General features: G+C 39.2%; 3 protein-coding genes across 10 annotated transcripts; all 3 read right to left on the bottom strand.

Moving 5' to 3' along the window:
- Positions 1-7: 7 nt before the first annotated feature.
- Positions 8-36,238, bottom strand: LOC143029476 (uncharacterized). Of its 5 annotated transcripts, none has more exons than XM_076192129.1 (3): positions 35,673-35,710; positions 4,895-4,980; positions 8-595 (listed from the first exon to the last, which is right to left on the bottom strand). In XM_076192129.1, the coding sequence occupies exons 2-3, from the start codon at positions 4,950-4,952 to the stop codon at positions 318-320; spliced, it is 336 nt and encodes a 111-aa protein (XP_076048244.1). In that variant the 5' UTR covers positions 4,953-4,980; positions 35,673-35,710; the 3' UTR covers positions 8-317. The 5 variants fall into 5 exon arrangements, with proteins under 5 accessions (XP_076048244.1, XP_076048240.1, XP_076048242.1 ...); XM_076192125.1 differs by lacking the exon at positions 35,673-35,710 and adding an exon at positions 35,345-35,585 and having other exon boundaries at positions 9-595; XM_076192127.1 differs by lacking the exon at positions 35,673-35,710 and adding an exon at positions 25,916-26,156 and having other exon boundaries at positions 9-595.
- Positions 36,239-65,720: 29,482 nt separating this feature from the next.
- LOC143029730 (neurotactin-like) lies at positions 65,721-123,306 on the bottom strand. 2 transcript variants are annotated; one of them, XM_076192606.1, is made up of 9 exons: positions 123,036-123,306; positions 111,609-111,712; positions 102,942-103,248; positions 101,680-101,913; positions 96,527-96,698; positions 87,808-87,952; positions 87,099-87,264; positions 68,396-69,077; positions 65,721-68,309 (listed from the first exon to the last, which is right to left on the bottom strand). In XM_076192606.1, exons 3-9 carry the CDS (start codon positions 103,245-103,247, stop codon positions 67,669-67,671), a joined length of 2,346 nt encoding a protein of 781 aa, XP_076048721.1. In that variant the 5' UTR covers position 103,248; positions 111,609-111,712; positions 123,036-123,306; the 3' UTR covers positions 65,721-67,668. The 2 variants fall into 2 exon arrangements, with proteins under 2 accessions (XP_076048721.1, XP_076048720.1); XM_076192605.1 differs by lacking the exon at positions 111,609-111,712.
- A 4,994-nt stretch (positions 123,307-128,300) lies between these two features.
- On the bottom strand, positions 128,301-196,743 carry Ctl2 (Choline transporter-like 2). Of its 3 annotated transcripts, none has more exons than XM_076192602.1 (14): positions 196,624-196,743; positions 194,395-194,700; positions 175,362-175,484; positions 174,664-174,827; positions 173,815-173,974; positions 173,288-173,439; positions 157,014-157,179; positions 154,831-155,065; positions 154,481-154,661; positions 140,953-141,057; positions 140,593-140,747; positions 139,952-140,137; positions 130,728-130,836; positions 128,301-130,544 (listed from the first exon to the last, which is right to left on the bottom strand). In XM_076192602.1, exons 2-14 carry the CDS (start codon positions 194,414-194,416, stop codon positions 130,209-130,211), a joined length of 2,094 nt encoding a protein of 697 aa, XP_076048717.1. In that variant the 5' UTR covers positions 194,417-194,700; positions 196,624-196,743; the 3' UTR covers positions 128,301-130,208. The 3 variants fall into 3 exon arrangements, with proteins under 3 accessions (XP_076048717.1, XP_076048718.1, XP_076048719.1); XM_076192603.1 differs by lacking the exon at positions 173,288-173,439 and adding an exon at positions 162,392-162,540; XM_076192604.1 differs by lacking the exons at positions 194,395-194,700; positions 196,624-196,743 and adding an exon at positions 180,553-180,614.
- Positions 196,744-204,162: the final 7,419 nt, after the last annotated feature.

Here is a 204,162-nt window from a genome sequence, read left to right as displayed (position 1 = left end):
ATATATGCATGTACATGTGTATCATCAGACTGAAAAATAATAATGAAACCCATCTCAACCTATGGGTCATTCCTTAGCTGACTAAAATTCTCTGGCATAGAGCAAAACAAAATATGTCAGTGGTGCCCTCGGGTCAATGATAATATCAATGACATCTAATATTATCACAAAGAAAAATTTAAGGATCAACTCCAAGCCATTTTATGATACTGGCAAGAGATCTTCTTTTAAAGCAGAGAAAAATAATGTCCATGTGCTCATAAATTTTAATGACAAACTCTTGAATTCATAAAGATGGTATTTGAATGACAAATTTATCAAAATGCTATATAAAAAACTGAACCACAGAAACTTGTTTCCTGTATCCATAAATTCTCATGGGTTAGACTTACCTTTAAATCATAATCTATAACATTAAAAGTGGCAGATAGATCATTGTTTCTATTTCCTTTAATAAATCTACTGGTGATGACCCATGAAGTACCCGATGAGCGTCGCTTGAAGTGTCTGCTCAAAGATGATCTTTGTGGAGATGTTTCAGAGTCTGATAACCTCCTTGCCACTGCCTTCCTCCCTCCTAAAGACATGCATGGCTCTACAAAAGTAAAAAGAAGATATTTCTATAATCATGGACACTCTACAAATTCTTTGTAATTGCTCATATCGATACATACATATGGCAAGGGCTTTTCCCCCTTACGAGGGAGGATCTAAGAAAAGAGGGAGGGAGGGGGTGGTGAATGGGAGTGGGGTATGTGGGGATGAAATGGGTGGGAATGGATTTGTGCCTTTGACTTTGGCTACCTCCCTTGTAAGGGGGAAAAAGCCCTTGGTATATGGTATAGTACAATTGGTACTTAATTGCTGGGAAAAATCACTAAAATAGTATCATTAACATACATGATGGAATATATGGCAATTTTTCCATTTAACAGATCTCATGTGCAATGGTGACACATCTTGTATGCTAATGTTCACCCTGATGCTCAATCAAACCATTCTTGGACCTATCTTACAAGAGAGCCAGAGACAATAGGGAACCCAGCCACATCCACCATGCTGGCCCATAGGTCACAGAGGGAAGAAATTCTATTGTGTCTGAAACAAGTGAGTATTGGGCAGAGTAAGGTTACAAGCTTGGTCTCTTCTGTACAGTGACTATGCCTAGGGCTAATTCTATGCTGACACTTTTCATGCTGGAAAGTTGGCAAACTCAAATGTTTGTGAGATTGGGCACTGTTTTAATGCAGCTAGTTACTATTCTTAACTTTTAGTACAATTTTTTTTTAATATGGGGCATATATACATTGAAGAGTCAATTACATCAAGGTCTTTGATCCAATCTTGCAGGTGTGCCATCTCCCTTTGTTCTTGTCATATCCTTGATCCACTGTGTTCATTCATCACAATATTCAATAGAGTATTGCCCCCAAGACTCTTCACTTTTATCTGTTTTCTACTTCTCTTAATTTGCCTCTTCATAACTAAAGTCTCCCACCAGAATTATGTGGTCACTTTATCCAATAATTTTGTATATGTGAAAAGCCATGTCTGATGTTTCTTAATATTTAGCTTCATTCCAGGCCCATGTCTTAGGGAAGACATATGCTGTATGTAATTGGCAGCTGCCAAGAAATCTATCAAAAGAAACACCACATGAGGAGAGCCTTTATTAATATGATGTTTCATTTGTTAGAGCTTTATCAAGTGCTTGATAAAGCTCTAATAACCAAAACATCACACTAATAAAGGTTCCATCCTCACATGGAGACATACACTACCATGAAATCTTTTCTTACTCCCTGGTTCTAATTCTCAAATTTATTGCTTCTGCAATAAAAAGATGTAATAAAAAATGTTTAGAAAGGAAGTTAAGACAGAAAGGGGAAGCGAATTAAGTAGAGAAGAAAAGGTAAAAGGTGCACATGGAGAGGTGATTATGTAAGAGGAAGCGGTAAGGGGAAGATGGGCAGAGTATTTTAGGGAGCTGCTAAATGTGGAGGTGGATAGGGAGAGAGTGGGGGTAGCAGTGGGAGGCACTAAGAAAATGACAGCGATGGGTGAGGAAAATAAAAGATGAGGTGCAAATAATTATTAAAATGATGAGAACAGGGTTAGATGGGTGTCATGCAAAGTGTCTGAAGAAGGGAGGTACAGTAATAGTGGACTGGCAAGTGAGGTTGTTTAATGTGTGTCTAAGGGAGGGCAGAAAGCCAGAGTGCATGTAGTTCCACTTTACAAGGGAAAAGGGGACAAGTGCGAATGTAGTAGTTTCAGGGGGATCAGTTTTTCGAGTGTAGTTGGGAAGGCTAATGGGTGGGTTTTGATTAAGAGGATTAGGAGAGGAACAGAGGGAGTAATTGGTGAGGAACAGTGTGGATTTAGCAAAAGCAGGGGTTGAGTGGATCAGATTTTTGTGGTAAGGCAGATATGTGAGAAAGCTTTAGGAAAAGGTATGTTTTTTTGGGCTTTTATGGATTTGGAAAAGGCTTACAACAGGATGGACAGGAAGGCACTGTGGAATATTTTGCAGATATATGGAATTAAGGGGAAGCTATTAAGGTCAGTTAAGAGTTTTTATGAGAGTAGTAGAGCCTATGTTAGAATTAGAAATGGAGACAGCGAGTGGTATGAGGTAAAGGTGGGATTGTGTTAGGGATGTATCATGTCACACTGGCTGTTCAATGTGTATGTGGATGGGGTGGTGTGGGAGGTAAATGCGAGGGTAATGGGCAAGGGATTGGAGATGGTTAAAGAAAATAGAGAAAAGCGGGAGGTGAGCCAGTTGTTATTTGTTGACAAAACTGTGCTTGTGGTATGGTCAGAGTGGGGATTAACCTATTGAATAGGATGATATCTAGACGTGCATCATGAGCCACAATTTGGGTATACAAGGATGGCGGCATCAGCTTTCTGATTATATTTATCTTAAAATTGTGGCTGAGTGAGCCCCGTATTCTAAACAGGCTTGATCAAGTTTTCTGTGACATTATATTTATTCAGGGTGAAAGGGAACAAGTATGACAGCAGTAACTTTATATTCTGTAATACGTGTATTGTGATGCATCATTGTACATCAGGGAACCTGATGTGCACGCAAATATTTGACTCGCATTGAAGAGGTTAAGGAAGTTAATGACAGAGTTTGGGAAAGTATGTGGTAGGAGAAAGTTGAAGGAAAATGTGGGTAAAAGCAAAGTGATGAGATATACAGGGTGAGAGGTTGGCAGCAATTTGAAAGCAAGTCTTAAAGGAAAGAGCCTGGAGGAAGAGGACAGACTTAGGTACTTGGTGGAAAAGGGAAAGGAGGTGGAGGTAAATTGTAGACTGAGAGAAGCAAGTGCCTTGCGGTATTAAAAAGTGTAATTAGAAATAGAAATTTGGGAATGAATGCAAAGAGGAAACTATATGAAGGGGTGATTGAGCTGACAGCACTGTATGAGGCAGAGACATGGAATCTCAGAGGCAGAAAGGAAAAGTTTAAATGTGTTAAGATGAAGTATGGTAGGGGTTATAGGGTTGATTAAAGTGAGAAATGAGGAGGTGAGAAGGAGAGCAGGGGTGGAAAAGGAGATGGTAGATAGGGTTGATGAAAGAGTATTGGGATGGTTTGGACATGTGAAAAGAATGAGTGAAGAAAGATTAGTAAACGAGGTGTGGAAGGCAGAGGTGGATGGAGTAAACATGCGGGGACAACTGAGGATGAGATAGATATATGGGGTGAAAGGGGCATTGAGCAAGGGATGGAGAAGGCAGGAGATAGGGGCAAGTGGAGAATGGCTGTGTATAGATGATACTGTGATGCAAGGACTGGAGTGGGTAGGGGATGGGGAGGGGGGTTAGGAAGGGTTATGTGTGATTGATATTTTGATGCAGCCCAAAGGGATTTCTCCCTGTCTGCTATTTTTGTGCATGAGGGGTTGGAAGGGGGAGGGGTTGCTGATTAAGTGAAGCAGCCTTGCTGTGGATGAGCTTTGTCTTGCATTACTTTTGAGCCTAGGCAGTAGGCAGGATACAGGGATAACCTGTCATCCATGAGGAGCTAAGATGAGAGGGAGGAAAGGGGGGTGGATGGGAATGGAATGGGTGGGGGTGGGTACATGTCTTTTAATCTCTTCAACACTAGTAAAATTTTCACATGCAACACTTGATGTCTGAGGTATCACAATACTTGCATCACAATACTTGTGTTATTTAATATAAATTTCTTTGCCGTATTACTCATTCTCTTTTACTGAGTAATGATAAACACAGCAAATATGATCAAGCCAGTTCACAGAATTCAGGGGTCACTTAGCTACAACTACAAAAATAAATATAATCAAGGTGCCTACAATGGCATCCCCATATACCCACTTGTGCCTCATGACTCCTATGTAGGCATCATCATATGGAAGAGGTTAACTTTGGTTAACTCCCAATACCATGATATCCATTATGATGTTTTTGTTTTGTTTTTGTTTTTACAAATTTTATGACACAACATGACTCTGTCATCATGCATCAGTCTTTCAAAAAATCTCTTATCCATTTTAACCACTTCGGTATGATGATGCCCATGTAGGTGTTATGAGATGTGAGTACATGAGGATGCTGGCATTGGCATCTTGATCATATATTTTTGCAGTTGTACATGAATTACCCCTGGATTCTGTGAACTGGTTTGATCACGTTTTCTGTGTTTATTATTACTCAGAGTAAAAGAGAATGAGTAATAATGTGAGTAGTGTGATGAATTGTATGTTTGGCAGCTGATGCTACGTGCAAGAATTTGAGTCATATTGAAGTGATTAAGAGTTTCCTTTACATCCTCCCATATGCTTCAATATCCATAGTAGCCATCTGTAACCTTATCAAACTTCAAGTACGTATATACAATCTACCCTAAAGTTACCTTGATCCTCTGTTGGCTTTGTCAATGGCAGTTCTCCACTACTGGCACACTGACCCATGTTGAATGGATGCCTCCTTTTTTGGATTCTGAAATGTATGTATTCTTTAATGAAGAGGAAACTATTTCATTACAACCTACAATATTATCTAATCTTACAATATTTTCATATAAAATTATTTCTTGAATATATTCCACAGACTTCCATAGTCTAAACTAAATCTACGCTGACAAATCAAAGTGTAACCTAACATATGGGAAAGATCTAGTTTGATTGAATAAACAAATATACTTTTTCATGATATCAACACCAATGATGGGGGACTGCTTGTGGTGGTCCAGCCAGAAAGGCTTCATAGAAAATCATCATCCCACTATTTCTTTTTAAACCCCATTAATATCCTTAACTACCAAGATCACTTCCTACCAATCTTATTGTTTATTTATTGTTCACCTGGTCCTACTGTGCCAAAGCACTCTGTAGGACGGACAAATTTTCTTGCCTGATACATAATACACCATGTTACAAAGCTTATACTAGAAATACACCCAGCCAAAATTGACAGAAAAACAACAGATTAAAAAAAAAAAAAAGCTTGTTACACCAAATCACAGTGCATATTGTTCATTAATAGTTCAATCATTGCACTTGTAGAATTTTTTTTTAACTTGAAGCTTAATTCTGATTATCTTTTCACTTGGAAATCTGGCATTGGATGACCACATCCTTGCTCTTTTTCCTTCTACATGCTAGTCACACAGAAACACCCACACTAATATAACACATCCAACATTTTCTACCAGAGATATATGGGAGGGATTAGGCTTGCTGTTGGTTTCCAGTAAGTGGAACTGCAGACCAGTTGGTGTTGTCATCAAGCCCCTCAAGAAAAGATTGCAATAACAACTCCCAGATATAAGCCCCAGAGAGAAACCCATTTCATGCCTGACAAGAACCTCAATGGCACCTACGCGCTCAGAACTCCAACTAACGAACACATGACATAATCCCATAGGGTTGATAGGGTCATAATCTCACATCCAAAATCCTGTAGTGACGTGATGCATCGGGCAGGAGGGAGTATTGGTTTGGAGGGGAGAGTTTTTTGGGGGGTGGGGAATGACTTGGTTCGGTGGTGAGGATGGGGTTAGGACCATGTTGTAAGAGGTATTGTAGTGCCACTGGAGTTTTGGTAGGGGAGGTGGGCCGGCTTGAGCCTGTTGATGGAGACGCGATCCGGTTTGGCATCTCGGTTGATCACGAAGTGTTTTGTTGATCTGGTGAGGACTCGGAAGGGGCCATCGTATGGGCGATGAAGAGGAGTTCGTTTGGAGTCTCGCCTGAGGAAGACGTAATCACTTGTAGACAGGGCCGGGGGAAGGTGCTCCGGTTGAGGTTGTGGTGGGCGAGGGGGGGGTTGGACGGGTGTTGGCGAATGTCTCCTTGATAAGTTGGAGGAGGGCGTGATGGTCAGATCGCCGACGGCAGGCGTGGCAATTTCCCCAGGGAGGCGAAGGTTCTCAGCATAAAATAGCTGAGATGGGGAAATGTCGTTGTCGACCTTTGGTGTGACGCGGATCGTGAGAAGCACCAGGGGAAGGGCGTCGACCCAGTCACATGAAGGTTGTGCCTTAAGCGACTCCTTCAGTTGGCGGAGGAACCGTTCCACGAGTCCATTGGCTTGGGGGTGGTAAGCAGTAGTCTGGTTGCGTTTGGTGCCAAGGAACCTGAGGAGGCTGGACCATAGGTCAGATTCGAACTGAGGGCCCTTATTGACAATGATGTGAGGTGCGCCGAATCTGGATACCCAACCGTAGAGGAAAGCACGGGCGGTCGTCTCGGCGGATATATCCGGAAGGGGGATCGTTTCTGGCCACCTGGTGTACCTGTCGATACACGTAAGGAGGTAACGCATGCCACGAGAAGGCGGAAGGGGGCCCACAATGTCCACATGGACTGACTGGAAACGTGCCGTAGGTGTAGGAAAACGCTGGAGTGGTGCGTGGACGTGGCGCGTAACCTTGGCCGTCTGGCAGGGGAGGCAGGTCCGGGTCCATTGTCTGACATCCTTGTTGATGCCTGGCAAGACGACTCGATCCGTGATGAGGCGTTGTGTCGCGCGGATGCCCGGATGACTGTGGTCATGGAAGGAGGTGATGTCCTTACGGCGGCAGGCGGGGATGTATGGGCGGGGTTTGCCTGTGGAGACGTCACACCACAATGGTACGGGGTTGTTAGGAAGCTGTCTTAGCTGTAAGGATGAGGTGTCATGCATACGTAGGAGGCGGAGTTCACTGTCGTTATTCTGAGATGCGGCGATGCGCGAGTAGTCTATGTTGTGGTCAGGGAGGATGCTGGAGGTGATTCTAGACAAGGCGTCGGCCACCTGGTTATTCTCTCCCTTGATATACTCAATTCGAGTATCAAATTGGGAGAGGAATGACAGCTGCCGGGAGACTCTTGGTAAGTGATGGTCGGAGACCCTGTCTAGGGCATGGGCGAATGGCTTGTGGTCTGTAAGGATGACGAAAGGCCGGCCTTCAAGGAAGTAAAGGAAGTGCTTGACGGCCGAGACTATGGTTAGCAGTTCCCTGTCAAAGGCGCTGTAGCGAATTTGAGGAGGGTCCAGACGTTTGGAGAAAAAGGCGATAGGCTGGAGCTGGCCGTTGATCTTCTGTTGGAGGACGGCGCCAATTGCTGAGGAGGAGGCATCGGTGGTAAGGAATGTGGGGGCGTGAGCTACCGGGTAGGACAAGCGGGCGGCCTCAGCGATTGCCGCCTTGACTTGCCCGAATGCTTGGGTCACTTCGGAAGACCACTTCACAGGTTTGACCGACCGCTTGGAATGGTTCTTGGTGAGGCCGTTCAAGGCAGCGAGTTTTGCAGCTGCGTCGGGGACGAATCTATGGTAATAATTGACGATTCCTAGGAATCGTCGGAGCATTTTGATGGATGTTGGCTGTGGGAAGTCTTTTATGGTGTCGATTTTTTGAGGGAGAGGATACAGGCCTGCCGTTGAGATACGGTGTCCGATGAAGTCGAGAGATGAAACTCCGAGGAGACACTTGGACGGGTGTACCCGGAGGCCATAATCTTGGAGGCGGCGGAAGAGGAGGCGGAGGTGTTGGCGGTGCTGGTCGTGAGTATCGTAGGCTACGAGGATGTCGTCGATGTAAACGGTGATGAAGTCGAAGTCTCTCAGGGAATGGTCTATGAACCTCTGGAACGTCTGGGCGGCATTCCGGAGGCCAAAGGCATCATCTTCCATTCGAAGAGGCCGAAAGGAGTGGCTATGGCTGTCTTCTGGACGTCTTCCGGCGCTACAGGGATTTGATGAAACGCCCTGACCAGGTCGATCTTAGAGAAGACCTGTTTCCCGTGAAGCTTGAAGTGGAAGTCCTGAGCGTGAGGGATGGGGTAGCGGTCGGGCTTCGTGATGCGGTTAAGCTGACGGTAGTCACCGCAAGCCCGCCATTGGTTGGGCGGTGGGGGTGGCTTGGGAACCATGTGGAGTGGTGATGCCCAAGCACTCTCCGATGGTTGGATGATGTCCTGGTCTAGGAGTTCTTGGAACTCCTGTTTGGCAGCGGCCAACTTTTCTGGGGACAGTCGTCGAGGCTTGCTGTATACTGGCGGTCCAGATGTCTGGATGTGGTGCATGATGTTGTGAGGGGTGGTGGTGGTGTTGGTCTTGTCTGGCGATGTTAGCTGGGGAAACTCCTGCAGGATGCGTGCATAATCGCCATCGGGCTGGAGTGACGATATCTGGTGGGAAGTTGCGTTAGTGGTGGTTCCTGGTATGCTTGTTGTGCCGTGGTACAAGCAGTTATCCTTGGCGCTAACTACCATATTGTAGTGCTGGAGGAAGTCGTAGCCAAGAATGGGTTGCTGTACCGCTGCTATGACGAATGTCCAAGGGAACTTGACATCGTGGAGTTCCAGGACGCTGTGGTGGCTGCCGTACGTTGCGATGGGCGTACCGTTGGCTGCAAGTAGGTCGTAGGATGGCCAACGTGTACCGTGGTTGGGTTCTTCCGTCGGGGGTATGATGCTGACGGTTGAACCTGTGTCTACCAGGAAGGATAGGCCAGAATGGCGATCATGCACTGAGAGGAGGGTGTGGGTATGGTTAGCGGGGGTAGGGGTGGTTACCGACCCCCGCGTTTGGCGTTTCCCTGCGACCAGCTGCATGGTTGTGTGCATCTGAGCGCCTTGGCTCCGAAGCGGGTATGGTACCAGCAGGAGGTAGTATCCTGTCGTGGAGCGGGGCTACGTGGTGGTTGATGGCTTCCCTTCTCGGCTAAAAACTGGTTGAGCAAAGTCTTCATGTCGGCCACTTCCTGTCGTAGCTGCTGCACACTTTGGTCACTGGCACTATATGACACGGGAATGTTTTCACTCACAGCACTATTGTCACTAACACCTGGGTCGTCACTACACTGAACACTGCACTGGTTTGTCACTGGGGTGGAAGCTGCTGGCTGACCGGATTTGTACCGAGATATGACGTTGGAACAATCTATCTGCTATTTCGCAGTATTGTTCGTCGTCCTTATCGCCGGCTAGAGCTTCCAGGTGTAAGTGGAGGGCGTCCGGCATCTTGGAGAGGTGAATGGAGCGGAGGAGTTCCTTGGGCAAAGACACCTTTGCCCGGGTGTTGAGGGCGGCCATACGGGTGTATAATTGTGACGGGGTGATGTCGCAGAGTTCACTATGCTGGATATCTCGGTAGAGCTGGTCGTCGGGCTTGTTCTTGAGGGCGGAACACTTGCGGAGGAGAGGAGACGACGTTACGGACAAGGGCGATGACGTCCGTTGGTAGAGCGGCGATGTACGCGCCGAAGGCTTGGAGGTCCGGCACGTTACCTTGAGTGGCTAAATAGGCCTCTGTGTGAACTAGCCAGCTCTCCAAGTCACGGGAGAAACTGGGAAGTTTCACTTGTGTGTTTTCCATAATCCTGGTTGTCCTTCACCGGGGTCACCACTTTGTAGTAGTTTTAGTTCGGAACAACGGCAGGACAAATGAAAATCAACACAAAATATCTAATCTCTTTCTTTTGGTAATTAGCCACAAGGTGCGACACTAGAAGTGTCACATGAGAAATATAGGTGAAGCTCGGACTAAGGCCACAGTTTAGTGGAGCTTATGGTTGTAGCTGGACGTGGAGCATAACGTCAGCGAGGCGGTAGCAGATGATGACGGCGAGGCTCGATGGGACAGCTAGAAGACTGGACGAGGAGATGTAGTTTGTGCGCTGGTCGGTCTGGTCGGTACTGTTCTGTCCATCTCGGCGAAACGCCGACCTTTTAAAGGAGGCTGGTGGGAACGTGAGGAGCTTTCCAAGTTCCTGATTGGCTGACCGCTGGCTGGCAGAGACCCTTGCGAACTACGCTTGCCAACTACAGGAACTTGGAAAGGCTAGCTCCGAAGATTTCTTTGATTAGTGTGTGACGGGTTGTAGGATGCATCACGTCACTACAATCCCATTGGTCAAAATCTTACACATAACCTATTAACCTAGGCCTATAATAATTAATCAATTTATCAAATGAACGTATACTTTAACATACAGTGTATATTCATACTATCAACATTTTGGAATATTAAAAAATGTGGGATTTTGTCCGACACTGGAATTTTGACCAATGGTATTTAGGATGTGGGATAATGACCAATGGGATTATGATCCTATGGAATTTGGGCGTATAGCCCATCGAACGTACACTAACAACACGGAATAGGCCTGGCCAAAATTCGAAATGCCCCAGACAACACAGAATACCTCATACAACAATGCACAATCAGACAACACAATACTTCATTCAACAATCCCCATACAATACAATATCCTAAATGACTTGTCCCGCCCGGGAACTGTTACCGGTTTCCTGGAGGACGCAGGCGTTTTGTGAGACCAGGGCCAATAGATTGTCACAATTAATATTATTTTGATATTACTATCACTACATCCAATTATCACACAGGAAGCTATACATGACCTTTCACCAGATCTCTGCCAACTAAAATCACCATGACACTTTTCAGGTACTGTCACTAACCTCTGGCAAAATTCCAGAATTACGCAAACACATTAGATTTACGTTGACCAATAGCTCCTAACCCATTATATCCTAACTTTACCTAACGTAACCATTCTACATGCGCGCGCGCGCGTGTAAAAATGTTCTTGCGTGGTATTGGAAAAATATCAGGTTCTTTTCATGGGTTTAATCATTCTTGAGACGAGTGACGTATACTTTGGTAGTTCTAATATTATATATATATATATATATATATATATATATATATATATATATATATATATATACATACATATATATATATATATATATATATATATTATATATATATATATATTAGAATATTAGAGACTATACTGAACCGTCGTTAATTATAGCTAAGTGAACTTGGGAACAGCTTCCATGGAGAGCACTTTCAGTACACAAGTTAAATAAACAAAGAAACAAGTAAATTAATAAATATACAAATAAGTAAATTAATAAAATAAATTATTCTTCCCTCCTAGTAGATAATAAAATTGAATCGTCGTTAATTATAGTTAAGTGAACTTGGGAACGACTTCCATGGAGAGCACTTTCAGTGCACTCCTTAAATAAACAAAGAAACAAATAAATTAGTAAATATACAAATAAGTAAATAAATAAAATTAATTATTCTTCCCTCCTAGTAGATAATAAAATTCACATATTATATTTGTAGCCATCTAAACATGTTTCACAAACCTGGTTTCCGTTTCGATGGAGATGTACTTTCCACCAAAGCCAATCTCACCATATTCCTACCACTTGTACAACTGGGCACTTGACATCCCCACAAGTCGCTCAAGCGTGAAGTCTAAAGAACAACAGTGATAATGAGTCATGTCGTGTATTCGACAATCCTGTCGTGGAATGTCAAGTTACTGACTTGTCAGCCACGACCGGAAACTGACAACGACGGACACTTCGTCACATCAGAAGCGTGCCGTGAGTGCACTGTACTCGGAAAGACCTTTGTTAGAAATGCCTCATATGCACTCCCTTCGAACATTCTACGTCTACCATTCGAAAATATACTTAACAATGGAAGAGCTGGGTGTACCGCTCAGTGATGTAGCCTAGATTTGGTTGGGAAGTTGGGTGGGAGGTCGATACAATTATATTGACTAAGTTTATCTAAATAACCGTTTATGGGGAGACCAACGACGAGTACCTACAAGTGGTGGCCCTGAAAGATGCACTTCTTACAGAATAATCTCCCTACCACCCATCTTCAAAACCTTTCAACATTACCTCATCCCTGTTTCAAGACTGGGCCCATGATCTCTTATTAACTTCGACTTTATTTCCCCCTACTATAATCCTATTACACAAAATGTCTCACACTAATACAACACAGACAACAGTCTATAGTTTCTTCCAAAAGAGGTCTATGGGAGGGTCTCAGAACCGCTGCTAATCTCTATGGGGCTGCAGGTTCCCATTCCATGAAACATGAAGCAAAAGTAATGAAAGAGATTGGCATGTGCGGTAGGATATGAAAGATAGGCATGTAGTCTCAAAACTATCCAAATATACATAAATGAATAAGTATATAAATAAGTATACACATTTTATTATTATCATTATATCGACCTACTGGGCAAACGGAGCGTGCAACAATGTCAATGGGAGATAAGACAGATGTTTGCTGACGACACTGCGCTTGTGGCAGGATCAGGAGGAGTTGAGGAAGTTAGTGACCGAGTTTGGGAAGGTGTGCGAAAGAAAGAAGTTGAAGATGAATGCGAGTAAAGGTAGGGTGATGAGATGTACAAGGGGAGAAAGTGACAGCGGACTGGAAGTATCACGGGAGAGACTGGAGTGGTTTTAGATACATGGGTGCGAATGTGGCGGGAAAGGGAGGAGCGATGGAGGTAGAATGTAGATTAAGAGAAGCAAGTAAATGCCTTGGGGGATTAAAAAATATAATGAGAAATAGACATTTGGGAATGGGTGCTAAGAGGAGATTATATGGAGTGATTGTGCCGACAACACTGTATGGGGGGGAGGGGCAGAAACATGGAACATAAAGAGAGGAAGAGAAAAGGAGTTTGAATGTGTTTGAGATGAGGTGCCTGAGAAGCACGATAGGGGTTACCAGGTTGGCTAGAGTGAGAAACGAGGTAAGGGGGAGAACGTGGTTGGAAAGGGAGTTGGGTTATAGGATTGATGAAAGAGTATTGGGGTGGTTTAGACACATGGAAAAAAATATTGAAAAATATTAGTAAAAGAGCTGTGGAAGGCAGAGGTGGAAGGAGTGAACATGAGGGGGCGACCAAGGATGAGATGGGTGGATGGGGTAAAAGGCGCATTGGGAATGAGGGGAAGAAAGTCTATTATGAAATGACGGGAGTAGACAGAAGATAGGGGTGAATGGAGAATGGTTGTGTATGGATGATGCTGTGATGCATGGGAGTAGGTGATGGAGTATGTGTGAAAAATTATTTGACGCAGCCGAAAGGGATTTGTCCGTCTTATCTTTTTCTGCATGAAGGGACGGAGTGGGATGGGGAGGGTCGCCGATTAAATGAAGCGGCCTTGCTGTGGATGTGCTGTGTCTTGCGACACTACTTCTGACCCAGGGCAGTGGACGAGATACAGGGATGAGCCAAGATAAGTGGGAGGGAGGGGTGTGTGAATGGGAGTGGATTATGTGAGGATGAAATGGGCGGGAGTGGATTTCAGTACTTTTTATTTATTTATTTATTTATTGGCTACCTACCTAATCTAAGCTCTAGTAAGATTTAAACAATAATAATGATAAAAAATATATATACATACATATACCAAAGGCTTTCCCCCCTTACACGGGGGGTAGCCAAATATATAACAAGTATGAATATAATTAAGTCCGACTATCAGTCACCACAAATGTGGAGGAATTGATAACCTGTTAATTTATCTCTAGCTTTGCTATAACGCAAACAACCGAGTGGTGTGCGGCTCGCCATGCTACCTAGTGGTTACACATTAGATCGGAGCACACATTTGCTTTGAAATGGTATATGTTTATGTTCTTGGATATGTGATGTTCTTATATATATATATATATATATATATATATATATATATATATATATATATATATATATATATATATATATATATATATGCATTAATCCTATTCTGGGAAAGGCAAGATATTGGCGCTCCGTGGGATGAGTCAGCTGCTACCTGGGTCTGTCTTCCCTTTGCCTATCATTAATCACACACACACAAATATATATATATATATATATATATATATATATATATATATATATATATATATATATATATATATATATATATATATATATACATATTGCCGTATATAACATTTTGAATTGTAGATCTACGTCCATCTGTACTTTGCCTGCCATTAATCCTATATTTTTCTGCAGATAACATTTTGAATTGTAGATCACACACCAAAGTAACACCGGAGATTCGCCTAGGATACGAACAGATGAGCCTCTCCACTGGGGAAGGGGAGGGAAGGCAATGATTCACTGGTGTCCCCTATCGCTACCAGTAACAAGATAGACAAACAAACAAATAAACAAACAAAAATATAATAAAGCATATAAATGCTGTGAAACTACGAGCAGGTAAAACTAATCAGGTTACTGTTACGCTTGCTGTCTAAGCATAAGCAGAGTCGAAGATACATTAGTGTGTAATCGACCCGTAGCAATTGTCCGTTTACATTACGATTTCACTAGTTCGCCGTTTGCACCAGCAATCGGGGAGCGTTGCTTCGAGCCGTACTCAGTGTTGGGTTCTGAATCTAGCTTGCAGCCTAAATTGGTGAATTTCCACTGGGCGGCAAGATAAATTAATTTATCAAACTTATCAAGATAAAAAATAGTAAATTCAATTTACCTCAAGGCTACTTTTTTTCTATTCTAGTTGTTAAATGTTTATATTTTTTCGTCTATTTTAGTACGCTTGTGGCGCAATCGGAAACGTGCTGTCTCGCACCTGATCTCTACGATTTCCAGCAATGATTGCCACCTGCCCCAAATCGCACAGGACAAACAAGACTGTTTGGCCGCAGTTACACGCCTCCTGGCGTATGTTTCTAGCCTTGGTCTTATCAACAATTTGTTTAATCATCATGAGCATTTTTCTGCGTATATCGACCCCTAACAATTCTCCGTGGTTGGTTTGCTTTTCTGCACTTACACTGCCCGATACGCCTCCCAGTGTGACCTTTCTGATGTGAAAAAAAGCTTGCATAACCATTTGCGACCTCGTTAGATTACATCTTTGCACATTAAATACATGTATACTCGATTTCAAGTACCACGGCTGAGATTAGATTTTGACAAGACTAAATAATCAGTCCTATGATGGGGGAGGTCTGACCAAGACTTTTCTAAGCTCCAGCACCTATTAATTATTATACATGTGAATTTGATGAAATTCATGCCATTTTCCATAGTATAGATGATGACTCTGAATACGGCTTCTATTGCTTTGGATTGGTAGCATACACTGTTTAGTCACATTCAGGGTTGTACAGTTCATTTCCCGGCGACTCACCCATATTTACTGCGGACTGAGGATGACCGAGACATCAGTCATGAGCACAATCACAAACTAGTTGCTGCTAACAGTTGAGTAGGGGTGGACTCAGCAGGGTGGTGGAAGGGGACGAGGAGGTGGAGAGTTGTCACCCGACGCGGCAGCCTCGGCTGCCTCAAGGTGGTTTCAGTTATGTTATATGATCCATTGCCTGTTAGCCAGTTCATGTCACGGAAACAATAGATGGGTGTGCTAACTGAGCTGAACAATAGGATTGACGTCATACTATACTATAGTGCAATTTACAGGAGAAAAGAAACGTCAGTGGCAATACCTCTCAATAGTTTGTGTAGTCTTGTAAGGCCTACAAATGCTAGTAAAATTGGCCACGCGCCTATATTTCCCAAGTTTATTACTTTTAGATCAAGTATACACGCGTATGATGAAAGGTGATCGTGTACAAGGTTCTCCCTGCTTTCGATGATGGAGACATCCCATTCTTCCAGTTCGGTTAAAACATGAGAGGGCATTTTGAAAATAGCAGTCCAACCATTGGTGTGCAAGAATTAAAGGGAATTGGTTTGTCATACGGGCAATCGACCCATAGAACTCTCTCCCAGAGCACGTTGCAACAGCTACACAGGCAACCTATAAAACACGGTACGACAACCTTATGGGTGTGCAGCAGTATTGGCATTCTGCCGTTTGTGGGGGACAAGGTATCTTCTTGAATCTACGGTATGTGTGATTAGGTAGAGTCGATTGGCCAATGATAGCAGATGATAACTTTTATTCATGCTGTACCAAATTATGCTTGGTCTAGACACAGAACCACGCGTTTGAAAGGGTATTTAAGTCACAATGTGCACACGCATCAAGGCTCCAATCAGTATCTAACAAGGATATATGTGCTATATAATCTTCTAGGGAATCTAGGCTATTCCAGGAGTCTACATACAGTATATCCTTACTCATTCACGGTTCACCGTTCGCGGTCCCGCATACTCGCGGATTTTGCTCTGTTTTTTTTTCCCATAACTTCGGCAATTTCGTGAATTTCTTAGTCCATTTTCTTAGCAGAGAAACGCTCACATTCACCCTAACTGGTAAATAATTCTAAAATAACAATGTCAGTTAATACAAAATAAAAATAGAAAAGAGAGATGATACAGTATAACTGGTAAATAATTTTAAAATAACAATGTCAGTAAATATAAAATAAAAAATAGAAAAGAGATGATAAAGTATGTTTTTAATTTATCATTACTATGTACATATTACACTACATTATTACTGTTTTTAATTTATCATTACTACATATTACTATATGTATTAATGAGTAACTGTCTTTAGAATGTGTTTGGGAAGCATATTTTAGCGTATATAATATCATACATAGGCGTTTTAAAAGTGCATCAATAATTCGCGGATTTTCGGGATTCACGGGAGGGGAAGGAACGTGACCCCCGCGAACAGCGGGGGGATACTGTACTTGGAAATTTGTTCACAGCCTTTATACATAGGATCCTTTTCAGCTTCTCATGAACAGATTGTAAAAACTCGCACTCTACACAAGTATATACAGTAGTTCCTTTTGTGTACAATACAACTAGGTAAATTCACACATGATCTAAGAGTGTTGATAGGGGATGACCTGTTACCTGGTAGATGTATCAATAAGTTTGTGTAGGTTATAGACAAATTGCTGAAGAGCATAAAGGTAGACTTTCATTACATGGATGAACAGGTGATGAAAAACCACATCTCTAATCAAACTTAGATTGGAATATGTAGAAGTGATGTACCCGCACACATTGAAAGTTAAAAGCAAGATCAAGAAAATGGTCTGAAAAGTGGCTAATGAAATTTAACACAAGTAAATGCAAGGTAATGCACATAGGTAAAATAACAGTAAGTACGATTACAAGTTATTTGGAAATTCGTTAACAAAAGTGGATAGTGAAAAAGATCTCGGCATAATTATCAGTAACGACCTCAAATCATCCAAGCAGTGTATTTCAGCCTCTGAGAAAGCAAATAAGATTCTGGGACTGATTGCGCGATCTTTTGATTTCAAAAGTCCATCACTCATTAACAAGCTATATAAATCGTTAGTTCGTCCACATTTGGAATATGCTGTTTCCGTATGGTCACCGAATCTCATTAAAGACATTGACAGACTGGAAAAAGTACAACGGCGAGCCACAAAACTGATTCCAAATATAAAAAATAAATCATACGAAAATCGACTTAAGCACATGAATCTGTTTTCCCTAAAAAAGCGTAGACTCAGAGGTGACTTGATAAAGGTCTTTAAGATTTTAAAGGGAATTGACAACATCAAAAGTGACAAAATTTTCACATTGAATGAGAATCAGACAAGAAACAATGGTCTCAAACTGTCTGGAAATAGATTCAATTTGGAAGTAGGTAGAAACAACTTCACCAACCGTGTAGTTAATGAATGGAATAAACTTCCTGCACAGGTAGTGCAATGTAGTTCAGTTCGAAGCTTTAAGAATCATTTAGATAAATACTTAAGTAAGATGCTGTAATGATTATAATTTATCTTATGCAAAAAAAAAAAAAAAAATCATATATATAATAAATTAAAACTATAATAATGTAAATAACAAATAAAATACATAAATAAATGCATAGGTATAGTTGAATAACAAACAAACTGGTAAATAGTAAATGATAATAAATTGACATATAACTAATAATAAATGAAAATCAGACAGACAAATTATAACAAAACAAAAACAAATAATATAACATAAATTATAATCATTACAGCATCTTACTTAGGTATTTATCTAGATGATTCTTAAAGCTTCGAACTGAACTACATTGCACTACCTGTGCAGGAAGTTTATTCCATTCATTAACTACACGGTTGGTGAAGTTGTTTCTACCTACTTCCAAATTGAATCTATTTCCGGACAGTTTGAGACCATTGTTTCTTGTCTGATTCTCATTCAATGTGAAAATTTGGTCACTTTTGATGTTGTCAATTCCCTTTAAAATCTTAAAGACCTATATCAAGTCACCTCTGAGTCTACGCTTTTTTAGGGAAAACAGATTCATGTGCTTAAGTCGATTTTCGTATGATTTATTTTTGATATTTGGAATCAGTTTTGTGGCTTGCCGTTGTACTTTTTCCAGTCTGTCAATGTCTTTAATGAGATTCGGTGACCATACGGAAACAGCATATTCCAAATGTGGACGAACTAATGATTTATATAGCTTGTTAATGAGTGATGGACTTTTGAAATCAAAAGATCGTGCAATCAATCCCAGAATCTTATTTCCTTTCTCAGAGGCTGAAATACATTGCTTGGATGATTTGAGGTCGTTACTGATAATTATGCCGAGATCTTTTTCACTATCCACTTTTGTTAACGAATTTCCAAATAACTTGTAATCGTACTTACTGTTATTTTTACCTATGTGCATTACCTTGCATTTACTTGTGTTGAATTTCATTAGCCACTTTTCAGACCATTGCTGTAATTTATCTAAATCTTCTTGAATATCTAATTGGTTTGAGTGATTATTTGCCACTCCGCACAGTTTTGTATCATCAGCAAATTTGGAAACAGTAGATTTTAGTCCATGGTCTATATCATTTATATATACTATGAATAGAAGTGGCCCAAGAACGGAACCCTGAGGAACTCCACTTGCAACACTTTTCCATCCAGAAGTTTTTCCATTTAAAACAACTCTGTTTTCGACCATTCAACCAATTACTAGTCCAACCTAATAGGCTACCACTTATTCCATGCAAAGCTAATTTAGTAAGTAGTCTTTCGTGTGGGACGGTATCAAAAGCTTTTGCAAAGTCTAGATATATTAAATCTATATTGTTTCTTTTGTCATAATTCGAGATAACTGTGTTGTAGAATTCGAGTAAGTTAGTCACGCAAGAACGTTTCCGTCTGAAACCATGCTGGCTATCATTTATCAAACGGTTACTTTCTAAATGATATTCAATAGCATCTCTGATGATAGTTTCCATTATTTTTCCTACGATTGAAGTCAAACTTATAGGCCTATAGTTATTTGGTTTCTTTTTGTCACCTTTTTTTGAATATGGGAGTAACGTTAGCTAGCTTCCATTCTCTTGGGACATCTCCGGATATGATGGATTTCTTGAAAATAATTTCTAATGGAACAACAATCTCATTTTCCATTTCCTTTAAGGTTTTTGGATGTCAACCGTCAGGCCCTGGTGATTTATTAGTTTTGAATTTCTCTATACACCTTTTAATTTTTTCTTTTGTTATATTTACCGTAGTAAGTTTACCCCAGACTTTTCACAGGTTTCAGTTTGGAATTCACTTTGAAGTGTTTCGTTTACGAATACCGAGCTAAAATAATTGTTTAAGATATTACACATTATTATAGTTTTTATTTATTATTCTATTATTAATATATATGTATGTTTATGTGTGTATATATATATGTATGTATTTTTTTTTTTTTTTTGCATCCGACCTAGATATGGATCAAAAGGTCTCCTGTCGGCATGCTCTGCCTTTGTAATCCTTGGTGATGGCCATGAGTATAGTGAGTGTGTCCTGTTCTTAAGTGGATTAGTGCTATTTTGAGTCATCAGCTTCACTGATGGGAGGAAGGCTATGAGTGTACATAAGGTTTGACTTTTTTTTTTTTTTTTTTTTGGTGGTGTGTTGGATGTTCTTCCCAGTGTTTCTGCCATATGATTTGTATTGCAGACAGAGTGTAGGATAGTAATCTGTTGAAAGGTAGTGGGGTGAAGGTATCAAAAGGGGGTTAATGCTACTTTTTGGGCCATTTCGTCAGCTTATTCACTGCCTGGGATACCAACGTTGAATGGCACTCAGCAAAAGAATATAGACATATAGTAGGCATCATGAGGCGTGAGTGGGTACATGAGGATGCCAGCATTGGCGTCTTGATTATATATTTTTTGTAGTTGTACACGAGTTATCCCCAGATTATGTGAACTGGTTTGATCACATTTCTGTGTTTATTATTACTCAGAGTAAATAAGAAAGAGTAATACATCAGTGACTTTATATTTTACAATGCAAATAGTGTGATGCATCGTACATATGGCAGCTGATGCTGCACACGAGAATTTGACTTGTACTGAAGTGGTTGACGATGAGTGAATTTTGTGGACCATGAATGACAGAAATGGAGGGAGAAAAAAAACACTTCCAAAGCACTCCATGAGTCAGAAATGAGTATGTAGTGCGAGCTGTGAATTACAGGTACTCCTCGTTTAACGACGATAATTGGGACCAGCGAGCTGTCGTTAACTGAATTGGTCGTTAAGCGAAAGTGTATACATATACGTACATGTACTGTATGTACAATGTCCAGCAATACATGTTTCTTTATTTTTGTGTATTTTCCCTCTTTTATACAGTACATTAAAGCTTTTTTTACTGTTTATTTACGGTGGTTAAGTTCCTAAAATTACCGTATATGACCAAATCCGCGTATGCTGACATTCCATATTGAATACCGAGGTATTTTTTTAGTTTTGACCATGGGCGCAATATAGCAATAGAAAATTAATTATTAATTTTGTCAATTAAAATGTATCAACGTAATATGCAATTTTGTGGGCGGAAATGAAAATAAAAAATACCTTGCTACAAGAAAATATGCCAATGAACGAAGTCGGTAGCATAGGCTCGGGACGCCATCTTGTCGTCTGCCAACGTCTCTCACGACGACAAGCCGGATGACATTTAATTTGCAGGTAATGATTTATTAAACACAGGTTAGGTTAGTTTAGTTTAGGTTAGACGAATTAATTTATCATCCTTTCATTTCTTCGACATCGGCATCTATCATAACAAACATGGTGTACCATTCGTCCGACATGACTTTGTTACTTACGAAATCTGTTTTAGCCTTTTTTTTTTATTTCCGCTTACAAAATTGCATATTACGTTGATACATTATAATTTACAAAATTAATAATTAATTTTCTATTGTTATATTGCGCCCATGGTCGAAACTAAAAATTTACCACTACCGGTATACACTGTACCCCAGGTAGTTCTTGCAGCTTGCAGGATGGTAATGTAGACCTAAGCTTCAGAACACTTTACCTCACAGCTAATATCCACCGTACAAGTTCATTTATAACATCATACAAATTTGCCTCAGCCAACTTAATTATCGTACACGACGTCATAACTTCGGGAGATTTACGTTAAACGATGTCATAAAGCCCGTCGTTACTCCGAGTTGTCGTTAACCGAGGAGTACCTGTATATGTATAATATCAAGGATGTCGCAAAGTTCAGTCATTTTGGTGAAAGGGGTAAGGGATCTGAATTTTGTTTGAAGGAGAGTGCTGAATAACCATTTCCATGGTCAGAGCAGGAACCATTTGTGTATATGTTTGTGGTGAACAGAGTCCCCCACATGGGCTTATACACGATATTTTGGCTTATAGTATCGCCACTGCAGAAATGGGATGGACAAGGAATGTATATATTGTGTAGGTTAAGTCCATATTACTCCTATACTACAGGCATTTGTATCCTCATGAAAGCACAACCTAGGCCCTGCCGAGCCATGTTTCGGTCAGGATGGGTCGTTTGCTACTTTTGCGTACGCTAAGTGTGTACAGTATATAAGGATGCCAGGTTTTGGTGTCCTGCCCAGTTCGTTTCTGTACTTGTCACAATTGGTGTGCAACTCAGGTCACTCTGCAGTCACTTTAGTGTTTAGGGCAAGGCTCCGAGCCCTGCCTGCTGACCCAGCCTAGGTCGACACTAGCGCTTACCAGAATAAAACCACCAAACTTACTCAAGTTCCCTTCACTCCCTCGGCACCAAAGCACAAGTAACATTCTCATATGTTACATTGGTGACCCCCAGAGTGACCAATGTAACATTACGAGAACGTTACTTGTGCTTTGATACTGAGGGAGTGAAGGAAATTCGAGTGAGTTTAGTGGCTTTATTCTGGTTAGCGCTAGTGTTGACCTAGGCTGGGTCAGCAGGCAGGGCTCAGAGCCCTGCCCTAAACACAAAAGTGACCACAGAATGACCACTTGTGACGAGTACAGAAAAGAACTGGACAGGACACCAAAACCTGGCATCCTTATATATGCACTTAGCATATGCAAAAGTAGCGAACAACCCATCCTGACCGAAACATGGCTCGGTAGGGCCTAGGTTGTGCTTTCATGAGGACACAAATGCCTGTAGTACAGGTGTAATATGGACTTAACCTACACATATATAATACAAGGCTGAAGGCCAGCTATTTGTACACAATACATACATTCCTTGTCCATCCCATTTCTGCAGCGGCGATACTATAAGCCAAAATATTGTGTATAAGCCCATGTGGGGGACTGTTCACCACATGTTCATGACAGATGAGTGGGTAGAGAGATTCTTATAGAATGACTTCAGTTGGTATTATTTTTTTTTTATTCGTAGTAAAGCTGTAGCAAACAAGAACAAATTGGTAGTAACCAGGGGGCTTGGTAAGTGCCATGATCAGAGACATGTTGTCAGCTATTTTAACTAGATAGTATGTGTCCCATTTTCATCCTACATGGATAAGTATTGTGCAGATGTCTGTCAAATCCCTGCAAAGTTGAAGAACCAAACCGTATTATAGATTGGGATATTGGGAAAGCTCTCAGTGCCACATAGGTATTTTAGTGATGTTAGGGAGTGATAAATGTCAAAAAGGGGATATCTGCTTTATGCATATAAGCTTATGGTTATGCAGCTTATGGTGTAAAAGGCACCTGTACTATGACATAAGCTGAGTGAACACACGAGATTCAGTGTTTGAAGGGCTGTGGGCAAGGCTGAGGAGTAGGCTTGATATCCATTAATTTTGCTTGTATGAGGGCTTTGTACATATTCAACAAGGGAGGGGGGGGCCTGCTGCAAATCTACTGGAAGCAAAAAGGGGCATCATATAAGATAGTTTGGGAACCACTGGTGTAAGATAATTGTTTTAAATCGCAAGTTTGGAGGCAAGACATTCTTAGCTCTTTAATTCGATAACTGGGCAATAGTGTTTCGTTGGTCATACCATGGTGTACAATTGTTTGGGTGACAAAAAGAAACCAAATAACTATAGGCCTATTAGTTTGACTTCGATCGTAGGAAAAATAATGGAAACTATCATCAGAGATGCTATCGAATATCATTTAGAAAGTAACCGTTTGATAAATGATAGCCAACATGGTTTCAGACGGAAACGTTCTTGCGTGACTAACTTACTCGAATTCTACAACACAGTTGTCTCGAATTATGACAAAAGAAACAATATAGATTTAATATATCTAGACTTTGCAAAAGCTTTTGATACCGTCCCACACGAAAGACTACTTACTAAATTAGCTTTGCATGGAATAAGTGGTAGCCTATTAGGTTGGACTAGTAATTGGTTGAAAGGTCGAAAACAGAGAGTTGTTTTAAATGGAAAAACTTCTGGATGGAAAAGTGTTGCAAGTGGAGTTCCTCAGGGTTCCGTTCTTGGGCCACTTCTATTCATAGTATATATAAATGATATAGACCATGGACTAAAATCTACTGTTTCCAAATTTGCTGATGATACAAAACTGTGCGGAGTGGCAAATGATCACTCAAACCAATTAGATATTCAAGAAGATTTAGATAAATTACAGCAATGGTCTGAAAAGTGGCTAATGAAATTTAACACAAGTAAATGCAAGGTAATGCACATAGGTAAAAATAACAGTAAGTACGATTACAAGTTATTTGGAAATTCGTTAACAAAAGTGGATAGTGAAAAAGATCTCGGCGTAATTATCAGTAACGACCTCAAATCATCCAAGCAGTGTATTTCAGCCTCTGAGAAAGCAAATAAGATTCTGGGATTGATTGCGCGATCTTTTGATTTCAAAAGTCCATCACTCATTAACAAGCTATATAAATCGTTAGTTCGTCCACATTTGGAATATGCTGTTTCCGTATGGTCACCGAATCTCATTAAAGACATTGACAGACTGGAAAAAGTACAACGGCGAGCCACAAAACTGATTCCAAATATCAAAAATAAATCATACGAAAATCGACTTAAGCACATGAATCTGTTTTCCCTAAAAAAGCGTAGACTCAGAGGTGACTTGATACAGGTCTTTAAGATTTTAAAGGGAATTGACATCAAAAGTGACCAAATTTTCACATTGAATGAGAATCAGACAAGAAACAATGGTCTCAAACTGTCCGGAAATAGATTTAATTTGGAAGTAGGTAGAAACAACTTTGCCAACCGTGTAGTTAATGAATGGAATAAACTTCCTGCACAGGTAGTGCAATGTAGTTCAGTTCGAAGCTTTAAGAACCATTTAGATAAATACCTAAGTAAGATGCTGTAATTATTATAATTTATGTTATATTATTTGTTTTTGTTTTGTTATAATTTGTCTGTCTGATTTTCATTTATTATTAGTTATATGTCAATTTATTATCATTTACTATTTACCTGTTTGTTTGTTATTCAACTATACCAATGCATTTATTTATGTATTTTAATTGTTATTTACATTGTTATAGTTTTAATTTATTATTAATATGTTTTTTTTTTTTTTTTTTTTTTTTTTTTTTTTTTTTTTGCATCCGACCTAGATATGGATCAAAAGGTCTCCTGTCGGCATGCTTTGCCTTTGTAATCCTTTGTAAAAAAATCTCAAAAGAAAGTTTTACTGTTATAAAATGAAAGCTTGCATGGAAAATAATAGCAAAACCAAACATTAGTTTTGCAACAGCATTATCAACAGAAGTGAATACATCCATGCAAAAACATATACACTATCACTAAACAAGTACTCCACAACAGATGGCCAATTTCTATACTTCAAAACCCCCCAAAATCAACCAAATAGGAAGATCACCTGGCAACTGACCAATTGGCCTAGACACAACCACCACACAGAAGGCACACAGCACCTTACACTACATTATCTTACACTTGTTCATTCCTGACACCAAACATAAAATCTCTTGTTTAAGTGACTTATGGGCTAAAGTGCAACAACTGGGGCAATATATAGATGACAGGATTAAATGATTACCTTCACCCCAGCACTACACTGATATTCTTTCATCCTAACAAAATTGACTGGCATCTGACATTAGTTAAATATGACTAATTTTGCTTAATGTATACCTATCTACTTGGATATTTTTTTTATCCACTACCTCAGGTATGGCCCATACCCCCCATGTAAGGGGGAAAAAGCCTTTGGTATATGTATGTACCTCAGGTATATTTCTGAGTGACAAGAGGCTACCAACAATTTCCCTTTCCATATTCAACTTTCTGAACTTGCCCATTGTTTGACTTGAGCAGCAAAATTTTTGAAAAAATTATAAAAACAATATACCCACACCAAAAATAACCTGATTAATGCTACACATGACTTCAGATATGGCACACATTACCTCACAAATCCTGTTATGTAATTTGGAGGTCACTGAGGCAGTTGGTGAGAAACCGTACACAAACGTACATTATAATGCACTTAGATTGTGTAAAAGATTCAAACTGTGTTCCACATCAGTGGATACTGTCTGTAAGACACACTTGTAATGTTCTAAATATTCTGAGGTAGCTTACTAATTTCCTGAGTGATACCCCACTGAATTAGTAAGTTAATACTTTGGAGGGGGCTTCTAGTGGTCTGTGGAGTGCTTATCTATATGTGCTTATCTATGTCCTTTGCAGGGCACAGATAGGTGCTCTATCTTACTTAACTTCCTTACCTTTTGTGTGCCACCAATTGATAAGAATTTGGTGTAAAAATAGTTATACTCTGGTTATTTACAACATCCACTAGAAATGCATTCCAGTCTGAATGGTCTGATCATTCTCCATGGATTCCCTAATGTACATCGTGATGAGATCCCCTCTTTCCAGTTTTTCTTTCACAGGTCTTTATCCAACAATTTCCAACCTTTCTTGAGACCACAAAGTTCCACTACCTGAACAATGGTCCCTTGAATTTTTTATAGGTTTACGTTTATTTTTCTTTATATGGGGTCTCAACCACTATCTCGTATTCAGTCTATTCCAAGATATGGAATTACAAATAATTTTTTTTTTTTTTCTGAGGGGATGGTACCCACTTGGACCTCAACCTTGTCAGTGGTCTGACACTGTTCATACATGAATGCAGGAGACTGTGTCCATGGTATGCCACTGCAGTGATGATACCCAGAGGAAGCTGATGTATCACACACACAGTGATGCCCAAGTCACCTCAGGTGCTGAGGTGAACAGTGGTTGGGGGCATTACTCAGATGGGATGCCTTTCCTAACTTTGTACATACATATACCAAAGGCTTTTTCCCCCTTACAAGGGAGGTAGCCAAAAAACAATGGCATAAAATCCACTCCCACCCATTCCATCCCCACATACTCCACTCCCTTTCACCCCATTCTCTTGGCTCCTCCTGGATGAGAGGTCTTCCCTGCATCTCGGCCACTGACCTGAGTCAGAAGCAATGTAGCAAGACACAGCACATCCACAGCAAGGCTGCTTTATTTAATCGGTGACCCCCTCTCTGTCCTCTCATGCAGAAAAAGAGAAGGGGAAAAATCCCTTCGGGCTGCGTCAAAATATCATTCACACTTACTCCCTCATCCCCCACCCACTCCTTTCCATGCATCACAGCATCATCCATACATAACCATTTTCCATTCACCCCTATCTTCTGTCTTCTTCCTTCCTTCCTCAACCAACATTCCCCTCTTTCCCAATGCCCCTTTTACCCCATCTATCCATCTTATCCTTGGTTGCCCCCTCATGTTCACTCCTTCCTCTTTTACTAATCTCTCTTCACTCATTCTTTTCATGTGTCCAAACCATCCCAATACTCTTTCATCAACCCTATTTCCCAACTCCCTTTCCACTCCTATTCTCCTCCTCACCTACTCATTCCTCACTCTATCCAACCTAATAACCCCTAACATACTTCTCAGGCATTTCATCTCACATTCACACTCCTCCCAAAAAACACCTTTACCTTTTTCTAAAGCTTTCTTACATATCCGCATTACCATATAAATCTGATCCACACAACCCCTACTGTTCCTCACCAATTACTCCCTCTGTTCCTCTTCCAATCCTCTCAATCAAAACCATCCCATAAGCCTTCCAACAAACTGATCCTTCTGAAACTACTAGTCACACTTGTCCCCTTTTCCCTTGTAAAACAAAACTATACAGGCACTCTACCCACTTTTAGACAGACATTAAACAACATCACCAGCCAGTCCACCATCACTGTGCCTTCCTTGTTAGACAATCCACATGACTCAGGTGCCTTACCTGCTCTCATTATTTTAATCACTGCTTTCACCTCATCTTTCCTTATTTCTCCTCCATTTTTCTCATTCATCAATATTATTTTGTTAGTTCTTCCCATTGCAACTACCTTTCCCTCCCTATCCTCCCTTACATTTAGCAACTCCCTAAAATACTCTGCCCATCTTCTTACTGCCTTTTCTTCCATTATCATCTCTTCATCTACACCTTTTCTTCTCTACTTTATTTGCCTCCTCTTCCTCTCTTAATTTCCTCTCAAAACATTTTATTACTTTCAATATTTTCTGTTTTTCTTACCCATTTCACATCTGCTCTCCTCTTTGCCTCCTTTTGTCTTATGCTTTATTTCTCTTTTTGTACCTCTCATGTGATTCTCTTGTCCTATTTTGTAACCAATCTGTGAATAGTCATTTCTTCTATTCTACAACCTTCTTTGCTTCATCATCCCACCACTCACTACTCTTCCTTTGATTTCCTCCCATCCTCCCTGTTCCACACACCATCTTTGCACACCTTGTGACTCCCTCATCGAAACATTTCCATTCCTAGTTCTACTCTATCTTTCACTCCCTCCCACTTCTCTCTCAGCCTCTTGTACTCCTTCTCCTTTTCTTTCTCATTTAAGCAGCCTACTCTATAAGCACCTCTCTATCTTTTGTCCTTTTCCTCTTTCTACATTAAAGCTCTATCTACCACCCTTCCATCCACCATGTGTATTTATGCTTGGCTTTCTTCCTTAATACTGTATTTGCTATCATCAACTCTCTAGACACCTCACCATCATCTCCCCACTACAATTTTTCCTGGAACCACTTCCCAACCACTCTGTCTATTGGTTCATTTCATACCCTAGCATTGAGATCTCCCAATACCACTACATTGACATTTCTCCCTAAACCCTCTAGGCAGACATCTAAATCTATCCAAAAAGCATCCCTTTCCTCTACACCCTTCTCACCCACAGGCACATATGCACTTACAAAGACCCATAACTCCCTTCCCAGTTTCACTTTCATCTACATTAACCTTGAAGAAACCTCGTTCCACTCCACCACACACTAGTATAGCCACCCACTCTCTCCCTTATCCTCTTTTCACTCCTGACACTCCCAAACTCAAATTTGCCCCTACCTTTCAACTTAGTTTCACTTAATGTCAACACATCCAACATGGTATAAACAAATATAATGTTAGTGTTATACAGGAAGTTTACATGAAAGGCACTGCTGTATTTGGACACAACATAGACGCAGGAAAAACCAAGATCAAGAAAAAGTACAGCAAGGTAACCTGCAATACAATTACATGCTAGCTCTTTACAGCTTGCCTTATATGGATTTTCGAAGTTCAGTTTGGAAAGGTTTGAACATAAATGGGGAATGATTTCATCAACTAAGATCTGTAGACCACACTAGTCTCACTTCAGAACAAAAGACTAGCAAGATTAGCTGAATGATCTCAACAGGAAAGGTAGGTAGGTTTGAAGATGAAAGAGAGTAAAACCAAAGTATTGTATAATTTGAAAAACCACAGTAAAGCAATCATAATCAATAATGAGAATCTTTTAAGTTCTTGCAGGTATTGTAGGTAGGTTTTGGTGGTAACACCATGGCCAGTTTGGGGACACACCACTCCCACATCTCATACTGAGCTCATGTATGAAACTGGTCTGTGATTGAGTTCATTGCCATTCCTCGTAAGGTTGGGCTATGCAGGATTGAAGGCTCATCTGGGATGTTCTCCAATAATTTGTCTAGCCTCCTCTTGAAAGTCTCTGTGCTGACTCTTGTTAAGTCTCTTATCTCTCTTGGTAGACAGTTAAAGTCTAGGCCCAACACAGGTGAAACTCCACCCGATTCATTTTCAGTTGCTGGGAGCACCTACTTAAGGACATTCTTTTGCAGGGTCTACCAAACTGATTGAGTTTCCATTTGATACCACTGCCTTCAGTTTGTGATGGGATTGGTGCTGTGCCCTCCAAAACTTTCTAGATGTAAATCACTATATAGCACTCTGTGCCTCTGCAGTGGATAGAGATTGAGGGTTTTTAGTTTCTTCCAGTAATTCAGGGAGTCCCCAAATAACCTCCTCATGAATACCCTCTGGACCTGTTCAAGTTCTTGTATCTCCTAGATTTTGTGTGGAGACCATAGCTGACATACATACTCCAGCTTTGACACTACCAGGATCTTCCACAGGGGTAGCAAGTGCTCAGACTTCCTGGTCTTAAAGGTCCACAGGATCCACCCACTCATTTTATGAGCAGCACTAGTGGTGTGGGTTGTGTGTGCTTTGAAGCTACAGTCATTACTAATCCACACCCCCAGGAGGTTTCTCAGTGTTCCCTTTGTGTTTATTTCCTCTGCACCCACTGTGTACTGGTACTCTTTTAGATTTTTGTTTGGCCTATATTTAATCAGTTCGAATTTCTTGTTGAACACCATGTTGTTTTCACTTGACCACTTGAATACTGCCTCCAGATCTTTTTGTAATCTTTCAGAATCTACTCTAGTTGTAATCTCTTGAGTATAATTATGTATGTCAAATGCTAAGTTAAAGATTATAACATACTTTATACATACTTCACATAAGCATTAAAAACACTGGAGATGTGTTCTAGAAATGCAATGTTAACCACTTTGAAGCGAAACAACACAAATGCTTACGTGGTGATATCGTTTAGAAGAGTATAACAGCCTCTCTAATTGGAGAAAAAGGTGGAGGAGAAAAATCATTGGTGCAGAAAGGAAAAGTCACGCCCTTACGGTGTGGCACTTGTTTGAGAAGTAAAAGACTATTGGATAAAGAAAGAGTGATGTCAGAACGAAGGTGGCTTGACGTAATGTAGAGAGTTCCGGGTGGGATTCTCAAGGTGTACTGATTGAGACCAAGAAGCATCAGAAAAACTACATCTATTTTATTCACCCCTCAAGAATACCTTCTAGAACAAAGAGAATAGAAACGCTCTGAGAGGAGACGACGGGGGTGACACTATAGACCAATCTTTCTTACAAGTAAAATAGCCAAAATTTGTGGGAAGAGAACAATATACTAAATCAGAGGGAATTCAGATTTAGATCATGTGCAACAAATTTAGTCTGTTTCTATTCAAGGTTGATAGATATAATGTAAAAAAGGGAAGGATGGGCAGACTGTGCTTTCCTGGACTTACAAAAGGCGTTTGATAAAGTACCACACAAAAAACTATTAAGAAAACTCAAAACAATGGGAGGTATACAAGGAAAACTACTGAAATGGATGATTTCTTGCAGAGGAGAGAAATGAGAGTGGTGCTTAGAGTTAAAACTCTACTTGAAGACCCACAGGGTTCAGTACTGGCTCCGATAATGTTTGCTGTATATGTAAACAACATGAATGAAGGTGTAGAAAGTTACATGAACTTTGCAGATGATGCAAAGCTACTAAAGAAATTAAATACAGAAATAAATTGTGAATATCCACAGAGAGAGATGGACAAGGTCTGGGAATGGAGTCAGTAGTGGGAAGTGAACTTCAACATTAAGAAATGTAGTGTAATGGAATTTGGAAAAAGTAAAAGAAGAATATCAGGACAATATAAACTTGGTGCAAAGGATGTAAAGAAAGTTGATTCCAAGAAGGACCTAGGAGTAATCATCACCAAAGGCATGTCCCCAGACAAGTAGATAAACAAAATAGTCTGAGAAACCTACAATTTATTATGACCAATAAAAGTGGCTTTCAATTACTTGGATGAGATAACAATATAGAAAATACTAGTCACACTGATAAGGCCAAGACTAGAGTACGCAGCAACACTATGGACATCCAGTACAAAAAAGAATGTAAGGAAAATAGAAAGAATCTAAAGAGCAATGATAAAGATGGCACCAACACTTTCAAAACTGACATACGAGCAAAGATTGGCTAACCTGGAACTAACAACCCTGGAACAAAGAAGGGAAAGAAGTGATCTGTTGGCCATTTACAGAATCATGAAAGGCAAGGAAGTCCTTGACAAAAGACTTATTATATTGGAATAGAAGGAAAACAAGGGCACATGAAAAGAAACTCAAAAAGGACAGCTATAGAAGAGAGCTGGAAAAATCAGCTTTCCACATAGAGTGGTGGACATCTGGAACAAACTGGACAAAACAATAGTGTGTGCAAACACCATACATGAATTTAAGAACAAACTAGATGTTGCAAGATATAAAGACAGGTCACTATGAGCATATCTCCCCTTCCCGTATAATAAAACTAGGTAAATACACACACACTAGACAAAACAATAGTGTGTGCAAAAACAATACAAGAACTTAAGATCAAATTAGATATAGTGAGATGCAGAGACGGGATACTATGAGTGTAGTTCCCCTTCCCGTAAGATACAAATAGGTAAAACTAGGTAAATACACACACACACTTGATGGTGTGGTGGTAGCAAACCCAGCTGCCACTACTGCAGTCTGGGTTCGAATCCCACCCAGGACTGTAATGATTTCAGTATCATTGCACTGTGAGTTGTTACTCCAACTCTCATGGGTGGGGAGCTGGGTATGCGTGTCGATCATGAGTCCAACACATGATTGGCTGGAAGACTTGGAGTAACTATGAGAAATGCATAAGATAAATGATGAATGTTTGATATAAGATCCAATAAAATTATAGCAGATGGAATGTTTGAATATTATGCTCCAAGTCTAACATGCTCTCAGCTAACATAATTGACATTTAAGAAACTACTCCATATCTACCCAAAAGTTAGTTAAAAAATTTGAAATGTACTACCATTTAGAACTATAAATGGTCAATTATGAATACAAACTATAAAACAAAAGGTAAAATTTTAGAAGTGCACACCTACGTAACATAGCATAATTAAATAATTTTTGAATTACAATACATTCAAGTAATATACATTTTTCTTGGCAGAAATCAATAACAGAAAAGGTTGCTTAAAGTGATACACTTACGATCAGAGCTGTGGGGGCTGCTTGAGATGCTATCTTTGTTTTGACAGATGCAGTGGTCGAAAAAATTAAAGTATGACAAATTCATCTATTTTCGTCCTGTAGTGTATTTGCTTTTCGTGGTACTGGACAGACAACACAGCATCTTGATCCTATGATTGCAGCTTTGTTTGGTAGTGTACTTGCTTTTAGCATTTTTTTTTTAATTTCCACCAAGAAAACATTATGTTGATGTATAATAATTTACAAGATTAATATCTAATTTTCTAATGCTATATTATGTAGGTGTGTGTTGTCAACCCCTTCAATGTCTTGTGTACATGTGGCACACACACACACACATGGAGCAAGCAGTACTTCAACATCTTCAAGCCAACTCTCGAGGGATCCCCTTTTGTTCCTCAAGATCTGATGCCAAGGGACATTCACTTGTTCCTAGACACCCAAGGACTAGGCTTTTCAGACACACCCAAGGACCACCTCTTTAGGCAAAGGGACCCACCAGTGTTTCATGTGAAATGCCGACACCTGTTCAAAGAGATATCGCACTTCCCAACTACAATAGAAGCGGTGCCTGTCATTGTCTCTCAACTGATTTGACAAACTTTTTTTTTATTTGTACCCAAATGTAAATATGTATAAATATTAAATCTGGCAACCCCCAAGGCTTCTTTGGAGGTTGCATGTATGTTTAAACCAGATAACACTATAACATAAAAGAGAGACCACTTAGACTTTTCCTCTCCAACCCCAGAAACAAATATAGATAGTAACTACAAATCTACATTCTGGTGGCAGTGGTGAGATCCCAAGCAATAACTCTATGACAGCAGCTCCAGTTGAACATAGCCATTTCCCATCTCTACATTCTTTGCTGAAAAGCAACATCCTACTATGAAGCAAAGAGTCCTACTTCTACACTGTGCATCACCCAGCACCACTGCATTGCTTCACTCCACCATGCAAGCACTACAAGCAAATCCCTCTTCATCTGGCATCTTACTATAAAGCACCACTGTATTGCTTCATTGCATCTACTAAGGAGGCAAACCCTCTTTGCAGCATTCTCTAGCATCCAGAGTGTCTGCTGCCTCCACTCCAACAGAAGAGACATTGGACGACCTCCCTTCTCCAACATCGCATCACACTTTGCACATCACTGCACCAACAGATGTTAGGCCTTATATTATTTCATATCTTCCATAAGTCTCAATCTCACTGGGGACAGTGAGGGTAGCTGACTGAGCACCTGTTGTCAACCCCTTTGATGTCCAACATGAAAAGAGGAGACTTGTTGACCATCTATAGAATCATTCGAGGTATGGAAGTCCTTGATAGAGAAGACTTACTAAATTGGGATACGAGGAATACAAGAGGATATGGAAGGAAACTCAATAAGGGCAGTTATAGAAGAGACCTGACAAAGAACAGCTTTCCCCAAAGAGTGGTGGACGTGTGGAACAAATTGGACAAAATGATAGTGTGTGCAAAAACCATACATGAATTTAAGTACAATTTAGATACTGAGACAGGACACCACAAGTGTAGCTCCCCTTCCTGTAAGATACAACTAGGTAAATACACATGCATATGGAGTGAGTAGTACTCCAATATCTTCAAGCCAACTCTCAAGGGATCCTCTACTTCTTTGGGATCTGACACCAAGAAACATTCAATTGTTCTAGTGATCTGAGGACTAGACTTTCCAGACACACTCAAGAACCACCTGCTTGGACAATGGGACCCACTAGCATTTCAGGTGAAATGCCCTAACACCTGTTCAGACAAAGCTATCTTGTGCTTCCCAACTACAATAGGAGTGGTGCCTGTCATTGTTGCTCAACCAACACAAACTTTTTTAATATGTATTTGTACTCAAATGTAATATGGCAATCCTTGTACATGTGTATAAATATTCAATCTGGCAACCCCCTAAGGCTTCTTCAAAGGTTGTATGTTTAAACCAGAGAACACTGGAACATTAAAGAAAAGAGACCACTTAGACTATACCTCTCCAAATCCAAAATAAATGTAGATAGTAACTACAAATCTACATGTACACTTATGAAAAAATACTAAAACTAATGAATCATGACAAAATGTCAAAAACATGTTAATTACGCCTGCCTGAAAGTTATGCATGTTCTCTGACAGAGGTAGGCAACAAGTGACCATTAACCATTTGAAGGCAAGACTAGGTTTGGTCATGTACAGTCATTTTGTACAATTTGTTGTCTTTGGGGTCTCCTCATGTGTTTAACCTTAATTATGGATAGATCTACTGCTTCCATGTATTAGTGTGTCACCAAAGATAACATATCCTATCCCATTAATAAAGCAGAAAACAGGACAATGAACAATCATGTATGCAGCACACAGAGGGAGCATGTATGATGTATAAAACTAGTCATTACTCTAGTTTACTTTTCATGATCCGACTGCATTTACAGTCTTTGAATATAACATTTCCACTTCTGAAGGTCAAATGCATTTCATTTCCAAAAAAGAATTCATTCATGGACTAGTACATTCTTTCCTTCCTTACCTAAGGTTATATACTAAATATAGAGCTTACTGTAAGGTATAATTACCTTAACATTTGCACTGTGTATACAGTGCAATGGGATGAAGCGTACTAATGACACAATTCAAGTAGTCTGTGAACATTATCTACATTATCACCAATGAATAACCTTGGGCGAAACCAAATATAACATGTTTACAAAGGCAGTAACTGAACATTAGCCAAAAATTCAGTCCTTGAAGAAAAGTTCTGTCCAATTATAGCTAATTCATTTATGGAATCAATCACTTCAAGTGCACTCACTCACATTCTTAGTACTACTGCTTATCATACGGTACACGTGTAATGCTACATGATAAAATTAATAACATCGGTACTCATTACTGCTACATTACCATTGCCACACTCGATCACCAATGCAACTGTGGTACAAACTGCACTACGTCGCTCTCAAAATATTTTAGTCCTAAGTATTCTCATGAAATATGCAGAAAATTCTCTTTCACTTTCTTACCTCGCGGATTAAATCATGTGATTCCAGCCATTGACAATTTCTTGAATGTCACAATTATTACATGTAACCTTGGCTTACACTTTCCAAACGCCCATCACCAACCAGCTAGTCAGCTGTGAGCACAGTACTTCGAAAGAAAATATAAACAAAGACCTTTAACTCTGGATCCGATTGCGTAGCGCTAGAAACCTCAAAATTAGTTCTATCGTTCAACGTTAGAGTCCGCAGCTATCGCAATTTGAGAATCTAAGAAAGTAAGTCATTCATTATGTTTATTTTTGTAAGTTTTTTAAAATGGAAAGGTTTGCTCAATGTACCATATATTTCACAACTCAAATATAACATTTTGCTTACAGTAACAAGCTTTTCCAACACAGTTGTATTACATTTAAATGTAAGTACGAATACACTGAATAATAAGAAACTAGTGAATCCAGACATTACAAGTGGGCGTACCCCTATTGCTCCCGACGCGTCTTGACTTGTGAATAAGCAGAAAGTCAGGGCATCCAGGTTTTTCCATACTTTTACTTCTGTGTATAATTCTACTAGATCATCTTGCATAAACATGTAATGATTTTTTAACAATGTATGTTATCAATAAGTTTTTATTGTGAATATTTTGTTTTATTATTCATAAGGCATCGCATCGTCATCGTCATCATTATGTTGTTTAATGTTGATATTGGTACTATATATTATTACTATTATCATTATTACTATCATTACTATTATCATTATCATTACTATTATTATCATCATTATCATTGTTATTATTATCATTATTATTAATTATTATTATTATTATCATTACTATTATCATTATCATTACTATTATTATTATCATCATTATCATTATGATTAATTATTACCATTATTATACCTCAAAATTAGTTCTATCGTTCAACGTTAGAGTCCGCAGCTATCGCAATTTGAGAATCTGGAAAGTAAGTCATTCATTATGTTTATTTTTGTAAGTTTTTAATGGAAAGGTTTGCTCAATGTACCATATATTTCACAACTCAAATATAACATTTAGCTTACAGTAACAAGCTTTTCCAACACAGTTGTATTACATATGTAAGTACGAATACACTGAATAATAAGAAACTAGTGAATCCAGACATTACAAGTGGGCGTACCCCTATTGCTCCCGACGCGTCTTGACTTGTGAATAAGCAGAAAGTCAGGGCATCCAGGTTTTTCCATACTTTTACTTCTGTGTATAATTCTACTAGATCATCTTGCATAAACATGTAATGATTTTTAACAATGTATGTTATCAATAAGTTTTTATTGTGAATATTTTGTTTTATTATTCATTAAGGCATCGCATCGTCATCGTCATCATTATGTTGTTTTAATGTTGATATTGGTACTATATATTATTATTATTATTATTATTATCATTATTATTATTATTATTATTATTATTATTATTATTATCATTATTATTATCATTAATACTATCATTACTATTATCATTATCATTACTATTATTATCATTATTATCATTATTATCATTATTATTATCATTATTATTATTATCATTATTATTAATTATTATTATCATTATTATCATCATTACTATTATCATTATCATTACTATTATCATTATCATTACTATTATTATTATCATTATTATCATCATTATCATTGATTAATTATTACCATTATTATTATTACCAGTATTATTATTATTATTATTATTATTATTATTATTATTATTATTATTATTATTATTATTATTATTATTATTATCATTATTATTATTATCATTATTATTATTATCATCATTATTATCATTATTATTATCATTATTATTATTATTATCATTATTATTATTATCTGTCTGGGGGTATTGGCTGCTTGTTATTGTGGCAAAGTAGCAAGAAGTTGATACTTTAGGGTCTATATGGGGCGCCCCTACGGACCAGAGCCACACATCATTTTGTCTATGATAGAGGAAAACTCTTCATAGAGAAATGATGACACTTTTATTCTACGACAGTCCCTCCGTTATGCTGTCCCCCAACCCCTTGCTGCTGTCCTGTACCATTTCTCTGAGTATTCATTTTCTGCTGTGGGGGAATTCCCTGTGGTGGGGGAAAAGAATACTTCCACCAAGTATTTCCACTTGGATCGTAAGAGGCGAGAAGAAAGGTACGGGGAGTGGGACTAGGCATCCTTCTCCTTCTAGCCCCACAGGGGACATTCCTAAACGAAAAAATAAAGGTATAAGAGGGTCTGGGAGTTTTCGGAACAGCACCCTAAGGTTTGGGTCTTTTAATGTGCGTGGATGTGGTACAGATGAGAGTAAAAGGTAAGAGATAGGTAGTATGTTTGTGAGAAGAAAGATGGATGTGTTGGCTTTGAGTGAAACTAAGTTGAAAGGAAGGGTGAGTGTAAGTTTGGGAGTGTAAGTGGGAGGTTATCAGGAGTGAAGAGAGAGCGAGGGAGGGAAGGGGTGGCTATTCTAGTAAGTGAAGAGATAGGTAAACGTGTAGTGGAGTGGAAGGAGGTTTCCTCAAGGATAATGTGGATGAAGGTGAAACTGGGAAAGGAGATGTGGGTCTTTGTAAGTGCATATGGGCCTGGCAGTGAGAAGAGTGTAGAAGAAAGGGAGGCCTTTTGGATAGATTTAAATGAGTGCATAGAGGATTTAGGGAGAAATGTCAACGTAATAGTACTGGGAGACCTTAATGCTAGGGTAGGAAATGGTCCAATTGATGGAGTGGTTGGGAAATGTGGAGTTCCAGGAAAGAATCGTAGTGGAGAGTTGATGGTGGAGATGTGTCTAGAAAGAGAGTTGATGATAGCAAATACAGTGTTTCAGAAGAAAGTCAAGCATAAGTACACATGGGAGAGGGTGGTGGATGGAAGGGTGGTAGATAGAGCGTTGATGGATTATGTAGTGGTAAATAGGACTATGATAGGAAGAGTTAAGGATGTACATGTGCTAAGGAGAGAGGGTGGGGGAATATGAGATCATTTTTTGGTGGAAGGTAAGTTGAGATTGGAGGATAGATGGAGAGAGAGGAAAGTGACAAAAGGTAGGGAGGTGCTTAGAGTGAACTCTTTAAATGAAAAGGAAAAGGAGAAGGAGTACAAGAAGAAGCTGAAGGAGGAGTGGGAGGGAGTGAAGGATAGAGTAGAGCTAGGTGTGGAGGAGGAATGGGGATGGTTCAAGGAGGGAGTCACAAAGTGTGCAAGGATGGTGTGTGGAACAAGAAGTACAGGAGGAAATAGAAGGAAGGGTAGTGAATGGTGGGATGAGGAAACAAAGAAGGTTGTAGAAGTGCAGAAGCGAGCTTTCACAGATTGGTTACAAAATAGGACGAGGGAGTCATATAAGAGGTACAAAGAAAAGAAAAGAGAAGTAAAGCAAAAGGTAAAGGAGGCAAAGAGGAGAGCAGATGTGAAAGCAATAAAAAGATGTTTTGGAAAGAAATTAAGAGAGGAAGAGGAGGCGAATGAAGTAGAGAAGAAAAGGTAAAAGGTGCAGATGGAGAGATGATAATGAAAGAGAAGGCAGTAAGGGGAAGATGGGCAGAATATTTTAGGGAGTTGCTAAATGTGAAGGAGGATAGGGAGGGAAAGATAGCTGCAGTGGGAAATGCTAAGAAAATGACCGTGATGAGTGAGGAAAATGGAGGAGAAATAAGGAAGGATGAAGTGAAGGCAGTTGTTAAGATGATGAAAGCAGGGTAAGGCACCTGGTCTGGATGGATGCCATGCAGAATGTCTAAAAAAAAAAAAGTAGGTACAGTGATAGGGGACTGGCTGGTGAGGTTATTTAATGTTTGCTGGAGAGAGGGTAGAGTGCCGGAGGACTGGAGGAGTGCCTGTATAGTTCCACTTTACAAGGGAAAAGGGGACAAGTGTGAGTGTAGTAGTTTCAGAGGGATTAGTTTGTTAAGTGTAGTTGGGAAGGCTTATGGGAGGATCTTGATTGAGAGGATTAGGAGAGGAACAGAGGGAGTAATTGGTGAGGAACAGTGTGGATTTAGGGCGGGTAGAGGTTGTGTAGATCAGATCTTTGTGGTAAGACAGATATGTGAGAAAGCTATAGGAAAGGGGAAGGATGTTTTTTGGGCTTTTATGGATCTGGAAAAGGCTTATGATAGGGTAGACAGAAAGGCACTGTGGGAGGTTATGCAGATATATGGGATAGGAGGAAAGCTTCTGGGAGCTGTCAAGAGTTTTTATGAGAGTAGTAGAGCTTGTGTCAGGATTAGAAATGGAGAGAGTGAGTGGTTCGAGGTAAAGGTGGGACTTCGTCAAGGATGCGTTATGTCGCCCTGGCTGTTCAACTTATACATGGATGGGGTGGTGCGAGAGGTAAATGCAAGGGTAGTGGGTCAGGGATTGGAGATGGTTAAAGAAAATGGAGAAAAGTGGGAGGTGAGCCAGCTGTTGTTTGCGGACGACACTGCGCTTATGGCAGGATCGGAGGAGGGACTGAGGAAGTTGGTGACAGAGTTTGGGAGAGTATGTGATAGAAGAAAGCTAAAGATAAATGTGGGTAAAAGTATAGTGATGAGATGTACAAGGGGTGAAAGTGGCAGTAGACTGGAAGTGAGCATTAAGGGAGAGCGACTGGAGGAAGTGGATAGTTTTAGATACTTGGGTGCAAATGTGACAGGAAAAGGTGGAGTGAAGGTGGAGGTAGAATGTAGATTGAGAGAAGCGAGTAAATGCCTTGGTGGATTGAAGAGTGTAATGAGGAATAGACATTTGGGAATGGATGCTAAGAGGAGACTGTATGAAGGAGTGATTGTGCCAACAGCACTGTGTGGGGCAGAAACATGGAACAGAAGAGAGGAAGAGAGAAGGAGTTTGAATGTGTTTGAGATGAGGTGTCTGAGAAGTATGATGGGGGTTACTAGGCTGGGTAGAGTGAGAAATGAGGAGGTGAGGAGAAGAACGGGAGTGGAAAGGAAGTTGGGAGATAGGGTTGATGAAAGAGTATTAGGATGGTTTGGACACATGGAAAGAATGAGTGAAGAAAGAGTAGTAAAAGAGGTATGGAAGGCAGATTTGGAGGGAGTGAACATGAGGGGACGTCCTAGGATGAGGTGGATGGATGGGATAAAGGGGGCTTTGGGGAAGAGGGGAATGTCTGTTGAGGAAGGATGGGAGAGGACAGAAGACAGGGGTGAATGGAGAATGGTTGTATATGGATGATGTTGTGATGCATGAGGTGGAATGGGCTGGGGGATGGGGGTGAGGTAGTATGTGTGAGCAAAATTTGATGCAGCCTGAAGGGATTTCTCCCCGTCCTCTCCTTTTATGCATGGGGGGACGGAGAGGGGGGGTCGCCGATTTAATGAAGCGGCCTTGCTGTGGATGTGCTGTGTCTTGCGACACTTCTTCTGACCCAGGGCAGTAGACAAGGTGCAGGGATGACCCGTCATCCAGGAGGTGCTGAGATGGAAGGGAGGGTGGAGGGGTGTGGAGTGTATTCAGGGATGGAATGGGTGGGAATGATTTTATGCCTTTTCCTTTTTTGTCTACCTCCCTTGTAAGGGGGGAAAAGCCTTGGTATATGTATGTATGTATGTATGTATTATTATTATTATTATTATTATTATTATTATTATTATTATTATTATTATTATCATATACATTAATACGATAGCGTGTGTGTTATTTTGTGTGTCACGCTTCTCGAATGGTTGAAACAATGCATGTTTGTTCCGTAGACTTTATCATTATTATTATTATTATTATCATTATTATTATTATTATTATTATTATTATTATTATTATTATTGTTGTTGTTGTTGTTGTTGTTGTTGTTGTTGTTGTTATTATTGTTATTATTATTATTATTATTATTATTATTATTATTATTATTATTATTATACGATAGCGTGTGTGTTATTTTGTGTGTCACGCTTACATCAAAAGCAACGACCTTCCATGGTGTCGAAGTTCTCGAAGCTGCCGAAGTTCTCGAAGGTGCCAAAGTTCTCGAAGGTGCCGAAGTTCTCGAACGTGCCGAAGTTCTCGAAGGTGTCGAGGTTTTCGAAGTTCTCGAAAGTGCCGAAATTGTCGAAGGTGCCGAAGTTTGCGAAGGCGCCGAAGTTCTCGAAGGTGCCAAAGTTCTCGAAGGTGCCGAAGTTCTCGAACGTGCCGAAGTTCTCGAGGGTGTCGAGGCTCTCGAAGTTCTCGAAAGTGCCGAAATTGTCGAAGGTGCCGAAGTTCTCGAAGGTGCCGAAATTCTCGAAGGTGCCAAAGTTCTCGAAGGGGCCGAAGTTCTCGAAGGCGCCGAAGTTCTCGAAGTCGCCGAAGTTCTCGAAGGTGCCGAAGTTCTCGAAGGTGCCGAAGTTCTCGAAGGTGCCGAAGTTCTCGAAGGTGCCGAAGCTCTCGAAGGTGCCGAAGTTCTCGAAAGTGCCGAAGTTCTCGAAAGTGCCGAGGTTCTTGAAGGTCTGGAAGGTCTCGAAGTTCTGGAAGGTCTCGAAGTTCTGGAAGGTCTCGAAGATCAAATGAAAATGAAGAAATAAAATATGAACAGCTCTATATAATTGAAACAAATGAAGCATTAAATCTGAGGTCTCCCAGAAAATAACCATGCAATTTATTACCGGCCCTGATGCGAGGAGATATAATAATCCAACAAATGATGAAATTGCAGCAATATTTGTCGGTGATGATGGAGCACCTCCTGTCCAGCGTGACATTATAGTGTTCCCTGAAGGACAACAGAGGGAGAGGATACCCTACCTCTCTTGCCATCTTGATGCAATGGTTTACCCTCTTCTCTTTCGTGTAATTTACACGGGTTCCGCTAATTATTATTATTATTATTATTATTATTATTATTATTATTATTATTATTATTATTATTATTATTATTATTATTATTATTATTATTATTATTATTATTATTATTATTATTATTATTATTATTATTATTATTATTATTACTACTACTACTACTACTATTATCATTATCCTCATAATCTTTATCATCTCTATTTTCATTCATTAAAATATGAGGGGATAAGCCTGAAAGGCTCCCGGTGATTCACCAATCTTAACTGGGTCACATGTTGGATTCGTGATCGACAGCTCTTGGATGAGAGCTTTGTAGAAAACCAACAAACTACGTGTTTCTTTTATTAGCATTCGGCAACTCCGTCCCATCCTGTAGGAGTGTAGGATGTTCGCAGAGCTTCGCATTTTTTCAGCACATATACACTTCCATACGAACTATATTGGTTACAATAATTATATCTAATTCGTGTTATGAACGCTAGTATTAAAAAAAAGTCAATGTGAAATGAGTGTGGCTTAGAATACACAACTATAATGAAAAATATTATGTTACAAGTTATCATATTGTTGTCGTAATCGGGTCTTGTAAATATACCCACTGACCTTTTATTGTCAATCAGACTGTTCTCCACTATATGTTTCTCCTATGCATGAAATATCTCGTTCATTCCGGTAAGTTATTTCGAACACCGCCCTTTACACAAGGCCTCTTACAAAATACCTTGCCGTCGAAGTCCTTTAGACCCTGATATACTCGTACACAGGACACACACCCTTCTGTCTCTTTAGGAGTCCTTTAACTTTGTCGTTGCAACTCTGTAAATCTGTCGGGAATGATTCGTCTACTGTTGGGTTATTTTTTTTCTTGATGTTTTGTCTTGCTTTGTCATCGTTTGGATGTCCACCGTCAAGGCTAGTTTGGAAGTACACCTCTTTTCTTTTTTATGGTACTTCCCAGTTGAGGTAAATCAGCTGGGCTGGTATATTATTGCTGTTAGCTGCCCGAGGTGCAGGTGCATGCCAGATTCAGGAATTTGTCCAAAATTCTCTTGGAGACTTCAGCACTACACTTGGTCAAATCCCTGATTCCTCTTGGCAGGCAGTTGAAAAGTTTGGGCCCCTCAACGACTTAGATAACTCCACGCCAACCTTTTTAGGTTGGCGTGGAGCTATCTAAGTCGTTGAGAGACATTCGGGTATTCCTCTGCTGCAGGTTCTCCTATGTCTTGGATGATACTGCTCCCTGGTGTTCATGAAGGTCTTAGCAGTAAGGCACTTGCCTCTCTAATATTTTCCATATGTAAATCATGACACACCACTCTCTTCTGCGCTGCATCGAGTAAAGCTCCAGAGTATTCAGTCTAGTCCAATAAAATTGAATTTGTTGAAGTTGTTCAATGTCGCAGATTTTGTTTGGTGACCATTGTTTACAGACACATTCAAGTTTCTAGAGCACGGGTGACTTCCAGAGGGCTAATGGGTGTTCGAGCTGCCGAGTTCTGAAAGTAGAATCCAGCCCGCCTGCTGGTTTGCAGTCTTCGTAATATTGTCTATATGATCTTCAACGTCCTATATGCTGTCCTTCTCACCAGGTTCCTGTTCATTGGCACAGAAGGGTATTTCTTTTAAATTTTCATTAATCCTATGTCGAATCTGCTCATTTTTCCGCTGTTCAAATTTACATTGTTTTCTCTTGCCTAGTCAGGTATGGAATCAAGGTATTGTAGTTTTGCTGTATCTGCGGGAGACTTTATACTGCAACAGATGCGGGTGTCGTCGGCAAAGGATGACACCTAATATCTTTATCTATGTCTCCAACCATTATTAAAAATAGTAAGGGTTCAAGTACCGACCCCTGGGGGACTACACTTGCAACATGGAAGCTACCAGACATTGCATAATTGATGTGGACCATCTGTTTCCATTTGTGTAAGAAACTATGCATCCATACACATGGTTTTTCTCAAATTTCAGTTTTTAATATCTTTCTTATTACGGTTAAAATGTGAATACATTTGCCTTATTGTAATTCACAGGATAGATTATGTTAGGATACACAACCACCTCTTTATCACTAAGTGTTAGCATAAGAAATATACGAAAGTTACTGTTCAATAAACCATTTTCTTACGAGTACGTTTTCTCTGAAAAACAAGTTTTGGAGCTTGAAGAAAAGCCAAATTTATGCGTTTTATTTTACTAAAGTAAGAACCTTTTGTAAACAACATATGCTATAATTACTGTTAAGTGATTCTAATTCCACTTGGTAAGCCATCCGTAATAAGAAGAATAAATCTTCTCAATTTAAGCCTTTCCTAATATTTATTTTAAGAAAAATGCCATTAAGAAAAATTGCCCACATAACACACCTCCGGAGGAAACAAGAATGTAAATGTAATATGAGTACAATCATGCCACCTAGACATTAAATGTAGACAATGCTATCACCAACAATATCCATCAGCTCTGAAACCAACAAAATAAAATAATGATAGTATTAGAAAGTATATTTTGCTCAGTGTTCACCCTGTATACACATGATATGCAGAATGGCGGTAGGAGAATATTTGTATATTCATATACTGTTTAGGACACTATAATACCGGATGGATGTCATAACAATGGCTACTGCGCAGATGACAGTGTGCAGCAAAAGATCACAATAAAATCTTCAAGGTAGTCCTGTTTTTCATATCTATATATTCTATTTTTTGTTAAACATAAAAAATATGATTGGGGCCGTATCCAAGTCTATTATTAGCAATACAAGTTATTCTTTGGATCACTCTCGGACCCAGTCCCTACACAAGGTCGCCCCATTTGTTCGTGACGAGCAGGTGACGTCATAGTTCACAAATCCCGCCACACCCAGACCACTGAAAATTTATTTGATTTTTTGTGTTTTCTTCACATCTTGTACAACTTTTAGGTTTGTTTAGCAAAAAACATCATGGAATCAAACACATGTACAACGTAAACTTGTTCTCAATATAACAACCAGACATGACATTGTCTGACAAGACGACAACAGAGTTTGCAAGGTCGTATGACACATCATTCATCCAATTTTTTTTTATCTAATTTGACATCTTTAACAATAAATTTTCATAAGTTATGAGTTCACACAACTATTTCCAAAATGCAGATTTTTTTTAGTTATAGTTTTCCCCATTCCCTCCGTGACATAGAAAACGTACCAACTAATGACCAAGAAAGATTTGCAGATGTGCAGAAGAATCTAGGAGATATTTATCCTGTGGCTTCAGATATCTCAAATACTATTTCTTACAATCGAATTGTAAATGTGGTCAAATTTCTTTTCTCTTTTGACTTCAAATGGTTTAACATTTGTTTGTGCGATGAACATAAATAGCCAAAGAGCATCGATTTCCAAATTAATCAATATCTTTGCGTTCGGTACCGTTCCATATCTCAGGAAGCTTAGTACTTTACTGTATATTGATCCTAGTCTCTGTATACTTTCTTGTTGTGGCCTCGTGTCTTCGTCAGATTGTCTAAAAAAAACAATTCACAACAGATACGTAGGCAAGTCCTGAAGGTCTCGATCGTACAATCTATATTTACAACAGCAATATATATATATATATATACATGTGTATATATATATATATATATATCTCATATCTATATATTATATAGATATGCATATGTATACATACATTATATATATTATATATATATATATATATATATATACAGTATATATATGTATATATACATACATACATATGTATATATATATATATATATATATTATATATATATATACAGTATGTATATATATATATACATACATACATATGTATATATATATATATATATATATTATGTATATATGTATACACACACACACACACACACACACACACACACACACACACACACACACACACACACACACATATATATATATATATATATATATATATATATATATATATATATATACACACACACACATCAAGGGCTACTATTACACAGGACGTGCGCACCCAGATCCCTGGGTCCGCTAGCGGAGGCCATTGCTTTCTTTGTAACTTAACATTTTATATTGGACAAATATATCAAAACTAGAAACCTAACATTGTATATAGGACAAATATATCAACTATTGACTTATTCAATGCAGTATAAGTTAATATAAACTTTTATAGTGAAATAAGAAACTATTTTTAAGGCAGTGTTATGCTTTGAAATGCCAATTTTAGCCGGACTTAACAGGTATTATTGTATGAGGTTAGTGGACACCGGGGTTGGCGATTTTTTTCTTTCTTTTTTCTTTTTAGAAAATATATATATATTTTTTTATTTAAATCAGATTTGTTTGATTTAAATGTGTTTTTTTTTTATAGATTTTAAATATTGTTGGATTGCTATCCAATATGCTATCTGATTGCTAAAGGACATTTTTAGCATATCAATATAAGGAGCAGTGTTATATAGACTTGCCACAAGTATACAAGGAACGGTATAAGCCCACATTTAGTATATATCACCGTGCAGCCCACAACAAGTTTCAACAAGATTCTTGTTGAAACTTGTTCTAGATAAGCAGCTTCTCACTGAGTCAGTTGCTGCTTTGGAATCAACCAGGAAGGATGTCTTTTGGACCTGGCAGAGTGGTTTCTTCAGGCAGAAAATATTATCCTGTCTGGAATTATTTTGAAAAACTACCAACAACTTCTGGCAAAGGGTACCGAGCTAAATGCAAAGACTGCAGCCAGGAACTACAGCATACAGAAGAAGAAATTGATGACCCAGGTAAATAATTTTATTTATATTGTGTGCATTTCTCCCTTTTCATACGCAACTATATAAATTTGGTGAACAATGGAGAGCATGTGCAATAAAAAAAATGAAGGCCTAAAGAGATGATACTTCAACTTCATTACTTCTAAATTTGGGTAATGACTATATCACTATAATATACTGTATCCACTCAAATTTTGGGCCTAGATGATTGTTATTCATTTCATTCAACATTGTGTAATATATTTCATAGACTCCATTGGAATTCAGCCCACATGGGATTCAGCCCAAAGGTATTTAGCCTAACCTAACCCAACTAACCCATTATTTTTAGTGAATTTAAAAGTGGACTGAATCCTGTGTGGTCTGAATTCCAAGCCCACCTATTTCATATCCTGTTAATTATTTCCAAATAATTTAGTGGCTTGTGTGAATATGATCATTATCTTAAAAAAATAACTACTGTACTCAAAAGTAGCCTAAATCACACTGTATTAATTCATTATGCAATATGCTAAAATTTTCTGTTTCCATTTCAGGATCTGTATCAACAGCTTCAATCCCTTCATCATCGGCTCCCCTTGAATTATCTGCAAACCTGACTCCACCATTAAAAAGGTCACTATCAGACTCCTCCACAGGCGCCACTTCTGCTAAATCATTTTCATCTAAAAAAAAAAAAAAGTCATCAACATCTCTGGACAGATTTATCATAAAAACTTCAGCCTCTCAAAAGGAAAATCTCGACAAAGAAGTTGCAAGAATTATATTTGCTACAAATTCACCATTTCGTCTTGTTCAACATCCTCAGTTTCTCAAGATGGTTCAGAGCCTGAGGCCAGGTTATATTCCTCCATCCAGAAAAGATATTGCTGATAAGTACTTGGATCTTGTGTATGAAAAGGAATATAAAAAGTGTGCAGATGACCTGAATAATGAAACTGTATGTCTTTCAATTGATGGGTGGTCTAACATCCATAATGAACCCATAATATGTGTCATTCTAACAACATCCACTGGTCAAATCTATTTAGTTGACACAATAGACACATCAGGGAAACCTCACACTGCTGAATATCTTCTACAACTTGTACAAAATTCGATCAAGAAGGCTGAACAAGATTTTGGTTGTCACATTGGAAGTGTTGTGACAGACAATGCAGCAAATGTCACCAAGATGAGAAAACTCTTGGAGGAATCGAGTGAACCTGAGCATACCGTCTTCACATACGGCTTATACCGTTCCTGGTATACCTGTGGCAAGTCTATATAACACTGCTCCTTATATTGATATGCTAAAAATATCCTTTAGCAATCCGATCGCATATCAGATAGCAGTCCTACAATATTAAAAATCTAAAAAAAAAAAAAAAAAAAATGTAAATCAAACATATCTGATTTGAATTAAAAAAAATCAATTTTTTTTGTATTTCTTAAAAAAAAAAAAAAAAAAAAAAAAAAAAAAAATCGCCAACCCTGGTGTCCACTAACCTCATACAATAATAGTTGTTAAGTCCGGCTAAAATTGGCATTTCAAATCATAACACTGCCTTAAAAATAGTTTCTTATTTCACTATAAATGTTTATATTAACTTATATTGCATTGAATAAGTCAATAATTGATATAATTGTCCTATATATGTTAGGTTTCTAGTTTTGATATATTTGTCCAATATAAAATGTTAAGTTACAAAGAAAGCAATGGCCTCCGCTAGCGGACCCAGGGATCTGGGTGCGCACGTCCTGTGTAATAGTAGTCCTTGATATACATACATACATACATACATACATACACACACACACACACACACACACACACACACACACACACACTTCAACGAACGGACGGCTTAGAAGACGTTCTGAAGAAAATTGAAGTTTTGTGGATCCCAACGCAAAGAGAAGTGCCTATTGTATTTACAGGGTGGGGGGGAAATGGAAGGAAATGAGGAAGGAGTAGACTTGGCCCAGGCAGACAGGCGAAAGGTAAACAAACGGCCCCCCGACCAGCTGAGCGACGATGAAATGTCTAATAAAAATGTAAAGATTAGAAGTATAGATAAGAGCAATACAGTAGAAAGTGATGAGAATATTTTCCAGGGATTTAAAGAGGGTGGGGGGGACACAAACCCCCCCCGACTGACAAGACTAGAAGAGAAGGTCGATAAGATGATCAGTTCTGGCCCCAATAATGTTTGCTATATATATTAATGATATGGATGAAGGAATTGAAAGCTATATGAGCTTCTTTGCAGATGATGCAAAACTACTGAAAAGAGTGAAAACTGAAGATTGTGAATCACTACAGAGAGATCTAAATAAAGTACAGGAATGGAGTAGGAAGTGGGAGATGGAGTTCAATACAAAAAAGTGTAGTATAATGGAATTTGGAAAAAGCAAAAACAGAATAACAGGAGCATATAAATTGGGAGAAGAAGGAATAAAAAAAGTAGAAAATGAGAAGGACCTGGGAGTCATTGTTATGAATAATATGTCACCTGAGAAACATAAATAAGATTTTTGGAGAAACTTATAATTTAATAAGAACAATCAAAGTTGCATTTACATACCTGGATGAAGAAATGGTGAAGAAAATCCTAATCACCCTGATAAGACCAAGATTGGAATATGCAGCAACGATATGGTCACCAAGTGCAAAAAAATGTATAAAAAAAACTTGAAAGAATACAAAGAGCAATTACAAAATTGGCACCAACACTCTCAAAACTATCATATGAAGAGAGACTAGCAAAACTTGAACTACAGACACTAGAGCAAAGAAGAGAGAGAGGAGATTTGATAGCTATTTACAGAATCATGAAAGGCATAGAAATTACTGACAGAGAGAATCTGATCAAATGGGATGACAGAAATACAAGAGGACACGGAAAGAAAATAAAAAAAAGACAGCTATAGAAGAGATTTGAAAAAGAACAGCTTTCCTCACAGAGTAATAGACAGTTGGAACAAGTTAGATGAGAAAGTGGTGTGTGCAAAAACAATACATGAATTTAAAAATAGTTTAGATAAAATGAGATATGAAGACGGGACCCTACGAGCATAGCTCCCCTTCCCGTAAAATACAACTAGGTAAATACACACACACACTTCAACGAACGGACGGCTTAGAGGACGTTCTGAAGAAAAAGTGAAATTTCGTGGATCCCAAAAGAAACAGAGAATACAATGGAAATAACAGAAAGTTAATAGTATCCTACACAAATATAGATGGATTAATAACAGGACTGAATGAACTGAACAAATATCTGAAAGAAAAAGATCCGGACATAATGGGAATTGTTGAGACAAAATTAATAGGCCCACTACCACCCAACAGCATAGGACACAATGCATATAATTATTGGATTAGAAACAGAAAGATAAAACAAGGGGGTGGAGTTATGTTCCTGACTAAGAAGGATATAAACGTGAAGAGAGTCACATATGGGAAGAATAGAGTAGAGATGATTATGATAGAAGTAGAAGATAGAGATAAGAAGAGCAGAAAGTTTGTAATAAACTACGTGCCCCCAAAAACAGCCTCATGGGAAGAGAATGAACATAAAAGCATGTTAGAAGACACAAGAGTAACACTAAACGAGATAATGGAAGATGGAGGAAGAATAGTTATGATGGGCGACTATAATTGCAAAGAAATCTGCTGGGAAGAGATGACCGTAAAGGGTGGAGAAGACTCATGGGGAAGTGTTCTACTTGAGATGATTATTGACCACACAATGACACAATGGATCCAAGAGAACACTAGGTATAGAAATGAAGAAGAACCATCGAGACTAGACCTAATAATCACATCAGAACCTAAAATAGTGGAAAAGATAGAATACCAGGCACCAATAAGCAAAAGTGACCACATATTGATAGAACTAGAACTAAATGAGAAAAAATACATGATAAGAAATGAACAATATAAAAAAGGAAGATTGATGAAAAAACAAATTTTGATAAAATAAGAGAATTCTTCCAAAATGAAAACTGGGAAAGAATACACAAAGAAGATACAAAAGTAGAAGAGATATGGAATATTTTGACAAAAATCTATAAAAAGGGAGGAGAAAAATATGTCCCAAGACAAAAACAAGAAAAAGAATATGTAAAATGCTGTTACAACAAAAGTTGTAGGGAGATAAAAGACAAAAGAGACAAAGCTTGGACCAAATGGAAGAAAAACAAAAAAACAGAAAAATGGAAAATATATACTTGTTATAGAAATGAATATGTACAAGCGTGCAGAGAGGAAAAGAGAAAATATGAAAAAGATGTCATAGAAAAATGTAAAGATCAACCAAAACTATTCTACAGATTTGTAAACAACAAACTGAAAAACAAACAAGATTTGGAGAAATTAAGACAAGGAGGAATTGAATATACAGAGGAAATTGAAATGGCGGAAATTATGAACAAACATTTTAAATCAGTGTTTACAAGGGAGAACATACAACCTGAAGAGATCGAATGGAAAGAGAAAGTCCCCCCTATGAAAGAAATAGAAGTAACAAAGAATGAAATATTGAAACACTTGAGTAATCTTGATGTCAGAAAATCACATGGACCGGATGAAATAGCAAACTGGATTTTGAAAGAATGCAGGAATGAACTGGCAGACATAATACATAGCATAATAAACAGTTCCTTGAAAGAAGGTAAAGTTCCAGAAGATTGGAAAAAAGCAAATATAGTACCTATATATAAAGGAGGAAATAAAGAAGACCCTACCAACTATAGGCCAGTCTCTCTAACAAGTACAATAGCAAAAATTTGTGAAAGAATTGTCAAAAGTAGATGGGTAAAATATTTAGAAAAAACAACAACAACGTGCTCAATCCAAGGCAATTTGGATTCAGACAAGGACGATCATGCGTCACCAATTTAATATGTTTCTATTCAAGGCTAATAGATATAATACAAGAAAGAGATGGATGGGCTGATTGTGCATTTCTAGACCTGAAAAAAGCTTTTGACAAAGTACCACATAAGAAGTTGCTTGAAAAATTAGAAACTGAAGGAGGAATACAGGGCCAACTGCTAATTTGGATGGAAGACTTTTTGCAAGAAAGAAAAATGAGAGTAGTGATAAGAGATCAACACTCAAAATGGGATGAAGTAATAAGCGGTGTTCCACAAGGAACAGTTCTGGCCCCAATAATGTTTGCTATATATATTAATGATATGGATGAAGGAATTGAAAGCTATATGAGCTTCTTTGCAGATGATGCAAAACTATTGAAAAAAGTGAACACGGAAGAAGATTGTGAATCACTACAAAGAGGTCTAAATAAAGTACAGGAATGGAGTAGGAAGTAGGAGATGGAGTGTAATACAAAAAAGTGTAGTATAATGGAATTTGGAAAAAGTAAAAACAGAATAACAGGATATAAATTGGGAGAAGAAGGAATAAAAAAAGTAGAAAATGAATAGGACCTGGGAGTCATTGTTATGAATAATATGTCACCTGAGAAACATATAAATAAGATTTTTGGAGAAACTTATAATTTAATAAGAACAATCAAAGTTGCATTTACATACCTGGATGAAGAAATGGTGAAGAAAATTCTAATCACCCTGATAAGACCAAGATTGGAATATGCAGCAACGATATGGTCACCAAGTGCAAAAAAATGCATAAAAAACTTGAAAGAATACAAAGAGCAATTACAAAATTGGCACCAACACTCTCAAAAGTATCATATGAAGAGAGACTAGCAAAACTTGAACTACAGACACTAGAGCAAAGAAGAGAGAGAGGAGATTTGATAGCTATTTACAGAATCATGAAAGGCATAGAAATTACTGATAGAGAGAATCTGATAAAATGGGATGACAGAAATACAAGAGGACATGGAAAGAAAATAAAAAAAGACAGCTATAGAAGAGACCTGAAAAAGAACAGCTTTCCTCACAGAGTAATAGACAGTTGGAACAAGTTAGATGAGAAAGTGGTGTGTGCAAAAACAATACATGAATTTAAAAATAGTTTAGATAAAATGAGATATGAAGACGGGATCCCACGAGCATAGCTCCCCTTCCCGTAAAATACAACTAGGTAAATACAACTAGGTAAATACATATTATATATATATATATATATATATATATATATATATATATATATATATATATATATATATATATATATATACACGTTGAATCTTGAAACCCATCGAACTCTTCAAACCAGACAAAACAAATAAATCGAAATTTCTTAAAAGTACGCAAATATTCAAGGGTAGATTTGAAATGAACGTACAAAAAGCAGTAAAAATTATAATAAAGATGTTCACAAAAGCGCAAAAATATGTAACAACAATCGCGTCCTAGTTCTATTTATCTATTCATTTATCTATTTATTTATTTTCATCTATTTGGAAGGGTACTGCGTTTCGGAACTTCGTCTACTTTCCTGGGATTGGTTCGCTGAATCCTTGTCTTATAATCTCTTGATATGCTAGATTCTTCAGAAAAAAACACTAGTTATGTTCTTTGTGCCCCGTTGGTCTCGATATATTTGTAACGACAACATGGTTTGCGAACTAATGCTTGAATTTTTTATTCGTCTAATATAAAAAACGTCGAATCAACCTCGCGAACCTGTTAGATTTATTCTATTCTTGTTATTTGGGTATTGGCTGCACGTTATTTTGCAGTAATTGCACATTAGCATGTAACCAATGCTTTAGGGGCTGTTTTGGGGCGTCCCTACCGACTAGAGCCACACATATTTTTGTCTGTTAGAGAAAATCCCTCCTCCTATACAAGAGAAATTATGTTACTTTTGTACTGCGACTATTTTTCCGTTATACTGTTCCCTCTTAAAACTGTTCTGTGCCACCTTTTCCCCTGTGGTAGGGGAAAGAAAAAATTTTGCAACTGGGTTTCCCATGTGGGTTGTTAAAGGCGGATAAAGTGGAACGGAGTGATGGGCCAAGGTATCCTGCTCTCTGTAAAGCTATTCTAAGATAAATCAAGGCATAAGAGGGTCTGGGAGGAGATTCCCCTAATATTTGGGTCATTAAATGTGCCTGGGTGTGGTACAGGTGAGAGTGAAATGGAAAAGATAGGCAGTATGTCTGTGAGAAGGAAAATGGATTTGTTGACATTAAGGGAAACTAAGTTGAAATGGAGGGGAGAATTTGTTTTTGTGAGTGTGGTTGTGAGGGTGTATAAATCATAAACAGTAATAGCGCCAGTACTGATCCCTGTAGAACTCCACTGATCACCTCGTCAGATTTTTCTCCATCAACTACAATCCACTGCTTTCTGATACTGATACAGAAAGCCACCCAAGTGTATTGGCTTTGCAGTGCAACTGAATCTATTTACTTTTCACTGGGCCCCAGTATGATACTTTGTTAAAAACATTTTCAAAGTCTACATGCAGCACAGCCATCATTCAGTTTCGTTCTAATCCATTACAATTAACAACTGAAGTACCGCGATTCGCCCACTCTGTTATTAATAAATTATTTTACGTTGGAGGTATATATATTCTTTCTCGAATGAACGCTTCTCTGTTCATTTGTCTCCAATTCTCAGGAATTTGTTTAATTTGAAAAATTAAGTTAACCTTTCGTGCAATGATTATTACTCTTTTCTTCTTTATCACGCGAATGTGAAATATTTCAAGGCTTAGCTAATTATCTTTCTGAATTTTGTCTCACATTTCTGTAATTTCCTTATAGTTAAACTCCATGTAATTCATGACGGTTGCACCGGGTTATATTTTGTTGTCATACTTAATATGTCTTCCGGTTTCTTGTGAATATGGAGCTAAACTATTCTGCAAGTATCTTTGCTTTTTCGTTGCTATTCATCAATTGTCTTCACACTGGAATACAAATAATTGCTGGTTGTGATTTTCGCCTTTGATTGGGCATATTAAAGAATGGGATCGAATATAACGTTTTGTTCAGTTATTCTTTGTAACATTTTACCTGCATTCCTTGTCTCCTTTCTAACGAACTTCATGTTATATCAGTTGCAGTATTTCATGAAATAATCACCCTCAGCAACTTTTAAATTAACTTTAGTCTTTCCATATAACTTTCTGTATTTACTTTAAAGAAATTTTAAAGTCATGTATTATTTTTTATTTTCTTCTTAAATCCTTTTTGCAGAATATATTCTTTATCTACTCCCTGGATCTTTTTTTTTTTAGATTTGTCACATATTCTCTCCAAGATCCTGTGTGTCTCAATCTTCCACCTTATGAACAAAATTTTGTTTGTTTTATCAGTGTGTTAGCTTAGATTGAAACCAAAATGCATTTGGACTAAATCAAATGGGTACTTTGTTCCCCAGCCCTTGGGAAAAAAAAAAAAAAAAAAAAAAGTCCAGTAATGTCACCTCTAGAACTTGCCTTTATGTTGGTACAGTCAGTTTCTAGATAGAAACCAAACTCGTTACCGGAGCTTGACAATCCGCGATGCTAACCACTACAAAAGCAAGATGTGTGCATGCAAACACTTACCTGAGCGTACTTGGCGCAGACGACCTAACAATAGTGTAATACAAGTAATTCTTAATTTACGCGAGGTTGTTCCATTCGAATTTGGTTTAACGCGACTGATGAAATATATTTTATTTGAATTATGCCCTTTTTTGTTATTTTAACACGAGTTGGGTCCAGAGTTTATTTTACATCCAGTACTCCGTAGCCTATGTTTCCTATCCGAGAGTTGACACCTTGATGTGGTGGATAGGCTTGAGAATCTTAATGATTATAAAAGCTATGTCGATAGAGAGGAAATCTTTGCAGGGTCATTCATATCGAGCAGGTTTTGTAAGAAAGATGAGACAAAGAGCAGCTCACACAGTCGCAGGACCCACTGCTAAATGGTACGTCCCTGATGGCGAACAGGGAATTTCCTCATAGATATATGGGTACCGTCATAATGACGGCGTGGACCATTGAGCACCCTATAGATATATAGGACTTCACCAAATATAATGAATAAGGTGACACCAGAGAAATATCTCACCAGAAACTAGTTGGCAGGGAGTTGAGATTATTGCCAAAAGCCCCTTCACAACTAAAACAAATCCGGGCGTTCCTGTTGGATCATCGTCTCCCAAAGGTCCAACCGCATTGCTTTGTGTGCTTACAGGCAGTGTGGCACCGAATGTGAATAAACAGTCCAAGCAGATCCAAGTCTTGGACATTAGACAGCATGAAGGAAATGAAGAACTCTCTCAGAAGACCACAAGCTGGAGAGTTTAATGGAAGAACTAGACAACGTCAAGTGGGACATCGTAGGACTGAGCAAAGTCAGAAGAGCCGAAGAAAACCTGATACAATTACAAGATGGTCACCACCTGTTCTACCATAGAGCTAAGGACAAAGAAAGAGCTAGTGGAGTAGGATTCTTGATAAACCGAGGTTACAGGTATTGTAGTAAAATTCAGTAGTTTATCGGAGAGGGTAGCTTGGATTGTGATTAGGCTATGTAAAAAGTACACTAAAAATAGTTCAGGTTTATGCACCAACTTCACAGAGTTCAGACGATGAAACCGAATCCTTCTATAATGATTTAAGTAAGGTAATGGATCAAGAAAAAAGTAAATGCACGTTGGTAATAGGCGACTTTAATGCTAAAGTGGGGAAGATGGGAGATGAGTCGTTCATTGGGAAGTTTGGAGTAGGTGAAAGAAATGACAGAGGCGAGATGTTAGTAAATTTTGCAGAGAACTACAGCATAAGGATAATGAATACTTTCTTCCAAAAGCGTGTAGGTCGTCAATGGACCTGGAGAAGTCCAAATGGAGCAACAAAGAACTAAGTAGACTTCATATTAGGAGATGAGAGCAAGAGCGTTAGCAATGTTACGGTGATAAATTAAGTCAACATAGGTAGTGACCATAAGAATGGTAGGATGCACAGCTAAATTAGATTTCAGAGCCGAGAGAAATAAACTAGTTAAGGATAATAAGACCTTTCAGTTAGAAAATAAAAGATTCGAAACTCTAAGAACTAAGGAGGACAGCGTGGAAGATATTAATTTGAATTTAGTGAATATCATTAGGGAATCGGCAGAGAAAGTAGGAAGCACAAAAAGTATGAGAGAAAACGAATACTCCAAAGCTACAAATGACCTAATTAAAAGAAGGACCATGCAGATTAGAAGCAGGAGAGACGAAACCGAGAGAGTAGAACTAAACAATCGTATCAACAAAAGGCAGAGATTAGAGAAAAGAAAGAGAAACATGAATGAAATAGAGGAAACTATTCAGAAAGGCAAGAGTATTAAAGGGACCCAGCGCAGACATGCTTTAGGAAGACAGCAAATGATATGTTTGATAGAAATGGAGAAACCATTAAATGCAGAGAATGGTAAAAAGAGTAGGAAAATTTGACTCGTCAAAGACCGTAGTTGAGTCAATAAATTCATCTGTAGACGTAAGTAATGTACCAGCTATTACAAAATAGAATTTGCTCTAAAAAACATGAGACGAGGAAAAGCACGGGGAAAACGATATATCGATAGAACTGTTGAAAGACTCAGGGAAAAGTTCATATTAAGTTAGTGCAGTTGTACACCCAGTGCTTACGTCAAGAAAGCGTTCCTGAATTATGGTGCAATGCTATAGTGATTCTGCTTCATAAAAAAGGAGACCTGAAGGACCTAAGTAACTATCGACCGATTAGCTAGCTTTCAAATGTATATATTCTCCAAGATCCTTACAAATAGTCCAAGTCAAGTTTTTGATAGAAACCAACGGAGAGAACAGGCAGGCTTTAGAAGCGGATATTCGACTCTAGACCATTTGCAGGCGATAAACCAACTAATCGAGAAAGCGACAGAATACAATATACCTCTCTGTTTAGCTTTTGTAGATTAAGAGAGGGCCTTTGGCTCGGTAGAACAAATAGCAATTCTAAACTCGCTACGCAAGCAGGGTACAACCGCACAGATCGTGTGAGTTTTAGAAAAGATTTATGCGAAAGGTACAGCTATAATTCGACTGCATAAAGATACAGAAAAGATCAAGACCGAGAAAGGAGTACGGCAATGCGATACAATTTCACCCAAGTTATTTACCGCTTGCTTGGAAGAAATTTTCAAAAGATTGAGTTGGGAAAATAAAGGTTTGAAGATTAATGGCGAATATTTGAACCACCTAAGATTTGCGGATGCCATTATTCTTACTTCAGGAAAAACAGAAGACTTACAAGATATGCCGAGTGATCTGAACAAGGAAAGTCTCAAAGTAGGCTTAAAATGAATAAGAGCAAAACCAAAGTAATGTTCAACACGAAAGTTCAGAGTAAAGAGATTATAATTGATGGTGAGAGTCTTGAAGAAGTTGAAGAGTATAATTATTTAGGCCAGATGGTGAAAGTGACGAAAGATCATGATAATGAAATGAAAAGACGCATCATAATTGGTTTGAAAGTGTTTGGTAAGTATAATAAAATCCTGAGAGGCTGCCTTTATGTTTGAAACGTAAATTTTACAATCAATGCATTCTGCCAGCAATAATCTACAGGTGTGAGACTTGGAAACTGACGAAGGCGATGGAAACAAAGCTAAGGACTGCACAGAGGAGAATGGAGAACAATGCTGGGGATAACGCTGAGAGACCAATAGAGAGCAAGTTGGGTGATAGAGCAAACTAGAGTGAAAGATATTGTGGAGGCGGTAAAAGAGAGGAAGTGGAATTGGGCAGGTAAGTTAGCGCGAACGACTGATGAGCGATGGAGCAAGTGTGTTACTGAGTGGACGCCGCGAGATGGGAAGCGTGGAAGAGGGAGACCAGACAGGAGGTGGAGAGACGAATTGAGAAGTTGCAGGAGTGACATGACAGAGATTGGCGCGGTCGTGTGAATCATGGAATGCTATGAAGGAAGCTTTTGTTCAGCAGTGGACTCGGGATGGCAGATTTGATTGATTGACTACGTATGTTTAACATAGATAATAAAGTATATACTACAGTCTGTACAATTTGTGCTACTACTACATTACATATCCGTACAATCATGGATTTATTTTTTCAATGTCTCTTTATTTAGTATAATAAATATAATTTCTACTAGAAAAACATTTTCTTGTGTGGTGGATACCTTGGTACCCCGTCTACCCCCCACCACCATTCAAACTACGCGATTTTCTATTGGCATGATTCCTCTCGGTCTCTATATATTGCGTAAATTAAGAACTACCCTGTATTTATTAAAAGATTGTTGCAAAGAGCACACACATATCTCCTACAGAAATGTAAAAGTGATTAATATTATATATAAAATTATATCAGTATATAAAAAAGTACAATCGAACCCCCCTCTCTTCTTTCAACACCGTTCTATATAAATCACATAACACATTATTTGGACCTTAATTGCAATCACTTCTACTTTTATTAACTCTTTACAAACCCCAAGGGTGATCCTTCATCCACGAATTGCTGAGGTGACGAGGGGCGTTCAGTAGGTTTTAATGTATTTGAAATGGGTGTCAATATTGGGGGGGGGAGAGGGCTTTTTATACATACAGAGCTGGATCCACTATACTTTTCACCATCTTAAAATTTGATGTATGAGATCATCGATAGTGAGAATACGCAATGCAAGAATATAATTATTTCTTAAAATTTCTTCCCCAATTTCGCAACCACATAATATCGAAAGTTAGCACATGGGATATGTGTACAATCACAGCGCAAGTATCGGGAAAAAACACGACATGACGTCATATGAAATTCAGAGGTAAGGGATCTGAAGTATATACAAACTTGGGAAGGTATCTATTTTTTTCTCTCATCTAGCACCAATCATCGCCATAGTGTCGTGTATACTAGTGAAATTTTAAACAAATGTTAAAATGGAAGCAGGGCTGCTCCAATCTATAAACAAAATAGCAACTGTTATAGGTCCTAAGCTGCTGTGCTCCCTTAAGTGCTATATATAATGAAACCTCACTACTATGAGGGGACCAAACACTAAATCCTGTTTAGCCCCCTACCATATATATATATATATATATATATATATATATATATATATATATATATATATAAATGCGTAAATAGATAAATAAATGTTGGTATTCTTTTATAATTTTAAGAGGATATTCAAATGCAGGGGATCCCTCTATCTAGTGAATAGCCAAACCTATCTCAATCTAACCATTTATTGGGCAGGATGATTCCCAGTGCTTTTCAGGGTTGTTGCACTGCATTTTTATTCTGTGAAGAGCACGCGCTGCCCATCAAAATATTAAACTTTGTAAACATAACATGGATAACTTGTACCTATACTGTACATAGACTGTTAAGTGTTAAGTTGGCGGTACACTTGGCATTTTTTGTTAGCATGCTACTTGCATTTGCTACTTTGAGTACAAACTACTTCGGTTACGCTCTTTTGTTTTTCAAACTTCCAAATGTCAAATTATTCTTGCGTCATAGTGAAGCTGAATTACGAATTAAGGAGAAGTTATACATATACAAATGTTAGACACCTTGTTGATATATTCTTACGGAAATCTAGAATATTGTAACCCAAGTCGTTTCTATTCAAACGAAATAGCAAAAGCAAGTAGCATGCTATTCTAGTGTGCTGCCACCTTTACTGTAAGATATTGTAAAAATACAATTGTAAATTTATATTGTAAAATATTCCCTACATCTAGTGGGGTATGGGAATTTTGTGTATTCGTGCTAATATGTAAATAGTTTTGGATATCTTGAAGACTATAGTAGACGCAACGAGAACTGGCCACATCTCAACAGATAACACGGCCCGCACGGCTCGCCCACCCACCCACCCACCCGCCCGCCCGCCCTCTCTCTCTCTCTCTATATATATATATATATATATATATATATATATATATATATATATATATATATTTATCCATGGCGAGAACGTGCGTGTGGATGCAATGTTTTCTGAATGCAGTGTGGGGGCGTGGCCAGAGAAGGGATAGAGTGGCAACGTCGCTCTCTCCCGCACATATGCCATGTCCACGAATCGAGGAAACGAAACCTTTGTATAGAAAACATTGCTTTGATTTATACCTCAGTGGTGGTGTGTGACAAAAAATTATAATATAATTATATGTGGCAACATTATAAAATCATAAAATAAAGTTTAAAATAAAATAGAATTATAAGATAATTATATGTGGCAACACGGGGAATCTCCGTGCTCCGCCCTAATGGCCAGTTTTCGATGCACCGAGTATAGTCTTGTGGATTTGATTTTTTTTAAACAGAATCTTGTGATCACATATCTACACTAGAATGAAAAAATGCAGGTTCAAAAACAAGCCGTAAATCTTCAAAAATAAGTATTAGATGTTCAAAAAGTATAACGATGATTCACATGGTCACACATAAGACGACAAAAAAGTATAGTTCGAAATTTCAAAATGGTTGGGTCAGAAGTAGAAAATACTAAATGTCTTGAATGAAAAACTTTTGAAACTAGAATACATCAATTGCTGGGGATGATTGTACTTATGAAAATGGAATAACACAGAAAATTAAATTTAATTAAAAAGATAGTTGCTTGTAATTTCGGTTATTGCTGGAATTACTGTTTTTACATTCGTGAACAAATGTGGATACAATTAAATTTGTTGGTTGGTTTTACATAAATAATAAAGTGAAGAGTTTCTACAATACAACCACGATCAATTATTAACATTCACCAACGTTACTGAATAAAAATAACATTGTTCCCATTACAGAAGCCCAATTAAGATATATTTCATATCAATCAGCTCCAATATACAGACAAACATATTATTAAGCTAGAAAAAAAACAAGGGAATGTAGATGAGTGCGTGTACAGTGTACAGAATGCGTATATGTGTACACACACATGTATACACTAGGTGTATGCATGTACGCATGCACACACACATACATATGGAACCAAAGACAGGTACCTGGAAGTAGTGGTTTTGCAAGGCAGACGTCAGAGATAATCAGCACTCTGCTACCCATCTTCAAAGCCCACCAACACCCTTGTCTTCATCTACAGGTGCGGCACCAGGCTGATATTCGGTCTCTGGAATGGGCCCAAGATCTCTCCTCCACATGAAGAGATAACGAACGACTGCTTTCCCTCCTACTAACCGACGACATACAAACAGACCCACACTAATACAACATGGGACAGTGCACCAGCTTTTATTCCCAGAGGGCTCTGGGGTTCCAGCCAGGGGAATTTGCGCCAATGATGATTACACACATCATACAAAAGTAGCCCCACACTCCCATTTTCTTTGGTTCTGAAGTTTAGATAAACCCACTAATGTAGTTAGGTCCTCAACCTTCTTTGTAGATGAAAACGATGAAGATGAAATATATACATAGGTACAAGGTACATTTTGGCAGCAGTTTTTTATACAAGTACTATTGAAGTCACTAGCAACCGCAGCAGTGAACAATTTTGTGAACTTTCAGGTATCTCTCATCCTTACATAAGGAGTGCATTATTCTGTTTAATTTATCTTGCTTTGTTGAAGAAATACATGTTTTTGTGTATCAATACAAAGGGTTCTGGTGTTGTGATCCCTTTTTACCTATAATGTAGCATGAGCTTTGTCTCCTGTATTGTTGGCTTATACATGTTGTGTTTGTGTAGAAAGGTTTGTAGTTTCAAATATTTGTGCTTTATGACATTTATGCTAATCTGGAGTAAGTTTAACCTGTGTTCATTTTGTTGTGGAGTGTTTTTCAGTGTTGGAATGTGCACATGCAAACAACAGTTTCAGTCTATGGTGTATTGTGATGTATCTATTAGTGTGGTCAACTCTTGTACAACCTTTCAAGGCTATCTCTTTGGTGCTCTAGTCCCAAAGGATAGAAATGCTATTGCTGCTGACAAAATATTAGTGTTGTGAATCCATGAACAGCTATTGTTGCAAAGTATTGTTGTATGTACATGTGATAAGTCTGGAACATCTTTGGCATGCCTACAGGGCCTGGGCTTGTTTCTCTCACCGCTTTAGAATAGAAAATGGAGACAAGATGTCATTATGCTGCTCTCCCTTTCCGAAAAATATGTATAAATAAATATATAAGTAAATGCAGGAAGACTGTTGAGGAATATGACTGTGAGTGAGCTCAGACCTATCCCAAAGACTGGATACTAGCTCCTTGGGGTCGCACAGCAGGGTGGAGATGAAGATACTGGCAAGCTTTGAACAATGAGACTTCACTGGGCATCTAACCTCACATGTAATAGTTCTCTCTGCGTCTTTATCGTGAGTTCACAACTAACAGGAGTTTGCCATTGGACATTACATATATTTATATATATGCACGTGTGTGTATGCACATATGTATATGTGAACATTGTAATTTCAACTACATGCAATGTGAAGACAAGTTTCATATGCCTACCAGGACCAGGGGTAGGGAAAACTTACTGCTTGTATTCTACAGAACCTGTTTTTCCTTCCTGATAACCACTTGAGGATGTAACTAAAGGAAACCTTCACTCCTCCAGTCAGGCTCTCTATCAACTCGGAAAATAATCAGGAGGTGCTAAGATAAGAGGGAGGGTGGAGGGGTGTGGAGTGTATTCAGGGATGGAATGGGTGGAAATGATTTTATGCCTTTTCCTTTTTGGCTACCTCCCTTGTAAGGGGGAAAAAGCCTTGGTATATGTATGTATATTATATTATACAGGGGGTCCTCAACATGCCTCATTTTGACTTTATGGTGGTACAGAATATATTTCTATTTGTCATTTTGGGGACTGTTCTCATTTTCATTTTTTTATTAGCTTCATTTTTGTAATTTTCTATATTATAATTATGTTCTCCCCGTCTGAGGTATTGGTTGCATGTTATTGTGGCAAAGTAACATGCAGTTGATACTTAAGGGTCTATATGGGGTGCCCCTACGGACCAGAGCCACACATCATTTTGTTTGTGATAGAGGAAAACTCTGTTGATAGAGAAATGATGACGCTTTTATACTACGACTGTCCCTCCATTATGCTGTCCCCCAACCCCTTGTTACTATCCTGTACCATTTCTCTGAATATTCATTTCCTTTTTTTGCCTACCCTGTGGTGGGGGAAAAGAATACTACCACCAAGTCTTCCCACTTGAGTCATAAAAGGCAACAAAAAATGGGAAGGGGGATGGGGTTAGGAGTCCTTCTACCTGTAGCCCCAAAGGGTACATTCCTAAAAAAAAAAGAAAAGGCATAAGAGGATCTGGGAGTTTTCCAACCAGTACCCTAAGGTTTGGGTCTTTTAATGTGCATGTATGTGGTACAGATGAGAGTAAAAGGGAAGAGATAGGCAGTATATTTGTGAGAAGATGGATGTGCTGGCTTTGAGTGAAACTATAGGGGTTACTAGGCTGGATAGAGTGAGGAGGTGAGGAGGAGAACGAGGGTGGAAAGGGAGTTGGTAGATAGGGTTGATGAAAGAGTATTAGGATGGTTTGGACTCATGGAAAGAATGAGTGAAGAAAGATTAGTAAAAGAGGTGTGGAAGGTGGGGGTGGAAGGAGTGAATATGAGGGGGAATGAATCACAATGGCAAAAGCCGACAAGACTGTGAGAAAAAACACCTTGTGAGATCGAAACCTTTATTAGTACTACGTTTCGCTTGTTACAGCTTTTTCAAGTACAGACATGACACACACTCTGAGCACATATAAGCCAACAGGGAAGGAACTGGGAGAGGTTATCAGGGAGGGGTGGGTGGTAGGTGGAGGGGGACGGGTGGGACTTGGTGGAGACAAAGGAGGACATTTCGGACAGTTTGTTGAAGTGGACTAAGGGGGACATTTCATACATTTATTTAATGCGGGTAACAGATGGATTATAGGAGGGGCGATGTTAAACATGCCTCTGTTCTGCTCAATGGTTTTGAAGCTTTGAATGGCGGCCGCTTCGAGGCATTTTCTCCTCATCCTATCTGGTTCACTAAACAGAAGTTCTGCGTTATCCCAATCCATCAGGTGGTCGTTGTTATCCACCGGAACACCAACGACCACCTGATGGATTGGGATAACGCAGAACTTCTGTTTAGTGAACCAGATAGGATGAGGAGAAAATGCCTCGAAGCGGCCGCCATTCAAAGCTTCAAAACCATTGAGCAGAACAGAGGCATGTTTAACATCGCCCCTCCTATAATCCATCTGTTACCCGCATTAAATAAATGTATGAAATGTCCCCCTTAGTCCACTTCAACAAACTGTCCGAAATGTCCTCCTTTGTCTCCACCAAGTCCCACCCGTCCCCCTCCACCTACCACCCACCCCTCCCTGATAACCTCTCCCAGTTCCTTCCCTGTTGGCTTATATGTGCTCAGAGTGTGTGTCATGTCTGTACTTGAAAAAGCTGTAACAAGCGAAACGTAGTACTAATAAAGGTTTCGATCTCACAAGGTGTTTATTCCCATGAGGGGGAATCCTTGGATGGGATGGATGGATGGGTGTAAGAAGGGCATTACAAAAGAGAGGGATGTCTGTTGAAGAAGGTTGGGAGAGTGCGGGGGATAGGGGTGAATGGAGAAGGGTTGTGTATGGATGATGCTGTGATGCATGAGGGGTAGGGTGGGGGATGGAGGGGTGAGGAAGTATGAATGAGAAATAATTTGACGCAGCCCAAAGGGATTTCTCTCCGTCTTCTCCTTTTCTGCATGAGGGGATGTAGAGGGGGGGTCGCTGAATTAATGAAGTGGCCTTGTTGTGGATGTGCTGTGTCTTGCGACACCGCTTCTGACCCAGGGCAGTTGACAGGATGCAGGGATGACCCGTCATCCAGGAGGTGCCAAGATGAGAGGGAGGGAGGAGGGTGGAGGGGAGTGGAATATGTAGGGGATGGAATGGGTGGGAGTGGTTTCTATGCTTTTTTCTTTTTGGCTACCCCCTGTGTAAGGGGGAGGAAAGCCTTTGGTATATGTATGTATAATTATGTTCTCCTTTCATTTTCCTATGATCCAGTTCAGTTTCTTAATATATACAAATGACTTTAGGGTGTTTTAGACTAGGGTAATTCCAACTTATGTCTAAAATTGCTTTATGTTGGTCCATAGGATCTCTGATGTAATTCAAGGACCCCCTGTTGCTGTCCTTATGGCTATGGAGGGTAGGCTATCAACCCCTCCAGAGTAAAATTTGTAATAAACTAAGATATATGTGTATACATATGTATGTAAATGTTTATGTGAATGAGGTGGTTAAGAGGCCTCTGCCAGGCATGGGCTGAATCTGTGTTTGAATCAAATACTTTATGATTTTTAGGGAAGCTTGAAAAGAGGATAGAAAGGTTTCAACTGTTAACTTTTCCCCAAAGATTCCCAAAAAGAAGATTCTAGGAGTGGAGAATACAGAGGCTCCACAATCTGTCATTCAGGTGGTAAAGTGTTGCCCCATCCTTGTGTGTCCCACTGCAGATATGATGCCTGTCTTCATAAGAAGATAAGGGATAAACCCTTTAGGGTGTGGAACCTAATATAGGCGAAAAACAAAATACATGCACACACACATACATGTATATATATATACATGCATACATATATAGTACATACATACAGTATGACATGTGTATAAACATACTGTACACAGTACATCAACACATATGTATATGAATATCCATATAAAGTATTTCTTTGTACAATATTTGAGTACAATAAAATGTTCTTGCTCAAGGAACACTGGAACATTTTTTATCTCTCTTTATCATGGAGGTAAACTGGCCATCGGTATTCCTTGTCAAGCTGCAATAAGAGGCTAACAATCTAACACTGTACAAGCTTTTTTATGCAAAAGCCTCCTGCAACTGCAAGATCTCTGTATCTTTAAATTATCAATAAGCACTACAACAGACTAATTTGGTACACAACTGAAACCAATTTAGCTTACTATACTTTAAAAAAATGGCTGGGTTGGAAATTTGTCTGAACAAGAAATTTCATATCAACATTTGGAAAATAGCTTTGCAATTACTCTCTATGACTTCAAACAAGGCTTAATATACTAGTCCAAAAAAAGAAAGAAAAAAAGATAAATAATAATAATAAAAAAAAATAAAACAACTCTTGACTAAATCTATCACAATCGTTCACATTGCAGCCAACTGCCTCACTGCAATTCAGTAGTTTATCATCATCCCCTCCCTCATCCCATAGGAAATCCCAACAGCAGTCCGTAGGCAGAGGTGCTCAGTCAGGAAACCCACTCTTGTGGAAAAGGATGGCAGTGATTTGGGTTTCAAACTGTGTGTGTTGAGAGAGGTTAAGGCTCAGTATTGGGCTTTTATACAATGTAAAAATGGCAGTGGCAATAAGGCCTTTGTGTTGCTTGAAGCAGCTCTCCTGAGCTGTCAGAGAGGATTCATTCTCGGCGCGCCAGCTGTGACAATGACCTCCAGTGTTGGCACTGTGATCGATGGCGTTCGATCGTCACCTCGTCATCCAGCAGGTACACCCCAATGTTGGCAGGTGTCGACCCATGCAGCTGTGGGGCCCCCGTGTCAATAAAACGAAAAAACAGGTCCTGAACATTTTTCACAAACCGAGCATCACTTCTAGTTCTAAGCTTGTAAGTACCCATGATTGCCTCGACATCTGACAGCCCATCTGCTAAGCCACCCAAGTGGGACGCCCGGGCATGGCGAGCCAAGTACGAGTACACAGGAGGACGGCGCTTCTTGTACTGAGCCTCCCGGGCAAGACGCACCGCCATTTCAAGGGCTGGACAGGTGACAGTAGCGTCGGACACAAGGGTAGTCAGCAAAAGCCATGGGTTGTCTAAGAGACCTGAGTACCAGCTCAGCATCACTTTGGGGTTTGGTGGTGCTGGGGTTGTCGAGACTTCCTGAGGAGGGTAGCCTCGGTACTGTGGTCGCCTCACTTCATTCTTGCTCTCTCTGTCATGATCCAGAGCTTGGGATATTGTTTCTATAAGTAATTGGTTTGAACCAAGGTCATCCCGACGGTCGAGAAGTCGCTCGGCGGATCCTTGCTGGGTGGACCCTGTCAAATGAAAGTGTATTAAGTATTCATATTATCATTGCCATTTCTGTATCATGAATACCCACTTAACTTAAGTAAATACTTACCAATAACTAGAGGCACAAGCGGGGGTGAAGGCACGTTGGGTAGGATAACACCGTCCTTGACAAGCCACGTGTGGTCCCTGTGATGCAGGGTTCCCACGTGACGCCAAGCCAATGGAATAGCTTCCATTATATCTTCTGCCGATTTGGATAATAGACACTCCATGTCGGAGCATCCGAGTGATTCTATGGCTAAATTTGTCTTTGCTTGTCGCCAGTTCAAGGAGGGTGTAGCTAAGCTTGCCCCAGTGATCCAGGCAAAATGGAAGAGGCGTGCAGCATCCTGACGACCTACCAACGCCCACACCAACGATGCCCCAGCCTCATGGCCCAAGAGTGTGATGCGTTCAGGGTCTCCACCAAAGTGCTCCACGTTATGTTGAACCCATATTAAAGCAGCGATGAGATCAGAGGCTCCCTGGTTGCCTGATGCATAGGGATAAGTGCTCATGGACAAGAGGGAGTGTGGAAGGAAGCCAAGGGCACCTCGGCGGATTTGAGGAATTACCATAACGAAGTGACGGTCCACGATCACCTTTGATGTTGGCTCAAGCCAGGTTCTCGAATAACCACCTAAGCTATTGCCCCCTATGTATACTACAACAGGCAGAGGAGTGTCGTATCCAAGCTTGGGTGTGAACACATCCAGCAGCAGACAGTCTTCGTCTCCCTCCATCACGGCTCCCTGTGGAGGAAATGGCTCTCAGAGGGAGGTAATATGTATATGTACCATTCAATACATTCAATGAGTATAATATACTCAACTGTATGTAATTATTTTCTATAAATCAATGCAAACTGCTACACCATGCTGAGTAACAATATGTTCATACCAAGATGTACATGTTTAATCTTGATCCCATTAAATAAAACAAGGTGAATATGGTGATATTGCAGAATAGTATATCCTTATGCTATGAAACTTCAATGTGAACTTAATTTCTTTTGTTCTAGGGTTCTCTCAATTTAATAATACTATTTTGATGTTGATAAAAAAATATAAAGGAGAATTTTTGTAACTGTTCTCCACTACTGCAATGTAGTCATGTATCTTAATATTTTCACAGTCACAGCTGTGATAATTATTTAGATAAGGTAGAAATATATCCACGACTTCATATCTAGAATTTTTATGTGTAAATTTAGTGTTTTCTATTTAATGCTAGATGATGGTCTGGACAAAGATAACTAAAACAAAACAATAACTAGATCAATTGTAAACCCCCCATCTTGTGTTGATTGGTGGGAGTCCGGGGTGCTCCGCCGTTACCCAGGTCATGGTATTCTATTTTCTGTTTTTTTATTTATTTCCTTATTTTTTATTATAACCTAACTGAACCATTAATGCTCTTAAATCATAAATTGAGTAATAGGAAAATGTTACCATGACCTGAGTGATGGAGAAGCACTTCTGACCTTTGTCAATCGGTGTATTTACCTAGTTGTATCTTACAGGAAGGGGAGTTACGCTCGTGGTGTCCTGCCTTTGTATCTCGCAGTGTCTGGTTTGCTCTTAAATTCGTGAATGGTTTTTGCACACACTGTTGTTTCGTTCAGTTTGTTCTAAAAGTCCACCACTCTGTGTGGAAAACTGTTCTTCTCCAGATCTCTTCTATAACTATCCATTTTGATTTTTTCCCATGTCTTCTTGTGTTTCTCTTGTCCCAATTTAGTAAGTCCGCTCTATCAAGTATTTCCATGCCTTTCATGATTCTGTAGATGGTCAGTAGGTCGCCTCTCTCTCTCTCTCTCTTCTTTGTTCCAAAATCAGTAACTTTAATTTAGCCAGTCTCTCTTCATATGACAAGTTTGAAAGTGCTGGGGCCATTTTTGTGGTTGCTCTCTGGATTCTTTCAATTTTCTTTGTATTCTTACTGGTATTGGGTGACCTCACAGCATACTCCAGTCTAGGCCTTATTAGTGTGACTAATATTTTTCTAATAATTTTTTCATCTAAATTGGTAAACGCCACTTTTATTGATCTTAGCAAGTTATAGGATACTCCGACAATTTTGTTTATTTGTTTATCAGGGGGACAAGTCATTTGAGATAATTACTCCCAGGTCTTTCTCAGATCCCACTTTCTTTACTTCCTTTGTTCCAACTTTATATCCTGATATTCTTTTTTTTCCGAACTCTATTATGCTGCATTTCCTAAAGTTGGAAGTACACTTCCCACTTCTGACTCCATTTCCAAACCTTGTTTAGGTCTTTCTGTAGTGATTCACAGTCCGTTTCAGTTTTCATTTTCCTCAACAATTTAGTATCATCTGCAAAGAAACTCATGTAACATTCCACATCTTCATCCATAACATTCACATAAATAGTGAACATTATTGGAGCCAATACAGATCCCTGTGGAACTCCAGTAATCACCTCCTCCCAACCTGAACACTTTTCTCTGAGAACTACTCTCATTTTTCTACCACGCAGGGTATCCTCCATCCAGTTTAGTAGGTTGCCTTGTGTCCCTCCTATGTTTTCCAATTTTCTAAATAATTTTTTTGTATAGTACTTTGTCAAAGGCTTTTTGTAAGTCTAGGAAAGCACAATCAGCCCATCCATCCCTTTCTTGTATTTTATCTATTAGCCTTGAGTAGGAACATATTAAATTTGTAGCACATGATCTTTCCTGTCTGAATCCAAATTGTCTCGAGTTTATCATATTGTTTTCTTACTGGTGTTTTACCCATCTATTCTTGATAATTTTCTGACAAATTTTGGCTACAGTGCTTGTAAGGGAGACTGGTCTATAATTAGTTGGTTCTTCCTTGTTTCCTCCTTTATATATTGGTACAATGTTGGCTTTTTCCAGTCCTTTGGTATTTTTTCTTCTTCAAGTGAGCAACTTATTATGTTGTATATTTTGTCCATTAGTTCCTCTTTGCATTCTTATAGTATCCATTTTGCAGTTCCGTCTGGACCATGCAATTTCCTAACATCAAGGTTCGTTAACTGATCCATTATTTCTTCTTGTGTTATTATTTCCCTCATGGGAGGATATCACACATCACTTTCTTTGTAATGCTGTACTTTTTCTCTAGTGAAAACCGACTTGAAGTGATTGTTCATGACTTTGGCCATTTCTAGTTCTTCTGTGTATTCTGTATACCCTTGGCATAGTTTCACCATTTCCTGTTAATTTTTAAGTTTACCATTCACATATCTATAGAATAGATTGGGTTGACCTTTACATTTTTCTATGATGTCTTTTTTGTAGTTTCTTCTTTCATTTCTGCACACTTTTACATATTCATTTCTATAGTTGATATATATTTGCCATCTTCCAGGTTCTTTACCTATTCTCCATCTTTTCCAAGCTTTGTCTCTTCTCTCTTTCGCCTTACTGCATCTTCTGTTGAACCAGCATTTAATGTACACCTATTTTTGTTTCTGTCTTGGTAAGTATTTATTCACTCCTTCATTATAGTTTCCATCAAGATATCCCATTTCTCTTCCACTTTTGTCTCTTTAATGTAAAATTTTTCCCAATTTGCATTTTGAAAGAAATTCTTAAGTTTTCCAAAGTCCGTTTTGTTGTACATTAATCTTCCTTTTCTGTACTTTTCATTTCTTTCCATATATATTTCTTCCTTAAATTCAACCTCTTATAGTTACATTAGAGATAAAAAGGTTGTTAGGAATCACATTGGTCCACTATTATCTGCTGACGGTCAACTTGAATATTCAAATGAAGGAATGTGTAATATCTTAAACAATTATTTTAGCTCGGTATTCGTAAACGAAACACCTCAAAGTGAATTCCAAACTGAAACCTGTGAAAAGTCTGGGGTAAACTTACTCACTACGGTAAATATAACAAAAGAAAAAATTAAAAGGTGTATAGACAAACTCAAAGTTAATAAAACACCAGGACCTGACGGTTGGCATCCAAGAATCTTAAAAGAAATAAAAAATGAGATTGTTGTTCCATTAGAAATTATTTTTAAGAAATCCACCATATCGGAGATGTCCCAAGAGAATGAAAGTTAGCTAATGTTACTCCCATATCTAAAAAAGGTGACAAAAAGAAGCCAAATAACTACAGGCCTATAATTTTGATTTCTATCGTAGGAAAAATAATGGAAACTATCATCAGAGATGCTATCAAACATCATTTAGAAAGTAACCGTTTGATAAATGATAGCCAGCAGACGGAAACGTTCTTGCGTGACTAACTTACTCGAATTCTACCAACACAGTTATCTCGAATTATGACAAAAGAAACAATATAGATTTAATATATCTAGACTTTGCAAAAGCTTTTGATACCGTCCCACATGAAAGACTACTTACTAAACTAGCTTTGCATGGAATAAGTGGTAGCCTATTAGGTTGGACTAGTAATTGGTTGAAAGGTCGAAAACAGAGAGTTGTTTTAAATGGAAAAACTTCTGGATGGAAAAGTGTTGCAAGTGGAGTTCCTCAGGGTTCCGTTCTTGGGCCACTTCTATTCATAGTATATATAAATGATATAGACCATGGACTAAAATCTACTGTTTCCAAATTTGCTGATGATACAAAACTGTGCGGAGTGGCAAATGATCACTCAAACCAATTAGATATTCAAGAAGATTTAGATCAATTACAGCAATGGTCTGAAAAGTGGCTAATGAAATTTAACACAAGTAAATGCAAGGTAATGCACATAGGTAAAAATAACAGTAAGATTACAAGTTATTTAGAAATTCGTTAACAAAAGTGGATAGTGAAAAAGATCTCGGCGTAATTATCAGTAACGACCTCAAATCATCCAAGCAGTGTATTTCAGCCTCTGAGAAAGCAAATAAGATTCTGGGATTGATTGCGCGATCTTTTGATTTCAAAAGTCCATCACTCATTAACAAGCTATATAAATCGTCCACATTTGGAATATGCTGTTTCCGTATGGTCACCGAATCTCATTAAAGACATTGACAGACTGGAAAAAGTACAACGGCGAGCCACAAAACTGATTCCAAATATCAAAAATATATCATACGAAAATCGACTTAAGCACATGAATCTGTTTTCCCTAAAAAAGCGTTTAGACTCAGAGGTGACTTGATACAGGTCTTTAAGATTTTAAAGGGAATTGACAACATCAAAAGTGACAAAATTTTCACATTGAATGAGAATCAGACAAGAAACAATGGTCTCAAACTGTCCGGAAACAGATTCAATTTGGAAGTAGGTAGAAACAACTTTGCCAACCGTGTAGTTAATGAATGGAATAAAACTTCCTGCACAGGTAGTGCAATGTAGTTCAGTTCGAAGCTTTAAGAATCATTTAGATAAATACCTAAGTAAGATGCTGTAATGATTATAATTTATGTTATATTATTTGTTTTTGTTTTGTTATAATTTGTCTGTCTGATTTTCATTTATTATTAATTATATGTCAATTTATAATCATTTACTATTTAACTGTTTGTTTGTTTATTCAACTATACCTATGCATTTATTTATGTATTTTATTTGTTATTTTTTACATTATTATAGTTTAATTTATTATTAATATGAAATATATATATATATATATTTTTTTTATTTTGCATCCGACCTAGTTATGGATCAAAAGGTCTCCTGTCGGCATGCTCTGCCTTTGTAATCCTTTGTAATATGTGGTCACTCTTTCCAAATGGTGTCTTGTATTCAATTTTATCCACAATTTCAGATTCTGTTGTAAATATTAAATCCAGTCTCAACAGTTCTTCATTACTTCTGTATCTGGATTTTTATTGGCCCGTTGTCTTATTGCAAGTTCCATTGTCATGTCCAGTAATACCTTTCCCCATAGATCCTTTCCACCCTTCACTGTCATCTCCTACCAACAGATTTCTTTGCAGTTAAAATCCCCCATAAGTACCAGGTTACCTCCATCCTTTAGTATCTCATTTAATGAATGCCTTGTATCATCTGATATTTTTGAATGCTCACTCTCTTTCCAAGAGCCTGTTTTTGGGGGCACATAAATCACCACAAACTTTCTACTTTTCATGTCTCTGTCTTTGACTTTTATCATGATCATTTCCACACTGTTTTTACCCTCAGTAACCTTCATCACATTTAATTTACTTTTTTGGCCAAGAACATGATTCCTCCTCCCTATTTTTTGTTTCTGTTTTTAATCCAATAATTGTATAACCCGTGTCCAACACTATTAGGTGGTATTGGATCCCTTAATTTTGTCTACACAATTCCCATTATGTCTGGTTTTTCATATGACAGGTAACCATTTAGTTCATTCAATCCTGAGATTAATCCATCAATGTTAGGATAGACCACTTTTAATTTTTTTCCTTCTCCATCCTGTTTTCTGTTTTTGTTTCGCTTACTTTGATGTACCATTTTCTCAACCTCATGTCTATGACCCTTCAATAGAACTCCTTGCTTTCAGTCTCCATTCTCTTCATGTTTTTTCTTTAGTTTCACCTTTTAGTGTCTTCTCTCTTTCTATTTCCTCAACACTCATTTCTCTTTTTATCCATATCTTGTTATAATGTTCGCTCCTTGCCAACGTACTTGCTTTTTCTAATATGTCTTCTACTACCATTTGCAATCTAATTTTATCTTTAGGGGTTGATTTCTTTCCTTAGAATATTGTCCTATTCCATACACTTCTTCTATATCTTTCCTTCCTGGGCACCATCTTGAGTTTCTTTTAGAACTGATATTGCTGTTTCTTTTTCTGATTTTTCTCTCATGTACCTCACCAGACCATGTTTTTCCTTTAGTCCATATACCACAAAATATTCTTTCCTATCCACTGTATCTCTAACCCAATTTGCCTTTTTTTTTTAATTATGTGAATGATTGTATACTTTGCATTCTCCTGCATCTGTTGTACTATTTCTGTAAAAGCAGTTTCTTCATTTTCTCTGTTTTCATTCCATTTCTTAATCTTTTACATACTTTCCTCACCTAAGTTTTCTTCAATTCTTTCAGACATTGCCTGGATTTTGTTATTTACCTCTTTTAAGTTTTCACTATTGGTAGTATCATTAATTTTTATCTTTTCATTTCCACATTCAACTTCCATTAGATAATTTTTTAATCCCTTTAGCTCATTTTTTGTTCAGAATTTGTTTTCTTCAGATCAGATATCTCACTGCTAGCTTGGGTTAAACATTCTGCTGATTCTACAATCTCCTTCCTTAGTTCTATGAATTTGTTCTCCCACCATTTTCTATTATTACTCATCTCCCTTTCTATGTCAAGATTCAACTCAAATTTCTTCTTTTGTACTTACCAAAACCAGAAATAGAGTCTTCAATATATTGTCGGAATCTCGCTGGCATTTCAAAGCCTCTGTTTACATTAGACCTCATCATGGTGCCCCTAGATGGTTCTGCTTTTGAGTCGATATTCGGCTCAAAATCATCATTTTTATTTTCTTGCATTTTCTCTCATTAAATCAATTTAACACTGAAGAGAAATTATTTTGGGTAATCACAATTGCTTCCCCTCCCATTCAATACAAACCAGACCTCCTGTTTTCTTTGCACTATTGAGAATTTTTGTCTTATTTGCCAGCCTTTGGAGCTCAAGTTGATAGGTGTTGACAGCTCAGAAGCTCATATGTGTGTGTGTGTATTTATTTAGTTGTATTTTGTAGGAAGAGAACTATGCTCGTAGTGACCTGCTATTGTATCTTTCCGTATCCAGTTTTTTCTTAAAGTCATGTATAGTCTTAGCACTCACTGTTTCCTCATTCAGTTTGTTCCAGATATCTATCACTCTGTGTGGGAAGCTCTTCTTTTTCAGATCTCTTCTGTAACTGTCCTTCTTAACCACTTCACTCCGGGCCAAAATCTCGCGGGCAGCATTAGCTGCCAGACGTACGATGTTGCATCATAATACTAGCAGGGACAACTACAATAAATATAATCAAGACGCCGATATGGCAGCCTCGCGTATCCACTTGCTCCTCATGCCGCCTACGTAGGCGGCACCGTATGGAAGAGGTTAAGTTTCTTCTCGTGTCCTCTTGTATTTCTTCTGTCCCATTTTAGTAGGTCATCCCTATCAAGAATTTCCATCCCTTTCATAATTCTGTAAATGGTTAGCAAATCACCTCTTTCTCTTTTTTGTTCCAGGGTTGGTAAATTTAGTTTATCCAATCTTTGATCGTATGTCAAATTGCAAAGTGTTGGTGCCATCTTTGTCGTTGCTCTTTGAATTCCTTACGTTTTTTCTGGTACTAGGTGTCCATAGTGACGCTGCATATTCCAATTTTGGTCTTATCAGTGTAACTAGTATTTTCTTTACCATTTCTTCATCTATGTAGTCAGAGGCTACTTTCATTGAGCTTAATAAGTTAAAAGTTACTCCGACTAATTTGTTGACATGTTTGTCTGGTGTCATGTCATTTGAGCTAGTTACTCCTAGGTCCCTTTCTGAGTTTACTTTTTTTTACTTCCTTTGTCCCAATTTTGTATGGTCCTGATAGTCTATTTTTGCTTTTTCCAAATTCCATTATAATACAGTTCTTAATGTTGAAGTTAACTTCACTCTTCTGACTCCATTTCCAGACTTTGTCCCGGTCTTCTTGAAAAGATTTGCAGTCTTCCTCTGTACTTACTCTCTTTAATAGTTTCGTATCATCTGCAAAGAAGTTCATATAACATTCCACGCCTTCATCCATATCATTTATATAATTAGCAAACATTATCAGAGCCAATACAGAGCCTTGGGGGGACTCCGCTCATCATATCTTCTCAATTTGAGTTCTTGTCTCTAGGTACTACCCTAATTTTTCTTCCGTTCTAGAAATCTTTCATCCATTCCAATAATTTTCCTTGCATTCCACCTATTATTCCAATTTTTCTTAGTAGCTTTTTGTGTGGTACTTTGTCAAATGCCTTTTGTAAGTCCAAGAAAGCACAATCTGCCCATCTGTCTCTTTCTTGTATTATTTTAATTAATCTTGAGTAAAAGCATGTTAAGTTTGTAGTACAAGATCTTCCACTTTGAAAACCAAATTGTTTAGGATTTAGTATATTCTCTTCCAAGTGTTTAATCCATTTATCTTTAACCCCTTCGATACGATGATGCCTACGTAGGCGTCATGAGGAGCAAGTGGGTATGCGAGAATGCCGATGTTGACGTATTGATTATATATATTGTAGTTGTACCTGCATGATCCCCATACTCTGTAAACTGGCTTCATCATATTTTCTATGATTATCAAAATTCACAGGTGAAAGAGAACAAGCAATACAGCGGTAACTTTATTTTTTATAATGCGAGTATCATGACGCAACATCGTACGTCTGGCAGCTAATGCTGCCCGCGAGATTTTGGCCCATATTGAAGGGGTTAATAACTTTTTGACATGTTTTTGCTCATGTGCTTGTAAGGGATACTGGTCTATAGTTTGTTGGATTTTCTTTGTCTCTTCCTTTGCATATTGGTCCAATATTTGCATTTCTCCAATCTTGTGGTAATTTTCCTTCTTTGAGTGAGAAGTCAATTATCTTTTGTATTTTGTCTGTTAGTTCATTTATACATTCTTTCAATATCCAGTTCACAGTTCCATTGGGCCTGTATGATTTTCTGATGTCAAGGTTCTTTATTTAGTTGCTTATTTCTGTGTCACCAATATTTCTTTCATTTTGGGGGATCTTTCTCACTGTCCTTCATCCCAAATTTGTGAGCTTTCAATTGTAAATACAGACCTAAAATGCCTGGTCATTACTTCAGCCATTTCTATATCTTCTATATATTCTTTATTTCCTTCATGCAGTTTCACTATTTTGTGTTTGTCTTTTAGTTTGTCATTTAGATATCTGTAAAATAGTTTAGGTTGGTCTTTGCATTATCTATTATATCTTTTTCGTAGTTTCTTTTTTCCTCTCTGCGTATATCTACATATTCATTTCTCAGTCTGGTGTGTGTTTGCCATTTGGTAATTTTTTTGTCTTTTTTCCTTCTTTCCAGGCTTTTTCTCTTCTATCTTTAGCATCACTACACTTTTTGTTATACCAACATGTTATGTAAACCCTTTTTTGTTTCTTCTTAGGTACATATTTATCTATTCCCTCCTATTTTCTTTAAATATGTTCCATTTCTAAGTTTTACAAAATCTGTTTTGTTGTACATTAATCTTCATTCTCAATGTTGCTCATTTCTTCTCACATCATTTTGTTCTTTAAGTTTGAGCCCTATTAGTATGTGGTCACTCTTCCCAATTGGTGTCTTGTAATTAATTTTGTCCATGATTTCAGGCTCAGATGTGAATATTAAGTCTAGTCTTGATGGTTCTTCATTGTTTCTATATCTGGTATTTTCCTTGACCCATTGTGTGTGTGTGTGTATTTACCTAGTTGTATTAGATGGGAAGGGAGCTATGCTTGTGGTGACCCATTTTTCTACCTTTCAGCATCAATTTTTTTTCTTAAAATCTTAAATAGTGTTTACACACAATGTTTCTTTATCTAAATTATTCCAGGTATCCAGTACTCTATGTGGGAAGCTATTTTTTTCAGATCTCCTCTATAGTTATCCTTTTTGAGTTTTTTTTATGTCCTCTTGTTTTTTCATTGTCCCATTTTAATAAATCATTCCTATCTAGGATTTCCATTCCTTTCATGATTCTATAGTCAGCAGATCTCCTCTTTCTCTTCTCTGTTCCAGTTGTAATTCCAATTTGGACAACCTTTGTTTGTATGTTAATTTGGAGAGGGTTACTGCCAACTTTGTAGTTGCTCTTTGTATTTTTTCTAATTTCTTTATATTCTTTTTAGTACTGGGTGTCCATAGTGTTGCTGCATACTCCAGTTTTGGTCTTATTAGTGTAACTAATATTTTTTTTAATCATTTCCTCATTCAAGTAGTCAAATGCCACTTTCATTGACCTTAATAGGTTGAAGGTTTCTCCGACTATTTTATTGATATGTTTGTCCAGTATCATGTCTTTGCTAATTATTACTCCAAGGTCTCTTTCTGAGTTCAATTTTTTTGACTTCTTCTTCACCAATTTTATTTCTTGATATTTAATTGTACTTTTTCCAAACTCCATTACACTACACTTCTTGATATTGAAGTTCACTTCCCATTTTTTAGTCCATTTCCAGATTTTGTCCAGGTCTAACTGTATGATTCACAATCCTCCTCTGTTCTTACTTTTTTTTAGTATTTTTGCATCATCTGCTAAGAAATTCATATAACACTCTATGCCTTCATCCATGTCATCTATATATATGGCAATCATGATTGGAGCCAGTACCAAACCTTGCAGGACACCACTTATCATTTCTTCCCAATTCAAGTAATTGTCTCTAATTACTACCTTTATTTTTCTCCCAGTCAGGAAGTTTTCATCCATTCCAACAATTTTCCTCTCATGCCACCTATTGATTCTATTTTTCTTATTACTTTCTTGTGTGGTACTTTATCAAATGCTTTATATAGGTCAAGAAAGGCACAGTCTGCCCATCCATCACCTTTCTTGTATCATTTCTATTAGTCTCAAATAGAAGCAGATCAGGTTTGTTGTACATGATCTTCCTTGTGTGTGTGTGTTTACCTAGTTGTATTTTACGGGAAGGGGAGCTATGCTTGTGGTGTCCTGTCTCCATATCTTGTTTTATCTAGACTGTTTTTAAATTCGTGTATCATTTTTGCACACACCACATTCTCATCTAACCTGTTCCAAATGTCTATTATCCTGTGGGGAAAGCTGTTCTTTTTCAGGTCTCTTCTATAATTGTCTTTCTTGATTTTCTTTCCATGACCTCTTGTATCTCTACTATCCCATTTTGTTAGATCCTCTCTATCAATAATTTCCATGCCTTTCATGATTCTATTTATAGTTATCAAGTCTCCTCTCTCTTCTTTGCTCCAATGTCTGTTGCTCAAGCTTTGCCAGCCTCTCCTCATATGATAGTTCTGAGAGCGTTGGTGCCAATTTCGTAATTGCTATTTGTATTGTTTCAAGTTTTGTTATACATTTTTTTGTACTTGGTGACCATGTCGCTGCATATTCCAATTTTGGTCTTATCAAAGTGACTAGTATTTTCTTCACCATTTCTTCGTCCAGGTATGTAAATGCCACTTTGACTGATGTTATTAAATTATAAGTTTTTCCAAAAATGTTGTTTATATGTTTCTCATGGGGCATACTATTCATAATTATGACTCCTAGGTCCTTCTCTTTTTCCACTTTTTTTAATTTCTTCCTCTCCCAATGTATATGATCCCACTTATCTTTTTTTGCTTCTTCCAAATTCCATTATACAGTAAACTTCCACTTATCCGAACTCCAAGGGGGATTAGAAATGTCCGATTAACCGAAATGTTCGGTTAATCCGACTTTGTATGTTTCATTCCCGTAGAGTTTTATGCGGTAATGTCAGCTGCAATATTCGTACCTGTAAACTTAACATACACATGGAAATGTTTATAATAGTTCATAAACATATTCTATGTAGTACAGTATAAAGAGAAAATGTTTGAGAGCTTTTGATACTGTATCATCACCGAGAGGACTCATGAATGTATGTACCGCCAAACAGTCGATCAGGTGTAAACATGGAGTGTGCTGTCACCGTGTGAGCACTTGGTGAAGCTTGCGGGTGGCGCGGGGGTGGCGGAAGAGGCGGCAGGGTGTTTGAATGTTCGGTTGAGATCCAAATATGTTCGGTTAAAGCGATGGCTACCGTATTGAGAAAATGTTCGGTTAATGCGATTATTCGGTTAAAACGTGTTCGGATAAGCTCGTGTTTACTGTACTACACTTCTAAGGCTGCGTTTCCACTGGGTGAGTCTCAGTTGCAATCTTTTGTTTTTTCAATTTTCAGAAGTCAAATTGCCCTCGTGTCATATACTGAGAAACTGAATGGCGAAATGAAAAGAGCTAAGTCTTTACGAATTTCAGACAGATTGTTGAAGTGTTCTTAGGGAAGTCTAGAATGCTGCAAGCTAAGTCTCCTTCTAGCCATTCAAATTAACAACATTTGGAGAGAATCGGCCTGGACTCGCTCGGTGGAAATGCAGCCTTAATGTTGAATTCCATCTCCCACTTCCTACTCCATTCCCATACTTTATTGAGATCACTGCAGCGATTCACAATCTTCTTCGATGTTTACTTTTTTCAACATTTTTGCATCGTCTGTGAAGAAGCTCATATAACTTTCTATTCCTTCATCTATATCATTATTATATACAGCCACTATCCGAGCTACGACCTAGATAGGTTCCGACCAACCAGTCGTAAGTCGGATTGGTCGTAAGTTGGATCCTATTCAAAATGGCCGACACGAGGGTTCTACTCTAGGATACATGATATCAATCTGTTGCATTTTTAAATAACTTTTTCTATTGAATACTATTAAATACAAGCTGTTTACTGTTTATTTATCAATGCTTTTTAGTTTCATTTTTATAATTTTTTCTATTTTTTTTTTTAATGTTTTAATACAGTACTGTATTTCAGTATATATACGTATGCAGGTACTGTATGTATATACTATACCTGTATATATACACACACACACACACACACGTATTAAATATAACCTTGCTTACCATTTTTAAGTTTTTTAAATTGTAGTTTCCTTTTAATAATTTTTTCTTAATTCTTCAATTGTTGTATGTACTCTAAATATATGTGAATTTTAAGATCTATTTTTCTCATACATTTCAATCCATTCTAAGTGTGAGATATAGGTACAGTACATTTATCTTTGTATACAGCATTGAGTAAAAGCAGCAACGACTGCAACAGCATTGTAGGAGAGAAGCCAAACGCAGAGTATGGGATCCAATGTATTTAATGTTGCGCCCAGCAGGGCTTCTCCTGAAATAACATAGTGGACTTTTTTAAGGCTATTGATCCATAAGGGGGTCATTTAGCCTGGTGTGAAGTTGTTCAGTCTCTACTTTTTTTTTTTTTTTTTTTTAACCCCAGTTTCATGTTCGTTTCTCCCCGCAAGCTCGGGTTATATAAGGAGTCAGATGTTTGTCCACTATGTTATTTCTGAAGAAGCCCTGGTGGGCAAAACGTTAAATACATTGGATCCCATACTCTGTGTTTGGCTTCTCTCCTACAGTTGTATAGAGTATTGTTAATATGTTAATATTGTTAATATGATATGGTAAGTTAAAGAAAGAAAATACTTATTATAGTGTATTCGTATTAGTAAACTCATAATAGGCATCAGCTAGACATGGTCGTAAGTACGTAAATATCCTTCATCCATAATTTATCAAACTCTTCCATAAATGCCTTAGCTGCAGGCGCATCACTGCTAGCAGCCTCACCTTTCGACAACACATGGTGAACCTGGTAACGCTTTCGAAAGGAACGAAACCACCCAGCACTCACTATGAACTCATGTGAAGTGTATTCTTCACCTGCACGTTCTTTCAACATGTGAAATTTACTTGTAGGCTTTGCACTGCTTGCAACGTCACTCTCACATTTCTTTGCCTATTATCTTCCAAACACGTGTATAGCAACTTTTCCATCTCTGCCATAACTGCCGTACGCGATGCCGGTTGCCACAACTATCTTATGCGCTGTGCTGCCAGACATGTACAGTAAACTCATAATAGACATCTGCTAGATGTGGTCGTAAGTAAGGGTGGTCGTAACTCGCATACGTCGTAACTCAGATAGTGACTGTATAGGAAACATTATTGGGGTCAGTACTGTTCCTTGTGGAACTCCACTAATCACTTCATCCCAATTGGAATGTTTGTCTCTTATCACCACTCTCATTTTCCTTTCATGCAAGAAGCTTCCATCCACTTAAATAGTTTCCCTGTATTCTTACTACAGTTTCTAATTTCTTTAGCAATTTCTTATGTGGAACCTTATCAAAAGCTTTTTTCAGGTCTAGGAAGGCACAATCAGCCCATCCATCTCTTTCTTGTATTATATCTATTAGTCTTGAATACAAACACATCAAGTTTGTGACACTTGCACTGATTACACAAAGAGTGATAAATTGGAAGAACTAAAAAGACAATTAAAAGAAGTAAAGGATGAGAATGAGGAATTAAAGAATAATAATAAAGAGAGTAAAGACTCCATAGAAAAAGAGGTAAGTGGTTGGAAAAAGGTTCAGGAAAATAGCAAAATTGAATTTAGAGATATAGTGAAACAACAGATGAAGGAACACACTAAGGGCACAGTTATTAAAGTGATGAGAAAGAAGGAGAATATAGTAAGAGACTTATCAGATAAAAAGAAATGTATAATTATGTTTGGAATGGAAGAGAAACATAATCCAAATAGGACTACAAGAGTAAGCGAGGAGAAAGAGTGAACAGGGTACTAAGAATATTTGAAGAAGGTGAACTGGAAATAGGGAAAGAAATTGAAGAATTATATAGACTTGAGACTTCAGAAATACAATGTAGACAAGACCAGACCAATTAAGGTTAAATTCAGGTCACAAACAACAGCAGAGAATGTCTTATCAAAAACAGGAAAACTAGCAGAAAATTAACAGTACAAACAGGTATGGATAAAAAGAGAGATGAATAAAGAGGAAGGAGAGGAAGAAAAAACAAAAAGAATCAGGGCTAGGGGAAAAAAAAAAAAAAAAAAAAAACGAGAACGAGTCAGACAAAGAGAAATTCTATTGGACAGTCGTAGATATGAAAGTGGGGAAATGGTTCATAGGAGAGAAAAACGTAAGGGAAACAGAAAACAGGATGGAGGTAGCAGAAAATTAAAAGTGTCCTTCACAAATATAGATGGATTAATAACAGGCTTGAATGAAATGAATGATTACCTGATGGAAAAGGAACCTGACATAATGGGAATTGTGGAGACAAAATTGAAAGGTCCATTACCACCCAACAGTGTAGGACATGGTGCATATAATTATTGGATTAGAAACAGAGAAGTAAAACAAGGTGGTGGAGTTATGTTCCTGACTAAGAAGGATATAAATGTGAGGAATGTTACATATAGAAAGAATAGATTGGAAATGATCATGATGGACATAGAGGACAGAGACAAGAAGAGCAGGAAGTTTGTGGTAAATTATGTGCCTCCTAAAAGGGCTTCGTGGGAAGAGAGAGAACACAAAAATATGTTAGAAGACACAAAGATAACACTAAATAAGATAATGGATGATGGAGGAAGAATAGTTATAATGGGTGACTTTAATTGTAAAGAAATCTGCTGGGAAGAAATGACAGTGAAAGGTGGAGATGACCTATGGGGAAATGTACTACTTGATATGATTATAGAACATACAGTGACACAATGGATACAAGAGAATACTAGGAATAGAAATGAGGAAGAGCCATCAAGACTAGACATAATAATCACATCAGAACCTGAAATAGTGGACAAAATTGAATATAAGACACCACTAAGTAAAAGTGACCACATATTAGTAGAACTGGAACTAAATGAAGAAAAATACATGAGAAAAAATTAACAATATAGAAAGGGAAGAATGATGTATGGAAAAACAAATTTTGATAAAATGAGAAAATATTTTCAAAAAGCAGACTGGGAAAGGATATACAAAGAGGAAACAACAGTAGAAGAGAAATGGAAAATTTATAAGGAAGGAGTGGAAAAGTATGTTCAAAGACAAAAACAAGAAAAAGGATATGAAAAATGTTGGTACAACAAAAGATGTAGTGAGTTAAAAAACAAAATGGATAAGGCTTGGATAAAATGGAGGAAAGACAAAAAACCCGAAAATTTGAAAATATATACTGGTTATAGAAATTAATATATACAAATGTGCAGAGAAGAAAAGAGAAAATATGAAAAGGATGTCATAGAAAAATGTGAAGATCAACCAAAACTATTTTATAGATTTGTAAACAAGCTGAAAAACAAACAAGATTTAGCAAAACTACAATAAGATTGAGAGAAGCGAGTAAATGCCTTGGTGGATTAAAGAGTGTAATGAGGAATAGACATTTGGGAATGGATGCTAAGAGGAAACTGTATGAAGGAGTGATTGTGCCAACAGCACTGTATGGGGCAGAAACATGGAACATAAGAGAGGAAGAGAGAAGGAGTTTGAATGTGTTTGAGATGAGGTGTCTGAGAAGTATGATGGGGGTTACTAGGCTAGATAGAGTGAGAAATGAGGAGGTGAGGAGGAGAACAGGGGTGGAAAAGGAGTTGGGAGATAGGGTTGATGAAAGAATATTAGGATGGTTTGGACACATGGAAAGAATGAGTGAAGAAAGACTAGTAAAAGAGGTGTGGAAGGCAGATGTGGAGGGAGTGAACATGAGGGGACGTCCTAGGATGAGGTGGATGGATGGGGTGATGGGGGCTTTGGGGAAGAGGGGAATGTCTGTTGAGGAAGGACGGGAGAGGACAAAAGACAGGGGTGAGTGGAGAATGGTTGTATATGGATGATGTTGTGATTGCATGAGGTGGAATGGGCGGGTGGATGGGGGGTGAGGTAGTATGTGTGAGCAAAATTTGACACAGCCCGAAGGGATTTCTCCCCGTCCTCTCATTTTATGCAATGGGGGGATGGAGAGGGGGGGTCGCTGATTTAATGAAGCGGCCTTGCTGTGGATGTGCTGTGTCTTGCGACACTGCTTCTGACCCAGGGCAGTGGACAAGGTGCAGGGATGACCCGTCATTCAGGAGGTGCTAAGATAAGAGGGAGGGTGGAGGGGTGTGGAGTGTATTCAGGGATGGAATGAGTGGGAATGATTTTATACCTTTTTCTTTTTGGCTACCCCCCTTGTAAGGGGGAAAAAGCCTTGGTATATGTATGTATGTATGTACAATAAGGAGGAACAGAATACACAGAGGAAATAGAAATGGCAAAAATTATGAACAAGCATTTTAAATCAGTATTTATGAGAGTTCATACAACTTACAGATGTCCAGTGGGAGGGGAAAGTCCCCCTATGAAAGAGACACAAGTAACAAAGAATGAAATAATGAATCACTTGAGTAATCTCGATGTTAGAAAATCGCATGGGAGGGGAAAGTTCCCATATGAAAGAGATAGAAGTAACAAAGAATGAAATAATGAATCACTTGAGTAATCTCGATGTTAGAAAATCGCATGGACCAGATGAAATGGCAAACTGGATTTTGAGAGAATGTAGGGACAAACTGACAAAATACATAGTCTAATAAGCAGTTCATTGAAGGAAGGAAAAGTTCCAGAAGATTGAAAAAGAGCAAATTTAGTACCAATATATATGGAGGGAAACAAAGAAGATCCTACAAAATATAGACCAGTCTCTCTTACAAGTACGGTAGCTAAAATTTGTGAAAGATTGATCAAGATTAGATGGGTAAAGCATTTGGAAAAAACAATGTATTAATTCCGAGGCAGTTTGGATTTAGACAAGGAAGATCATGTGTCACAAACTTGATGTGTTTCTATTGAAGACTAATAGATATAATACAGGAAAGAGATTGATGGGCTGATTGTGCCTTTCTAGACCTGAAAAAAGCTTTTGATAAGGTGCCACATAAGAAATTGCTAAAGAAATTAGAAACTGCAGGAGGAATGGAGGGCAAACTACTTAAGTGGATGGAAAACTTCCTGTAAAATACAACTAGGTAAATACACACAAAACAGGAAAAAACCTGCATGTCAACATCTCTGCCATGCTTTTTGTTTATATAACACATCACAAGCCAATCATACCCAAGCCAACCCTGCCCCAAAGGAGGGTTGAAAAGCCTTGAAACATACAACAGTGATCAATTTCACAGAGGTCTTTCATGGGGGGTGACTCTCATAGCACTGGGGCTTATGTTTACCTGTTGATCGTAGCCCCAGCATGGCCTGGTGATGTTCGCGTGATAGGTGCCGGACCAGCAGTGGTCAAGGGCTGTTGGTGGGTGGGCCGGACGAAACCTGAGGGAGTCTGTCGGGGGGAGGGCATATGGAACACCCCGGAACTCTAACATGTCATCCTGGATTAACCTGAAAAACGAAAGGTGGAAAGTGAACACTCACAAAATCACACCTCTAATCCCTCATGCACAACCTAGGCCTGGGTTGGGCAACCTTTTTATGTGCGAGTGTCAAAATCAGCTAAATCTTTGATACCAAATTTTATCATGTGCAGATGGAGTAAAATCATATGCCTACATATGATTATGGGTCCCCTCCCTTCACCTCACAGGGCCCCAATCTGCCAACCAGTGCAGCATGCAGTTATTAATGGTCATACGAAAAAAAAAAATGTAGACTTATTAATCACATTTTTAAGGTGAGCTTTGGGTTTCATGTGCCAGAAAAAAAGTTGTTAGGGTGCCAGGTTTTGCATGCATGCCAAGGGTTCCCCACCATCAACCTAGACTACATCTAGAACAATACCACAACCCTTTACATAACAATAAAACCAGGAAATGACCAATAACTCAGATATCCATACATTTGATATCATAACAACTGAAAGGGTGGATGAGGAAGCAATGGCATCATGTACTCTGTAGGTAAAGTCCATGAAAGACGACTTCATACCCTCTGACGATGCCACAGCTGGTGACAGTGGTGACGTGGGGCCAGTCCACTCTGGGGTCCGCCTCAAAGTCCGTTAGGGAGCTCTGGGTTGTGACAGCGATGACAGCAATAACCAGAATCAAGACTAAGAGGACCACTGCACACCCTGAAAGATGTCAAGGAATGGCAAGGTTTCTGTTCATGCTGACTCATCAGAGTACAAACACACACACACACACTTTCGTTGGATGGACGGCGAGGATTAGAGTTCTGAAGAAAAAGTGAAATTTTCGTGGACCTCAACGCACAGGAAGTACCTATTGTATTTACAAGGAAGGGGATAGCTCATGGTGTCATGGGAAAGTGAGGAAAAAGGAGAAGGGGAGGGATTACTGAGGGAAATGGAAGGAAATGAGGAAGGGGAGGACTTGGTCCAGGAGGCCAGGCGTCTTGTAAACAAATGAAGGACCGATGATTTTGGTGATGGGATTAACAAAAATGTAAAGATTAGAAATATAGATAAGAGCAGCACAATGGAAGGTGAGGATAATAATTTCCAGGGATTTAATGAGGGGGGGGGGCGGATACCAACCTCTCCCGATTAGCAAGACTAGAGGAAAAACTTGAACAAATGACCGAACATTGGAAGATTAGGTTCGGTAATATAGCAAAGATTGCACAGAGAGTTGAAAAATTGTAAGAACTAGAGAAGGCGAACAAAAACTTAACTAATGAAATAGAAGAATTAAAAAGACAGTTAAAAGAAGTAAATGAGGAGAATGAAGAATTAAAGAGGAGTAATAAAGACAACAAAGAGGCCATAACAAAAGAAACACAGGGTTGGAAAAAAATCCAAGAAAATAGTTAAGTTGCATTTACTGACATAATTAAACAGCAAATGAAAGAACAAACTGAAGACTCAGTGATGAGACAGAAGGAGAATATAGTAAGAGACTTAGCAGATAAAAAGAAATGTATAATTATATTAGGAATGGAAGAGAAACATAACCTAGATAGAACCACAAGAATCAATGAGGAAAAAGAAAAAGTAAGCACTTTACTAGAATTAGTTCAGGAAGATGAACCTGAAATCATGAAACAAATTGAAGATATGTATAGACTCGGAAAGTATAGTACAGATAAGACCAGAGCAATTAAGATTAAATTCAGGTCACAAACGACGGCAGAGAATATCTTAACAAAAACAGGGAAACTAGCAGCAAGTGAACAATATAAAAAGGTATGGATAAAAAGAGAAATGAATAAAGAGGAAAGAGAGGAGGAAAAAATGAAAAGACATGAAGCTAAGGAAAAAAAACGAGAAGAGAACAGAGTCAGAAAAAGAGAAATTCTATTGGAGAGTAGTGAATATGAAAGTAAGGAAATACAACATACTACAGAAAAACAAAAGGGGAACAGAGAATATGATGGAAGTGGCAGAAAACTAAGAGTGTCTTACACAAATATAGATGGATTAATAACAGGAATGAATGAGCTGAATGATTAAATTATCTGAAGGAAAAAGAACCGGACATAATGGGAATTGTAGAAACGAAATTAAAAGGTCCACTACCACCCAACAGTGTAGGACATGATGCATATAATTATTGGATTAGAAACAGAGACAAAGCAAGGGGGTGGAGTTATGTTCCTGACTAAGAAGGATATAAACGTGAGGTGTGTCACATATGGAAAGAATACAGTAGAGATGATTATGATCGAAGTTGAAGACAGAGATAAGAAGAGCAGAAAGTTCGTGATAGATTATGTACCTCCAAAAACAGCCTCGTGGGAATAGAGTGAACATAAAAGTATGTTAGAGGACACAAGGATAACATTAGATAAGATAATGGAAGATGGAGGAAGAATAGTTATGATGGGCAACTTTAATTGCAAAGAAGTCTGCTGGGAAGAGATGACAGTAAAGGGTGGAGACAGCTCATGGCGAAATGTTCTACTCGAGATGATTATTGACCATACAATGACACAGTGGATACAGGAGAACACTAGGTATAGAAATGAAGAAGAACCATCGAGACTAGACTTAATAATCACATCTGAACCTAGAATAGTGGAACAGATTGAATATAAAACACCAATAAGTAAAAGTGACCACATATTGATTGAACTGGAACTAAATGAGGAAAAATACATGAAAAGAAATGAACAATATAGAAAAGGAAGAATGATGTATGAAAAAACAAACTTTGATAAAATAAGAGAATTCTTTCAAAAAGAAAACAGGGAAGGAATATACAAAGAAGAAACAACAGTGGAAGACAATTGGAATATTTTGACAAAAATCTATAAAAAAAAAGAAGTGGAAAAGTATGTCCCAAGACAAAAACAAGAAAAAGAATATGTAAGGTGCTGGTACAACAAAAGTTGTAGGGAATTAAAAGACAAAAGAGACAAAGCTTGGACCAAATGGAAGACAAAAGACCTAAAAATGGAAAATATATACTTGTTATAGAAATGAATATGTACAAGCGTGCAGAGAGGAAAAGAGAAAATATGAAAAAGATATGTCATAGAAAAATGTAAAGATCAACCAAAACTATTTTACAGATTTGTAAACAACAAACTGAAAAACAAACAAGATTTGGAGAAATGACAAGGAGGAGTTGAATACACAGAGGAAATAGAAATGGTGGAAATTATGAACAAGCATTTTAAATCAGTGTTTACAAGGGAGAACATACAACCTGAAGGGATCGAATGGAAAGAGAAATTCCCCTCTATGAAAGAAATAGAAGTAACAAAGAATGAAATAATGAAACACTTGAGTAATCTTGATGTCAGAAAATCACATGGACCAATATGAAATAGGTAACTGGATTTTGAAAGAATGCAGGAATGAACTGGCAGACAAAATACATAGCATAATAAACAGTTCCTTGAAAGAAGGAAAAGTTCCAGAAGATTGGAAAAAAGCAAATATAGTACCTATATATAAAGGGGGAAATAAAGAAGACCCTACCAACTATAGACCAGTCTCTCTAACAAGTACAATAGCAAAAATTTGTGAAAGAATTGTCAAAAGTAGATGGGTAAAATATCTAGAAAAAACAATGTGCTAAATCCAAGGCAATTTGGATTCAGACAAGGACGATCATGTGTCACCAATTTAATATGTTTCTATTCAAGGCTAATAGATATAATACAAGAAAGAGATGGATGGGCGGACTGTGCATTTCTAGACCTAAAAAAAGCTTTTGACAAAGTACCACATAAGAAGTTGCTTAAGAAATTAGAAACTGAAGGAGGAATACAGGCCAAACTGCTTAAATGGACTTTTTGCAAGAAAGAAAAATGAGAGTAGTGATAAGAGACAAACACTCAAAATGGGATGAAGTAATAAGCGGTGTTCCACAAGGAACAGTTCTGGCCCCAATAATGTTTGCTATATATATTAATGATATGGATGAAGAAATTGAAAGTTATATGAGCTTCTTTGCAGATGATGCAAAAATATTAAAAAAAAAAGTGAACACGGAAGAAGATTGTGAGTCACTACAGAGTGATCTAAATAAAGTATGGGAATGGAGTAGGAAGTGGAAGATGGAGTTCAACACTAAAAAGTGTAGTATAATGGAATTTGGAAAAAGCAAAAGCAGAATAACAGGATCATATAAATTGGGAGAAGAAGGAATAAAAAAAGTAGAAAATGAGGACCTGGGAGTCATTGTTATGAATAATATGTCACCTGACAAGCATATAAATAAGATTTTTGGAGAAACTTATAATTTAATAAGAACAATCAAAGTGGCATTTACATACCTGGATGAAGAAATGGTGAAGAAAATTCTAATCACTCTGATAAGACCAAAGTTTGGAATATGCAGCAACGATGTGGTCACAAAGTACAAAAAAATGTATAAAAAAACTTGAAAGAATACAAAGAGCAATTACAAAATTGCCACCAACACTCTCAAAACTATCATATGAAGAGAGACTAGCAAAACTTGAACTACAGACACTAGAGCAAAGAAGGGAGGAGATTTGATAGCTATTTACAGAATCATGAAAGGCATAGAAATTATTGATAGAGAGAATCTGATAAAATGGGATGATAGAAATACAAGAGGACACGGAAAGAAAATCAAGAAAGACATCTATATAGAGATCTGAAAAAGAACAGCTTTCCTCACAGAGTAATAGACAGTTGGAACAAGTTAGATGAGAAAGTGGTGTGTGCAAAAACAATACATGAATTTAAAAATAGTTTAGATAAAATGAGATATAAAGACGGGACACCATGAGCATAGCTCCCCTTCCCGTAAAATACAACTAGGTAAATACAATGGCTTCCTGGTGTAGTGGTAATGTGCTCAACTGCTAATTCAGCTGTTTGAGTTCTATCCCTGCCCAGGGACATTTGATATTAGATATCATATTTGCTATGCTGACAACCCATTTAGTGAAAGAAATCAACTGGTATTATCTAAATCAATATGTAGAGTGTTATCATACCAAAGGCAACATCCCCTTCTGTGTAATTAGTGACGTAGCACTGTTTCCATAAAAAGAAAGAAAAAGTCAGTTTTCTTTCACAACAGTGGCAAAAGTTACACTTCATTCTTCCATGCAGAGATTCATTTGATATTATATCCGTTATTTGCACAAAAATGGGGAAAAATCACTATACTTATAGTCATGTAAAATGAATAGACAGCTGCAAAGTACCGTATTTTCCGGCGTATAGTGCGCGACTTTTTTCCGTTGGAAGGGCCTAAAAATGGGGGGTGCACGTTATCCGGTGGTGCGCATTATCTACGGCCTACGATAAAAATTCTGCGGCTGTGTAATTTTTTTCACAACAACGTGACGATGTTGGCCGTCACAAAGTCGTGAGGCACACTTCTCCATGACATTCCGTGAGAACAAGAAGAACAGCCATGGTGACATGAAAGAATACACCAGCATGGGCTACCGTATATAAATATTTGGTATAGGTAGGTATCTATTGAATCTTATTTTTCATGTTTAAATAGGCCTAAACACCATGAAACACGATCAATATTCATGATATTTGCCCATGTTCACAGCATCTTAGTTTGAATTTTTATGTTGGCTTTGTTGCTTCACTTTAGGTATGGTACAAATTCCGTTGCGGCCGTTCATAAACTCGTGTCAAACACCTGACTACAACACCCTCTTTCGGGAGTTATATTAACTAAACGTCACCTCGATGAGAGACTGTCCCATTTCACCACTGTCATTACAGGTTCAAAGCTAAAACGAAACAGTCTGTAGTTTGTTTCAGTATTAAATAAAAAAAATGGTAAAGACGAATTATTTCCTCAAGATATAAAATGAAAATTTTCTGAAAAAATCAAGAAAATTTTCTGTATATTTTACTTTCAATAAACTTTTTTAGATCATATTTCCTACAAATTATTTAAGCTACAAAGTAATAAGTGACCAACGCACAACATGAGTCATATACCGGTACATGTAGCTCCGACTTTTTCTTAGTTGTGTCCTGATTGATGCCTAAACTGACACTTAATTTAGTGACAAATCAACAGATTTCCCAGCAGTGGCTCTAGCCAATGAAAAATACTTCTCCATGTAACCTCGTTCACATGATATAAATACCGAGGTAAAACTGCGTTATAGACAAATGCGATCGGGCATGCGCGTTATACGTCGGTGCGCGCTATCTGTGTACTGAGATAACGAAGTGCATGGGTGCGCATTATAACCCGATGCGCATTTTAAGCCGGAAAATACGGTACAATAGGACCATGGTCTTAATTAGCAGGATTTTTTTTTTTTTAAATGTGTTATCTCTTATATGAGCATAACACTTATAGTGTAAAAATTTCACAGCATAATGTATTATAATATATTCTTTTCTTATATGACAGTTTTCGTAATGTTTGCGTTACATGATTGTCAGTTAAAGAAAATTTTTCAAATTGCTCCTTCAGATAGATAAAAGATATACATAATCATGCTCATAAAAATATAGAATTTAATATTTATGATCTCATTGTATATATATATATATATATATATCTATTCATTGGGGTTATCAGAATTATATGCATGCTAAGAATAAAAAGACCATAGTAGGCTGAAAAGACACGCACTCATGCAGTTGTTGAGCAAATGTAAAGATGGGTCCATTTACATAAAAATAGTTGCCTTGAAATCATGACCACTTCATCATTATTTTGGGATGGTATAAATGTTGTGCTAAATATAGACATCTCATCAACATGGGCTTTCATTTGTCCACATTAGACCTTATTTTGAATGTGTTTTTTACTGAAGCGAAATTATATAACTACAACCACTCCTTGTTTAACGACGCCAATTGGGACCAGCGTCGCCGTCGTTAACCGAATTGGTCGTTAAGGGAAAGTGTATACATATACGTACATGTACTGTATGTACAATGTCCAGCAATACATGTATCTTTATTTTCGTGTATTTTCCCTCTTTTATACAGTACATTAAAGCTTTATTTACTGTTTATTTACCGTGGTTAGGTTCCTGAAATTACCGTATATGACCAAATCCGCGTATGCTGACATTCCATATTAAATACCGGGGTATTTTTTTAGTTTCGACCATGGGCGCAATATAGCAATAGAAAATTAAATATTAATTTTGTAAATTAAAATGTATCAACGTAATATGCAATTTTGTGGGCGGAAATGGAAGTAAATAATACCTTGCTACAAGCAAATATGCTAATGAACGAAGTCGGTAGCATAGGATCGGGACGCCATCTTGTTGTCTGTCAACTGACGGCCTTGGTACTTCCGACTACCTCGCCAGGTATATTTTCTTGAAGGAATGTTATGGTGCGGAGATACATGCATTCCTTCAAGCTGCAATAACTTTGTACTGTATACCCCACAAGCTGAGAGAGTGGTTGAAAAGCCCGCCAACGTCTCTCACGACGACGACAACGAGGACGAGTCGGATGACATTTAATTTGCAGGTGATGATTTATTAAACACAGGTTAGGTTAGTTTAGTTTAGGTTAGACGAATTTATCATCCTTTCATTTCTTCAATGTCGGAATCTATCATAAACATGGTGTACCATTCGTCCGACATGACTTCGTTACTTACGAAATCTGTTTTCGCACTTTTTTTTATTTCCGCTCACAAAACTGTATATTACATTGATGCATTATAATTTACAAAATTAATAATTAATTTTCTATTGCTATATTGCGCTCATGGTCGAAACTAAAAATTTACCAATACCGGTATATACTGTACCCCAGGTAGTTTGTGCAGCTTGCAGGATGGTAATGTAGACCTAAGTTTCGTAACACTTTACCTCACAGCTAATATCCACCGTACAAGTTCATTTATAACATCATACAAATTTGCCTCAGCCAACTTAATTTTCATACACGACGTCGTAACTTCGGGAGATTTACGTTAAACGAATATTGGTCTGTCATAAAGTCCGTCGTAACTCCGCGTCGTCGCTAACCGAGTAGGTCGTTAAACGAGGAGTGGTTGTATATAATTTGGGCAGTCATCATTTATATATTTTTTCTATTGTGATTTTAAGGAGCTCATATTCCTTGGTAAATTCCTTAAGGGCCCCATTCACGACAACGATTTTCAACCCCAACCCAGATTTCGAACATGGTCTGGGTTGGAGTTGTGGTTGGCGGCTTCGCCACTCACTGCAACAACCAATTGTTCAAATTTTCGCAGTTGATCCGCAGTTCTATTGTGATAAGATGTCTGATCTCGACTCTGACGATCTTTTTGATATTGCTTTTTTTTTTTTTAGAGGCAGATAGAAAGCGCAAAAAAAAGTCAAAGTGGTAAGTCTTGGCTTCAAAAAAGAAACAAGCTATCCCATATTCAATTATTAGAGGAACTGAGACTAGAGCCTAAAGACTATATGAACTATTTAAGAATGGATGAATCCACATTTTTAGAACTTCTGTCCTTGGTAATACCAATCATGAAAAAAACAGGATACGATGATGAGGAAGGCTATTACACCTCATGAACGTCTCGTATGTACATTACGATTCCTAGCAACAGGGAGGTCATATGAAGACCTCAAATTTTCCTCCATACAGTTCTTAACGAGCCAATTTTTTTAACTACATCATCACGCGTAGCTGCGGGGTTTACTTCCTTAAATTTTGAAACGAGTATGTCATAAGCATTGTTTCTCATCATTTTATTTGAGTATTCTTTACTTTCAACTTTCCACAGGCATGGATGTTGACGGTATATCTCAATAATCTCTCTTACGAAATATTTACTGTACGCTTCCATTTTTTTACTTAGGCAGCACAACTACAGCTACAAGCGCACGGTACGAAAATTTGGGCACAAGTGATAGATTTGGTTGTCCGCACCCACTCACCACACCAACCCCAACACAGACATGAAGCTCCGCCCACAAAATATCAGGAAAATCTAAACGACTCCAACTCCAACCACGACCTGCAAATCGCGGTTGCGATGTAGGTTGTTGGAGCCCATACACGAGAAAATTTGGTCTGGGTTGGGGCTGGAAATCTGGGTTGGGGTTGAAAATCGTTGTCGTGAATGGGGCCCTTTAGAAAAGTCTTGGAGAGAGAGAGAGAGAGGAAAAAAAAAGAGAGAGAAAAAAAAAAGTCATCTTCACAGATAGATTGTAAGTAACTGTTTCAATGGATAAAGTGTAGCTAATTAACTGAAATTAGAGTAAAGTCTACATAGAAGTTTGGTGAGTTTCTGGCTTAAGCGGGAGTACTTACCTACAATAACCCTTGTTGAAGCAATGCAGCTGAGCAAATTGGCAAGGAATGCCCTTAACTTCGGGTGTCTTCTCCGTTTGGGCAAGTCTAATTTGGGGTCTCGGATGACGGTGACAGAAGGATCAAAGAGGTCAAGGTACCGCGGCTCACGGTAGCCTCCCACCTCCACCAGCTAAGAAAGAAAATTTCTTGTAATGAAGATTATACCTTACATTTTGTTTTGATAGCACAATTGTGAATAAAACCCACACTATCATGTAGAAAGTGAATTTGCTGAAGAGTGTTAGTGGACACTGTCACCTCATTGCCATAAAACACAAGAGATAGAATAAAGATGGCTTGCAGTCAAGACTATGTAGGTTCACTAATATTATTAATGATTTACAGTGACAATCAATCCAATGTCACAAGTTTCATAAATGACATGATGGAAAGAACTATACCAACATGTTTGCAAGTGATGCAAGATCATGAAGACAATAAAATATAAGGAGGAATGCAAATTAGTGTTAAAAAAAATATCTAGACAAATACATACATACATATACCATCGGCTTTTCCCCCTTACAAGGGAGGTAGCCAGAGTCAAAGGCATAAATACACTCCCACCCAATTCATCCCCACATACTCCACTCCCATTCACCATCCCTCCCTCCCTCCCTCTTTTCTTGGCTTCTCCTGGATGATGGGTCCCTGCATCTCACCCACTGCCCTGGTTCAGAGGCAATGTAGCAAGACACAGCACATCCACAGCAAGGCTGCTTCATTTAATCGGTGACTCATCTCTCTGACCCCTCATGCAGAAAAAGAGAAGACGGGGAGAATCCCTTTAGGCTGTGTCAAAATATCAATCATACATACTCCCCCACCCACTCCCTTCCATGCATCACAGCATCATCCATACACAACCATTCTCCACTCACCCCTACCTTCTGTCTTCTCCCTTTCTTCCTAAACATACATTCCCTTCTTTCCCAATGCCCCTTTTACCCCATCCATCCATCTCATCCTTGGTTACCCCTTCATGATAACTCCCTCCACCTCCACCTTCCACAACTCTTTTACTAATCTTTCTTCACTCACTCCTTCCATGTGTCCAAACCATCCCAACACTCATCAACCCTATCTCCCAACTCCCCTTCCACCCCCGCTCTCCTCCCCACCCATTCCACCCAGCCTATCAACCTCTACCACACCTCTCAGGCATTTCAGCTCAAACACATCTAAACTCTTCCTCTCTTATGTTCTATGTTTCTGCCCCATATAGTGCTGTTGGCACAATCACTTCTTCATACAATCTCCTCTTAGCATCCATTCCTAAATGTCTACTTCTCATTACACTTTTCAGTCTCCTATGTCACCCACTTGCTTCTCTCAATCTACATTCCACCCCCATTCCTCCCTTTCCTGCTACATTCACACCCAGGTGTCCAAAGCCATCCACTTGCTCCAGCCTCTCTCCCTTAATACTCGGAGAAACATCACGTGACTTGAATATACAGATATGTGAACACTGTTACGACATCTGGCATGATGTCACCACCAATGCATGTGTGACACATAGGAACAGGGAAAAACCACCAGATGGACTGGAAGAATGCAGAGCTGGTGATACGAGAGCCTGACAAGATCCACAGGAAGTGTTTGGAAGCAGTGGTCATACAAGGAACCAACACTATTGAACAAAATAGGGGCATGTTCAACATCTCACCCCACATAATTCCTTTAATACCCATGGCCAACAAAATTTTAAACCATCCTTTGTGAGCAATTTGCCTGCGGATGTTTGGGCCAGCCTTCTCAACCTCTCCCAGTAATCAATCCTCCTTCTCCTCCTCCTCTTCCTTCCCTCCCCTACTTCTTTCTTTCCCCATTCCCTCCATTCCTCTTATTCAATCTTAAGCATGAGTATCTCAACTACGTACTTGAAAAAGCTGTAATAAGTGAAACGTCATACAAATAGAGGCTCCGTCCTCACATGGTGTTCAACTCATCAGTCTTAATACTCACCTCTAATTTGCTGCCATCCTCTCTCCCTGCACATCTCATCACCCCCACCTTTACCAACATTTACCTCCAAATACCTTCTCTCGCACACCCTCCCAAACTCCGTCACAAACCTTCCCAATCCCTCTTCTGATCCTGCTACAAATGCAGTTTCGTCAGCAAACAACAACTGGTCCATCTCTCACCTTTCTCCATTTTCCCCAACCATCTCCAATCCCTGGCCCATTATCCTTGTGTCCACCTCTCGCACCACCCATCCATGTAAAGTTGAACAGCCAAGGTGACATAACACATCTCTGGCAAAGTCCCACCTTTACCTCAAACCACTCACTCTCTCCATCTCCAATTCTAACACAGGCTCCACCACTCTCGCAAAAACCTTTGACTGCTCTTAACAGCTTTACTCCTATCCTATATATCTGGAATACCTCCCACAGCACCCTCCTGTCCACCCTGTCACAAGCCTTTTCCAAATCCATAAAGGCCCAAAAACATCCTTACCTTTTCCTAAAGCTTTCTCACATAACTGCCTTACCACAAAAATCTGATCCACACAACCCCCACCTGTCCCAGAACCACACTTCCTTACCAATTACCCCTTCTGTTCCCCTCCTAATCCTTTCAATCAAAACCCTCCCAACTACACTCAACAGACTGATCCCTCTGAAACTACTACACTCACACCTGTCACCCTTTCCCTTGTAAAACAGAATTATACAGGCACTCCTCCAGTCCTCTGGTACTCTACCCTCTTTTAGACAAACATTAAACAACCTCACCAGCCAATCCACCATCACTGCACCTCCCTCTTCCAGACACTGCATGACACCCACCCAAGCCAGGTGCCTCACCCACTCTCATCATTTTAATAACTGTTTTCACCTCATCTTTCTCTACCTCTCCCCCATTTTCCTCATTCATCACTGTCATTTTCTTAGCGCTTCCCATTGCAACTACCTTTCCCTCCCTATCCTCCTTCACATTTAGCAACTCCCTAAAATACTCTACCTATCTTCCTCTTACTGCCATCTCTTCCATTATCATCTCTCCATCTGCACCTTTTACCTTTTCTTCTCTACTTGATTCACCTCCTCTTCCTCTCTTAATTTCCTTCCAAAACATCTTTTTATTACTTTCAAAATTTTCTGTCATACTCTTACCCCATTTCACATCTGCTCTCCTCTTTGCCTCCTTTATCTTATGCTTTATTTCTCTTCTCTTTTCTTTGTACCTCTCATATGATTCTCTCATCCTATTTTGTAACCAATCTGTGAATGCTCGTTTCTTCTCTTCTACACCCTTCTTTGTTTCATCATCCTACCACTCAATACCTTTCCTTCTATTTCCTTCCATCCTCCTTGTTCCACACACCATTTTTGCACACCTCATGACTACCTCCTTGAAACATCCCCATTCCTCTTCCATTCCTGGTTCTACTCTATCCTTCACTCCCTCCCACTCTTCTCTCAGCCTCTTTTTGTATTTCTCCTCCTTTTCTTTCTCATTTAAGCAGTTTACTCTAAGCACCGCCCTATCTTCTGTCATTTTCTTTTCTCCATCTATCCTCCATTCTTAAGTTACCTTCTACCAAAAAACCATCTGATATTCCTCTACATTCTCCCCTTAGAATATGTACATCCAAAATTCTTCCTACTCTTCTGGTTACCACTATATAGTACATTCAAGCCCTATCTATCCACCCTTCCATCCATCACCCTTTCCCATGTGTACTTATGCTTGACTTTCTTCCTAAACACTGTATTTGCTACCATGAACTCTCTAGACACATCTCCACCATCATCTCTCCACTATGATTTTCCTTGAACTCCACACTTCCCAACCACTCCATCTATTGGTTCATCCTAGCATTGAGATCTCCCAATAGCACTCTAATGACATTTCTCCCTACACCCTCTATGCACTCATGTAAATCTATCCAAAATGCCTCCCTTTCCTCTACACTCTTCTCATTACCAGACTCAAATGCACTTACAAAAACCCACATCTCCCTTCCCAGCTTCACCTTCATCCACATTAACCATGAAGAAACCTCCTTCCACTCCACCACACATTTACCTATCTCTTTACTTACTAGTATAGCCACCCCTTCTCTCCCTTTTTCTCTCTTCACTCCTGACACCCTCCCAACTATACTCCCAAACTCACTCCTCCTTTCAACTTAGTTTCATTCAATTCCAAAACAGGCTATCTTTCTTATTACAAACATATTGCCTATCTCTTCCCTTTTATTCTCATCTGTACCACATCCATGCACATTAAAAGACCCAAACTTTAGGGTTCTGTTTGGAGAAACTCATCCCATACCCTCTTATGCCTTTGCTTCTTTTTTTAGGAATGTCCCCTTTGGGGCTACAGAGAGTAGGATGCCTAGTCCTATCCCCATCCTGTTTTTGTCGCCTTCTATGACTCAAGTAGGAACACTCGGTAGCAATATTATTTTTCTCTCACTACAGGGTTCGGCAAAAAAGGAAATGAATATTTAGAGAAATGGTACAGGACAGTATTAAGAATAGGGGGACAGCATGATGGACAGTTGCAGTATAATAGAATAGCATCCTTTCTCTATGAAAATTATGTGTGACTCTGGTCTGTACAGGCACCCCATATAGACCCTAAAGTATCAACTGCATGCTACTGAGCAGCTTTTAATCCCACAATAACATGCAGCCAATACCCCAGATGGGGATCTAGACAAATACATGTCAGAAAAGGAATAGAGAAATCAGGTGGGGCTCATAATGTTGGAACTGACCACTAAAACTGGTTGATTAATTTCATGTCTAAAAGTGTGGGTTTTAGTAACATAGAACCATGGTTATGTCAGTGTCATTTTACCACTTTATAGAAAGCACATTTTCTGGGGGCTTTCTTCATGATGGAAACAGGTTCTGGGAACTAAGGCTGCAACCTATACATATAATCAGAAATAATAATAAATGTCTCCACTAGTGAAGAGATTGAATGTACAAAAATATCTAAACAGAGAAATAGAAAAATGTCATACCCCAGCATGCCAGCCCTCCTTTCAATCAATGATGGTTGAAAGACCTGAATTTGTTAAATTATGACACTATTTAATCCTTTACTTGAGATGAATAATGCACATAAAAGGAAATGACACTTACCTCAGGTTCAACAAAACTGATTTCTCTAGCTTCGAGGTCTTTGGCACTTAGGTCTCTATATGTAGTGGCAGTGGTAGGCTCCTTCAGTTCCTTGAATGATCCAGGAAGTGGATCCTTCGATGGGTCCCTGAAGGCTACAGAAGGTTCCCTAAATGCTCCTTCACTGATGGCAACACCTCTTTCACTGCCTGGAACTTGTCCACTCAGACCACTGGCCACACGGCCTCCCCCACGCTGTCATATGGAAGCGAAACCAATATATATCAGTCCAATAAATAAAGAGTAAAACCCAGAGGAGCAGAATTATTGGTGAAGAAATCTAATGAAGGTAAAATAGATGAAGTCTGCTTTCACAATTATATGTATTGTCACCATTACTTTTCTGTCAGGAAGTACTTTCTTGTTGAAGCTGTCCAGTCCTTCTTGGGGGAGGTTTGTGAGCAGTGTATTGTTGGAGGGTCTTGTTTGAATCCTGTCTAGATTTGGTGTGGGAGGTATGTGTTTTGCTTCTTCCTAGGGTCCATACAGTATTATTTGATTTTTGTTCAGATATGGTATACATATATATATATATATATATATATATATATATATATATATATATATATAGAGAGAGAGAGAGAGAGAGAGAGGTCTGTTGGGTGTTGTAAATGATACGTTAGATGGAACAAGCTGCACAATATTTGTAAATGTAGATGATACAAAAACCATAAGGAGAACAGAAGATAATGGTTGCAGAAAAAAAAAGTCTTATTGCTAAGAAGTGCACTATAATGGAAATGGGCAAATTACAGAAAGGTTGTGAATGATGCATTTGCTGGGAAATAAAACAATTATAAGAGCAAAGGAGGACCTGGTTGTGTTGGTTACAGCTGATTAACATGTTAACTAGATTTTTGGTGAGACACAAGGGGGGTCTTGCATCCCCCAAAATTCAACAATATTCAGATTAACACTACATGGATCAGGATGGACTTTAACAAATGAGAGAGGATTGGAACTTTCTAGATTTCTAACATTGTTCTTGAACTAAAGGTATGAAATGTGGTTGGATAATATGAAAAATGAATCAGTTCTACAATCCACAAATTTGAATAGGATCCAGCAATTTGGCCATGGTTTTACAGGAGACATTGAAGAAGGGCATACTGGGTGGACCCAATTAGAATCATATCAATATAGAAAATACTTGCAAATACTTGAGCACCACAGTAATCTGATTTTGGGACCAATGAGCTTGAGAAGGAACAAGTCACCGATACCTGTGCAATCTCAAATTTTCTCCTGAAGAAGGTGGGGATCCTGAAACCACGGGAACGTCGCATTTGTCCACTTCTCCCCCTGGGCCTGCCCCCTGGTATTACGCCACTTCCACTGGCAGCCGGTGCGCCATGTTGCTGAGGGGCAGAGGCGGAAGTGGTGCCACTTCCTCCAGTATTTCTCCTTCCACTTTGGCCCTCGGCTCCATTTCCACCTCCTGTAGGATCTGCCCCTCGCGCTCCGGAGCGGCTGGATGTGCCACTCCACGTCCTGGTCACGTAACGTCCAACCACCGACCATCCCGACATTCTGTAAGGTTTACATTCATTGAAATTCTGGGTTGATCGTTTTAGAAAAAAAAAAGTGAAATAGTAGCATTATGGGTTGATCATTCTATTACTTGGTTCTAGTATTTTTTTCTTTTCTTTTTTATAACTGACACGTTTTCTATATCACTGTCATAACCACTACTAGATGTTAAACATTTGTAGGAAGTACTTCTACTTTATCACTATATAGTTTTGTTAGAAAGAGTTGCATTATATACTGTAAATAAACAAAACAATCCAAAGTCTGTATTAATCAATCCGTTGCCCCATGTTTTTCTTGCAAGAGCTAAGACCTTCATTTAACTGGCAAGAGCCAATCAGGATACCTACAAGGCAGCTCGCACACCGAAGCAACCAGTTGGATGAAACCGATCGGACGCATGTTATTGTATTCTTATCATTATTTACTTTATAGTACTTGGATATTCTTCTTTATGTCACATTCGGCGCGAAATTGTCTTCAATGGTAGAAGCAATGCAACTGGTTGCAACGTCGTAAGCAACTGGTTGCGTCGGTGTTCGAGCTACCAAAGTCACTCAGAGACGAGGTTTTGTTGTCGTCGTCGTAATCGGAAGCTTGTAACGACATCGTAATAACGAGCACACGCATTAAAATTTCTGACATGACAACTGCACGGATTCGATGATTTGTCTGTTCAGAACTAAGTTAGAATTAAATAACGGTGTCATCAGCGTTGTCTTTCAGTGGGTAATTTTGTATGTTGTTTACAAGTCCATATTTGTGTTTGTCCTTGTAACCACGCCTCCAAATGCGTAAATTGATCAGTGTTGATTATATATCATAGGTAAAATATCACGACTGAAAGTAAATTGGAAATACTAAAGCAGTCAAAAAGTTGTTACTGCGTTAGGTAATCTATTTGTCAATAACATGAAGAAAAAAGAACAAAGGATTTTATCTGTTCATTTACTTTTTTTCGTTTTGAGTATCATCCAAGATATAACAGTAAATATGATCAAAATTTGTAAGAAAGGTATTTTACGCAAATCATGGCATGTTGCAACCTCAAGACTAATTTTTTTTATAGTCTGTGCACGGCGTACCCTTCGGTACACCTACATTAGAGTACACGTGACAGAGCATATATATTTTTCGAATTTAGGTAATAATGGCACAGGTAAAAACGGCACAGGTAAAAACGGCACTGCTGCTCTTTGCTTCCAATACAAATTTCTGATGATACTCATGTCTTTGCTATTTATATCCACTCTTTCCAAAATATTTATCAAATCCTCATGTCTTACCCTATCAAACGCCTTCTCGTAGTCAACAAAGCAAAGATATACATGTTGTTGTTTTTCTATCATCCTCTCCATAATCGTTCTTATTATAAAAATTGCATTTGCTGTTCCTTTCCCTTTTGTGAAACCTAATTGCTCCCATGAAACTTGTTCTCTCACTATATTTCTTAGTCTATTTAAAACTATCCTTAATACAATTTTGGTTATTTGACTCATGATACTGACTGTGCGATGTTTACTACATTCCATTGTTCCGTTTATCTTTGGTAGTGGTATAAAAATCGAGTTACACATATGTTCCGTTATTGTACCCTTTTCGTAAATTTGGTTTATTAGACTAGTGAGCTTTCTTATTGCAAAATCCCCTAATGCCTCTAACATATATATGTGTGTGTATATATATGTATATATATATATATATATATATATATTATATATATATATATATATATATATATATATAAACACACACACAGCTCGTGGTGCTGTGGTTAGAGTCGTCGCCTACCATTACGGCGGCCCGAGTTCGACTTCCGCCCAGGGCTGAATTTCAGTATCGCTGCGCTGCGGGGTGTTACTCCAACTCTCGTGGGCGGGGAGTTGGGGGTGTGTACGTATAAGGTCACAGTATTACCCATAGATCGATCATGCGAGCTCTGAACTCTCATCCGGGAGGTTAATAACTGTCGATCACGATTCCAACACGTGATCCAAGACCATGGTGAATCACACACACACACACAATCATACTAGTTAAATAGACGAAACAGTAGTGTGTGCAAGAACAATACAAGAATTTGAGAGCAACTTGATATGGCGACATTGGGACACCACGAGTGTGGCTCCCCTTCCCATAGGATACTAGATAAATACACACGTTTCGTCTGCTGACTTTCAAAGGAATGAAAAAGTCAGTAGATGAAACGTCAAGAATAAACGCTTCACTCCCCGTCCATGTTTCCTTTGTCATGTTTAAGCAATATAAACGGATGCGTTTCAACTGAGTTGCTTTCGACATCAGATTTTTTTTATCATTCACGTTCATTATACCGTTCGCACTAGAATAACAGGAAGAAAAAAACACACATAAAAAAAAAAGCCGAAACTATTATGTAAGTATCGTTAAAAGGACAAAGCCTTTGACACGGTCAACCAAACAGTTGACTATTATCAAGTGAACGTTCAAATGGCGAACAAAAACGACACATTTGAACGAGACAATCAATCAGCCAACCTCAGTCCACTGTTGAACATGCCTCCTTCATAGCATTTCATGATTCAAATGACCGCGCCAACTTCTGCCACGTCACTCCTGCAAGCTTCACTATCTCGTATCCCCCCCCCCCCTCTGTCTGGTCTCCCTTTTCCACGCTTTCCATCTCGCGGCGTCCACTCAGTAACACACTTGCTCCATCGCTCATTAGTCGCTCGCGCTAACTTACTTTGTCCAATTCCACTTCCTCTCTTTTACCGCCTCCACAATATCTTTCACTCCAGCCTGCTCTCTTACCCAACCTGCTCTCAGTCTCTCAACGTTATTCCCATCATTGATCTCTCTATTCTCCTCTGTGCGTTCCTTAGCTTTGTCTCAATCGGTTTCGTTATTTTCCAAGTCTCATCCGTAGATCATTGCTGGCAGAATGCATTGATTGTAAAATCTGAGTTTCAAACATACAGGCAAAGAACCTCTCAGGATTTTATTATATTTACGAAACCCTTTCCAACCAATTGTAATACGCCTTTTTATTTCACTATCATGATCTTTGGCCTGGCCTAAATAATTATACTCTTCAACTTCAAGACTTTCACCATCGATTATAATCTCTTTACTTTGAACTTCCGTTTTGAACATTACTTTGATTTTACTCTTATCTATTTTAAACCTACTTTGAGACTTTCCTTGTTCAGACCACTCAGCATGTCTTGGAATTCTTCTGCTCTTTTTGAAATAAAGAGTTTCATCCGCAAATCTTAGGTGGGTAAAATATTCGCCATTAATCGTCAAACCTTTTTCTTCTCAACTCAACCTTCTGAAAATTTCTTCCAAGCAAGCTGTAAACAATTTGGGTGAATTTGTGTCGTTTCGCCGTACTTCTTTCTCGATCTTTATATTTTCTGTATCTTTGCGTAGTCGAATTACAACGGTAGTTTTCGCATAAATCTTTACTAGAACTCTTACGATCTGTTCGTTTGCACCTTGCTTGCGTAGCGAGTTTGGTATTGGTATTTGTTCTACCGAGTCACAGGCTTTCTCGTAATCTACAGAAGCTAAACATAGAGGTATATTGTATTCTGTCGTTTTCTCGATGAGTTGGGTCATCGCCTGCAAATGTCTATAGTTGAATATCCGCTTCTGAAGCCTGCCTGTTCTCTCGGTTGGTTTTCATCTAAAAATTGAATTAGAGTATTTAATGATTTGTAAGAATCTTGGAGAATACTTGATATACATTTGATAGCATGTTAATCGGTCGGTAGTTACTAATGTCTTTCTGGTCTCATTTTTTATGAAGCATTGCACCAGGATTTAGGAACGCTTTCTTGATTTAGGCACTGGGTGTACAACTGAGCTAACTTAATATGAATTTCTTTCCCTGCGTCTTTCAACAGATCTGTCGATATACTATCTTCCCCAGTTGCTTTTCCTAGTTTCACCTTTTCAGAAACTCTACTCCTTCCTTTGTACTGTAATTTCTGGTATACAACTGACTCAACTACAAGATTCGACGAGTAAAGCTCTTGGTAAAATTCTTCTACTCTTTATACCATTCAGTCTCTGCGCTTAATGATCTCTCCATTCCTATCTTTCAAATGTATCATTTCTGTCTTCCTAAAACATGTCTGCGCTCGGTCATTTTAATAATTTTACCTTTCCGAATAGTTTCCTGTATTTCACCCGTTTCTCTTTCTTTCCTCTGATATCTACCTTTCGTTGATAGGATTTAATTCCACTTTATTTCGTCGCTCCTACTTTAAATCTGCACACTCTTTCTTTTAATTAAGTCGTTTGTAGTTTTTGAGTATTTGTTTTTTCTAATACTTTTTTAACCTCCCACTTTCTCTCCTAATTCCCTAATGATATTCATGCCTTCGACGCTGTCCTCCTCAATTTATTAATTTCTTACTGAAATTCCTTCTTGTTATCCTTAATCTTCGCAAAGCTTATTCTCTTTTTCAAAACTAGTTTATTTCTCCCGGCCCTGAAATTGAATTTGGCTGTGCAACCTACCATTCTACGGTCACCACCTACATTCATGACCTTAACATTGTTAACGCTCTAGCTCTCATCTTCTAATATGAAGTCTGCTTCGTTCTTTATTGTTCCATTTGGAGTTCTCCAGGTCCATTTACGACCTACACGCTTTTGAAAGTGTTTATTATTCTCATGTTGTAGTTCTCTGCAAAATTGACTATAGGCAATTCACTCAAAGAATCTCAGTCGATCCTGCGCTTTCGGTTGGCAGCCCTGCTCACCCTTCCCCACGCTTAGCTGGCTGAAACCTCAAACTTCCTTAAAATATATTTATATTTCTTCACTTAGCTCGGTGACTATACGAGTTACACGAATTTCATGTACATCTAGGGATGAAGCAGTCTTTGTTCACCTATGCTTTCCATCTCGATAGTGTAAAGAAAGTAATTATAGCGAGTATAAGATAAGGAATATAATATTAATATTTATACAGCATTTTACTTATTATTGCTGTGGGCAGTCATTATGAGGCTGGTTTTAATATTTAACATGTTTTCTGTGATATAAAATAGTCATGAATATGACTGCATTCCACATATCCCAAAAGGTGACACATAAAGAGAAAATGAAAGGTTTATATGATTATCTTTTGATACTGGACGGGTGGCGGGAAGCACAGCGTCTTCTCCCTTCCTCCACTCCAATCAGCCTCATGAGTCAAAATTGAACATGACTTGAGTACATACCGTTCATGGTTTTTCGCATCTTGATTAGTTTACGGCTTTCATCATCTCGTATCCATTATCTTCTTGAGTCTTTGAATACGGTAGTACCAACATATATTGTCTGAAGAGTCACTCAGATCGGAAATTGAAATGTTCGTGAGGCGGATCATACTTTTTCATATCTAAATATTTCAATTTCCGATCTGAGTGTCACTCTTCCGACCACTAGATCGTTTTTCCTTTACCTCTGTAGAACAGGTGGTGACTATCTTGTAACTGTATCAGTTTCTTTTTTCCCCGCTCTTCGGACTTCGTTCAGTCTGTAGAACAGGTGGTGACTATCTTGTAACTGTATCAGTTTCTTTTTTTTTCCGCTCTTCGGACTTGCTTCCATCACAACCATACTATAGTACCTTATAAAGATGATTCCAAGGATGAACTCTATCAATTATTTTAGGTCAAAGGTCAAAGGTCAAGGTCACAATGACGTAAAATGTAATTTTCATTCAAGGCTCCAATACATCAAACGCTGTGCCCGTCACACCAATCTAACCAACGTTTATGATCATTTCTCCAAATTAATCAAATCTATCTTCTCTTATGTTTCCTGACATTTTAACGTGTCATGCACCATATACTGAAGCTTTGACACTATCGACAACTGCTCTCGCTCAGCGCGATTTATTCTGTTTTTTTTTTCTTTGCCTTTACTGTCTTTCTTTATTAGTTCTTTCTCTCTTCTTTTCTTTTGTCTCGTCCCTGAAGCGCCCCTGAGGAACCTTTTGTCCTCATTGGGCCGTCAGCCCTTTCATGGGAGTCTTGGTCCCTCACTCACCTCCCCAGGCTTGAACAAAGAAACTAAACAAAAAGAAATGAAATAAATTAATAGAATAGATAAGTAGATACCGTAAGTAAAGGTAGAAAAGGAAAGGATGAAAATCTGGGATTTGTAAGTTTCTAAATGCATTTCAAGACAGATTTAGACGAACACACACACACACACACACACGTGTATGGGCTTGTGTGTATACACTTAGTAGTGTACAAATTCTGATGAAACTTTCATTTGTCTCAATGTGTTACATTTTGGGCTTTATTGTCTCATTTTGGGCTTTATTACCACATTTTGGGTTTCATTGTCACATTTTGGGTTTCATTGTCACATTTTGGGCTTTATTGTCTCTTCTTAATGGGTTCTATGGGCTACTCATTGTTCTGCTTCACAACAGGATTCGATTTTCTTCAGCAGACGAAAGAACCAGCATTTCTTTCGGTTTCCCTCGAGAAGTTTTGGGCACTGCTTTATGAGACGCTGTTTCCGATGACCCTGGGATTGACGGAATATCTTTTGTAGCATTCTGTTTCTGCTACTTGCTCCAGATTTACGTTCTGGAACGTTCCGGGGATGGTATGGAACGCCGTCATAGTACTTTTCGAAGTCAAAATGTTCATTCTTGTTTGCATCATGGCAGAAACAAGAACTTTCGTAGTCGCAGCGAGGCTATTGACCCTGGGTGCACGCGACTTTCTGGGCGGTCTCCTGGTTGTCCTGTGGCTCGGGGAAATAATAATAATTATATAGATATAGCTCCCCGAGCCTGTACTAAATTCGCTCGAAGAGTTCTTCTACTTCGAGCTGAATTTTTCGGTACTTGGAGCACGAACATGGGAAGGAACATGTTCTTGACTGCGCCTGTGGAGACTTTTGAGGCCTTTGCAATCCTTTCTCAACGCTCCGTTTCATGCCCCTTGCCAGTTTCTTCTTCCTGGCTTCCATGACTTTCCTTTCGAGCAGAATCTCTTCCAAGGTATGCAAGGGCATTAAGGCTACTCCTTGACCTTTCTTCGCGTCTTCGAAAACAGGAGCTGGAATGCCTTCCTTCAGCTCGGGAAGGCTTCTACTTCCGAAGGGGTTCGCAGTGGGCCTCTTATCTAATGTCTCCTTTGGCTGGTCCAAAGGATCCTTTGCCATAAAGATGTCGGCCAATGTCGGCATGGGTTTATTTTCTTCGGTGCTTTGTGGACTCGGGCTCGATCCTTGCCCATTACAGCTGCTAAACTGGTTCCAGGTTCGTCTAAACCCGGCGGCCACCGTCTTCGTGGCCTTTCGCAGGGCGCTGCAGATTTTCGTGCCTAGGGTCATTTGTAATCAGCGGACGATCTTCTTTTGTTTACGAAATAACTTTTGAGAACACATTTGACAAGGTGAATATACCAGTTTATTTCATTGTCTATCGGTGGGCGCATAAAACACATATTCACGTTTGTGCTCATCCTACACATAAAAATATATAGATATTATAAGGCTGTAATGCCTGCCACTTATTTTATCATTATTTATGTTTAATTTTTTATTAATTTACTGATAATTATGAATGATTATTATTTTATCATTTATTACTAATTATAATCTATTTTTGAGGTGCCAAGATAAGAGGGAGGGAAGAGGGTGGAGGGGAGTGGAATGTGATAGGGATGGAATGGGTGGGAGTGGTTTTATGCCTTTGTTTTTTGGCTACCTCCCTTATAACGAGGAAAAAAGCCTTTGATATATGTATCTATGTGTATAATCTATTTCTGTATCATTTATCATTATCTACTTATTCACCTTATTAGTTTATTTAATTTTGTTATTATTTTTTTGCATCCGCCCTACTGTAGATATGGACCAAATGGTCTCCTGTCGGCATGCTCTTCCTTTGTAATCCAATGTACGACGTTCTGTCGTGGACGGCACACAACGAAAAGTCGATACGTGTAAAACAAGCTTAGAAACAGCAAAGGAGATCGTGTACAAGGAGGCATAAACTACAGTAGACGGTTCCAGACGATTTTGCGCATAATATGTCTAGACCTTTCTGGCAGAACTGGAATACTACATCAAGACAGTCTTGAACAGGCACAATTTCTAAACAGTTAAGAGGAGCGTGTGTAACGCTTCTATTACACTAAATTGTACGACAAGGAGAGAAAAGAAGGTAACGACAGACCAAAAGATGGAACCGAGACCTCATACTGTAGAACAATACACTAATACGGAAGATCTAATTTCTAAATGACTAGTTCTACGATATCAACTAGAATCCAACTACCCTCAGGTCATCTAGAAACGCTTCGGTTCCCAAAACTACAGCAAAAACTGCTAAATGTATTACAGAATACCTAGTTTCAGCTTCATTTAGAAGTCTACTTGGATAGTCTATAACGTGTGAGTTCCCTGCTCCCGTCCTGCTGGTTAACTGCTCCTATTCCAACTCCAGACACTTCTGAAAATAACACAGAGGTTATGAAAACCAAGGAACGCTAGCACTGGTGTTGATGTTGAAGAACATTTTAAGAACCCTGGAGATCTCCTTTAGTCCCTGGTCCTAAGCGAGAGACAAAAATATAAATAAATAAATGAATAAATAAATAAAACATGAACAAAGAGCTGCAGAATCTTTCCTGTGCCGTCACAATAAAAGGGATTGAAAAATTGAAAACAGCAAAAATACTTATACATTCCATTACTCCGTTTGTAAACTTTGTCAACTGATGCTATTTCCTGTTTGGGATACGTTCATTGAACAGTGAGATGCCTCAACACAAAATGAAAAATAAAAACCCAAAAATGTATCATCGAAATATATATCTTCGTCAAATGAACGTGTTCAATCGAGTTCTTGATGTTCATTGTTCAGTAATCATTTCATCCACTTCGTGAAGTGACGAAAGGAAGCTGGCGCAACAGGACAAGGGCTTACTAGTGTGGTGCTTGTGTAGCTCATTCTTGCATCCATGTACCCGTATGAGGATTGATACGACAACATTCATAGTACACGAGCATGTGGGCAGTGTCTCAGCCAGCACATCCACAGGCACCAAAATTCTAGTCTTCGTCCGCTTATATATCGATTTTCACTTCCGCCCCCATGTCGAGGGCAAAGTTTCGTGACCTGTGTCCTTTATGAAGAATCATTCCCGCTTCGTCAAATTGCATTTCGCCAAATTTCCATTCCGTCAAAAACTTAACACAAGGCAGTTTGGTGAAATTTGATTTGGCAAAAAGTTTGGCGAAATTGGAAGTCGTCCCTCATGACATGAACGCGTGAGGAAATATATATTAAGTCCACCATTTCCACTAAGTGCTTATCACACTGATTGCAATGCATTCACGATGGACACAAATATAATTTGTAAAGGCACACAACACATGTAGAAATACGCAGTAAGGTAAACGAAATTAGGTATACTGGAGCTGAGGAGCAACTTGGAAATGGGTTTCAGAGCTTTAGCAAGATGTGTACAGAGGATGTATCAACGGCTGCCTGATGACATTAAGAGTAGTGGCAGTAAACACTCATCTGTTCACTGAATGCTACGACCTAAACGAAAGGAATGTTAGAAACAACTACAAATGCTAAAAAGAAGAAATAAGGAGGGGCTTTGCAAGGCGTTAGCTGTGGAGCGGGGCCCTAGTAATCGACACTTCACGTTAGCATATAAACGATGCGAAGAGCAAGGCTAGCGAACCAAAGACTTACTCTTCGCTCGAAGGCGTAGCAAGAGTGCGTGACGTCATCACTAAACCTCCCCCGAGGGACGACCTGGTGCTAAGATCTTGGGAGTAGACCCCTTTGCTCTAGCGACGCTCCCCGCTCCCCCTCCCCCCTCCCCGTCATAATGGGGAGCATACGCCGTGGACGCGTCGTTTCACTCGCACGCTAACGCCATTTCCCATCCAGCAAGATCCCACACAGTCCCTTTCCCATTCCAAGCAGGTCTCGGGTGCAGGGTCGTTGTCCCCTTCTCGGGGGTGCGAGGCCCAGGGGCAACGCAACCACCGCTTCCCCGGAGACCCAAAGTTCATTTGAAACCACCAAGCTTTACTTGTGTCCTTCTGAACCCCTCTACGCCTCCTCTGTACTCTGTAGCCAACTTCATCACATTTAACTTCCTCTATTCTTTCTTTCCGTTGCCCTCCGTTGATATTTCCTTTGCCACCTCTACTGACTCCACTTCCTCGGCCTGATGGTGTCCCCCCAAGGATATAAATGCTGGTTATCGCCGTCGTAATGTAATTTTCAACACAAATACAGAGACAGGGAGTATTGCGCAGTTATACACGTGGAGGGTGACTGACCCGAGATGTCTGTCAACCGGAGATTATTTTGAGACCTTGGCCCTTCTTACTAGGGAATCAGATTACCCCGTTGACAGTGTTTTGAATCGATAAGTATACCTCAGAAAGATGCACATTTTCTTATCACATAAAACTTAAAAAAAAAAAAAATGTAATCAACATACCAATGTTACTCTCAGTTACATACTCTGTGGGTTTCCCCTTCGTCTCCTCCATCAAAGGTTCCTTCGTGAAGATAATCTTCCGAGTGAGATCAACATCATGTGAAGGTGTCGAGACTGGACCCTACAAGCGCTCTTATCCTGTTTAATCAGTCAATCACTCTGAGTCCACTGCTGAACCGTTAAGCTATACTGGGCTGAGATGTATGACAATGGGAGAAAAAAAAAAAAAAAAAAAAAAAAAAAAAAAAAAAAACAAAAGGAGCAAAACCCGCCCACAAAACAACACGTAAAGACAAACAAAATATACATACTGCGTACAACGCATTCCATGTATATCATTTCACATACCATGTACCCACACCAAGAAACCCAAGTCCTTTCTAAATCACCACACGCATGCCACACACCCACATAAAGAGAATCATGGGTGTAGTGGTTAGCGTCTTAGGTTGTCACACTGCTGTGCCGAGTTCACACAGCACAAATGATTTACACTAATAATGCAAGCAATCAGTCCCTCTCGGCGACGGGGATATGTGTGTGTGTGTATCATACACCCAGCTTTGTAACAGTCGTCAATGTAAATACGGTTTCGTATGCCCCGGAAACAATCCTTGGCAACAAATGCACAATACACGCGACGAATGAACACGTACGCACGCACGCAGAGCCGCGCACGGTGTACGCGGGAAGTGGTTATTACGGTGGTCGGGGGCTGAAGAGGAAGCAGGTGTCGTCGTTGTCGTTGTTCTGTAGTTGGGGTTCAGTCAAGCTGCAGGACTGTGTTCGCGACAACGCAGCCGTGATTCTTCCTCACAAATCTGATTTTTCTCATCTCCTAACATCATAGCTGCATTTATAACAGCACATAATAGGAGTAATTATTGTAATATATTTAGATATAAATACTCGTAATTGCAGACCCTCGGGCAATATGAGCAACACGACAATTATTGATGACGTCACTATTTGCAGGTGTCCTGCGGCTGGAGAGAGAGAGAGAGAGATAGAGAGAGAGAGAGAGAGAGAGATAGATAGAGAGAGAGAGAGAGGACGTTACAATCTACAGGTAACGCTGTTTGGTGCGTAAGTCCTGGCAAGGGAATACACCAGGATGCATCACTTTGTGAGTTGTAGCGTATTTGTACTGCTTGCAGAGTTCACCATTACGTTGTATCGTCCTTATTTTTACACACACACACTTTTTCTCGTTCAAATAAAACTGTTGTAGCAGCCATGTTATAAATTTAAATATCCATCAGTACTGTCGAAATCCGTTGAACCCCTTCCATCACCGAAAGGGATGCGGATACTATAGCTGAACAAAACAGTATGACAATAGTGAGAGGAAAAGACAAAAGTAACATACTGTGCGGAAGGGCTTGAAACAGACGAATAACATCAAAACGTATCACACCCTACGTAGAGTATCATCAAAGTCCATATTGTTTCGGTCAGTTTTCAACGGTTTTCGAACATCAGGCCAACAGTTTCCGTCTTTTTTCATATCGTGACGTCCTTTCATATTTGCTTGTCCCTCGAAACTTTACAATACTTCTGAAGATGAAAGAAACATTCAACTCAATACTTCATTAATGCAAGTCTGAGTAATTGATTCAGTATTGGATATTGATGGGCCTATCTGACCTTTAAATACACCAATGTCCGTTTGCAATTAGAATGAATCAATCATGGGGTGGGGCGGGGGTGGAGGGAGAAGGGGGGAGACAGGCAGTCACGTCTGGGATGAGTCACTCCACCCAGTACGTCTGAACAAAAGTCTAACGGTTGTATTTTATAAACCTTTCGCCAGCCCTGGCGAACACTTGGCTTCCGTAGAAATTCAAATTTTACCGATTTCATTCGTGATATTTACGAGAATTACCAGCAGATTTTAAAAATGAAACATCAAACCAGATGAAATTAACAATACACCATGAGTAATTTCTAGCGAAATGTTTAGAAAATACGGACCTAAATCTGCTTCCATAGGGTTTTACTTAACGCCTTCATCTTTTTTTTTTTTAGTTCGCAGATCCATCGCTATATGCACGGTTACTTTTCTTCTGAAGCTCTGACTGATTATCTGAAGAGTATTATTCAGTTTGTATTCATAAAGGGAGACTGAATTTCCCTCTTGGGCTTTCCCGGAAAGGGATTTTCGAGAAGAATCTCCGTGATATTTCGATTTCAAAATTAGGTCATTTCCGTTTGTCTCCTGAATAATGTGTATTTCGATATAAAAAGGTGAATATATCTCTCAACATTCTCGTTATATGCAACAAACTGGTACTCAGACTGGTCCTTATCAATCACAATTGTTTGGTTTTTTATTTCACCCAGGGAAGCAATGTACACGTGTATGCACATCCATACGTATATTCACCTTACTGGTGCTTGCTATTGATGTTTGCATAATTGAACATTTCATGTAGTATCTGTGTCTTTGTATTAGAAATATGTTTTGGATTTTGTTTCATTTGGATGTTTATTTTATTCCAGCGAATTGTAAAACGTGCGCAATTGGAAATGTTCATTGATTGGTTGAATGTACTAGGCTGAATCTGACCACAAATTTTTCTTACGACCAAGTCATTCTCCGAACGTTTGTTCAACGTCTGCCGAAGGACACATCGAGCTAAGTATGCAAAAATGCATTCGGGAGACGAATTTTAAACCACTCTTGAACGTTGTCCTTTATCTTGCTTCAAGCTAGTACAATCGCTGGTTATGAAAACTGCATGCCACGGGTGTGTGTTTATGAGTTTCATGGGTCTGAATCAGACTCACAGCATCCCGTGAGTTCCTTTTTTATCCTTCGTTCAACTCAAATAATATTAAGCCTTGAGGCCCAGATGCATAAGAGTGAAATTCAACACGACACGTCTTAGTGTCAGAGTGCCTCTTTTCGTGTGAGTGCGTGGGATGCTTGTGTTTATGTAATCGTGATGTGATGTGTATTTGTGTGTGATTTTTTTTGTGGGCGTACGTGTTCCCTTTCATGCGTATTCACGTCTTAACATGTTATTGTTATTTTTCTTCTCGAAGTCATTTGTCGATTGGAAGTAGTGATTTACTGACAGTTACATTAAAAACTTAGTAAATGTAAATTTCTGAACGCCCTTCTCTTTTGAAGGGATTTTTGGATACTAGCCTATAACAACAATAACAGTGGTGGTCGTGTGGGAAGGGCTGATGGCTGGTAATTGACATGGAACTGCCTAATGTAGGGCTTATGGTCTTTTGCAGTCTTCTTCAGCCTTATGTTCTTGTCCACTAATCCCATCAGTACTCGGTCTCCGAATCATGCCAAGACATCTTTATCAACCTCGATTTTTTTTCGCATCAGAACTTATAACCGGTGACATAACCACAATACAAGCAATAGTGCCTGTTACTCTAGTAATGCGAGTTTTACTTGATTAAACTACTAGTTTTTTGGAGTATACACACACACACACACACATATATGTATATATGTGAAAAACTGATTCTCACTGCTTCGGACGCACTAGCATCGCGTGGGTGGCCCCCTACTCGAGAGGAGCGAAACCATAACATAATTAAATTTTGCTAGGGTTCGGCTTTTTCTAAAAGCCCTTATCGAAGGACTAAATACATCACATGACACCAGTGACCCCTTCCTGCAGTATGATTGGCCAAATGTGTTTTAGTGTTTTGTCCATAGCCAATCATGTACATCCTAAGATGATGCATACAGCCCTAGAAGGAGGTGCCTAGCAATACCGAGGTATCCTGATTTGGATATAGAAGGAAATCAGTCTTTAGGCAGCTGCTCCAAACATCACGTCAATTATAAGGCAAGTAGTACAACTTCTGAACTCCCACAAAACAACACACGCACTCTAGCATTCTTAATAAACAAAGAAACTTAGACCATTGGTTTGTTCTCTTACCCTAGTGAAAACCTAAGTTAGCAACCCTCTGGAGGCATAGCCTCGCGCTGAGGACGGAGTGCGACATATACATACATGTATATATATATATATATATAAATATATATATATATATATATATATATATATATATATATATATATATAGTCTCCAGCGTGTGTGTATGTGTATGTAAGGAGGTTGGCCACGGTAGGAACACAGTGACGGCATTTTTGTCCTCTCCCAGCAAGAGCATGGGAACAGAAGAGGTGTCCCGGAAGTAGCACATGGTATATTTAAGAACAGTGAAGGGCTAGGGAAAAAAAAAAAAAAAAAAAAAAAAAAATATATATATATATATATATATGTGTGTGTGTGTGTGTGTGTTTGTGTGTGTGTAAATTTGTCTCTGAACATGAAAGAATGCTGCATGGATCTGGTCGGTAAGTCAACCCCTAAATCCTCCAATGCATTGACTCCAAATAACTATGCAGTCAGCACCCTCAGCACGGGGTAAGGGGGAAAAGTGGAAATACAAAATATGATTTTGAAAATAGGGCTCCGAAATTATTTGGTTGAGCTGAAACCCCTGCCTTAGGGTGGAGCAGAGCAATTTATAATCCAAGGAAAGAGGAGAATTTTGAGAGAGAGAGAGAGAGAGAGCAACTTCCGAGGTATAACGGACTGATATCCAGTTTGGAAAACCTACCGGGAGAGAAATCCGCGAGTTTTGGACCAAAAACCTGCAATAATGGATGCGGGGTGTGATTGATGCGTTGCTCTCTGAAAGTGTTTTGACACAAGTGGGAAGATGGAGCCTAGGTTAAGGGAAATGTTGCGCGAGACGAAAGGTTAAGCTACAAGCACACACATATGTTGTCTACTGCACTACAGCCGCACCCTTTCTATTGTACAGCAGTGAAGAGTTGAGGCGAAGTCTGCCTTGTTGCATTTCGTTGGCGACAAGGACCCAAGCTGCGAATATTTCGAGTCCTTTGTGATTGGCGGGCGTCTGCCACTAACCTTTGCATTTACCCTTTTGTCCCTTCGTACCCTGATTACTTATTCAGAATTTATGTCGACCTTTGCCGGGGACCCTTCCTGTCACCTTTATCCTGACCAATAGCTACCCTGACATTAACCAGATTTTGTCTTCTATCTGAACTTTGGTCTTCCACCAAGATTCCCAGACCAGCACTGTGACCTCCACACGCCTTGGCTAATCTCGGAAATAAATACGGACAAACATATACGATTTGGTTTAACGTGATAAACTCCCCCCTATCGGAAGGCTAGGACGGTGCCCCTCACAGAGGACTTTGTGGCGTGGGGTTTAATGAACTATGCCCTTAGTTCAACTCGCTGGTGCCAGGATTCGAACTATCACAACCTTCACCGCAAATAACGACGACCTAAATAGCTCGGCCGGTGAGTTTCCTAAGCTTATGAGAGATAGTTAATGCTTTATTAGTTGAACCATCTCGCCAGGGAGGTTGACTTTAGGTGAATAAAATCACCTGGCGGCAGTTAGAAGGAACTACAAAGAACTCAAAACGTAAGGAAAAGGTTACTACATGCTTTGGGCTGAAATACCATGCATATTGTGTTTAACTGTTCCTATATTTAATAATACAAGTAATGTTATCAATATATAACAAACTAATTGCAACTGTTCATAATCATTTTGATTTATACGACTGACTCAGCAGACAAAATTATAATAAATTACGACAATCAATATTGGGAAGTATAATTTCCTTGTGGTTCTGCTGCTCACACGAACTTTAGTTTACAGAAGTTTACATGAGTTACCTATGGTGCCAAAGGTCCTTACCCCTTACAAGGGTGTGGCTTTTTCATATCACACACTCGCATTATACACAATTAAGACCCATTCAACCACCCCTCCATCGCTCACTGCTGAGGCCCAGTGTAATATGTAATGCAGCGAGGCACAGCTCTATCACAGTGGGGCCCGGCAGACTTTGACACACACACACACACAGGCGTGCGTGTGCCTACTATATATCCACAAGATTGTGGGCAAGACATAGACTTGGCTAACATCAGAGTCGATTTTCACCATTTCAACAGAGAGAGGGAGATAGAGAGAGGGGGGAGGGAGAGACAGGAAGAGAGTGAGAGAGAAAACGCTTAATCCTGTCCTAGATAAGAATATGCTGCGGCGGTGTGGTTCCTGGACAAATTAAAAGATACACGATAAAATCGGAAGAACACAAATAGTAACAACCAAATTGCTCCCCAGGGTTGCAGACAAACGACGTGGTAAGGTTGGCAGAGAAAACGCCATTTGTAGGCGAAGTCTTTATTGATTGTACAACGTGTCGTTCGTTGGAGCTTTTTAAAGTACAGGAAAGGCTTCGACAAGCGGAACGTTGGAAGCCTCGTTGTCATATAGTGTTTTATCAGTCAAACCTGTCGGGAGTTGTTATCTTTGAACGAGATCAGCCGACAGGGAAAGCACCATACAACGTTTCTCTCATTAGAACTTTATCAAGCACTTGATAAAAATCGAACGAGTTGAATGTCATACTAATAAAAGACTTCGTTTTCAAATGTTGCTTTTCCTGACTGACTTTCCAGCAATTGTCTCTCTTTCAAGATCATCCGTATTGGACCAGCCATCATTGAAAGAAAGAAGAGGAAGAGGCGACCTGATTTAGGTGTTAGATCATTGAAGAGAATGGATAAAACCATTCCCTTCACGAGATTATGGTGAAAAAATGGAATATATCAACAAACCGTTTTTGGATACTAATGCACCAACCCCCCAAAATAAATAAATAAAGTTGATCGACAGAGAGAAAACGGTATCCTACAAACGTGGCTCCTTTGCACAATTAGGTAAGCAGGGAGAGAGAGAGAGAGAGAGAGAGAGAGAGAGAGAGAGAGAGAGAGAGAGAGAGAGAGAGAGAGAGAGAGAGAGAGAGAGAAGGGAGAGAGGGAGGGAGATAGAGACATTGGGGTGGGGGTAGCATTTGTAACGGTGATGTAGTCCCACCTGCTCACATCCTGTGTACTCCGTTTCCGGCACACACCATTACTGGATTATGGATAATTAGTCGTTATATCAGTCTATCAAATCAGCTATTAGAACTCCACAGCTGAACAAAGACCCAGCGTCTGCCACGAACAGCACGACTGTGCTAAGCTTTGCCACCTCACTCCTGCGAACTTCTCTGTGGTCTCTTCACCATTTGCCAGGTCCTCATCTTCCATGCTTCCCAACTTCTTTCTGGCCAACTTCCCTGGTTAATTCCACTAACCACCTTTACAATATATTTCACTCCTGTCTGTTTTGTCATCTTGCCCTCTTCCTTTCAGCGTTATTCCCAGCAATGGTCACTCCAATCTTCTCTGTGGACTCCTGACCTATGTCTCCATCGCCATCATTAGAAACGGGTGATGAGTTACTCAGCGTCGCCTCATTCGCAAAGGCACCGATAATTGCAGACATGCATCCGTCCCGTGCATGATGTCTGCATGACACAGTACCCTAATTCAAGATCTGAACCGCCCGTGGCCGAGTGGTGGTCCTCAAGCTCCTTCCCGCGCAAGAATATACACACGCATATATATATATATATATATATATATATATATATATATATATATATATATATATATATATATATATATATATATATATGTGTGTGTGTGTGTGTGTGTGTGTGTGTGTGTGTGTGTGTGTGTGTGTGTTTACGAAGTCTATTCGGGATTTACGCTCAGAAACCGTAATAAACGTCTTCATAAGGAGAGGGATGGAAGATGACAATAAGTAAATAGACAAATAAATAAAAATGAGTGAAAGGTATTCGATTCTGTTCAAAGAGCGTGCAATAGTTCGTTCTTTGCCTGAACAGGATCTTTCATTTTTTCATGTTAAAAATTTCTCCAGACAAAAATTTACACAAAATTCGCAAGACCATAACTTTAGTTACAGTACGATACAAGTCAGTAAAAATAAATAAATAGAAAAAAATATTAAACAAAAGTGATACGGTAAACCAATCTAATTGTGGTATTTTCCCTCAAGTGAATAAAAATCACAGCCAAAACGAATACATAAAACCTGAAACTCGGCCACAGAATTGAGACTGAATACCCAAATTATGCCCCACTCCCCCAAGGTGTAAGAAATCAACTGACATCGGCCAGACTCGAATGTGAAATGCGCCCAAATGGTGTGGAGGTGGGGAGAAGTTTCCCTTAGCTGAATAAAATCACCAGTGCAGGACCGCTGGCCTAGCCCCTCTAACTACGGGTGGAGCTCCTTTGAAGTACTGAATAAAATTCCTAAGTCCCCATAGGATCGAAAAGGTTAATCTAGCAGTTTTCGAGGTTGTCCTCTGGGACTATTCCTTTCATTCATTGGATTCCTCTTTAGCTGAATAAAATCTTGCATGTATGGTATCTTTATTTATGATGACTTCTCACTTCAAGATAACAGCTATGGAATCTTTTCCTATTAGGTTTGCATTTTTTCAGCACGGAATTCAAAACAGTAAGTTGAACACGTTATTTCTCGAGTTCAGCATTACATACCAGTGCTACACAGCACCAAACTGCAGTCATAGATAAATAAAAATTTATATATACAGAAATTTGATCCAAATCAAGATGAATCACCCTCCAAAATGAATATGATTCACGCTATTCCCAGAGAAAGAACGCCATCACCGTCAGAGTATATCTCATGTTCTTCAAACTGTCATCGACGTCAATGGCTTGAGAGACGTTGTGACGTCATGGTGATGACGGCGATCCGTGATGGAAAGTGTGTTTGCTCTGCCCTGTAACCCCACCCCCCGCGACCCTTTGTAATCTTCTGGAGCCATCTGTAGACTCCTCCGCCTAGACGTCGTTATGGCCACCTGGTGCAAAATTTCCTTCGGGCCATTCAGTTGCCAATAATATCTGAGTCACTGGTAATAAAGGCAACAAACAAGACCAAATAGACTATGACATGTGTGCAACGATGATAGTAATACCAATAATGATGATAATAATAATAATAATAATAATAATAATAATAATAATAATAATAATAATAATAATAAATAATAATAACAATAATAATTTAATTACAATAAATCAAATGGCATAAGGAAACATTCCATGCTTGGTTTGGTTTTCCCGTCACGGAAAGTATGCGTGTGCGTGTGCACTGTTATGCTCTCTTCCCCGCCAGAACTCTGCCAATACAAGTCACGATTGTCTGACCTCTTATTAGCTTGGGAGATGAGCGCTTCAGTGAACGACTGAGGTTCTATCCATTTCCGTCAATGGACAGAACCGTGCAGCGAAAGGACAGTGCTGCAGTACAAAAAAAAAAAACACTGTTAAAACAGTGGCTCACAACTGAACCTTGGCGAGGACAACTTACCTTGTACGACAGTCGTAGATTTGTTTCCTTTGCCCCTGTAAGCTTCAGGTTTGGCAACTCCAACACAAGCCACAACCGGTTGGGAGATGCATGGTCAACCAAACATTAAAATGGGGGCTCACATATTCGCAGGGTTATGGTAAGGACTCGAATTCACACCCACACCCACACCCACATACACTCACACACACACACATATGCATGTATACGCCCAACACCACCCCTCTCGAGCGACAGTAACGCCCACCACAACCGTCACTGGGAGGCGAGAAGCCGCACTGCCGCAGAATCACGGATTCGCCATACTCGCACTGTCTCTTTCCCCACACCCGAACTATCAACATTTTCAACTTTGCTTGAGAGGGCTCAGTTCTCTTATATTTTCTTGCCCAGGGATTATGTGCGGAGAACAGAGGCGTGGTAATGATTTCCTTTGAAGTAATTCCCACTAGTATTTGAAGCAGATTACATGCTCATTCCAGAAATCGTACGTCAGGCGCCGTCTGGTTGTCAGCGTGTTTGCCCAATGTCACACTGCGCATGCGTAATTATCGTACACATCCATAATATTTTTCTTATGTTTACAGGTTGAATTCGGAATATACAAGAATATAATGATGTATCACTTATTTATAATTCTCGATTTCATTGGAGATATGTAGTGTTTTTTAAAGTATTTAAATACGTAAAGAAATGTTGTGAAGAGGAAATGTGCTGGAAATGGCGCGCAGTTTGTCTATGGCTTTGAATTGATACCAATTTGTATGATAAATTTCCTCTCGTGTATACATGGAACATGCATGCTGCATTTTTGTTTGGTTTGAAGAGGATCGTTTCACATTTTTATTGGTGTATACAGTCGATCCTTAATAGCAGTGTTGACATTTTAATTTGTAGACACACGTGCTTTCCGTTTTCCACGAGTGATCTTATTTGACATGCGAGCGAAAAAGAGCAAAGTTTTCGTCGAGTTGTCAAGTAAAACTAACCACCCCTATCCACCTGTAAAACACATGTGAGGGAGGGGTGAATTGTAGCTTGTATGAAAGGAAGTTGGAAAGGGAGAAATAGTGCATCAAAACAGCGAGTTCCAGACTTTTACCTACAGAAACTCTGATGGTCAGGAACATCGATAACTGTAGTTTTGCAGCGCTTAGCAAAAAATATTTCTGCATTTTCTTTCAGAGATAGATGGAAACTAAAAATAATGACGTCAGGGCGAGGGCTTGTGAGTTTTTTCTAGAGGTTTTCGAACAGAGGGTGATCAGCTGGAGGATGGCAAATGACACCCTCCCATCTGCGGTAATACATGAACCCCTTCCGGAATTGGTGTAATCAAATGTATTCATTCTGGTTACCGTAAAACGATTTAAATCAAATTATAATTATCATCATCGATATTATGTTTTATCATTATAATTATTGTTTTATCCACGTAGATTCTTAGGAATACTTGCTCCGTTATAGATAGAAATACCACAAATATGAAATACATCTCTGCAACGACACGATATTATCCACAAGGATAGAAACATTGATGAAATGTCGACACGTGTTTTAATTTTGGCTGTGGAAATCTACTTCTATATAATTTTTTCATTACTTCACATTTATTAGTTAATTTTTTATAATAATTATTTTCCGCTTATTTTGTTGGATGCGTGGCCCAATGTGCAGTATTCCTGGCCCGGGCGCTGGAAGGCCAGAGTTCGATACTCGATAAATGCGATTGTGCGAGTCGCACTTTTGATGGCTTCCCAACCCCTCTCTGCAATGGCAGACAAGAGAGGTGTCATTGCCCAATGTCGCACTTCACTGCTAACACCTAATCGATATGATCGACTTGATAACACAAATTCAGACATTTACAACCACGGTTGTCCCAACACGTGCACGTCGCACCAACCAACCTCACCAAGCCGGACTATCAAGCCACCATATAGAGGGTACACAGGCTGCACTGTCACTCCAGGGGATGGGCCGGTGGTCTTGCAGGGGGAGGAGCAAATGGCCGTTTCTCATGAGAATGGCGAAAATAGCAGTAACTGTTAAGGATACCTTTTTTGTGTATTTAGGTCGAGAGTATGTTTGGCTTGTCTTTTTTTCCACGTTTTCTTTGGTGACAGCTCCCGTCAAAATGTTTAATTAATTTCTTCCCTTTACATTCCTTCAGATATTTGTATATGAAAATGTATTTAAGTGGATTTATCGTTATTTCCTGTGCATTTGTGAATGTGGTGGAAATTACTTAAGATATACTTATTTTCCAAACTTAATTTGTCTCGTATCGTGTTTTGAAGAGACTCGACCGATTTACATGAAGGTGACGTGTCCGAGAGGGAAGACTAATTAATGTTTCTATATTGGTTGATCTCATCGTGTGTGTGTGAGATTTGTATGTGTGTAGATTTGTATGTGTGTAGATTTGTGTGTGTGTAGATTTGTCTCCTCATCCCTTTGTCCACCCCTCTCACTCTCCGTCTCCCTCGCGCTCTCTCCCGGTCCCTCCCTTCATCCTTGTTCTTTCTCACTCCTGACCCTCTTTCTCTCCTCTCCATTAATCTCTCCCTTCCACTTTATTTTTCTTTTCCCTTCCTCTTTATCACGCACTTCCTCTTGTTTCTCAGAACACCCAAATACTGTACAAACCACACCTAACAGACTGAACCCTGTAAAAGTGTTAGTTATGCATGTTACTAGGGCCCGTGCAGTGTGTGGGGGGGTGTGTGCTGGGGGTGCCCGAGCACCTGCCCCTTTGCCCTGTGCCCCCTTCACAAAAATATATAGAAATGAATGAAAAATTATTTCTCTCAGGCTTTTTCCATTTTCTTACCATTCAGAAATTATACATACATATACCAAGGCTTTTTCGCCCTTACAAGGGAGGTAGCCAAAAAGAAAAAGGCATAAAACCATTCCCACCCATTCCATTTCTAAATACACTCCACCCTCCCTCTTATCTTAGCGCCTCCTGGATGACGGGTCATCCCTGCACCTTGTCCACTGCCCTGGGTCAGAGGCAGTGTCGCAAGACACAGCACATCCACAGCAAGGCTGCTTCATTAAATCGGCAACCCCCCCTCTCTGTCCCCCAATGCAGAATAGGAGAAGACGGGGAGAAATCCCTTCGGGCTGAGTCAAAATTTTCTCACACATACTCCCTCACTCCCCATCCATTTCACCTCATGTATCACAGCACCATCCATATACAACCATTCTCCATTCACCCATCTTCTGTCCTCTCCCATCCTTCCTCAACAGACATTCCCCTCTTCCCCAAAGCCCCCTTCACCCCATCCATCCATCTCATCCTAGGATGCCCCATCATGTTCACTCCTTCCACATCTGCCTTCCATACCTCTTTCACTAGTCTTTCTTCACTCATTCTTTCCATGTGTCCAAACCATCCTAATACTCTTTCATCAACCCTATCTCCCAACTCCCTTTCCACCCCTGTTCTCCTCATTTCTCACTCTATCGAGCCTAGTAACCCCATCATACTTCTTAGACACCTCATCTCGAACACATTCAAATTCTTTCTTATGTTCCATGTTTCTGCTCCATACAGTGCTGTTGGCACAATCACTCCTTCATACAGTCTCCTCTTAGCATCCATTCCCAAATATCTATTCCTCATTACACTTTTTAATCCACCAAGGCATTTACTCACTTCTCTCAATCTACATTCTACCTCCACCTCCACTCCACCCTTTCCTGCCACATTTGCACCCAAGTATCTAAAACTATCCACTTCCTCCAGTTGCTCTCCCTTAATGCTCACTTCCAGTGTGCTGCCACTTTCACCCCTTGTACATCTCATCACCTTACTTTCACCCAATTTTATCTTCAATTTTTTTTATTTCACACACTCTCCCAAACTCTGTCACCAACTTCCTCAATCCCTCCTCTGATCCTGTTACAAGTGCAGTGTCGTCCACAAACAACAGCTGGCTCACCTCCCACTTTTCTCCATTTTCTTTAACCATCTCCAATCCCTGACCCACCCTATCCATATATAAGTTGAACAGCCATGGTGACATAACACATCCCTGATGAAGTCCCAACTTTACCTCGAACCACTCACTCTCTCCATTTCTAATCCTGACACATGCTCTACTACTCTCGTAAAACTCTTGACAACTCCTACTAGAAGCTTTCCTCCTATCCCATGTATACGCAAAACCTCCCACAGTGCCTTCCTGTCTACCCTGTCATAAGCCTTTTCCAGATCCATAAAAGCCCAAAAAACATCCTTACCTTTTCCTATAGCTTTCTCACATATCTGTCTTACCACAAAAATCTGATCTACACAACCTCGACCTGTCCTAAATCCACACTGTTCCTGACGAATTACTCCCTCTGTTCCTCTCCTAATCCTCTCAATCAAGATCCTCCCATAAGCCTTCCCAACTACACTTAACAAGCTAATCCCTCTGAAACTACTACACTTACAATTGTCCCTTTTCCCTTGTAAAGTGGAACTATACAGGCACTCCTCCAGTCCTCCGGCACTCTACCCTCTCTCCAGCAAGCATTAAATAACTTCACCAGGCAGTCCACCAACAATGTACCTCCTTTTTTTAGACATTCTGCATGGCATCCATCCAGACCAGGTGCCTTACCTGCTCTCATCATCTTACAACTGCCTTGACTTCATCCTTCCTTTTTTCTCCTCCATTTTCCTCACTCATCACTCTCATTTTCTTAGCACTTCCCACTGCAACTATCTTTTCCTCCATCCTCCTTCACATTTAGCAACTCTCTAAAATACTCTGCCCATCTTCCACTTACTGCCTTCACTTCCATTATCATCTCACCATCTGCACCTTTTACCTTTTCTTCTCTACTCGATTCGCCTCCCCTTCCTCTCTTAATTTCTTTCCAAAACATCTTTTTATAATGTGTAAAATGGTGTTGCACAGAGTTTACACACACACACACACACACGAGTAATACAAAAGAGTGAAGTGCCCAATTTCCAGCCCAAAGCACCTGCCCCTTGCAGTGTCTGTGCACATTACTGATGTCACTCACCAGTGCACTAGAAAACTTCTTTCCTGAAAGTGCACCAACAACCTCAATATCCATTCTTTTGCAAAAACTCCCTTATACAGTACAGATACTTCACTTGACAGCCAGCTAACCCATGTGCCTTACCAGCATTTATCTCATTATGCTTTTTGGAGGATTAACAGATATATGTTCAAGTGTGAATGGGTGTGGTAAAGAAACAACTATGGGGAAATGTAAACTGATAAACAGTAACAATGGAATATTGTTTATTAAAATTTTTACAGTTACAGTCCATGTACAAAACAATATTACAATGAGACAAAGGCATGAGAGAATAATTTTCCACATAGCAAGTGAGGTTAGGCAGTGCTTTTCTGCGAACCTCAGCTAGAAACTGTGCAATGCTCGTCTTGATTCTTGTCCTTAATACTAAATGGCAAAAATATCAATCTTATACAAAATGGCATTTAGAAAAGAGGCTTGAATGAAAATTCAGGAAAAGCTACATTTGAGCTGAAATCTTGTTACAAATAAACTGTATAATTACTTCTGACCAGCATAGTTAATCAGAAATACTATATCTGTAGAATGTATTTCAACATCCATATATATGTTGAAGATGTCTTTACACGAACAATTATTTTGCCAGAGCTAAATATACAGAAATTTGTGCTGTAACATGTACAATAAAATAATCCTTTTCATAGAAAATTAATAAATCACATGCCAAGCCACCCTGGCTAATTTAAAGACTATAGCATAATAAATTACTAATAGGTCTTTCTTAAAATGAAATGTGTCGTAATTGTGAATACAGACGCTCCTCTACTTACGTTCATTCGTTTTACGTTTTTTCGATTTTATATTTGAACTGACTGTAATTTTTTTTTTTTTTAGTGAATTTTTTAGTTTAGCGCGCTCTCTGTAGTTCAAACGATACTTACGCATGTCGCTGCGTCCATTGTTTACATGGCACAAACGACAGACTGAACGTGCCTTGCCTCATCCTCCTCCTCCTCCTCCACCATCTCAATTTATGTTGCTTGAATTTAATTTATTTGAAATTAATGTTATTATTTTACAATGTTATGTGTATAATTAATGATTTAGGGGTGTTTTATAAGATACGGTAATAGAATTTACGGATGTATAGTACAGTAACAACTTACGTTCGGCCGTTCGGAACGTAACTAAAACGTAAGTTGAGGAGCGTCTGTATAGACCTTTACCTTGAAAATAATCAGGCTATAGTTTGTGATCTGAGAATGTAACAAAACTGAACTTGTTTTGACCAAGTTCTTGTAGAGGGAGGGATGGGGGGAGGGAAGGAGGGAGAGAGAAAGAAAAAGAAGAAAAGAAATAAAAGAAAAGAAAAAAAAGGAGAGAGAGAGAGAGAGAGAACAAAAACCTGACAGTGTTATATATATAAAATAGCTTTGACCCTGGGCAAAACAGATTTCCCTTTTAAGTCCAATGTTCAATCAAGTGGATAAAATATTCATTAGACTAAACCAAAGTTTTATAGATGGCTACTACTTGTGCTAGTAAGCTTATACAAAAATAATCAGATCAATGTTTCAACAGAACATTCTATAATTAGTATTATACAACTTGTTTGAGCTGAAAATGCTGTATATGAAATGCCAACTTAATGTTTTCCAAGCATTTCACTGTTTAAATGGAAACTCTTAATGAACTTGTGTTCATGCATGAGAGAAATGTAATTCTTAAATGTTGACTGTATATAGCTATGATGAATTTCCTGTATGGATTATAAAATTCTATCTATTCTGATGCCCTAATTGTACTTAGTCTACAATAAAGGAGGAATTCCAGAGCTAAATATATATTTGACTATTCCACCCTTTTCTAGGCACAGGGCACCCACTTCTAATGATTCAAAAGCCTTACTTTACCAATCAAATGTCAACATAACATGTGTATTTCCACTTGGCTAAAACCATGAAACCTTGTTCACCTGAGGGTCCCTACCTCAGCTGAATAAAATATGTTGACATTTGCTAGAACATTCTTTTCGTTCTACCAATGATGAAAGTGATACATACTGGTATCTTTTCCACCTGAAATCATTACTTAGAAGAAAATCAAAATATGCCACTGTACCAAAAGGATAATCTCCACTGAGGTTCTTTGGCATTCCTAATCCTCCTTATTTGCAAACTTGTTCTTCTTGTCCAAAATCTTCATGAGGTCTTTACTCATATAATATGGTTTGTCAGGTGTCCCATCATTCCTTTCACAATCTTCTAGGAAGCAAAGGCAGATTGTGTCAACTGCCATTGCATATACAGAAAAGAATGCACTAGCAATGAAGAATGTGCCCAGGGTGATAATAATGACAGGGGTGAGGTAGTAGTTCATCTCTGGTAAGTGGGATTTGACCTCTTTGATATCCCCTGAGAAAATAAAGAAGGAGGCAATACCTACAGATCCCACTACCACCATCTTCCCAATGAATAGCAGGAAGTCAGTTACCTGAAAAGAAAATGTTCACAATAGGTTGATTATCTGCTCCCTGTTCCAGCCCCTTTTCTTTCTGTACCATCACCCTACAATACACATATTACACAAATTTACACATACTAAAACATTTCTTCCCCCTTGCATTGGGGAAGAGGCCTTTTAGTATGTGTAAGTGGAAAAATAAACAGTCTTTACCTGGTCAAGAACAACCACTCTGGCGATGTTCCTCATAAGCAAGAAGAAGGAATTCTTTGCAGATGTGCAGAAATTCTTTCCATATATGGCACAATACACATATGCATTCCTGAAAAAGGGTGAAACATTTCATCTGTAAGAAACATTGTCAAATTTTTCCACTCTTTAGTTGTTGTGGTTATGGGGTTTTTACTGCAAAAAATGATCAAATACATCTATCTATCTGTATACCCTTATATGAGAGGGAGCCACCCAAGTCATGCACCCATCCACCATCCATCCCACTCCCATCCATCACTCAAAGGATTACAAAGGCGGAGCATGCCGACAGGAGACCTTTTGATCCATATCTAGGTCGGATGCAAAAAAAAAAAAAAAAAAAAAAAAAAAAAAAAAAAAAAAAAAAAAAAAAAAAAAAAAAAAAAAAAAAAAAAAAAAATACAAAAAAACATATATATAAAATTAATGATAAATTAAAACTAATAATGTAAAAATAACAAATAAAATACATAAATAAATGCATAGGTATAGTTGAATAACAAACAAACAGGTAAATAGTAAATGATTATAAATTGACATATAACTAATAATAAATGAAAATCAGACAGACAAATTATAACAAAACAAAAAACAAATAATATAACATAAATTATAATCATTACAGCATCTTACTTAGGTATTTATCTAAATGATTCTTAAAGCTTTGAACTGAACTACATTGCACTACCTGTGCAGGAAGTTTATTCCATTCATTAACTACACGGTTGGCAAAGTTGCTTCTACCTACTTCCAAATTGAATCTATTTCCGGACAGTTTGAGACCATTGTTTCTTGTCTGATTCTCATTCAATGTGAAAATTTTGGTCACTTTTGATGTTGTCAATTCCCTTTAAAATCTTAAAGACCTGTATCAAGTCACCTCTGAGTCTACGCTTTTTTAGGGAAAACAGATTCATGTGCTTAAGTCGATTTTCGTATGATTTATTTTTGATATTTGGAATCAGTTTTGTGGCTCGCCGTTGTACTTTTTCCAGTCTGTCAATGTCTTTAATGAGATTCGGTGACCATACGGAAACAGCATATTCCAAATGTGGACGAACTAACGATTTATATAGCTTGTTAATGAGTGATGGACTTTTGAAATCAAAAGATCGCGCAATCAATCCCAGAATCTTATTTGCTTTCTCAGAGGCTGAAATACACTGCTTGGATGATTTGAGGTCGTTACTGATAATTACGCCGAGATCTTTTTCACTATCCACTTTTGTTAACGAATTTCCAAATAACTTGTAATCGTACTTACTGTTATTTTTACCTATGTGCATTACCTTGCATTTACTTGTGTTAAATTTCATTAGCCACTTTTCAGACCATTGCTGTAATTGATCTAAATCTTCTTGAATATCTAATTGGTTTGAGTGATCATTTGCCACTCCGGCACAGTTTTGTATCATCAGGAAATTTGGAAACAGTAGATTTTAGTCCATGGTCTATATCATTTATATATACTATGAATAGAAGTGGCCCAAGAACGGAACCCTGAGGAACTCCACTTGCAACACTTTTCCATCCAGAAGTTTTTCCATTTAAAACAACTCTCTGTTTTCGACCTTTCAACCAATTACTAGTCCAACCTAATAGGCTACCACTTATTCCATGCAAAGCTAATTTAGTAAGTAGTCTTTCGTGTGGGACGGTATCAAAAGCTTTTGCAAAGTCTAGATATATTAAATCTATATTGTTTCTTCTGTCATAATTCGAGATAACTATGTTGTAGAATTCGAGTAAGTTAGTCACGCAAGAACGTTTCCGTCTGAAACCATGCTGGCTATCATTTATCAAACGGTTACTTTCTAAATGATATTCGATAGCATCTCTGATGATAGTTTCCATTATTTTTCCTACGATCGAAGTCAAACTTATAGGCCTATAGTTATTTGGTTTCTTTTTGTCACCTTTTTTGAATATAGGAGTAACGTTAGCTAGCTTCCATTCTCTTGGGACATCTCCGGATATGATGGATTTCTTGAAAATAATTTCTAATGGAAGAACAATCTCATTTTTCATTTCCTTTAAGATTCTTGGATGCCAACCGTCAGGCCCTGGTGTTTTAACTTTGAGTTTGTCTATACACCTTTTAATTTTTTCTTTTGTTATATTTACCGTAGTGAGTAAGTTTACCCCAGACTTTTCACAGGTTTCAGTTTGGAATTCACTTTGAGGTGTTTCGTTTATGAATACCGAGCTAAAATAATTGTTTAAGATATTACACATTCCTTCATTTGAATATTCAAGTTGACCGTCAGCAGATAATAGTGGACCAATGTGATTCCTAACAACCTTTTTATCTCTAATGTAACTATAGAATTCTTTGGGATTCTCTTTGGATTTATCAGCGATGTTCATTTCGTATTGTCGTTTTCTTTTTCTTATTGTCTTTTTTAAATCTCTCTGTATTGATACATAACTTTCATAGTCATTAGATGCACCCGAGCACTTATATTTCTTATAAGCCTGTCTCTTTTTAGCAATACTTTTTTCAGTTTCTTTGTCGAGCCACTTTGGGCGAGCCTGATTTGGTGGACGTCTGTCCTTAAAAGGAATGTAAGTTTGAATCAGCTTAGTGAGCGTATTTTGAAATATTTCCCACATCTGATCTACAGGTCTTTCGTTTAATTTTGCCTCCCAATCTGTAAGCTGAAGCTCCTGACGTAGTCCTATGAACTGAGCTTTACTGAAATCGGGTATTTTAGAAGCACAATTATCTATTCTAAAATTGTTTAGGAGTTTGAATCTGACTAAGTTGTGATCGCTATTTGCAACAGATTCACCGACTTCTACATCAGTTACCATGCTTTCGCGGCTAGTGATCAATAAATCGAGTAAGTTTCCATATCTTGTGGGCTCTTTTACATGCTGAATTAAGTAATTGTCACCAAGAAAATCAATCAAGCGACTACCTATATGGCCATGTTCAAGGGTCATCCAATCAATGTCAGTAAAATTGAAATCACCCATTATCAATAAATCCCGGTTGCAGAAACTAGACAATGTTTCCCTTTCATATTAGCTCCTCAAAATGCCATTCTCCCCCTATAAGGGGGAGTGGACCATCCAAGGTGCAATACACCCACTCTTCACCCATTTGTCGTAATTTTTTTTTAAATTTTGTGGACGAAATCATCTGTCATCAAGACAGTACATCCACAGCAGTCAACATTTTTGGGACTATAGTGACACTTCTTTGCACAAGTTAAAGGTCAGAGTGTACAATGGAAGACAAATTTCCAAAACACCATTCAGAATATTATATAAAAGAATATTGATGGTCATCCCCACAACATTTTTTTGCTATTAAACTTGAATTTTGACAACAAAAATGCTATTTCTCAACTCTGAGAAATTCATCTATCTACATCCATACATATACCAAGGCTTTTTCCCCCTTACAAGGGAGGTAGCCAAAAAGGAAAAGGCATAGAAATCATTCCCACCCATTCCATCCCTGAATACATTCCACACCCCTCCACCCTCCCTCTTATCTTAGCACCTCCTGGATGACGGGTCATCCCTGCACCTTGTCCATTGCCCTGGGTCAGAAGCATAGTCGCAAGACACAGCACATCCACAGCAAGGCTGCTTCATTAAATCGGCGACCCCCTCCACCTCCGTCCCCCCATGCATAAAAGGAGAAGACGGGGAGAAATCCCTTCGGGCTGCATCAAATTTTGCTCACACATACTACCTCATCCCCCATCCCCCCGCCCATTCCACTTCATGTATCACAACATCATCCATATACAACCATTCTCCATTCACCCCTGTCTTCTGTCCTCTCCCGTCCTTCCTCAACAGACATTCCCCTCTTCCCCAAAGCCCCCTTCACCCCATCCATCCACCTCATCCTAGGATGTCCCCTCATGTTCACTCCCTCCACATCTGCCTTCCACTCTTTTACTAGTCTTTCTTCACTCATTCTTTCCATGTGTCCAAACCATCCTAATACTCTTTCATCAACCCTATCTCCCAACTCCCTTTCCACCCCTGTTTTCCTCCTCACCTCCTCATTTCTCACTCTATCTAGCCTAGTAACCCCTATCATACTTCTCAGACACTTCATCTCAAACACATTCAAACTCCTTCTCTCTTCCTCTCTTATGTTCCATGTTTCTACCCCATACAGTGCTGTTGGCACAATCACTCCTTCATACAGTCTCCTCTTAGCATTCATTCCCAAATGTCTATTCCTCATTACACTCTTTAATCCACCAAGGCATTTATCTATCTGCACTTTGAAAATTATTTTGGGAATCTTCAGAAGTGTGACATTTGAGTAGTCACATCGCTATTCACACACTATTGTTTAACATTAAATCTATTCATTAGTTGTGAGAAAATCTAATAAATTATGGTCTATTGTGTAGCTGCTGAATGTAAAAATGGTTAAGGAATGTAACAACAAAACCAACACTGTCAATAATTCAGTTTTCACATCTTTAAGATTAAGCTTTCAACATCTGTTTATCTGCCCCCATCCTATTTCTGATGTTTTGGGATCCTCCCTTGTAATATATAGTATCCTAACATATATAAATACAAACAATTTTATGCATAAGGTTCCCTTATAAAGTATTAAAGTCCCTCCCTTTATTATGACCATAGGTATATAACAGAGACAGGATTTCTTCTTTTCCCTCCTAGCTCTTTAGTCATGGATTTATACTAGTTGCATCTTTTCATAGTCCAATTTGACCCATTTATAGCAGAATCCTTCTCATCATTTCTTATATCTCAAAATTATAAATTTTGTTTAATTTTCCCTTATGCAAGACTGTATGCCAATTTCAGCAGGAAAAAAAAATCATATATTGCTGGGGTACCAAAAGTCTACTCAAACTTTTTTGTCATCTCTCATGCTTAGCTTATGATTCTGACGAATAAGGGAACGTTCCATGGACATGAGAACCCCCTCCACCCAATAGACTATAGGCCTGGGTAACTATGCAATGCGCATTTGTGAACCTGCACAGATAATGCATATCCATAAAGTGTTCAGCACCAATAATGAATTCATAAATGGTCACACAGATATAAAGTCCATTTGATATGCACATATTATGAACTCATGAAAAGGTTAGGTCAGGTAAAGTTAGGTTTGCAATGTGTGCCTGTCTAATGGATTAGTTATCTGTGTGCCCAATTACGAATTCATTATTGGTACTGCCATTTTAACAAATATTCATAATCTGTGCAGATTCACAAAATCTACATAGCCTACACAAATGACATGCCTAGGCGCTATGACAGACCATAGTGTTGAGTATGACTGTCCCAACATTTCTAAGATACCGGGGGGATAGGTGAGTAAAGTTATGGTTAGGCCTATGACTACTGCACCACTTCACTGATTAGGTTAACACTAAGAACAAGATGATCTAGTTTTGCCTAAGGCCTAGCCTATCTCTAGACATACCAGTCAGTATTTCTTATTTTTTCTGTCCTGTATCTCTGGTTTTCATCTTCATCATCGCGAAGGTCAACTTTGGCATGTTCAGTCATTTCCTGATAATTTTTTGACATTGGGCATTGTATTATGGGCTCAAACATATATGGCTGGATAGATAATAAATTAACTCCACTAATGCCTCTTCTTAAGATTCAATTAAATTTTGTGACATTTTTTGATAGAAACCATGAGTACACAATAATCATTTCCAAGGCACTATCTAGATACAATGTTTGACTACTATGATGTTCCACTGGTGCATGATAAATGGCTAGTGTGTCTCAGGGATCTCTGAAAATCTGATCTTATAAGCACATATTTTAATCAGAATATGACTATTCTGATGGTGGAATCAACTGGTATAGTTTACAAAACAATTTCTAAAAGGGAGTGGGTGATTTAGAAAATTACTTCATCTATTACACTCTGACCTTTAAGCAGCATTCTATTATAACTCAAGGAGGACTGCTGAGTGTACACAAATAGGTCTTCAACATATTTCATATCCTAGATACTTTGAGTCTAATAGTCATTGATCCTATCTATTGCCTCAGATCTCTTCCAGGAAACACACAGCTCCCAGGTCACCAGTATCTACTGGACTGCCTAAAGTAGTGTTCTTGTTTGTTGTGGGAAGGATTTCTTTGTAGGACTGATGTCTGGGTGAAAGTTGGGTTTTTAAATATGTATGTATGTATATATGTGTGTGTGTAAATGTACATCATGTGCCAGTTGGCTGTGCTTGTATTATGTAATGGGGTAGCAGTTGCGTATGGTATTTCTTACGCCTACAAATTCAGTTATAGTTAAGATAAATGTCTCACTTGCTTCATGTACTGTACCATATCACCCAGGTATTGCTGTGACCAGATAGTTCAACACGAGATGGTTTGTGTCCTGTGGGGATGCATGACATGCTGGGCATATTGGGTGGGAGGGATTGACGGCATTTGCATGGAACTATGTGCTTACCATTTTCACAATCTCTTCTATAAGGATGACTTTAGTTTGTGTGTGTTGATGGCAAAAGAAGGTAAGAGACTGGTTGTGAATGGACAATAGATTAAAGCAGCCTGAGTAAAAGCAGAAATGACTGCAACAGCACTGTAGGAGAGAGGCCAAATGCAGAGTATGGGATCCAACATATTTGACGTTTTGCCCAGCAGGGTTATTTCTGAAGAAGCCCTGCTGGGCGAAACGTCAAATATATTGGATCCCATACTCTGCATTTGGCCTCTCTCCTATAAAGCAGCCTGAATGGATTTCACCTTGTCTTTTATGTTTGTGCACGAAGGGATGAGGAGGGAGGGTTGCCATGTAAATGAAGTAGTAGGGGTTAACAGTTTAGGCTGTGGGCCCTGCTATGTGCTGTGAATTGCTGCATTGCTTCTGACCCAGACAATGAGTGGGGAGGCAAGGATGGCCCTTCATCCTCAAGGAGCTAAGATAGAAGGGAAACAAATGGGTGATGGATGAAAGTGTGATGGGCAGGGGTGGGTGCATTCCTTGGCTGACTACTTCCCTTATATAGGGAAAGAAGCCTTTTAGTATACATAGTTTGATAAGGAAGCATGTTGGGAGGCATATTTTAGTGTGATTCTTATTAGCTGTGTAGACTGTGAGTTCACTCCGCTTTTTAGTTTATGCAATAATCTGGAGATGGTTATCTCTGGAGTATAGTTGAGCTTATACTTTTTCCTTTACACTCAAGGAATATATGTCTTCCAGGCATTCTGCTCTCTTAATGGCTTGTCTATTAGCAGAAATTGGGTTATGAATGTTTTTTCTTTGTTGTATTGTGATTATTTCTCCTAGTGATACATGATGATTATTCATCGTGACAAATTTGAGGACAGACAGGAAACGGAAACACGAGAAGAGCTTTATTACTGATGTTTCAACACTGGTCTTTTTCAAGGTACTACATCTAGGGGATACAGTTTACATATATTTCATGTTTTTTGTTTGCTCCTTTTTCATCTCCTCCAATTGTTGATTGCTAGTGATGCTGTTGGGAGACCATGTAATAAATCCTCCTTGGTTGTTATTAGAATTATTTATACTAATTTCTGCAGCTTCTATAATTTTTCCCATTTTCTTGTTGAGTCCTTGGTGTAATATTCCTATATTTTTCCAATTTGGTAGGTGTCATGTTTTGTTCCTGTGTGTTACAAGTGAGTTGTTGGATCTGTGTGACTTAATGTCGTTTTTGTGTTGTTGTGTCTGTTTTGTGATTCCTTGTCCACTCTCTCCATAGTACAATTGATCACACCTGGTACAGGGGATTTTGTATACAAGGCTATTTTCATTTTTAAGTCTGCTGTTTTGTTTGTTATTATGTTTCCTATTCTTTGTCCAAAACAAAGTCCAATTATTAAATAATGTACATGAAAAGATCAAGTTCACATTAGAAGAACAAGAAGGATGCTTATCATTTTTAGACACAACAATCATTAGAACAGATTCCAGCCCAAAATATAAAGTACACAGAAAACAAACCAACAAAGAAGATTATGTCCACTATCTATCAGATCACAGTGAAAGAATTAAATCAGGTATAATTATTGGATTCTTCCTATGCGCATACATAATATGTAGCACAGAATATATAGAAAATGAAAAACATAGTTATATTTCAAGAATTAAAATATCCTGAGAGATTAATTATACAATCAAAAATGAAAGCACAAGAAATAATGGAAAGGGCAACAAATAACAAAGAAAAAGAAGAAAATAATAAGAACAATATATTAGTAATCCCAAACTACAGCAGTCACAAAATATAGAAAATATTTTGAACAAAACATTAAAATAATTACAAACACAAAACAAAGAATAGGAAACATAACAAAACAATAGACTTTAAAAATGATAATAGCATTGTGTACAAAATCCCGTTACTGGGTGTGATCAATCATACTATGGAGAGAGTGAACAAGGAATTACAAAACAGACATAACAACACAGAAATTATGCTAGATCACAAAGCAAAGAACCAGCAACTCACTTGTAACACACAGAGACAAAAAAGGACACCTACCAAATAAGGGGGAAAAAGCCTTTGGTATATGTATGTACAACAAGAAAATGAGAAAAGTTATAGAAGCTGCAAAAATTAGTATAAATAATTCTAATAACAACCAAGGAGGATTTATCACATGGACTCCCAGCGGCATCACTAGCAATCAACGAATTGGAGACTAAAAAGAAGAAGCAAACAACACACATAAAATATATTTAAACGGTGTATCTATTATCTAGATGTAGTACCTTGAAAAAGACCAGTGTCGAAACGTCAGTAATAAACTCAAAGTTCTTCTTGTGTTTCTGTTTCCTCTCTGTCCTCAAACATAAATACATATACCGAGGACTTTTCCCCCTTATAAGGGAGGTAACCAGTCAAATGCCATAATTCCACTCCCATTCACCACCCTTCCTTCCCTCCCTCTCATATTGGATCCTCCTGGATGATGGGTCATCCCTACATCTCACCCATCGCCCTGGGTATATGAATGTATGAAGTATATGTATATGGAGTATATAAATAAAGCACACCACCAATATTTTAATAATCCTCTGCACCAAATTTCAATCTTGTATCCCATCAGTTTCTTTGGCCATCCCTGCAAGTCTATGAATTCTCCCAATAGATATCTATCAATCTTTATACTGTATCCCTTAATAAGATACAAATTTCATGGATCTAGTTATAACTCACCTGTTGATGAATTTAAGGAACTTTTCCAAGCACCAAAGGCAGCACCGGAAGCAACACATGATACATTTGATGATCATACTGTCTGTCTTTTCCCGAACCTTCCTGTCAATGTACTCAAGCACAACGCGTATCATGCGCACAATGGCAATGATAAGGGAGCCAAATGCCAGGGTGCCAACATGGTACCTATAAAGAATTCAGTATATAGTTGTTCATAAACTTATTTTGGCAATTAAAAAGTAATATACTTCAAAGAACTTCTAGCTAATATTTTACTCCCATGTTTTGTACTTAACAGACATTATTTTTGCAACTGATAAACTTCTTCACCCTATCCATCACACCTGCATTTCATATACATCAATTCTTTCCATTTACCAGATCTTTGCAAACACAGCACAAAAATCAATAGCTGATCAATCCAACCATTGCCTCTCTTGAGGCACTGCTTAACTTTGTCTCCACCTATATTAACTTCCAAATTTCACAAATGTAGATCATGTACTAAACTTTGTTTCAGATTAATAAGTAACAGTCTCTCCAGATATCTTGCAGGTCTACTATATACATGCTCCAATTGTTTGGTCTCCGTAGATCTATAAAGGAAGTATATCTAGGATAGTCTAAATGTAACAACTTACCTAAGAGTTCTACCAAAGCTGTAAGTAAGTGCAAGTGTAGGCACATCTGATTTATTGAATGACCAATACCATGAGGCAAAGGCTCCAGCCAGTACCATTTCACCAAATGCTGATGCAAAGAACAATGCCCAGAATAATCCAAAGAGATTATAAATCTGTGAGGAGAATTATGTCTATTAAAAATTATGGAATGACCTGTTTCATATGTGCATAATCATTTGACATACATTGCTGTTTCTTAAGCACTTTCATTATTTCATTATTAAAAAAAAAAAAAAAAAAAAAAAATAATAATAATAACAATAATAAATAAATAAATAAAATAACATTAGTAATTGCAGATGCTAAAATCATACTCACATGAAGACGTGGAATGTTGGGATCAACATGGTAATCAAAGAACTGACAGACAGATTCTGGGCATGCGGTGTTGTCAAACTCTTCCATTGAACATGTATTATTTTCCTGAAACAGTAATTGGGGAAGTTGGAAATTGAATATATTATGCAGTCCTGGTGTGTGTATGTATTTACATAGTTGTATCTTACGGGAAGGGGAGTTACTCGTGGTGTCCTGTCTTTGTGTCTTGCAGTGACTAGTTTGCTCTTAAATTTGTATATGGTTTTTGCACACACTACTGTTTCATCCACTTTGTTCCAGACATCCACCACTCTGTTCTATAACTGTCCTTTTTGAGTTTCTTTTCATGTCACCTTGATTTCTCTTATCCCAATTTAGTAAGTCTTGTACACTTTAAACCCACTATCGGAGAAATAATATCAGAAGTACAGGAAAACTGTATATTTTGACTACTAGCTGTAAGTCCTCTTCCACAGAAGAGGACTACAGATAGTAGACTAAATATACAGTTTTTCTGTACTTCTGATATTATTTCTCCAAAAGTGGGTTTAAAGTGTACATTTACACAGAGGGATTAGGGAGAAATGTCAATGTAGTAGTACTGGGAGACTTTAATGCTAGGGTAGGAAATGAACCAATTGACGGAGTGGTTGGGAAATGTGGAGTTCCAGGAAAGAATCATAGTGGAGAGTTGATGGTGGAAATGTGTCTAGAGAGTTGTTGATAGTAAATACAGTGTTTTGGAAGAAAGTCAAGCATAAGTACACATGGGAGAGGGTGGTGGATGGAAGGGTGGTAGATAGAGTGTTAATGGACTATGTAGTGGCAGATGGGAGTATAATAGGAAGAGTTAAGGATGTACATGTGCTAAGGGGAGAGGGTGGGGGAATATCAGATCATTTTTTGGTGGAAGGTATGTTGAGAGTGGAGGATAGATGGAAAAAGAGGAAAAGGACAAAAGGTAGCGAGGTGCTTAGAGTGAACTCTTTAAATGAAAAGGAAAAGGAGAAGGAGTACAAGAAGAAGCTGAGAGAGGAGTGGGAGGGAGTGAAGGATAGAGTAGTGCTAGGAGTGGAGGAGGAATGGGGATGGTTCAAGGAGGGAGTCACAAAGTGTACAAAGATGGTGTTTGGAACAAGAAGGAGAGAAGGAAATAGAAGGAAGGGTAGTGAATGGTGGGATGAGGAAACAAAGAAGGTTGCAGAAGAGAAGAAGCAAGCTTTCACAGATTGGTTCCAAAATAGGACAAGGGAGTCATATGAGAGGTACAAAGAAAAGAAAAGAGAAGTAAAACACAAGGTAAAGAAGACAAAGAGGAGAGATGTGAAATGGGGTAAGAGTATGACAGAAAATTTTGAAAGTAATAAAAAGATGTTTTGGAAAGAAATCAAGGGAGGAAGAGGAAGCGAATCAAGTAGAGAAGAAAAGGTAAAAGGTGCAGATGGAGAGATGATAATGGAAGAGAAGGCAGTAAGGGGAAGATGGGCAGAATATTTTAGGGAGTTGCTAAATGTGAAGGAGGATAGGGAGGGAAAGATATTTGCAGTGGGAAGTGCTAAGAAAATGACTGTGATGAGTGAGGAAAATGGAGGAGAAATAAGGAGGGATGAAGTGAAGGCAGTTGTTAAGATGATGAAAGCAGGTAAGGCACCTGGTCTGGATGGATGCCATGCAGAATGTCTAAAAAAAGGAGGTACAGTGATGGTGGACTGGCTGGTGAGATCATTTAATGTTTGCTGGAGAGAGGGTAGAGTGCTGGAGGACTGGAGGAGTGCCTGTATAGTTCCACGATACAAGGGAAAAGGGGACAAGTGTGAAGGGATTAGCTTGTCAAGTGTAGTTGGGAAGCTTATGGGAGGATCTTGATTGAGAGGATTAGGAGAGGAACAGAGGGAGTAATTCGTCAGGAACAGTGTGGATTTAGGACAGGTAAAGGTTGTGTAGATCAGATTTTTGTGGTAAGACAGATATGTGAGAAAGCTATAGGAAAGGGGAAGGATGATTTTTGGTCTTTTATGGATCTGGAAAAGGCTTATGACTGGGTAGACAGGAAGGCGCTGTGGGAGGTTTTGAGGATATACGGGATAGGAGGAAAGCTTCTAGGAGCTGTCAAGAGTTTTTATGAGAGTATGTGTCAGGATTAGAAATGGAGAGAGTGAGTGGTTCGAGGTAAAGGTGGGACTTCGTCAGGGATGTGTTATGTTGCCCTGGCTGTTCAACTTATACATGGATGGGGTGGTACAAGAGGTAAATGCAAGGGTGGTGGGTCAGGGATTGGAGATGTTTAACCACTTCGGTACGGAACTTAAATCTCGCGGGCAGCAGCCAATGCCAGCCGTACGACGTGTCGTAATAATACTTGCATCATAAAATATAGTCACCGCTTATATCGATCGTTCTCTCTTTCACCCGCGAATTTTGAAAACCACAGAGAATGTGATTCAGGGCACATTTGAGAGAATGTAAAAACACAGGGGCGACTACAATAAATATAATCAAGACGCCGATATGGCAGCGTCGCGAATCCACTTGCTCCTCATGACGCCTACGTGTGCGGCACCGTATGGAAGGGGTTAAAGAAAATGGAGAAAAGTGGGAGGTGAGCCAGCTGTTGTTTGCGGACGTCACTACGCTTGTAGCAGGATCAGAGGAGGGATTGAGGATATTGGTGACAGAGTTTGGGAGTGTGTGTGAAAGAAGAAAGTTGAAGATAAATGTGGGTAAAAGTAAGGTGATGAGAGGTACAAGGGGTGAAAGAGGCAGCAGACTGGAAGTGAGCATTAAGGGAGAGCGACTGGAGGAAATGGATAGTTTTAGATTTTTGGGTGCAAATGTGGCAGGAAAGGATGGAGTAGAGGTGGAGGTAGAATGTAGATTGAGAGAAACGAGTAAATGCCTTGGTAGATTAAAAAGTATAACGAGGAATAGACATTTGGGAATGGATGCTAAGAGGAGACTGTATGAAGGAGTGATTGTGGCAACAGCACTGTATGGGGCAGAAACATGGAACATAAGAGAGGAAGAGAGAAGGAGTTTGAATGTGTTTGTGATGAGGTGTCTGAGAAGTATGATGGGGGTTACTAGGCTGGATAAAGTGAGAAATGAGGAGGTGAGGAGGAGAACAGGGGTGGTAAGGGAGTTGGGAGATAGGGCTGATGAAAGATTATTAGGATGATTTGGACACATGGAAAGAATGAGTGAAGAAAGACTAGTAAAAGAGGTATGGAAGGCAGATGTGGAGGGAGTGAACATGAGGTGGCATCCTAAGATGAGATGGCTGGATGGGGTGAAGGGGGCTTTGGGGAAGAGGGGAATGTCTGTTGAGGAAGGATGGGAGAGGACAGAAGACAGGGGTGAATGGAGAATGGTTGTATATGGATGATGTTGTGATGCATGAAGTGGAATGGGTGGGGGGATGGGGGGTGAGGTAGTATGTGTGAGAAAAATTTAATGCAGCCTGAAGGGATTTCTCCCCGTCTTCTCCTTTTCTGCATTAGGGGATGGAGAGGGGGGGGGGTCGCCAATTTAATAAAGCGGTCTTGCTGTGGATGTGCTGTGTCTTGTGACACTGCCTCTGACCCAGGGCAGTGGACAAGGTGCAGGGATGACCCGTCATCCAGGAGGTGCTCAGATAAGAGGGAGGGTGGAGGGGTGTGGAATGTATTCAGGGATGGAATGGGTGGGAATTGTTTTATGCCTTTTTCTTTTTGGCTACCTCCTGTGTAAGAGGGAAAAGCCTTGGTATATGTATATAGTTTTCTTCCAGATGTTTAATCCATCTACTTTTGATAACCTTTTCACATATTTTACCTACTGTGATTGTGAGGGAGACTGGTCTATAGTTTGTCGAGTCTTCTTAATGCCGCCCTTTATATATTGGTACAATATTTGCATTTTTTCACTTTTGTGGTACCTTTCCTTCTTTGAGTGAGCAATCTATTATCTTATATATTCTGTCCATGAATTCATCTATACATTCTTTTAGTATCCAATTTGCAATTCTGTCCGTGCTGCGTGATTTTCTGACATCAAGGTATTACTTGGTGCCTTATATCTTTCTGTATCACAAATATTTCTTTCATTGGGGGAGATCATTCTCCCTTTCCTTCATCCCAATTTTGTGTATTTTCCTTTGTGAATACAGATTTAAAATGCTTGTTTGTAATTTCAGCCATTTCTACATCTACATATTCCTCATTCCCTTGGTGCAGTTTCACTATTTCCTGTTTATTTTCTAATTTACCATTTACATATCTGTAGAATAATTTAGGTTGATCCTTACATTTGTCTATTATATCTTTTTCAGTTTATTTTTTCTTCCCTACGTATTTTTACATATTTGTTTCTTAGTTTGATATATATCTGCCACTTACCCATTTTTTTTTTCATCTTTTCTAAGGTTTGTCTTTTCAATCTTTTGCCTCACTACATTTTTTGTTGTACCAGCATTTAATGTACACTTTTTTCTGTTTTTGTTTTGGTAGGTATTTATCTATTCCTTCATTTAGATTTCTTTTAATATTGTCCTTTTCTCTTCCATCTTTGTTTCTTCATTAAAGAATTTTTCCCAGTTCACTTTTTGAAAGACTTTTCTGAGTTTCTCAAAATCTGCTTTCTTCCCAAATAAATTTCCTCTTTTATTTCAAACTCAATTAGTTTGGGGCCACTCTTCCCAATTGGTGTCTTGTATTCCATTTTATCCAGAATTTCAGGCTCTGATGTAAATATTATGTCTAGTCTTGACGGATCTTCATTATTTCTATATCTGGTATTTTCTTTTACCCATTAAGTCATTGTGTATTCAATGGCCATGTCTAGCAATATGTTTCCCCAAAGGTCCTCTCCACCTTTCACTGTCATGTCCTCCCAACATATTTCTTTAGAGTTAAAATCACCCATAATTACTAAGTTTCCTCCTTTCAGTATTTCATTTAATGCATACTTTGTATCTTCCAACATTTTGGAATGGTCACTCTCTGTTCAAGAATATGTTTTTGGGGGCACAAATATCACTACAAATTTTCTACTTTTCATGTCACTGTTTTCAACTTTTATTATAATCAATTCCACATTATTATTTCCTTCTGTTATCTTTGTCAAATTTAAGCCTTTGTTAGTCAAAAACATGACTCCTCCACCCTGTTTATCCTCTCTATTTTTTATTGTTTAATTAATTTAGTCCTGAAATCATGTCATCTATGTTGGTATACACTATTTTTAATTTTTTCCTTTTTCCTCCTTTTTAGTTTCCCGCATTTCCTTTTTTGTGATATACCATTTTCTCAGCCTTAAGTCCAGTACTCTCCATAAAAACTCGTTCTTTTCGGTCTTTGTTCTTTTCTCGTGTTTTTCATTTGCTTCATTTCTTAGTGTCTTTTCCCTCTCTTTTTCCTCATCAGTCATTTCTTTTTATCCCCATATTTTTGTAATTTTAACTTTTTGCCAACTTTGCTATTTTTGTTAGTACTTCTTCCGCTATCATTTGAAACCTTAATTTTTTGTGGTCACACACTCATGCCCACACCCACCAATAAACATAACATGTGGTCTAAAGGTATGTTCTTGTCCGTTCCTTAAATTTCCAAAGTGGATGAGGGGGGAGGAGCGGGTTAAGTTGCCATTAAATGAAACAATGGAGGTAAATCAACTGCAGCTGTTAGGCTCGATGGCTGAGTCAGATTTTTATTTGTTTGGATAAATCTTCTATTAACATACAACTGCAACCAGAAGGTTTGCTCCCATTGATGAGGAAATCATGATTTATTTGATTAATTATCATTATCTCTTTATTTATTATTTTTTTGCATTGCCTAGTTATGGACCAAAAGGTCTTCTGTTGGAATGCTCCTCCTTTGTCTTGCTGCACTACCTCTGACCTGATCAGTGTGGTAAGATGGGAGGGACAATGAATGGGTTGTGGATGAGTGTGTGACATATGTATCTTTGGATTCTGTTATTCTCCTTATATGGAGGAAAAGGTATTTTGGTATATGTATAGGGGTAAATTCTGACTGTCACCTCCAAGAGGGGCCCCCTGGGTAATGCTAACGACAGCGGTGGACTGCGATAGGCCTAGCAAGCCGGTAGTTATCTATACTTCGCTCGAGAAACTCATGCTACGCCTCGGAATCAGGTAGACCAAACGGAGACGACTAGGACCGATAATGGACATGTGCTCGGAAAAACTCTTCTGCTGGGAACTATAAACTGTGCAACCCTGAAGGATAAGGAGGAGGAGGTTGTTGAGATGATGAAAAGGAGGAAACTTGATGTACTGGGTCTGGCAGAGACTAGAATTAGAGAAGGTAGGAAGATTGTACATGGCGATTACACTCTTGTATGGAAAGGAAAGGATGATGCTCGACATGGAATGGGAATACTTATTAGCCCAGACCTTGCTAAAGGTATAGAGAGAATTCACTATATAAGTGAAAGAATAATAGGATGCGTATTAAGGATGAGGGAAGAGAAAATAGGGGTTATACAAATATATGCACCGCAGAGTGGAAGAACAACAGAAGTAAAAGAACACTTCTACGAGATGCTACAGGCTGCTATTGATCTCTTTAATGAAAGATTGAAAAATAATTTGTAATAGGAGATTTGGAATGGACACGTCGGAGTAGACAGGGTAGGATAATGAGGATGTCATTGGAGCCTTTGGTGTAGGAGAACAGAAATGCAGATGGAGAGAGGGTTTTGGGATTTTTGTACCCTGAATAATTTGAAAATAATGAACAACCAACCTTTTTCAAACGAACAGAGAAGTGTCGCATAAGTGAACTTGGTATGGATGGAGCAATGATAGAGGGGAATACGTATGCAGATCATTGATAGATCTTATAGTCTACAATGATAAGAGAAATATATCAAATGTAAAGAGCATTCCCTCGGAGTCACTGGATGCTGACCACAGGCTAGTGTTGGCCAAACTAACTTTCAAGAAATTAAGATCAAGGCCTCCCCCAAAAAGAAGAAGACTCAATCTGGTCAAGCTAAAAGAGGGTGTGATTAAGCAGAGGCTGAATGGAAAAATCGCAGATGAGGTGACAGTAACAGAATGATCAAGCTGTTGAACATATGTGAAACTATCTTAAAGACAAGTTGACTAATATTGCAGAAGAAACTATTGGAGTGAAGTAAGGTTGGGGGGAAAAGACAATGAACAGACCCCTTGGTGGACTGAAAAGGTGAGGGAAGCAGTGAGACAAAAGATGAAGACTTTATCGCATATGGATGAAAAGAAGAACGAAGGGAGAACAGATTAATGTACAAAAGTGCAAGGAAAGAGGCTGAAATGATAAAGAAAATAACAAAGAGAAAATTTATGGGATCAATTAGGAGAACAATTAGAAGACGATTTTACACTACTGGAAGGAAATTACTTATAGTTTTTAGCAAAAAGCTATCGTAAAGGAATGCAGGGAAACTTGTTCAACCATTAAAGATAGGGATGGTAACATCCTGACAAACCCTGGCTGATATAGACACTAGATGGAGAGAGTATTTTAGTGAGTTGCTGAATGTTAATGAGGACGAGGTGCTGACCATTGGGAGATGGGAGAAGTGAGAAATGATGAGAGTTTTGGAAATAACATCCAACGAGGTAAATGCAGCAATTAAACGAATGAAGAATGGAAAATCTGCAGATGCGATGGCTTGCCCGGCGGAGATTTTTAAAGAAGCAGAAGAGACTTTATTGCCATATTTAGTGTCTATGTTGCAATGCAGCATATAAAACAGCAACAGTGCCTGCGGAATGGAGTTAAAGCTCTGATATGCCCTATCTTTAAGAAAGGGACCAGTACAGTCTGTAGTAACTACAGAGGAATATCACTTTTGCCGCATATAGGAAAGGTATATGAAAGAATACTGGAAGCCAGATTAAGAATTTGTAGATGAAAAGAAGCTGTGTGAATGGCAAATATGGTTTTCGACCAGGAAGAAGCACCACAGACCTTGATTTTTTGCATTGAGATGCTGGTTGAATAAGGCAGGGAATGGAATGTTTGAGAAACATATGATCTTCCTGGATTTAGCAAAAGGCATTTGATAAGTGCCTAGAAGGAAACTATGGGGTGTGCTTGAGGATGCCCCAGTATGTACTCTACCCATCTTAGCAAATGCAGTAAAAGGAGTTTATCGTACATCTGAAAGTGCAGTGGATTCTCCGAATATGGAGCTAGAAATTAGGTTTGGGATAGCAAGTGAGTGAGACAGGGCAGTGTGTTGTCACCATTGCTTTTATTTTGTACATGGACTATATAATAAAGAAATACCTCAGATGGAGGATAACACGGTTACTTTTGCCTATGCCGATGATATGGCACTTTATAGCTGATGATCTAGAGACCTTACAGGAAGCTGTGGACAGATGGTCTGAGCAATTGACAGAAATGGGAATGGAGTTAAATGTCGGAAAATGTGAATACATGAATGTAGCAGAATTTCGGGAGATGGAGGAATTACAATAGATACCCCAAGAAGTAAGAAAAGTACACAACTTCAAATATCTGGGAGCTGATTTTAACAGCGGACGGATAATACTTTCGGAAATAAATGAAAGAATCAAGAAGTACAATTATAGAGCTGCAGTCACTATACCCACTTCTTAAGATCCCGCAATACCAAGAAAGTGAAAGAAAACTATCTATCTAGTCTGCAATGATAAGAGAAATATCTCAAATGTTTTTGAGACCTGGAAATGTGAGACCCTGGAATTAACCAGTGGGACAAGGAGTAAAATACAGGCCGCAGAAATGAGAGCACTAAGGGTTATCTACAAATGTACAAGGAGGATTGAAATAAGGAATCAAGTTATAAGAGAAGCATTGGGGTTGAGAATGTTACTGGACTATGTGGAGAAGAGGACAGCTGACGATGTACGGACATGTTATGTGAATGGAAGAGCAAAGATATCCAAAGAAGTACTACTTATGGAATCCAGAAGGAAGAAGACCTGTGGGACGCCCAAGAATGAGATGGAGAACAAATATCCAGCAGGCCCTGCACAAGAGGGGAACTTCACTGGAGGAGGTGGAGAGGGATAGAAAATACGAGGAACGTCAACAATGGAGAGAGCTAATGAGACGTAGCAACTGACAGACCTATCAGGTCTAACAGGAGGAGGGTGAGGTGAGGTATATGTATGTACTATACATGGATCACTACATATTTTCTCCTTAATAATAAATACATACATATACCAAAGGCATTTTCCCCCTTACAAGGAAGGTAGCCAAAATCCAAAGGCATAAAAACCACTCTCACCCATTCCATCCCCACATACTCAACTCCCATCCATCCCCCTTCCTCCCTCTTATCTTAGCTCCTCCTGGATGACAGGTCATCCCTGTATAATTAACATACAACTGCAACCAGAAGGTTTGCTCCCATTGATGAGGAAATCATGATTTATTTGATTAATTATCATTATCTCTTTATTTATTATTTTTTTGCATTGCCTAGTTATGGACCAAAAGGTCCCTTCTTGTTTGGAATGCTCCCTCCTTGTCTGCTGCACTACCTCTGACCTGATCAGTGTGTAATATGGGAGGGACAATTAATGGGTTGTGGATGAGTGTGTGACATATGTATCTTTGGATTCTGTTTATTCTCACCTTATATGGAGGAAAAGGTATTTTGGTATATGTATAGGGGTAAATTCTGACTGTCACCTCCAAGAGGGGCCCCCTGGGTAATGCTAACGACAGCGGTGGACTGCGATAGGCCTAGCAAGCCGGCAGTTATCCTATACTATACTATACTTTCGCTCGAGAAACTCATGCTACGCCTCGGAATCAGGTAGACCAAAACGGAGACGACTAAGGACCGATAATGGACATGTGCTCGGAAAAACTCTTCTGCTAGGAACTATAAACTGTGCAACGCCCTGAAGGATAAGGAGGAGGAGGTAGTTGAGATGATGAAAAGGAGGAAACTTGATGTACTGGGTCTGGCAGAGACTAGAATTAGAGAAGGTTAGGAAGATTGTACAATGGGCGATTACACTCTTGTATGGAAAGGAAAGGATTGATGCTCGACATGGAATGGGAATACTTATTAGCCCAGACCTTACTAAACGGTATAGAGAGAATTCACTTATATAAAGTGAAAGAATAATAGGATGCGTATTAAACAGGAATGAGGGAAGAGAAAATAGGGGTATAGACAAATATATGCACCGCAGAGTGGAAGAACAACAGAAGAAAAAGAACACTTCTACGAGATGCTACAGGCTGCTATTGATCTCTTTAATGAAAGATTGAAAATATTTGTAATAGGAGATTGGAATGGACACGTCGGAGTAGACAGTGTAGATATGAGGATGTCATTGGAGCCTTTGGTGTAGGAGACAGAAATGCAGATGGAGAGAGGGTTTTGGATTTTTGTACCCTGAATAATTTGAAAATAGATGAACACCTTTTTTCAACACAGAGAGTCGCATAAGTGAACTTGGTATGGATGGAGCAATGATAGAGGGGAATACGTATGCAGATCAATGAAAAGATCTTATAGTCCTGCAATGATAAGAGAAATATATCAAATGTAAAGAGCATTCCCTCGGAGTCAATGGATGCTGACCACACAAGGCTAGTGGTGGCCAAACTAACTTTCAAGAAATTTAAAGAATTAAGGCTGCCCCCAAAAAGAAGAAGACTCAATCTGGTCAAGCTAAAAGAGGGTGAGATTAAGCAGAGGCTGAACGGAAAAATCGCAGATGAGGTGACAGTACAGAATGATCAAGCTGTTGAACATATGTGGAACTATCTTAAAGACAAGTTGAGACTAATATTGCAGAAGAAACTATTGGAGTGAAGTATGTTGGGGGGAAAAGAAAGGAACAGACCCCTTGGTGGACTGAAAAAGGTAGGGAAGCAGTGAGACAAAAGATGAAGACTTTTCGCATATGGGATGAAAAGAGAACCAAGGGAGAACAGATATTAATGTACAAAAGTGCAAGGAAAGAGGCTGAAAGGGGATAAAGAAAATAACAAAGAGAAAATTTTGGGATCAATTAGGAGAACAATTAGAAGACGATTTTACTACTGGAAAGAAATTACTTTATAGTATTAGCAAAAAGCTATCGTAAAAGGAAGCAGGGAAACTTGTTCAACCATTTAAAGATAGGGATGGTAACATCCTGACAAAAACCCTCTGATATAGACAATAGATGGAGAGAGTATTTAGTGAGTTGCTGAATGTTAATGATTGATGACGAGGTGGCTGACCAATTGGAGATGGGTAGAAGTGAGAAATGATGAAGTTTTGGAAATAACATCCAACGAGGTAAAATGCAGCAATTAAAACGAATGGAAGAATGGAAAATCTGCAGGATGCGATGGCTTGCCGGCGGAGATTTTTAAAGAAGCAGAAGAGACTTTAGTATGCCATATTTAGTGTCTATGTTTCAATGCAGCATATAAAACAGCAACAGTTTCCCTGCGGAATGGAGTTAAGCTCTGATATGCCCTAATCTTTAAGAAAGGGACCCAGACAGTCTGTAGTAACTACAGAGGAATATCACTTTTGGGTGGCGCCGCATATAGGAAAGGTATATGAAAGAATACTGGAAGCCAGATAAAGAATAGTAGATGAAAAGAAGCTGGGTGAATGGCAATATGGTTTTCGACCAGGAAGAAGCACCACAGACTTGATTTTTGCATTGAGGATGCTGGTTGAAAAGGCATGGGAATGGAATGTTGAGAAACATATGATCTTCCTGGATTTACAAAAGGCTTTTGATAGAGTGCCTAGAAGGAAACTATGGGGTGTGCTTGAGGATCCCCAGTATGTACCTACCCATCTTGCAAATGCAGTAAAAGGAGTTTATCGTACATCTGAAAGTGCAGTGATCTCCGAATATGGAGCTAGAAATTGGTTTGGGATAGCAAGTGGAGTGAGACAGGGCAGTGTGTTGTCACCATTGCTTTTTATTTTGTACATGGACTATATAATGAAAGAAATACCTCAGATGGAGGATAACACGGTTACTTTTGCCTATGCTGATGATATGGCACTTATAGCTGATGATCTAGAGACCTTACAGGAAGCTGTGGACAGATGGTCTGAGCAATTGACAGAAATGGGAATGGAGTTAAATGTCGGAAAATGTGAATACATGAATGTAGCAGAATTTCGGGAGATGGAGGAATTACAATAGATACCCAAGAAGTAAGAAAAGTACACAACTTCAAATATCTGGGAGCTGATTTTAACAGCGGACGGGATATACTTTCGGAAATAAATGAAAGAATCAAGAAGTACAATATAGAGCTGCAGTCGACAAATAACACCCACTTTCTTAAGGATCCCGCAATACCAAGGAAAGTGAAGAAAACTATCTATATAGTCATGCAATGACTAAGAGAACTATATCAAATGTGAGAACCTGGAAATGTGAGACCTGGAAATTAACCAGTGGGACAAGGAGTAAAATACAGGCCGCAGAAATGAGAGCACTAAGGGTTATCTACAAATGTACAAGGGTGGATTGAATAAGGAATCAAGTTATAAGAGAAGCATTGGGGGTTGAGAATGTACTGGACTATGTGGAGAGAGGACAGCTGAGATGGTACGGACATGTTATGTGAATGGAAGAGCAAAGATATCCAAAGAAGTACTACTTATGGAATCCAGAAGGAAGAAGACCTGTGGGACGCCCAAGAATGAGATGGAGAACAAATATCCAGCAGGCCCTGCACAAGAGGGGAACTTCACTGGAGGAGGTGGAGAGGGATAGAAAATACGAGGAACGTCAACAATGGAGAGAGCTAATGAGACGTAGCAACTGACAGACCTATCAGGTCTAACAGGAGGAGGGTGAGGTGAGGTATATGTATGTACTATACATGGATCACTACATATTTTCTCCTTAATAATAAATACATACATATACCAAAGGCATTTTCCCCCTTACAAGGAAGGTAGCCAAAATCCAAAGGCATAAAAACCACTCTCACCCATTCCATCCCCCTTCCTCCCTCTTATCTTAGCTCCTCCTGGATGACAGGTCATCCCTGTATCTTGCTCACTGCCCTGGGTCAGTGGCAGTGTCGCAAGACACAGCACACCCACAGCAAGCCCACTTCATCAAATTGGTGAACCCCCACTCCATCCCCTTATGCAGAAATGGAGAAGACAGGGAAAATTCCATTTGGGTTGTATTAATTTATTAATTCACATATAGTCCTTTCCCACCCCCCCCATCCCTTACCCACTCCTCATGCATCACAATATCATCCATACACAACTATTCTCCCTTCACCCCTATCTTCTGTCCTCTCCTGTCCTTCCTCAACAGACATTCTCCTCTTTCCTAATGCCCCTTTTACTCCATCCATCCATCCCATCCTTGGTCACCCCCTCATGTTCACTCCTTCCATCTCAGCCTTCCACAATTTTTCAAAACTGACTCCATAGTTGAAAATTACCCATAACAGCATAAAGCCTCAAGAGTGTCAGATAATAGGAACTTTGCTGTACTGGTTACCATACACAACACATTACAAAGTCTAGTTTTACTCACCTGAATTCCAGCTCCGACACAAGCTGCGCTTGTGCAATTTTCTGAACATGCCACTCTATATTCTGGCTCTCCAGCAGAAGAAAGATAGAGGGCAATGGCACAAAAGTAGACCAAAAATATCATCTGAATAATATATGGAACTATCGGGAAGAACAAGGTGGACATAATGTCTCCAACAGCTCTGAAAAAAAAAAAAAAAAAAAAAAAAAAAAAATAATAATAATAATAATAAATAAAATATAAAATAAATAGATAAAAAAAATTAGCTATCATTGACAAAACAACTTCTTAAAATGTTTCTGTACACAAAAACATCTTTTTCTATGTTAATAATGTACCTAATCACTTACTTGCTAGCTTGTCCAATAAGGGCAATGGCAATGTTTATCCTTTTGCGCAAAAAGATGAGCACAATAAGGCAGACTACAAACACAGTCACTGTGATGATGAATAGAATTAACCATGTTGTCTCTAGTTCTGCATATCGACTGAATTCAGTAGTGAACTTTATTTCCATTTTTGACATCCCTGTCTTGTCTTCTTGATTCCGTAATGTTAAGTATTTATTGAGAGTGTAGTATGACCCTGTTGGGGGAAGGGAATTAGCATTCTATTATTTTGTTAGCTTTTTCCATGATAATGAATGTGGCATCAAAAGTATATGATAATACATAAAGTTCAAATGTCTGAATATAGAATTCAGTCAAGAGTTTTTACAAGACCAATGAATGTCTGTGTTATAATTAGAAATGGAGAGAGTGAGTGGTTTGAGGTAAAGGTGGGATATTGTCTGGGATGTGTTATGTCGCCTTGGCTGTTCAATTTATATATGGATGGGGGTGGTGTGAGAGGTAAATGCAAAGGTAATGGGAAGGGGATTGGAGATGGTCAAAGAAAATAGAGAAAAATGGGAGATAAGCCAGTTGTTGTTTGCTGATGACACTGTGCTTGTGGCAGGATCTGAGGAGGGATTAAGGAAGTTAGTGACAGAGTTTGGGAAGGTGTGCAAAAGAAGGAAGTTCAAGATAGATGTGGGTAATAGTAAGGTGATGAGATGTGCAAAGGGAGAGGATGGCAGCAAATTGGAAGTGAGTATTAAGGGAGACAGAATGGAGGAAGTGAATAGCTTTAGATATTTGGATGTGAATGTGGTGGGAAAGGGGGGAGTGGAGGTGGATGTAGAATGTAGATTGAGAGAAGCAAGTAAATGCCTTGAGGGATTAAAAAGAGTGTAATGAGAAATAGACATTTGGGAATGGATGGTAAGAGGAGATTGTATGGACTGTGCCAACAGCACTGTATGGGGGCAAAAACATGGAACATAAGAGTTGAAGAAAGGTGTTTGAATGTGTTTGAGATGAAATCCCTGAGAAGTATGATAGGGGTTACTGGGCTGGACAGAGTGAGGAATGAAGAGGTGAGGAGAAGAACAAGGGTGGAAAGGGGGTTGGGAGATAGGGTTGATGGAAAGAGTATTGGGATGGTTTGGACACATGGAAAGAATGAGTGAAGAAAGATTAGTAAAAGAGGTGTGGAAAGCGGAAGTGGAAGAAGTGAATATGAAGGGGCAACCAAGAATGAGATGGATGGATGGGGTAAAAGGGCCACTGGGAAAGAGGGTAATGTCTGTTAAGGAAGGGAGAAGATATATAGGAGTGAGTGGAAAATGGTTGTGTATGGATGATGTTGTGATGCATAGAAGGGGATGGGGGGAGGGGGTATGTTTGAATGATATTTTGATGTAGCCTGAAGGGATTTCTCCCCATCTTCTCTTTTTCTGCATAAGGGGCCAGAGGGGTGGTCGCTGATGAAGCAGCCATGCTGTGGTTGTGCTGTGTCTTGCTACATTGCTTCTGGCCCTGGGCAGTGGACGAGATGCAGGGATGACCCGTGATTCAGGAGAAGCCAAGATAAGACAGAGGGACGGGGGTGAATGGGAGTGGAGTATGTGGGGGATGTAATGGGTGGGAGTGGTTTTAATGCCTTTGTTTTTTGGCTACCTCCCTTGTAAGGGAGAAAAGCCATTGGTATATGTATGTACATACATACATATACCAAGGCTTTTTCCCCCTTACAAGGGAGGTAGCCAAAATGAAATGGCATAAAACCACTCCCACCCATTCCATCTCTAAATACACTCCACCCTCCCTTTTACCTTAGCACCTCCTTAATGACGGGCCATCCCTGCACCTTGTCCACTGCCCTGGGTCAGAGGCAGTGTCGCAAGACACAGCGCATCCACAGCAAGGCTTCATCATTAAATCGGCGAACGCCCTCTCCATCCCCCCATGCAGAAAAGAAGATGGGGAGAAATCCCTTCGGGCTGCGTCAAGTTTTTCTCACACACACTACCTCACCCCCCATCCCCCCCACCCATTCAACCACTTCAAGTTAGTCTTCACTAGAGAGAAAGTACAACATTCGGATGAAGGAATTGAAGTGCAATCACCACTTATGAGGGAAATACCAATAAAACATAATGAACATACATTCATATGTATGTATATAAAAATTATAAAACAAAAAAACCTACCAAAGCCAGAAAGTCCTGTGAAAGCAATTATGGAGAACCAGATCATGACGGTGGAAATGAAGCGCAGCAACACAATCCAGATGAAGGAAACTACCATGGCAATGGCAAAGCCAATCAGGAGAACCCACCATGTTGTCTTAATATCTTGGAATACTCCTTCAGCAATCTGGTAAAATAATCCTTACATTATAATATCTTTATGCAGTCTATCCTTGACTATTTAACATGTTTACATATTTCCAACCTTGTATAAGCCACATAAATCACTACATAAAACACTTATCCTCCTGGAAAGAAAAAACTAATCTAAGATTAGAATGGTTCTCAAATACAAACATACATATATACACATGCAACAACTAATACATTATGACCTCTAAAGCTCAGATGTAATTTAATGAGCATAAGGCACTTAAAATTCTGAGACCTGAATCTTGTAACTTCATGTGCACAATTATAATTAAGCAGTTGGTTTACAACTGTAAAACCCCCTTTGACCAGGAAATGGCCTTTTTTTCATAATGGATGTATGAAATATGAGCTTTGAAGGTGTGTATACACAATACTATACAAAAGTCTTAAAATAAAAGTACAACATAACCAAGACATGGTGTTAAAAATATTGTTATGTAAATAAACAAGGCAGGCACATGCACAACACACAAGCAAAAAACAACAAAGTTAATATTGCATTCAAGAAAGTAACACAAACATCAAACAAGAAATAACTGTAATGTATTCTTATCTCTGAGTTTGTGGGTGTACCTATGTGGGAAGCAAATTTAACATCAAGAAATGTAGTATAATAGAGTTTGGAGAAGAGAAAAAAAAAATATATATATATATATATATATATATATATATATATATTATATATATATATATATATATATATATATATATATATATATATATATATAAGGACAACATAAAATCAGTACAAAGTAAAACAAAGTTAGCTCCAAAAAGGACACTGGAGTAATTATCAACAAAGACATGTCACCAGACAAGCATATAAACAAAATAGTCAGAGAAACCTACAATTTACTAGGATCAATAAAGGTAGCTTTTAATTACTTGGATAAAGTAATGGTAAAGAAAATTTTAGTCACACTGGTAAGACCAAGATTGGAGTACGCTGTGACAATATAGACACCCAGCACATAAAAGAATATAAAGAAATTAGAAAGAATCCAAAGAGGAATGACAAAGATGGTACCAATACTTTCAAAATTGACATACGAACAAAGATTGTCTAAACTGGAACTACCAACCCTGGAACAAAGAAGAGAAACAGGAGATCTATTGGTCATTTACAGAATCATGAAAGGCATGGAAGTCCTTGACAGAGAAAACTTATTAAAGTGGGATAAAAGAAAAACAAAAGGACACAAAAAGAAACTCAAAAAGGATAATTATAGAAGAGATTACAAAAAAAAAGTAGTGTGTGCAAAAACCATACAAGAATTTAAGAACAAAATAGATGCTGAGAGATACAAAGACAGGTCACTATGAGGATAGCTCCCCTTCCGGTATAATACGACTAGGTAAATACACACACAAAACGAGAATTGTGGAGATGAAATTAAGGGGTCCACTACCACCATAGTGTTGGACATGGGTTATATAATTATTGGATTAAAAACAGAAACAAGAAACAGGGTGGGGGAATCATGTTTTGGCCAAGAAAATCTTAAAAATTATGAAGGTTACAGAGGGTAAAAACAGTGTGGAAGTGATCATGATAAAAGTTGAAGATGGTGACATGAAAAGTAGAAAGTTTGTGGTGATTTATGTGCCCCCAAAAATGGGCTCTTGGAAAGAGGGCAATCATTCAAAAATGTTAGAAGATACAAGGCATTCATTAAACGAGATGCTGAAGGATGGAGGTAACCTGGTACTTATGGGAGATTTTAACTGCAAGGAAATCTGTTGGGAAGAGATGACAGTGAAAAGTGGAGAAGATCTATGGGGAAATGTATTACTTGACATGACTATAGAACATACAATGACACAATGGGTAAAATAAAATACCAGATATAGAAGTAATGAAGAACCATCAAGACTAGATTTAATATTTACAACAGAACCTGAAATTGTGAATAAAATTGAATACAAGACATCATTTAGAAAGAGTGACCACATACTAATAGAGGTTGAACTAAAGGAGGAAATATATATATAGCAAAATGAGAAATACAAAAAAGGAAGACTGATGTACAACAAAACAGACTTTGGGAAATTTTAGAAATTCTTTCAAAATGCAAGTTGGGAAAACTTTTTCAAAGAAGAGACATAAGTGGAAGAGAAATGGATTATTTTGATGGAAATCTATAATGAAAGAATGAATACCAGTAAATATGTACCAAGACAGAAACAAGAAAAGGTGTACATTAAGTGCTGGTTCAACAGAAGATGCAGTGAGGAGGAAGATAGAAGAGATAAAGGTTGGAAAAGATGGAAAAAAGATAAAAAAAACCTGGAAAGTGGCAAATATATATCAATAGAAATGAATACAGTATATAAAAGTGTGCAGAGAGGAAAAGAGAAATTACAAAAAAGACATGGTAGAAAAATGTAAAGATCAACCCAAACTATGCTATAGATATGTGAATGGTAAACTTGGAGAGAGAGAGAGAGAGAGAGAGAGAGAGAGAGAGAGAGAGAGAGAGAGAGAAAAAAAAAAACAAAAAAAAAAAAAAAAAATAAAAAAAAATAAAAAAAAAAAAAAAAAAAAAAAAAAAAAAAAAAAAAAAAAAAAAAAGAAAAATGGTGAAACTACGCCATGGAAAATATGGAATATAAAGAAGATTTAGAAATGTCTGAAGTCATGAACAACCACTTCAAGTCAGTCTTCACTAGAGATAAAGTACAGCATTCAGGTGAAGGAATTGAAGTGCAATCACCACTTATGAGGGGAAATACCGATAAAACATAATGAAATAATGGATCAACTAATGAACCTTGATGTCAGGAAATCATACATACCAGACAGAATTGCAAATTGGATACTTAAAGAATGTGAAGAAGAATTAATGGACAAAATATATATAACATAACGAGTTGCTCACTCAAAGAAGGAAAAATATCAAAGGACTGGAAAAATGCCAATATTGTACCAATATATAATGGAGGAAACAAAGACGAATCAACAAATTACAGACCGGTCTCCCTTACTAGCACTGTAGCCAAAAATTGTGAAAAAATGGTCAAGAATAGTTGAATAAAACACCTGGAAGAAAACAATATAATAGACCAAAGACAATTTGGATTCAGGCAGGGAAGATCATGTCCCACAATCTTAATCTGTTTCTACTCAAGACTAATAGATATAATACAAGATAGGGACAGATGGGCTGATTGTGCTTCCCTAGACTTACAAAAGGCCTCTGACAAAGCACTACACAAAAAAATTATTAAAAAAACTGGAAAACTTAGGAGGGATACAAAGTAAATTACTACACTGGATGGAAATTATTTGTGGAGTTCCACAGGGATCTGTATTGGCTCCAACAATGTTCACTATTTATGTGAATGACATGGATGAGCTTCTTTGCAGATGATGCTAAATTGCTGAGGAAAATGAATACTGAAACAGACTGTGAATCACTACAGAGAGACCTAAACAAGGTTTGGAAATGGTACCAAAAGTGGGAAGTAGACTTCAACATAAAGAAATGTAGTATAATGGAGTTCAGAAAAATATCAGGACTATATAAAATTGGAACAAAGGAAGTAAAGAAAGATCTGAAAAAGACCTGGGAGTAATTATATCAAATGACATATCCCCTGATAAACAGATAAACAAAATTGTCAGAGAATCTTACAGCTTGCTAAGATCAATAAAAGTGGTTTACCTATTTAGATGAAGAAATGGTTAAAAAAAAAATACTAGTCACACTAATAAGGCCTAGACTAGAGTATGTTGTGACACTATGGTCATCCAGTACCAAAAAGAATACCATATAAAGAAAATTGAACAAATCCAGAGAGCAGCCACAAAAATGGCCCCAACACTTTCAAACCTGTCATATGAGGAGAGATCGGCTAAATTGAAATTACCAACTTTGGACCAAAGAAAAAGGCACAGAAGTCCTTGATAGAGAGAACTTATTAAATTGGGATAAGAGAAATACAAGGGGACATAAGAAACTCAAAAAAGTTTCCCACATAGAGTGGTGGATGTCTGGAACAAATTGGACGAAACATTAGTATGTGCAAAAACCATACAAGAATTTAAGAAAAAACTAGATACTGAAAGATACAAAGACAGGTCACTATGAGCATAGCTCCCTTACTGTATAATACAACTAGGTAAGTACAGTGAGTGGTTGTGTAAATGTATGCAGATGTGAGTGTATGAAGTGTATATGCACATGGATATATATATATATATATATATATATATATATATATATATATATATATATACCCATTTTGTGCATTTCTGCAAGTCAGACTTCACCATTGATTGTAGATATGCATGTATGCTTATAGTTAAGGACAGCACTATTGAGAATGTGTTAAGTGTACCATCTCTGAATACATTATCAGATATAGATTAAAGCTATACTTTTGAGTAGAGGCTTTACTTCAAATTTCACTCAGGATAAGAATATAAAATCATAATACAAAATAACAGATGAACCTAAAAAAATGGCAGATATAATATTTGGACAAACTCCATTGTGATTCTTAAACACAAAATATTAAGCAATACAAACCACTTAGGGAGACAAATCAAAATAGGCAATGAGATCCATATGCATCCAAAAAAAATGCATGAATGCTTACCCTGGCAAAGCCTGGCAAAGTACAAGTGACAGTATTGTCACCATCAGCACGAAATGCTTTGCAAAGCTGAAAACTGCATTAAATTAAGCATATTTTCTCCCCTACCTCATAAGAAAATCTGGGTAAAAAAAAATCTGTCGAAGTGCACTCAGCTATTATGTACTTGTGTGGTGTATGCAACAGAGAAAAATGTAAAAAAGCATCCAATTTTTATAACGCTTATGCCTTTCTCCAGCTAAATAAGCTTACAAACCCATCATTCTAGCATATTAAATGCATAATGAAGTACTGTAGTAAAACAATTATCAGTTAAAAAGGATTACAGAGATGTTTAGTACCATTTTAACTTTTCATCCCTCTTTCAATGCTTTATATTCCTCCCTCAGTCAAGAAAATGATGCACTGGAGGGGTACATTACCACCTTATACTGTACAAATGTGGTCACACAGATTACATTTTTTCTATTTCAAAAACTTTCCACTTTTATCATTATGTATGCCAGGCCTCATTTAAAGTATGCATTCATGACTATCTACACTAAAAATGAGAAATAGCATTTATAAGATATGGAAAAAAGGTTTACCTCTGTGGCTTTGTAGAATCTGGCCAAGTACTTTGAGGCCTCCCCAAGTATTTCCCCGGTGATTTCATCGTCATCCTCATTAACCATTATGGTGCCATTGAAATACAATGCCGCGTCAGTTACCACCTTGGGAATGCAGCGTCCTGCCACTATTCAGCACCAATGGAGTAAAGGATTTCACAGTTGTAATTTCCATATCAACAGTGACATTACTCAACAGAAACACTACAGATTACAGGGTACATGAAATTCTGGATATTTTTTTTTTCTTCGTATCTAGAATGTCTAGAATGTGTTAAGTGTAGTTGGGAAGGCTTATGCAATAGTCTTGATTGAGAGGATTAGTAGAGGAACAGAGGGAGTAATTGGTGAGGGACAGTGTGGGTTTAGGACAGGTAGGGGTTGTGTAGATCAGATTTTTGTAGTAAGACAGATATGTGAGAAAGCTATAGAAAAAGGTAAGAATATTTTTTGGGCTTTTATGGATCTGGAAAAGGCTTATGACAGGGCAGACAGGAAGGCACTGTGGGAGGTATTGCTGATGTATGGGATAGAAGGAAAGCTTTTAAGAGCAGTCAAGAATTTTTATGAAAGTAGTATAGTTTGTATTAGGATTAGAAATGGAGAGAGTGAGTGGTCTGAGGTAAAGGTGGGACTTTGTCAGGGATGTGTTATGTCACCCTGGCTGTTCAATTTATGCATGGATGGGGTGGTGCGAGAGGTGAATGCAAGGGTAGTGGGTCAGGGATTGGAGATGGTTAAAGAAAATGGAGAAAAGTGGGAGATAAGCCAGTTGTTTGCTGACAACACTGCGCTTGCAGCAGGATCAAAGGAGGGATTGAGGAAGTTAATGACAGAGTTTGAGAAGGTGTGCGAAAGAAGGAAGTTGAAGATAAATGTGGGTAAAAGTAAGGTGATGAGAGGTACAAGAGGAGAAAGTGGCAGCAGATTGGAAGTGAGTATTAAGGGAGAGAGACTGGAGGAAGTGTATAGTTTTAGATACTTGGGTGCAAATGTGATGGGAAAGGGAGGAGTAGAAGTGGAGGTGGAATGTAGATTGAGAGAAATGAGTAAATGCCTTGGAGGATTAAAAAGTGTAATGAGAAATAAACATTTGGGAATGGATGGTAAGAGGAGATTGTATGAAGGAGTGATTGTGTCAACAGCATTGTACAGGGCAGAAACATGGAACATAAGAGAGGAAGAGAAAAGGAGTTTAAATGTGTTTGAAATGAGGTGCCTGAGAAGTATGATAGGGGTTACTAGGCTGGATTGAGTGAGAAATGAGGAGGTAAGGAGAACATGGATGGAAAGGGAGTTGGGAGACAGGGTTGATGACAGAGTATTGGGATGGTTTGGACACATGGAAAGAACAAGTGAAGAAAGACTAGTAATAGAGGTGTGGATGGCAGATGTGGAAAGAGTGAATATGAGGGGGCGACCTAGGATGAGATGGATGGATGGGGTAAAAGGGGCATTGGGAAAGAAGGGAATGTCTGTTGAGGAAGGATGGGAGAGGACAGAAGATAGGGGTGAATGGAGAATGGTTGTGTATGGTTGAGGGAGTATGTGTGAGAAATAAATTGACGCACCCTAAAGGGATTTCTCCCTGTCTTCTCCTTTTCTGCATAAGCGGATAGAGAGGGGGATTGCTGATTTAACAATCCAGCCTAACTATGGATGTGCTGTGTCTTGCGACACTACTTCTAACCCAGGGCAGTGGGCAAGATGCAGGGATGACATGTTATCCAGGAGGTGCCAAGATATGAGGGAGGGAAGGGGATGGATGGGAGTGGAATATGTTGGGGATGGAATGGGTGGGAGTGGTTTTATGCCTTTATTTTTTGGCTACCTCCCATGTAAAGAGGAAAAAGCCTTTGGTATATGTATGTAGAATGTGGCAAAAATTTGATTTCCTAACACTATTTTGCTATGCTAGCAGTATGCCAATACCAAATGCTATAATAAATATTCCCTATTTCTGGATTAAAAACTCAAATTACAAGATGTGGAACATTTCATATTAGTTGTAAAGAGTACATTAATACCAAAAAGTATTTTCCCTTTTTAAAGCTGGGTGGAAGACTCAAAACACACCCACCCTCCTCCCACATTCAGCCAATATCCAATTGTCCCCCCTCCTATCTTGGAACCTATGGGATGGAGGGTCATACTGGTCTCCCACTGCACCACTTGGGTCAAATGCAATACAGCAAGATGGTGCTTCTACACCAGAGCCCAATGACTGGAGCCGGTTTACCTCTATTACTTCGTTATGTGGTGTTCCCTGTGCTCATTAACTCAAAATATTTTATAGGAAAAACATCCCTTTTGGCTTTGTCATTTCTTCATCCATATGCAACCATTCTCCTTTTCACTCTTATCTTTTGCAGTATCTCTTCCATGATTGACAGCTGCTAGTCTTGCATCCAATGTACTGTTCACCATGTCCATCCACTTCATTTTTGGTCTTCCTCTTGAGTTCATCCCATCCACTTCTGCTTTCCATACACTACTTATCTTTTCTCATTCCCTCTGTATGCCCAAACCATTTCAGTAACCTCTGACCTACTCAATCTGACAGCTCTCTTTCCACCCCTGCTCTCTGCCTTATCTCCATATTTATCACTATTCTCATGACACCAACCATACTTCTCCAAATCTTCATCTCAAAGATATTCTGGTTTTCTCTTTATCTTCTTCAAATTCCAGGTCTCTGCTCCATAACCATGGGCAATCACTCTCTCATACAGCCTTCTATTTGTTTTCATCTCAAGATAACAATTTCTTAGAACACTTTTCATTCCCTCTAGACATTTACTTGCTTCCTTTACTCCATAATTCTCCTCACCTCCACTCCTTCATTCACTGTCATGTGACCTCACTTTCTCTAAGTTTTCATCTTTTAAATTGGCATCTAATCTGTCAACCTCATTAGTACTAACTCAGCTTCTGTTCCTTCCCATCCTACTCTTTGCACACACCATCTTTGCACATTTTGGTACTTACTTCTTGAAACACACCAATTCATTCACTCCCATTTCTCAATCTTTCACTACAGCCCTCATCCTAGTTTCACATTCCCCCCCCCTCATTCAACTGGCTTACTTTCAGCTTCTCTGCTACCCTTTTCTTCATTCTCCACTTCCCCCTGATGATCATATAATCTATTGCCCTCTCCTTTGAACACATTTACATCCAGAACTCTTCCAGTCCTCCTTCTGGGCACCTCATCACTACCCTGTAGAGTAATGGCCCATAATTCTCATGTATTCTCATTTTGCTAAAAGAAAAAGAAAAAGAAAAGAAAAGAGAGAGAGAGAGAGTTCAATTACTGGTAATCTTCTTTTGCCTTCGGTCACAAGGTAGATCCAGCCTTCAAAATACATCTTCTTCCAAAATTTAGAAACCAGACAGCATTTATATGTAAGAACACTAGCCCATCTCCATTTGGTTTTTCTGTCTAACTTGATGGTATTTGGGGAAGTGAACAGTTTACTGTCATAATTCTGTCTCATCCTCTATCTTGCATGCTTTCAGAGATGTTTTTCAGCTAATTTCTGATCCCACATGCATCCAAGAGAGTTGCATCCACAACTGCATTCTTGTACACCTTTTCTGCTCATGATTAAAACATGCTACGGGCATGGTAAGTCTGGCAGGGCTGGTGAGCTTATTGTAAACATGCAAATAATTATGGTAAAGGTATCTTGCCATGCCCTCCAGTGAAAAAAGAGGGATGCTGCCACTATTCACTGTTGGGTCTTCTAGAAGAGGATGGAAAATTGTAAATGTACCTGTCAATATCAAGATTGTGTGTGGACATAATTCCTGGTTGGTTGTACCTGTTACCAATGACAACAAAGCTATGCCCAAAAAATATAAAACGTCAGATTGGAGAACACAAAGCAATAAAAAAATAAGGAAAAGTAATGGAAATAGGCTTCTAGGAGGCTAGGGAGGGTAAAGAATGCTGACAATGGAATGAAGAGATACTGAGAAGGAAAAGAGGCAATGAAAAGATGGGGAGTATAAATAATGTAAGATAGGGGAAACGAGGAAAATGGAATAGGGTAAAAGCATACAAAATTCTTTACACAAACTAGAAACAAAAGTTTGAATATCTAAACTGGCAAAAAATATATACAAATCATGATGAATCTGGTCTCACAAGACTGAAGAGAACATTCCCCATAAATGTTGCCAGACCAGGTATGTGGAACAGGATTGGAATAGTAAATCTAATGAAGACCAAAAATAGGAAAATGAGCATGACAGATATAACCATAGTGAAATGGATGTGTGTGTATGTGTGTATGTACTGCCAGGGTTTTTCTTATATATGGTTATTGTTTGTAATGAAGTTAATATATCTGGAGATGGTTTCAATATGGAATTTCAACTAACAACTATAAGATATACCCCCCTTTCCTTATTGAGGCCTATGTGACAAATGTATAAATTCATAATTAGCAACAGTACCCCCTCCCTCTCTCTTCATGCCAAAACATATCCATCCAACCCAGGTGCCTTACCTGCTCTCATCATTTTATCAATGCGCCTTCACTTCATCTTTCCTTATTTCTCCTCTATTTTCCTCACTCACAGTCATTTTTGTAGCACTTCCCACTGCAACTATCTTTCCCTCCTTATCCTCCTTCACATTTAGCAACTCCCTAAAATACTCTTCCCATCTTCCTCTTACTGCATTCTCTTCCATTAGCTGCCCCTTTTACTTTTTCTTCTCTACTTGATTTGCCTCCTCTTCCTCTCTAAATTTCTTTCCAAAACATTTATTACTTTCAATTTTTTTGCCATATTCTTACCCCATTTTACATCTGCTCTCCTCTTTACCTCCTTTATCTTATGTTTTACTTCTCTTCTCTTTTTTTTGTACCTTTCATATGATTCCCTCATCCTATTTTGTAATTATTCTGTAAAAGCTCACTTCTTCTCCTCTACAACCTTCTTTACTTCATCTCACCACTCGCTACCCTTCCTTCCTATCTTTGCACACCTTGTGACTTCCTCCTTAAACCATCCCCATTCCTCCACTCCTAGTTCTACTCTATCCTTCACTCCCTTCCACTCCTCTCTCACCTTCTTCTTGTACTCCTTCTCATTTTCTTTCTCATTTAAGCAGTTCACTCTAAGTACCTCCCTACTTTCTGTCCTTTTCCTCTTTCTCCATCTATCCTCCACTCTCAACTTATCTTCCACTAAAAAATTATCTAATATTCCCCCAATCTCTACACTTAGAACATGTACAACTTTAACTCTTCCAACTGTACTCCTGGTTACCACTACATAATCCATTAAAACACTATCTACCACCCTTCCATCCACCACCCTCTCCCATGTGTACTTATGCTTGACTTTCTTCTGAAACACTGTATTTGCTATCATCAACTCTCTGGACACATCTCCACCATCAACTCTCCACTATGATTCTTTCCTGGAACTCCACACTTCCCAACCACTCCATCTATTGGTTAATTTCCTATCCTAGCATTAAGGTCTCCTAATACTACATTGACATTTCTCCCTAATCTCTCTATGCACTCCTTTAAATCCATCCAAAAAGTCTCCCTTTCCTCTACACTCTTCTCACTACCAGGCCCATATCCACTTACAAAAACCCACATCTCCCTTCCCAGTTTCACCTTCATCCACATTAACTTTGAAGAAACCCCCTTCCACTCCACTACACACTTACCTATTTCTTCACTTACTAGTATAACCACTCATTCTCTACCTCATCCTATCTCTACTCCTGAGAACCTCCTAACTACACTCCCAAACTCACACTTGCCCCTCCCTCTCAACTCAAGTTTCACTCACTCCCAAACCATCCATCTTCTCACAAACATACTGCCTATCTCTTCCCTTTTACTCTCATTTGTACCACATTCATGCACATTAAAAGACCCAAACCTTAGGGTACTGGTTGGAAAACTCCTAGACCCTCTTATGCTTTTACTTTTTTTTTTAGGAATGTCCCCTTTGGGGTTACAGGGAGAAGGATGCCTAGTCCTATCCCCGTCCCATTTTTTGTCGCCTCGTATGACTCAAGTGGTAGTATTCTTTTCTCCCACCATAGGGTTGGAAAAAAAAAAAAAAAAAAAAAAAAAAAAAAGGAAATGGATATTCAGATAGTACAGGACATTAACAAGGAGTGGGCAGCATAATGGACAGACAGTATCATAGTTTCTCTATGAACAGATTTCCTATACCACAGACAAAATGATGTGTGGCCCTGGTCCATAGGGGCACCCCATATAGACCCTAAAGTATCAGATGCATGCTACTTAGCCACAATAACATGAAGTCAATACTCCAGACAGGGCCAGGCTCTATTATCATAAAAACTCTTGACTACTCTTAACGGCTTTCCTCCTATCCCATATATCTGCAATACCTCTCAGAGTGCCTTCCTGTCTACCCTGTCATAAGCCTTTTCAAAACCCATAAAGGCCCAAAATGCATCTTTACCTTTTCCTAAAGCTTTCTCACATATGTCTTACCACAAAAATCTGATCCATGGAACTCCTACCTGTCCTAAACCCAAACTGTTCATCACCAATTACTCCCATTGTTTCTCTCCTTATTCTCTCAATCAAAACACTCCCATAAGCCTTCCCAACTACACTCAACAAATTGATCCCTCTGAATACTACACTCACACTTGTCCCCTTTACCCTTGTAAAGTGGAACTATACAGGCACTCCTCCAGTCCTCCTGCACTCTACACTCTTTCAAACATTAAACGACCTCAACAGCCATTCCACCATCATTGTACCTCCCTTTTTTAGACACACTGCATGACAACCATCTAACCCAGGTGCCTTACCTGCTCTCATCATTTTAATAACTGCTTTCACTTCACCTTTCCTTATTTCTCCTCTATTTTTCTTATTCATCACTGTCATTTTCTTTGCGCTTCCCACTACAGCTACCTTTCCCTCCCTATCCTCCTTCATATTACCAACTCCCTAAAATACTCTGCCCATCTCATTAGTATCTCTTCTATTATCATCTCTCCATATGCACCTTTTACCTTTTCTTCTCTACTTGATTCCTCCTCTCCCTTTCTTAATTTCCTTCCAAAATATCCTTTTATTACTTTAAAAAATTTCTGTCATACTCTTACCCCATTTCACATCTGCTCTCCTCTTTGCCTCCTTTATCTTATGCTTTACTTCTCTTTTCTTTGTACCTCATATGATTCTCTCATCCTATTTTGTAACAAATCTGTGAATGCTTGTTTATTTTCTTCTACAACCTTCTTTGCTTCATCATCCCACCACTCACTACCCTTCCTTCTTCTTCCTCCTGTCCTCCTTGTTCACACACCAGTTTTGCACACTTTGTGACTCCCTCCTTGAAACATCCCCATTCTTCTTCCACTCGTAGTTCTACTCTATCCTTCCTTCCTCTCACCCTTCTTTCAGCTTCTTGTACTCCTTTTCTTTCTCACTTAAGCAGTTTACTCTAAACACTTCCCTACCTTCTGTCCTTTTCCTTTCTCCATTTATCCTCCACTCTCAACTTACCTTCCACCAAAAATCTGATATTCCCCTACTCTCTTCCCTTAGAACATGTACATCTAAAACTCTTCCTACTCTTCTCCTGGTTACCACTATATAGTCCATTTAAATCCTATCTACCACCCTCTCCATGTGTACTTATGTTTGACTTTCTTCCTTAACATTGTATTCACTACCATAAATTCTTTAAATACATTACCATTATCTCTCCACTATGATTTTGTCCTGGAACTCCACACTTCCCAACCACTCTGTCTACTGGTTTGTCTCCTACCCTAGAATTGAGATCTCCTAATAATACTACATTAACATATCTCCCTAAACCCTCTATGTATTCATTTAAATATATCCACAAAGCCTCCCTTTCCTCTACACTCTTTTCATTACCAGGTCCATATGCACTTACAAAACTCCACATCTACCTTTCTAGTGTCATCACCTGCTTACCTATCTCTTCACTTACTAGTATGGCCACCCTTCTCTCCCTCGTCCTCTCATCACTCTTGACACCATCCCAACTACACTCCCAAACTCAAACTCACCGTCCCGTTTTTGTTGCCACAGGGTTTGGTGAAAATAGAAATTAATATTCAGAGAAGTGGTACAGGACAGTATAAGAGTGGAGGGACAGGATAATGGAGGGACAGTTGCAGTATAATAAAGTAGCATAATTTCTCTCTGAATATAGTTTTCCTCTATCACAGACAAAATGATGTGTGGCTCTGGTCTTATGGGCACCCCATACAGACCCTAAAGTATCAGCTACATGCTACTGAGCAGTTTTTAACCCTACAATAACATGCATCAATGAACATACTTAATGCATTTGTTTCAACTCTTTCAATATTCTCTTATATCTAGACACAAGTATAAAAGAAAATAGCTAAGTAATTGTACCCCCCGTTTAATATCTTTTTAAGTTAAATTTTATATCAAGACCATCAGCTCCAGGTATCCTCTGCCACTCTTTTGAATGCACAGCTACCTGGTGACTATCCTTTCTTCCTCCACTTTATGAAGGTCCTAAGGTGTCAACAGGATATACAAACTTTACATATCTTCTTTTCCAAAAACTTCATCTGAAATATTTTAACATTTATATATTGCCTAATGCAAGACACTCAGCTGTAGGGCAGATCTGACTGATAAAAAAAACTCCCTGCATGCTAAGATCAACAGGCTGATGGTGCTATGGTACCACTCTTGACTGCTAATTTAGCAATCAGAGTTTGAGTCCTGCCCAGGGCTGAAAATTTGAGCATCACTGCACTGTGGGCCAGTATTCTAACTCTTGTGAACAATGAATTGGATATGTATGTATGTATGTGTGTGTGTATGTGTGTAAGGTCACATTATTACCCATAGATTGGGCCATATATGAACTCTAAGCTCTCAATCATAAGTCCATGTAATTCAAGTCCATGGTGAATCACTGAGAGCAAATTATTAGATATGTATCTCGTAAATTTTATGCTGGCCAATGTTATTTTTCCTGCTGAGGAATAGATCCCAAAATCAAAAGCCTTTATTACAAGAACCTTACTCCATTTTGAGATCAGCCTCACAAGCATTATAAGTGTTGGAGGAAGCATAAGAATACTTGTATGCTAAATCTAATAGTCTAAATTCAGATATCCTTTACCTTCAAGCTTGTACCTCCACCAGAATATATTCTAATTCCGCCACCCAAAATATGCAACCCAAGCCAGGGATTACCAGTAATATTTTCTGATTTCACCTCAATACTAATTTAGTACATACACTGTAGACACTTACAAATATACAATTCTTATGTGCATAACTGTGTGTGAGTGGAGAGTGGTTGCAGTATTTAGTTTTTCTTTCTATTGTACACATTCTGTGCTCGATACAATTCTGACATGTTGATGTGATTGTTAATATTGAAATAACTAAAACTGAGACTAGGGCTGGGAATTATGGAGCTTGGGGGAACAGGGGTTTGGAGACCAAAGGGATTGATTGGCAATCAATCAACCAATCAAGTGAAAACCTACAGCCTCACAGTGACTTGCAACAGTCCTTGGAACCTCCCACATATCTCTCTGGTAAGAAGGTTTGATCTTTTTTCTGTGTTGTATCAGTGTGGGCCTGTTTCTATGTTTCTGGCTTAAAGTTGTAGAGAGAGAAAAGCAGCCACTAGTTGTCAGCTCTCCATGTGTGAAAAAGTATAGCTGAAGTTGATACAGACCTTAGGCCTGGTCCAGAGACCGAATGCCAGCCCCTTAGCATGTGACAAGTATCAAGAGAGCAAGAGAGGAGGGACCAATGATTGGTAATGGCCTATGGTAGTCCTACAAGAAGGATATCTGGTAGAACCATCTCCCTGCTGCTTGTTTTCAACTCTCCTCACCTCCATCTAGAGATGCAGCCTTGAAAGGCTGGCATTCAGTCACTGGACCAGATCCAAGATATTTTTTACATACAAAGATGTGACAAATGCCTCCTGCTCCCCTCTCGCAACAAGCCAGTAACACAGAAACATACCCATACTAATACAACACAGACAACCATCCAACACTTCCTACAATGCAGTGAGTTTCCTATCAATGAAATTCAAAATAACAGTAATAGAAACTACCACTGTAGGCATGATTAAGATGATTGTATGCATGGGTCAGGTGGGAGGAAAAGACTGGAACTGGGGAAGGGTTTAAGTAGTAGAGTGATTTTCTCATCTGTTTTTACAGGGTGGCACTTTCTAAACTGGAGCTTTTCAATGAAGTGAGAAAATGCTATGAGAGCTGAAATAAGGAAATAAATAATCTATACCATATTTTCTAATTCATCTATATATACCAGTATTGAGAGAAAAATAGTTTTTTCCCCTTATAAGGGAGGTAGCCATTATCTACATGTGTATGTACAATAAAGAGGGATCAAATGCTGGTTATCCCTAACTTAGGCTGCTCATACAGCATAACTGCAATGTCTACTAGATATTAAGTGATTGACACAATGCACAAGTAATGCAAACTTATAAGTGGCAAGAGGTGACTTTGCACTGTGACGAGTTACTTTGTAATTATATTTTCTTTAAGTTGCAATTTTAAATGATAAAAAAGTGATAAACAAGACAGGCTACCCTGTTTATGAAAAAGAATAAGTATGTGTCAAAGTGAAGACATTAGGCCAAATACAAAATCTGAAAATAAAGCTTACACTCAGTGCATGATATTCTAAGAATACATGAACATGAATGCATCATGTGAAAGTACCAATTCCTTGTGAAAAGCCACATTTCTAAGTGTTAATAGCAAAAAAGCTCAAATGGTTATTTATTAGTGCTGTTGCTTTGATTTCATAACATTGAGTCTTTTTTTTTCAATACCTCTACAAACTGTACCAGCCTTGAAAGGTATCGCAGGGCCTTTGCAACAATTTCAAGTCTCTGGGATTCACTCAAATGCTTCATTGCTTCTGATGAATCTTTTATGTAATCAGCAACCTTAGTAATTTTCTGGGGCACACACCTGCGACCAACTGAAACAAGCTTATTTTTTATTTAAGATATCACATGTGTGTAATGTGCATAAATAAGATCTAATAAACCTCACTGTGAAAGTGCATGTGCACACATACCATCTGTGTGAATATAGTGTTTAGTTACCTACACAGTACTGGAACATACTAACAGCTAAGCAAGTTAGAATTCAAATGTCCTGTTTGTGAATTCAGAATTAAGTTTTCAATTTATGGTATGGTCTACACATCACACAATAACCAAGTTAAAATGATCTTGGTAGGTACAAAAGAAAGGATGAAAGAAAAAAGTAAAATAAATTATGATGAGTTCATCACATTACAAACACAAGCTATTACTGATTAATTTGGTAAAAAATGTAGTGAAATACTTACAGGGTTTACTTTCAACATAGTAGTATGCACAGTCTCCATCCTTTATCAAGTCAAAGGTATCCTTGTTCTTGTCTGTGCCATCTTTGCATATAAGGTCCTTAAAATTAACATTAACTCCAGTGTATCCCCAGTTCTTCTGAGGGCATTCTGACACACACACCTGTACAACAAAATTATGAAAAACTTGTAAATAAACCTGCACGACTTAAAGGAAATGTGGTACTTACCTCAAATAATTTGAGAGGCACTCTGGGGGAGTTAAAAAGTGGTATGGAGTGCTGAAGACCCTCATACCCATCTTCCTTCTGCTGAACTCACTAAATGTCCTCCTTTATGTCTTCTGTTCCACTGGCATGTCCACCATTCCAGTTTGCCTTCAAACACTATCACAAATTCCATTCATTGAGAACAAAATATTAAACAAAACCACCTTCATTTGGTGTTGGAGTGGCCCTCAAACTTATTTCAGCCCAACCACACTTGCAATTTACAATTTCCATGAATGTTTGGCAGGATGCCTCTGGTACTGAAAGATAACTTTTCCTTTTGTTCTTTGCAAATAATGCATGAGATGTTTACCTCTCACCTAACTTAAATGACTATCCTATATCATTTGCCTCATTCAAACCATATTTCAATGTTCACTATCAGCTTTGATTCTTCTCTTTCCCTTTTAATGATCCAGCCAGTGAACAGCCCTTCATATTTTCTATAATATTAATTCATACATCTATTGACAAGTTTCATATAATACAAAAAAGATATTATAGTGCTGTATAACACTGAATGTTACAGGATTAAAATTCCTCAGCTATTTTTTGGAACCATTCATAAATAAAACTAACTTACTTGTGGTGTTGGGCATCCAGTGGCAATGACTTTAGGTGAAGCACAACGAGTCAAGTCAAAGAAAAGGAGGTAGGGTTTGTCAAGAAGGTCAGGGTCTTTGCCACAAACACGACCACGGCTGTCTGTTGGATACAGTAGCCGTGCTGGATCTCCATTGGTAGCAGCTAGAAAACATCAACAAAAACTTGTACATAATTTTATTACCACTAAACATAATATAATCACATGTTCAAGTTCAATACCCACATCTATGATGAATCATAGCCTAGACCCACTGCCTAACCCAATGAAATTTATTGTATTGTTGTAAGAGGGAGGGTGGAGGGGTGTGGAGTGTATTCAGGGGTGGAATGGGTGGAATTGATTTTGTGCCTTTTTCTTTTTGGCTACCCCCCTTGTAAGGGGGAAAAAGCCTTGGTATATGTATGTATGTATGTTGTAAGAGCTCAGATGCCATGTATAGAACATGAAATGTCAATTGTCACAAGCTTTTCCTATCAAGTTTGAATACTATTATTAGTGGTTACAGCAATACAAAATAAAATATTTTTGGGAAGATTTTTGTAGGTACAACATATAAACCTTTAACAGTGCAACTCATTAATGTAAAAATATTTTTCAATACCTTTGTCATTATTTCTATAGTTACTGAAATATCAATGAGATGCTGTGTTCAACATTTTCTATAAAATACATACCAAAGTAACCCACAACACCCCATCCCACAAGGAATGCCACAAAGAGGAGGAGGCAGAGGATGTCCGTACATGATCGACTCTTCACTGGCCCCTTGAATTCTGGGTCGAATTCTAGAGGCTGCCCTGTGAGAGGGAAAAAAAAGTTATATTATCATCTCCAAACATCACATTGTAATCATAAAATTTTCAGTTCTTCAACCCCCACCCTACTGATCACATACTTTCCAATACCTATCTACCCCTTGCCCATTATCAAAATTTCACCTCTTCATCAATCGGAAGTTTCCCAGCTCTGGGATATACCTATTAAATCCCACAATATTTGATGCTTTTTCATTTAAGAACTGACAACTTGCTGCTACAACCATCCTTCAGTACTTGGCAGCAGAGGTACTGCCTCACACTTACACAACACAGACAACAGTCCAACTTTTCTTTCCAAAGAGATCCATGGGAAAGCTCAATTATTACTACCAAGTGCCATCAGCCTAGGAAAATCAAAGTAATAAATGACTGATACAAATCACAAGTCATTTTTAGTCAGCTTGCCAAATTGATGTTCTCATCTCTTGTCCAATCATTAGGTCTTCCCCCTCTCAATATTTACATGTTGGCCATCAAAGTAGTAGCACATGGGTCAAAGCATATAGCATGGGGAGGGGCGAGGCAACAAGAACTTGCACAGAAGAAGTTCACCTGTAATGCTGTCACTGACATCACACTGTAATGCACAACTGTAATGTAATGCACAACCAAATAATTACACTCATGAGGTTGTATCGGTCTCCACTGGTCAAATTTTACTTTGAATTATCTTACTAATTTACTTCCTTGTTCAAAGTATTCCATCAATTTTGTTAGCAATCATCAGATTACACATATGATGAGGATTCCCCCCTTCACTGAATGGAATTAAACAATTTCCATATTTTTTTTAACTGTACATGAATAGAAAGCGAGTTTTGACTCGACCAACTTCCTCTAATGTAGAGGTGATCTTTGGTGTTAATATGATGATGGTGGTGTTGGCAGTAGTAGTAAGTAATACTATTGATAATAGTAATAGTAATGATAATAATCCCATAGATGCCCTGGGTGACCAAGTCAAAGTATACACCCATTCACACCCAATTGTCTCCTCCCATCTTAGTACCTCATGGATGAAGTCATCCCGGTTTCCCGCCACACTGCTCGGTGGAGTATTTTGGACCCCCCCCCCCCCCCAAAAAAAAAAAAAAAAAAAATAATAATAATAATAATAATAATAAAAAACATAAAAAATAAAAAAAAAAATCAGTCGTTTTTGGTCCAGGTAAAAGGGTCTGGACAAAAACTAAAGAGGATCGACTCGGCCGCGTTTTGCTGGCAACTCGCCACCTGTCTTGAGCAAGAGATTAGCGTCGAACGCAATAGCAGAATTCTTTCGGCACCAGGTTCCTTCCTCGACTGCAGATCCATTTCCACAGTACCTAGGGTCACGTCACGTCTTCCCGCGATGTAATGTTGACATTGTTGAATGTGCCCATTATTTTCACGCACTAAGTTATAAATGTAATAACAATGATGGTAATAATGATGATGATAATAATGATAATAACAACAGTAACGAATTCTCATGTACCACCGCCACACCGCGTTAATTGTGCTCTTTCAAATCACGAAAACCGTCGATCTCTCATTCCGCTAATTCGCCGACGACACGACACATCGCCAACACTGTTCTCCTTCAGTGTCAAGGTCAATCGACTCGACCCCTCGTCGTTGTCGCTAATGTCAAGGGCGACTAGGTCGATGCGTCGATCCATTTGTTTGTTCTGTACGCCGTCATCAGAAATGACTAAACAGCTAACAAAGAGCGGTGTTGCCAGAACGCCTGCTTTCTATCTTTTCCTAGGTTAAAGGTAATTTAGCTTTATAAGTGGAGCATTATGTTAACATATAATATGACATTTGCTATAATTTATGGACCAATGACGGGTATCGTACAGCGGTCCTGCAAGACTCACCTCCATCAAGTGGTATAATCCGTCTCCGGACTGGGCCCCAAGATCTCTCTATCAACTTCAGCTGTACTTCTTACATTTTCTTACTCGTGCAGAGCAGACAACCAGTAACTGCTCCTTTCCTTACTATTCTATACCAATGACATAAAAAAACAGTCCCACACAGATACAAGAGACTAGGCCAATTTTTCTTCCCAAAGAGACTGTTGGAAGTTCCGAGGACTGGCAAGCCACTGCGGGGCTGCGGGTTTTGCATTCGTGGCAGCAATCGACTGCTATGATATAACAGGATCTGATTTTATTCTGATTGCCCACTGATTATTCTATCTTCACAATGAATAGTCCCATTTGGATGCTCACCACGCTCCTCATAAGGATATTACAGCAAGGCAACTCTGTTAACTATTCAGCTTCAGTAGATATGTGGACTAACAGGACACAGTTGTTTATAAAAAGGGGGTGAAATGACTATACAAAAGAGGGGTAAAGAGTGGAACATTTTCCCTCCATTATATATATATATATATATATATATATATATATATATATATATGTGTTCACCTCGGATCTCACCTCGGATCTGCTGCAGCCTCTTTTCGAGACAGCCAGACACCACCCTACGGCAGTGAGCTCAGAGCTCGTTATTAGCAGATCTCTGGGTAGGTCTGAGACCACTCACACTCCACACACCGGGAATGCAAGGTCACAACTCCTTGACTAACGTCCCGTACCTACTCGCTGCTAGGTGAACAGGGGCTACACGTGAAAGGAGACAAACCCAACTTGTCTCCGCCCGGCCGGGGAATCGAACCCCGGTTCTCCGGCTTGTGAGGCTAGTGCCTTACCACTCCGGGTGTGTGTGTGTGTGTGTGTGTGTGTGTGTGTTTGAGAAGTATGATAGGGGTTACTAGGCTGGATAGAGTGAGAAATGAGGTGAGGAGGAGAACAGGAGTGGATGAAAAAGTATTGGGATGGTTTGGACACAGGGAAAAGTGAGTGAAGAAAGACTAGTAAAAGAGGAGTGGAAGGCAGATGTGGAAGGAGTGAACATGAGGGGGCGACCTAGGATGAGATGGATGGATGGGGTAAAAGGGGTTTTGGGGAAGAGAGGAATGTCTGTTGAGGAAGGACGGGAGAGGACAGAAGACAGGGGTGAATGGAGAGTGATGATGTGATGGATGATGTGAACCATGAGGTGGAATAGGTGGGGGATGGGGGGTGAGGGAGTATATGAGAACAATTTGACGCAGCCCGAAGGGATTTCTTCCCGTCTTCTCCTTTTCTGCATGAGGAGACGGAGAGGGCGGTCGCCGATTTAATGAAGCGGCATTCCTGTGGATGTGCTATCTTGCGACACTACTTCTGATCCAGGGCAGTGGACAAGATGCAGGGATGACCCGTCATCCAGGAGGTGCCAAGACAAGAGGGTGGAAGGGAGTGGCGTGTGATAGGGATGGGAGAGGTGGGAGTGGTTTTTATGCCTTTGTTTTTTGGCTACCTCCCTTATAAGGGGGAAAAGCCTTTGGTGTATGTATGTATATATTATATATATATATATATGGAGCGAAATGTGTTCGGGGGAAGGGGGGGGGAGAAGAAAAGCAATGGAATCGCACTCGAGATCCCCTATTCTGCTCACACCCCACCCCCCACACACACACAGCTTACCTCGCGTGACATGCAAAGTCGCTACGTACAGAAAACGTTTAAATTGTCACACTCAAAAACGACACTTTCATTTTTGCACATTAAGTCATTGGTTGTACCGAGGGCATGACTCCTACATCATAAGAATTAAGTAGAACCACCCTTATTATTACTAACTGGGGTGATAGAGGAAGCTACTGCATACTATATACCAATTTGTTGACATCGGTTAGTTACTAATACGGGCTGTAAACAACTTCAATACATCAACTTGTTACACACAAAAAATAACAACCCACGTTTTCCATACAGTCCCCCAATACTTCCTGTGCTAAGAATAAACACTAAAAAATATAGACATATCACGACACTGATTAATTATATTATTTACTTGAAGGTTTGCAAATCTCAATACTCTCTCAGTCTCCCAACCATTAAACCTTACTGTGCAGGAACACATTGGTGCACACGATATTAATGAGTGTAGTGACGCATGGCAACTCCATTTTATCAGTTGGGCCTATCGTTATACGATACCTGCTATCTACCAACAATACCACTTGATGAAAACAACCTGTTTCGACTGAAATATACAAGTCTGTTGAAAACCTGTGGAGACATAAATTCAGGACGTAACATAATGCGAGATTTGAAAGCTATGGCAATACCTCATGCCACGTGATCTTCCACATGCTCCCATAGAACAACAGACTGACCCGAAGGCAAAAATCTGAACGTTTCTACAAAACTTGCCACACCCTTTCGCTAAGAAATGGATAATATTCTATATATATGTTTTTGACAAATTAATCAACCCTCTTGCAAACCTTAAACCCCGAGATGCATTTGACAGATATTGTCTTGGTGTTGCTGAATACAAAAGGCAAGAGTTGACAACACGATCTGCAAGAGGCGGCCGAAGAGGCGGGGGGGGGGGGGGTACGCGTACAGTCAGAATGCGACTATTCATCACTTCACAGATCTGATGGACAGGGTCCATTGGATTGCATGAAACAACTTTGGACGTAACGACGTAACATGACTGTGACGTGACGAAAGCGTGAATCTGTGCTTGCCTAACCACTGACTTCTTCTTTACATGTTCATTAAACGCTGCCGCCAGGTGATTTTACAGGTAAAAGAAGCTCTCATTCTCACTCGAACCTTTAATGAAAACGTGGTTTCTTGTATCCTTCATTCACCTCTGGTAAACCGCCCGTAGAGGCTAGCAACATATTCGTTGCTGAAGAAGAAAAATAATTGGGATGAGAAAAATGAGGTGAGGAGGGAAGGGGGCAGGAGGGAAAAGAGGTGGTGGTGAAGGTTAGGTATAATGCACCTACATCACAACCTACTTCCCGTCTCATGTCCTACGAAGTGTGATCAGCCGAGTAGGGGCCCTCCCAGTGGCCGAGGGGGGTGGGGGGGAATCTCCCACGTCAGACAAGAAAACGACACCTGAATGCAGTCGGGTGTGCACATAGGAAGCGATTGTACAAAATATATTCAAAAGAGGCTTCTCTTCACAAACTCAGACTTACTCTTCTTCCTTCGCTCCATGCCGACGCAGCTTGCTCCCCGTTTATAGTAGTGTACCTATAAACTGGATGGAAAAATACTGGATAATGGCTATGCAAATTATCGCATTGCAAGCCTAAACATTGAGGGAAAAATCAACTACAACAAAGCATGCCATGTCGACAGCAATTATTTCTATATGACGACAATAGACTACCACTAATATATAATTGGCGGTTACTACACTGGTGTTTTAATTTGGTTTATCTGGCAGAAGTTTGATCTCTGACGCTCCTGTCCAGTGTGGGCTTAATTAAGTGCAGTCAAGTGTACGCGCACGTATGTGTAGTATTCAACCGGACTGAACCAATCTCGTATACATCTTTTTCTTTAATTTACTTCATACAATATCTAACTTAAATCTGAATAATCAAGATGAGGTTTTTCTCCTTATTCGATATTCACAGTCTTCTGAACTGCCCATTTGTGTGTGTGTGTGTGTGTGTGTGTAAAAGAAGGAGGCGTAGTTGTATTTATACTTTTTATTATCATTTTTTTATTTGCTTCTTTTACCTCAAGTGTTCATCAGCTGGAAGTCATCTTGGGGATGAATATCAAGAACGATTCTTCCAGAGATCGGCGTCAAGATGGAACAGAATGGATAAAGATTCTCGTGTTTGGTCGGAAAAACTAAGAGGGTGGAAGGAGAAAGTGGGGGGGAAGAGGCGAAAAGGGGAGAGGGGAAGGTGGTGAAGGACCGAAACCGTCACCTTTGCCCCGCTATGCGTTAGGAGTCTTGAGGCAGGTAACAGCCACTGTTGAGAATTGGGAGAGGAGAGCGGGATTCGAACCACAACTTAGCGAATGCGAAACCAGCATGGTTCCGATTATGCCAACAGGAAATTGGGTGAAGAGAAAAGAAGAGCAGGAAAACGAAGAGGACGAGGAGGCTGAGGGACAGGATGGAAAAGGAAGAGGAAGGGGAGGCTGTATGGACAAGGAGAGGAGAAAAGCAAGAATTGAGGGTGTGGAGTGTAGTGGAGGAAGCCAGGAGGGGAAGGAGGGGAGGAGAGGAGGAGAAACGTCAAAAAAAGGGAGAATGAAAACAGTTGGAAAAAGGAGCGAAAAATAGGCGGGGGTGGGAGAGGGGTAGAGAAGGGTCAATGAAGGGAAAGTAAGGAAGGGAAGGGAGAGGAAGGGACGGGGAGAGGTCAGCAAGGGAGACATGAAAGGGGAGGAAGGAAATCTGACTTCACCTATTCAAATTACTCGTCAGTCTTGAGGGTTTACTGTAGGACCACCAGGCTATCCCAGTGTGTGTCAGAACGGGTTAACGTTACTTAAATGTTGTTTCCCATGGGGCAGTCGGATATGCTTTGAAAAGGCTGGTCTGCGAGACGTTGCGGGGAAGGCTGGCAGGCATGCAGGCAGGGCAACCAGTATCCGGCGAGATCCGGTTTCCAACAGTCCGAGGTGGTTATGAGAAAAGGTGGGAAATATGCTCTTCCTACACATTTCAGAGAGAAGGGGAAGTGTACTCACTACTTATATTACCTTAGCAGTTAACCTTACCCAAGATAACCGGAATGTATACATTTCTAACCGGGTATTCCATAGAGGCGACGCCCAACAAGTGGCCTTGTACAGGACAAGTGGAGCCAAACGTTGCATTAGCGATTGTGTATCAGCTGAGACAGCTGGGCCAGGCTTCAGGCAGGAAGTCTACCTAAGAGTGACTAACTGATCCAACCTCACCTACTCTACTTTTGACTATCGGTTTACAAGATGGCACGTGGAAAGGCTTCGCATGTATTAAGTGGCCTATACACCTCCCAAATTAATATATATATATATATATATATATATATATATATATATTGTCTGGCGTCGCCGAGAATGTAATACGCACAGTGGTCATAGATCAAGAGGCCATTTCGCCCTCAGATGACCCTGTCTTGACCCCATTGCTGGTATGCCATTCACTCTATTCTGGCTACCGCCGTGGCCTAAATTCGGCAGACCGAAACCACCCGTACTCAAATGATTAATATATCAATAAATATATAAAACATAAAAAATCGCAATGTAACACACCCGTCACTGTACGCGTTTGGCTTGATTACTTTGGTCGTACCCGTCGCCAGGCCATTTTATTCAACAGTGGACCTTTTTTTCTCAGTCAACGAACTAAACAGCTCAGGGCGGATGTCTTAAATTCTATGGGAGGGGCGAAAAAGAGAGAAAGAGGGAGGAAGATGGAAGGAGGGAAAGAGACGGAGAAAGATAGAGACAGACAGAGACGAGTGGATGGTGATGATGATGGTGAGAGGAGGAAGAGGAAGAAGAGAAAGAAGAGAAAGAAAAAATGGGAAGGATGAAGATGAAGATGAGGACGAGAAGGAGGAAGAAGAAGGGAGGGGGAGGATGAAGAGGAAGATGTATTCTCCCTTGTGGCCATTACACTTACTCGTACTTGAGTTTACTCTATTCAACTCTGCTCTTCCCACTCTCCTCCTCCTCCTCCTCCTACTCCTTTGTGTTCCTCGTGCGCCTCACTTTCATCCTTTCCGCTCGCCTTGTTTACTTTCTCAGCATCACACTTTCCTTCGCGAGCGCACGGGGGCGCGCGTCATTCACCACGGTCTCGGATCGCGTGCTAGACTCGTGATCGACATCTATTGTCCTCCCGGATGAGAGCTCAGGTCATGCAGCCTGATGAAGAAGTAATGATGTGATCTTACACACACATCCCATACTCATACGCCTTACCAAAATGGGGCAGTAACGGCTTGTAGTGTTTGTGAAAGTTTTCACTCCGCGCGCATGCACAAGTGAGAGCAACACCCACTTCCCTGTTCTGGCTTGCTCACGTCCGTTTGGATCCACAAGTGGTCGAAACTCGGGCTAACCGCACAGCATACATTATGCCGACTTCAAGTGGTCGACTCCGTTTGTTTGTGCCAGTCGTGCTAGCCCCGGCCTTTGTCTACTATCCCTGAATTTGGCTGGGTCGGATATACGCACCCTGTCAATCAATCCATCAATCAATCAATTAGTCCCTTGCCCCAAGTCTCTTTCTCGCAGAAAACCCTCAGCCCCTTAGCCATTGGTTCGGCCTGCAAATCACTCTAAGAAGTAAGTTTGTGTTACTGTGTCGATAGGGTAAGAATAGGGTAGTATAGAGCAAGGTCCTTCGTGTTCTGTGTGGTGGTTCCATCTAGGGCATTTGGAGTACGTTACCAGACTACAAACACATAACAGCACTATTTAATAGTCCAATACTACTTCACACTATCCATTTACATTCACGCGCAGTTGGTTCAAGATTAAAGGCGCGTGAGCGTGTATGATCACGATATACGCTGGGGTTCGGCACATCCAAACATTCGAGTTTTATAAACACATTATAATATAGTAACCTCTGCTGAACTACGAAAAAAAAGACTGCATCATTCTGCAATCACGCACGCAAGTAATATTTTACGAAATGCCCACATCGATTGATTACTTTATTATTTGTCCATTACATGGTTTTCGTAAACTTAATAAGTTCTACAGTATCATTACACTTTCCTACGCTAGCTAATGACCTTGCCCTTAGTTTTGTATACACGAATAATCACACACTAACGATTACGAATATTTCTACAACTGATGTGTCATTTCACACGTTTAATTAATATAAACTTCGCATAGTCAACAACATCCTACTTATACAGTCAACAAATATTTACTAAGGTCATACGATATTATGTCCAAAACCTCACTGTCCTTTTTCTCAGTACACACATCACACACGACAGACGAGGAAAAATGTCCACTGGTTTCTTCAAAACAATAAGAATAACACTAAACAACACTCCGCTAGTTAGCCAACGATCCTGAGGCACCATGGATCAGTACGTCGCTCTCTCAGGCACCTCGACTCGCTAATACAGTACATCTTTCGTTCACTGCTCTCTTGCTTGTTAAAACCAACGCATAACCGCACTACACACAAGCCCAACCACTCCCCCCAAAAATCAGAACTATCGTACAGCTGGCCTGTACTCCTCCTCACTCCTCAAATACTATCTTCAAATAACATGGCAATAATCACCCCAAACACGCAGTATTCGAGTCAAATAATATTCATAAATTAGGAATAAAAAATGCATATACATTTCGTTGCTTCCTCGAACTCAGCTGATCAAAACAACGGGCGATTGCAATAGTCCTGTGCAACAGTGCACGGGGGGTGGGTTGCCACGTCGGTTAATAACAAGTTATTTCGATGACGCGCTTTACAAACTTTGTTCTGGCTCACAACCCAAAAGGATGAAGGCTATCTTTATTGATTAGTTTTTAATTTAGTAAATCTTTTTAAAATAGTTAACCCCTTACATACGATGAGGCACTTTAAGTATTTTGTTCTGGCTACCAGTCACGTGACACATGGGACGACAGAGACACCCCTCCCCCTCCCTCTCCGGCAGTCTTTTCCTCTCCACGATGTTGAGTTCTTTCCAGATCCAGTCCTAAGCTAGCCATGCACTTCATCTTCAGGTGGGAGGAAAAGCGAGGTGGGGGGGGGGAATGAAGGAGAGAGAGGGAGACGGAGAGACAACAAGAAATGGGAAAGGAAGAGGAATGGAGGGAACGGGTAGAAAAGAAAAGAAATAAAATTGAGACGAGGGTACGGGAGTGAGGCATGAGCTGATTGATTGAATGAATGATTGATTGACTTCCTGACTCATTAAGTGATTGGTTAATTGATTGATTCGGGAATAAATTTCTCTGACAGCGTAACTGTTAATGGACAATGAGAAAAGCGACGGGATGAAAGAGGGGGTGAAACAGAGTGAGCGGAAGGGAACGCCTGGAGGAGAGGGAGTGAACAAGGGTGAAAGAGGTGGGAGTGGAAGAAAGGGAGTACAGGAGAGGGAGTAGGGGAGGTTAGTATAGGAGGAGTGGACGAGAAGGAGTGAAAGAGGGGGAGTCCACGGGAGGGATATGGGGAGAAGATATTGAAAGTGCGGGGAGAGGAAATGAAGATCGGAGGGAGGTGGGGAGGGGGTGTGTGGCGACAACGAGGCGAAGAAGGTCAGGTTTCATCTCTCATCGGGTGACACAAAATTTCTTTCTTTCTTTTTTTCACATCCTGGCTCTGCCGACAGACTACTTTATTCATCTCCGCTGCGCCCCTCACGGCAGGATGAAGAATAGCCCCTCCCCGACAGCTCCTTCTTGTACCGAGTGACACTTGGCGAGGACGGATAAAGTGGGTGGAACACTATTTCCTTGTTTTTTTTTCTCACCAGATGTGAATGTATACAGAAAAGGGTGAACATTTAACCTTAATGGCCACCCGCAGGACTTGTCTATCTCATGAGGGAGGATAGTAAGTGAAACATGACGATTTCGTTGAGAAAGAGAGAGAGAGAGAGAGAGAGAGAGAGAGAGAGAGAGAGAGAGAGAGAGAGAGAGAGAGAGAGAGAGAGAGGGAGAGAGAGACTCGCCATACCTCGAAATTTAGCAATAAAACTCACTATAACCAAGAGAACTTAGTTTTAAAAATCTGTAGTGGTGGTTATGGTTGTGGTGATACAGGTGGCAAGACTATTGTGGTCATTCTATTACTTGTGGTGGCATGTGCATTCGATTATGAGAGAGAAGTCTGCCGCCGCATGAGGCGGTAGGTAATCGCGTATGATTCACCACCATAGTCTCGAATCACGTACTAGACCTGTGATCGGCAGCTTTCTGGTCGTAACAGGGACTTGAACTCGGGTCGACGTCGTCGCGAAACCTTAACGACCACTGCAGTATGTGTGTGTGTGTATTTACCTAGTTATACCTAGTTATATTTTACGGGAAGGGGAGCTATGCTCGTGGGTTCCCGTCTTCATATCTCATTTTATCTAAACTATTTTTAAATTCATGTATTGTTTTTGCACACACCACTTTCTCATCTAACTTGTTCCAACTGTTTATTACTCTGTGAGGAAACCTGTTCTTTTTCAAGTCTCTTCTATAGCTGTCTTTTTTTATTTTCTTTCCGTGTCCTCTTGTATTTCTGTCATCCCATTTTATCAGATTCTCTCTATCAGTAATTTCTATGCCTTTCATGATTCTGTAAATAGCTATCAAATCTCCTCTCTCTCTTCTTTGCTCTAGTGTCTGTAGTTCAAGTTTTTCTAGCCTCTCTTCATATGATAGTTTTGAGAGTGTTGGTGCCAGTTTTGTAATTGCTCTTTGTATTCAAGTTTTTTTTTATACATTTTTTTGTACTTGGTGACCATATCGTTGCTGCATATTCCAATCTTGGTCTTATCAGGGTGATTAGGATTTTCTTCACCATTTCTTCATCCAGGTATGTAAATGCAACTTTGATTGTTCTTATTAAATTATAAGTTTCTCCAAAAATCTTATTTATATGTTTCTCAGGTGACATATTATTCATAACAATGACTCCCAGGTCCTTCTCATTTTCTACTTTTTTTATTCCTTCTTCTCCCAATTTATATGCTCCTGTTATTCTGTTTTTGCTTTTTCCAAATTCCATTATACTACACTTTTTTGTATTGAACTCCATCTCCCACTTCCTACTCCATTCCTGTACTATATTTAGATCTCTCTGTAGTGATTCACAATCTTCTTCAGTTTTCACTCTTTTCAGTAGTTTTGCATCATCTGCAAAGAAGCTCATATAGCTTTCAATTCCTTCATCCATATCATTAATATATATAGCAAACATTATTGGGGCCAGAACTGTTCCCTGCGGAACACCGCTTATTACTTCATCCCATTTTGAGTGCTGGTTTCTTATCACTACTCTCATTTTTCTTTCTTGCAAAAAGTCTTCCATCCAATTTAGTAGTTTTCCCTGTATTCCTCCTTCAGTTTCTAATTTCTTAAGCAACTTCTTATGTGGTACTTTGTCAAAAGCTTTCTTTAGATCTAGAAATGCACAGTCCGCCCATCCATCTCTTTCTTGTATTATATCTATTAGCCTTGAATAGAAACATATTAAATTGGTGACGCATGATCGTCCTTGTCTGAATCCAAATTGCCTTGGATTTAACACTTTGTTTTTTTTCTAAATATTTTACCCATCTACTTTTGATAATTCTTTCACAAATTTTTGCTATTGTATTTGTTAGAGAGACTGGTCTATAGTTTGTAGGTTCTTCTTTATTTCCTCCTTTATATATAGGTACTATATTTGCATTTTTCCAATCTTCTGGAACTTTTCCTTCTTTCAAGGAACTGTTTAGTATGCTATGTATTTTGTCTGCCAGTTCATTCCTGCATTCTTTCAGAATCCAGTTTGCTATATCATCTGGTCAATGCGATTTTCTGACATCCAGATTACTCAAGTGTGTCAATATTTCATTCTTTGTTACTTCTATTTCTTCCATGGGGGGGACTTTCTCTTTCCATTCAATCTCTTCAGGTTGTATGTTCTCCCTTGTAAACACTGATTTAAAATGTTTATTCATAATTTCCGCCATTTCCATTTCCTCAGTGTATTCAACTCCCTCTAGTCTTAATTTCTCCAAGTCTTGTTTGTTTTTCAGTTTATTGTTTACAAATCAGTAGAATAGATTTGGTTGATCTTTATACTTTTCTATGACATCTTTTTCATATTTTCTCTTTTCCTCTCTGCACGTTTGTACATATTCATTTCTATAACCGGTATATATTTTCCATTTTTCAGGTTTTCTGTCTTTTTTCCATCTGGTCCAGGCTTTGTCTCTTTTGTCTTTTAACTCCCAACAACTTTTGTTGTACCAGCATTTTACATATTCTTTTTCTTGTTTTTGTCTTGGGACATACTTTTCCACTCCTTTTTTGTAAATTTTTGTCAAAATATTCCATTTCTCTTCCACTGTTGTTTCTTCTTTGTATATTTCTTCCCAGTTTTCTTGTTGAAAGAATTCTCTTATTTTATCAAAGTTTGTTTTTTCATACATCATTCTTCCCTTTCTATATTGCTCATTTCTTTTCATATATTTTTCTTCATTAAGTTCCAGTTCAATCAATATGTGGTCACTTTTACTTTTTGGTGTTTTATATTCAATCTTGTCCACTATTCTAGGTTCAGATGTAATTATTAAGTCTAGTCTCGATGGTTCTTCTTCATTTCTATACCTGGTGTTCTCCTGTATCCATTGTGTCAGTGTGTGCGTGTGGTGTCTCTTTACCAAATAAAATTGGAGCTATATTCGTCAGTCCTGTCTCCATCGATCAAACTTGGCTGTAAATTCATTTATGTTGTTTGACTGTGGGATTCCACCACCCGCGCCATTCCGAGCATCGATGTGCGCGTGTATGTGCGTGTGTGTGTGTACATTGTGTGTGTGTGTGTGTGTGTGTGTGTGTGTGTGCGCGCGCGCGCGCGATTCACATACGTGTGTGTACGTGTATATGTACATATGTATATATGCGTCTGTATGTGTACATGCGTACGCACGCGCGATTCACGAATCCGTGCGAAGTGCATCTTTGTGTTGTGACAAGGCATTCGGTGTGTGAGGTGAGCGTGCGTGCTTGTTGTTTTGTGTCCCAATAGGTCGCATGCTCCCCCACCTCCCCCTCCCCGTCTCTTGCCAGGACGCAGTGGTCATTGATTCGAGTGCGGCGCTGGGTGGGGTAGGGGTGGGACAGTAACTGTCAAGACCGCGTCAATCCTAAGTTTGCACGCACGAATGCAACAAAACCTTTACCACGGCGCGGACCGAGCTTTCCACATGCATAGAAGCGCCGGTAACCTAGTCCATAACAACACACCAGTATTATCACTGCGGGGCAGTTAGATAACTTTCTATTAGAGTGAGGTGGCATGTCCAGCTCCACCCTTTGCCAAATCGGCGATGCTGATCTCGTTAATATTTCAGTTCCCTTCGCCCGCCTCCTCTGGAGCCCAGGCAGAGGTATGCTTGCTGGTTGTGCTTCGCAAGCGGGCTACGCGGCCATTGCCATGTCTGACGAATCCGTCACCCATGTATTGCTTCGGTTACTCTGTTGAGGGGGAGTAACTCCAGCCTTCTTGTGCTACGCTTACCCTGTCAGCAGCTCGGGATCTCCGGCAGCGAACCACAATACCATCGTTACTCACCTGCAGGGAAAGAAAACGTGGGTTAGTTTAAAAGAATCTAGACTTCCACCACCACCACCACCGAAAAAAAGCGAGAGAGAAATTTGCAGGAATGATGTGGCAGAGGTTGGCAGTCGTGTGAGTCATGGAATGCTATGAAAGAGGCCTTTGTTCAGCAGTGGACTCAGGATGGCTGATTATATATATAATACACACACACACACACACACACATATATATATATATATCGCTTGTTTGCGAAAACGTCGTCATAACTCAAAAAACTGAATTTTCGAGTTATCTATACAGACATACTCATCTTCAAACACGGGTTTTTTTTGGTAACAGTGTCATATCTGTAGCTCAAAAATTGACCGCTAGGGAGTGCTAAATGTCCCAACGACATAACCTTACATGTTCCAACTTGTTCCAACAAATATTTTAGACTTAGTAAAGATTATGATTGTTTCAACTTCTATAAACTTTAGAGGCGTATTTGATGCTCCAAAAAATGTTCCACCTATGGTGTTTGAGGGCTTTTTATAATATTGAGAGCGTTTTGAAACTTTAAAATGCCTCTCCTGAAAAATTCGATATTTTGAGTTATGACGACGTTTTCGCAAACAAGCGATATGTGTGTGTGTGTGTGTGTATACTATGTGTGTATATATATATATGTATATATACACGTGTATATATATATATGCGTATATTTTTTTTCTTTAAAAATACCTCTCTGTTTAGCTTTTGTGGATTACGAGAAGGCCTTTGACTTGATAGAACAAATAGAAATACTAAATTCGTTACGCAAGCAGGGTACAAACGAACAAATCGTAAGAGTCTTGGAAAATATTTATGCGAAAGGTGCCGCTACAATTCGACTACATAAGATACAGAAAAGATCGAGATCGAAAGAGGAGTTCGGCAAAGCGATACAATTTCACCCAAATTATTTACAGCTTGTTTGGAAGAAAATTTCAGAAGACTGAGTTGGGAACAGAAAGGTTTGAAGATTAATGGCAAATATTTGAACCACCTAAGATCTGCAGATGACATACTCTTATTTCAGAAAAAGCAGAAGACTTGCAAGATATGCTGAGTAATTTGAACAAGGAAATTCTCAAGGTAGGTTTAAAAATTAATAAGATTAAAACCACAGTAATGTTTAACACGAAAGTTCAAAGTAGAGAGATTATAATCGATGGTGAGAGTCTTAAAGTGCGGTCGGCTTGGCGCATGCGCGTTGTGTGCCGCTATCTCTTGGCTAGCCACAACCGCCATTACGGAATCATCTGACCGTGTTTAGTTTGCTTGTGAGTATTTGAAATGCCTCCTATTGAGAATGCCGCCGACTGTGAAATACGCGCTGTGATTCGTTTTCTTACTGTTAAATAAATGCGTGAAAGTGGCTGAAATTCGTCGTCAGATCAGTGAAGTGTATGGAGAAAACATTATGAGTGATGGGATGGTGCGGAAATGGGTGAGAGCTTTTAAAGATGGCCGTACAAATGTGTATGATTAGGAACGAAGTGGACGACCTTCACTCATTACTGATGGTTTGGTACAGAAAGTTGATGAAAAAGTGAAAGAAAACAGACGCTTTACGATTTCGTCGTTATCTGATCAGTTTCCTGCATTTGAAGAAGCATCTGGGTGGTCAGCGCCACGATGACGATGAAAATGTCAAAACGGCCGTGTTGCAGTGGTTCTCTAATCAGGCGACAGATTTCTGCGAGGATGGTATTCAAAAGCTGGCTGTACGATATGATGCCTTAATATTGGTGGAATTTGTTGAATAGATTACAGTACAGGCTCTCATGTAAAAATAAAATTGTTACGGAAAGTCTACTTGTTTCATTTTTATTTCAAAACGGTACTTAAAAACAAGCCTCGCATATAAATACATATATACTTTTTTATACATACATACATACACACGCACACACCCAATATATATATATATATATATATAGATATATATATATATATATATATATATATATATATATATATATATATATATAAATATATATATATAAATATATATATATATAATATATATATATATATATATATATATATGAGTCTAGAGTGGTGAAAGTAAAACGAAGATGCTCTCGGAATAGATATTACTCTTACGTTACGACCACCTTGGTCTTCTTCAGAAATGGTCGTAACGTAAGAGTAAAATCTATTCCACGAGCATCTTCGTTTTACTTCCACCACCCAAAACCCTCATCTGTCATTTGTTCTCACCTCTCTCTCTCTCTCTCTCTCTGTATATATATATATATATATATATATATATATATATATATATATATTATATTATATATTATATATATATTATACATATAATATATACACATATACATACACACACACACACGTTATATATATATGTATATATATATATATATATATATATATCATACATATACACAAGCACACACACACACACACATATATATATATACATATACACATATACATATATATACACATACACACACACACACACATATATATATATATATACACATATATTCAAATGTATATATGATAAAAACAGAACCACAGGCTATGAATCTTTTCTGATAATTAAAAAAATACGAGTTCACAAGAAAGAAGACAATCCGCCTGAGATGAATTTTCTTCACCTTCTATCTTTGAAGACAAAACCTATGCGTCTTGATACAGTGTCTCCGGTGTTGTATTACTCATACTGCATTTAGCTCGCGATGAAAAAATGCATGAAAGACAAAATCTATAAATTTTTCATTAGCTAGTGATTAGGAGACTTTATAAGTAAAATTGGCCCAGTGGCGAGAAACGAGTGGCTTTGTTATGTCGGGTCACGTAGTTTGTGACCTTGATCTAACCTATCAGAGCTGGCACCAAAAATTTCCTTCCAGACACTAAAGAAAAGAAGAAGAAGAGGAGGAGAAAGAGTAAGAAGGCGAAGAAGAGGAAGACGAAGAAGAAGACTAAAGAGAGAAGAGGAAGATGAAAAGTAACTTTTGCACAAACGAATTCTAAATACTGTTACGGAAACTGTCCCATTGTGTGAATTCACATTTATTACCATGGCGGTATGCCATCCAGGAATAAGAGCACATTGTAACTTTCAAAATATATTAACAGACTTTACCAACTACCATCGCGAATATACAGTCTGCACTCACAAAATATAATCACCAACTCCATAAAGCTTAACATGCCACATCCAAGCGCAGGTGAGAATTGCAAAGTATTTGCATTGGGACACTGAAAATTATCATGGAGAACCGTTGCAAGAGAGAATGTGGTCGACATGACGTCATGTCGTTGTCGTATATGCGGTCAACCGATACTGAAGTAACACAAAAGGTTGCTTATTCACTACAATTTTTTTTAATATTGAACATTAATTCGTGTGTGTGTGTGTGTGTGTGTGTGTGTGTGTGTGTGTGTGTGTGTGTAAAAAGAGGTTGTGGGGCGGGAAAACAAGATATGGAAATCTAATCATAGTGTTGTACGCTTGAAAATGACCACAAGATATGGAAAAGTTGATGGACATTTACGTCAACTCGTTCAGCAGTTTCTAGTAGTTAAGAGAATTGTATGAAAAAGGATTCTCTATATCAAAAATAAATTTCACGTCCTTTCATACATTTTTTTTTATTTTACATAATTTTCTTAACCGCTTTTTTATATAGATACTAAAACATTCGGGGGGGGGGGAGCACCAAGGATGAGATGGATGAATGGGGTAAAAGGAGCGTTGTGAAAGAGGGGGGTGTCTGTTGAGGAAGGATGAGTGACGACAGAAGATAGAGGTGAATGGAGAATGGTTGTGTATGGATGATGCTGTGATGCATGGAAGGGAGCGGGTGGGGAATGGGGGGTGAGGGAGTATGTGTGAATGATATTCTGACGCAGCCCGAAGGGATTTCTCCCCGTCTTCCCTTTTTCTGCATGAGAGGCCGTATAGGGGATGGGGGTGTTACTGATTAAATGAAGCGGCCTTGCTGTGGATGTGCTATGTCTTGCTGTATTGCTTCTGACCGGCAGTGGGGAAGATGCAAGGATAACCCGTCATCCAGGAGGAGCCACGAAAAGAGGGAGGGAGGGGTTGTAAATGAGAGTGGATTATGTGGGGATGAAATGGGTGGGAACGGATTTAGGAATTGACTTTGGCTATCTCCCTTGTAAGGGGGGAAATCCCTGGATATGTAACATTTTACAAATTTTATTACGGAAATATACATTTCATCATTGGTTATTTGATGAACATTTTATACAGTGTTCAACATAATACTCTGACAAACACTACACATGAATGGCGAAAATAACTAGGTGGGTCAGGACTTTTGTCCCAACCTTACCGAGTAAAGAAAGTAAAGACACATATTTCACAGCCCTCTCCCTTATTCGGTGGATATTAATTGAGACGTTGCTGTGCCAACGGGTCCTTAGAACGACGCCAACCAGAGCGTTCGGTGAGGTCGGTGCCACACTGTCCGGCGCCGCCGTTGCTGTTTCTTGTTGGCTATAGCAACGTCTCCCTTATGAATCGTTAGGCTCGGAAGGTTATAAGTATTTTAACCAGCCGGGGGGGGGGGGTCGTTTTTTATGAATTTTTGGCTATCGCCATATGATTATATTAAGCTAATTGAATTTGCCCATTATCCGACTGCATCCGGTGCCGCCGCACAATGTGACAGCGACCTTACCAGCCTAGTCTTCGTACCATGAAAACACCACTGGCGAAGGAGTGGGTGTTGTTAGATGAAGGGACACTTACCTAGTTCTTTTTTGTCAACCATGTTGGAAAGTCTGCTTTCTTCTAAGGATGTCAGTCTGTGGCGGGCACAGGGTGGTGCTCCTTCTTACTGTTATCGTTCTTGATCAATAACGCACAAAAATCTCCTAGAAACCAGACAACACTAGGGATTGCCCGCTGGAGAATATGACGTTTCTTAGTGAAAATGTCTATTAGTGTCACTTCACTTATGCACTATGTTCATTGCTAGATAATTTTCACACATAAATTCGTTGTACTTTGTCTTCACTTTTGCACCCACTTGTTTCAAGTCAATTCTAAATAACACTGAAACATTCAATAACCATAAAATAACAATTCGGTGATTTGCATCTCATAGTACAGGTGTACACTCGACTACTAAACTTGTTTCGTTTCCCCATGTTAAAACAAGAGAAACTCGTATAATCAAATCAGGACGACGGGTGCTGTTGCGTGCCAGTACCACCAGCAGGCACTAATATTACGGAACGGTGCCCACTGCCTCCGAACATGCGCCCATCCACTCTTGATTCACGGCGCACTTTTGGGATTTTGTCACGGCTAAAGACAGGCGATTTCGACCTACCAGGATGCATCGCATACAATCACACGCAACTTCATAAACTGCACTGCAATGACAACGCACAGACACGAACACGACATTTGTGGGGAGGAGGATCCTTGGCGGGAACCCAAGAAGGCGGTCTGTTTCCTTTGCAACTCAGGTGTTACAATCCACTGACGCTGTGGGCTACGCGACAAGAACAAGAATAAAAACAAAAGGCTATTGCGTGCCTTTGATAGCGATGGCCACAGGCTTGAAGGGGGTTCTTCAGGCCAGATTAAAAGTCCCTTTAAAGCCCCACGATTCGCCCCCCCCCCCCACACACACACAGAGGTACAAATGTGCGCGCGTACGCCGGAGTCCCACAGGTGGGGTGGCATACGCTGGTGATGTGGCTGCAAATTATCCATAACATGATCACATCCTCTTTAGATTTTGTTCAAACTAAAGCTAGACGATCTACTGTGTGTGTGTGTGTGTGTGTGTACCCCAGTGTTTCACTTGTACATGTCTGTTCTTTTTTACCTCACGTAAGGTTACCTAATATGCTTCACTCATAATCAAATTTCATTAATGTCACTCTTAGCCAACCGGCAAAGCTTATCTGCTACCCGAGTTCCAAAACAAAAACCTTCCCATAGGAGTCATAATCTTATCTAAATGGACAACTAATCCTTAGCTTAAGGTACCAAATATTTAGAAAAACGAGTGGATACATAATTGCCATGATGATAAACGTGTCTAATTATCTACGGATCCCTTAGTTGAAGAGTTTTATTGATTTCACCGGTATCCAGAACGAGGAGGGGGGGAGGGGGGATGTCCTTTCGCTGAATAAAATCACCTGACGACAGTTCAAACCGTCTTCATCAAAGCCGAATTCGGCTGCTGGACTAATGACAAGCTCCTGTAAAAGGTGGACGTCAACGAGAATCATCTCCCTTGCGTCCATCTTCGAAACCTGCAAACACCCTTACGTACCTCCATGTGAAGGTGCGGCCCCTTGGGGTTGGCACTCGTTTCCAGGACCGGGCCCAAGATATTTCTATAAACTTCAGCTCTACTTTTTTCTATCATTTCACGAAGAAGGAACATTGACAACCGGCGACTGTTTCCCTCCTCGACCAATTAATAAAAACAGGTGACACAGGTTTGTCCCACACTACTACAATACAGCCCTTAGCCTAGTTTCTTCGGGGTGATTCGCCTCACTCGGTACTTCTGAGGGAGGTAGTCCAAACCCTTGCCACCGCTAAGAGGAGGGCAGGACCCGTAGTAATGAATTTAAACTGGACAATTTTAGGTTTAAGAAGGATATACACAAAAACTGATTTGCCAATAGAGTGGCTAACCAATGGAACAGACCTGGTAACCATGTACTGAGCGGTGAAACAATTGGTTGTTTTAAAAGAAGATGAGTTAACTTTATGGATACGAATGGCAGGTGGTAAGGGACACGGAACTGCTTAATGTAAACCTTATGGTCTCTTGCAGTCTCTTCCATGTTTATATCCTTATTCTTCTTGACAAACCTAGCCTCTCCCTGTCAGCCATTCTCACTGTCACTGTTCTTCTGAAAGCGGTCTCTGCGCCTATCCCTCACTTCGACCACACGCCATTAGGTTTTCTGAAATTTCGAATGTTTTTTCTTTCTGTCCAATTACCTTTGGCAAGAGCCAACCAATACTCTTATATATCTTTCTATCCTTCCACCGGGAGGCTCTGGAACTCTCTTCCTCCTGATATACGTCCCAGGAATGGAGAACTACTCACGGGATCCAATCCTCAACTAATAAAAAAAAATCACACCTGAAGAGTTGGCCATACCCCAGCCCCCTCCGCCCAGTAACGTCTGTTCGCTTGGTGACGTCACAGGTCCGACTGGCAAATAAACTATCATAAAGATAAGAAATCCCAACCTTCACTCACCCAAGAAACCTCTATTCACTGATTACACCAATCTAGAGCCTTTTATTGATTTAATTTTTTTTTACTGTGATATGAGTGTCCCGATCTTCCTTGTGCAACGACTAAACGCGATTGAGCGAAGGAACTGGAGATACCTCTACCACTTCTTTCCTCCCCAAGAAAGGTCAAGACAAAAGTAAGCTTAGACTTGGCTAACCCTCTTATATGGAGGGATCAAGGCTGTATATGTCAAAGAAAACGGAGATTGGTACAAGATTGACAATCACAAGTGACCATGGTGAGGGGGAGGGGGGTCGTGATGGTCACTGGTTAAACTCGATCACCCTCTTGAGGAGCAGGAGAAGGGGGATAACGGATGGGGGGGGGACAGGAAGAGATAGGAGGATCGACTCCCCCCCATGCTGCTTCTTCATAAATCGTGCCTTAATGGCTCATTGCAGGACCGGCAGATCCCCAGAAGAGAACGATACAGTTTGTTGGATTGGCTGTGGATATGAAATGAATCGCAAAGATATAAAAGAAAAAAATACCAATAAAATTAATAAAATACATGAAAATAAAATAAACAATTAACAATAATAATAATACATAATGGCGTCAGTTCACAACAACGGTCCTAACGCAATTTCGCAATGAGGATTAACAGCACCACGATTCTTGGCATAAAAATATGAGTAAAGTTTCATTTACGTTTCTATTGTTATTATTAACCATAGTACAGGCTCCTTGTCGGGTAAAAGAGTATAATGTAATACAAAGCTCTTGCCCTTTGCATACACTTGTAGAATAATACTAGAAAAAAAAGTGGTCACTCGACTAGATCAGTAAAAAAGCACAGTGCACGCTGGGGCACCACCAAGAACTGACAAAAAAACGCCATCCGGGAAATAAAATGTAGCAGCTGACATGTGTATATTATATATACCGGTATATATATATATTTACCGGTATATATATATATATATACATCATTTTTACACATGCACACATATATACATACATGTTATCATTGTATTTTTCTGCCGAGGTTTCTTCACACGAGGGCCGCCACCGTTTTACCATTCTTGCCTTCCTCCTCAACCACTTTCTTTTGCACAGATCTTTCACACAATGCAAACTTATTCCTCCTTAAACTCTTCTACAACGCAATCTCTTTGTCCTCGACCATAGTCTCTTTCCTGTGTTCATTCTATAAAAGCAACACTTTTTCCCTAGCCCGTGATCTTTTTCCTACGTCAGTCTCTTCTCCGGACTCTTTCCAGCCTGTTGGGTTGTTTTTCTTCTCTGCAGAAATCAGAGAGTTTTATTACTAAGGTATTTTGTTTCCCTTTTCTTTGCTTCAACCCTCCAGTTGTGCTGCCCTTTTTAAGCCTCACCATGACCACCCATACGCCATCGCCCCCCAGGGATAGAAGCGCTGGTTATTAGTGTATTACAAATGTTCCCTTTGTTTCCAACAGGCACAAGCCTGTTGTGCGCTCGGATGTGACGTCACGTGAGGAGACACGTCATCACTCACAACTACGTACTCTACACACACACGCGCACAAATGTATAATTAGGACATAAACAAAGACTTATTGTTTAATAGACTCGATTATTGTTAAAACATGAACAACTTTTAGTGTTCAATACGTTCATTTATAAGGTAAAACCAGGCCAAGCAGCAGGTATAGTGATAGTACTCGCATGCGCGTCACTCTTTCTGTGGATGCGCACGTGCATACTCTAAACATATCTGCCAATTTACGTAGTCTGTATTCAATAAACGTAAAGAAATCACTACTGCGAGGGATAAAGATTGTCTTTATCGTGATTTTTCCCTTAACTACCATTCGAACACAAACACGAGGAATGATTCTGGGCAGTGTTAAAGGGGGAGACGACTTCTGGCAGCCACGAAAATGCGTCAACCCGTACTCAGATGATCGCTCTTAACCACCGGCCCCCAACCACCCCCTTCACCCCTCCGCCAGTCACTTAGCCAAGGACGGGAAAAAAAAAAAAAAAAAAAAAAAAAAGAAGAAGAAAAAAAAAAAAGTGCAGCACTAAGGAGACAAAGCGGGAGGGAACTGGAGTGAGGAGGATGAAGAGAATGAGGAGGGGAGGGGAGGGGGAGGAGGACAAGCATGACAAGGAGGAGGAGGAGGAAAGATGCTGAAAACATCACCCGGTAGTAGGTGCGAGGACTGGAGGTACTTTGAAGGATGAGGAGAAGGACGGAGGAGGAAAGAAGCTAGGTCACACACAGGAGGGGGAGGGAAGAAGGGAGGAAGGATCATAGGTGTCGGGGTGGGGGGGGGGCAGAAAAAATATGACCAGAATGCCGATGAAAACGAGATATAGGATGAAGAAAAACAGTGAATATGTATGAAGAAGACGGAGTAGGAGAAGAAAGAAGAGAAGGGCAAGAGTGTGGGAAGGGTGGGAAGGAGTAGAGGAGGAAGAAGAGACTCAAGATAGGGAATTGGAGTGGGTGGATGAAAGGGAGTATATAAAGAAATAATAATAACAAAACTATATATAAGTAAAGGAGCAAGAGGAGGAGGAGGAGGAGGAGGAACACGAGGCTTTCCTTTATAGAAATCATGTCACGACTGGGAACCAACAAGAGAATTGAAAAAGAGAGCATTGAAAAAAGAGAGGAGATAAACAAGAGAAGAATAGAATATGGGTGGAGGAGAGTGGAGGCTGACTTGTTCGTTCATTCTCAAGGTCCACTTTCCTCCACCTGCGCCACAGGCTTGGTCTCTTTAATCTGGGCTTTCCTCCCGCCACACACGCCCCAAAACACCGGTTAACCTTCTGAAGAAGATGAAGAAGGAGGAGGAGGAGGAGGAGAAAAAGAAGGAGGACGAGGAGGACGAGAAGAAAAAGAAGAAGAAGAAGAAGAAGGATGAGGAGGAGGAGGGGAAGAAGGACGAAAAGAAGAAGAAGAAGAAGGACAAGGAGAGAAGAAGGACGAGAAGGAGGAGGAGGAGGAGGAGGAGGAGAAGAAATGCAGAATCTTTCTCTGTAGCTGCTGAGAGAGAGTGTGTGTGTGTGTGTGTGTGAGAGAGAGAGAGAGAGAGAGAGAGAGAGAGATCAGTCCGACACAGGACAAAAGTGATGACCCAAACCTCGGACTCTTCGGCCTGTGATGGTAGTGGTGTCTGGTGGGTGGTGATAACTCCCATACCATTCAAGGACTGCCATTCAACCTTTTCACAGTAGTCTCTTTCTTTCAGTTTCTTAGAATTCCAAACACGCTTTGTTTCACCATACTTGCGTCGCGGTTGTGGGTCGAGCAGGAGGAGAGAAAGAGAGAGAGAGGTTACGACGATGAAATGGGATCAAGGAAGAAGAGGAATCGACAATGAAGATGACAGAACAAATGAAGGATACTTGGTCGCATCCACGGATGCTTGTAGGCAGCACACACTGCCTTTGTTTTTGTTGTCCACCCCTCCCTCCCTCCCTCTGCACCCTCCGCCCTTGGTGTGTAGTCCCGCTAGCTGCCCACCCCCCCGGCCCTCCCTATTCCTACGCTACTTCTCTCCGTGCCCTTTGTGTGATCAACACGTGCCAGCTCATGAGTCTATACCTCTCGTTCTTGGCAGTTCTTTGTCGTCTTCGTTGGAAGACGGCACCAGGTCCTCCTCATCCCCGTCGTTGATCCTCCGCCACCTTCTGCAACAGCTGATATATGGATCCTATCACTATTTTTTTATTGAAAATAACGACATTAGTATAATCTTTACACCTGAGCTTTCAATAATCTAACACTACATATTTTCATTGAGGTCAACGTTACGTAGAGAATACTATTATCACCAAGAAATGCCTACTACGTATGGCACCTTAACCTACAATACGGCGTGATTCTTCAGGGGAATTATATAGACCCACTCGACATATGGCGCTTTGGTCAAGTCCCGAAGGTGTTATGGCACTCGTACAACAAACCTGAACATAGGACCTAAGGTCGCTCCTTCAGCACCATAGGGTTACACATCAGCTCTAGACAGACAAAGTTATCTACAAGATATTCTATCTAACCTGAGGAGATGTACTGAGTAGTTAAAACCAGTAATCTTTCATGGTTATTATAGGCTTGTACATGTGGTTAGGCTGCCGCTTGGCGATTTTATTTAAGAGAGAACATCCTTATGGTAATGAAAGGAATAACAGAAATCGTGCGCGCACACACAAATATTGCACGATTAACAGGATTTTAAAGAAACATTTGAAATAAAATCGCCTGACGGCAGGCAAAATGAAAGCGCCACCGGTCTCGGAAATGGTAAACCCACATTTAAGCAGCGACATCAAAGAACGCTCCAATCGAGTTGTCTGAAACGCTTGAAGGTATTTAGGGACCTCAGGGCACCCAAAGCAAAACCATGAATACACGGGTCCATAGTGCGGGGAGCGGCCCTAAACTAAACCTTGAAAACTGGTTTTCAGAAGGTCTTAGGTCACGATTAAGGAAAAACGAAGGCTTTGGCATGAGATTTGCGTTTCTTGCCGATGCTACATGGTTACATAGTGTCCGCAATGTTTATATGTCCTGAATGCAACACACACGTACTATCAGGTTCGATTTTCATCTCGTTTATCTAGCTGTTATCTAGCTGTCTCCTCGGGAAGATTCCCACGTGTGAAGGCTGCCCAGGTAACACATTCAAACCTCAATACACTCAGGGTATAAAGTCCTTGTGAACTGGCCCCGAAAGAGTGAGTGTGAGTGGGTGAGTGTTATTCACCATGGTCATGGATTATATTTGACTCGTGAAAGACAACTATTACCTTCCCGAATTAGAGTTCTGAACTCATATACGTGTGATTCACCATGTTCTTAAATCACGTGTTGGACTAGTGATCGACAGCTATTATCCTTTAGTATGAGACCTCAGAGTACATACCTTGTATGTGGGTATGTATGGTATGTATGTATACATGTATGTACGTATGTATGTACGTATGTATGTATGTATGTATGTATGCATACATGTGTGTTAACAAGCTTCCCTTACCCCCATCCCGCCCCCAACTCTCTTTTTTTCCTCCAGGGACCATAATACAAATAACAAAGACTTGTTTGTCTCATCGAGTTGAAAAGGACTCTATTTATAGCATCAGCATGTCCAAAGTAAAGAAACATATAGTGTGTACATACGAAAGTCCCCCAAAATAGAACGAAGCACTACTACTAACTTTCTTCAATCGAATCAACAGCTTCCTCTCGGCTGTTCTTTGGACATCTCCTACCCTGCCCCTCGGCACCTCCCTTTCACTCTCGTTCGATCTTGATCTTGACCTCACATGGTGGAGGCAACTGTACAGAGTTCGGGTGTGGTTGTCATCAACTTAGTAACAACAAAACACGAACGGACATCTCGATTACTTAGTACAACTGTCCTGGCTGTTATCTAACAACTATCTTCAACTAGGGTTGCCTATATTGCATCTTAAAAAAATAAACTAGTACATCAGTATACAGATAGATAAATTGAAATAAAATGAATAAAAGCGGGGAAGAGCAAGTTATATCAAGAGCTTAGTTACGACTGATGCAGTCACCTTTGAACTTCGCACTCGGACAGCCAGAGGAAATGGCAGTCACTGGTCGGCTGTGAGGTACGCGATCCATGTAAGTTCTTTTAGATCAGCTTTTCTCAACCAGGGTTCCCCGGAACCCTAAGGTTCCGCAAAAGGTCCTTAAGGGTTCCGCGAGAACAAGTGAGATAAGCTAATGCACTTTTGATTTCTTATTGAATTTCATATACGTAATATAATTAAACACATACGACATATTCTTGGTTATCGTAATAATGTAATATAGACATCCTATCTAACCTATCATTACAATGAAAATAAGATGAGAAAGATATGGTATATATATATATATTTTTTTTTGCGCAGGGGTTCCTTGAGACATGCAACTTATTCTAAAGGTTACGCAAGGGTAAAAAGGTTGAGAAACTCTGTTGTATACATTTGCCGTGTCACACAGAAGTGGTCTACTTCGAGCGTGTGCCCGGCGTCTTGCGTTCGTGTGCATCATTAGCTTTCGAATAGTTTGTCTGTTTTCTGTTGACCTTGTTCAGGCAGAGAACTATAAAATATGACAAACATTGCGAGTATCATTCTTGGCGAAACTTACACATGAAAAAAAGAAAAATGAAAAAAGAAGAAAAATGTAGTTAACGACAAACAAAAAATCTATGGCACCAGTAAAGCGTACATCATGGTAATATGAACCTAATTTGTAGCTGGGTGGGGGTGGGTGGATGCCAAATATCGTGAGGGTAGCCACAACCGATCTCGTCCAGGTACTGTCCTTTGATTTTGGCAGTCATGGCCGTCCTGTACAGGGTTCCCCCCCTACCCCGTTTTCGCAGACGCATTGTGATAAAAATAGCTGTGTGTGAGAGTGTGCGTGTCGTATATCTATGTCTCAATCTTTTTATATCCCATCTATACTACGAGACACTTGGTATGATTTCCAAACATGAAGTCTAGACACATCTTTGGCGTCGAATAGTCCCTGGTTTTCGACGGTTTTGATTAACATACATATACCAAAGGCTTTTTCCCCCTTACAAGGGAGATAGCCCCTTCCTTCCCTCTTATCTTGGCACCTCTTGGATGACGGGTCATCCCTGTATCTTGTCCACTGCCCTGGATCAGGAGCAGTGTCGCAATACACAGCACATCCACAGCAAGGCCGCTTCATTAAATCGGCGACCCCGCCCTCTCTCCGTCCCCGCACGCAGAAAAGACGACGGGGAGAAATCCCTTTGGGCTGCGTCAATTTATTTCTCACACATACTCCCTAAACCCCCCATCCCCCACCACTCCCCCTCATCCATCACAGTATCATCCATACATAGCCCTTCTCCATTCACCCCTATCTTCAGTCTTCTCCCGTCCTTCCTTAACAGACATTCCCCTCTTTCCCAGTGCCCCTTTTACCCCATCCATCCATCTCATCCTAGGTCGACCCCTCATGTTCACTCCTTCCACCTCTGCCTTCCACACCTCTTTTACTAGTCTTTCTTCACTCATTCTTTCCATGTGTCCAAACCATCTCAATACTCTTTCATCAACCCTATCTCCCAACTCCCTTTCCACCCCTGTTCTCCTCCTCACCTCCTCATTTCTCACTCTATCCAGCCTAGTAACCCCTATCATACTTCTCAGGCACCTCATCTCAAACACATTCAAACTCCTCCTCTCCTCTTATGTTCCATGTTTCTGCTCCGTACAGTGCTCTCGGCACAATCATTCCT

The sequence above is a fragment of the Oratosquilla oratoria genome, chromosome 11 (assembly GCF_046742065.1).
Source record: "Oratosquilla oratoria isolate Oo_2021 chromosome 11, ASM4674206v1, whole genome shotgun sequence".
Taxonomy (NCBI): Eukaryota; Metazoa; Arthropoda; class Malacostraca; order Stomatopoda; family Squillidae; genus Oratosquilla; species Oratosquilla oratoria.
Note: the sequence above shows the minus strand (reverse complement) of the source record. Positions and strands in the feature narration are given on the sequence as shown.

What these genes read in the sequence shown, in the direction of transcription:
- LOC143029476 (XM_076192125.1), bottom strand. An exon ending in AAAGCCAACAGAGGATCAAG is followed by an intron (nt 596 to 4,894) that starts GTAACTTTAGGG and finishes TTACTTTTGTAG; the next exon opens with AGCCATGCATGTCTTTAGGA.
- LOC143029730 (XM_076192606.1), bottom strand. Translation starts at nt 103,247, where the DNA reads ATGTCGGGATGGTCGGTGGTTGGACGTTACGTGACCAGGACGTGGAGT. An exon ending in GAAAATTTGAGATTGCACAG is followed by an intron (nt 101,914 to 102,941) that starts GTATCGGTGACT and finishes TCCATATGACAG; the next exon opens with CGTGGGGGAGGCCGTGTGGC. An exon ending in TTCAACAAGGGTTATTGTAG is followed by an intron (nt 87,953 to 96,526) that starts GTAAGTACTCCC and finishes GACATCTTTCAG; the next exon opens with GGTGTGCAGTGGTCCTCTTA.
- Ctl2 (XM_076192602.1), bottom strand. Translation starts at nt 194,416, where the DNA reads ATGGTTGACAAAAAAGAACTAG. An exon ending in CTGGATGCCCAACACCACAA is followed by an intron (nt 173,975 to 174,663) that starts GTAAGTTAGTTT and finishes TTTGTTGTACAG; the next exon opens with GTGTGTGTGTCAGAATGCCC. An exon ending in GTGTCGGAGCTGGAATTCAG is followed by an intron (nt 141,058 to 154,480) that starts GTGAGTAAAACT and finishes TTACTGTTTCAG; the next exon opens with GAAAATAATACATGTTCAAT.